Source organism: Larus michahellis, chromosome 6 (genome assembly GCF_964199755.1).
Source record: "Larus michahellis chromosome 6, bLarMic1.1, whole genome shotgun sequence".
Lineage (NCBI taxonomy): Eukaryota > Metazoa > Chordata > Aves > Charadriiformes > Laridae > Larus > Larus michahellis.
The window spans coordinates 2,374,655-2,663,012 of record NC_133901.1 but is presented as its reverse complement, the minus strand read 5'-3'; the positions used below and the strand labels follow the sequence as shown (position 1 = coordinate 2,663,012).

Sequence of the window (288,358 nt, the reverse complement as noted above, 5' to 3'; positions counted from 1 at the left end):
AAGTTCGCAATTTACAGTATCATTTTAACTAATTCTTCATCAACTATAGGCAGCGGTTTCACATAACCCTAGTAATTTATCACCTGGTGTTGAATTCAAGACCTTTTTGAGGTGAGCAAGCGTTGACTGGCAGAGAACGGGCACACTGGCAAGCATGCAGATGGAACTTATTTCCAAGAGACTCCTCGCCTGAGTTTCAAAAGGCCAGAGAACTAGAACAAGTCTAAAAGAGAGGGAATGGCAAGGTGAGAGAAGTCAGGAGTTTCCAGCTCCATCTCTCCAACTATCATCAGCAGATTCCCCTCTCCTTCTCCTGCCTTCTCCCTACCGATGGGTTTTTGTAGCCACCTTTTGATGGCCACCACCTGGCTCGGGGGCCCTGCCCAGCCTTGCCCTCGCGTGGCGCTGGCTGCTCGGCCAGCGTCTCTGGGATCGCAGCTCGGCTGAATTCCTGCGACAGCTCAACGAGACGTTCTGACATTTTCATTTCTCCTGGAAGCGTGCGTCCGGGTATGCCCAGGGAGTCTTACTTAGCAGAGCATTGAAACACAAGCCCATTACTCTGCCTGTCAAGTGACTTATGTGGTTCTCTATCACTGCAGTGCCTACTGCCTTTATATCGTCGGAGATGAAAGGAGTTTATCCCCCAAGGTAAGGAAATGTTAGCCCTCGCCTGTGACCCATGAGCGAGAGGCTAAGACCACGCAGGGAAGTCTGTGGCTCATTGGGGAAAATCGCCGCTCCCTAAACCAACTTCCAAACCCTGCTTTCCTCATCAGCTCTTCTCCGTTTCGTTACGGCACGTCCCTTGCCATCAAATGAGGCTTTTGCATCTATTTTTCTTTCATGCTCCAAAAAAGAAACTTCTGGCAGGTTTTTTCTTAAATTTAATATCTTCCTGAAAAACAATATTTTCACAACGGTCTCTAACGAGATTCCACAGCCAACCCGCCCCCCCACCCCAGATAGATGCCGTGTTTCCAATTCTTGCATGAAGCAAGGAAGGGGAGCAAGAAACCACATCATTTATTTTCCGAAGGACGGAAAAACACAAGCAAAACAATCTGCTTGTATCCTTGTGAGAGCAGAGCTCCAGCTGGTCACGACAAACCCTCCTGGGCTGCGTACTCTCCCAGAAAAGCTTAACGCTGTCTCGGAAAACAAACACGCTGAAATAGAGGATTTTCCAATGGGTTCTACCTGTGGGAAAATTCTCCTGTACATCAGAGGGGTAAAATCGGGTCCGGCGTGGGGTGATGCTGCAAATACTGCCCGAACGAGCTGCTTCTGCCGGAGCGTGATTATGTGGGAAAGACGACACAGACAGCGGGGGGCTTCCTCCCACAGAGTATTTTGGGCAAAACTGCTTCATTTCATGAGTTCTGGTCTGTGCCCAAAGCCGAACAATTTGCTTCTCAGGGATGTCGCTACGCTCCCTCCAGGTAAATCATGCCGGCCGGGACGACTTAGCCAGGGGCAAATTTCATCAGAGGCCGGGATATCGCCCCAGCCTTCTTTTCAATGTAACAGTAGGTTTTTAATCAGGGACTCCTTCTGATTACTCCCGAGTGCCATAAACAACCTGGATTTGCTATCACGCTTTTGGATTATTACCAAAATCTTAGTGATGTAGTACACACCACGCAAAAAAAAATTGATTACCACCGCATGCAGATAAAATGCTTGCAATTAAAGAGCACTAACTTCTGTGCTGGCTGCTTTAAACAACTCCTCCTATTATCATCTTTGATAATAATTAATCCCTGTCATTTTACACAATCCTGAGCTGCTTTGGCAGTTTTCGACACATCCCATCTGCGTTTATTTATTTATTTATTTGTTTTAAGAAGCATTGTCATCAAGAAACCAGGAAGACCCAAGAAAGAGCTGATTGATCACAAGGTCCTATCGAATGTCAAAGCTGGCCCTTGCTGACCTCCCATCTATTCAGAACTGTTTTGATTTAATCTACAAACTGGCTGCCTCTCCTGCCTGGGAGTTCTGCCTGTAACCCACGTGTCAGTGTTTTGAGATATGACCTGCTTCACGCTCCATTCATCTCATCTGAAGGACGGAAATTAAACTGGAGGGTCAGCAGGGGGCACGGCTCAAAATACACACGCATTAAACCGGACTCTTTTGTTTGGGCCCATCAGAAGAGTTAGAGCGACCGTCAAAACCGATATTCAAGTGGAATTGATTTTCTTTTGCCTATTGAAATTTGTAGTACTAATATACGTAGAAGGGTGGCAAGCCTTACCACTGCAGGAGGAAAAATAATCATGGTGCATTCCGTAAGAAGCGCCTGTGATGCCTTTAAGGCTATGAGTGTATGAGGGGGTTGACACCTCCTGGTCCCGTAGTGTGCACAAGGCAGCATTTCCATTGTAAATCCAGCATTTCGAGCCTTTTTATGCTGCTCATAATACTACGGCTTGAACTAAAACACGGTGGAAAGTTCACAGCACGGATCATGGTATTTTACATCTCATCTGTCTTACTTGGGTTTTATTGTAATTTGGAAAATGCTTAGCTCCAGTTCTTGCCCTGTGGAACGCAGCCAGCAGCTCAGATGGATAACTCTCAAGGGTGACCACAGCTTTGCAGAGCAATTTTCAGACCGGCTTTTACTTGGCGAGGACAATGAGTAGGAAGCATGAACACTCAACGGCCGTGCCAGCCTTCACGCACTCCCACAGCCCCGGCGTGAGCTGCACCGACCCAGAGACGTACTCCTTGCACCACCCTCAGGGCGAGCCAAGGCTCCTGCAGGCTGGCTGCAGGTGGACCTGCCATAATTTTGGCTGACTCAGCCCTGAGATTCCCTGTGAATTAGCCAGGCTGCTACACCCATTACACAAACTTTCTTGTGATGGGCAGCTACAAACCAGACTTTCATTAGCAAAGGCGAGGCGGAAGGCCCGGGTTCAGCTAGGTGTCCTCTTGTAGCTCCATCCCACAAAGCGTGGGTTCGAAGGAAGAGCCACTCCCTTCACTTTGAGATCCCAGGAGAGCATATTTACTGATGGCCAAATAACTTGGGTTTTCCTATTCTTCTATTTCATCAAGCTTCCTTTTGCTGTTTTCCCTACCCCTCAACTCCTTCTCTCAGCTTGAAGCACCCACAGGTATCAGGACGCACCTTGAGATGCCCAGATAACAAACCACGGACACACGGTGGCACATGCAGCTGAGTTTCTCCTTGCAACCTCTTCTTTCTCACACACCTGTAAAAGTTCCCAGGCTGCGCCCGCTCATAGTTGATTAATTGTAATGCACTAACTCATCGGGTACCTTGATTCCTACCAAGCGACGACATTTAACTCAAGTAGTTCCGTCCCCACTAACAAAAAGAGCAAATAAAGGTGCTCACACTCAGGGCTCCCATGAGAACACTGGTGATAATCACCGTTTTTGCAAATCGCTTTGTCAATTCAGTAACACGAAAAAGCCCAACTCCATACCTTTCTTCAGCCTGGTGTCCCTAATAAATTAAATAAATTAAACCCCCTAACAATTTAAACTTAAAAGCTAAAGGACACGCTGTTTGCGACGGTATGCCGCTGTTTGCAAATCCACCTGCCAATCAATAGCAGAAAAAAAAGAAAAGAAAAAAAAAAGAGGAGTGATTTGTAAAGAGCTTTCTTCTTTGGAAGAAAAAAAACCAGAATGATATTTATCAAAGGCCCATTTGCCCTCGAGTCTAAAAAAAGAAAGCATGAAAATGCCTTCAAATTCTTTTTAGTTCTAAGGCATGTCTTTTTGTTCATGCTTAACTGCAGAAGAAAAATTAGGAACAAGTGTGTGCGTATCAGTGCCTGTGTTAGCATAGGCTTTAATTGGTTAGGAGTAAATTAATGGCTGCTTGCAATATTTCTGGCAATCTGTTATAAGCTATGTAAATTTTTAAAAGAGGTTTCTTGAAAAGGCTGGCTGAAATCCTGTAATTCATATTCTGCTGGGGGAATTGATTTGAGAAATAATAATGAAATGTTTTACCTCCGTGATGAATCTCAGTTTTGTAGCACTGCAATTTTTTAAAGATTCTTGTAAATAATGCTACGAGTGTTTCTAAGAATAATCTACTTGAAATAAATATATCTGTCTCTGAATTAACAGCATTTTTTCACTGTTCTTTTTCACCTCTCTCTTATTCCACCATTCCAGGGGTTCACTGCAAAGCCACATTAGCTTTGATATTATTATAATAAATTAAAATCCACCTTTTGTTACCATGTGGCCTGCTCCAGTCGGTTTTAATAACAGTTTTGCTATTGAGTTCAGTGGGAACTTAATCAAATCCTTAAGAGAGAGGTCCAGTCTTATACAGGCGAGCTGGAAACGGCCCAACACATCACTGACTTCAAGGGGAGCCGGCCTCCGTCATTTCGGTGGGAGCCATTAGACGTTGATCGGGACAGAGGAAAACCACCTAACTTGGCTGCCCAGGGCACTCGTTAAGGCTGCAGGAGAAGAAATTAAAGCCTCAAATGAGGTAGAGGAGGACATGGACTTGAACCTCCCACAATGACTCCTTCAGCACACCCAGGCCATGGGAAAAGCTCCCATGGCAATGACCCAACAGTTGAAGGACCACGTCTCCTCGCTCCACTCATCATTTCGATAGCTACCCACTACTCACACAGACCATCGACGCTCTAGATGGTCGGTGACCAACTCTCAAGACCAAAACCATGAGTCTTTACAAGGTTCACCATTCAAGACGTGGGGTTTTGCTCCAGTTTTCAGGGAACTCGCAGTGACCACACTTCAGTTGAACACATGCCATCCGCCCAAGGTGGTCAGAGGTTTCCATTGCTGTTGGCAATGTGTGTGGGGAACACACGGACAGAGACACTTCCACTTGTCTGGGGAACAACCTCAGCAGTAGGAAACTCAGGCCAAAGAGGCCCACCCACCCCTGAAACACAGCCCAAAGGAGAAAGTTGGAAAGTTTTGTTGCTTGTCCTAGGCAGGTAATACAGAATGTCTTTGGAGAAAAGCCCCAAGACAGGAACTAAAAGCAAATTACCGGTATAGCTTTTGTTACAGCAGTACGTATCGCTCCTACAACGTGCCCAGCTGCTTTAGCTCTGCTTTCCTCTTACCTTGTATATCTGACTCTTTCCTTTGTAATGCTTAGCGGTACGCAAGAACGCATCTTGTACCGTCAATAATGCTGTTATCCTTTAATAAAAAATTAGAAGCTACCAAAAAAAGAGAGAGGGAGGGAAGGAGAAAGGCTATGAAAGAATATGGCTCGATGCCTAGAAAACTTCAATATGTTGTAAAAGGAAAAGATTGCTAATTAGGCTCTTGCGTAGTTTATTCTAGTCCCCTCTGTGCCGCAAGAAATTTAACCCAGCTCACTTGGCTGATGGCTAGAAAAGTGGGAATACAGTGTGGGAGCTCTGGAATCAGATTATTGAGATGATCTATGAAGTAATGAGGCAATGAAATGCAGCTGGATGCAGGGATTTCACCGTTGGGCTCAAAACACAGGGAAAAGGTTCTTAAATTAAACAGGAGGCTGGTCCAGCCCACGGCTCGTCATTACACCCGGCCGTACTAAAGCCTCCCACCAAACTGGCCCCACATTGCCTGTGTGCTGAGTGACACAAGGCAGGGAAAAGAGGCTTTGGAAAAGCTGGCTGCTACTCCAGACGCTCCGAGAGATCGGCCATGCTGGACCGTTCCGGAGGAGAGGAAGAAAATGATGCAGGAAGCACCACGAGAGCTCCGCGGGCCATGAGAAGCGCTTGTGGATGCACTCCTTGAGCTCCCAGTTTTTAACATCTGCAGCCAAACTCCACGTTTCCGTGGAAATATGTAGGGTGCGAACCCATGTCGAGTGGAGAACACGATCTGGAGTTTGGGAAAGACAAAGGGGATGGAAAGGCGTTCTGTCAGAGCAGCGATCCCCGGAGGTCTCAGCTCTGCCCCTTGCACCTCCTACCACGCAGGTGGGCTTTCCCCGGAGCCACCGGCGGGGTCTGGACCCTGCTTCTCCCAGGGAAACCACCAGGAAAGTGGCTCTCGTGCAGGACCTCCAGCACAGCTGCTCACGTCGTCCCCACTGTAATTCATCAACCTGTGGATCCAGGAACAGCTGTTCCCAAGTCATTTTAGGTTTGCTAACGCTGGGTTTTCTTTCCTGCACTTATAAATGACCTGCCTGCAGCTGCCGCTGCTGTGTTATTATAATGACCTGGGTAAAACCTGTCCTCTCACAGAGATTTCGGTGACCTCGACTCGGTAAATGGCGTCTCACCGGTGATTTCAGTTGGAGCAGGTGATATTTTGAAGTCTAACTAGGTGATCTTAGCTGGAGATCAGCAGCCCCGTTAGAAACATTTACAGGCACGAAAAATTCTTTTGAAAAACGTGGAACCTCCTGTAAACTCCCAGCGTCGTATCTTTGGGCGGAGGCAGACGAAGCAACACGCGCACCAGAGAGAGCATCGCTGCCACCGTGGCGTGATACACACGCGTTCATCAACAAGCACACAAGCCACCCGCTGGCCCGGCCAGCAGTAGGCTTGGAAAGATATATGTATACACAAGTAACACATGGCTTGATTTGCATACTAATTAATCTGTAATATCTTATTTGCATATATATTAATCTGAAGGTGCTATCTAAAATACTTGATTTTAAGGAGTGCGAATGCGTACTTGGCAGACGGTCACGATAATCTTCATTTTAGGTTAAAAAAGGAATGAATAATGGCTTTGGTTAATACTAAAGACCAATTTCTAAAAGCGAAATGCAAAACGTCTGCAGCCTGGTGTCATGAGGGTAAAGTCCGTTGGGGCCAAGGAATTTGTTCAGCCTTCGCAGCTCAGCGAGGTGACTCAGAGCTTCCTCCTGCCCGCTCAGACGGGCTCATGGTGGCCCCATCTTCTCCTGGGCAGGTCGCTTACGCCATCAGCCGCATAAGTATGGCATGAACGCGGGTAATTCACCTTCGGTTTAGCGTTGTCTCTCCTGGAGACTGCAGCAGCCGTCACAGGCGGAGCTACAAAGAGACAAGCTCAGAGGGAAGGGGTTTTGTCTCACGTAAGTCAAGGCAGGGAAGAGGCGATGGGAAAAGCCGAGGTGTTTCTGCCCAGCTCACAGCCTGCGCGGGGCCCAAGGTGGCTACTGGTCGTTGCCCCAACCTGGCCGAGTGTTTGCACTGAAAAAACACAAACCAGATATGCTGCTTTGCCAGAAACATAGTATTTTGCGAAGTCAGGGCCAGCCCAACGGCAATTTCTTCAGGAAGGCTTTGGGGGACCCAAGGCTTCCCGGGCACTTTGGATCACGTGCAAAGGCAGACACAAACTCACGTTTCTGACCCACCTTCCTGGCGATAAAGTTTCCTTATGGGCTGGAAGGGAATTCTCAGCTAGGAGGTCTTAAAAGCCACCTAAACCCATAAAAAAATGGATTTAATGGCACTGATCCACTAAACCTATGACCTCAGACACAGACAACCTATGCTCCTGGTACTGTGGGGCGCGGGTGGCACCTGCTGCTTGTCCCCAGCAGCCCACGGGGGATGGGGTGCGGGTTCCGCGGGTGGGCATGGGGGCTCCAGAGGGATCCCCGCTGGGAGGACCGTCATTGCCTTCCCTTTTGGACGGCGTTTCTATTCACAGAAAGGAGTTTGCTGAATAGGAGCAATATGATTTTAAGACGGCTATTATTTACTGTGCAAGCTGCCATTGCAAACCGTGATTAAAGGTGCTCTTTTTGCTAAGACACAGCTCTTTTTTTTTTTTTTTTTTTTTTTTTGTTACTGCAAGCTCTGCCTTTAAATTCTGCTGATATTTTGAAAAGGACAGGCGCAGAGGGAGAGTGATGGGGACAGGAAAGCATCTCCAGGCAGGTCAGGTTTAGTGGGACGTGCTCTTCTCCTCGGGACAAGGTGAGGACGGTGGTGGCCAAGGGGACTGATTTGGGGAAGAAGCCCGCTGTGTTTGCGTTGCTCAAAAGAAAATAGGAAAAGCTCATGTGCTAAGCGATGTGTTCCCAGGTGGTGTTATAGCTCCATTTAATCCAAAAATTATTTAACAAATCTGTGCTGACATCAGCTCCTGGTAGGCTCACACGTTATGGTGCTGTGGAAATAAAATCAACCCCGCGTGATTCCTGTCCTCCTTGGGGGGGTGACCGAAGGGACTCAGGTTATGAGACCTGGCAGCTGGGGGTCACTTTTGGGGACCTTGGCCTGTGTCACACGGCGAGAGGCGGGGAGGAGAGAAGACAAACATCAGCCTGCTTAATGCTCTTGCTCTGGGAGATCTTATCCCGGGGGAAAAACTTGCAAATCCTGCAGTTTGCCGAGCCACGCCGGCATCCTGCGGGCGAGCGGCTGATGCTGAGGCATCCTGAGCTGGCGGCTCAGCCGGGGCCAGGGGAATCCTCCACAGGGAGGGATGCTCCCGTCTCCTCTCTGCAGCTGGTCCCCCCGACTGCCATCTGGAAAGACCTTTCCTCCCGCTTGGGTGCCAAGGAACAGCTCGCTTACACCTTGCTTCCGCGCCCCCCTCCCTCTCGCCAAATTCGTCCCTGACGTCCCCAGCGAGCGGCACAACTCCCTCTTCACTTCTTTCTTTTTACTGCCTGTCTATGAGCTTTCCAAAGAGCGCTTCATCCTTAGAAAAATATCCTTGCCTTCAGCGCTTCCGATGTTGTTTGCCCAGCAAAAGCCTTTAAGGGATACAGATTCTGGACCATCACGATTTTAAAGAGGACCTTGGGAGATCATAGCGCTAATTTTAAACAGATGGGCCTTGACACTAAAAGATACACTGATTAAATTAAATCTGTGCTTGGCAAAGCTCTGACATAACTACAGTGACCCTATTTATGCCATGGCACTGATAATCCGTAACACACGTACCGCACTCGGTTCAGTTTGGTATCACCTGAAGGAAATAAACAGCACTACGAAAATGTAAAAAAAAATTATTTTTTTTTTCTTTTTTTGAAGCGAGTTAAGCAGCAGGTAAGGGTTTCTCTGCGAGGAAGGAATTACGCCCACGTAGCAAATGCCATGGGAACGGCAGTGCTCGGAGCACCCGTTCCCGGCTGCCTCCACGGGGAGCTCCCCGGGGAGACCCGGCCCTGCCGGCTCCCGCGCCTCGGAAAGCCAGCCGAGAGAGCAGGAATGCAAAACATGCATTTAAACTTTAAAAATTAATGTTGACATTTATTTAAAAATGTGAGCTGGCAGCTCTCCAGCGGTTCGCCGAGTACATTAACTTAGTCAAACGCCCATTACTTCCTCCCCTTCCTACTAACCAGAATGTTTGGAAAAGGCGAGCTCTGCAGCAAAGCCTAAAACCCTTCCTTCTTTTTTTTTTCTTCTCCTCGTCTAAGCTGCTGAACGCAAAGACTATTTATAGAGAGTGGATCAGAGACAGGCTTGAAAAAATTCTAGATCAGGGTGCTCTAAAATTGAGAAGTGAGAAAGGATTGTCTCAGAGCCAAGATTTAAAACCCAGAAGTGTGGGCTCCGTCCTGACTCTCCTCTGCCTCCGTGCATCTGAGCGAGTCACCCAGTGTCCCCGGGATGCTTCCCACCAGCCCTCCCGGCCAGGCTGGGAAGTCTCGGTACGCTTCTCCCTTCAGCAGGCTCTGATCTTCGCTAGGATCCGTGAAAGTCACAGCAATACATGGAATTTCCCAGGGAAGTTCACACAGAATCATAGAACGGCCGGGGTTGGAAGGGCCCTCTGGAGATCATCCCATCCAACTCCCTGCCAGAGCAGGGTCACCCAGAGCAGGTGGCACAGGAACGCGTCCAGGCAGGTTTGGAATGTCTCCAGAGACGGAGACTCCACCACCTCTCTGGGCAGCCTGTGCCAGGGCTCTGCCACCCTCACAGCAAAGAAGTTCCTCCTCATGTTGAGATGGAACTTCTCCCATGGTCAAGTTTGTGTCCGTTATCCCTCGTCCTGTCCCTGGGCACCACTGAGAAGAGCCTGGCCCCATCCTCCTGACACCCACCCTTTCAGTATTTATAAGTGTTGATAAGGTCCCCCCTCAGCTGTCTTTTTTCCAGACTGAAGAGACCCAAATCCCTCAGCCTTTCTTCCTAAGAGAGGTGTTCCAGTCCCTTCATCATCTTGGTAGCCCTTTGCTGCACCCTCTCCAGCAGTTCCCTGTCCTCCTTGAACCGGGGAGCCCAGAACTGGACACAGCGCTCCAGGTGCGGCCTCCCCAGGGCAGAGCAGAGGGGGAGGATGACCTCCCTCCACCTGCTGGCCACGCTCTTCTTGATGCCCCCCAGGATGCCATTGGCCTTGTCCGGAGATGCCGTCTCAGCACGGCACTGACCCTCGGGTGTCCCTGCCCCAGCCCCAGCTCCCGGGCTGTCGGTGTCCCCGAACACCAGCCCCCGCGCTTGGGCAGTGCCATCTGCCATATTCGGGGTGCAGCAGTTCGTTGACCAAGACTCGGCAATAAGGAGCGCGTTTTGCAGCTGTCTTTTGGACATGGGAGATGTAATTCCAGCGCTGCTTGGGGAATTTCTAGCGCACCCGCTGTTATAACATCACAGCACTCAGACATACGAGCTGACAAATTTCGCGGCTGTAAACAGCAGAGGCTTGCTGAGAATCTGGACACCAGCGTATAAAACGGGAATACCTCCCTAACGTGAAGACAAGTGAAATCCGTATGGTCTTTCCAGGCAGCCTCTCAGCCCGCTGGAAAGCCTGCAGCTGCTGCATGGGAATAGCGTCATTCCAATATTGCCAGCTCCCACAAGGATTTAGCGCTGAGCAGTGCATTAGATGCTGGTTTCAGAAGCCGGTGTTGTAAGCCTACGGAAATAGGTTTTAGCCTACGCTGCTGGTGTAATGAAATGAGAAAGGAATACCTTTACATAAATCTTTTATGATTACGGGTATGTCCTCTCTAGACCTCTGATTTCCAAACCTGCTCTGAGCAAAGGAGCCAATTAATCTCCAGAAAGAGAAGACAAAATCGCCTCCAACGGTGTATTTCCCAGTAGATAGCGGGCCGGGTTCTCTGCTCCTTTCCTACCAAGGAAAAGGAGAAGAACTGGAGTCCTTGGCTTCAGTCCCACAACGTTAGTTCAGGGTCACACCAAATCAACAGAGATCAGATTTTGACCCAATTACAGCTTTTAATTATTTTCCCCCCTCAACACACGGTTCCTCAAGTTTTTCTTCTGAAATAAAGGATGTGGTTTCATTTTCGAGGAAATTGTGCTGAAGTGCATAAGGAGCCGAATCCTGCTGTGCTGGTGATAAACCAGCAGGGAACCGCCGGGGCTGCGGAGGGAGGAAGGGACCGAGAGGGGTGAGGCTGTACACCCCGTGCATCCAGCCCGCCTCTGCTGGGAGGGCTACACACAGCCAACTAATGCAAAATCCATCGGTAACACGTCCTTCTACACATCGTTACTGCTCCCATAGGTTATATTTATATTACCACGCTGAGGGAGTTGGGGTTGTTCGTCCCGGAGATGAGAAGGCTCCGGGGAGACCTTCGAGCCCCTTCCAGTCCCTAAAGGGGCTCCAGGAGAGATGGGGAGGGACTCTGCATCAGGGAGGGGAGCCATAGGACAAGGGGGAACAGTTTCAAACTGAAAGAGGGGAGATTTAGATTGGATATTGGGAAGAAATTCTTTGCTGTGAGGGTGATGAGCCCCCGGCCCAGGCTGCCCAGAGAAGCTGTGGCTGCCCCATCCCTGGAGGGGTTCAAGGCCAGGTTGGACGGGGCTTGGAGCAACCTGGGCTGGTGGGAGGTGTCCCTGCCCAGGGCAGGGGGTGGCACTGGGTGGGCTTTAAGGTCCCTTCCAACCCAAACCATTCTATGATTCTATGATTCTACCAACCTAATTAATCCCAAGTGGAGAAAGCCCAGCGCCTCCCGCATGATGCTCGGCATGACGAGGCAACGCCATTCGGGGTCCTCTCCTTCCCCCTGCCCCTTGGGGCTGGTTTGAGATAAGACTCCTGCTTTACTGACCCTATGCACTTCTCCTCCACAAAGAACCTCTACATTGCTTTGGAGAGAACAGGACGGATTTTACCGAGACATCAGGAAAATAACATTGCGAATAACCGCTATTGAAAACCCTGTTAGACTCTTTCGCTGTGCAATCTCTGCCGTATATTTTAGCAAAATACTTGCCCTCCACTCCAAAAATCTCATTAAAAAACAAAATTAAAATGGAAACATTCACCCTTCCTATCTCATAAGCTTATTGCGTGTGTTACGTGTAGGTGGTGAGCATGTTAGGTACAATTTAGAGCATAATTCCCTGAGAATTGAAATGTCACCAAGAAAAGGACTGTAAATAATGAAACTTTGAAAGGAATCTGTGATCTTCGTAACAGATAATCATATTTTAATGCTGACTTACGGCTCATCCAATTGCCTCCAGTTAGGGAAAAACAATTCTTTTTCTTATTATATGGAAATCAGATGAATCAGATGAAAAGCCATCAACATCACAGCTGGGAAAACATACACCAATGTTCAGTGATGTGAGCGAAACGCATGAATCACCTTCAATTTGTGGCCCTTTTTATTGGTTTCCCTCAAATATTTATAGGAGATCTATGTTCATAAAAATGTTGGTTGAAAAGTTTTCTAGAGATACTACGAGATCACGGAATTGTTGAGGTTGGAAAAGCAAGTTCATGGAACAAGTCCTACTGAGTTAGGCTGGTAGGAGAAGCTGGAAATCTCTTTTCCTCCCTGTAGGTTTTTCAGAGAGCCAGCCAAGTACCAAAATTAGTATTAGATCATGTGGTTGCTCAATCATGGAGTTGGAAGAATGACTATTGAATGGTGAATAGTCAGAGCGAATAGTTTCTCCACGGCCCCAAGAGGCAGGAACATGCTGGCATAATGCTTCAGATCCGATTTGAATACCAAAAAAAAATAAAAACACAGAGACATCAAACACTGCTTTAGTATAATTAGGAAGAGTAAAAATGGACAAAACGCACCACATAAATTATTGCAAATGCTTTGCCTAATGACCGAACCCACAAAGACATGCCACAGTGTCCAACAAAAACAAGGCCAGAGGATTTCAATGCCGAGACGTGTTCTGATTTTGATTTAAGCCCATCTCTCTCCTGTTGTTTCCAAAAGCCTCGAAGCTTTATACTAAGGAATTGCCAATAGCTGGGGCTTTTTGCAGCTGGAGGATCAGTGAGAATGTCTGGTGTGAGCGCGCTTTCAGCCCATCACCACCAACAAGGTAAGACAAGCCAAGAGGGTAAAGTCCATCACCGCTGCAAAGCAAAGCTACCCCAGAGCGTCCATCAGCACATGGGCAGGGAGGGAGGGAGGACCTCAGGATGCATTTGCTTCTCCTCCTAACACCTTGCCTTTTGCCACAGCTTTTTGAAGTTCCCAGTTCCCCTTGCCAACGGCTGCTGAATTACACACACGCTGATGCACAGACATCCTTCAAAGGAGAAAAGAAAAATAAGCTGCAGAACAACTTCTACATAACTCCACTCATTCATTATGTTCTCCAGGACGCTCATTTCTGGTCCTCTGCCATCCTGATTTGCTAAACAAAATGCAGATCAGTGCTTTCCAGTTCTCCTCCTGAAAGGGACTGTACGACACTGTGGCACGAGCCTTAAGTTATTCACCCCGGAAGACTCCAGGAACATAGATGGTACCACAGGAACGCGGAGCAAGTCCCCACCGCTCCTAAAGGCTGCATCCCAGCTCCCACGGGCCTTGCACCGGGGACCCTCGTTCGCTGGGTGAGCACGAGCTTCTCCAGGCGGCTGGCGCTGGGGAATGCCCCAGGCAAATAGCTGTGTTTTCTGTTCAGTGGCTAACCCTAAAGTTCGGAAAAATAAAATAAATAAATAAATAAATAAAAAATCATGTTGTGCTAACGCAAAACAGCATTTTTCCATCTTTTCTTGGCAAGAATGAATCAAGCTAACAAGCCAAAAAGAAAAACGCAACTGTTCAAGATGTGACTAAACAGTCCGTTTCTGTGTTTGTTAACCTTTCTCCTGATCAAAGCCGGGCTACTCTGTACACGAGGATACTGTTTTGAAAATTAAAAAAAAAAGGGGTCCATTTTTTCCGCCTTCTCTTCCTCTTCCCTCCTCCTCCTCCTCCAGCCAAACTCCCGAGCAGTTCATTGCCAGCCGCCCTTTGCATCTCCGTGACCTCCCCTCCCACCCGCCTCTGCTTTTTTCTGAGATTTCCTTTCAGCTGAGAACCTGTCCCTCCGGGGGGAGGTGTTTTGCCATAAAGACGCGATTGTTTGGGATTTCAGTATTGGCCCAGTTGAGCATTTGATGTCATTCCTTCAATTACAGACACTGAATCGCCTTTGTGTTAAACAGGACAAAAACAGGGAAACGAATAAAAAAAATTCCGTCTGTGCTTATATGGAACCCAGTGAGAAACCATCAGCCGTACCAGCTTCACTCCACGTCCTCCAGAAAAAAGAACCTTTCCACAAATTTAGACCCTCGATGGCGACCACAGCCTCCCCCAGGCAAATACAAGGAGCCAGAGCAAAGCGCTGTTTCGGGGCCGTCCCTGGGTGCTTTTTGCCAGCACACGAGACAGTTTTACTGCCCCAAAAGGTGAGTATTTGTGTGAAAATGGAACATTTCCAAACAAGAGACAAGGCGAATTTCTTACACACTGCAAAACTGACTGGTAAATTTTTTAAATAACTACATATGTTTTATTATATTGGACTTTTTAATGCCTCACATCTCTAATTGTAGTAGTAATTACTAGCTCAGTTAATGAAAGCTTTGGAAACAAGATTGTGTGGGAGTATTTCAAGTCATGAGTTAAGTCTTTTAACTCAGTAATTGCCAATGATTAATTCATTTTTCCATTTAAGCACTGAAAAGCTGAAATATTATTTCCTTGAACTGTATTTGTGCTTGGCGGTTCTGAGTTAATTACTACTCTGTGAGCACCTTTAAATCAAATTCAGAGATTTCCAGGTGTATGTATCATGAGGTCCCAGTAAATCCTTCAACATCTGCCTGGAAAAGGATTACTGAACTTGACTGATGATGCCGTTCTTCTGAAGGTCTACCCGTTACATACCTACAGCCGTTAAAGGCACTACAAGTGCAATGGCAGTAAAGAGCTTAGGCTCGTAGAGGTTCTCCTATAGGTAAGGATTATACTCATGAACGTCTGGTTTGGAAAGCATCCACCTTAGTTTTTCTGGATGGAGGCAAGGTCTTGGTCAAAGCCCTGGAAAAATACGAGTATGTGCATAAATCACCGATTCACCGGCTACGACTGGTGGAAGAAGCCGCGCTTCCATAAGGAAGTGTAACAACCAGAGCTCACCGGTGAGCTAACCCAGCCCGGGCTTGGGGCTGATTTGGCCCATTTCTGTAATTTCAGCTCCAGACGTGGTTCTCTTACCTGAGCCCTGGGGACCAACAGAGTGCACAAAGAGAGCGACACCTGGGACACAGGGAGGCCCAAGGAGGTGCAAAGGATGCATTGCGCTGCTGGAGCTCCAGCTCCTTGCGCATCCTCAGGGCCGCAGGTCCAGGGGCTCGGGGCAGCCCTGCAGACGGGCAAGAACTTCAGCTGCCCGCCCAAATCGTGCCTTTCCCACGGGACTCCCCTGTTCCCTGCCAGGACCATATGAGGCATCTTCTCTCTCAAAGACAGAAGGACTGAGGGCAAGAAAGAGACCAAAGGGGCATTTTTTTTCAGCAGCAAGGAATAATTTTTTCAAAGCAAGGGAGAGCATCTCTCTCAGAGCGCTAACCCTCCTGCTGTGGGTCGGTGTGGCTCTTTATCTCTCCCTAACCGCAGATTTCCTCTTCCTTAAGGATGCTCCCAAGCACTAACATGTCCTCAAGCTGCATCCTGGCCCAGTTAACCTTTGCTTTCCTGGTTCAGGGCTTGGGAACCTGCTAACCCGGCATCCTCCTCTCCCTGAGGGAGACGACGGCGCTTGCCAGTGCGGCACCGTGCCACAACCTTTCAGAGGAGGAGTACCACCATGGGGAAAGAAGCAGCCATATCAGTAAAGGGACCAAGACGTTCTGGGCATCTAACAACACATTTTAAATTTCTGTAGCACACTGAAGCCCACTCCTGGGTCCTGATCCTTGCTTCCAGCACAATTTCTATATTTTCTCCACTGAGCCTCAAAGATAAAAGACATAAAAAGCCTTAGGAGCAGAACTGGGAGCCAGCACTGCCAAAACAAGACCTCTAGCTCTGCCTGCCCACGCTGAACGACCCCAGACCACCATGTAACGCTCAGATCTTGCCATCTGCCCAGCCCAGCGAGGCGGCTCTAGCAGGAGAGGCAGACGGTCCTGCAGCTGCAACCTTAAGGTTGGGCCACTCTTTCTGGGGAGAAAGGTTTGAGCCCCCTCAGTGTGGGGTAACCCCACCGCTGCCTCCTGCTCCCCCTTCCTTCAGGATGCTCCAGGACACGAGTGCATCCCCAGAGGCTTCCAGACCCCGGTCTGATCATCACAGCTTGCTCCATTTCCTTTTTTTTTCAGTGCTGTTTTGTTTTCGAAGAAAATGCCAGCTGCTCCACAATCTAGGTGAGCAAGCCAGGATCCTGATCCTAACTGGAGAGAGGTCTCCACTTGCAGCCCTGATGCAGATGGCCACACAGCAAGACAATATTTAAGGCACAGTCCTGTACTAGGCGCCTCCTGTGGCTCACTCCAGGCTGGGGATGACGCCTAGATCTCCACCCCACACCACGCAGGGGGGAAACCAGCCAGCCCTGGGTCCTTGATCCCACCCCTGTGTCTTACCTCCATGGAAGAAATGGTGGCAGCTACCTTGAAAATGCCCAAACTACTGAGCTGATCTAATTTCCTGCCTTTGGCAAGGTCTACCAAGGAGACGTGAGACCTTCCAAACTGGACAACTATTGGAGCAACCTGCTCAGATACAAATCTCCTCAGCTAGAAGTGGGTTTGGGCCAAAAAGACCTCCTCCCCCTTTCAGCTCTCTACCATTGTATTCCGGTATTTGTTGTGGTCTGTTAGTCCTTATTGGTAATCCAAGATTTATTAAAAATGAACGTCTGTTAACCAGAGACACTAATCTCATCCAGACTTTTGAAGTTCTTGGGTGCAAATTATCCTGGACTGCTAAATCAAAAAAAATGGAACTCCACTAAATCTTGTTGAGCATTTTCTTCAGTGGCTATTAAACTGAAAATTATTTCCTTTTCTTCATCTAGTACGAGTACACCTCCCTGCTTCTGTTCAAAAGCAGCACAGAAAATTTCAGTCAAACTTGTTTGGTTTTTCTCTGCATCATTACACTAAATCAAATCAATAACTTTTGGGGGAGGGGAGAAATCCATGATTTTCTTGTTAGCTCTTTGTGCAATCATCTTTCTTCATTAGGGACACCTGAGACCCACGTCAGAATATATGTTAATATACAGGCCAACTTTTAAACGGCTTGCTTTATTATTTGGGTTTTTTGAGTGCTGTTGCCAACTGTCACGTCAGAGACCTGGTGGGTTGTAAGTGGAATCATTAAAAATAGCTCATTTCAGTAATAACACAGCACCATTCATATTTTATTCAGTATTTAACAGTCCACGGGAGACTCATGCTCTCTTATTTGCCAGACTGTCTCTTTTAAATGTCATTGTCAACCGTTAACATCCAGTTGATCCTCCTGAGCAAAACGGGTTTCATAAAGCCTACCGTAACCAAAGAAGCTAGACACTGCATCCCTGCAACTTCCTCATCCCTTTAAAATAATATCTCCCCTCGAAGTAAGCATATTCCTTTACATTAAAACAGGAAATGTAATAATTACAGAGGCTACGGAACAATTCGCTCAGTCACTGAACGAGCAAGATAAACAAATGCAGGAGCAGATAACCCGACTGGAGAGGGGTCCGCAGGTCTTCTGCTGGCGTGTGAAGGGTCGGTTTGTTAAAAGAGCGTGAAGGGTCTCAGCCGTGTGGGTCACCCTTTGAATACACCAGCTGCGAGAGACAAGCTCCCAGCTCCGAGAGAGACAAGCTCCGAGACAGACAAGCTCCCAGCTCCGAGAGAGACAAGCTCCGAGAGAGACAAGCTCCCAGCTCCAGCTGCGGAGCTCGAGCTCTTCCAGCTTACTCCCACAGCCGCCTCTTCCTCATCCCGCACAGAAGCGATGTGCCAGTCCCCCTGTCCTACCTCCTGTCCAGCGTTCAGCCCAAACTGGTGCCAAAGACGACTCTGTGGCTCATGCCAGCCCACGAACGACAGCCACGCGCAGCTGTACCCTCCCTTTCCCTTGGCTTAGCCATAGGGCTGTTGGCAACCACCAGGCAACTGGTGTTTTAAGCTACTGCAGCCCCGGTTCACGAGACTGCTCTGCGCGCAGAGCTCTCCGGCTGCCCCCGCGATGGTCTGCAGGCCAGGCCAGCAGTGGGGAGTCCATGATACCGCCCCCCCGCCCGCCGCCCGCCATGGCCCTCGTGGGCAGACGGCCGTGGGAACGCTGCCTGGGCATCCTCCTCCACACCGAAACACACAGCGCTGACGCGAGGCGGTTTGGGCGACACCCTGAGAACCACGCTCAAATCGACGTCCCGGTGTTTAGACCCGCGGGAGCGGCGCTTGCCTGACGCTGGTCAACTCCCCATGGCAATTCCTTATCACACAGGGGGCGAAGAGAGAGAACGTTTCACTACAAGATTCACAGAAAGCAGCAGTGACCGAATGCCCCAGCCGCACGTCACCGTGGCTCACGTGCCATCGCACCCGTTTGCTCCGCAGCCTGAGGACAAGGGTCGCGGCTGTTCCAGGGCGACACAGGGGCTTGTCGCACACGGTTTCTGTTGGTTGCTGGCATGGCCCTCGCGCTCCGCTCCCACCCGCCTCCACTGTCTCAACCTGTGCTACACAACAGCGAGGCGTCGTTCGGCACGTGGGAAACAGAACAAGAAAAGCGAGGAAAAATGCGAGAAGAAGCATAAGTGTCGTCGGGTCTGGGCTTTTGCTCCGAGGGAAAATTAAACTGCACTTTTTTAAGTTTGCGGGCAGCCTCATGCAAACTCATCCATCTAGTTCTAGTTGGAACTAGATGATCCTTAAGGTCCCTTCCAACCCTAACAATTCTATGATTCTAAAACCGCGGCAGCTTCAGCCTCAGCGGGACCAGTCCTGCTTTGCGTTCCCTCGGCCATCCCGCTTTTCCAGATGTGTTCAGAAGAGAGACGGAGGACACTGAGTGCCCCCCTGCTGTGACCTTGTCTTACAGCAGTGTAGGACATCGCCACACTAAAGAGCAGAGGCATTTATTCCCCCTGGAAAAACCAGCCCCAAGCGCATGTGCCTGAACAGAGACCAAGAAAGACGAATTTGGTCACCTCGACAGATGCTGTAGTTTAAACGCTGACTTAAAAGAGTTCAGCAAATTCAGGCCATTTCGGGGATGTTCGCAGCACGTCAAGTTCCAGAACTAGAGCCAAGGAAGTGGCACGTCTGTATGGGACAGACAGCGCTGCCCCCGCTGAGATGGGCGCTCGTGCAGCCACGTGCAGCTGGATGGAGAACTGTTGGTCTTCCCAACGGTGCCACCACAGGGCTCCACGGGTTCTGTGCATCGGCCCCTGCCCGCTGCCTCTCCAGGAGCAGCTCTCCGGGGAGACTGAACTCAATCAACGTGCCACTCCTGTGCTTTGAGAAGTCCCAACCGTGAAAACGCTGCCTGAGGGTATTTTGCGAGATGGCTAGCCTGAACCCTGGACTACAGAGGGGAATTAAAAATGTTGGTCCGTGGAACCACAGCTTCTAGATTGGGATGACCAGTTCTTCTGTTTTCATCTCCTTGCCCATCTGAGTTATTTGGATTATAAACTCCAACCCTTGCTACAGTTCTTAGCGTAAGGAGATGCGAATCTCTGTGCGGGTAACTGCAATACGAACGAGAGTGAACCGACACCACAAGAATATATTAGTTAAACTGTTTCATTCGAGGAGATTAAGAGAAGAAGGTTATACTGGTATTAAACTTTTTAAAGTTCAATGAATGCAATCTACTTGCTTATTCCTTTTTCCAGGGATATTATTTTGGGGCAGGTTCATAGATTGTCCTTGCAATGAGCCTCACAGCTCTTCCGAAGGATCCCCCTCCTCTGATACGGCCACCTCTGGGGCCGGCCCACGACAGCTGTTCAGCATCACACCGGGACACCAGTAATACCAGTACTTGCAGCGCTTACGTAGCATTTTGTACTTTCAAAGCTCTTAAATTAATTAGTTACAGGGCTACAGGATGGATTCAGGCAGGATGTGAAAAAGAAAATTGTATCCAGTGGAAACTACAGGGGGAATTTGGGGAAACGGAATGTAATTACCCAATTTGGAATCCGGCCAGAGCACTGCCGTTGGAAACGCTATGGGATCTCTAATGACCACACGCGGTCAGGACCTCAGCTGCGCGTCTGCTCCCAAAGATGAGGAAAGCCCTAACAAAACGTGCTCAGTCATCAGGTACAGGAAAGGGATGATTACAGAAAATCCGATGTTCCCCCCGGACGTCTCGCAGCGACAGGCGCTGGGCTGGGCCCCGGGAGCTCGTGTCGACTCAGACCCGGGGAGCTACAAAATCCCTTTCGATTAAACAGTTCCAACTTTGGGTGATATTTACAAACGATCCACCTCGTAAGTCCATTAGCTGGTCTTAATTGGGTTAAAATCCCCAAGCAATTAGTCATCTCAGCCCTTCCCCTCTGACCCCCGCCCAGCGCACACACGTGTACCCCTCATTTTAGCTAAAACAAGCACATCAGGTGGTTGCGTCGCTGAGCTGCAGCACCGCTCCGTGCCAATTTGGAAATGTTAATGCCGCGTAGACATGCAAATGTCACAAGGGGCCAATTTTAGGATGCACAAAAGAGGGACCGCTAATTGGAAGGAAGGGGGAGAAGGCGATTACAATTCCCACTCACCTCGGCGCTGCCACAGGAGGGAAGGAAAAATGTTGGCAAAACCCAGTCAGTCTTGCCGACGGTGTTTGATGTATGCCGCAGATTGGGCTGGTGGGAAAAGGGATATTTCAGCTCCACAAAACGTGTAGGGTGGTAAGGCCCAGGTGCTGGTTTGGGGCAGAACACCCCCAGCCTGCTGCTTTTTCACACAGCTGGACTTCTGCAATTTTTAAGTTCTCAGTAACACCCCAACGTGGATGCCGAGGGATCTTTGGCTGATTTTGAAACACAACGTGCAAGGAAGGGCTCCTGGCAGCAGCCTGCCCCGGCGGCCTCGGAACTCGGCTTGGCCCAGAGAGCTCTGGAGCACCTCAAGGATGGTCCGGGGAGAGAAGGGGGAGCCAGGCAGGCTGCGGAGCCTCTTGCGCCTGTCAAGGAACTTGGGACTCTCAGGTCTCATCATCAGCTTTCACGCTGATGCTGAAGGTGCAGGGAGGAAGGAGATGCTTTGTTACAAACACTAAAAAAAAAAAATAAAAATTGGTAGAATTGGTTTATTTCTCAAAAAATGTTATATTTTGTAAACAGAGTTTTCCAACCTGTTGGCAGAGGGTTTCTTGCTAGCTTTTCTGACAAGCTGCTGCATCCCTCGGCTCACCAAGCGCTACTCAACCTTCCGCGGCCGCAGCGCAGAATGAGTCACGGCACGACTCGCAGGCAGGTCCTGGCACGGAAAGTGCCAGCAGCCTGAGCGTGGGCAACCCGCTGCTGAAACAGGCCAGGTTCAGTCCCGGAGCTCGGCGGAGCCACTCCACCGCCGCTGACTGCCCCGCTCCTGGGCTCAGCCGCCTCAGGGCTGTACCCGACACGTCTGCTCCTTCCTTCTCCTCCGCACAGCAGCACCTCAGAGACTTCCAGGAGAGCCTCAAGAGGCTTGAGCAAAGAGGACATATTCTCTCCTACCCCACCTCTTCCTTTGGGGGAATTTATAGAGCCCACTCTTCCCATGTGCGGCCACCTCTTCCAGTGCACCACTAATGACTGTTAATTACTTTCCCAATCTTTGCGTCCCACTTCAACATGTGAGAAGGACGGGAGCTCTATTTTTTCCAGTGAATGTTAGTAAATAAGCAATAGAAAGCCCATGACAGACAGCTCTTGATAACGTCACGCTCTTCTCTAAGCATCACTGCACCAGGTTCCATGGGTTTACTCTTCATTCATGCCAGCAAAAGTAAAACCCAGCTCAGACTATTGCCTCTCACTCTGGAGGATTCTCATCTCTTGCAGTCCTTTTCAATCCATGTCTGGGGTTTATTTACCCCGTATATTAATTCTGCTTGCATTTGCAAAACACTGTCACTGGTGGGGAATCCTCTCCACGCCTGAACCGCTGCATTTAGCCACACAAAGGAGTCCCAAGCGCAGATGGCCCTGCGTACGCATTTTGACTCGGCACCGCCAACACAGCCCTTTTTTCAACAACAACCCCCTGCTCTGTTCGGCCAGCTAAAATTAGGTTGTTCACTCAGTACCCGGTTTTGACAGGCCTTTGGCAATCGTCACATTGGCATTTCTCTGCTGCGGTTTTCCAAGCCTTGCTTAAGCAACAGGGGTGCGACGGGGACCCCGTTACCCCCGGCACTAGTGGACCCACAATAGCCTCCTCCACCCAAAACGACCACACCGCAGTAACCCGTGCTCAAACGTGGGACCTCCAAGGCATCTTCTGCGAAATTAGGATGTGGCAGCTGGTTTTGCATAGTTTAGAAAGGCCTTTTGTTGGATTAGGACTTGTTGCTCCCTGGACTGTGACTTGGAAGTGACCAAGCAGCAGGGAGCTGGAGGAGGAAAGGGACCTCTCTTCTCATTAGAGGCTGCTGCTTGTTGGGTGAAAATAGCAAGTCTGAACCTAAACAGCTCCGGGTGACACAATGGGACACGGTGAGGACATGGGATCCGATCTCAGCACGGTGGATGCATCCAGCTCTGCCACACCAACGCCGTAATGAGCTGCCAGGTCAGGGGGGCACCAGCAGCGCTGCCAGTTTGCTCATACTGAAATGGGCTCGGCGCTCTGGTTTGGGTAACGAGCTCCCTTGTACGCACAGAAACAAGCACAAGAAACCGCGGTGGGGGGTGTCTTCAGCAGCATGGGCTCCTGCAAATACATCACACCTGACCTCCTGTCACTTCAGCAGCCTTCTGCAAAATTTGGAGTCATACCCGAGATCTCAGCTCTCGTCTCAACAGCCTGACCCTAGGACACCCATGTGGACATTTAAGGCTCTCAGGTACAAGGTGTTTCCCACATCACTGCTGCTTCGGCACAGCACAGCTCTCCCTGAGACGTGGCTTTGTCTCTCAGACACCAAATTTTTTCCCTATGAGGGTGGTGAGCCCCTGGCCCAGGTTGCCCAGAGAAGCTGTGGCTGCCCCATCCCTGGAGGGGTTCAAGGCCAGGTTGGACGGGGCTTGGAGCAACCTGGGCTGGTGGGAGGTGTCCCTGCCCAGGGCGGGGGGTGGCACTGGGTGGGCTTTAAGGTCCCTTCCAACCCCAACCATTCTGTGATTGTAAATTTTCTGTTTGAGGCAGGTGGAGGTGGGGGGGACAGGCAACTGGAAGAAACAAGCACTGCGACACTTCCAGCACACGGCTCATCTTCCACAATTAGCTACTGCTAACGTAAACAAGCATACACATATATTCCTAAAAGTTTTCTGAAAACAAGGCGTTACTGAGACTTTCTCTCCTGAGGGCGGTTACAGAAGGACCGAGGCGCAGGCGGTCGCCGCACGGCACAGCAGCCCCCAGGGAAAACCATCCCACAGCAAAAACTCAAGGGGACAATAATCGGAGGGAATTCAGCTGTTTCAGTCAGTCCCGTGGCTTTGCCTGGGCTCCTTTTAACGAGGCCCGACAGTTCACCACTGCCCTACCTCTCTCCTTACAGAGAAAGCTTTGAGGGGCCACGTGTCTCTCCTGCTCCTCCGATTTCCCTCTCGCTCCAGTGGCAGACTGGCGGGGAGCGAACGGAGTACCGAGTCCTTCGGGGGGGACGAGAACACAAGAAGATGGCTTGTAGCGTACGATGAAGGACAACGCAAGCCAACTACAAAAGCTAACGAGGTCCCCGACATCTCCGTGGGAGGGTCGGACGCAAACGCCAGGGACGGGGAGCTCCTGGTGGCTGGTAACGGGGCGCACAGAGAGGCAGGCGCCGTCCGTCCCTACGGACAGCCTTTGCCCCAGGGATGCTGCCCTGCCCTCGCTGCGGCCACGCTGGTGACACCAGGCACCAACCGCTGGCTTTTGACTCGCTCAGATGGCATCGAAACTAAGGCGCTGCTTCTGCATTACGTTTGTATTTGTTGCGGTTTTTGTAGCAGGATTCGCGGGTTAGATCCAAGCCGCTCCCAAGAGCACAGATACACTTCAGAAGGTCTTTTTTATAAGTAGATACTACTGCCTTTGTGCTATGCCCACTCAGGCAGTGGCTGCAAAAGAAATTATGCTGGCGTACTGACTTTAGCAGATCTCAGATCTACTTCAGTGGGAGCTGTGCTACGGCCAGAGCTCGCCCTCGAGTGCGCAGGGTGACAGAGAGAAAGGGCTGTGCGTGCACGGCTTGCCCTTAGAAGGGGCTGGGGCACCGTGAGCCCATCCCTAGTCCTGCTTTCCCCCCTTTTCTCCGTGAGTCCATCCCTAGTCCTGCTTTCCCCCCTCTTCTGACTGCACATAGCAGTAAATAATCACGATCTTAAAATGGTGCAGCTTATTCCCATGGCCTTCTACACGGCTGCCCAGGGCAGTGGTTGAGGCACCATCCCTGGAGGTATTTAAAAGCCGGGCAGACGTGGTGCTTAGAGATAGGGTTTAGTGATGGTTTTTGTCAGAGCCAGGTTGATGGTTGGTCTCGATGATCTGAAAGGTCCCTTCCAACCCAGGCCATTCTGTGTTTCTCTGATTTCCTAGAGAAATAACCCAGTTTCTGCACCCATCCCAGGGCAGGGTAAGCCAAGGGAAGAGCAGGGTAGGTCTGACTTCCCGAATCAGCAGTCAACAATAGCAGCACCTGGCTTTGTTTCAGCACTGGTCTTCTACGTACCCAAATCTCTCTCGTAACACCAAAGCTTGGGCAGAAAACAGGCTGTGATCTCCACGAGCTGTCAGCTCCCCGGGAGGCGTCACCACCGCCGGCGGCACCGGGGAGCAGCGAGACCCCTCCGTCCGGCACACAACCTGCTCCACGCTTCCACGGGATCTTCTGCTACACCCACCCATTTTACTTTGCTGGGTAAGTTATCTTTTAGCGAAAGGAAGGGAATTAGGTTTCATCTAGGAGCTTTTCAACAATTTGTCACTACCTCAGTGATTTAGGGTAGGCGGAACACCTCGTATTCCCCGTTGCCCTCCTGCCACCGCCAGTCAGTGTGAAAGCACAGCCCACCGCAGCATCTGGAAAGGTCAGAGGTGGAGTGTTTTCACAGAAAGATAATCAAGTCGTGAGATAAATGCTTCCTCAGGAGGAAATGTCAGCTCCCGAATGAGGACAGTTATTGTATAAGACGTTTCTTTACCTAAAGGAAGCAGGTTAATACACCTCCAAATTACTATTTATCACACCCTATGATGTTCAATTTCCAGTGTAATTTCCACCGTGCTTTCTATAGCATGTGTGGAAATCAATTCAGAGATCAGTGAATCCTTACTTCTCAATTCTTACAGCCGCGAGTCAAAAACTAATTAAAAAAAGCCACAAAAAGGCAAAAAACCGTGTAACAAGGCAAAATAATATTTTGAGATGGGCATTTAAAAAAAAAATGCCACTCCTATGCAAATCCTTGTCAGTTCAAATTTAACGTATCACTTTTACATATCGTCTTTTGCAGCCTGAACGGGAGAGACTCGAGAGGGAGCGTGCTTTGAGTTCCAGCAGGGAAGGCAGAGGGTGACGGCGGAGACGGGCTCAGAGCGAAGAGCTTGCAAGAAGCACAAAAGACGTTTTAAAAAGCGTCTTGAAGGAATCATCGGCAGACGCTAGGTATAACAGTGTGAGAGAGTTTATACAGGAGCCCCGGCAGAGGAGTCAGTGAAGAGACGCGTTGTGAAGGATGCTGACAACGGCGTAAGGATTGGAGAAGGCTGGAAAAAAACCCATAAAAGCGCTGCGAGAAAAGAGGGCGATGCCGCTCAGAAGAGCTGAAAAGTTAGAGCCAAGTGTGTTTAAGAGCACCACACATGAGGAGAGCGATGGAGCGACAGTGAATTTGAGTATCTCAGAATGAGGAGTAATTTCCTTTCAGGAAATATGCAACCTTTAAAAAAAAAAATAAAAAAATCCATTGATGAATACTTTCCAATGGGTTCTAGAAAACAAGCAACTCTCTTCAAGCTTTTAAATGACTTGCAAAGCAGGCTACGTTATTCTTATTGCAACGTCCTTCTCCTTCCTTTCCTGGGCTGAAAGTCCTGCCGCGTGAGGTGATGGGATCCCGCTCGCAGGGTCTGCGGAGGCTGGTCATTGCCAAAATTCCTCCCTGCACAGCCTCTGCCCCGGGGAATAGGCCTTCGCCGGCCTGAGCGCCTCTCCAGGAATTAGAGAGGAACCCAACGCCGCTCAGAGGCGCGGCTGAGCGCCCCGCAGAGCCAGCACTGTGCCATCGCTGACCTCCCTCCTCGTTCCACTCTAGCTTTCACAGCCCGGCCCTGCAGCTTTACCTTTCCAAAAGCTACTCCGGGACCAGCGCCCAAGCAGCTCGCACCTGATCAGGAGGTTCAAACCAGCTACAAACCTCCTCAGCACCCCTCAAGTCATTCGAAACATACACAGATTAGCCTTGCTGGCAAGACCTACTTTGGGCCGTGTTGTTTCTCACCCACCACCTTGCTCTAATAACAGTTACATCTTACAATTTTCAAAAGCTGTCAACACCATCGATCTGCCAGACTGAATGTACTTGTCTTCTATTATGTGCGTTGAATTACTTGTGCCACAATTAAGTCTTTATTTCGCCGAAGGGAGCTCACCTCCACGGCAGTGTGTCATTTACTCCCTAGCAGAGTAGTAACGCAATCAAGTAATGGCGTACATCTGAAAAATACATACGTACATTTAAAAAAAGAAAAATAGACTCCGGTAGCGTCTTGCAAGATGGACACACTCCGTGTGGTAAACTATCGCTCTGGTAGGATAATTGGTTTGGTTTGATCACAACTGCGCGCTCTTACGGAGCTCAGCGTCTGGCAGTACTCACAGCTCAGCATTAAAAGAGAAGATTGAAAAGTGAAAAAGGAGAGACCGGACTGGACTGAGCAAAAATGAAGGGATGTCCTCTCAATCCCAAAGACTGCGTGCCTTATTTATCCCGGTGCTACACATTTAGTCCCTACTGTAAGTTCTCCGCCATCTCTTTTGACGTCTTCTATTAAAGAGAAGGAAAGCTGCCGGCGAAGACAGCCCACAGAAGTCCTCCTGCCTCTTCAGAACAGCCACGATGACCTGAGCACTGCTACAGCACGCAGGCAACGAAAAATGAAATAATGCTACCTGCAGCATTAATTGGAAAATGCATATCGTTTGATTACCACCTAGTAAAACGGTTCTTGAGGTCTACAGCTGACACCCTCCAGGTCTGCGGATAGGAAAGGGTGCAGAGACCACGGCAACCAGCTGCTGCGACGGCCTCACCTCGCCGCCTCAGCACTTCTGAGCATGAGGTCTTGGTTGGGCCGTGCACCTCTTTCCAGAAAAACACCCCACCTTGGTGGCAATCCGGGAAACTCAGCTCGCCACTGCCCTGTGCCAGTTGTTTCCAAAGCCAGCCGCGCTTCCCATGACCACCGTAACCACCAACACCTTTTTGCTGGTTATTCACCACGTCTCCCAGACCCCCTGCACTCGGATCATTTGTGGTGACACTCTAACGCTCCTGGCATTTAAGAAGATCCACGTCTCACTTGACAGACGTTTGTAAAAGATGCTATGTTTTGATTTGCAGAACAAAAACAAATTTGGTCTAGAATCCTGCCATCTGGTGACTCCAAGTAATTCTTGCATATGGTGACAAAGGCTTGCATCTTTTACTTTGCTTTTCTGTGTAACTTCACCACTCGTCACTTGTCTGACCTTCCACAAAGCTTCCTATTACAAAGCTCTCTGAATAAAAAAGGGTCCTTTCAGCTGAACACAGCGCTTTTGTCTCTGTTTTACGAGCAAAAATAAGATGACGCAGAATGGCAAGTCACTTGGCCAAAATCACTCAGCATGCCAGAAAAAAAAAGAAGGATGGGATCCAGCTCCCTGAAACTTCTGCATCCACCTCGAAACAACGCTACCACTGGCCCACTAACAGGCTTGGTTTGTTTTTATACGGCTTATAAGGTTTATAAGGTTTTATAAGGTAAACTTCCACCCTGTTAACTCCCTCGAGAGAGGGAGAAAAAATCAGCCAGTGTCTTCATGACGTTATAGAGAAGATGCATCATCATGTTGACGTAGAGAGTTTTGTGCCCCATCGCTCCGTGTCGCGTAAGAGAAACGGGCTTAGAAAAGGGCTGGCACGAACCTTGTCCCTCCCTCCACCCCAGGGCATCCATAGCTGGCAGCCGTGCGAGATGCTTTTAACTAAGACCAAGAGACCATAAACCATAGGAACCGTGGTGGACCCTTCCAAGTCCTTGTGAAAAATCTGATCTCGGAGGCGGATAACGAGAGAGGGATCAAAACACAGGGGATTAGTGTCAGTGGAAGAGGATGTCGGCCACCTTTACTCATCACACGCTTGCCATCGGCTATCCAGCGTCACTGCCTTTTCCCTGCGGGATTTGTGGTTGCGGGGACAATCCATTGCCACGTCAGTGAACTTCACCAGAGCACACGGCTTTTCACAAGCATCAATACGACTGCTCTGTCTCCTTCGCAGGGGAAAACAAAGCTCCTTCTTGGCAAGCACGAGCGAGCCAGCCCCATTTTCCACGTGGAACATTTGGGATGTCCCTTTGCTGCCGATACTGGGCCACCACCTGCAAGTACCCCATGGGCTACAACAGCCCCAGCTTGCAAACACGGTGCTTTGGGTGACTACAGGAAACCTCCAGCTCGAGCCTGCCCTGCTCCCCAGCACGGCCTCCGGCACGCAGCCCGGCCCTCTCGACCCGCCTCTCCTGCAAAGTGGGAAATTACAAGTTTCTCCCTGAAGGGGCTCTGACATTACCTGCTTTTAAAAAGAAAAATGACATTTCCATGCAGTCAGAACCCGTTTTGCTGATAAAACAGCCAACACGACGGCCAACCTGCAGGTATGGAAACCGGGGCGCAGCTCTGCCCCCCGTTCTGATGCCGTAGCAGGTGCCAACGCAGGTCTGCCAGGAGAGAGCCCGCACGCCAAGCCACCTGCTGCTTTCTCTGGCCTGCGTCAGACGGAGAGAACCTGCCTGCTGTCCCAGCCTACCCGAAAACAGCACATGTCCTGATTTCAGCCCTGGAAACAAGAGGAAAACCCAGCCCGGAGGCTGAGCCAGAATCGTCGAGTGATGCAAACCAGATTTGATTAAGATTCAGATCACGAAATGCGCGCTGCACGTGCTCTTCTGCAGCTAGAGCAAGGGCCAGCTCTGCCGCCAGCAGTTCCTCCCACCGCCTTCAGGGCGACTAAGCTACTTACACCTCCCGAGGATACACGCCGTCATTTTTTTATTTGCAAAGTCCAGGCTGTGCCACAATGACGTGAGCGGCAGGGCACAGGACGCTCTCTGCAGCAGAGATGTCAGACAGTCCCCAAACGGGGGCAAACACCGCCCTAGAGAGTGACAGCCACTTTGAAAGCAACCCAGACCATCCCCTGACTCTTCCCTCGTCTGTCCGGTGGGTGGGAAGGAAGGAGGAGAGGAGAGAGTAACGGCTCGCCAGGGCACGTGAAATGCCGTGCTCTTCTTTCCTTCTCCTCTCCTCCTTCTCGGAAGGGTGTTGGAGTGCGACTTGCCCCCAGAGGTGCAAACATACACGCTGAAGGTGTCCGCGTTGTTATCCTGCGAGGAGACTACTGGTATTAGCCAAAAGGTGGTTAAACAACAAAACCATCTCTTGGAAGCCTCCTTTCACGCTCAGCTCAGTTTGCTAATATTTTCATTCCTCGCGAAGGGCTTGTGCGAACAGAGACTGACGCCGATGGCGGAGGAGGGAAACCGAGCCAAACTGCCCTTTCGGCTGCTGAAACGGAGAGTCAAAAAAACCAAAAAGCAGAGTAAAAATAATGGGCTGGCCTCAATGTGCTGTCCTTGAGATCCTTGGATGAAAAAAGAAGTATTATTATTGTCATAATTATTGCCTTCCCGTTATTTCCTTACGGAGCCGAAGCTCACGGCACCTGAATGCCCCAAACCCTGAAGTCCCAAGCGAGTTCTGCCCCAGGTCCTTCTCAGCCTGTCGCTGCCTTCCCGATGCTCCACTTGGATCCAGCCCCGCAGAGAACAACAGCGGGCAGCGCTCTGCGTCCCACGGCGGGTGGCCATGGGAGGGCAAAGAGCTTGCGTGCTCAAACGCCCGCCCTTCCCCAGGCCGCCCAGATGTCGAGCCAAGGCCGGAGAAGGGGTGGGAAGCCTGAGCTCCAATAGACGGATACACATTCAACCATCCTGAAGGACAGAAACTCTGAGGTTTTGGTCCCGGTCCCACACTGGGTGTAGCTGCGAAAGCAAAACAACGTTCCCTGAAGTGAGCATGATTAGGCTTTCTCCATAAACATTATTTATGGAGGGCAGGGCCGGGCGAGTGAAGAGCTGGGGAGAATTTCCATTCTGCCTGAGCGACTCGCAAACCATAGATGAGGTGATGAAGTTTAGTGACTGGGAATCCTGCCCGGGCTCAGTCTTAGCGAAAGGATTAGCAGACTGGTTTAATGGATGAATCTTTTCAACTCCTCTCCACAACACAACGGCAGAGATGTGAAGTTTGGAGGTGGCTACGTACATCTCACTGAGATTTTCTACAGATTCGTGTCTTGATTTGTGCACCCCCCCCATGCGAAAGCGAGCTACCTCCCCCTGCTCAGGGCAACCTGGCGGAATACCGTAACAGAGTAATCCAACATGGGAGAAATAATTGATCCTGCTTCCTAAATCTCCACCATCAGTGTATTTTTGCAATTATCACGCCACCGTGCTGAGCAGCTAAACAAGGATGCAAGTTCGGTTTTGTCTCAGTTCACTGCTTAATAGCTGTAGCAATTTCTATATATATATATGACAGCGTTCCCAAACGGTTTCTCCTGAGAGGGCAGGCAATAGCTGCTGCATACGCTTTGCTGTAGATGGATTTTTTTTTATTCACTGTTTGCAGAAAACAATAATGCAGAACAGCCAAAAAAAAAAAAAACCTAGAGAAAATAGGGAAAAATAGCAATCGTTCTGGAAGGGATGAAAGCAAGCCATTGATCCAACGCGCTCTGCCATTCGATGCCCAAAGTGCTCACCTCTGAGTGCTGTGGGACCTCTCAGCACAGCTCCCACACCCCGGTGCACCCCGCGACTACCCAAAGCTCGCATAAGTCTGTGGGAAGGGATCCACCAACCCGACTGGCTTTGGTTCAGCCTTTAGTCACGCACGCGGATGACTGCAAACTTGAAAAAAACCACCCAACACTCACACAAAAGAAAGGGTGAGAAAGGCGTGAGGGGGAGGAATGTTTCTTGCACTGACATTTCTGAAAAACCATTTCTTCCGCAGCTCCCGCTAAAGCTGGGGCAGCGAGAGCTGGTTTAAGGAGTTCTCTCCTCGGAGCGGCACTGGAGTGTGTTTGTTCGCTTGTAATTGAGCATGTTCTTAAATATGTCCATTAATTAGGGACAAAATGCTTAAAGCAGTTTGGATCCTGCAGTTGCCTGGGCTGTTGTGCGGAGGGGGAGGGAAAACTTCAGGCAAGTCCACGTGCAGCTGAGCTCCGTTTTATGGTGGCTGCTTATCATGGGAAAACCTGGGAGGAGATGCGGAAAGCAACTGAGATGAAGTGCCTTTGATCCTCTCAGAGCAACAGAGCACACAACAGCTACGGTTGCGACCTGCTGCAGCCAACTTCCACCGACATCCGTTGGGGAAGCCAACATCGGTGCCACCCGTGTCACTCTGGAGACCTGGAGGGAGATCTACCCATTTGTGGTAATAAATTTACTGCTGCTGGGTGCCCGTACTTGTGTCACCGACTCTGTGGTCGCCATAGTATAAAACACAGGATACAAGAAGGCAGGCACCAAAATTGTCATTTAGGGACCACACTCTACCAGCAGCTAAAACCCTAAGAAATTACTTTAAGAGCCAGAGAGGTGGCCTTTAGGTGCCTGCGTTGAGCACCATGAGCACCTCACAGTTGTCCACCCCCGGGCTGCAGGGAAGCTGGAGCTCCTGTGACCCCGGCTCCCTGGAGCCGCCCTGGGCTCCCAAAGCATGGAGCATCTCACTGATCTATCCACCCGAAAAAATCCGATTTTGGAAATGAGCCCTGCGGCGCTGCGTTTAATGCAGGAGCGATATCCAGCGACAGACCGCCTGGGAAAAGCTGTGGAGGTGAAGGGAAATTATAGTCCTTCATTTACACAATTTTCTCGCAGTTGATTAGCGCGGGGGTAGAGGAAAGCAGAGACGAATGCTCTCGCTCTCTCCCCCACGCACCCGCCCCGATCACCCCGGGCTCGGTAGGAACCGCATCCTCGCAAGCGCTGCTTAAGCAAAAGCCTGTTCCCATGGTTACGCCGAGGATGTTCTGCCGAGGGCTGCGCGTGATGCCAGCAGCCAGAGTGACTCGGCTGATATGATAAACACCAAGCGGAGTCCCCTTCCAGACCTAAGGATGCGGCGGTTGCGTGCATCCAGGGACGCTAACCCCTCCGGCGCACGCGGGGCAGTCAATTGCCACAGTGGCCGCACAGAGCTCGTATATTTTGAGCGACCGTTGCCACGGCGCGGATAAAGTCGTATCTTCCCCCACATCACCACAGGCTTCACCTGCAGGTTGCTCCTGACACGGCACCAAGCACCCTCTGCTCACTCCTTCCAGGGCGGCTGCAGCCCGATTTTAAACTGACGCGTAGAGAATAGAGAAAATAGTTCCTAAAAAAAAAAAAAAAAAAAAAAAAAAAACCCACCCCATAAAAGCAGCCAGAGCTGATGCTGTGGGTTATGGCACGCACCGAGCGCACCAGTGGGCCTAGAAAATTCAATAAAGTGAGAAACGCAAGCAGGGCAGGCATCTTGCCGAATGACAAAGAGATACTGCCTGTTACGAAACACGAGCAGGAATCCTAGGGGAGAGCCGAGAAGGATGCCGCTGGTTCACATCGCAGCTGCTGGAAGGCGGGAGGAATTTCAAGTCCCACGTGAAAGCTGGTTCCTCGGGACGGTGGGGCAATGCCCCGCGAGGGAGCAACGCAGCCCGTGTGATTCCCTGCTCCGAAAGCCAGGATGTGTCCACAAAGAATATATTCTGCATGTTGAACTACTTAAGAAATTATTATTTCCCCAGAAATGAAGAGGGAATAATATGCTTATATAAAAATAATCTGAAGGTTTGCTTTTCCTGGGTATCTTTGGCAAGAATAATAGTAATCCTCAGGAATAGGGCTGGAAAAAAATTCAAGGAATTAGCCCATCCTTCTTCCCAAAGCAGACCCAACCCTACATACATACTTCTTGTCAAATGTCCCCACATGTTTTTAAGGGCCTCCAGTGGTGGATATACACATGATAGTCCACAGAAAATCTATTCCATTCTTTTTTTAAATTCAAGTTCATCTTTTTTGAAAGGCTTTTGTCTCACATTGGCCGTCAAGCCATAATTACACGCGGAAGAAGTCCTCCTACTCCTGGAACGTTAAAACCTTCTCCAGTGTCATCTGGTGGCAGGCAGGGTGGGCAACAGCTCGTATTCGCTGCATACTAAACATCACGTTTCATCCTTCCTGACAGAAACGCGACCGAGAGCCTGCTCCAGGAATGATGATTAGTCTGTCGATTAATCATCAATGCTCAATGATATGGTGCCATTCCTCGTGCTGCTGGCTTTGGAGAGGGCTGTGGTCCTCAGCAGAAGGAAGCTCGGGATGGTGCTACCTCAACCCAGTGCCTGGAGAAAGGGCTGCAGGTGAGACCACCGCCCAACCGACGCCGGGTCCCACCAAAACCAGGGCAGACCCACCAGAGAGCTGCTCTGCACGGTGGGCCCCCACTCCTCACCTGGCTCTCCCCCTCGTCCCAATAAAGCATTTTAACGTTTCCAGGGCATTTTGTTTGGTTGGTTGGTTGGTTTTGGTTTCCACCCCCTTGCAAACGCTGCCTTTGTTAATACAAGTTGTGAATTTATTTTATTTTCTCCAGGAGCTCCCACACCATCAAGATCAAATTTAAAGCATTAATTAAATGGAACGTGTAACACTTTACAGCCCAACAGACAACAATTTGGGCTAATGGCAATGGCCGCAGGCGAGTTACAGCCATGGGCAGGGAAGTCTCCGATTGCCCCCTGTTGGCCTCCCAATAACCAATATTCCCATTTTCCGGCATATTCTCTCTCTCCCTGGATTTCCCCAGTTATTTCACCACACCTCACTGACAGCACATACTCAATTTAAAGGCTTTAGTTCTCAGCTCATGCATGCTTATCTGCAAAAATAATTCTCCGTGCTTATGGTTTTCTGCCCTCGGCCCCTCAGATGTCTTTAAGTTCAACTTTATTTTGCCATCGCCTTAACTCAACAGCTGCAGAGGAAGACGCAGCAACGTCCAGATTAACCAGCCGATGGGTTTTAGCCGAACATCGTAACGAGCCCGTGGTCAACCACAAACACGTCTGCGGCGGCAGCGAGCGCTCCAGGTCAGGGTCTCTGCATGACAACAACCCGTCTGCAGCAAAATCCAGCTGCAAACACCCATCAGAAAAAACCCTGCGTTGTCCTGGTCTGCGCACCTTGTATGCCAATATAGACGTTTATTTTAAAATAAATTTTTGTTCAGGAATTCTTCTGTAAAAGTGGATAACAGAGTTCCTCCTGATAATTGGACAGCCTGTATTTGCTCTAAGCTCGTATTAAAAGCTGAGCTGATGGATTGCACAGAATAAGATCTCGTCTAGGTACGAACTGCCCAAAAGCAGCATCGGGTTTTCCAATCTATCGGACTTCCCATCAGCCTGAATATTTTTCATGACAGTTGGAGCTGTTCATAAGGGATTTGGTAGCTGATACTGGAAATGTGGACCTCGTTCATTAATTTGGACAAGATATCTATAGATGGTGGTGTCTTATTTTGGCCCCTCTTATTCAAAACGTTTCCAGTGTGCGTATTGATGTTTAAAAGTTCAGAACGTCTTGCTACGTTCATTCTTTGCCATCAACCTCTAATTCCCTGCTCATGTGAAACTGATCCAATTTCAATCTCCTCGGAATAAAACACAAGATGGGGGCAAACACCAGCAAAGCCAATCCGGGGTTTCATTTACTTATTTACAGATAACTTGAGGGAATTTGCCCTGCTTCGGTTAACAGTAGCTTTGATTTTTCTGTGGCAAATTCGTCAATCCACCTCAGTTTCTGTGGCGGTGGAATGGCAAACCCAGCAGTGAAATGGGAGATAAAGTCAAGCGAATGCATTAACGCAGCGCACACCGTTTGCTGCCCGAAGCTACACAGTCCAGCCCGGATTTCCAATCAACATTCAGTTTTAGTTCAGTTTGGGAGTATAAACAGCTACACTGCTCTGCTATAATGAAATTATACATGTTAAAATAATTTTCATCGGTGTCCAGACCCGGCACCTTTTCATCCTTATAGTCCCTCCCCACCTCATCATGCTCCTGCGATCACCAGCATCCCACACGGAACACAACAGGTTAATTTTTCCAAGGCTGAATCATCCCAGAATTCATCTATAACAGCCCATGCAGAATAAAAAGCTAGAAATGCATTTAAATACCCCCAAAGTAATTTGGTTAGTCAACGAACCACAGGATCTTCTCCCCACTCACTGGTTCACTTGGCATCCATCACTTTTATTTTGTATCAGATACTCCTTGTCTGGAGCGATAACAGATAAGTGATCCAAAGCAAGGAGCGTCCCAGTGAATTGCTGGCACACAGCACAACGCTCTCGTTATGCAGCACTGTGGTGCAAGCCAAAATCCCCCTTTTTAATGTGCTCTCCGCGAAGAAACGACGGCGCCCACAACTCTGCTTCGTAATCTCAGCACGTTATTAAAACCGGTAATACTCTCGATGTGGCTTCGTCCTGAGTGAGCTAACAGGGGTTGGTCTTAGTTTTAAACACCTAATTCCACAGATATCGGGGATGCTGACACCTTTTTCTTTATTTTTTTTTTCTTTTCTTGCAGAATAACGTTTTTAAAGTTGAAATCAAGTTTTCAGAGTTTCACACAGCACAGCAGCTGTGAGCACAGCGATTACTCCTGAAAATGCACACTGTAAAGCTGACAGTTTAAGACGAGGTGAAAACTCGACAAAACGAGACAACGTAACACGGCATAATGGTTAAATAGCTAGAAATATTGCTACCTTTTTTTTTTCTGAGCAAAAAAACTCGCCTGCTCCAAGGTACAGCGACCCCCACTGTGTCCCTTCTGGCACGTGCCACCCAGGGAGCCCCGGCGGAAGGGAATTGATTTTATTCCACCATACACTCCAAGCACACAGATGCTCGGAGGAATCTGGAGCAACCTCAGCTCTCAGAAACAGCATCCAGCACCAGAACTTTGTTCAAAGGGAATTACCTGTCTCAGAACAAAGGCTGAAGTCACGGAGTCTTACAGCTTGCTTAACTCCCTCCAGCCAGAAAACCTTTAAACCCAGCATTACTGTGCCAAGCCTGTCGCCGAGGACTTGAAGCTGCTGTGCAAAGTCTCAGGCCCCGCACCTAGTTACATACACAGGATTTCTCCTTTGTTTAGGTGTTTCTTTAACCTACTGGTCAGACTGAAACCCGTGAAAGGATTCGAATGATGCTTCTGGGGTAAAACACAGAGAGGCCCCGGTGGATCCCCAGACAAACCGCCCTGGGTGGGGTAAGGCAAGAGGCTGGAACAGCAAAGCTGCTTTTTGGGGCTATTGCACCTTCAACAGAGCAGGGAGGGTCACCAAGGTGAAAACAGTCTTTGTGGTGGAGGTCCTGTGGAAGGTGACCGGAAGGGAAAATACCAGCAAGATCACAGCTTATTTAGAACCACAGAATCACAGGGTTGGACGGGACCTTAAAGCCCACCCAGTGCCACCCCCTGCCCTGGGCAGGGACACCTCCCACCAGCCCAGGTTGCTCCAAGCCCCGTCCAACCTGGCCTTGAACCCCTCCAGGGATGGGGCAGCCACAGCTTCTCTGGGCAACCTGGGCCAGGGGCTCACCGCCCTCACAGCAAAGAATTTCTTCCTGAGATCTCATCTAAATCTCCCCTCTTTCAGTTTAAAACCATTCCCCCTTGTCATATTGCTCTACTCCCTCATAAGGAGTCCCTCCCCATCTCTCTGTAGGCCCCTATTTCTCCATTCTGAGGAGAACATGAGAAAACCAGACACGATTCAGCAAAAAATGCTCGTGCAAATCATCGGTGGGGGCTGCCCTGGGATGCTGCAGCGACCCAGCACCTCAACAGGAACACCGAGGGGTGGTCCTGGGCTGCAAACCTCCGAGCACCCAAACCAGCCAACGCTCCAGTGCAAAATATATCAAAGCTGAGGCTCAGGGGCTTGGCTTTAATTCGGACACATCCGAACTGTTTTGGTTTGCTGATTCCTGGCGTACCCAACAGGTAAAGTTTAAAGGTTAAGTGAAACAGCAACAAAATCAAAGCCAAGGAGGATTCTCATTGATTTCTGAACAGGGTGAGGGAGCACTAGTTTGCACCAGCTCTCCAGAAAGGGAAAAATTGTAAATAAACAGCCTCCACACCATCCTCCCACACAGGCAGGCAAACACACTCTGAGCTGGTATCTCATTTCATTCAGCTCTGACAGCTCCTGGTATTAAAGATAATTAACCCTTTTTATTATCAGTTCCAATGTATGGCATGCCTGCATTTTGCTCTCGTCTTCTGGGCCTTCTAAGTCAGGCCAATTAACCACGTAGGACAGGGAGCGAAGCAGGAAAGCAGAGCTATCGTTACAGAATTACAGCCCATCACGCGGGGACACATGAGCTAAACTGGGGAACCAAGACCGTCCCTTCAATGCACGCAGAGCCAGCACCAATACGGTGTCCTCCTGCAGACAGCAGCCGCTTGTGAGCAGCTGAGCAACCTCCTACGGACTCAGACACCACCATATTTATCCCTACTGAACACTTCTGTTAATGCAACATTCATTTGAACCCGAAAATCCTCACTCCTGACAATGAACATTGTCTATCCAGGTTACTTTAGCCCAAAATAAGCCCTATGGAAACAACCCTGGGGAATAAAGCAAGCATAACTGCTTTCCACCTAAGCTCAGCAGAGCCCGTATCTCTGCATTTGATCTCTCTCTTCATCACTAGGATTGTTCAGAGACCTGGGAAGTTCATCTCTTAAGATCTTAAAGCCCACCAGCGCCACCCCCTGCCCTGGGCAGGGACACCTCCCACCAGCCCAGGTTGCTCCAAGCCCCGTCCAGCCTGGCCTTGAACCCCTCCAGGGATGGGGCAGCCACAGCTTCTCTGGGCAACCTGGGCCAGGGGCTCACCGCCCTCACAGCAAAGAATTTCTTCCTAATATCTCATCTAAATCTCCCCTCTTTCAGTTTAAAACGGTTCCCCCTCGTCCCATGGCTCCCCTCCCTGATCCAGAGTCCCTCCCCAGCTTTCCTGGAGCCCCTTTAGGGACTGGAAGGGGCTCTAAGGTCTCCCCGGAGCCTTCTCTTCTCCAGGCTGAACCCCCCCAACTCTCTCAGCCTGTCCTCATAACACAGGCACTCCAGCCCTCTGATCATCTCCATGGCCCTCCTCTGCACTCTCTCCAACAGGTCCATGTCTTTCTTGTGCTAAGGACTCCAGAGCTAGTGTCCAGAACAGCTGGAAACCTCTGGAAAATTCTCCTCCAATGCCCTGGGTGCACCAGCAACTCCCCGGCCATCCATGCCGGTGCTCCCATGCAGGGTCTGACCCAGAAATAGCACCCCCGGCCGACAAGCTGTGACCTTCCCTGCACCACACAGCTGTCCCTCTTGCAGCAGATAATTTCAGTTTATTTCTTGTGTGGGTGTTTTTCCCACTCCTGCAGCCGCAGCACGGACGCTGGCTTGGCTGAGCGTGGCCGGGAGCCAAGACGGGGCTGGGGACCGTGCTCAGCCAGGGTTTTGCCCCCTCGTCGCAGCGAACCTGCCGGGGCCAACCTCTCCATGGGGCAGGGGAAACGCTGGGCTGCTGTTATGAAACAGTGTCCGAAAATGGGTTTGTTCCACAGTGAAATTATGACAGCCTTGACCTGCTTCGCAGGCATCCCCGGCTCCCTGCCAGGCTGGTGAATCAAGTGATGCTGAACTGCCAAATCCACCAAACATCAAAGGAAACAACGCTGTTCCCATGGGACTCATTCTGTTCTCCGGCCAGGGAAATGTTGCAATCCAAGGTTCCCTTTGAAGAGCCAGGCAGGGAGGTGCAGTGGGATCCCCGGCATCTCCTCGGCGGGGCCGGATGGCTCCGCCAAAGGGGGCTTTATCTTCTCTGCGTGACAAACCAACACGTCGCAAAATGATTTTGAAAAACCCCTTGCAAACATAATAGGAACCAATTAAAAGGAGAGGTAAAAATAGCTAAGAAAAGGGAAAAGGTAATAAATGAATTAGGGCCATTTGCGAATGGTTTGTATTTCCAAAGCAATTCCTCACTGCTTGCCAGCTGTCTGAGCCCTGAAACTTGGCATAACTACAGCAGACACTGAATTTGATACAGACATTTGGTTCCCCGTATTAATCATGTAGAGCAGAAATGGAATACATCACTTAACGTGTTTGCCTCGTCAGCTAAGGCTTTATCCCCATTAGACTTAATGGAAACCTTCCCTTGCCTTTCCTCATGGCCAAGGTTTCAGCTCCAGAGGACACCTCCAAGGAGATACCACTGGGGGGAGGAAGCCCCGCGCACCTGCATCCCACCACCCGACAGAGGAGTTCAGACAGTGCAAGCTCAACTCCTCCATAGCTAGGACTAAAGCGGGCTGCTCTTTCATCCTTTACAGAGGACAGAAACCCCCAAAGACCAAAGGAAAAGAACATCATAATCAACGAGCTTCTTGCGGCGGAGGGGAGGGCAAACGGGTGGAGGGAGAGCTGGGGAGCCGAGGGGCGGCTGGTGCACCCTGGGCAGCCCGGACACCCCTCTCTTGGGCAGCGTTTGCTGGACCAGGTTATGCCAAGCGAAGCAAAATGGTCCCACGTCACCTTAAAAGACATTAAAAGGTCAACGCGCATCTTGGCGCAGCGAGAAAAAGCTCTGAAGTGCCACCAGCCTCGCCCGTGGTGCAAAAGCCAGGCGGGGAGGAAGAGGTGACTCATTGCAGTATCTCTCCTTTCTCCTTCAAACACCGAACACCCACACAATTACTCTAAAACCGTAACACATCGGGGGGTTAGTGTTATAATACGTGCCTTATGCCAGTATTGTTCTAGAAATGTCTTTTTTCTTTCTTTCAGCTACTCCCACAGGGCAGTAAGCACAATGCGTGTGCATGCATCTGGTGTGCCACAGACATCACAAAATGAGTCAGGTCCTCAGCTGGTATTATTCAGCTTGGCTGTCCTGATGCTTTTAATTTATTTTAGGTTGTTGTTTTGTTTTTTTTTTTAGTATTTCTGTGCCTCCTTCCAAACATTCTCCCCTCTCACATTCTGTATGCAACAATAGCACCACAATACATAATTGCATCATGAGCATCTCTGCAGTCCCTCGCAGAAGAGAAACAGAAGTGTAGACGTGGCTGACAAAGCAGCTGTGTGTCTGGGCGGCATTTCGCTTAACAATTCCTGACATGAGATTCCAAATCCTACCTTCACTTCCCTATATAAAAAGAGTTTCTCCTTCAATTCTGGGTATCTTCTATACTAATCTTGAAAATATGCTTTTGAATATCTTTACGTTGGGAGTGAACTGCGTGGTGGAGTTTGTTTCATGCTGCATTTCCATACCTGGTGGTAGACATCCCCTCCTTTTTCTGACTGGGAGAGCTGCACCGCACGCGTCTACGCTGCTGCAAAGCCTTTGTGTGATTTCCATGTCTGCATCAATCATACTGAACAAAACCATTTGATTCTTGCAAAATGTTATGCTCTGTTCCATTACAATGCATCCCAACACAAGAATTATCATACCAAAGTCAGACCAAAGGTCGTTCAAGCTCAAACCCAGTGCCTTACTGCGGCCCAGGAGAGAAGTACAGGGAAAGCTTGTTTGCCTCAACAGATTGTCCTCTCTTCCAAACATCCGCAATGCAAGGGCTTTCTAGAGGTTATACGTGAAGCGCTGGCATCAAAAAAGCCCCGTACAAGGAGTGTTGTGTTTCAACTGCACGGAAGGCATCGATTTCATTTGATGCTCTCCAGTTCCTCAATTAGGGGAAAGCGTAAATGATTATTTGCTGTTCGCCTTCGTGATACTGCTCCACAGCTTCCCCGCTACCAGAGCCTGCGGAGGAGTACCAGAAGAGCACTGGTAAGGTAGAGTCTCACGACAAAGTTGCCATATAGCTTTATGACAAAGTCTTGTGACAGAGTGTCTTGTGACAAAGTTATGGTAACAACTTCCAGTGCGGCCACTTGTCACCCTCTAGAGGTGGCCGAGCAATTAAAGGGTTGATACAGCCCAGCCGCCCGCCTGCTCCCTCCACCCTTCGCTGCCGGGAGGGACGCCTTGTAGCTCCTCGGGTCAGGACCTGCTCATCTACAGCCAAGGATGCCAGGTTCGGTCTCCCGCTCCTGCCACCCATGGCATTGCAGGGCATCGCACACAAAGATCTGCCTTCCAGACTCCACACAACAAACATCTAATTTGAAACACGCTATTCTTGAAACTCCTGTGAAGCAGATCTGCTCTCACAACTACTCGTTTATTTGAAGGGTTATCCATAAATAAATACCATGGTGCACACCTGCCTTTTACCCCCACAACTGAGCTCCTATGGTAATCATAAAATCATTTGGTGGTTGCCTGTTAATCCGGAATGACAGATTCAATCTCTGTAAACAAGTACTGGATGGCGGTGGGGTGGGGAAAGCCCAGTTATGAACTTTTTGCTATGTATCGATCTCCCAGCAGTGTGACAAATAGAAAGAGAGCTGAAAAGCTATCTGTGTGGCTCATCTTACGTATAACTATAAAAATAGACCAAACTCTGCAGGAGAAGGGAATAAAATACTCTATTATCTTTCTCTTACTTGTACTGTGGTGGTTTCTAAAAGAGTCCTCTACTGTGCTTGGTCTTCTACAAACACAGAAGGAAGAGATGTGTGCTAGCCCACATCACCGAGCTAGACTGTGACACCACTTGCCGTGGATCAGCATGGTCCTCCTGGCCACCATGCGACCACCTCCATTCCTACCAGCCAAATATCTCTCCTGTCCCTTGTAGTTAACATAAAGGAAGACCCTAGACAAAACCAAAGATGCTCCTGTTCTTTGTTATCTCTTAGTCCTACTGCAACAAACCCCTCGGCCTCCAAGGAAGCCACCAGGCAAAGTGGACAGACTCAGCAGAGCCCCCAGCTTCTATCCCCGCAGGCCAACCCTTCCACTGCCAACGTGTGAAGCGATGAATTTAGTTTCAATAGGATCATAAATGCTGTTTTGTTCTGAAGAACAAGGGAGCTTGTTTGTCTGGACTACTGATGTCTGAAGTCATGGACAGAGTAAACTGTAGCATCAAGAACTGGTACAGTAAGAGACAATGCTTTTCCTAATATGGTTGCTTCAGACTGTAGCTCATGGCCTGGATCTGCAACGCCCACACCACCGAGATCCAACTTAACCAAGAGTAAAGCTCCCACAAAAACTGTTTCTCCGTCAGTACCTGTGTTACGGAATGAAGTCATTTCTATAATAACGCTTACAACCCCTGCAAGAAGTGCCACCATGAGCTGGGACGTGTTTCTTCCCTGCCCGCCACCATACGGAGCTCTGTGGGTGAAAGAAGCCGGCGGCTGGGTGACAGCAGAGTCATTCTCTTTGCACCACTTGGCTTTGTCTCGCGGAAACCCCTCGTGTGTGGGAGAAGGACTGAAAAGCAACTCAGCAAAGAGGCACGAGGGAGCGGTGCAGGTGTCGCCAGAGCAGTTTGCGTAAGGGATCACTGCATTTGCGAAAGTTGAGCTGAAATACTGGTCAGAGGCCAACCTGTCTGTCTCCCTGCCTTTCCTAACATTTCATCACAAGCGTTACCCTCTGCTAGAGCAGACAGCCACGCAAACAGCTGGGACAGCCTTTGGAGCTGGGCAGAATTGCGTAACTCCGGTTATCTCACACCTATCTGCGCCTGTTTACACAAGAGGGGAGTCTGGGCCTACAGTTGCAAAAAAGCAATCAGCATCTGCTTCTGGAAAGACTATTGCTGTATTTTCATCATTCTGAGCGGTCAGGTAAAAATCCTGTCGGAAACCAGGCTAATGTGTTCTCTGCAAAACCTGCAATTCCTGCAACAGAAAATCGTAAGACAACAGCTCCAGACCTCTCTTACCCTGGGTCACCTAGTGACGGTGGCTTCGTTAAGTTCATCTATAGTCATTTCCACCAGTGAAGAATCTGGACCATTATTCCCATTTAAAGGGGCAGTAAAAGAAACATGCATTCCCATGCACCGAGCTTGCGCCTCTGGTCTCCTCTCTTTACTCCATCAAAAAACATATCAAAAAAAGAAACTTAAACTTTTGCATCTGAGGTGTGAAGACAAATATTACAAAGGCACCAACATTTTTTTCTAACCTACAAATTAGTAAGATGATAACTCCTGAATGCTGGCTGTTTTCCAGGGCACTTCCATTTAAATCTCCAACCCTCCCAAAATTACAGGATCTGCCTGTTCCTTCCGGAGGGATGTTTTGAAACGTTGAGGTGTGCGATGGCTCCTCAGCTTTACAGGAGTGAGTTTAACACTTCAGTTACATACACTCCTTCCCCTTCTACACTGGTATTTTGGACTTGCTTGTGAAGCCCAGAAACAAGGAAGATGACTTCAGCTCATGGAAGGACACAGCCCATCCACGTCTGCGCAGGAGCCCATTTTGGCATCAGCAGTTCTTTCAGAGAAAGCTCTTACAAAAGCTGCGTCTCTGCTGAGAGCAGTGGACTGGGCTGTACCAGTGAAATGCTTCCATTATTACAGAATCATAGAATGGTTAGAGTTGGAAGGGACCTTAAAGATCAACTAGTCCCACCCCCTGCCCTGGGCAGGGACACCTCCACCAGCCCAGGTTGCTCCAAGCCCCGTCCAACCTGGCCTTGAACCCCTCCAGGGATGGGGCAGCCACAGCTTCTCTGGGCAACCTGGGCCAGGGGATCACCACCCTCACAGCAAAGAATTTCTTCCTAATATCTCATCTAAATCTCCCCTCTTTCAGTTTGAAACCGTTACCCCTTGTCCTATCATTACACTCCCTGATCAAGAGTCCTTCCCCATCCTTCCTGTAGGCCCCTTTCAGGTACTGGAAGGCTGTCTAATAACTCCTTTAGACCAAGCGTATCAAACATTTTTGACACTGTGTATTTCTCTCATACGATGTTTTGGGGCTCTTGCATCTCGTCAGACCGCTGAGTTTGGTTTGAGCAGCCAGGTTTGATTGTGGTTTGTGCAGGCAGGTACTTCCCCGCTCAGACAGCCCTGCCGCTCGCCAGGGCTAACGCTCGCTCCTCAACACAGCCTTTGGCTCGTCAGCTTCTCCCGACAGACATAACATGTTTGCACGTATTTTATACTCACAATAATCAAAATGCCACAATAAGAATCTCAATCGGCAACACGGGGAAAAAGTCAGAAAGGGAAGACGCAGTAAAAATGGCACCTATCGCAGTTGGAGGACACGCGCTCTCTAACGACCTGCTGTCCAAGATTTGTTTGGGATGATTAATAAGACATAATGACAGATGATGAATATCTTAAGAGCAACTCCGTTCCTCCTACTTACTCTGGGAGTCTAACAGAGCTGACCTTTTCATAATGCCGAGTAATTTTCATATTACATCCAGAAAACACCGCTAAAACGAGCACGCTGAACTGCAACAGGGGCCCACAAGGGACACACCGAGCAGAGGAAAGGTGTTCGCAAAACGTGACAAATTACTTATCTCCAACTTCACAGCCAGAGGTTCAAGTCCAATTTGAGATTCTGAGTGATATGTGTGTGATGGATTCAGCTTCGCTCTATCAGACAGACCGGCCTATAATCCACTTTATAACTGTCAGACACCAGTTGGTAACGCTTAGGAGAGGATTGGCAGGACAGAATGACACGATAACAGAATTACTTCCATCACCCACCTTTCGTGTACCGTTTATTGAACTCGGACCAGGACTGGTGAGCGAGTGCTCAGGGCCTCATCACAACACAGCCTGCTCAGAAACCACAGCGCTCACGCGGTTGCACACATAACTTTTTTTTTCCTGGCCTGCCCGGCATTTAGAAAAGGTTGAAAATAAAAACTGTTTGGGGATAGAAAAAAAGAAAAAAAAAAAGTATGCTTCACTTGGAGCTTTCTGAAAAAACGGAGGAGGGCCGGCATACATTTCAAAACCCAAAACGTTCACTTCAAATAAAAAATTCAAAACTTATTGTTTGACAAATATTGAAACGAAACATTTCAGTCATTCTGTCTTTTTTTGTGACAGGTTCCTTGGCGCTTTTCTTCCTTACTGAAATATTAGCTGAGGCTTTTATTAATTTGCAAAGTATATCGGTGAATGCAATTTTTCATTTTTCGTCCAAAATTATCATAACATTATAACTGCATTTTGTGTTCTGTTACTCCACAGACATCCTCTGTTTCCCGGAAGCACACAGGACTATCGATGTTGAACGTGGACTGGCAACGACAGGTCAAAGATAAATATATCTTTCTATCACCTTCCGTACCCCCCGGGTTTATGAGAAGGGAGTCGCAGCTCCTTTCCTTGCACCCGTAGAGAGTAGCTCATTTTATGGGCAACTTAAGTTTGCAAATAGCATTGCCCATGTCCGACGGGGACAACTTGTCCTACTTGAAAAGACGCCCAGCTAAGTGATAAGACACCGCTAAGTGATACCGTGATCAAGAGTAATCAGTTGATCGGGTCTGCTTCCTTCAGCTCTGGCTTGCTGGATCTCTTCCTTCTCATGCCTCTGCTTAAGATCTTTGTGAGCATCATCTTCACCCTGACCCCCTTCGCCCTCCTTAGCCCTGCAGCGGGGTCCCATGGGCAGACCCTCTCTGCGGAGGATATCCTTCACCTGCCGCTGGGTGGGAACAGGACACAAGAAGGAGGACTGTTGGTAAAACAGAGCACGCCAGGGCAGGGGTCTGCAAGAAGCAAAAAGAGTTTTCCGGAACTAATGTTCCTTAATCACAGCCACACGGCTCATTTTTCCCCCGTCGCTCTCCTCGACTGTGCCTATTTAGACCAAGAGTTTGTCACAGGATGGACTTTGTTCTGGGTTCAGCAGATGTAAATGCAGTGGCCTTAACGAAAGAGTGCCACAGCAGCCCACCCCACGCCCTTTGCGCACATCTGTGAAGTGCCAACAACACTTTCTGGTGTCATACAAAAATAATAAAGATAGATGTAGTTAATAAATAGGTAACTACATTTTCAGCCCTCTGAGCTCCTCATTTTCTTTCAGCACAAGCCCATTTTTTACAGCTGACTGCTGTGATCTTCCAAGGGATGTGCTGATGTGGCTTGAACCAAGTTAATTTGCTTCCGTTTTCTTTTTTTTTTTTTTCCAGGATTGCAGATGTCATCAAAAATAAACAGCACAAAGAGGCGGGAGAAAGAATAGGCAAAGCAGAAACTGATTCAGAAACTAATTAAAATAAAGCATAGTTCTCAAACCCTCTTTAAATTATTCAGATGTCACAATCCAAGGAAAAGCTGTTCTTTTCTAAGCGTTCTGCTTTTTTTCCTTCCTCCTCCCTGCTGAAATAACTAGTCTAATTAAATGCTGAAGATCTCTCCAAGTGAATTCAGGTTATCACAGACAGCGGTTTTGAAGGCATCCAAGGATCTCCAAGTTACAGTGGTTTTAAAGAGCTAAATGCATGGTTTTTTGCTAAAAGTGGTGAAATTCAGGAGTCGGGAACTAAGGGGTGGGGGACCTGGTAATCTGCCAGTAGTCCCTGTCCTTGGACAAGGTTGTAACTGGGCTCCGTACAATGAAGGGAGCAGCTCCAGCACGTCTGGAGGCTGGAGAATGAGTTATGGCTCAAGGATTCCCAGTCCCTTTCTCTCCACTTGCTGTGGGCGCAGAGGACCGAGAGGCAACGAATGGCTTCTGCTGCGGCACCGCTCCAGCCCCAATTCATCTATTTGTTTATGACAAAGAGCGTCAGATAAAATGTGCAACCGCCATCGCCACCATCTTGCAATGAAGGTCCCGAGCAGAGGGATGCCTGCTCCCCGTCAAACCACGATATTCACACCGTTCCGTCGCCTCACTCGCCACAAGTAACGCAAATTTCAAATACAAGCTACCAAGCACTATTTCAGATAGATAAAATAACAGCGGGTTAGTGAGGTCTTTAGACTGCTTTTTTTTAATCCACCAAGAAGGTAACTTTCCAAAGCCGTCTCTTCATTTTGCATCTCCTCAGCAGGAAACGCAGCAACCCTGAGTGCCGCAGGACAGGTCAGCATTTACCCACCGTGGCATCCTCCTCCCCCCAGACCACGGGGACAGATGACCTCTGAACCTTCTCCACCCCATAGCAGACGCAGGGTCTCCAGTTTTGGGTGGTGAGAAGGCAAAAATTCCCCTAGCGTGACCTTTTCTCCCCATGTGAATTTTTCAGGGAAACACCCAAGGAAATAGCTATTTCAGGCTGGTTCCGGGGACACCTGTGCTGGCGGAACGTGCTAGCGATGCATTAAAACACTGCAGCCTGTGTCCGTGGGTACTCAAACCCTGCCTGGGCAAGAGCTGTGCTCTGGCTGTTCCCGGGAGCCGATGGCCAGCTGCACCACGGGGCTGCTCTTCTCCCTGCCGCGCACCATTCGGGTTCCCTTGACAGCCCAGGGCTCTCCGGGACCCTGATGGTCACTGCCTGGGGCCACGTCTCTAGGCACTAGCATGGAAAGCATTTATTAAGGCATGTCCCAAGGGGAGATAATGTGGTGGCCCACCTGCGTAAGCCCAGACTCCAGCCTGTGCCTGGCCAGCTCTCCGCACAGGGCGGTGGAAAAGCCATCCACGGGCCCATCCACACTGCCCCCATCTGCAGCTGAAGCCCCATCCCGGCTGTGGAGCAAATATTACTCTTTGCAAAGCGGAGACTAGCCAAAATCAAGGTGGGATTGCTTTCCTGTTCCCTGGGTCTTCTCCATCCTGGTTGAAGTGCTTTTACACCTCCCGTTCCCACGTACGCCGCTACGGAGCACTGCAGTGCAGCACCTCCTGGGAAGCAGGCTGCCCTCAGCATCGTCCCCTCACGCAGCGACAGGACAAGCCCCCGTTCAGGGCACACACAGGGGTCTAAACCTCCTTTACTCACCCCAGCCCGGGATGATGACGTACCGGGCTCCACCTCGGCACAGCTCTGCCGTGGCAGCAGAGTTGGCCACCAAAGAGGCTTACTTTTCCACCCCACCACTCGCTTATAAAATAAAAGAAAAAGGCACATTAATTCCTTCAGCAAGGTCAAGAGAATGAAAATAGCCAATATGGTAGCTCTTGTCTGGAAGCAAAGGAAAAAAGACTTTATCCAGATCTAGATCATTAATTCTTATTTAACCTTCTTAATATCCCCAGCGATTGCTATTACTGCCGCTGGTGCTCACCTTCCCTCACCTACAGAAAGTACCCGAGCGCAGTGATTTCCCTGCTGCGTCTCAGTTCCTGCAGTGCCAAGACGTGACCTCCGGCGCGGGGCTTCCCCCACCCTCGGAAACACCACTTCTCTCATCCCAAAGTGCTTTTCTTCAGCTGCTCTGAGTATCGCCCATGTGCAGCCGTGCGTAAATCCTCCACCCATTTCTGCCTCCGAAGCCAGTCCCTGCCCCCAGGCCTTCGGCCTCGCTCGCCTGAGCGCCGTTCTCAGAGCCAGCGTCTCTCCTGCAGCTCTTCCTCTGCCCCGAGCGTGCCGTAAGTCAACCAGATATTCGGCACCACTACAAAAACCTCAACACAGTGGGGAAAAAAAAAAAATAATCATTTGCTTTACCGTCAACATAAAAACTTCGTCTCCTCGTTGACAGTTTTATTTCGAAAAATCTCAGCTATATTTTAATTTGGCCCTAATGATAGCTCTCAGAAAAGCAGTATCTGTACGTTTCAAGTTTGCTGCAGCAGCAGCTGCTAATTTTCTTTTTCCACTTTTTGGTTTTGTTTAACAGATATTTTCTAAAGCAAGGATGTTTCTGGGTTCTGTGTTGGCTTTTTGTTGTTGTTGCTGCAAAAGAAGCACATATTGCTGATAACGCTGCAAACTAGCTAATTACCAACGGCTGCTAAAACCAGCTTCCTCCGTGTTCCCATCAGCACTGAAAGGAAAAGGGACATCTTTAAATCCTTATAGAGTCGGACACCTGCAATTTGCTTCCCAGAGAGCATGTTACATGTTTTAGTGCAATAGCCTCTTGCTCCGTGAACATCTATCTCCTACCGCAGTAACAAACCCAATGACTTGGAGTCAAAACGCAGGGGCTGGTGAAATAGTTTTGTATCTCTAATTTCGGTGAGCAGGCTTAGGGCTGAGAAAGGAGGTAGCACTAATGGTCTGGGGCCCTGTTTTCCACAAAATAAGTGAAAGAAATTAAAGCATCATTGCTCTCTCCATACTTTTGAGCTCATTTTGTCTTTTAGCATGGCAGCATTTGCCGGGTTTTCCTGGTTCAAGCCCACAATGAATTCACGCATGGGGACAGAACATGAAGCAGCAGCTAAAAGTTCTCTACTTGGCCAAAACCTACCTGCCTTCCATAAAAGACTTCCTTTGGAAATGACAATGCCGCTACAGAGCTCATAACCTTCCAGATCTGTGATTTTGTCAATCAAAGTTCATAAAAATCCCTAGGCCACATCCTCGCTGGTAGAAAACGCCTTGCAAAAAGCCAGTACTTTGGTTCTCTCTCCTGCCAGCCACACCAAAGAGCAATAAACCCAGTGCCACCACCCTGGGAAAGATGAACGGAGACAGGGACATGGAGACATTCAGCACTTTTCGGGAAAGAAAACCATCTTTCCATGGTAGATCTTTCATGGATCTACCACACCAAGAGCCATGAAAGACCCCGAAGGGTGTAAAACCAAACCCACTACACTCCACCCTTAAAAGCTAAGCATGGCACAGCATTCTTGGTAACATTTGGCAAAAAAAAAAAAAAAAAAAAAACCAAAAAAAAACCCCAAAAAAAACCCCACTGGAGGCTGACTGTCAAATAAATAATGTTTGTAAAGGATGTTCCAGAGGGATGGTGCCGGCTTTGACTGGCCACGGACAGCAAGAATGGCAGTTGGTTTGAACTTCTGCAGAATCTGGTTTTGTTTGTTTTATTTCAAAACTGTAACAATATGAAACTGATCTTCCAAAACACTTTCTTTTTTCCTTCTAAAAGATAAAACCCCCGAGCGAGAATATCTGTGCCGAAAAAACAAAAGTCTCTCAGATGAATAGATTTGTACATACGAGGATAGAATTGCCTGAAATAGCTTTGTTTTGAAACAATGCATTGTCTCGCAGGAATTTTAGACATTCTTTAGGAAGGCAGCACTTGGCATTATATTTCATGCCTTTCAAAGTATCTATTTTCTTAGGAAATGAAGGAAGGGGATGGGAGAGAGATGTTTTTCACCAAACTGACTTGGCAGTTGTGCGGATCTCAAGCAGGAAGATGCATAAGAATGGAGAGAAAAGATTTTATTCTATTCGCCCCAAATGGCGACAGGAAAAATAAAGGAATGCTCTCTCCAGACCACGTGCATGAAGAGAGGCTTCCTTTGAAAAAAGTCTTCTCTATATTGCTAAAAACCTCTTTCAGCTTGACGGATGAACGCTGGAGCATTGCACCGGTGAATTCAGGAGACAAATATCACCATCAGGATGGATCACTCCATCAGCTCAAATACAGTCGGTGTGTTTTCCCAGCAGTTTCTGTTTCATGCGTGCACGTTAAGCCTTTTTTTGCTAGAGTAAATATAACATGGTAACGTCTGGATATGAGCCCTATTTACAACACCTCCAAAATCTGAAGGGTCTGATGTGGTGGTCTGGTTCATATCCATCTGCCTCTAAGGTCCACGGCACAAACTCCAATCCCTTTCCCACAGCCCTGTCGATACAATACTCTGGTTTGGATTCACCTTAGAAATCCTCCAGCATTCAGATTTTAGGAGGAACATCACGTCACTTCAGGTGTCGTGGTGGTTCCATCAATTACGGGAAAGCACCACAGAGGAAAGAAAGCAAGCCAGCAAGCCAGCCTAGCAGGTACACAGAAACTTTCTCTTTCCAAGCTCTAAGTCACACAACTTCAGCCCCCCGCGCAGACCCAGTGTCATTTCACTTTGTGGTTTGCGCCTGTTTGCTGCCACATCTTGCCAGAGGGATGGCTCACACCTCAGCTTCCCGGCTTCATTCTCACTTGGCCGTTAAATCCATCGTTCAAACCATTTTTCATTTGCATACTTCTTCTGAAGAAAGGTCCGCGGTGGGCACGTTATTACTCACTCTCTATTTCCAGTCTAAATTTTAAGTCACCTCTTTGTCCCTTGCGCAGCCCACACACTGACGCAGCATCTTCTCACACTTCTCTCCCACACAGGCAGCTCATGAAATTACACTCCGGAGCCATACGGGGGATGATGGATGGCTGGTATTTATCTATTCTACGCAGGACTGGCTTACTCACAGGCTGGTAACGTCTCAGAGAAGTTTTAGCTGGCCCAAGCGCCGCGCAAGATGCTCTGGCTGCCTACATACAGATCCTTAATTGCTTAAAGAGTTGACTTCACAAAAAATACCTGCGTGAGTGACAGCTCTGCAGGCAGCCTCCAGCGAGAGGTCAAGGAGCGGAGGCAGCCGATTGCCAGCTGGAGCTGAACACCACCAAGCCACCAATGGGCGACGGAGCTGCCCCAGAGGAGCACTGACGGGGGGGCTTGTGCGCAAAGCGAGGGGTAGAAGGTTGCTGGAGGATGCAGCTCCTGGGGGGATCGCTGAAAAGCCGGAGGAGAGGTTGGGCTGAGGAACGGGGATATGGTATTTGTGCCCTTGTCAGATAATCCTACCACGCAAGAGGGAAAAACCAGCTGTAAAAATCTGGTTTTCTCTTTTACCCCCCCCCCTCCCCCTCGCCCATCAGTAATTAACTGCAGGAAATCACCCCACCGCAGACACACTGGTAAAAGATACTCGCAACCTGTCTCGCTTTTAGGTCGCGGCTTTTTTTTTTTCCCCCCTTGCTGAGGTGTTGAACACGAGGTCAATACATTTGCCTCAGAAAAAAAAAAATAATAAATTAGCTTGGAGGAGCCGCTTCATCATCTTCCTTCTGCTTTTCTATAACAGTCAGTGTGGCAATATCCGTTTAAGTTTAGAAAGCATATTGTTACAGGATGTGTGGGAACCACAAATACCATCTGAGGCCAAGTTACAGTAAATCCTATTCTTAGTGTCATTAATGGAAGCGCTGCCTTCTCGTCACAAAAGCAAGCGAAAGAAGGTCCATTAATTTTTCACTCCCGGGGCAGTAAGAAGGCACTTTATAAAAGGGAGAGGACGGGCTCCAGTCGGGTTCACGAGTGACTTCAGCCCTTCGCGCGCTGCTGAGCCCCGAGGTTGGAGACCCGTTCTGTCCCTGAACGGTCAATACCCGAGTTCTGCTTGTTGCTTTATAAATATCTTCAATATAAGCTCAATTTGAATCTGTTTGCGCTAGCACGGTATTAGTGACTAAGGGCAAACACTGCAATAAACAGCTGACCATTACTTCTGCTGTTCCCGGCCACTGGCTGCATTAAAGTAGAAAAAATAGAAGGAACGCGTTTTCTGCTGCTTGGAACGGGGCAGGATCTGAGACAGTAAATATTTCACTTGGTCTCCGTGTTTACAATCCCTGGACTCGGTATTCCCCTAATTTATACCAAAGTGAAGTTGGAGCAAATCCACCAAAGTCAATGGAGTCACGCTAGGGTAACTCAAGCCCTCTATTACCAAAATCAATTTTTGATTTGTTTTAATAACATTAATTCAAATGAACTCACTCGATATTCTCATACCTCTGATATGTGCAAATAATTTATGCCAGGGGTAATCCTGGGCAAACCCGGGTGCTTACGGCTTCTCAGCCCACTCAAATTTGAACGACTAGTTTAAATAAAAGTATTAACAGGGTCTAGTTTTTGATCTTGTTAACTTAAAAACATGCAGCGGACTTCAGCATGTTGTTATTGCCCATCTGCTTTATCTTGGGGTCCATTTACGCTTCCATTTTTAGCCGCTCACCTATTTGTGCGGCGGCCGTGAAGGCTGGAAGAGCCGTCAAGTAGAAGCGTGGGGTGCAGCCCCCACTCCTGAGCCTGGCCCCCCCCAGCTTTGGGGGTCAAACTCCCCCTGCTCCCTCGGCCTGCCTCTCCAGGGTTCCTGTCTCAAGAAGTCACCGGAGCGTCAGTTAACCACTTCCCGTAAAAGACGCAAGGAGGGAAAAGCCAGACCTCATTTTCTAAAGTTTTATCCTGCGATGAGCCCTGTCCGCTAACGTGAAAATACACCTCGTTAACGCCACCCTAACAACGCGCGCGAAAGCATTACAGGGAGAGAGAGAGGGCTTAGGCACTACCACCTAGAGATAATAAGTGGGAAGAAACCTCCAGAGAAAAAGGCAATGTTCCAAGGAAAAGATGCTTTTCTCTTTTTTTTTTTTTTTTTTTTTTTAAACCCCAAATTTGCAAGTGGTAAAAAACACTGATCAGCGTTGGTCATAAATCCTTTGTTCGGGGCTGGAGGGGAAGCAAACTAAATGTGGTTACAAAACAATTACTCGAGTTTTGCTGGACATTGGGGACAGAGAGAGAAAGGCAATGGGAAAAGGTCATTTTTGCCTCGAGGACCTGGCCGCAGGTGGGATCTGGGGGTCGGCTGTCATGAGGCCAAAAGGCCTAAGTCACCCTGGATTTTCACTCCCCTGGAAATGCGGAAATTGAGTCCCCAGGCTCATCCCGGAGACGCCTCCCTTGAGCGTCAGGCCTGAGGGAAGGGCTGTTTTGTGAACATCGCTCCTCCGCTGGCCCCAGGCAACTCCATCCAGCTACGCTTGGCCCTATAGCTCCTATGAGGACCTTGGCCACAGGATGTCTCGTTCAATGATGCGTGTGTACGGGACCTAATGCCACCTCATCTGGAAAAGCAACTAAATCTTACACCTAAAGCCTGCAGGAAAACGATGTCTCCCAATTGAGCTTCTTCAAAAAAGGTCGCCCAGTGCTGCGTACAGGGCTCTGACAGACAACACGAAGCATCGTCTTTAATAAATAGGACATCTAGTACCTGGAAAAGTCCATTCCTTGTTGCTTCATAATATTGTAGTGAAGATTGACGGTCATAATAAAAAAAATATCTTAGCATGTCTGCATTTTCTTACATATATTAGGTAGATTAGCAGGATACTTCCAGCAGAAGTGCTGTAAACAGAAATAAGTTACGGTTTATGTATCTTGTGAGCTGCTAGTATTAAAAGTCTAAATATTTCATCAGACGCATACATCTTCACATCTCTTCTCCTCAGCTGATAAGGCAAACAGAGCGCAGTCAACAAGAACTTCCACGAAAAACTAAGAGCCCTCTCTGAGAGCTGGCTACAGAGAATGGGGGAGGCTCTTAAAGGCCACGAGACCACTCCAAGACGTGAAAGGTCCCTTCTCAATGAACCACTACAAATTAAAAATTCGTGTCGGCTTTGTGAGGCACCAGCTAAGCAACCGCGTGATGAACAAGGAAGCGTGTTTTGAGGTACGGACCCAGTTCTTTTGGCTGTGCAGAAGAAGTAACGCTTCGAGCCTGCCTTGAAACCCACCTTGACTTTCTGCAGGCGATGCGTCCCTGCAAAGTTCTGCCAGAACTAGGTTGTGTCAGTGCATCGCTGCAAGGACAAGGGCACGAGAAGAGCCAAGGCAACAAGGCAAGGAGGGGACAGGGAAGTGAGCGGTGAGAGACGAGGGAAAAGGGAAGAATAAGGATAGAGAAGTGAATGGGAAGGAGGGGAGCGGAATGAAAGCAAGCACAGGAAAGCTGCGGAAAAAGGACCGAGGAAATCATCCCCACACGGCAGCGCATTCATTTCCATCATTGTTCTGCTCTGAAGTCTTTGTTTCCAGATTCTGCATCACTTCTGACTGCCCAGAAACCCAGCCCCGGGAGAAACAACGCAGCTGCCTGGGCCACTGGCCAGGACGCTGTCTGCCTAAGAACGGTTTTATTCAACTTGAGGTTACAATTCTTTGTTTCTGAAAATGTAATGTTTGATATAAACCCAGAGTGCTGGCTTACTCCTTTTGAAAACGTAGAAGTCGCTTGGGTTTTTTTGTTCCAGCTTTTGATTAAAAAGCTTTTAAGGGAAAACCTCAAAAAAAAAAAAATCCTATGAAAATTCCAAGCCAAACCCATTTTCTGGCCTTTAATTTCCAATAACCAGGGAGAAAACAACCATAAGTAGAGGGAAAAGAGAAAAATATAAGTAACTTCAAGGAGATTATTCATTTTCCTTAATAAGCGTCTTTAACAGCATGATGACTCATGCAATATAGATAACAGAAACAAATAAATCAAGACATTAAATATAAATTGAAAATGAATGGAAAACTCAGAAGAGTTGTGTTGGCTTTTTTTATAAAAAACTTGGGGAAGCGGGGAGGGAATGAACTAGTTCCCCACCTAATATCATTGGTTGGGGTTTTTTGCCCTTCACGGGCCTTTTGCCTATGTCTTTTCCTATGAAAGGAGAAATCTGGGAGTTGGTAGAGCTCACTCTCTTCCTCCAGGGACGGAGTTGGTACGACAAGAAGAGCAGGTCCTTCCCATATCGCCTTCCAGCACCCAACTACAGACCCCTCCATCGCTCACCTGGGCTCTTAGAAGCAGAGAGGCTGGTAGGAACCGGCAAAGGGACGCCGTGGGGATGCAGAAAAAGGACCATCTTCTGCTATAAATAGACTACAGAGATGGAGGAGACATCAGTCGAAAATGGCTATGTCTGGGGTTGGTTCTATTGCAGTTTTACATTTGGATTTCAACTCTTCTCTGCCAGAGAGCCCCCGACACGGACAAGCATCTGTATTTTTGGATTTTATGGTGCTCTAATCTTGGCAGGTCTGTGCAGTGATACATTTACACCTGTGATAAGGGACGGTGTGATTCGTACAGTTAAATCAAGTGCACTGTAGAGCGTTTCCACTTGTTATTGCCTTTGCATTTAACACTATTATTTTAGAATTTTAAAAATGATCAGAGCTAGGCGATACACCCAAAATGAACAATGGCTTAATTAAAGTATCACCTTTCTTTTGTCTTTCAACCAGCGAAAATGCTTCCAACTCTTTAATGCCCATCATTCCAGCACTTGCTGATGCTTCGTTTTAACGATGACAGTCTGTTGCAGCTCAGGCACGAACCTCGCGTTTTCCCCCAGACACCCAGTCATTTGTTTCCTTGTGCCCGTGCTTTATTTTCTGCGGGGCCAGCTGCTTTGCGATCAGCGAAATGTCAGAAAAATCATCTTACCGCAACAAAGCTGAAAATAAAAATGTTCAAGGAAGAAAACTCCCATGGAAATCTTTACAGCAAGGGAGAATTCTCGGCTCTGTGCACATGGGTGACTCACCAAAGCAAACGGGAATTACGTGACTGCGTCAAAGATTTCAGGATGGAGCGCACAGATTTTCTCCCAGCTTTGGCCTGTCGCAATGAACTCACCAATACGTTTTGATGAAGATTCTAGACAGAGATAAACTCGCTCGCCGATAACAGCCATGACCGGAATACCGGAATGATTTGAGGGAGTTACGGTATTTTCCTATCAAGATTAATGGCGTGCTTAACATAATACGTCCTTAAATGCTGTTTATAAATCAAGCGCTCACATTCAACTGTCCAGATTGCAAATGGAATGAACGGTACTGAAAGGTCACTCCAGATGTGTCTTTGCCAATGCAGAGGTTAACCGACATCAAACTTGTTACAACTTGCAATATGAAAAAAAAAAAAAAACCCTGTTTCTGTAAATATTGTAATTAAACAGAATGTTGTTTTTCTAATTGTTAGAAAAGACAGCCCCAAATTACCAGGAGGAAAGAAATTCGAGCAAACAGATCTGCGGGAAAATATTCTCATTCTAAGTATCAGCTAAAATATAAACTGCCTATGAAAAATTCACAGAGATATACTCATGATGCACCAAATTATCCTCTCGGGTTTCATAATTCTGCGAGCGAGTGCAATTAGTTAAGGCTGGTGTTGTTATAAAACTCCATACCGTGGCTGGAGGGTTTTGAAACTCCTCCAGAAACCCAAGCCTGACGCTGAACAACTATTGTGTTTGGGTATTAGGCAACGGGAAATCTGCCTGATGATAACCGAGTGGGACCAAGCCCCGCAGCAGCCACCGAGACACGATGTCCATTTAATCTGCAGATGGCGAAGCAGATATGCCATTCACAGCTGCATGCGTGAGGATATGACATCTTTGTCTATATTAATCTCATGGCTGGCTTCACATGACTCATTCAACCCTTTTTTTTTTTTTTTTTTTTTTTCCTCCTATTACATGAAAGGGAAGTTAACTAGCAAGACCTCTGGTGGTTTTTCAATAGATCCGGCCCTGCTGCGACGTGAGTTTTGAGCAACAGGCTCCGGAGCTGCTCTCCACGCTTCCCAAAGCTTTCCCGCCACGCAGTCGTGCAAGTCCACCGCATCCACGCAAACCCCCGCACGTGTCATCGGCTCGTTTCCGAAGCTGTCTCGTTAAATAAAACACACAGCCTGCGACGCCCAGAACACGGCAAGTGGGTCAACTGTATTAAAGTATATATTGAGAGAGACAACATCGGCAGGCTTTGTTATCCCAGTTATCAGCGGGGAGATAGAAGACTTCAATATATGAATGACCTTAATTTAAAAAAAAAAAAAAAAAAAAAAAAAAGGAGAAGGAAAAAAAATCTGCAGTATCTGTGTTTCACAAAGATAAGCTGACAGCTAAGGCAAAAGACGGCGATGCCCAGAGGCAGCAGGAGTGTAACAGGCTTCTCGTCTCTCCTCATCCTCAGGGGCAAGGTTAAGAAAACACCGTGGGTTTAGCTCCAAGTGGTTCACGGGAGCTTTGCTGTTCAGAGCGGCTTGATTTGGAGATCTTGCGCTCTGCTTTTCAATCAATATTCAGATAAATACATCTTCAAAGTGGAATATAACCGAGGGAAAAATAGCAAGCTTTTCATCATCTTTTCCTGGGAAAAAAGCAAAGAACGCTCGCAGGTTTGAGGACGTCCACACAATAGTACTATTTGGGGTTACAGAAGCTCCTTCAAGCCTCAGAGGAGGCTCTGCTTTGAAGAGCAAGAGACATTCCCCTCCCCAGAGAAGTAACTCCTAGAGTTCGACAAGACACCGAACGCGAGGAAGAAAGAGAAGCAGAGAGCTGTCGTGGTCGGTAACGGCCATATAGACCCCTCAGGGCAGGACTTAGCCGAGGATGCAAAAGGAAACTGAAAAAAAGGAAGAAAAAAAATTAAAATCTTTCTTAGAGCATTTTTCATGAAGAAAAAAATAAACATTTTCATGCTAAATTCCCATTTTTTTGAAGTTCAGAGCCTATGTTTTTCCATAATAATCCCATCCAGCCTTATACAAACAAAAATAATCAAACAAGAATGGAATATTTCCCCCGTAAATACTTGTCCCACATGGGCAGGAAGCTCCAGTTGCTTGCAGAAAGCTGAAGAATCGGGCTCCAGCCCTACCGACAAGGTTTTCTGAGATTTTCTTGTTTTCATTCCTCTGCTCCATTGACAGTGTGCTGCCTGCTGAAAGCGAAGGCACGTATACTCGGAGCATAACAAGTTACTAGTAGAAAATAACTTGTGGAAAGAAGAGCTGCTCCGGAGAAGTGGAACCAGACCCTAGTGAAAGGTTTTAAACCTCCCAGATAAGCAGTAAAAGCCATGGGCTTCTGTAAAATACATATCATCTCCGCTTTTTCTGTATGCAAAAAAACAAATAAATACTTAATATACTTTAAAGTACTTGAAGATGTCCAGATTCTTTCGGAAGGCTAAATTAAGCTTTTCAGAGGCTTTTTGATGATCAAGAGCCAGATCGGTACTATGCTCGAAGCAAGCTTACTAACTGCTTGAGAAGACTTCTAACTTCAAAGACTGATGCGCTTGAGGGGCAGCGAAAGAAGTCATTTGTTAAAAAAAAATAGTGTAAACACAATCAGAAAGACTTGGATGCATACCTGTGCTGACCTGGGAGCTGAATCACAGCAGCCACGTTTGTAAGTTATAACACCTTTAGAACAGAAAGGAGCGACCAACCTCCTGCAGAACTGGGAAACCAGTAGATATCCTTGGACTTTGCAAAGCGTATCCAAAGCTGTTTCAGATCTTGGCATAGCAAAAATCCACAGCTTCCCAACACAGGGAATATACGTGTGTAGATGTTAACGCTTTTCCATTTTCTTATAAAAGACGAGCAGAGACGCTATTGAGTATTCCTAAAACGCTCTAGTGACAAGAGGTTCAGGCAAACTGTCTTTACAGACTACTTTAGCCCAAGGTACCGGGGTTTTGGAAGAGGTAAGAGAGGATTTCCTTTTTCTTTAACAAATATCCATGCTTATGACAGATAGGTGAGCAGTTCTACTTAATCCTACTGCACCATTACATCTTCATGCACATGAGATGTAAAGTAAGACACTGAGACCAGATGTGGAAACCATGAAAAGGTAAGGGGCTGAGTGTATGACAACAGAGACCACAGCAATAGAAGACGACTTTGTTCATGCCGACGGTTCCTAGCATAAAATACCCCAGGGTGTCTGGACACCAAGATGGAACAGGTTTGTCCAGAGAGGAGGTGGAGGCCCCATCCCTGGAGACATTCAAGGCCAGGTTTGATGAGGCTCTGAGCAACCTGATCTAGTTGAAGATGTCCCTGCTCGCTGCAGGGGGGTGGGACTAGATGGCCTTGAGAGGTCCCTTCCAACCCAACGCAGTCTGTGGTTCTATGATTTCTGTTAAGCAACATGCAGGGGCAAAGGTATTTCAGTCAAACTTAGAATTTGATGTCTAGCGTGTAGGTAGCCTTGGATTAAATTCACCACGTGCAGCGCTGGCTAAAATTATTTGTCATGTTACCAGGAGATAAAGCAGCAGCATTGCCACGAGATAACCGTGCAGCGACTCTTGTTTGCAAGGAGCTGCCGGGTTGTTACCATCCCTCCGCTGTAAGTTGCCGTGCAGTGTTTTTGAAGTAATATCTCGGTAAATGACTTGTCGAAACCGCAGCGAGCCCTTCGCCAGGCAGGTCACTCTCCCTGCAGGGGTACTCGGTAAATCGGAGCCGATCCCTCCTTTGGAAACGGAATATTGCTGAAATCTTGCAACCTTACAGTGAGAAAAGCAGAAACGCTTTCCAAATTGCTTCTCATCCTTTTACAATCCTGCTTTTACCTCTTCACTCCACCAGTAGGAAATGGACATTTATAGCCACTATCTCTCAACTGTCCAACCTGCCAACAGAATTAACAGCTCTCGTAATTAGCAGGAAAAGTACCTTGCCAGGCACACGGCGCAGACTCCAAGGTGATCTACGGACTTTGTCTTTTCCCCTTAGGGTTAGGGTAGGGGTAAAATCATAAAAATGGTGAATTGCTTATGATATGAAGAGAAAAGAGACAGCCGAGCCACAAATTTTAGCTCAGCAGATCGTAGGCAGGTACTCTATAAAGACATCAGTTAACCTATACCTCAACGCTTGTTAAAAACAAAGCAAGTATCTTAGAAACCCAGCAAATGAGATACACTGCAGACGGCTAACAGGAATAAAGGAGACTAAGTGGCCGCTAGCCACCCTTTCAAAACCAGAGGAGAATTGAGTACTCATCTGAACTGCTTCAGACACAAAACACTCTCCTCCCAATAACACAGAAACTAAAAGTATGAATCTTGGGCTAAGAGGCCTGCTGACCACTTTTACAATTCCCAATACCCCACGTATTTCTTGAGATGAAAAAGTATTGAAAACTACCGGAGAACTGGATGTTCCTCCTCCCCCGACAATATTTGGCAGAGGAGCGATTCCAAGCGCCCCAGAGCCCCGGCTGTACTAACGGCATTACGGATACGTGACAAAACCACCCCCGGGCGTGCGATGCGTTCACTGTTACTGAAACGGCCACACTGACTTTCTGAAGGAAAATGACTTTTTCTATGAAAGCAGACATTTCCACCAAAAAAAAATAAACACCACATTTAAGTTGGAAATCATTCCGTTTCAGATGACGAATAACTTCTTTTGAATATAAAAATTGCGATTTTTTTCGGAGAACATGCTGGTGAAGATTTTTATTTTTTTCTTAAACGAAGAGTTCACTCTTCTTTCTTTTTTTTTTTTTTTTTTTTTTTTTTTCCTGCTGGGAGGAAATACAGCCTCCCAACCAGCTGTTCTCACTATTCAGGACGCATAAATATCAAAGCAAACCAGAACCGTGAGCAGTGTGGAAATACTCTCGAGGAACGACAGACTACCCACTAGCCCAGTCTGCAACTATAACCGTAAGTTACGGCGAAACCCTCTTTCTACGGAGCCATAAAATGACGTAAAAGCTGTGCTGACAAACCAGAAAGGTCTTGTTCATTTGCAGGCTTGAGGGCTCCCGGGCACTGCACCGTGTCAGGCACAGCCTAGGAAAAACTCGTGGAGGACACGCGTGCCACACGCAGCGACTCAGCACCAGGATTAACGTGACCCGGCAAAGTAGCACAACCATACAAACACCAGGAAGGAAGGAATGCCCGCATTTGTTACTAATTAGACTTTGGAAAATACCGAAAATCAATATCAGTTCCAATTTTAAACTCATTTTCCTTTGTATCTGAAAGAGTTATTTTTACGTATATTAATAATAACCAAGATAAGCGATTCAGTGAGTGAGCAGCTACCCTAGAACATAATCAAGCAGCCATTGTCCCTTTTATGCTTCTAATCTAAATATACAGAGAAAGCACCGGGGAAAGAAAATGTTATTATTCCTGCCTTGGAGTCGAAGAATTGAGACAGATAAGAACTGAGCAATTTTCCATCCTCGGAAAGGAAGTCTGTGTCAGAAACTGGGACAGAATGCAAATTTCTACAGCTATTCTCAAAACAGGTTTGTTGGCGTAATTGTTTTTTTTTGACTGCATGGGTTGCCAAAGAATCCTGAGGAACGTTTATGGAAAGCGAACCTTAAATACGCGCTATTCGGCTACGAGCCCTTTCCTGTTAAGAAGGTGGATGGAGAGAGATTCTGGCGCAGCTGGCTTCAGAAAATCATAAAGAGGAAAAAAACGCCAAGAAGCAATAGAGGAGAAGACCATACGATCCAAGCAAAGTGAAACGCCGTCACGTCAGATACCGTAAGCACAAGCTGCGGCGTACGCGTGGAAGACGATACCCAAGCGCAGCTGGGTGGTCTGTTCGCAAAATATCAACTGGAGTCACTGCAGCCAGCAATGTCACCGCAGCCAGATAAAATGATCGCAAGGCCCAGATTAACGAGGTGAGATCTAGACAGAGGGGGAAAAAACTGACATATGAATGCGTGGGGCTTTCGCTGATAAAGAGCTCCTAAAATTCTGAGGGTCATCTGCTAATACAAAGAGAAATACACCAAAACCACACATGCACTGCTGGTACCCCGCTGAAATCAATGGGTTTCCACCCTCTGGTAGAGATACAGTTTCAAGACTGGGGGTGCAGAAACCCAAACCTATTGAGATTTTCCCGAGGAAGCCAAAATTCCGGGCCGCCTGTGCTGCAGACCGCAGCCGCAGTATTGATGGAGTTTGACCTTTTATCAAAACCCTCACCAGAAAAAAAGAAAAAAAAGCCACACCACACTTGATTGCAACCTTCAGATTTAGTACAAATAAATCTGCTTTGTTTGGAGCAACTGGGTTAAGCAAAGGACTTAAAGACACGTCTCAAGGGATTGCTCATCCTCAATTCTTTTATGTTTATGGGATACTAATAGTGGGTGGATTTCCAATAAGGGCTGCTTTTTCCCAAGATTTTAAACACAATACTAATATTTGTATGCAACAAACAGAGCTCCTTCTTCTGGTACGGTAATTCTGCTTTCATAAAGCAGCTGAGCTTCTCCCGTCCTCAGTATAACTTGTCTTATCTAACAACCTAGGCAGATGAGCTTTAAGAGGTAACCATCACTAGTTTGTATTTTTCTACTAATTTGTGAACTGCTTTTGAAAGGGAACAACCTTCCCAGTTTTAAAAGGAAGGAAGGGCGGGCTGTCTGGTTTGTGTGAAAGTCTTTATTAGCACGTGCACTTCTGCAGAGACGTGGCGTCTGCGTGTCCCATTACTGCCGTGGTGCAGCAACACGGGGGAAGCGCAGGGGCTGCTCCTGCCCCAGAACCAGCCAGGAGCCCCGGCGCTGCCCGGCGTGGAGACGGAATCATAGAATGATTTGGGTTGGAAGGGACCTTAAAGATGACCTCATTCCAACGCCCCTGCCCTGGGCAGGGACACCTCCCACCAGCCCAGGTTGCTCCAAGCCCCGTCCAACCTGGCCTTGAACCCCTCCAGGGATGGGGCAGCCACAGCTTCTCTGGGCAACCTGGGCCAGGGGCTCGCCGCCCTCACAGCCAAGAATTTCTTCACAATATCCAATCTAAATCTCCCCTCTTTCAGTTTAAAACTGTTCCCCTTCATCCTATTCTCCACTCCGCCATAAAGAGTCCCTCCCCATCGCTCCTGTAGCCCTTTAGGTACTGAAAGGCTTCCTGAGACACCTTGGTACAGCAGAGCCTGGCACCAATGCCACCACCGAGACAAAAGACGTGCTCACAAGAGAGAGTTCTGCAAGGATGAAGAAAAACAAAGCTAAAGCAGCAATGTCTGCAGAATAACGCTAGACGGACTGCTTCGCTCCTCTTTAGCTATGCTTTTCCCTGGATGCTGGTAATTTTTCATCCCATTAAACAAAAGGATTGAGACCAAGTATAGTATACGCGTGTCTGCCTGTATAGTTGTAGCGGCTGACTCGGGTATGAGGGTGATGGGTGGCTTTGCCAGCCATCTGTGCCCGATCGGATCCTCCCCGCCTTGACTTTGCCAGCCCGGCAGAGCTGCGCTCAGGATTTACCAGCGCAAGCGATGGCAGAATAAGGCCCTGTGCACTTCTGCTACAGCCCGTGGCGAAAACAGGATTTCCTATTTGGGAGTTACGAATCTATCACAGATTAATGAATCGTATAGACGGTAGATAGAGCACGGCTGAACAAACTCGGTAGAGAGAGGAACCTGAAGCAGCTCCAATATCCCGAGGGCTTCTCATAGCTCTGCCCTCCATGGTAGGGAACGTCATTCTCTAAAGCAGGTCTCCCATGCGTAGAGGCTGAGCGTGGGGAAGAGCTCTCATCTGGGATACAGAGACAGTTTCAGGCAAAATAGCAAGAGTGGTTGCTCTAGTTTGATGAGGGTTTCCTCATTATGTTCCGTGCATTTCAAATGTGAGAGTTTGGTTTTGTAACGATATTGCACATCATCTTTGAGCCTCCGGGGGCTGGATGCAGGATTTCAGAAATAAATATATTAGCAGGAACAACTGCCGCTTAGAAGAGGGGAGAAAAAAAAAACTTATACTTTTCCTGATTGATAGCTTCTGTGTGCCACCTCCAAAGGCTTGTGTTTCGCTGCTCTGGAGTTTCCCAGGCTCTGAGGTACTTCAATTAATTGCCATTTATATAACCAATGCCTCCTTTTCTCAGGGGCAATGAAAGCTCTGACTCAGGAGAAAGTCATCAGCTCCCTTTCATCACTGGGGAGCAGGACCAGTGACTAAAAAGCGTAGTATTTCATTCGGGTTTAGTCTCATCTCTGAGCACATTGTAACAGGCAGCTCTCTTTGCTGCCTAGTTTTTGTTTGCCGACTTCAGGAGCGTACTTCAAAAGCTCCCTGTCCTCCGAATGAAAGCGCTACGCCTGTCTTTTATCATATCCTTTGTTCTCAAGTTTAGCCCACGTTCCCAAATGGAAGATGAAGAGCAGGAAAACTTATTCAGCATGACAAAACAGTCATTGTGTTAGAAAAAAAGTAGCATGCATCTAAGTGAAAAAAACTCCCGATAAAGAGACTAGACCTACCGAGATATGTTTGTCTAACGCAGCGCCCTTGCCCTCAAATGGTGAGGAGAGAAACAGAAAAGCCATATAGAAAGGAAAGGCCCATCCGCGTCCAGCTTTAAGGAATCCCATTGAACGGGGTTGGGGGTATGTGACGGGACGTGTGGTTCCTCTGCTGCTCGTCAACGCGCTGCCCTCTGTAAACCTCATGCCCCAACTTCTTTGAGGTCAAAAGGAAGGTGGTGGCTAAAATGATCTTTAAAGAAAAAAAAGTGTTGGACCAAAAAAAAAAAAAATCTGTATTTGTAAGGGGCTTTATTAAAAAAAGCTTTTCCTTGGCTCATTTCTGGATGACCCGAGAAATTAGCTTTGAGGTGTAATAGTGGTTTGTAGTTATATCTTCAGGATATATTTTTAAGCTTGAAAAGAAAAGGTTTTAATAGAAAGGCTGTAGTCGCAGGATTATTTATGTCGCCGTATGATAAAAATTTTAATATTTCTGTCTAGCAAGTTCAGCCTAGTCGTAGCGTTCTTCCTGGTGAGACTTACACAATACTCACGTCCCCTGCTGGGATTTCCTTAACAGTACTTTGGACTGGATTTGCATCAGCTAATTAGCCATTCCAGAGCAGCACAGCAAGTACCTTTCAATCCCAACCTTTTTTTGCGTAACCTGTAGTGGCATTTAGTTGGAACAGCTCTCCTGGCTTCCTATGCAACTTTGAAGAGCTACTCGTGCTCCGTGTGGCATCTTAAAAGCCTGGTTGACCTGGGTTCTTCGCTGCAGAGGGTTGGCAGGAGGAGGGCAGGCACCACATCAAGCCGCCCAAGTAAGTATAGTTAGTAACTCATGGCTGTATGTCAGATGTAAAATAAAACAGAAGTGCCATCATTTCGGGAACCTTAGCTCTGGGGAAAGGGCAGAGACAGAGCTAACCTGTTCTGTTTACAGGTGGTTCTTCCACTGAAGACACCCAGTGAGCCAAATGCACTTCCAGGATGAAGTAAGTAACTATTTGCACGCCAAGAATGAGAACGAAATGACAAAGACTTTGCCCAAGTCCAAGCTAAGGCAACATGCCCATAGAGCCGGGTACAAGCGAGAGTGCTCCGTACTAATTCTTTGCGGCTTCGCTCAGGAGGAGAGCCCGTGCTCCCTGCAACCCCCAGCGGGACCTTCGGAGCACAGACGCTGAGCTGTGATTTTGGCTGATACCCCCCAAATTCCCCTTCACTAACCAGGACCTTTTTCAAATACAACAGACCGCGCAAAGCCAGTTACCGAGGCCTCTGCACGTCTGCATTTCCTGAGCGCCTTTATTTGTATTGCTGTTCCAATTAATTAGTGACAGCACCCTCTTTCACTCTCACCTTCTGCGTAGGCCCTCAGCAATTCACTCCTGTCTACGAACCCGCCTTGCCTTTTTTTCCTCTTACTTCGCAACTGGCAACCTAAACTAGGTCCCTAGCCTGAAAAAAATCCTCTTATTTCTAATCTGGTTGGCCTTAATCTACTAACTCAACCTCACGCTGAATGATTTGTTCTGCGAAAAGGTAGAAAACAATTTTTTTAGGCTTCCACAAGGAATATGAGCCGTTTTGTTCCAGTTTGTTAATTTATCTGTATCAAGACCACAGGTCTCTGTGGGTCTGAGCAGGTTACAGAACCCTGGTACGAACACGCGTTTCTCACCCTGGAGCGTCTCCGGCTTACAGAAATTTATCTCTCTCACTTGTTCATTTTACTACTCGACTTCAATCAAAACTATCTCCACCGAAGTCATTCTCCAGATTTCATTTCTCTACTTAAACACACCATCTATCCTCACTTGTACCACCTCCCTCCTCCTACTCATTTAAATGGGCTGTTATACCAGGGTAGATTAATGTCACAGTCGTCTCCCTTGATTTAAACGGTGTTTGATTGTATCTGTCAGGATATACTTCTCTCTAAGTATGTGTTCTTGCCTGATGTGTTAATCTGGTGGAGTAAATGGGCCTAGAGACACGGCCTCATCATTGCACAACATTAAATAGTTAAGGCAAGGTTCAGGCCTCCAGGTACAGGCTTGTTGTGTCGGTAAATCCCGCAGGCGGTGGAAAACATGCCAAACTTTAATGATATAATGGCCAGCACACAAAAGGAAAGTCGCGTTCCCCAAGCATGAGGTAGTCAGCAAATACCACATTTTCTACATTATTACATCTTTTTTTTTCCCCTGTTCTCTCTCTTTTTTTTTTTTTTGAGTCAGCCTTAGATAAAGCTGCTTTGTCTCCAGCACAATTTCAGAGCTGGGATATCAACCACAGAAGCTGCTTTTCTTGGACCTAAGGAGGAAAATCAAATTTTCACCCCATGGCCAGTCTCCCTCTTTCCAACGCTCCTGCGGGGTAAGGAGAGCTGGGTGGACCACCTCACGTTCTCCAGCACAAATAGCTTCAAGATGAGGTGAAAAAGAAGAGTAAAACAGCGGGGATGGGAAAAGGGGAAAAACCCCTGGAAACAAAGCAAGGTCTCATTTTTGGGGCCAGACCTTACTGGCGAGGAACCGGATCTCCTTCAGGGTTGCACCTTCTTTTTGGGTGCAATATAGACCCTTTAAGACCTTACCAGTCTGTGACCATGATTGGATACCGTTTTCACACCAATTTCACCAGCAAGGCTGTCCAGCCTAAGAGTACATTTCCCATGGGAGAATCTCGGGAGAGGTGGGACAGCTCCCTCGTTTGCTGAAAACTCCATAAATTTGGGAGTTCATTTCAATTCCAAAATGGAAAACGTAACTTCAATTAGCAAGGGAATGAAACTTTAATATTTTTTAACACGCTACTTTATTTTTTTCTTAAATAAGAATTGAAATGAACTTTTGAGATGATCACTTTCAGAAGAAAAAAAATCATGATTAAAATACTGAAACGGAGTAATGATCTTATTGAATTATTATCTTTTTTTAAACATTTTTCTCCTAGCTAGCATTTTAATCAAAGTTAAACCAAAGAAGTTTTGGTCTAGTTAAAGAATAATTTTAGCAAGAAAATTTTAGAAATTTCATGGAGAAGTTTTTCTGGGAACACGAGTGGGGACTCAACGTCATTAAAACCTGCAAGTCTTAAAGAAAAGCCCCAAAACAAATTAAAGCCAAAGCAACACCCTTGGTACTCATTTTATCTTAGTCTTCTTGGGACAAAAGTATTCTATTTCGAGGAAAACTTTCTCTTTCATGATGCTCTCTGCCTATCAGAGAGGTACCCCTACTGCAGCTCTGTTTCCCTCTGGTTACCGCAGCCCTTACCTACAAGAATTTTTGAGATTATCAATATTGACCTTAATTTTCTGCATCCCAGCCCAGAGCCAAATTCATTGTAAGGCCCCCTACTCAAAACTGCTGTATCACACTCAGATTTATGCTTTAGATGGAAAAAGAAGGAAATAACATGGAGAATAGACCTCTTCCCTGAAATGAATACATCAGATAGGGATGAAAATTTTCTCTGCCAAAACAAATCTTTCCTCAGCAACCTAGATTTGTGATAGGTCACCAATGAGGAATCAAAGAAAACGCCGAACAGACAGATGATGACATTACGAAGGCTTCCTAATAATGCTAGATGCACTAATTTTTTTCTTAGCTGCAATTTTATGGCTAAGCATAACACTTCTTATGAGTGATAGTAGAAAAGAACCATAAAGCTGACAGCATAATCTACGATTGTGGTCCAAAAGACTGGGAGATAAATGCACGAGGAAAGAAGAAAGCTAGTCTGGGGAGGAATTGTTCTAGAGCTGCGTGATAAGGGACTTGTTAAACAGTTTTGCGGCAGTTACACCAATATCGGGTGTACACACTATGGAAGTAACCACGATAACAGCCTCCTATTTCTCTAGCACCTTCCTTCTAGATAGATCATTATTTATATAGCACTTGGACGCGGGCTAGATGTGCCCTACAGGAATTTATAATCTCATTTTATTTGTGGTGTTCAGTTACTGTGGTGAACAGAGCCATTTATATCTAGAGACAGACAAGCAGAGTAGCAAACAACGCGGAGACGCAGTGCAAGAAAAAGCAGCCAAAAATCAGGATCCCAGGGTGTTTATTCACCGAGAAGTTTGGGATGACTTTCTCCAGCCACAAAGAGCAGTTCCTTTGGGGTGATGGCATATCGTGTCATGCTTGAAATCAGAACAAATCCCTCCCATGCATATTCTTCACGTTCATCCTCATTCCTCATATTCATAGACATCGGATCAAGCCTGATCCAGGGGGGAACAACTTTCTCAGCCGTGCAGGACTCTGGTTATCTATACACCAAACCAACGGGTACCGACAACACCAGACCACAAAACACTTCACTCCCAGTCCAACGCTGGAGAACAAGACAGTTCAGCCAAAGCGGTAGAACAAGTGGACCTGCTGTGGAGCCCACACTGCAGCTGAGTGAATGCCATGACGGAGTCAAGATGCACAAGATGCACCGACCACAGGAAAGGAGGGAGCCCCAAGCCACAGCTGGCCAGTTTTGCTGCCTGTCTGTAGCCCCCCTGGCTAAGCCCGGGCCCTTTGGCAGCCCACGTGCAAGAAGAGCATACAGACCCCCCAGGGGGGAACCCAACAACAAACTCACTCTCCACAACCCTCCACGAATCATACAAGGGAAGAGAAAGAAGCGATATCACACCTAACATGCAGCGTTGCTATTCCCAGCCCTTGACCTCTTGTTGTATGGTTCGTTACCCACAACATCAAGGCTCCCCAAAGCCACCTGCAAGAGAGTACAAGTAAAGCGTTTTCCCTTCTCTGTCTCCTGAAATGAGTTATTTTTTAACAGAGAAGGTTTACTGGTAGCGTAAGCGTGAGAGAAAGAGCTACTTCTAATTACATCCCTATAAGCAAAGGAGGTTTGGGGCGAGCAGGAAAAATACACGGAATTAGAAGGAATACAAAGGTTTGGGAAGGATCCTCCTCTCTACTAAGAGAAGGTTAATAGTATTAGGAAAAATCTATAGAGAGAAAATCCTCTAGCAACAGGAGTAGCAGGGATTCACCACTCATTCTGCGTGTGTTAGATTTGACGATGATATGCAAGAGCTCACTCATCCATCAACGCTTTTTCTTCATCATCATCGGTCCCTCATGGTAATGGGATAGGGGTATTAGCAAGGCTGACATACAGTAATGATTTTTGGTTAACGAATCAGACCTAGCATTAATTACTTTGTCTTATCCTCACAGAATGCTGCTATAATGATATTTTATTATCCCTTCTGTCAAATCACCATCCTACTCCCTTCAACCCTTAGTCCTTTCACACACTGGCCAGGGCAGCTGACCAACAGGCCCCCGTGTAGCCAGTACTACATCGTTAACGCTCAGGTATAATGAGCTACTCATAGGCACAGTATTACTCATGGACACGGCTGATACCTATTTTGACACCATCCACAAAGAAAAAAAAGAGATTGTAGTTGCTATGTGGATAGAAAAAAATATTTTTCAACTAAAAAGAGACTGCATGACTTCAACCACGTTAGCCAAAATACTTCTTCCCGAACTATGTTCTAACGTTGTTCTTTACACAAGCACTGATTGTGTACACAAGATAATAAATGTTGGGAGAAAGTTTTTAGAATTGTTCATCTAGAATGAAAGGTGGATGTTTCCTAATCAAAATAACTGTGCACAGAGAAACGAATGAAAAGAAAACAAACCCAGCCATTATCCACTCGGCTCCATGAACAAAGCGTTAGGCTGAGCCAAGCGCTGGTATCAATTTTCTTTGCCTAATGAAAAGGTTTTCCGAGATGTATTCCTTTCTGCTTCACTGTGGATTGACAATACATTCTGACCTAATGGATGCTGATTACTGTTTCCATTATGCAAGGCTGACAGAAGCAATATTTCTTCGAACCACAACCTGTTGTTGAGCACAGAGCTATTGTAGTGTGACTCTGGGCCACAAAGGCCTTTTCATATCACATGTTCCTCATCTGCTTTGAGCCACCAGACCTCCTCTCACGTGGCGACAGGGAGACCTACGAGGCTGTCCTGCCGTCACAGCTGGGATATCATCACTCAGGAATAAAACCAGCACCATCTGGAAGGCTTGGTTCAACACGAAAACCAGATGGGACAGATGTTGCACTTCTACTCTCTAAATAAGACCAAAATGAAGTAAGCACTTGGGAAGTCCTTAGCTCCTCCTGATCTCCCCAGGGCTTCAACCGAGCACTACCAGAACTGGCACAAGAAACCACATCCTTCTTGCAAAACAGAAAAGAAAAATTTTAACAGTGTTGCTGTGTACATCTTGTACCTACCCGACAGCTACTTCGATTTGGAGGATTTGGGAGTTTACCAAAGCAGGGGCAGAGCCTGGGCTGCTCGAGGCAGGGCCATTACACACAGCCCTGCCACCGGCTCCTTGCAAAGCAACTTACATCCTTGGTGCTTTGTTTGTATTTGTTGACCATGTAGATCAGCTGTTTTTTCACCATTTACATTTCATAACATAACAGCTAAGACAAATTCCTACAAGCTCTGATAGCACACGAGAGCACTCCTCTTGCTGCGCACAGTATGGGCTGCACTTCCCGACGTGAGCTTCAGATGTCCCTTCCCACCACAAGAAATGAGCCTGGTCAACGCAGGGTGCAGTTAATCTCACAAGACTGCGCAAGGCAGGAGACCAACAGACTTAGGGGACTACAACATCTCTCTTGTAAAGAAAGGCTGAGGGACTTGGATTTTTTCAGTCTGTAAAAAAAAAAAAAAATAAAGACTGAGGGGGGATCTCATCAACGCTTATAAATACTGAAAGGGGGGGTGTCAGGAGGATGGGGCCAGGCTCTTCTCAGTGGGGCCCAGGCACAGGACAAGGGGTAACGGGCACAAACTTGGCCATAGGAAGTTCCACCTAAACATGAGGAGGCACTTCTTTGCTGTGAGGGTGGCAGAGCCCTGGCACAGGCTGCCCAGAGAGGTGGGGGAGTCTCCATCTCTGGAGACATCCCAAACCCGCCTGGACGCGTTCCTGTGCCACCTGCTCTGGGTGACCCTGCTCTGGCCGGGGGTTGGACTGGGTGATCTCCAGAGGGCCGTTTCAACCCCAGCCATTCTGCGATTCTGTCAGACTGGTGTCTGAGGTGCTGTGCCATCACTGAGTGTTAAATAGCAACGTGTCCTGGGCTCCAGAAGTGGGAAATGAGGAAAAAGCGAATGGCCAGTGCTAAAGTTACAGGTGTGCGGGATGGCTTTGAAGAAAATAGGGTGAGTAAGGGAGATTAAAGGTGGAAAGCTCAGGATGAGAGGCAGAAGAAAGAGTATTCGCTGTGGAGCGGGGTATTCACCATCTCCTGCCTCTGACCTGTCACAGCGGGAGCTGCTCTGAGGCTACTCAGTGCTTTACCTCCCTCTTGGCTTCGGCATCACCGTGCCGGGCAGCCATCTCGGGAGAGACCCTCCATAGTGCTCTTCGCTTTGCCCCCACAATCAGCATCGCTACATTTTGTGGAAACCCTCAGTGTCCTCTAAATTAGGCTCATCCTCGCTAAACCGGCTGTGAAACACGCTTGTGCCTGCAGAGCCTCAGGAAAAAGTAAAAAAAAAAAAAAACCAACAAAAAAAAACCCAAACCAACAAACAAACCAAACCACCAAAATGAAAAGAAGCCTTTTCTAAAGAGTATTAAAGGAGAACTAACGCAGTCTTCACATGCCGGGCGGGGAGACCTGAGTCAGCGCGAGGAAGTGGTTGTCTCCCTACATCACCTCAAACCCCTCCGAGCTTCGACGAGCCCCCGAGTGAATCTTCTCCCAGAGAGAGAACAAACTAAAATACGTTCCTGAGTTTTTTGTGTGTGAATTTGCACCCCGTTTGGCTTATATTCACTCCAGCTGCCTGCTATCAGACAAACGCTGTGGCAAGAGGCAGGACACAGCCTGCACTGGGGACCGTTGCCCGGACCCCGTTCCCACATGCCAGGCAGCAGAGCCCTCGCCATCCCTCACCAGTTCTCCCCAGTCCCTGCTGATCCCAAGAAAACCAAAATTTCTGTGATTGCTTGGAGGACTTCTCCCTGCCCTCCTGTTGTGCCCAGGGCTTCACCTCCCAAACAGCAGGTTGCTGGGTGATAGTGAATTTTTTTTTTTTTTTTATTTTTTTTTTTTTTAAGTTGCACCGAGAGCAAACCCATTTGTTGCTTTTAAAATAACAACCAGAAGGACAGAAAAAACAGCCCAAAACATCGCTGGATGTGATTATTCTGCAGGAACCTAATTGCTGGCACGGTGCCACCAAAGGCACAGCAGCTGAAGGCAGGACAGAAACACCTGAAAAGCCTCGGAGCAATCAATTGCCACCAAGCAGTCATTACGTGTGCGGTCATGTCTTTATTTTTCTGGCGACCAAAGGGGACATGGGGTTCTATAGCTCCGTGAATTACAAATCTTCACACCTGGCTGATATCACTTCTATGCGAGTGAAAACACACTGCTGTCCTGAACTTGCCCAACACAAGCGACCCGGGCTTTTTTAAGTGACTCCCCACAGCAAAGAGCCGCAGAGAGGACAGTGCTCAGCCTGTGCCGCTCCGTGCCAGATATTCCCACAGCCCCACTTCCCTCTCGGCTTTCTCTGAAGACACCTGGTACATCTTCTCCACTGGCCACCCGGCACCTCCACTGGCCACCTGCAGCCAGGCAGAGGGACCCCTGCCCAGGGCCCAGCTCTGGCTCTCGGGGTTGCCAGCCCTTTGCTTGCCAGTCAAGCCCCAGATGGAGGGGTTTGCCTCAATGGTACTGTACCAGTCTCCTGAGGAGCCACTTAATGGCACTGATGATCAGCAGGACGATGTCCAGTCTATAGAGGCCTCCTACTTAGACTACAAAAGGTGGAAAAGGAAACAGATGAAGTAACCTCTTTAAAATCAAGCAGAGGCACAAGTAAAACCACAACTCCCCCAAGCTCTGTGCCACAGATTTATTCTTGGAGCCACAGACCACAGCACTAAGATGTTGCCTGACTCCACACGCCTGCGTGGGGGAATAAGAGCAGCAGCTCCTCCTAGCTCCCTTTTGCTATGCAGGATAACCCTGACATCTCTCACCCATCCGTGATGCATCCTGGCACCTGGCTGCCTTTCCTGCACTGGACACTCCTGATGATCTGTTTAGCACCTTACCTGATGCGCAGGACAAACAGTTTGGATTGTGAATTATTCAGAGCGCTGCACATGGTGAATATGAATTTTGTTTGCGATTCTTGAGCTACCGAGATCCTCCGTCAATGCCGTGTAGGAAACGGCTATGGGCACATGCCTCGTGCATAACTATGCCTTGCCACCGCTCTGCAAAGCTGTACACTCTTCCAGAACTGACTGATTGTGGCTCACGTAACGTGGAGGTCTTTGCCAATGGAAACCGTGCCCACACAACAATTCCATAGGACATGCAGCCACACCAGCATTCGCATATTTGTATGCTTCGTTTAAAAGGGTCTGCTATGTGTTGTGCCCTATTTTCCAGGCAAGGGTAAGTCATATTTCCCTAGCTCTTCAATTTGTACCAACTTCACCCTCCTTCAATTCCCTCCAGTTTGCTGCGAGCTCTGCCGCTGCGATACTTTTCCATTTAGATGAACAAGTAAGTCGCACGGCCCCTTGGAAACGGTTACCACAGGTATTCAGGAAATAGCTGGCAAGAAGAATGCGGCGGTTCACGTTCCCCCGGGGCAAGCACAAGATTGGCACAGTGCAAAACCAAGCCAAAATTTCATAAATACAGATGAAAAGAAAATTCAGCCTAATCCTTTTCCAAAGCCGATCCTTAGTGAATCTCCGAGGTGACGGGCTGAGTACATGCCTGGCTTTCTGCTGACATTATAATGGCTGATAACACTTTGGCAAATGAGTAGCGGGGAAATGATCAAGTGAAAAAGCTTTCGCCTCCTTAGCTGTGCCTGAAATAGAGCTCTGGTAGCAGGTCACGTAACCTTAGCAGGAAACTTCACCGCCTGAAAGCAGCACTGCAGCAGCCTCAGAAACAGAGCTGGGGAGACCACCGTACCGAGGGGGAATACCGGTTCCCTGCAACAAAAACGCTCTCCAGAAAGATGCTGATTACGATAACAAGGCAAATCAGGAAAGCACAGAACAGAAACAGGGAGCATCTCGTCTGCTAGATGCCAGCAACCCACCTGCCAGGCTGACTGTCCACCAATCCTACCTTCCAAAATCCTATTTTCTTTCATTTCTTTGCAAATTAGGCTGCAGCTCCCAGGCGCTGAACGCTGCCTGGTCTCTGGTTATGCAGAGGAGTCTCCCCAGCGCTTCACAGCAGTCTGGTTTTGGACTTTTTTTTCCTCCCTACACGCTGGTTTCAAACAGGAATTTCAGCTTCTAGCCAGGTTTATTTCTAACAATAACAGCCAGATCCTCGTTTGCTATAGATGTCTATATCCCCTTAGAAAAAAAGGTTAACACCCGAGTAGAGGTGTGCCGCACTGGGTTTCAGGAAGCGCTGCGATCCGGCTGCCACTTCAGCCCCAGGATTTGGGGATCTTGGGGTAGAAACTGCACATTCACGTTTCCTTCAACATGGTGCCTGACTTTTAACCACAACCCTTGGTGAAAATCCAAGCACTCAAAGACCGCGTAATCTTTTGTCGCATATCACTTTAAATATCTGCTGCTCGTCACTTCCTCTCTTGGGTCTGCGTAGAAACGTTTCTCCTGATGCCACCCAAGAAGCAGGTTAGTACAGACCTAGACGAGCCCATTAGCCTCTAAGTGGTCACGCTGACTTCAATGGGAAGACTCCAGCTGACTTCATGGGAAGCTGAATCAGGTCGGTAACAAAGGTTGCAAATTCAGGTTTGGTTCAGCAGCACGGAAGTTCAGAGACTTGTCTAGAGCTGTTGAATACGTGCAATCACCAAGACTTCTGCGCTTTGCAAGAGCAAATGCTACCGTAAGAGTCTGGAAAATGAGGATAGTGCAAAACTAAGCCTTCCCATGGCACTGCCGCTACACTGAGAATTGAGAAAAGAAAGGCGAAAAAGGGGCATTTGGTACAGAAGTGAATATCATCTCAAAAGGGGGCATTTTTCTTTTTCTCTTTTTTTTTTTTCCCCCCCTTTCCTGGATGGTCATCTTTATTTCGCTTCCTTTATGGCGTTGGCTCTTCTCATCTGGAGAAGCAGTATGCTCCTCACTGTTTTATCGGGTGCCAGCCTTGGTCCAAATTACGATCTTAACCACATACATTATTAGTTACATGTCTATTGCGATCAGCTCCTCTCCTCAACAAAAGGCTTCTGCTCCCTTATTAACAGTATTTCATGGCAGCAGAGATAGATGTAGACTGACAAAAGCATATGAAATAATGAACAACGCAATGAAAGCCCCTTGGATTTTCCTATTCTACCCCATAGCACAGGACAAGAATAAGGAAACATTTCCTGAAATTAGAAAGGCTGCAAAGGCTGATACGGATTAAAGGAAAGACTCTTCCTCTTTGAACATAGTTTATAACCAGCCTGTGAAATTAACTGCTGCCTACGCAGAGCTGGGGAAGAATGGGATCATATTTTCTGTGTCCTTTAACGTGGGATCTAGCAATAATCATACCCGCAAAGCCCATTTTGAAATAAAGTAATAAGGGAACATCTTACTTAAAAGAACAGATGAAACAGGAGGTATTGGTCTGCCAAGGCCCTTACGGGAGCTGCTGTTTCTTGTCTGGCTGGATTAGCCTTAACCACGCTCTTAAAAGAAGCGGGCTTAGAATAAGACGCTTGAAAAGCAGATGGAGGCAAGAAGCCTAATGAAGAAAGGGGAGAGGCCGAGGAAGGAAGGGCAAGATGCAGAGTCAACAAGCCAGAGGCCTTCAGAAGTCTGGGTGGACTTCTGGAGTACGATGGGCAGTTCTGCCTATCCCACAGCAGGAATGATGTTTGGGACAAGTCAGCAATAATGCCTTGCTGAACCAGGGCACATCCGGAGCTACGGGCACAGGGGCCACTGAACTGGCTGAACTGGCAGCGTCTGCCCAGCCGGGGGCGAGGGGGGCTGGGAAGCTTCATGTCTTGGCACGTAGGGGCTGAGCGCCAAAGCCAGGCGGCTCCGGCAGCAGGGCAGCTGTTTGCACAGCGCACAGCCCAAGCTCCGCACTGCTCCGGGGGTTGCGCTTTGCCGTACAAACTCACGGCGCAGCCTTTGTTACTCGGAAAACTGCGCTGCAGTTCGTGGTGGCAGGCATCTTCAAATGACAAAACCAAAGGTGGCCTAATCCTCTCTCATAGTAAACGCAGTAGTAGTAAAGTTACGTTCAGCTCCTCTTGTAAACTTGTTTCTGTGCCTATAAATCCCCGATGCTAACTTTTTATTCCTCTAGAGCTACTCCCGACAGCGCTGCGGGTCACAGTCCTCTTCGGCTACCAGCAGGAGCAGCTCTGCTGCCTGCTGCATCTGCAGAAACGGCAGTGGGGCAACACAAAGACCACGCTGGACTTCCCCACCAGCTCCTTTCTGTAAGATGAAAATCACATGGTGTATTACTCAGAGTCAGAAGCTCATTGCAGTAGCTTAAGATCCACTGGCAAAATTAAGTGATAAGGGATGTTAATCTTCATGCTCCAGGGTATAAACTAATTACCATCAGGAGGCAGGAGGAAGCTTCCCTCTTTATACCGATACAGCCTTTTACTGTTGCCTGGGAAAATGATGAGTTTGGAAGCGGCTGTTCTTCTCTCTGATGCATTGACCTTTGTCAAAGACTGGATTCTCAGTTAGTGGATCAATGGCCAATTTTAGGATGACATTCCTGTGTTGATATATCACCTTCCATTCAAATACATCCCTTTGATTTACCATCCATTAGCAAGGTAATGCCCCAGGGCCTTGGATTTGTCAAACTGTTTATTTACCCTTTTTATTCCAGAGATTAGTGCAATCTTACACGCAAAGCGCAAGTGAACACAGGCATTGCTCCATAACGCGCCTTTCATCGGGAAGGGTAGTGTTCCCTCCATGCCTTTTGGAGGCAGCAGTAATGGTGACACTGGTACAGCCCCAAGCCTTTTCTCAGTGAGCAGCGTGGCAGCTCTATTTGTTTGAGCCCTTGCTGACACCCACAGTCTCTGTAATTCAGTCTGACAGATTGAGGCCATGTTCCAGATCTCACAAAAGAAGCAGAGGCGGGTATTGATTTTTCTGTTATTGTTGGTGATTTGCTGCTTCATTCCTTTAACAAATGTTAAAAAAAAAATATATATATATATAGTAAACAGGAAGGTCACAGCTGCAGGTTGGCAGAGCACACAGTGTTGTTTCCCCTGTTATTCTCTTCTGTCTCTGTCTTTCTGATTCAATGGGCATGTTCCACAGACCTTGAGCAGCAACACTGGCTAAATATGACAAAATAGCCATGATGCTGCTAAGAACCCAGGGGGGCTGCAGGAGGAATCTGGTTTCAAGCATCCTTCATGCTGCTACTTTGCTTAAGGCTCCTGAATCACAGCTCAGTAACCGCTGTATTTATAGCTTCTCCTGCACTAACTCTGGTGTGGAGATAACCTTCACGTTCACATGGAAACCAGGCCCCTCAGATTTCTACACACAGGCTTTGCCCTAACTCCCCTCAGGCATGGAGTCATTTGTCAAGCCCAGGTACAGTGCAAGTCCTACCACAGATCATAAAATGGCTGGGTTTGGACGGACCATCCAGTGGCACCCCCTGCCCTGGGCAGGGACACCTCCCACCAGCCCAGGTTGCTCCAAGCCCCGTCCAACCTGGCCTTGAACCCCTCCAGGGATGGGGCAGCCACAGCTTCTCTGGGCAACCTGGGCCAGGGGCTCACCACCCTCACAGCCAAGAATTTCTTCCTAGTATCTAATCTAAATCTCCCCTCCTTCAGTTCGAAACCATTCCCCCGTGTCCTATTACACTCCCTGATCCAGAGTCCCTCCCCATCCTTCCTGTAGCCCCTTTAGGGACTGGAAGGGGCTCTAAGGTCTCCCCGGAGCCTTCTTTTCTCCAGACTGAACAGCCCCAACTCTCTCAGCCTGTCCTCACAGCAGAGGGGCTCCAGCCCTCGCAAGATTTTCAGTGTGCTGAGCGCTGCTGGCCTTGTCCCCTCACTTCTCCAGGTACCATGTGGACACCTCAGATCAGGTTCATACCTGTCCTGTGCCCCTGCTGCACTCCTTGGGCAACGTGCACATCTCGTAGCGCCTTAGTCCCCATGTATGAAGATGCTAAGGTATCAATCTCCCCCTAAACCCAACAGAACTTAAATACCCAGGTACCTTCCCTAATCTCCTATATTGGTTTCTGTGGTTTGGGGAGCTTTCTAATCTCCAAGCGTACTAAAGTAAACAGAAGATAAACCTTCATGGGTCTGTTGCTCCTATTATACATCATCTCAAAATGCTCAGGCTTTCCCTTTTTACAGCTAATTCTGGAAAAAGATGCACAGATTCAGGTCTGGATTCCCAGTCAGAGCGTGCTTCCATGTGTGGAAATAAGTCATTTGTAGTAATTCTCAGATAGAGTCTGAATTTATTATCAGTGTCTTCAGCTTCCTCTTAGAAAATGCTGAACACTGCTTTCTGTTTAACACTATGTTAAAAAAAAAAAAAAACACACACACACAAAACAACAATAAAAAAAAAACAACCAAACAAAAAAACCCCACCCAGTTGCAGTTGCTGAGGTTTTGGATTTCTGTTTCTTGGGGGAGCGGGGTAGAGGGCAGAGGCTGGACTGCTCCCACATATTCTTGGCAGAGCAATAGAAACAAAACGTTGGGCACTTTAACGGTATGCTGATGCCTCTAATGTAAACACAAAATAGGGATTTTTTTTTTTTTAGCAGCTTTTAAGAGAGATAAGTAATATCTTTGTGCTGTGAACGAAGCCTGATTCACTATCACCAGGCTTTGACAACCGGCTTCCTACGCAGTTCATCATGCTGAATGTCACTAATACCGCCTGAATACTGATATTGTTCATGACTTTTTCTTATGTCTCATGTAAAGATTTTATGTATTTAATTTAGCAAAGGCATTGATAAACAGATATAAATCTTTGGAGAGGCTACTGATAAAAAAAACCCAGCCCTGTAATATCACCCTGATGTCTGTGCTGTGTTAGGCTTCAATAATATTTACATTTTATCCTTTTTATGAGCTCAGTGGCATTGCTGTGATCATTCTTAAAGATGATTGAAAAATGTAGTAATCTCCTGGGAAGACTGGCATAAATCTGAAGTAACCTTCTTGCTTCTGGTGGCGATACTCGTGCATTATCGGGAGCGCTATTCGGCCCAGGGATTGTGCCATACCTGCAGTTACCAGTAAGGAAAAGCGTAGCTAATTACCTTGCTACAGGTCCTCGTCCCTTCTCTTCGAAATCATTGCCTTCTTTACCAAAACAAGTCTTTTCCCCCGCTCCAGCTGTGACAGTCGGGGTGTGCAATACCTGCTTCTCGCACTAGCTCAGGAGGCGCATTTTCTGCTCTCCCAGGGGATGGGCCAACAAAGAAACCTGCTGTATGGCTCACCACTCAGAGACAGGGCCGCAGGACCACCAAATTCAGCAGAAATCTCTACTGCTCTTGCTCCTGGCATCGCTGGCTTGTGCTTCATCCAAGGCAGCCTTGCTCCCGTCAGCCGGCTCCACGCGAGCGTGAGGGCATGGCCTTTCACGGCCACCCTGCAGCGGGGAGTTTGCAGCATGGGCTGAACAAACACCCGCTGCAGCCACCAGTGGCTTTGCTTTTACCACTTACAGCCCTAGATATTCTACCGCCTTTTTAATTTTTTTTTTAATTTTTTTTTTTCCCCTTTTAAAAATAAAAGCAGCGCTTTCAAGGAGGCAAATCGCTGCTTGCTCTGCCTCTGAGGAGCAGATCTGTGTCCCTCGGCAGGACAGACTCCTCTTGAAAGGTGCAAGGTTTAATCCCCAGGCTGCCAGCGCATTTCTGTTTTACGCACCCTGGCCTGGAGGTGATAACAGCAGTGGGGCCACACCACTTCGCACCTTAGGGATGCTGCCTTATCTCTCCCTAGGGATCCTGACACGTCGACGGATGCAGCTTATTAGCAGTCCCGCAGCCCCACGGAAAGGGAAGGTGTGACTTCTCACCGCTTCCATTAGCATTGTGCCAAGAGGTCGCAGCAAAGGCCGAAGGGAGCAGGATCACAGCAGGGGTGTACGCACAAGTCTATTTAGCCAAAATATCAAAGCAGAGAAAGGTGGGAGTAAAATAAAGGCAGAGAGAGGTGAAGTGATTGGCTCAAGGTGAAAGCAAAGCCCTTTGCCAGAGCTGGACTCTCGCGAGTCCGCCTACAGAGCTCTGCCGATGCTCCGGGCAGCTCTCCCGCAAGTGGAATACAGGCTTATTTTGACAGTATTTTACTTGTGTACGACTACAATTGTGAATTTATGGTAAATCGCTGCCTGAAACTTAGTCCTATTTGGGATATTACCTCTTCACAATATACAAGAAGTCTAGTAGGAATGTTATGCCTTACAAACGTTATTCAGGTTACACCTCAGGGGCAAGATAAATAATACATAAAAATAACAAACCCCCAGGCACGTTAACGGGAAAGGCTACGCAACTTCAACTACCCTCTGAACTTTTCCATTTTCCTCACAGAAGTTGCTTCTGTCGATATTTTGATTTAAATCGGGCTGAACTGGAGGAAGGAGGAAAGTTTAATCAGAGGGTGGTCAACAAACTCTGCACACTTAAAAATTAGTGGACAGTGCCGCTGCTCGCAGGGTGGTACACTATACATCTTCTCTACAGATAAGTTGTTCTGAGGGCTATCTTGGAAGGAAAAAAACAAACAAAACAAAAAATTCATCCTATATTTAAGTTTTTTAAATTAATTTTTTTTTTTTTTTTTTAACCTTGGCTTGGAAAAAAAAGTTGATTGGAATTTTTTCCTTGCCGGTGTATTTTCGCAAGAAGTAAAAGCCTTAAACTGGTACAAAATACTATTCGCTGTAGCATTGCCCCTAATTATCGTGCAATTTTCTCAGTGTTGTGAGACTCACGGTTAGCTGTTCGAAGAAGTTATGCTAACTGAACTATGGAAAGCTACACTTTCTGCTGTAATAGATACAAATCACTGCCAGCCCATCAGTTAAGCAGCCGAAGAGCTGTCAGCTTTGCCTTTTGGCTGCACTATCCCCGGCACTTCCACCCTCTCTCCTGCTGTGATCTCCTCCTTGGAGCTCTCAGCCCTCCATTTACACCCGGAGCTCTGCAGAGCAAGGACTGGTCTCTTTGTTCAGCTCCTGCAATCGTCTCTCATTCCTAACGCGTGCAATTAGCAGTAACACCGCAGCAACGCGAGACCTCAGGTGCTGCCCAGGTGGTGGCAAAGTAGATGTTCACCACTATCTTCACAGTCTACTGAGACTTCAGAGTTTGAGTTAGAAGAGAAGGTCGTGTAACCCAGCAGTTAAAGGCTAACCGTAGCCCGATAGGCTCACGTCCACCCTCCAGAAAAGCTTCTTTTCCCTTCAGGTGCAGGAGGGGAGCAGCCATCCTACTTCACAATGTCCTTTCCTCTCCTTAACCCAGACACCCCTGGCTCAAGCTCGACAGCCTGATCCGTGGGGTTCACTGGAGCTTGTTTTTATGGTGGATAAAACCCACCGATCCTTCACTAATCTTGCCTCTATCTTTCTTGTGTTGGCAAGATCTTATCTTTCAGCAACAGAATCCAGCCAGGGATGGAAGAAAATATTGTTTATCTTGGTTTAGTATAAACCTGTTAACCTAAGGAGAGCTTTCTTTCCCAGAGGAGAGTATTACTTCTCATGAAGACACAAAAAGAGATGCAGAGAGGCAGGGAGAGGTTGGCTAGGTAACACAAAGCAAGCAAATTCTACTTGCATGTCACCACGGGTTCTTTTCACGGAAAATTAGGGTGTTTGCTTGTTATCAACTAAAACCCTAATTCAAGGTCAACAGTAAATACCTGCAATACTACAGGTGGCAGGACAGAGGGAGAAAGCTGGCCCAGACTACAAAAAGCATTAGAGCAGGAAGCAAATTAAGAAGTGCTTATAAATTCATGGTGTTAAAGCCTGGGGAACAATAAATGAGGAACGCTGCAGTCAGTTAAAGAAAGACTTAGATCATTTAGAAGCTAATGGCAAAGACAGTTCAAAGCTGACAAACACAGAATAATGAGGACTTTTAAATATCTCATACTCTCTGCGAATCTTAAAATACACAGACTAAAAAACGTAAGGAATTCCAAAGAGACAATCTAAGGGTTGTTTTGTTTTTTATGTTCTGGTTCGACACCATCTAAGGAACCTGAAGGTGCACAAGCCCATGGGACCTGATGAGATTCACTCACGGGTCCTGAGGGAGCTGGCGGGTGAAGTTGCTAAGCCACTCTCCATCGTATTTGAGAAGTTGTGGCAGTCTGGTAAAGTTCCCGCTGACTGGAAAAGGGAAAATATAACACCTACTTTTATAAAGGGAAAAAGGAAGACCCAGAAAACTACAGACTGGTCAGTCTCACCACTGTGCCCGGCAAAATCATGGAGCAGATCCTCCCGGAAGCTATGCTAAGGCACATGGAAAATAAGGAGCTGATTGGCAACAGCCAATTCGGCTTCACCAAGGGCAAGTCATGGGTGACAAATTTGCAGGCCTTTACCACAGTGTTACTGTGCTGGTGGATAAGGGAAGAGCAACAGACATCATCTACCTGGACTTGTCCAAACGATTTGACATTGTCCAGCATGACATCCTGGTCTCCAAACTGGAAAGGCATGGATTCGATGGATGGACAAGTTGGTGGATAAGGAACTGTCTGGATGGCCACACTCAAAGAGCTGCAGTCAACAGCTCTATGTCCAAATGGTGACCAGCAAGGAGAATAATTGAGAAGGAAATAATTTGAAGCCAACAGAAGAAAACGTCCTGGCTAATTATGTATTCTTGAAAAATATAATAAACATCTAAATTCCTTTGCAGATCTGACCTTCACGCAATTGGAAGTCCAGTTTCATTTAGAAGTCAATGTACTTAAGAGTTCACATGCTTAAATCATCTTTTACAATGATACTAAGGTTCCCGAGTCACTTCAATGTTTTGGAAAAATACTACTTTGTGGGCAAACACAATACCTTACCATAGAAGGGTCTGGGTTGGAAGGGACCTTAAAGATCATCTGGTTCCAACCCCCCTGCCATGGGGGTTGCCATACCAAAACCATACCAATCACACCCTCCTGTTCATTCTTCCAGACCACACTTCAAATTTAAATATATCCTTTATGGAAGTTCAGAGCATAACTTTCAAAGCTTACAAGACCCTGCTACTCGTAGCGGAGCAAAGCAGATCTGCTGTTACCTGTCTGGTGTTTAATTAGGTGATCTGATCTTTTGCCCGTTTCCTAAAATCGTGTTTCCTCGCTATTACACGGCTCTTGCAAGAGCATAAAGACCAGAGTTTCTTTCTCCACGGTGGAGCTATTCAGTAAAAATAAGGCGGCACCAGCTTCACAGGATCTTTTGCACTGGGAACTCCAACTCTGGAGCCAATTCACACCGCTCCAAGCTGACCAGCCTCACACATTGCAGAGAGGCGTTCAGTGACATCTTTTCTTAAATACACTAAACATGAACACTGCATTTCTACTCTCACAGCCCTTGCTGGGCCCCAAGCAGTAGAAAACCCAGCAGTTCAATACAATTAAAACAACGGTTGGTTACCATATAGTACACAACATTGATGAAAACTTTACCGAGATCCTACAGCATAACGTACAAATTACTTGGCCAACAAACATCATTAAGCTTTGCTTAATAGTTTTGTAGCATATGGCAAACATACTGTTCAATAAAACCCTTATTAAATTTAATTTTAATCTTTGAGATATGTAATTCTAAGGCTGAGCATGTATTTTATTATAAAATATGAAAAAAACTCCAATCAAACAGAGTAAGTCATTAAAAGACCTCAGAAGCTTAAAAAAAAAAAGAAAGAAAATAATTAAGCAGACCTACTTGAACACTCTAGAAAATAGTGCTGAAAATTGTCTGGGTATGTAGTTTACAGACATTTTAAGGACTAGGCAGTTTCAGGATGTCATCTGCAGGTGTTTAATGACCAGCAGGTCTACGCTGCCTTGGGAAAATACAAATACCTGCAAACGACATACGTGAAACTCCTCTCAGTAACAAACAGGGTAATTTCTGGAGCATTTCACACTTCTTTAGATATCGCCTGGCAAGTACTGAAGGGGCAGAGGGAAAAACCTGTGTCGAAGTCATGAAGGTAACTATTTCCCATCCGCTGGTCAGCTTGTCTTAACTACATGGATGAGAAAACTTCAACTGGAAGAAGGACAATTGAGTAAGTCATCTTGTAATTCAGGACAAATTGATGAAGAAGGGTTGCAGTAATGGATGTAAAGAATGACTGACCAAGCCATAGTATGATAGATTAAAAATAAGAGGAAAATAGTCTACAATTATTAGAAGCACAAAATGCAATTCTTACTGAGTCTTCAAAATTCACCAAAGGAATGAAATAAATACACACAATAATGTCTTGTTCCAATTTAAAAGTGAGTCATTGGAGAAGAGATTAAACGTTAAAGCCACGTAGTGAAATGGAGAAAGAGAGTAAGTAGATTTTTATAGTTGTGTTCAAGAAGGCAGAATTATACTAAAAATACAAGAAGATTAAATGGGCTAAGTGTGTAACTACTGCTGTAACATCACAATTAGAAACCTCATTGAATTCAACTGTTTAAAAAAAAAGTGGAAAAAAAAAAAAAAGAGAGATGATGTGTTTCAGGGCTGTTTTACCATGTTATCAGTTACTACATCCCGGCCTTACCGCCCCTCATTTAACTCTAACCAGTCAACTCCACTCGCCAGCTACAAGGACCGGTACAACCCAGAGCATCCTAAATGCTCTGTATCTTTTTTGCCATTGAAACGCAGCCACTTCCCGGACAGCAAAGACACCACGCAAAGATCCTAAGCTCAAAGGAGCACGCCAGAAAACCAACATCTTTTCCATAAGGAAAACTCATGAAGAAAATCATCATTTATATTTTTTAAATGGGAAAAACTATGAGGGCAGGGGAAGAGGGGGGACCACCAGGAGACTGAAGCCATTTTGAAATTTTTCAACATTCGGGCATTAACCAAAATGTTTTGAGCACTTCTGCTCTAACAGAAACACAGAAATGAAAACTGAGACACAGATTTCGACTGATTGCCCAGACTGCAACAGGTATCAGACCCTTAACCCAGGATCAAGCCTTACCACACGAAAAATATTATTTGTTGAGAAACATCGCAAGTGGAAGTTCTTTCTGTGGATATCTTGTCCAGGTAACCCGCACCTGGCAGCCTTACAATACTTCAATTTATAAGCCTCAGAAAGCTGATGGAACGTCTTTTAAATACATCTGAACCGGTGTAAGCCTGTGCGAAATCGATAGGTGGTATTCACTTAGCAGGAGGCTGAACTCACGCCAACTCTGACTGAACTGGAAGGTCAAATAAACATAGATATTGCAAGCTTAAGATTTGGGAAAGTTAATTGACCTTTCATATGCTTCTCTCAAATTACAGCTTTAGTTGTGGGAGCCAGTAACAGGAGCTGGAGCTCTGCAGTGACTAAATGACATTGGTGACACGTGAAGTTACTGCCTACAGCTTTAATTTAAGGACTGATGCCATCGACAGCTAAGCACAGACATAGACGGCTCTGCGGTTTCCCCACAGCCGTTTGTGCTTTCCAACCAGCGCAACAGGTTTTGGAGGAAAGAAAGGAATTCACTGTGTCCTGCACTGGATTTGCAAACTGTGGGTTTATACCTCTGTGCGTGAAACCACGTTTCACACCTCTGCTGTGAGGAAGAGTCCAGGGCATCTGAACCCATCGTTTCTTTCTGGAGGAGGAGCAAACGCACCATGCCCATCCCTTCCTCGGCACACTGTCCTTCTTTCCCCCCAGTTCTCCTCTACTTAGGTTCAGACAACAACATTCAGCATTATTGGCTCTGCGGTGGAGCCACCTCTGCGTGAAGGCACTGGGCTTTCAGGGTATTCAGTACCTTCTCACCATCAACCATAACTAAGTGGCCATCGTTGATGAAGCTCCGGCTGCTGCTACGTTTCCTTTTTGCATTACTACGTGCACACGGGAGGGGGAAGTCCTTCACAAAAGGGTTGACCAACTAAATAGCAAGGAATGGGGATGAAAAAGCACAAATATCCTGCACTCACCCTTGGCCATGGGGCCACACAGAGGTCAAACGTGTCCGTGGAAGCCACGGCTGGTCTCCTAGTCCCTGATGTAAGCCTCCTTCTTAGCATGGAGGTGAAAAGGTGACCTCTCCCCAAAGAAAAAAAATCACCCCCAATTATGATAATGTGAAATTCCTCAGCGAAGAAGCACTTTTTGAAGCTGGGCCAGATATGGAGGACAAAAGGAAACGGGCGTACACAGTAACTGTTCCCGGAACATTGCTTCAAAGTTTCCCCAAATGATCCGATTCTTATGCTATTTATCTGTGCAAGAAGGAAAATACAGCTCACCTGAGTAGACTGTAGTGTTGCTCATGGATTAAGACTTAAAGCAAGTCTTGTCATCTTTTATTAGGCATAACATTAGAACACGCTGGTAAGGCATAAACTGCATCACTGCTAGGGAACATCAGATTTTTCAATTATTATTATTCCAGTCATCATTGTGCTAGAACATGTAGAGATTTAAAAGTCAAATACCATAATTATACCCACAGGAGAAGTGTGCGGAGGAGAGTCCTTGCTGGGTTCATAGGTACATACTCTTGGCAGGCTTGGTTTCTATATGGTGATTATTTTTTTTTTTTAAGGCAGTGCGGCAATGCTGCAGACATTCAGACTTCCGTTACATTTCCCCCTTCTATTCATGTCTAAGGTTGTCTTCTCCTGTCTCATTTATTTTAGAAATCCTAACACCAGTACACTTCGCCAGCAGCCTTACTAAGACTAAAGTCCAGGGTGGCGAAGGGAGAAACTCGCTTTTTCTGTCGTCAGTCAAGTACCACAGGTTACAGTCCAGCAGCTATAGTTGAGTGAAATTCAGGATGAGATGTTGTAGGAAATCAATTAAACTGTTTCAGTGAATTCCTGAAATTCTGGAGAAGGTCGCATTTGTGCGGAATTAAGTCTAATGGTGCCAAAGGCACCGGTTGTATCTGAGATACAAAAGCAAGCAATTTCTCCTCATCTTCCATGAGCAGCAGTTCTGCCCAAAGCCTGATCCCAGCACTTAATTACTTCTAAACGGGAGAAGTGCACCTCTTTTGGTAGGTTATAATGCTTTCTCTTTCCTCCTGTCACTTAACAATGAAGTGATGTTTTATTGGTGTTTATCATGATTTAATAGTACAATCATTTGCTAAATATTTTGTTACCCAAAAATTATTGTTCCTCCACTGAAGCAGGTATGTTCTGCTTAACTACTGTAACATCACTTCTCTTTCAACGAAGCTTCACTACACTGAAAATTCTTGTTGCCTTGCTTTTCTCCCTTATAGCCTTGGCATATTTTACTCATAAAAAACCAAAAGTACCAAATTTTAAAAAGCGTGTTTTAAGCCTCCCGCTAAGCTTAGTTGTCGAACAGCACCGTGCTTCAGTTGTTTTTCAAAAACACAAATTAAGGTAGGAATTATTCCACGTTTCATTTACTCCTAACACCACTGCGCCAGCCAACATTCTTGACGCGCACAATGGGAAACTGCTGCAGGAAGTATCAAAAGAGGCAAAAGGCTCATCGAGAACATCCCAGCTCATGTACCAACTTCAGTTTTGACCAGCAGAGAATTAGCCGGCAGCTGCAGCATCATTACAGAGAATTTAAACAAGTGTCAGTGAAGGCAGAATCTGACCCAAGGTTACAGGGTCTCGTGACCTGTGAGGAGACGTCTTGGTTCAAATGGCAGGGTTGTCTTCTATTTTGTTTAGTCGGTGCAAAAAAGCCTAGACTTGACCACAGCCACACCATAGCTTCGAGGCTTAAAATCCATCCCCCCAGTTTTCAACTGGAAATATCAGAGAGCCATTGCTCGTGGATGTCTTGCGCACCAGCTCAGCTCCCCGTTGCTCTGCCGTGGGGAGGCATGTGCTGAATGAAGAAAAGTCTCATCAGATGCCAGCGGGCAAACGCCTTCAGGCATAACGCAATGTCTTTGTGGCTCCCAGGAGAGGGTCCTCCTGCCTGGGGAACCACACTCTGAGGAGCCCAAAATCCAGGATGAGCCACTGTCCAAAGTCGCGGAATGGTTCCTATTTTACAATTTGGAAATCCAGCAGGAGAAAATGGAAATCAATAAGGCTGATTATTTCAGAATCCAGAAAAACAGACTTCTGAATTTAATGGAACCTAAATTACACAGTGGAGTGTTCATCCCTATTAGCTCTTCCCCCCCCCCCAACAAAGGCTGTGCCAATTTTGCCTATTTAACAAGTTACAGGAAGCCACATCACACACTATGACCTGATCCAAAGCCCCTCAAGGAAAGTAAGGCTTCCACTGACGTCAGCACCTTTGGATGTAGTTGAAAGGAAGCGTGGGGTTTTTTTCCCCCCCAAAGAAATTGGCAGATGAACTTGGCATAAGATGAAATCCAGCAGGACAGTAAAGCATGGGATAACTGTACCAGGGTAGATGCAGGAGGACAAAGAAGGTCACAGAAGGGCATCTCTGGTCTTTCGTCCCCAGCTGGCCGTACCACCAGCTACAGAAACGGCACTGGTGGTGGGTACCGCTGCTGGAGCAAGCCTCTGCTCACCCCGCCATGGCCTTCCCCCCAGCAGCGCAGCCAGGCTTTTGCAAGGGACAGTGTCACATACCCGGATAAAGTGGAAGCACAACTCTGAGCTGCCTGTGGATGGGATCTGCTCCTGGAAGTCAAACAAGCCATTCTGCCCATACCTGCTACCGCACTTACTTTTCCCTACTGCTAGTAGATAGCTTCAGTCAATAACACCACTTTTTTTCCCTTTAATCCATCACTCAGTTGACCTCTGAACAACCCCAAACTGAAGAGGTATTGGAACCACTTCATGTTTCCAGCAACACAACCGCCGCGACCAACTTCTACTGAAGAACCGAGAGGAAGGAGGAGATTTAAAACACTTCAGCACTTCGCACAGGAGATTATTATAAGAACCCGACAGTAAAATTCCTGCTTCTGAGCTGTAAACACTGGATATCTGACGTGTTCACAAGAACCCTAAAAATAAATTAACTTGCATTTTAAAAGCCTCTGCATCCCTGAAGGCCAGCTCACCGCCAGCAGCACAGTTTGTTATCTCAGCAGTTGGCAACCAGCGGGAGCAGCAGAGCCTGGAACGGTCACGAAAGTGTCTGTAGCTATTCTGCTACGACAGGAGGGGAACCGAGGATAATTACAGGCTGAAGGAGTTGCATAATACAGCGTGCATCCTCAGCAGAACATTGTGTCCTGATTACCCGCGCAGAAGCTCGAGCTGCACTGAAATTATCGTTTGAAATTCAGCCGTCTTTATTCTAAGAGATTGAATGCAAGAGGCAGGAACAACCAATTCCAGAGAAGAACAAAAATTGGGCAGGGGCTCGGAAAGAATTGCATTGTCCTCTGGCTGGCAGGCTGACAGCTGCTGATTTCTGTGTAGCACCGCGGCTAATAAACAGGTGGAAAGGCCTTTGAACAGGCTAGACTCCCCTCCTAAGCTCTTCATTAGAAGGTTTAAATTTCAGGACACCACTCTCCACCAGTTATCACACGGGATCAGGAAACCTATTTCCAGCGACTGCTGCCCAAGAGATAAATCATGCCAGACCCTGCCAAAAAGGGAAAGGACAAAAAAAGAGAAACAGCCGCTCAGTCTGATGCTCAGAGGCTGCGAAGGGATGGATTTTAAAATGAAGGCAACCTACCACCTGCTAAAACATCCAAACAGGCCTTAGGTTCAGTTCCAGACCTTGAAAAGGAGTATTTTCAATCACATCTTAGCAGGGTCTTGAAACTTCTTATTAGCCCACTCCCTAAATGGTTTATTTATTCTCACCTTCTAGAGAGGCTGGCCCCTTGCTGCACATCCCATCCTCCATCTCTTCTGGCACTAGCCCCACCATCAGTCTGGACAGCTTGTCACAGTGGCTTTTATTTGCTTTTCATGTAATTTCTCACTGTATTACCTTGCAAATGGATTAAACTAATTTACCCTCTTCTTATGTTAACAAACAATTTTTGGTGAAATCATGGCTTCCTTCAAAGACACTATTTCTTTTCATATTCTGCTGTATGTAAAATGCCCACAGAGTCTCTTCCAGAAGTCATCATTTATCCCGTCCAATGCAAAGATCAAAGGCATACAGGACTGATAAAGTTGAATCTGCCTCAGAAGTAGACATCAAGATGTCCTAGCGATGGTTCTGGCACAGACACTCAGGTGTGTATATATATATATATATATTCATATTAGTATTCACCTTGTATTTCTGCTCTTTGCAGCCACTCTTCTGAATGAAAAAAAAAAATACAATTTCAAATCAAATTCTCTGGAGGAAGGGACCAGTGTGCTTGTACAGTGGCCGAGTGCCTCATGATGACCACAGGCGCTTAAGTGCTGCCAAAAGGTCACACAAGCCTAAGTCTGGCCAAATACTTTCATCAGGCAAGTGGGTCAAGGGATCACAATCAGAAACACAAGCCATTGAAACTGTTGTTCGATCAAGGGAAAACCCCTTGATGCCCTCGCCCACCACCTCCCTAAGCACTGAAGTCCTCCTCTGGATCCAGTACAACATCAAGCTGACCTCCTCTAAATACACGTCTCCTCTTTCTCAACCACAGCTGGAACAGAAGAGGACCGTGGGACCACATCTGAAGGGTTAGCTCTAGAACCAAGATCTCTTGCATCGTGAAGAAAAGGTGAGCTTCACCCCAGAAAGCTTTATTCCTGCTCCCCAGGAACTGTTGAGGGAAACATCTACTTGGAGAACGACAGGCAGACAACCCCATCTCCTTTAATTAAGGCAAACTGAAACCAACAGAGAATGCCAGATTAAATATGCTTAACATACATAAAAATAGTAGTGATTCTCACACGGGTATGATCCTAAGCTCACACTTAACGTTCAAAATGTATAGTGCTCCTAGAGGCTGAGCTTCATCATGCAGTATAAATGTATATAATAGGTTAACACGTAGATGACAATAAATCCAATATTAGTAAATGGTTTGGCTTTTGCTACTATTTTAAGGGGTTGTGGTTGGTTTTGGTTGGTTTTTGTTTGGTTGGTTTGGTTTTTGTTTTTTTTTCTTTTTTTAAAATCACATAGTACTAACTAACATTCATTTCAAAATAAGTGACCTGACTGTATATGTTCTGTACGGTATTCAGGTTGATATATACGGTACAGAAGTTTAATTTTCATTCTGAATTAATTAAGAATTAATGACTACTTAAGAGTGTTAGTCATGTCTTGAAATGCTATTTTTCTCAAAGGCAGGCAGTGGCAGAATTACTCGACTCCGAGTAGTGCAATTAGATGCAGCTTCATGAAAAGCATGAAGAGTTCAGCACATTAAAGGATATTATTTTACTGAGCATGTTATATGCAGCGAATGAACCTTTTGTATGTCTGAAAACCATTTAAAATTAATTTATTTTTCATTCAGTCTTACATATTGTATTAGAACTTCAGCTATCCAAGTATCCTTCATTTCTTCAGTCATTAGAATTAATATATTAGCATACTGGGAAGTAGGGCTGGACCTATGGCTTAAATCGTTTCCGACACAGCACAGCAGAAACGTTCTTAAGGGACGCGGAAGCCTGTGGTCACCATTTCTCCAGTTTACTACCAAATGTTATATCGTTTTCCCCCCTTCTCTCTATGGGAGGGTAATAAGCAACAAGGAGGCAGTAAGGAATTATAAAAGCAGCCTGGTTTCAGCAACAAAGAGCACGTTTATTGCTCAGCTGATGGTAGCCCGAGGTCTGAAGAGCATCTCTGTTGTACCCGCGCTCCTTTCCAGGTGTGTTTCCAGGGCTGGCAGTTGGAGAGCGTGAAAAGGAACTTGCAGCTACAAGAGAAACCTGCACCTGGGAACTTGCCCACGAGGCAGCCCATCGTCCACGGGTAAGAATCCATTATAGGCAACTATAAAATAAGCCCAGATCCCAAGAACCACAACATTATTCCTGACACATCCTCCACCGAGGATTATTAAGCACTGACAGTATGCTTGTCACCCGGGGTTAAACGCATCCCATGGAGAGGAATTACACAGGCCCATATGCTACATTGCTAGAGCCAAGCAAATATTTTTCAGGCAAATATTTTATTCACAAAAAAAGGACTTATTTCTCAACTGAAATAATTTGCAAATGCAGATCGAGTTCACTAAATTGCCTCAGAGGTTTAACAAAAGAAGGGAAAACAAGCTTTAAAAAAACAAAACCAACCTCTGTGCATATTTTAATCTGGTAGTTTGAAACAAGTCTTGTCTTTCTGTTTTGTTTCAAAATTCTTCCTTTTGCACTTGGCATAAGAAGATATTCCAACAGAAAAATCCCCATAAGCAGAACTCTTCCTCCCCTGCATTTTGGGCCAAAGTTTAACTTCACACAAAATTAATTTCGGAGGTTTGTGGGGAAAAGGAGTCAGAGTCACCCCCATTGAAAAAGGCAGTCGTCGTGTTCCGCCATTACAAGACCCCAACGCTTCAGGACCTGGTCCTAATTTAGGTAAGCATAAAAAAAGATTTGCTCAAGTAAAAACTGCAAGGCTAGGCCAGTTTTTATGAACTGTGAAACCAAGGTGCTAAACCAGGAACTGTGTGTCTTGGGCAGATGGGAACGTGAGGAGAAGAGCAGAAAGTGCAAGAACCTTTACTGAGGCCCTACAAGAAACAAGATCACCGCTTTTCAGAAGCTCAGTGTTCCCAAGCCAGCTAGACAATTCCAATATTAAAAATTCGGAGTGTTCTTTCTCATATTGAGATTTAAATTCGCTAAGGGTAGGGACTGGATTTGTGCTAATTTAATCTAAGACAATGAGAATATAGAAATTGTGCACAGAAAACAAGGGCAGCAAGAGACACTCATAATAATTGAGTTCAAAACCCTCCAGGAGATGAACAGATGATGCCAGCCATCAGTGGAACAAAGGAAAAAATGAGATGAAATTTGAGGGGAACAAGCACTTTTACAGCTCCAGCTAAATAAAATCTTTAACTCTCCTACAGTGCGTTAATGTTTACTGAGCAACAGAAATACAAAGAAAAATGAGACGGTGACATTACAGCTGCCCACAGCCTTCCTGAGGTTACGCTTCTAGGGATAAAAGATGAAGTGGTTTAACACCTTCTAATAAGACTGAGCGATGCCACCTCTTCTCATCTGTGGCCTTCGTGTCAGCACAATGGGAACGTCCTCACTTGAGCAAACTCCAGGATGCCTCCACTGTCACAACTTTCCATTGTGTGAGCAGAACATTTGAGAGGGACGTCAAATTAAAATAATGCAGCATCAGACAGGCAACGTATCTGGGAACTCCCTTACTGAGCGTCCTAAATCTCTGCGTTTATAAAACGGATTCTGTGCTGCAGGAGCCTGGCAGAGCACAGGACCGAGTCTGCCGAACGAGAGGAGCCCTTCCTGCCCCACAAAGCCATCACAGGGCTCACTGGGAGGCTGAAACAGTCATGTTGATGAAGTGCCATCCTACATTCCCCCTCTTCCCCAGTGCTCCCACCTCGGCTCTGCAACTCTCCTCTCCGAAGCCCGTGAATCCCAACAGGAAAGGGAGGTTCAGCTCCAGCTGCCAGCATGGTCACCGGCCAGGACCGGGGACCTCGTCGCACACGGGGTCTGTCGCACACTGAGTCTGCAAACACAGGCTCAAAAACGAGCGGGGACCTAACCACAAGCAGGCTCTTCTGAAAGGGGAATTTATGACAGTCACCTCTATCAGCACAGGGATCCCGCAAACCCCGCTAAAACCTATTTCACCATACCGGTTCTTCCAGGCCTATCCGGGGGATTGAAGTCAGTGGGAAAGATGCCTGCAGACCTTGTTTTAATTAGTACTCAAAGTCTATAATCACAAAAAGTTATCACTGCTTTCACCCCATCCCTCTGTGCACGGGAATGTAAATTTTGCCCTTCTACGACGCCCCATCTTTCTTCAAGATCCTCTGCTTATCCAGTGAAAAGGGTGGAAATCACGTGCAGAAAGAACAACTATTCAGTGTTTCCTTAGATATCCTCACTCCGAAAAAGCTCTCAGCCTTTTCCCTCCTGCCTCTGTCGAGGCTGAGCTCTGACAATAGCACTGTTTGTTTCCTTGTACGCTTTACTAGGATATGGGACATCACACGGCATTTGCATGATTCATGAGGAATACAACACACATCTTCACTTTTATGAGCAGCAGTACATTGTTCTCGTTTTACAGATGCAAAACTGAGATGCAAGGGGATTAAAAGGAGAAAAAAAAAATCCCTTTGTTGCTTCACATTTTTTAGATAATTACTTTCCACGCATATAAAATTGTGACAGGGCCTTGAAAACTGAGCTTTTTGGTGCCTAGTGGCAGAAGGCTCAGCATCTTCACGGCCTGTGACCTCAGCAGCCAGAGTCTTGCTGAAACCTCCCACTGAGCGGTGAAGCTGCCTGGGCAGCCGAGAGGTGAGGCTGAACACCAGGAGCACCAGGGACCAGCCTCCACGGTGCTTCGGTGCACGTGGGAGGTCCTGGCACGTTCTCAGTTTGGGTGCTGGGCAGACTGGGAAAGCATCCCCAAAAGGCACGCCCATGGTCTTCACTCAGCATGAACCACAGAATGGTTTGGGTTGGAAGGGACCTTAAAGCCCATCCAGTGCCACCCCCTGCCCTGGGCAGGGACACCTCCCACCAGCCCAGGTTGCTCCAAGCCCCTTCCAACCTGGCCTTGAACCCCTCCAGGGATGGGGCAGCCACAGCTGCTCTGGGCAACCTGGGCCAGGGGCTCACCACCCTCACAGGAAGGAATTTCTTCCTAATATCCAATCTAAATCGTCCCTCTTTCAGTTTGAAACGGTTCCCCCTCGTCCTACCGCTACACTCCCTGATAAGAAGTCCCTCCCCAGCTTTCCTATAGGCCCCCTTTAGGGACTGGAAGGGGCTCTAGGGGCAAATCCCAATACTTCTCTTACCAGTGACAGCATCTGAGCAAAGGACACCGAGATCTCGGCTGTTCAAGATCTTGAGTGTACCTTCAATTTTCAGCCCAAATGATTAAAATCTGGTATGATTCAGAAGAGGAAAATCTCTAAGCAACTGCAGACATCCTCTCCCCTAACAGAAATCCAGTAAATACTGAAAATGCACGTTTTGGTCCTAAAATAAAGAGCAGTACAAGGCTCGTGATTTAAAAGGCTCCATGTCTGCCTCTAAGCAGGCATCTCATTAAATTCTCACTCCTCAGACTTACCCACTGATAAGTGACATCTGAAAACGTAACCAGAAAAAGAGCTAGAAGCAGCCATGTAAGCATGCAGGAGATTCACTGCCAGATTTTGGTGTGAAGAGTACTTGTCTTTCTCATCCATGACAGAAGATAGTCTACTGAGAATGGCAGAAGGAAACAAAAATACAAAGTAGGGAATGACGCTTCGCACCGTGTTTGTTTTGCCTTCCTCTCCTTGTTCCCTGCTTTCACACAAAAATGATGATGTGTGTATGCAGAAGACCAGTTTGGTACCTCCAGCCTCACAAACCCTGGAATGTATCAGCAAAACTTCTTTGCTTTCAGCACAGTGAAGGCTAGTTTCTATCAGAGGAAGTATCTTAATGGAATGAACATAAATGTAAGCTTTTATAGCTCGTGAAGAAACATCTTAGCTATAGCAGCAACTACCTGATCAAACCCCCCTAAAAGCATCCACGTTCATCAGTGTCCAAAAAAAGAGAGCAAGGAGGAAATGAGACCAAATACTTCTGAATTTTTAAGTGTATCCACATTCAGTTCAGCTGCTTTCAGAAACATGGTTGTCAGTGGATTCACGTAAACTGCAGGCGAAAAAATAAGTCTCACTAAATATGTCCAGAAAAGGGTTAGTCCCGTCTAGATTCACTTAACCCGGAACGTAATGCAGTCTTTACTGGGACAGATGGCCAGGTGATGTCAATTCTGGATTACTTTCTTTCCTGGAATGGGATCTTATCAATTTATGCAAGTTCGTTGTCCCACCACTTGGCCACCCTCTCAATTTTACAGCAAGTTTTACAGTATTAACGACTTCTTGAAACTCCTCTTGGAAGCACGTTATTATGTGAAGTCCTTGGCCTTCATATTCAAAGAAAATAAGTTTTAGTCATTAAGATTGGACAGAAAAGCATGAGAACATGACCTCTGAGGTATTGAAATAGAGCCCAGCTTCACTGAAGGCTTTAATTTACACAGCCTTCAAGCCACTCCCCTGTTCCCTATTTTTCTGACCAGTCCCGATTCCCAGGACACTGCCTTCAATTTTTCCATCAGGGCAGTGCCAAATAAAATGCATCCCCAAACTGACATTTTGATAGCACAACTCATTTGGGGGAAAAAAAAAAAAGAAAAAACACAACCACGCAAGATCAATTTTTAAAATACCTCATATGCTTTAAGCGCGGTGGAAACAATCGTGGCAAAACAGTCTCCAGCCGTGGCTGCAGTTCAGCCACTGACCTGTGGCAAGGCTAACGGGAAGCAGGTGATAGCAAATAGCAATAACATGAGCAGTGATTCACACCGTCTGCATGGAGAGAAACGCAAGCAACAAGACAAGTCCACTATATTTTTAGAATTTTCCTAGCTTTGACTTACTGTTTTAAGATCAGAGAAAGGCCATTTGTCATCTGTGATGTGAGAATTTTAATCAACTAATGTCCTTTTACGAACCATCTGGTTTTGAATAAGGCCTTTTTCAATAATTTTTAACTGATCAATATATACAGATTAACATAACAATCCTTTATTGCTGAGTATATTTATATTGATGTCTGTACTACGAGACTTTAGGTTTATAACTCTTAATTACTCACACGGCTTTATACTGCTTGATTATGGAATTCTGTAAAACTACAAACACGCAGGGAAGTTGTCATTAATGTGGAAAGTAATCTGAAATCCAATTCTTTCAGACAGCTTATTCCCCAAAAATGAGTCCCACAGCTTCAAATATCCAAGAACTTCAGTTTGTTTCATTCCCCGAGTGAACTGATTTGAAGTCTTTCTTTTAAAGCAATGTATTTAAAGCAATGCATTTTTAAAGCAATTAGGTCAGAAATAGACTTATTGCCTATAAAAATCTTATCTTCTATACATCAGTGGTTAGCTCATGGTTATTGGAAAATATTTTTCCCTCCCACTTCAATCCCGCTCTGGTTTTTTTTCTACTTTAGAAAATAAAGACACTACGGAAAAGTGGAAAAAGGAGACAAGTAAACTTCCCCACCCCCACAGTTTTGCATCACTGCAGACTACAGGTACCGTGACCCGACCCCCTTGGGCCTTAGACCCGGGAGTAAGACAATCCTTTCAACACAGGTCAAAAATCTATAAAAACAATGCTGTTGCAAAGGGCTATATAGCAATGGACTGTTCAACATTCATCCAAACTCCAATTAAGATGAAATATTAAGGGCCAGATTTGTGATTTCTTCTGAATTTAAGGTAGATGAGAGTCTGGCCGAAAAAGAACAACAAATCATTTGTTAATTTTCTTTCAAATAAGAATAACAATATCTCCCAGGATGAATCTGTTTAAAGCTGATTCATTTTACTCTTACTAAAAAAAAAAAAGCTGTTTTCAGTCATCTTAATGTATTTCCAGTTCTGCGTGGCTCTCCGCAGCCACTGAAAGATATGATACCTTCCTCTTTCTCAGGATTCAGGACGCTGAAGATGCTCTTGGCTCAGAGCATCCGGCCCTACATCGCCCGTGCCTTGGACTCAACTTTCATCCAGCTGCCCTGAGCAGTGACGAGGTGGATAATAACTGCATGACTTCAACTCTGTCTTCTTAGCAATCTTGTATTAGTGATTATTTCTTCAGATACACAACGCCTGGAAATATGCTGGGTTTTCCTGATAATACATTAAAATAAATTTGCCCATGAAAGTAGTGCTAAAGTTTCCATTCCAAGCTGACAGCTATCACATAATCTGGGCCGGAGTTTACATCTGGGGTACACCAGCCGAGCACTATTTAAATCTACAAATATATGATAATTTGTATCAGTTGAGAATCAGACCAGCTGCTTCTAATGGGGTTTCATTTAAAGCAATTAGAAAACGTGAAGCTGGAAACCCTATCATCTCGTTAGTTTTCCAAGGCCTATTATCTAGGCTGTGTATTGCTTCTAGAGGAGCAAGGATCTTCTCCAATTACTCATTCTTAATTTATATGCCAGACTCTCCCAGCTTCCCAGGACACACAGAGAAGCTGCTGCATCACCTAGAGGCTAAAGCAAAGCTTTCGGAGGAGCAAGGACACTGGTGAGAATGGGCTGCTTCTCCCAGGGCTTCAGTCTCCCACGTTTACCATGCGCAGAATTAAACACACGCGGAAATTTTATTGTGCACATATTATTTCATTAACTAGTGCTTGAATATGAAAATAAACGGCAATAGCTCCTCAGTGGGGACTACCTTCTCTTCCCATGCGGAAAGCAGAGGAGCCACCACGCAGAAGCGGCGAGAGGCAGATCGTTCGCAGAACTGCAATTCAAGTCTTCTCCTCCTGACCCCCGGGCATGGCTCGAGCCACCAGAAGAGAAGTGTTTCTTCTCTCAAGCCCAACCTTAGTACTACTAAGTCTCACACGTTGTTTACCTAGTCCACAAAACTTGGGTGACTTCACCGCATGCGAGTCACTCCAGAATCTGCAGTCTCCACCAACCCGAGCAGGAGTCGCTACAGAAGTGGGATGTAGCGTTATTGTCAGTGCAGTTAAAGGACAGACTTTTCCCCCCCCCCTTCCTAAAACAGTAGATCTGAACAGATCATTACAGCTCAGATGAAGAGACCTTGCCACACCATAACTCTGTGTCCAACTATTAAATAAGAGGTGGAATTCCATATTATTAATAGAGCTGGGTTGGGATTTTTTTCCTCAAAGAGATTTGTAAGGGGGGGGGGGGGGGGGAACACAAAAAACAACCAGCAAAACCAGATTTTGCCAGACTGGAATTTGCCATGGGAAGTACCTTGTGGTCTCTTCTCCATGTTTAGTATTTTGTGGAAGCCATAAAAGAGCGTAGCATAGAATCACCTGGATTGGAAGGGGTCTTTCAGATCATCGAGTCCAACCATCACCAGAAACTGGACAAAAACCATCACTAAACCATCTCTCTGTGGCTTACAGAGGTAGAATACACCACGCTGCAAAAACATCTAACCCCTGCAGCAGAACAGAGGCAAGAGACACCTGAACTACAGTATCCGCAACATGTTCCCGAGGTGTATAGCATTACACTGGTTCTAAACAAAAAGGTTCAATATTTCTATACTACATTGCTCTTCAGAACTCCCTGTTCAGAAAGATTTTCAATATTTATTCCAGTTCGGGACAGAAACTTCTCAGAATATCAGAATTTTCTATGGGTAATTATTTCCAGTCTTAGCACAGCTCAAAGAATATTTATCTTTTGCACTATAGGTTTACTCCCAAAACGTTTTACACTTCAGTACTTTCGGAATGACAGGACAAGCATTAGAGATTTGCAGACAATTATGCTCTTTCAATATCTTAATTTTAACAGAAACGCAGAGAATTGTTACCAAATACAAAGTGAGAAACACTCCTCCTATGCACAAAATTACAGGCTATCCGATACAGGTGGTTGGGTTGGATTCTTGTCGCTACTTTTCCTCCCTCAAACCAATAGGGAAAAGCAAAGAAAAAACCTCTGAGAATCACACGTCTCAGAGCAAAATGAAAATCCTTCCTTAGATAGGGCATAGGATAAAATCTTCCAAGAAAACGCTGCCAAGAAGAGTTTTATATACACATACGCAGGTTGTTAATGCTTGTGGTGTTTTCAAACCTGACACCTGGAGCTTCACGACACACGTCAGGCTTTCACGGCCTCCGAGGAAGGCTGCCTGCACCATGAGGTCTCTGTCAGACGCTTCTTCTGATTCATGTTCTCTGCGAACACGTGCTTATATCACTGTTACGCTGGTTAATAACCTGACCCTGAAAACTGGAAATATACCACAAATCACCATCATGGAAGAGCTTACGTCTCAACTTCCCTCCTGGATTCAAAGTTCAAATGATAAACTCATCAGCGGGTGTACTGCTTTCTGCCTGGAGGAAAATCTGTTACTAGCAGGGAACTATTAATCTTCCAAAAAGAACGGCAATGCCTTACTTCAGAAGATAGCTTTGCGGTGAGGAAAGCAAGAAAAATTGTATGGCAATCATGGCTGACCCTTGCCATTAAAATGCCATTTACCAACTCTTCAAACCGGGGATTCAAATCCAGGGGGCAGTTTGCCAACAGGATCAAAGTCAGTAGGAGCTTTGCCCAAGTGAGTAAGTATTAATAAGTGCCTAAATAAGGCACTCATCCAGAATGCAAATACTTCTTCCTTATTCAGCATGTGGAATTCCCATTGATGGAAATGAAAGTACCATGTGTGCAGAAAATGCAAAAGATATCTACAGCGTGGATCAAGGGAAAGAATTTTGCCTGCAGTGTTACGAAACCTTCATCATTCACACAGCTCAAGAACCCCAGGCTGCAGCAAAAAAAAAAAAAAGTTACACATATTTTGTGCGAGAGTCACACCATCCACCATTTCAAATCTCTCTGAACTGGAGTAGGGGTGGTTTTCAATTGCCAAGCTGAAGAAGTGAAGAAACTCAGCGGGTTTTACACGGAAACAGAGATCGAGGTTTAGACTAATTCTGGTACTCAAATAAAAGCATCAGGATGCCTTTAAGTGACCGTAACTGAGTCGTATATCTCAGAGGTGCAGCATTTCTAATGCTAATGTACAGGCAAACTGGCTTTAGCACCACATTTATAACCCCCTCAAACAAGAATCCGGTACCTGCCTCTGTATGGACAGTCTTAGGGGACAGAAGTCCATTATTTCAGCTGATGGTTCTGATATGCAAATCAGAGAACTTACTCCCCCGTGGCCAAGTTTCAGAATTAGACTTTATTTACAAGTAATTCACGGCTTGAGTTGACTGAAAGACGCATCATTCTCCGGCGATGATTTTGCTTGCAAACCTAACAGAGCTGGACAAATGACAAATTGACTCGAATACGCCTATAACTAAATGGTCGAGATGTGAATCGTTATCATTCATAGAGGTCAGACTACCCGGGCTTCAGCAACGTCCTCCTGATTGTTCATATTCTTGAAAGCGTTTGCAAATGCCCCAAGTTGCGTGCTGTTTACTAGTTGTCATTCACCATTTGCCATTCCCTGTCAAAATGTTTCAGTCATTAAACCAGAGAGCAGAAAATATACCACATGCCCAATCACACACTGTGAATAATAAAAGTAGACAATTTGTGAATGGTTTGCGAACAAACCCGGAACCGGAATAAAATTCACGCAAACCGTTTAGCAGACATCTGAATAACAGATCTCTTTCCAGAGAACAGCAATCCTTCGCAGGTTGCTTCTCAATTAAACAGAAAACTGTTAAATCCATCAAGCTTTGTGTTTTGAAAAGCGCTATTGGCGTAGTCCTAATATTTCATCTCTATTTCTGCTTTCAAAGTGGCTATCAGGAGACTACTTCAATTTACCTTTTCTGTTCTGACGAAAATAACATTTGTTAGGACTTCAAGCTGAAAACGCTTATCAGGAACGCACGTCAAAATACATTACAAGGGAATATTGGTTGTTTCGGAACTGAGAATCCCAAGTCCAGGAAACGCAAAGAAGATGTTAAATATTACAAGAAATCCAAGCATGTAAAGATAAGGAAGAGTTCAAAGGGTTCAATTGCAATTCCGCCCACTGTGCTTTTTTTAAAACATTCTGAGAACTGACTGCAAAACTAAGTGCTCAATATTCACTCTGCAAAGTGGCTTGCTACTTGATCTCTCTTGGAGAGACCGTACAGAGCTTCTCCTCTTCTCCTACTGAACCAGCACCCAGCCATTTTCTAGCAAAGGCACACGCGACCGTCCAGTTCCGATTTCTCTTACACAGTCACCCAACAAAGCTGAAAATTTACTTTTGTAAGCATTCACAGAATGGTTCGGGTTAGGAGAGACCTTAAACATTATCTAGTTGCAACCACCCTGCCGTGGGCAGGGACACCTCCCACTAAGCCTGAGAATTTGTAGAAAGCAAGCCCAAAAGTAAAATAAATGCCTCCGAAGCACTTGTAAGTGGGATTGCTTTTAGTTATCAGCCACGCAGCTCACACACAAACGGAGCAGATTACCACAATGCCTGGGGGGTGCTCATTACACAGCTTTCCCATTTGTTTAAAGATTGATATTCTCATGGCATCTCTTTGGACTAACATCAGTGCATCCTATGGCGAAACGTAGCATTAGACCTTTATAGTGTGCACGCTACAACATAAATCTACATTGCCCACATCTGTTCTCAGTAGAAAACAGCCCTTCCCCAAAGCGGGAGTTTTACAGCTGATCAGGCTGCATTTTCCATGTTCTGCTCATGGTGCTCATTCTAGATGGAATTTGTTTCTACACAGAAGATGAGCACGAGGCCTGCGGGCTATTTAAGCTGCAATTAAGCCCTCAGAAATAGGTCTTAAGCGATGCAGAGGCTGCTGTCAGCTCTCTAAATTTCACCCTATGTAATTTCTTCCATCACCCACTCACATTATGTTATTGTCTATGGCTTCAGAAAATTACTACTAGTGCATTCATAACTTCCATTCAACAAAGAGGCTCAATGATTGTTTTCTTTAACGCCCTCTGAGCTTCCCATATTGTCTGTTGCGCTTTTGACAAGTACATTTCCCCAGTATGAAATTTCTCTTCCATCTTCTATGGGAAGGAGCATAATTTAGAGTTCACCCTGGAACACCTCAGCGGGGAAAAAGAGCTGGATATGCACCATTTCCATTCTTAACATTATACTGACCTCTAGAGTAAGAAGTGCTGCACACCTGATACATCAGCTGGATAACGAAGAGGGAAGTAAGACAAGGACTACCAGGAGACGCCTGCTGTCAGGAAAGTCCCGGGAGCAAGGCACTGGGGCAGCATGAAGCCCGCCAGGCTGAGACGGATCTGGGTCAGCTGAGAACTTGGAATAAGGATCTGACCATGCCAGTGCCTTCATGAGTTGTCCAAAGAGGCTCACAGCAACCCCGTGCAGCGTCCTACATTGTGATTTGTGCCCCAAGGACTAGAAAACTTCAGGCTTACATAGACTGGCAACACTTCACACAGCATCAAATATTTTCTCTCATTTCCACTTTGCAAAATAATAGTATTTTAAGATCTGAACACATTCTGAGCTTGGTATCCCCCGCTGAAAGCATTCACATAGCAATATACAATATGTTCATAGTTTCCTTTAATGACATCAGTTTCCTTCGTTTCCCTTTGTCTGAACACTTAACTAAAATATCGATTAAAATACTTCCTAAGTATAAGCGTGTTTTTTTTCAGGAAAACTCTTCAGGGTTTCAAAAGCACGTTCCAAAAAGACTCAGCGTGAAAGCAGGCTTTACTTGTCATCACCTAGATTTCTCCAGGAAAACCCTAGGGCCTCTTACTGGTGGATTACTAAAATACAGCCACGCTCTCAAAACGAGAGCGGAAAACAACAGCTTTATACCATATTGCCTGGACTGCCTCTTAGGTATAGTCAAGAAATAAAAATACCTAAGAACACGTTACTAAGGGTGAGGGAAGCCATTAAGAGACCCATTGCTCCCGTCGAGGCCCCAGCGCACCTACAGGAGGAATAGGGTGGACAACCCCTGCCAGCTTCCAGAACCGCCACAGAATTAGCTAGTTAAGTTACACTATCAGCCCAGTGCCTAAAAATTTCATTTCACACCTCAAGTACAAAGATCTCTGGACCTTCGAAGCTGCCTTGCAATCAGAGACATTTGGGGGGATGCTTTTGTTTGCACAGCGATTATCTTTTAACAACATACAGTAGCACCTCATATCCAACAACAATGGGTTTTTCTTCCTTTTTCAGGGTATGTCACCTATTTCTGCTCGCTCTTTGCCTCCTGTGACGTCAGGCCAGTCTGTAACAAACAGGTACGGTCACAGGCAAGACCCGTGAACCTCTGCGGGCTGGAAGGCACTAAGTCACTGCCTTGGATCTTCTGTGTTACCTCACGACAGCTCGCAGTAAAGTTAAGAGCAGCACTGGTAAAAGTTTTTCTGTTAAAAAAGGTCCTCTAAGAACTACATTGAGCTCAAAAAGCCCTTCCGAGATATACGTTGCGCTACAAAAAGCTTTTCTATGATTTTTAAAAATAGCCACTCCCAATAAGACATTAAATGAAAAGAAAGCCTCAAGCTTAAGATTTCAAAAGGGAGACAACTTGTGCTGGTTTTCTGCAGTAATTCCCGTGACGATCAAAGGCAGCATGTACTTTTTCACAACACCATGAAAAGCTCAATCGTCAACAGACACAGGCCAGCACAAAGGTTCTTCCGCACAGTCAGGAGCTGAGCACAGACAGCAAGTGGAACTGCAGGGGCCACAAGCAACCCGGTGTTAAAACACAGGGTGCAGAGTTAGAGCAACGATGCACACAACCGGTTTCTGCAAAAAGGAGCTTTTTTTTTTTCCCCAGAGTAGCTTATGCACCACCTACACGGATGGAAGCACACGGCAGGCAACACGCAGGAGCCGGGAAGGGCTCAGCCGGCTCCAGCGAGAGCGTTGTGCGCGCAGGGACGGGCCGGAGGCAGCACCCACCGAGCGCCAAACGCCATCGCTCCCGACAGACGCACGGACACTCACCCCTCTGCAGCTCCACGGGCAGCTCGGCCGTCCTCGGGGGCAGAAGAGGAATCTGATCCCACAGGGACAATCCCCCCGACTAACACGTCCTCGGCACCCACCGCATGACCCGTGAAGACTCGTGTCCACAGCTGTAAACCATCACCCCCTCGCAGAACTCCTTGGGCAGCTAAAGATAAGGCTGCCCTTGTGCTCCAGGGGAAACCGAGCTGAAAGACGACACAAAAACTCTCCCTAACCCCCTGCAGTGGGGCTGCAGGTGCTTTGGATTAATCCTAAAGACTTTGCGGGGGAAGTCAATGGGTCTTCAGCCCTACAGCTGGGAGGCACTTCCAGCTGATGGGCCTTAAACTGCATCTCCTTTTCTTAAGGGGGCCAGGCATCTGAAGCAGTACCCGCAGCTCTTTGAACCCACTTTTGGTCTCCCTACAGCGCTGTGTGAGCCTCCCAGCGGTCCCAAGGTGTCTCCGTAGCTGGGTGCAGAGATTTCCCATCCCCATGCTTAGCACACATTCAGGCTGATGAATGGCCATTGTATAGGACAACTATCTCCGGGTAGGTGTACCTGGAGCACAGTCACTCTCAGCATTTAGATTCAAAGAGGACTTCAGCGGTGACATGGTATGCTGTCTGTAAAGCCATTCAAGGCAGAAGACACAAAGGGAAAGGGTCTGATTCAGGTGCAAAGCAGTATAGAGGGCTGGAGGTGTGTCCTTGTACCACTTTGGAGTTAAAAACATGGGTACACACACATGGCTGTGATGCAAATCACCCGGCAGGAATTAAATCTTCCGAGGCAGAGTGCAGTTGTTTCGGCGTGGGGAGGTGGGTTGCGCTGTCTGTGAACGTCGATCAGGTATCTGTGATGGAGTGGCTGCAGCCTGACCTAGAAGGAAGACACCAAAACCTGCATTTTATTTATGTTTTACACATTACCACCTGAAATAAAAATCGATATGTGTCAGACTGGTGATGTTTAAATGTATAATTCCCTTTCTAGTAAAACCGATGCTTCCCCTCACCTGCATGATAAGCAGTTCTGTGAACACAAAGTAGGAAGAGACCTTGGAGAAGAGATGAGAGGGGCTCAAGAGACTTGAGGTTACTGGAGACACTGGAGGAGGAGACAGCAAAATGGAACTCACGAACAAGCTGCTCGAGGTCAAAAAACAATATGCATTGCTGAGATGTGCTGCTTTTGTTTCTTAATCCCAGAGTTAAGAGAAATAGAAGGCCAGACTCATTGTTGTGCGTTCTCCAGGGCAGGATTGGGAGGGGGAGAAGTAGGTAAGTAACCAAAAGTCAACAATCCATAAGGCAATAAGAAAAGCAAAAGGGAGCGTGAGAGGGCAAGGCATGCCAAGAAGGGGAGCCCAGCTCTTCCAGCAGCTGAGCTGTGCCTGCAAAATGAGCCAAAATGGGCCCTCTTTCATTAGGAGCTGCAGGAAACACTCTGCATGGGGCAAATACACAGGTCAAGGGTTTATCTTCATCTTACTGTCATGGGAAACGCAAGGATGCAGTTATCTGTTTCAAGAGCACCTTGGCTGGTCAGCAGTCATTGTCACCAAAGTTCTTCCTCTTTAGGCTGTTCAGGAACTGGCACTATGCTGGGCTTGCTTTTGTTTCCCTCTAACTGCCACGCTGTTTCTAACATTATTTTTTTTATATCTCTGATTGTGTTTCAGCCTATTCCTGACCTAGAAATGAAAAGAATTAACCCTCTTGTTGTTATTCATTACCTACGCTCTTTCTCATTTAGTAAGTGCTTGGCTCTTGAGTGAGGAGCAGAGGGCAATGACTGAAGTCCTGGAGGCCAAGCTGGCGGAAACTCCAGTCAGCCTTTATAAATACAGATAGAAAGGGTGATGCATTGGACGTTGTGCTTTGTTATAGTCTGTAAGAGCCGCAAAATGCGCTGGGTTTGTATCTGTGCTCTGCCATGCTGCTCTTTATCCAACAACTTGCATTTTAAAACCAGTGGTGTTCCTCTCTCTGCAGGGGAACGGCCATAACGCTTGGCTGCCAGCCCGTGTGATCACACTGGGTTACGAATGTATGAGGAAATGCAGCGGGTGACAGCACTGGGGACACAGGGATGGGGCAGGACAAAGCCATTTTGTGGGCAGGAGTGTCCCAACTTGGACTGGACAGAAAGCTTAACATGATACAAAATCATTATTTGATTAATTTAAATTTTTCTTCTGCTGATAAACTTTTTCAGTGGGGACAGAGAACCACTGGCCAGTGTCTTTATAAGAGGCCACACTCTCAAACCCACCTGAAAATTTAGCATACAGTGCTATGGTGGAATCTACTGGTGCCACAGGCCTGCCAAGGGCACCGAGGAGATCCCTTCGCCCTTGCAAGAAAAAGCGTCCACGTCTAGGAGAAGTTACAACACGTTTGCCATCCAGGGCATTCACAAACTTGTTGCTTTGGCTACACACTAGTTCCTCCTCAGGAAGGGGCAACAGTCATTTTCCAATGTCGTTTCTCAATCAGTTTAAACCAGTTTACGCAGGCCACCAGAAGGCAAAGTCAAGCTCTCTTCCAGAAACTCACGCACACCCCCTGGGCTGCCAGCTACTTTGTGCACCGACGCAAGCACTTGTCTGGCCAAGATTTCCCTTTGTAGTGTTAGTTTTAACCTAGATCAGTTTCTTGGCCTCCTTCTCTGAAAGAGCAAGTGAGTTCTTGCGATGGAAGAAGGGACCGTGTAGGATGAGGGACAGGATGGGGCAGGCAGCAGCAGCATCTTCCAGAAGCAGTGACAGCTTTTCATGACTTTCTATGATTACAACATTATGGCACAAGTTGCATGATACCATTCTTGGATGATTGGATAACTAGAACTTCCCAAATAAGGATTACAAGTGATAAATAATTAATGAAATAACGGGTAATACATGACATGCAGTTAATACTCTTTCTGGGAACAAACGTCTAATTATTCAGTTCCTCTGAAAGACAGTAATTCGTTAAACGTGCATGTGAGCAAAAGTAGTCCAGTGTGAACATCTGAGATTAGTTAATAATGAAGAATATGAATGTGGTCAAAATGCACAGTCATTCAGAACTGAAATAACGTCGTTTGGACATGAGCAATATTTTTGTGGCGTTCAACCAGTTCTCTGAGGATTTTATGAAGCTCTAAAGCTGTGTAGTGTCAGGCTCCTTTCTGACATTTGGAAGCCAAGTATCTTGAAAAGTTTAAAGGGAGGGGAGAAAAGAAAGGAGGCAGTGAAGAGGGGAAAATGTCATGGAAGGTACACTTCTTTCCAGCTCAAAAGAATCTATTGAGGAAAAAATGCCAATTTTCTCATTGCATCCTGAGGCCTTGATGCCTGAGGTGCAAGCTCTGAATCCAAGACTTTCCTAGCACCTTCCTCTGTAAAACCAAGCAGAGGATGATGATATGTGCTTAAGGTGACAGCCGTGGGAGGAAATTTCCAGGAATGCTTTGAAACATTACTGTTTACTCCTCGCTGTGTGAACAGAGAGTCTGTGAACCAAACTTCCACGGGGACATGCTTTGAAACGGCAGACTTCAGAGTATCTATTTATTTTAGCTCATGCTTATTGTTTTCACCTAACTTCTACTCGAAGTTGAGCTTTACTTGTAAGTGAAACTAGTTTGGGGCAGATTCAAGGCCCGCCAGATGAAAATAAATGAAGTCTCTCTGTTCTATTACATCAGCTCAGGGTTTAGCCTGGAGGGCAGAATTTCAAAAGATTTCAAGGAAAACAGCGAGTGTTCACTATGCCTGTCCAGGGCTATGTTACCAGAAATGCTCAACCACCTGACGAGGGGACGAGTGGCACCCAGGCTCTGACTCTCCCTGAAGGTCAAATTAGATTCTGGTCACTTATTTGGGTGCCTATATAGGAATGAGCTTCTCTGCATACCTTGCCTAGGGCAAGCCGTGTTATGTGCAACCTCAGAGAACAGGATTTACCAGCTTCCAGATTTGTCTGGGTTCCAAAGGCATTACTCATGAAACATTCAAAGAAAGGAAAAATAAACAAATGGTAAAGTAAAATAAAGATCCAACAATACTCTTACTAGATTAAAACCTGACTCAAGCTGTTAAATTAACAGGCCCATCATAGTTACTGGTTTGTCAAGCAGCATCAAGTCAGTATATAGGCAGAATTGTGTGGCGTGTGATGTAAATATAAAAGGGTATCCCAGACAACTGCAGAGTTCCCCATAGCAACAAGTCATGTGAACTCTTCAGAAAATGTAAATAAAACCATAAAGTCATGTCATTGTGCACAAAAAATTCCGCAGAGTAGATGCCCTGCAGATATGAACTCTGCAATAATCTATCCTCCTGGAAGCCTAGGTGATGTATTTTCCCACAGCTTTGTGTGTGTGTGTGTGTCTGAAAGCAGTTTCCTTCATTTAATGGCTCACATTCTGTTCTGGGGCTTGTTAGTGCAAAGGAGACAAGTCTAATTTTGCTAATCCATGCTGTGAAGGGAGTCAAACAACATTTCCTATATTTTCTGCCAGTATGAAGCAAAATCACACTTCTATCAGGTTCTTAATACTATCTCACAAGATAAACTTCTGTTGCTAATAATACCTGACACTTCTATGGATGAACACACCAAAAAACTTCAGAACAAATTGATCCCTGGTGTAATCATATTGAATTTACTGGAATTAAACTAGTACTAACCTAGCGTGTTATGGGGTCAAAGCAATAAGCTGGAGACCCTCTTCTTCCTGCAGGCTCACCCCAACAGTCAAGGTTAATGGTGCCAAGCAGAGCTCCTGCCACTTTCCTACAGCTACCAAAGGCTTGAACTGGGATTACACGGCAGGGATGGGGAGCTGTTGTGTGTCCTGCTTTTCCTTCCTCCTCTTCAGTCAGCAGAGAGCTGGGCCAGGGAGAAGAGCTCAAGTCAGTGTAGTTCACCGATTCCTCGTGAGGGTCTGCGTCAACATCTAGAAAGTCAATGGGAACACCTCAAAATCACCAGCATAGCAGATTTTAGGAGAGCAGTAGAAGAAGAGGTAAGCTATGGATACAAAACCTGCAGTTTTACAAAGGAAACTAGGAAGAAAGTGTAAATCCCAGAGGGACCCTTGATGCCAAAGTCCTTACTGGAGTTCAGAATTTTGCAAAATTGGGCCTTTCTAATTGCTTAAAATAACAAAATGTAACAGACTATCTTTTCTTACCTTCTAATCCTTTGGAAATAAGTAATTGCCAAAATAATGACATGTTTTTCCTAAGGTGGAGGCCTAGTAACATTTTCCAAAATCTACTTTTGTTGGTTTTACTAGTTTCTTAGAGGGGAAAAAATAGTGTTGCCAGTTGAAAGACTTTGATCTTTCCACTTTTCCCTTTTTCAGAATTAATGGTGTTTCTCTTCATTTGGGAAGAGGAGAGAAAATACCATTCAAGAAGCGCAAGCTTTTGTATCCATCAATTATTTCAAGTCTACAAGATCTGTAATCTGATCAATGCCCATGTGTGATCCTGCCTTGTTTGGACAGGATCGTCTTTCACAATTGATCTGGGCGGCCCCAGGACTGGCCTCAGCAGAGCACTCGAGAACCTGCTTCAACCTCAGTATCAATAATGCCAGCAACGGACCTTGGCAAGGGCGGCACAACACACCTCCAAGAAGCCGATGACCCTCCTTAAAGACAGCTCAAATCCAAGGCAGGAGTGGGTAGGGGAGAATCTTGACCCAGGGAATACAGTCAGACTTGTTTCAAAGCGTAAAATTTGAATCTAATTGCAAATCTGTATTTGTGCATTGTGTTAACTCCCTGCAACCACGGAGCTGAGGCAGGTGACTAAATAGGTGCACCTAGGTAGAAGCGTGACCATCCAACGTGAAGGTCTTCTGATTGCAATGGCAAATGAAAGGCTGACTCAGAGGCTAGAGGAGGCTTCGCGCTCACAGGCGTACGGACACCAGTGAGCAACAGAAGCTCTCTGTTCTCTCTTTTAGGTACAAACTCCTCTGGACCTCAGGGGTTTTGCATTGCACTGTTATTTATCAGCCAGGCTGGGGTGGCTGAGTGGGGTATGTATCTTTCTCTTGCCTTAAGAATTAATATGCAAGCTCCTCCTGCCTCTGATGGAGAAAACGTTCACCAGCATGCCAAGTGCGCCTTTGCCCAGTTTATCACCAAACAAGCGAGGCAGATAATTGTCAGAAAAGCTCAGAAGTTAGGAGCAATGTTTTGGGACCATAAAGTTTGCTCATCCGGTTCCTGTCCAAGGGCATTAAAGCAAATGACATTTCCCCGGGGCTGGTTCACCTCCATTCCTCCAGGAATCTCCTGCCTGGTAGTAACCGTGACCTCCACACACCAGATCTCTGTGAGGCAGTAAGAGGAGAAAGACCACATCAACCTACTGAGGTATGCATCTATCTGAGGTATCGCAGGGTACTTGGGGAATATACTTTTTTAGCAGTTTACAGCATTGCCGCACAAGGGTTCATGCAGCATTTCATCCTAAATGGCCCGTTCATAGAAGACAAAGCAAGGAAGTGCGATCTTTTTAGCGAAGTGTTTTACAGTACGATGCGAGTTCAACAGATTGGAAATTATAACTGCCTATAACAGTGTTCAGGGCTGCTCTGACACACAAACAAACGTTGCATTTTACACATCTGCTAACTGCAAGGGCAGCAATCTACAGTACGCGCCTGCAACTTCTGCAGACAGCACCGTCACTTGGAGCAAAATATATTTACAGCACCTAAAGGAGAGGGAAAGAGCCAGTGGCCTGGAGACTGTGTTTTGTAGCAAATAACGCAGCCAAGGTACGAACCATGGCCAGGACACCCTGAACTCACACAGCCAGCCATCCCAAGGGGTTTTGATGCTCAACAAGCAGCAACGCACATCTGAGCCTGGGCTCCACTGGTCACAACGTGAAACCACCTCCTGAGAGAAACCCTGATCCTAAGTAGTGGTTTATGTGATTTTATCCAAGTACAAAATCACCAGATCTACACATTATAGATAAATATATAAATAAAGATAGGTGAACCAAGTTGTTTTCTGGCCACCACGCCTGCTGGGACCCCCGGGGACACAGACCCCTTGCAGCAAGTGAAGCACTTTGCAGGATTAAGCCGTTGTCTGGCTGTTTTACAGTTTGTCTGCGCCAATAACCTTCAGTGCCTGTAAGTTCTCAGACATGTGCACAAGTGGTAATATTTGCTCATTTATTGTTATATTTATTTGGCAATACATGGCAAGAGCACGACCATTACCAATGAATAATACTTCAATAAAATGGCTCTCTACTAAAGCAATGACTCTGGAAACAGATACTGTACCGCGTATAATGACAAGAAAAAAATCTATCTGTTGTCGAAATAACCTTTCTAAAAAGAACATTGCAGGCCCAGGTGTCCTCTAAAAGCGATAAAGGAAATCCCTCATTATCATCACCCCAAAGAAGTAAGTGCAGTGAGAGAATTGCTGGTTTGGATAAGTGCCCATGTCTCAGACCTACCATACGGTAGCTATGTCTTCTCAATGCGTTACTTGTACTAAAATGTTTATGGCATTTGCATGAGCTATGCGGAAACCTCGCAGTGCCATTTGCAGTCTCACAAAAGGACAATTCTGGAAGTTATCCAACATAAGCCACTGAAACTGCCATTCCCCAGTGACCAAGGCTGCAGGAACTCGGAGCACAAACTGTATTAATGTGCCCTGTTCTCATTAGCCCTGGGGCTGCCCTCCGTGCCTTACCTCTCACCTACGCACAGTGCACAGACATTCTAGTCCACAGACGGAGGAAAAAAAAGCAGGAAGAAGCTACCAAAAATAAATCCATTGCAGAAGATGCGACTAGCCCTTGCTGTGCTGCAGATCTGCAGTTCCCAAGGCACATTCAATGAAAGTGCCCTTGGCAAGGGCTACCAAGAGGCTGACAGCACAGCCCAGCAGAGAAATGAATTCCTGGCAACGGGGCTAACGACAAGACCATTTCTGTGTGAATAAAGGACCCAATCTGAGGTCACGCTGAGTGTAGAGCCCCAAGGCGAAACACACGTGTGGATTTTTCAAGGGATTAATGGGTCTTTTATTTCCTTTCCAAACTCTTACACTGGCAGCAGCCACCTACCCAGTTGCATCTATGCCGAGAAACCTAAAGGAACTGGGCAATAACGTACAGTCATTTCAAAGGGATTTAGGTCAGGTCTCGTCATTTTTTTTCTATGCTGGTAGCAAGAAGAGACTCTTAAACTCTGTCCTGTTTGACTGGGCAGGTAAATATCAGGTTGGCTGGTTTGTTCTCATATTGGAGATGGTGTTGCCTCTCCTGTTTTCCCATAGTTTATTCATTCACATCACACACAGCTTGGGTTACAGGATTCAGTTTCCTCCCTATTAAAATGCAGCCCTTCTCGGGTGGAAACTGCAAGGAGAGACCTTTGCACAGCAACGCTGATCAAAAGTTTGCAAGACAAGGTGTAAAAGTTACCTGGGTAGGCATTATCCAAGCCAGCGTTGCATAAAAGAGGTGAGTATAAACCATCAGGATACTAGGTTTACTTTTCACCTCAGCAGCACCACCCGCACGAGCTCATTACCAGAGCTCACACTCTGGTCTGGCGTTGCTGTAATTTGGGATAATAGACATCATCCGATATCGCTTCCCTCCCGCTCTTGCACCGTCGGTGTTTTCTTCCCGTGTTACCCAGTAGAATGAAACTCCCATGAACAGATGAGAGCAGAACAGATGAGACAGGCTGAGATGCTTCTCCTCAAGCCAAGTGAGGTACAATGAATAGACAGGGTTGGAAGGGAATCAGCAAGAACCCTAGTTCAGTTCTCCGCATTTGGGTGTAAAATCCCACGGTGAGTTTGTATCATCATAGGGAATTGTAGCGAAGTACTGACTGGGTTCAGAAACACGCCTTCCCCTTTCATTTCCAGTACACACACCTGTAATCCCACAGTGTGGGAGCTTTAAGTGTGCTTTTCATCCACAGGAAACGAGATTGCATCTTACGCCCACTAAACATTGCTCACAACCTCCCCGGGTATTGGGCTGCATGAGGAATCATCCAATATCTTGGAATAGTCTCTGGACCAGGGTCACTTCTTTAATCTCAGCTGTTCTAAATGTTATTTCCATCAGACAGATTGTTCCTTTTCTGCACCTATTACCTGGAAGTGTTTGCTTGGCTGCCTTTTCTGGTCTTATAGAAATAATGGTATATTTAGAGTTCTGGTTCCTTTTTTTTTTTTACTAGAGATGCTCAGGAAATGTAACAGAACCATGTTAAATTACGGGATTTTTAGGTAGATCACATTTAAACTCCCAAGGACGGATGGCCACCAAAGCCTCCAGAGAATTGTTAAGATTTTGCAATTTATTGTAAATCTACATTTGACTACCATCAGCTATCATCTGCTTACATTTATTTTAGCAGAGTGAAGATTGCTTTATTATCAAATTCATATTCTTTCTGTAGGGTGCCTAAAACTCTGATCAAATCCTCCTTAAATTCCTAAAGCTGCCCTGAGAGTTATCCCTGCAAGTAAGGTTTTTTGAAGGTGTTTTAGTGGCTCTTCACTCCCAAATTTTTAACATGACGTTGGAGCTACTGCCAGCAGGACTCAACACCAGCTACACCGAGACACAGGCTTTTCACTGTTATGATGGCAGTATTATTCCCCTGCCCCATGCAGTGTTCCCACCCGTGTCGAGCACTGCATCAGCCCTTCCCACTTCCCACCTCCGTGTTTTTAATACCGCTGTCTCAACTAGACGTCCCTTTTGTGAAATCATACAACAGGAATGGAGAAGCTCCAAGGAATGGCAAGAACAGTTATTAACATGCAAAAGATATTCATGAGGATACGGATCAAATAAAATTCAGTGGAAGGAGGAAGTGAATTAGAACTGACATTAACAGATGTTTATGAAAAATAAATGGAAAAGAGACCGTAAGGGTTTACTGTGTCTCACACTGTATCAACAAGAGGTGCACCAACGAAATTAAATGGCAACAGCCAGCAGAGGAGAGGATAGGAAATCTTGTTTCCCAGAACACATAATTAATTCGTGACGCATTTGCCATGAATTACTATGAGGCCAAATTAGCAGAACTCTAAAAAACATTCAGCTGTTTCTATCAATAAGAATATCCAGCTACTTTTAACCGTGAATAAAACGCAGGAGGGAAAATAACCTTCAAGAAATCTCTAAGTGCTGAAAAACCCAGCTTCTGTCAAGAAATGCATATTATCCTCTGGAAGCACCTGACACAAGGATGATCTGTTGTTGGAAGCAAGAAAGTGAGTTTGATGCTGCATTTATAACATTGATGTGTATGTCCTTACACATCTAACTTGGGATTTTCTATCAAACCCACAAAAGTATCCATTTTTTTTCAAAAGCACAGTTATGCCCAGCATTGGGTTGTTTTCATATTTATGTTTGCTTTCCCTTGATAAGGCCAATCTGTTAGCTAACAGATAATAACGCAGAAAAACATTTTTCCCCCCACGTTATTCTTTCAAAGCCTTTTTTTGTACAACCCTTTCCACATTGCTGGCCACACTATTAATTTTTTTGTTTTCAAAGTGTATTTAGTCTAATCGAGAAAGTCCACAGAAAGCTTCAGCACCGATACAGCTGCTTCTGAGCGAATTGTCCTGAGTAACGCCAGGAGGGCACAGAATTGGGCTTGTACACTGTTAAACCCTTACTGACAGGGAACCAAACCCAGTTTGTGCCCTTTTATTCCTCCTAGAAGGAGACAGGAGCCCGTGAGGGCGTGAGGGCGATCCCTGGGCGGCTGGGCCCGTCCCCCCGCGGGGCAGGCAGGGCCGGGCGGCGGTGGCCATGTTCAGCTCATCGGCGAGTTCGGGGTGGACCCGAATGAGGGGACCCTGGGCCAGCCGCAGGCCGGGGTGGTCAGACAGGGCCACGGTGACGACAAGTGACACTCAAAACAAAGAAATTCCTCGTCGCAACGCTCGCCCGCCCAGGGAAAGGCGGCGGCGGCTGCCCATTGCCGTGGGGACGGCGCCATCTCGCGGCGACCGCGCCGATGGCGGGCGGGAACCGCCGCCATCTCCCCGCCGGCGCCGGCGGCCCGTCCCTGCGGGAGTCGGAGGGCCCCCACGGGGTCATGACAGGAGCCAGCCCCAAAGCAGGGACAGGGAAATTCCAGTCTTAGAGGGAGAACTGCTCACTGAGAAAATAAGCCATTTTGGGGAGCCGGGGCAGGCATGTTGACCCTGCCCTCCAGCACACCTCAGGGGTCCCCAGCTGTGGGGAACCTCCACCATGGGAAGCCAGTGCACGACACCAAGGCAGCCAAAATCATCCTGTATGATGGCGGCTTTGGTCAGTCGTAAACAAAGCCCTGGCTCTTGGGTGGAGAAACGCTGTCTCCATCTGAGGAATCCCTGCTTGCTCATCCGAGGTTGCACCTGGCTGCCGTGACTCGCCGCGCTGCCCCGAGCAGGCTGTGAAATGGCCGCCTTGGGCAACACGGCCCTGGGAGAGGATTTTTTTCAAACAGATTATCGCAGGAAGATCAATAGTATTGTCAAACATCACAAAACTATAGCACGCGTGGGATTTTCTTGAAGAAAATGTGGAGCGGAGGGTGTTCTGGGTCTCACTTTAAAAAAAGGATTTAAAAAAAAAAAAGGGAAAAGAAGAAGAAGGGGGAACAAAAGACCAGAGAGGAAAACAATGTTTTAGTATTTTACTGAATAGGAGGGAAAATTTCAACCCCTTCCTTCACCAACTCACCTTTCACCCTCATAACATTATTGAACTAAATTAACTTTACTGTTGCCAAGCCATGTAGCTCCCTGGCAGTCCCAAGGGACAGGTGAGATCCATCACTCCCAATCCTGTCTGCAAAGCAAAGGACAGTATATTCAGCCTCTTTAAAAGAAACTGCACAGATGCCCTCCACCATTTCCTGCACCATTAAGATTCATGTCCAACAGTTACAACACAGCTATATGGGCTTGACCCATTGTGGAAAAATTACTGCTGATTGCAATGAATTTACAGTCCAGCCCCCTCTAAGTACGGATTGATTCCTCTGTTCCTATTTTCCTCCTTTGCTTCCCAAGAGTAATTTTTTCTGCTTCCAAATATTACAGAGTAGCCTCCAGGCTTTTCATGGTTACTAGTATTTTACGTCATCCTTTAATCTTCTGTAAATCACTTTGTAGCGTCTTTTCTAAAATGCCCTTTTCCAGTTGCTCTCTGCTTTCCCAAGGATTGTGCTGCTAGTGTGAGAACAAATTTAAATTGCATTGATCTCTGTTCCCAAACGAAGCTGAGTACAGTCAGCTCCACTGTTCTGTGGAGTTCATTAGTACTTCATTGCAATGGACATCACTTCACATGTATTTATGCTGCATAAAACTGTATATTAACGTATACGCTGTGTATGGCCTAAGCCCATAGAGTACTTTCAGAGCTGAAAGACTAACAGGGAAAAAGTCTGAAGGCAGAAATCCCGAAATTAGACTTGGAAAGTGTCACATAACCTATAGCTTTAACTCAAGAAACCTGAGTTTGTAACAGTGAAGTCAGTAATGCTGGATCACAGAGCTGGAGTGTGTAAAGCTGTGCAAGGAATCTACTCCCTCTTTAAGTTAGCAGGTTTGACCTGACAGTCTGTGCTTGTTTTGGCTGGGATAGAGTTAATTTTCTTCGTAGTAGCTGGTATGGGCTATATTTTGGATTTGTGCTGAAAACACAGAGATGTTTTAGTTATTGCTGAGCGGTGCTTACACAGCATCAAGGCCTGTTCTGCTCCTCACACTGCCCCACCAGCAATGGGCTGGGGGTGCTCAAGAAGTTGAGAGGGGACACAGCTGGGACAGCTGACCCCAACTGACCAAAGGGATATTCCATACCATATCACCTCATGCTCATATATAAAGCTGGGGAAAGAAGAAGGAAGGCGGGAGGATGTTCAGAGTGATGGTGTTTGTCTTCCCAAGTCACCGTTAGGCGTGATGGAGCCCTGCTTTCCTGGGGATGGCTGAACACCTCCCTGCCCATGGAGAAGTAATGAATGAATTCCTTGTTTTGCTTTACTTGTGTGCGCGGCTTTTGCTTTACTTATTAAACTCTCTTTATCTCAACCCTCGAGTTTTCTCACTTTTACTCTTCTGATACTCCTCCCCCATCCCACCGGGGGGGAGTGAGCGAGTGGCTGCGTGGTGCTCAATTGTCGGCTGGGATTAAACCATGACGCAGTCACAGACTTGTTCACTGATGACTCTGAGCAAATCATTTACGGCCAAAGTTATGCAAATCCTCAAATCTACCCTGTTGGTCTCTCCTGAATGTCTGTCCTTTAAGGATGAATAGCCTTGTGCTAAGAACTGGAAGTCCTGCCTCCGGTTCTGCACATCTTTCCGCACCACCAGGAGCGGTGATAAGGAGACTTAGCCATGAAACACCACCATCGTGGAAATGCCTTCCAACAATCATTCAAAGAGGAAAGTATTTAAATGAATGCTTTCAGCCTGGCACAAGCAGGGCACAGGAACTGAGATAGCCATCAAACTGTGGTCTGCAAGCCACTGCTGCTCCACAGAGGAAGGACGGGGATCACAGAGTCATATTGAACAGCTAACCCTATAACATGTTCAGCTGCAAAGCTGTGTTTCAATTAAAAGGTGAAAAAAAAAGATGCAATTAGAGGGTCTGTCAGTAGGAGGTGTGAACAACAGTAGAACAAAGAATTTGACTGGGCTTGGCCAACATTTATTAAAAACTGACTTTGAAAGGAAAAGTGTCAATACTGCACAGATGAATGGGGGTGGCACAATGGCATTATCGTTACCAGGAGAGCAGTGAGGCAAAGGCCATCGCAAGCCTCCTTTGGAGAGAAAGAGATCTATTGAGCTAAAAAATTCTTCTATGCAATACATTAGCAGCGACACATCAACTGGAACATTAACTCTGCAAAATATATAATAGTGGCCCATCTCGTATTTGACCTCCTGCATAGATTAGATGGACTAAAATGATTTTCCCCTTCTCCAGCTTCTGAGATGCTCTAATTCAAGGATAAACACATACAGATGGAAGAAAAACATGTTGACATGTCAGCACAGAGCTGCTTCCAAATGAACAAAAAAAGGGAAAACAAATCTTATTTAAAGCTTCACAGAGAAATCTGTTTCCCACTGTAACGGCTCCCTGGTGTGCAAAGGGCCACACTCAGTGAATGAGTTGATCAGCAAAACATGTCAGTGAGGCAAGCGCAGCAAATCAGTAATGGCCTTGTCTTGAAGAATTAAAGCCTGACCGGAGCACTGGTGGGCTAGAGCTGTCCTGAGCTCCTTGCAATGCCCTGTGCTAAGGCCAAAAGACACAAAAATATGCCTACATTGCCAGTACGCTTGCAGCGTCTGCACACTGGAGGGTAGGGACTTTCAGTGCCCTTGTCCTTCTGAGCACCCTCCCAGCCGTGACCAGCTTTCCACCACAGCTCCTGCTGTTTGGGCACAGTGTGGAATAGCTGGGCAAGTGGTTGCGTACCCTACAACTACGCTACCGAGTCAGCCTCCAGCTGGGAATCCCTCTAGTTCACCTCACACCTCGGTGTTAAATTGCAATGTTGGCATCTTCATGCAGCAATGGAGTAACCGGTTCTCTTTTGGCTTGAAGGCAATGTGCTCGCCCACCTGCAGCCAGCTCTCTGAAGTGGTCAAGTCTTGCAACCCCCACTGCCAGGGCATTTCCAGGACAGCAAATCCACGTCCCTGACAATCCGCTGTCTGCAGGGCCTGTTTCTTTCATCCAAAGATTTGTCTGAGATGGTGCTAACAGAGTTCAGGCTGTTTTCAGTGAAAGATGTAGTCTTTGCCTCACATAGACTGGGTATAAATACTCAAGAACAGTTAAACTTCCATTGCTGTCAATTTTCAGCACCTGTGAATCCCCAGACTTTCCAGGTTAACCCATTCTAACACAGTTAGACAATCTTACAGTCACACGAGAGAACCTGGCTCCCCACACTTCCTTTTCCTGTAGACAATGTCCTGAGCCACCCGTTCCTACCACTTGCCTGGTGCCACCGCTGTCGCTGCCGACCTTCTTAGAGACCTGGTTCAGGGAGTTAAATGGGCAGTAAAGTAACTCCACAGATAGAGAGTGGACATTTTCTGCCCATTTAACTCCCCGAGCCCGCTCACCGTGCGTGCAGGCAAGCAGCAACGCAAAAGAGGATATGTACAGAGTAAGATGTAATTATATAATTAATTGTAGTTACAGCTAAATATATATTATGCTCAAGTATTAATGAAATTAATATACAGAATGATACAGAGAGGGGAGAACAGACAATTTCACTATTTTTGGTAGTAACAAGCCTCTGGATTGACTCTAAACCATGTCCTTGCTTGCATGTGTAGCAGGATTTGGTAATCCTGATAAAGTGACCTCTGCTCCTGGCAATGCTGCATTAATAAAGAGGAAGAAAATATTCTGCTCCAAGCTCTATAAAGACCCTTTGCAACCAGTAGCTTAAATATAATTGTGCTGGAATTATTCCACTGACTTTCCCTCGTAAAGTGACCAGCTTTGTGAACGGTGAGAGAGTACAAAACCAAACAAATCCATAGCTGGCAATTACTCCAAACACCTGTACCAACCAGGCTCATTAAAAGTAATTGGGAGGCATGTAAATGATGTTCTACCATTAACCTGGCTCAATTATCCAGAGTTGGTGTGTCAAGCTTTTAACCAGCCACAAAGGCAGCATTGCCGGATGCTTTTTCTGAGAGAAAATGACAAAGGGTGAAAAAAGCAAGCTGCCACGTAACTCCGCGTTGTGCCAGACCAAAGGGAGCACTCATACAGGAATAATCCAAAAAGACTCTTCCAAAAAAAAAAAAAAAAGGGGGTTGTTCCTGTGTTCGTTGTAAAGGTCTGGGTTTATACACAAGTGCTTCAGCAGCATAACTCATTGTCCTGTCCCTCTGGAAACAGTTCTCATCCTTTGTACAGTGTTTTAAGACCTCAGTCTCAGTCTTGAAACCTTGGCCAGATTCTGCTCTAGGGAGGGGAGACATGCATCTAACTTTGCCTTCTGGCTGGGGGTGAGGGCTACTTCTGCCCAGGGAGCAGTTCCCAGCTTAGAGGAGATGGGTAAGTCAGGGCTGGGGACACTCTTGCCTCTCCTGGGCTTGCGTCCCAAGGCCATCACTTAGGGAATGACCACTGTTTGGCAGTCGGGATGGAAACGCTCTCTGGTTTCCTACTAGCTGTGAAGAGCACACATAGGAAAACTTCAGAAAACAAGACTTGGAGGAGATACTGACTGCAGTTTTCAAGGAGCACCAAGGATACATCCGTGCCTGCCCCATTGGGCCCGAGGGGATTTGGGAATCAAATGCCTTTAGGTTTCTTTGAATATCCCAGGCAGAAAGTAGAAGGCTCCTTTCTCCCATGAGCTGATTTGGTACCTTGATCTGTGATCTGTGTGTCTCCTTGCGTGACTTTTAAAAAGCCCATCAGTGTATCACCTCAGCGCACGGAGATGGAAAGCTACAATAGCAGGATGTCACAGGAAGGGTTGAGGTCGGGGGGAATAATATTCCCTTTAATAGGACCACTGTCAGCCTTACTGCCTGCAGCAGTTCTTTCACACCTCTGCTACTGGATACAGCGTTTTCTGGCTACAGGCTCAAAAGGCAGATTTCATTTACCCTGGTGATGGAACGACCTTAATTTCTGTCAGCCTCCCTGAAGTAGTTCCAGATTTATTCTGAGGCAAGGGGAGAATCTGATCCTAACTTTTTGAAAACAAACGAGTTTGCTACACCCTGGGAATTTTCAAACATGACACATCCATCAGTTTTCCTTTCTGACTAACATTTGGCAAAATGTGTCTGTCAAAACTTTTTAATTCAAACCAAATTGTTTGTTATTCGTTCCAAACCATGTATTAAATGTCAGTGTCAGAGTTTCCATGCAGCCTTTGTGAGCACACAGGCGGAGCTACCCCATGACCTACTCCGAGGAGCAGCCCTGGAGCTTGGAGAAGCCCAAATCCACCGAGGCGAGGGTGTGAAAACACAGCTGGGACCAGCAGCTTCTGCTGCCGCAGTAAATCCCACTTTGCCCCTCTGCCCCTCTGCCCCTCCCCCTGGCCTTAAAGTCTTTAGAGGTGAAATCATGAGCTCTCCTTCTCACTGCAGTTCTTTTTTGGCACTAAAAATCCCTCTGAGGCAAGGACGGTTTGGCATATTTTCCCTGTCAGCCCATCAAGCTGTTAAAAAATTAAGTTATTAATCATTGAAACATTCACCTCTGCTGCACTGGGGCTTTCTGGCCAGAAAGTCCCATAGGTGGTTATTTCAAATATGACTCCGCTTCCACTGAAGGCTTCTGAATTAAAAAATACCTGAAGTACAGACAAATGCACCTTGTGATAATTACTGCCGAGCACATTACTTTTAAAGCAGTCAGCTGAGCTTATAGTTTATATTTCACTCATTTGCTCACTTGGTCCAAAAAAATCCCAACCACTAAGCCCACGCTCATCATGTAGTTTATCTGAGGTCTAGGCACAGAGCAAAGCGTTGCTTGCAAGGAGGAAGAGAAGTTTGCAGCAAAACTGTTTTGTTAACACATGTATCAATGGAAAAAGTTAGTAACGGGGAGTGTTCTCTTTTGCCCTGTCTCGCAGTTGCTATTAGTGCTGGTCTTTAGGGTGTAGCTTTCCTCTTGGGCTCCTGTGTTTGTTTCACGTATTGCTTTCCTCTTCCTTTTGGTCCGGAGCCTTTTTACGATCAGGCGAGATAATACTGAGCAGCAGCAGCACGGAATCTGCAGGACAAAATGAGCCTTTGCCTTAAATATCCAAGAGACAAATGGGGGTAAGTAGAAACAAATGGATTGAGCTGTTTGGGCTGGGGAACTGCTGTCGGTTCGTTATTCTGAAGTTACTAACAACTAGTAGGTTGGATTTGTTTTGTTTTGTTTTTCCCCTGTTTGACTGCGATGTTAAGCATTTAACTGAAGTCCAGCATGGAAATATACTGAAGTTGTATTTGTGTTCAGGTCTTTGGTAGGGATTACGGAGTTGGTTAGGACAGAAATCCTTTAAACTGGGTTTCCTAGGCCTTCATGGCAGACCTTAAACACATTTTCCCTCCTCCTTTTTCCCCGTCTCTGTATTTCTGATCCACTGTGCACACTGTACCTAATCAGAGAGTTTATCCTGCTCCTGTTGTCTTCCTGTATTTCCTATATATTACAGAGGTTGTGTTTGCTCAGCTGTATTGAATCCTATTATAAAAGCAGGGTGCAGAGGGCAGTTTCTGTATGCACGATGAATCTCTGTAACTAATAAAATACAGCACCTGCTCTGCTGGAAGTATCAATATAAAGCCAGAGTTGACAGGGTAAGCGATCCCACTTCATAATCCTATAATGTTGATACAATTTGGTGCTACTGCCATAAAAGAGATACTTGGAGCTAAGCTGGACTTTGAGATAAATTGGAAATGGTGTCTTTAAAGGGAAACCACTCAGTACAGGATTTGATGACATGCAGATCTTTTACTCATAAGGTGTCATATCTGGCAGTTCGGTGGATGAAAATAGTCTTGTTCATTGTGTTGTACAAATGTGGCGAGTATTTCAGTTTAGAGAAGAAAGGGGTGCATGTCCAAACAAGACTCCACATGTGTATCAAGAACAGGCAATAAAAGACTACATATTCTTGACATTCTTTCTTTCTGTTTTCTAAATTATCTTTTAAGTACCTTGAAATTTACTGAGATTGAGGGTTTTTTTCTGTACCTAATGAACTCTGATATCAAATCTGAAGTGACATTAGTTTTGCATGCACTCCTATGGTATGTTTTTGGTGTCCAACAGCATTATCATGGTTTTTAGAGCCAGGTTTCCAGACTCAACTGCCAAAAAAGAAATCATTGCTATTTACTGTTTGCTGATCATTCAATCTTTTGTCTATTTAAATGTTTGCTAGGAAAATATTGATAGCAAACAATTGCAGGTCAGAGACCACAAAGTTACTTCATATATGAAATAGAATGAATTTTTTGTAGAATCTATAAGCTTTTTAGATTAGTTTCTTCTTCTGTTCACGTAGACCATATGCTGTGCTCCCTAATGTTGTGAAGCAGCAGAAAGCAGAGTTGCGTCTCGGTGCATGAAGGGTATTGTAACTTGTGAGAGGTGTTAGAGAGGGACAAACCTTGAACTGGGGACATAGGAATTATCTTTCTGTTGGTCACATTACCTCTGGCTCCTCCCGTTCTCCTCCTGGCTGACCTCCTCTCCCATGTAGACCCAAAGCTCCTTGGGGCAGGGACCTTCCCTGATAGGGTGTTCATACAGCGCTTGCAAGTGTCTTGCTCTTACTTAGCAGCATAGCACAGATGATAAATCAGATGTGCTGGCTTTATTCATCCCTTTCCATAGCAAGAAGTTCACTAAAGTTGATGGAAGTTTTTATATGACAAAGTATGACTGTCAGTTCATCTGTTTCATGGAAACACTGAGTTAAATTGCATTTTTGCTGGCAAATCCGTGCCCAGACAGCTGAGTCACTCTGCGCAAAGCAGCAGCTATGGCTCCTTTGAACATTTATTTTGCCAAAGTACATCCTTCCTCTTCCACCAAGGCCTCCCATGTGCTTCTTGCTGCAGATGTTTGCTTTTCATACACTGCACTGAAATAGAGACGGAGGCAGTCACACTTCCAAGCCATCAGGCTGGTAACAAGGGAAGAGAGAGAAAGTCCCGTGTCAGGAGCAAAGCCAGAAGACAGGCCTGGGTTATGTTGGTAACCTCGAACCACTGATGCAGACAAAGAAACAGGGATGTAGCATCATTATTAACCTGTATAGTTATTTTCACAGCCTGATTTTAAGCTCACTTATACCAGTGAGTATTTCTACTGGCTTTTCAGATTGTGCTTTTTGCACAGCTTGAAATGCTGCCCACAGCCTGTGTAAAATCTGAAGGGACAGGTTTTGGATTCGTGGAAATAACCTGCTGCAGTCATCAAAGCCACGTCAAGGTACTCGGGGTGAAGCAGGACCAGCCCCTCCTCTCCTGAACTCTCAGCTAGAGCACAGACCTTGCACTTCTGCTCTGAGCGGTTCATACTGGGAAGTCCCTCTGCTCCACACATTTTGCCCTGAGTTATTCTAGCTGGATTCTAAAATGAAAAGGCAGAATTGCGCTAACTGTAGAAGCAGAGGCCAAGAAAAATAATATGCAAAGAGGAGTACACAAAACGATATCCACTAGTAAAATAAAAGTGTGCTGACGGTCAGTGGAGAATAAAGAAAAAGAAACACTAGAGTAGCCAACTAGAAAAAAAACCCAGCATAATACTTGATAGTCACAGGAAGATGAAAAATAAAATAAAACTCCTTTGAAACCTGTCAACTGGAATACACTGCAGAAAAGCTGACTGGTCCCAAAGAAAGCTGTCAGAATGGCGTAGTGAAGTCAGCAGGCAAATTTGAACAGGAGATATCTTAAAACCAGGGGAAAAATATTCCGATAAGTAACATCTGAAATGTCAGAAAGTAAAATACTTTCAAAAGAAAAACATTGGGAACAGGCAAAAACTGAATTTCAGTATCTTCCATCCAGTCGTCTACTAACCACTGCTGGATATTTGACAGCCATTTAAAATTGCTTCTCAGGCTCATTTGAAAACAAACAAACCAACCAAACCGCCCCCCCCCACACACACACCTTTGCTTTTCCATTCCGTCAATTAGAGAAAAATCATCACATCTTTTTATGTTGAGAGTTAGCTGGTGAATGTCATGGCATATGTCACTGCCTCTGCATCTGACAGGAATCAAAGCAAAGTATCTTTGAACTGCAAATTATGTGTTATCTGAACACAAAGAAAGTGTTTCAGTTGTTGTTTCTTAATGAAATTTTTGCTTTTACCTAAAAGTGGTTTTTTCTGCCATGTTATTTCCTGAACAGTACGAAGCTATTTAAGACCAACAGTAATCTATTCATTTCTGCTTATACTGTGATGTTTAAAAAAAGTGGAAAAAATGTCAAGTGTTTCTTGCATATCCAAAGCTTCTGGTGATTTATTGATAAATGCTGGCAAAGGTAGCTGTCTGGTAGATATTTTGCTCTTCTGGGTACATGTGCAGACATTAAAAAGCATCTGTGAAAGTTCTGAGTGAGAGAGTAGGATTTTAGCTCAATTTCTCTGCTCCTAGGAATTTCTCCTCTTAATTTCTTCGTCCTCAGCTCTCTCTTTGATGCCTCATTCTGAGAGGGATTTAAAATACCTGGACAAAAGCTGCACTCAACCAAATCTACTCAAACAAGAGCAATTACCAGTCAGGAGGATAAGTCATATGGAGAAAAAGGTAACGAGCGGTGGGCCAGCAATTTGGCACTGTCTCTAGTTCCACCACATTCAAGTACTTTGGATAAGGTTCAAAAAAAGCCAAAAAACCCCCCAGCAAAACACAAACAAACAACAAAGACCCGAGTGCAAGCCCTCAGAGCCTCAAGTCTTTTGACTTACCTCCTTCTCTAATTTTAATGCTTCTTAAATAAGGCCAAAAAATGAAACTCTAAGAGTCCTGGGTTAAGAAGCAAGTAATATGTATGTGTCTGCTCTGCTGCGCACAGGGAGTTTTGATCTGCCAGAGATCAGGCTGTTCTGCATGGTCAGCATCAGGCAACATCTTGCAATTTAGGAAGCTTCAGGCTAGGAAAACACTGGAATGTGAGGCTCTGAAGAATGTCCAGCTGATATAGAGAGCTGCTGGTAAATCAGGAATTGATGGTAGAACCCGCAGTACCCGGTAAGGGTAAACAGGTTTTATACTGTTACTCTCTATCACTCGAATCACGGATTTTCCCAGTGTTAAGCAGGGCAGATTCAGAATTATGTTTTAAAATTTTCATGTCCTCTGATTTATATTCCCTGAACTGAAGAAGGGAATAGCAGCTTTGTGCTGCCTCTTCAGACTGTACGAAACAGCGTTAAGTTCAAGAGGGTTGATTCTCATTTTCCTTAAAGCTACTTTAAAGCAGCTTTCCACACACAGGTCGAATAAAAATGACAGTCAGGCCTATTAACTAGTTTACAATTGCTCCTTCCCATTGCCAGTTTGTCCCCCATCTTCCTGTGAAGTACACAGATTTGGAAAAAACTGTGTAAAACATATTAGAAATAGTACAATTCAGAAACTGCGTAAATGGTAACGTTCAAGGGCCAGCTGCTCTTTGCCAGTAAATGAGAGGGCATTCAGAGGCACCGCCGTGCAGCAGAGCCTGGGACGAGCTCTGAACTGCTGCTTCTGTGAAAACCTGTTTTATCTCATCCATTTCCAAACATTCCTCCTTTCCACCCACTTGGCAGTCCCTACAAGAGTGTTTAGGAGTTCAGGTAGTTTGACTGGGATTAAGATGTAGACATTTGGTATTTAAAAAAAACATAAGTCCATAATGTGCTGGTGGTGTGCTGACATATTTCTGTTACTGCCTAGTTGGAACACTACGAGTGGACCAGCCTGATAGCACTGGTGGGATGCTAAGTTGCCGGAAGCAATTTGGTGCCATTCCCAGTAGGCGGTAACTGGACCTGAAGCGTGGCAGAGGCTTGCCAAGGAACATGTGGCAGCCTTCTCCTAATGACTGGAGCAGCGAGCCTGCGGATGGGCCCTTTTGGGAGCCACTTTGATTTCCACTGTAAAAACCGTGCTCAAGGATGAAAAGTAGAAGGAAAAGAAGAGGGGGATGCACGAGAGTTCAGTCCATTTTACCTTATGCCTTGGGTCGCCAAAGAAAGAGCTGAGTAGTCTCGGTGAAATCACTAACTGTACGACATGAAAGCTTCTCAGGATGTGCCTGGGAAACAGAGGAATGGTGAAAGAAACATGAAAGCGAGAGTAACTTTCCTGTAAAATCTGAAATTTTGTAGGTTGGGAGAGGCTGAGGACAGTTTAAGAGTGCAGCTGGGGTGTCTAAAGGGTTACAGCCACGCTTCTGTCACTGTACAGACTAAACAGCCCTGGTGTGTACTTAAAGCAAGCAGCCAGTGAGACAGCAGCATCCTCAGCAGGACGTGTGCTGCCGGGCCTGCGTAGGCTGGAAGCAAACATTCCCATCCCTGTCACACCGTAGCCTCTCGGACAATTGTAGGCTAATCACATTCGTTACAATTAAGGTCTTAAAGGCAACTGCATAAATCCGTTAGACCAAAAATCCCAGCTAGCCAAAATTCATCTGTGCAGATTACCAATAACAATCTCACAGGCAAAACTTGGCATCTATCTCCCATTTTCCAGTGCTGAGATCTGCATGTCCCGAAAGGATCAGCGCGTTTCCTTGAAACATGAGTGAACCACACAGATACTTCAGCAGTGGTTGCGGTACAGGTCAGATCAACCTCATAAAAAGAAGCTATTAGCTGAACAGTTGTATTTTTCGTGAAGCACATCTTCTACCTTTTACCTAATTGTGGGTAATTCTGGAATCTCCACCACTAATGGTTTTTAAAAGCAGGTTAGACAAACCAGAGGGAAGTGGTGCAGGTAAAGCTGAGCCTGCCACGGGGCAAGAGATGGACCAGGAGATCTTAAAGGGGCCTCCTACCCACTATTTTCTGTGATTTCTCTAATTTAATGTTTCTGTTTCGCTAACTAGACAACTGGCCTGGTATTCGTGGACAAATAGCAGAAGCGGTGCAGGATGGCTTGGATGAGGCCGGTTTGGAGTGTTTGCTTTCATTTTCTGAGCAGTCGTGCAGCTCTGGAGGAGAGCTGACAGGCTACACGCACCGACCGGCTGTGCACGTGTGTTTCCACACAACAGAGAAGCTGAAATCTTTCCCAGCAAAAGAAAGGTTGTGCATGCAAACACTAACCATCTTACAGCTTCGTAGAAAATACCCGGTTGCCTATGTTAGTCTGTGATACCGTTTGAGTGAGACACGTTCCCTCCACTGTACTGGGATTGTTATCACAGTGTTAAGTGATGGAATGGGCTTCATCTGTATGTTTGGAAGCAGAAGTTCTAAAAACCCAAATAAAAAATGTCAGTTTCTGACCTTATCCTCCCACTGAGCTCCGAGAACTTCGATCTCTTAGGAAAGGCTGAGATCAGCGTGTTCAAGCATAACCCAGGTTAATGCAGTTAACCCTGAATTTCTGACAATATCCTGGCCCTGCCTGTTTGGAGTCTAACGGGGTTTCTGTTTTCGTTTGGAAAAGATGCAGCACTTGTCTGTGTGTTACTGGTAGCACTGGGAAAAGGCTTTGCCATGCAGGAGAGGTGACACCATCGATTCTGCTCTCACCCATGCTGGGTAAAATCAGCCGCAGCAGCAGGTCCCACTGACTTCAGTAGAGGGAATGGCTCCTTTCAAAAGCTCTTCCTTGCAGAAAAATTAATCCATAACACAGGGATTTAGTTTATCCAAGCCTGGTTGCTTTCCCTGTGCCCCTGACACACACTTAGGGTACTCCTTTCCCTGCTCTGTCCCAGGGACATGCCAACAGCAGCCTGGGCCACCCTTTCCTCCTCCAAAGCCTGGCTACAAGTCAGAACACTGCTAGCCGCTGATTTTGGCTTGGCTACCTGCTCTGCAGACTCCAGAGACAAAATTTCAGATGAACCCAAGATAGATGATTTGGTTGTTGTCTTGGTTTTTTTTTTTTTTTTTAGTATTTTCTTTTATGTCTAAATTCTGTTCTGCCTGAAATACCAAAGGTTTGATTTGCATTTTAGGTATTTGCTTTAAAAATCTGAATCAGGTGGAAATTCAAAACAAAGTTTGAACCTCTGAGTAAGTTACGTGTTGCAGAATTAGCCCTTTGGTGCCCTGCTCGAGTGATGGCCAAGTGCATACCACAAAAACACCACAAAATTGAGGTCCACCCTGCTACAGAAGACTAACCACGTCCTTTCAGTCTGTCCTGGGGTGCAGCTACACCACAGTAAGGGGCACCAGCTTCCAACCAGGTAGCTGAGGAGGGCGTCAGCATCTTCCCATCGTACCACACCTTTGGTTTTTACCCAGTTTACCAGACTGAACTTCATGCTGCTGAAATACCTAGCCTCCAACCCACATAAGGTGGCCAGCTAAACAACTGAAGATCCAAAATGTTCAATATTTTCCAGTGCGCTAAAAGAACAGCCAAACATCTTGGGGACAGATTTGCCATGGCTCCAGGCCTAGGTCTGCTAGCGCAGGTCATGCCAAATCTGTTCCAGGTACTCTGAAGTTACCGTGTTCCAGCCCTGAGTGCATTAGACCTCCCAAACTGGCGTTCTTTTTGCAGATGTGCTATTCGTTTTTGCAGACACACAACAGGTTTCAGTTTCCCAGAGCGCTCTCTATTACATATGTATTTAATACATTCAGGAGGGTTTTTTAAGAGGTTGAAAGACCTGGATTTAGAGCTGTCTATCACAAAGCAAACAATCTCAAAAACGTGTATATTTGAGCAAGAAGAGCCAAGTCCTCATCTGGCAAGGGAATTTTCATCTTCCCACAGCAGTATTTCTCTAAATTTACAGTTTCGATTGCACACATGGGAAACCTAAGATCAGAAAATACCTGGATTTTAGTTCTTTCACTGCTAAGAAATACGTACAGCTGCTCCCATTATTTCAGAGGGGTTTGTTTGTTGTTGGTTTTTTAAAATCACCTCCTGGTCTCTTTTTAAAATAAATTTTTGAAAGGCTCTCATTTTTGGAGCTTAGGAGTCATAACGAATCGAAACCTGCGAATGCAGTTCAGTTCAGAACCCCGTGTTGAGTCATGGGTCCCTCTCGAGTACGTGCAGGAATCAAATCACGGCCACGGAAGGGGGTTGGCAGCAGCTTTGGAAATACCTGTCCTCTTTGCACTGATGAGCCATACTTCCAGCTCACTTTTTGTAATAAAAGAAAATAAACATTTTGTCTGCAGGCATCGGATATTGCCTCGGTAACCATCACAGTATCAGTGTGCTGCTTCGTGGGATGGGAGGGAAGGCTCTGAAATACTTTTTGTGGTCTGAGTGTGTCTTACACTTAAGATTCACAGCACTGTTAGAATCGTGGAATCGCCTGGGTTGGAAGGGACCTTTCGGATCATCGAGTCCAACCGTCAACCTGACTCTGACAAAAACCATCGCTAAACCCTATCTCTGAGCACTATGTCTACCCGGCTTTTAAATACCTCCAGGGATGGTGTGAGAGAAAAGGAGAAGATCCTTTTCTGTCTCTCTCATCTATTACTAAGCACTGAACAAAGCCAGACAGGCGGCTCTCTGTCATCCATCACGTATCTGCTCTTTTATCATACCCGTGCAGCGTTTTCAAAATCAATGCTAATATCTTGCCAGTTATCATTAAAGTGTTTTTCGTTGCCCAAGCTGATGAGGTGATCAGAACCAAACCGTTTCAGGCCCTGCTGGCTCAGCCACCTGTGCAGAAACACACCGCCTTCCCGGGAGCTCTAGGTCCCAGCCCCTGCCGGATGGTCCTCTGTTGCACCCTCAGCTCACTTTGAAGAGTTCGCGTTGCCTCCTGGAGTTTATTTCCGACTCAGCCTTTGTCTCCTTTCACCCATTTGCAGTATAAGCTTGTGCCACGTTAACTGCATGAGCTGTAGTGCCCCAGGGACCAGCTGGGGACTGCTTGGCGCTGTGCTGGGGGTAGGTGAGCTCTGCAGTCGTATCACCAAGCCAGATAGGCCCACACCTGAGTTTCCTCCCCACCCCTGGTATTAATAAGGTGCACCTTGTTACACGTTCTGTTAAGCCATGAGTACAACAGCCCCTGGTACAACTCCAGCACAACCATCGATCCTAATCTAAGGGTAAAGCAGTGCTCAGGCTGGACAGGTTTTCAGGTTTTGGTGGTCTCTTGTGTTTCCAGGTTCTGGGAAGGAAAAGGCGTTGAAAAAAATCATTGGAAAAGATTTATAGTCTGCTTTTGTGGATTCCGATAGGTCAGGTAAACATCTGAACGTGTTTGTCGAGGAAAACAAACTACCATTCTGAACAGCTGGAGGTTTAGCCATCCCCAGAGCAAAGTCCATCAAACCGAGGGAGGTGGCAAAGTGCCAGACAGCTGCACGTGTGTCATTTTGATGGTCACACAGGAATGCCCTCGGGGCAGGAGGGGATTAATGATTACTCTCTGAAACCCCGAGTGCCTCATTTCTGAGCTTCCCATGGCAGTATATTTCTTCTTCCATTTTCATTTTGTTCTTAAAGCTTCACTCTTCATTTAAACCCTCTAAGGAAACTCCTTGCAAGACAGATGTACGTTACCCTTTCAGGAGAAAAAGAACCTCTTTCAAAAAGATAAATACTGAAATCTATTTAGTAATGCCCTTCCTGCATGTATCTTTCTCTCATCTTGTCTAAATATTAGTTCAGAAAACAGCTTTCGTTTATAGCAATTTCATTGCCGTAATCCAGATAGCATGGATTATTTCTATAGTGATGCTCTTATGCTAATTTGCAAGAGGGGAAGGCAATTTGCTATCCTAACGAATTACTTTTGTCCTTGGATGAAACAGAGAGCAAAGACAGTGCCCCTGGTTAATTGGAAACACTAGATAGATAACCATAATGTTCTGTATGTGAAGCCTAGTGTTGGAGATGTTATTAACATTCAATATAACTCCTACAAAATTAACACTAAAGCTTTATACTCATTTCCAAGCAGAAACCTCCTTGGAAATAGCTTGATGTGGTGTTTTGAAAGATGTCAAGAGATCACCTCTGCATAATGACCAGGGAGATACGGATCCAAATAACGATGTCTGGGTATTTATACAGATGATTGTTCTCAGAACTGCCCGTCACAGCTAACTATATACAATACACATCAAGCTTATAAAATCAGAAACACATTTCGCTTACTCTGAAACCATCCATAAAAATGGATGGAATGAGGCCTAAATGCAAGTCCAGCAGTCTAACATAAGGCTTAAGAGCCATCGCATGAAATACCAGAATAGGGTCATACAGTGTTTGCATTGGAAGGGACCATTAAAGGGCATCTAGTCCAACCCCCTGCCATGAGCAGGGACATCTTCCACTAGACCAGGTTGCACAGAGCCCCGTCCAACCTGACCTGGAATGTTTCCAGGGATGGGGCATCAACCACCTCTCTGGGCAACTTGGTCCAGGGCTTCACCACCCACATCCTAAAAAATTTCTTCCTTATATGTAGTCTGAATCTACCCTCTTTCAGTTTCAAACCATTACCCCTTGTCCTATCGCTACAGACCCTATTAAAAAGTCTGTCCCCATCTTTCCTATAAGTATTTCCTTTAAGTATTGAAAGGCTGCAATAAGGTCTCAGCCTGGAGAAGACTCCAGGGAACAACCCCAACTCTCTCAGCCTGTCCTCAACTCTCCTTGTCATGCTCTCATCAGGACCAAACAAGCTCTTCTCTGCCTGGGAGCTGTGGAGCCTGACGAGAAGCACAGCCTGCAGATCTAGACCAAAGCGTGAAAGTAGCCGACAAATATGCAGGAACTGCAAATTTGGAATATTACTTGTGGGGGACAAAAGCAATTAGCATCCAACAACTGGCTTTTGGTAGAGTCACCTTCAGACTAGTCAGGCACAGTCCTACTTAATCTGCCTGCGTTTCCAGAGCACTGATCACCCGTATCTTTGCATCATGGCCATCCATCACACCACCAGTTTCTCATCTAAATACTGCCAACAGCACTGTGAGTAGCCCAGCGCCGACGCTCCCTCCTTCTCCCTCTGCATCTCATTATTTCAGTTGCTGCTGGCAAAGAAACGGAAGGTGGCTGTGTCCACAGTGACATTAGCAGAACTGTCAGCTTAATCAATGCTGATCCTTCCCCTCTCGCCCCCGCTTCTCTGCGGCTCCTTTTTGAGGCAGCAGAAGAGCCCTATAAATTCACCACTGTACCCAGTCATACAGAAACACCGCTCATTTTCCAGGAAGCCTTTGGTACCCTGACTGCCTCCAGCTCCACATGCTGTGTCCCCCTTGGCCACCCAACGTCCCCCAAGCAGAGCCATTCCCAGGGCTCCCAGAGCCCACGCTTGTCCCCTGGTCAGCAGGAGCATCTCTGGCAGCAGACGGGCAGAGCAAGGAGTCCTTCTGCTCTGTGCAGATTAATCGTCGTGGTGGAAACGGGATTACAACGGCACTAAAGGCAGAGCGGGTCACCACAGGCTGGATGCTTTGGGTCAGACCTTTCTGCAAACCAAGAAACACATTGAAAGGTTTTCCAGAACCTTGGAAGCTGGGATGTTTGTAAATAGTTCCTAATCTCTTCCATCCCAACAAAACGTCCTTTTTCAGGTTGGAAAGGAGCTGGCAAAGCCCCGCTGGCAATGCAGCTCCATTCAGCTGCTTATCGCCACCCCGGCCATTACAGTGCAGTCTGTAGAGGGGAACTCAGCGAATTCCTAATGCCAGCTGGGGAGGATTCACGGTGAGGTGATCCTCCTGGACTCCAGGTGCCCCATTAACTCAGACAGACACACGGGTGGGCACAGAGCAGCCACTGCCTTTCATTGTCCTCAGGACTTCAGTGGGACAGCGAATAAAATCAGCCTCTCCACCTCGCCTAGAGCCTCGCCACCTCGTCTCAGCAGCTTTTTCATATCACAGTTGTCAGCCGCAATTTATAGAGGCAGCTTGTTTGGTATTTCTGTTTGTGTAGGTTTTGATTTTTTTTTTTTTTTTTAAAGACAGTTTGCAGAAGTGGAGATATTTATTTTTCCCTCTTCAGTTCACCAGGCTGACACACCGATTTGTGATGTGCCTTGTTTGATACAGTGCGCCAGTCAGCTGGAACTGGATTTCACATAACAAAGCATTAATAATGTAATTGGAGAGGGAGCATCACAGCAAAGATAGACACTCTTGGAAAACTAGTATTCCAGAAAGTTTCAGCATTCGTAATCCTCCCTCTCCGTCCTGTGTCTTGCAAGTGCCGTGTGTGTGAGTTTGCACACCCTTGTCTCACTCTCAGCGTGCCTGTACCGCTTGTCACCTCATTGCAGTTGTCAGCGTACTGTCAAGATCGCTCTCCCTGTTGTCATCTGACATTCCCTAGACTTGTCTGGAAGGGGAAATCTTGAGTGCAGTTGATCTGCCCCAGCATCGCTGAGCCACAGGACCTGAAGAGGCAGCGCAGGCCATTTCCTTTGCCTCCTGGTCTCTCCTCCATCCAGCCCATCTGAACCACAGCCAAGGAAGAGCACGTGCCAGGGACAGGAGCGGTCCCATGCTGGGGCTCAGCACACTCGAACGTTTTCTTTCCTGCAGTTCGCCCCATCACAACATAGACGTGGCCTCACAGGATAGATGCGTTCGTTGTATTGATAACAGTAGGGTTGTCACCTGTGAACTTTCTCTCATCCACTGTGTCTCCACGTGCCTCTCTGACGCTATCTTCTTTGCAAAATAGTCAAGGAAAATTTAAGCACCACATTGTTGCACACAGGGTCCCATAAGACTCAGAGGGTCAGAGAAAGAAAGGTTTTTTTCTTTCCTCCCATGACAAAATAACCGCCTCCGAGCAGCACTGCAGTACTAACAGGCTACAGCATTTCAGGAGGAGCGATTCCATCCGGTCGATATTCCCAGCCGCGTGGCTGCGGAGAGCTGGTTGTTTAACATCTCTAGATCGCACAGTGATACGAACCTAATCAACTCTCTGTCTCAATTTTCAAATCTCATTGAAAAGCATATCTTGTCTCCCGTGTCAGTACGGCTTAATTTTCCTCTTCCACTAAGCCATTATTGAATTCACTGGCAGCGGCTAACACCGACAGGCAACATAGTTCACAGGACTGACCTGGGCTGCAGGACTCCCATCCTAACAGCCCCACAAGCTTGGACAAAGCACTGTGTCCCTGTTTCCCCATTTTCAACATAAGAGTAATGTTTCTGCTGCCAGGGGAGGCTGGAGCGATTATACCGTAGTAAGTATTCAATGCTAAACACTTCTCCCAGTCTATTTATCATCTTTATAGAGTAATGGCTTGCAGGAATAAGGGACTAGAGAATAGCCATATAGTAAAAGCGCTGGAGCACGGGAGATCGGATCTCTGTTCCTGGCTCTTACACAGGTAACAGGAGAGACCCTGGGCAAGCTTTGGGCTTCAAACCTCCGCCTTCAGAATGGGAAGTACAGCCTTTTCCTCTCTGGAGGCTAAATCGTTCCTAGTTGTGAGTTTGCAGGTATCGGTTACTGTCCCTTTTTAAGTGAATTGCTACACATACAGTTCTAGTAAGGATTCAGTTTATAAATAAAGGACAAGAAGGAATAACTGCAGTTAGGGGAGGCTTCGCAACACTCAGTCAATGCCTGTTTTCTTGCATTTAATGAAATCTTGCACACCAGAATTAATGCAATGAGGGAAATAGCTCTCACAGCCAACGCTGACTTCACTAGTCATTCACGACATTGAGCAAGACAGCTATTACTTGTGCCCCTTTCACTGAGAATAAGGAGAGCACCATCAGACCTAATACCTGCTAAAAAAATCAAACAAGATTGCCTGCAGTCTGGAAAACAAACTGACACGCTTTGTGGATTTTTCCTGTTAGCATAGTTTCCAGACAAGCATCACTACCACAGTTCAAAGAGTTGAAGTTAGTGCCGTGCCTGATCTCCCGCAGAAGTTTTGAAGGAGCATGCAGAAGTCCAGCAGGTATAATTAATGTCAAGTGGCGTGTGCGGGCAGAACCCAGTCCCTGCCCACCTGCTGCCCACCAGCTGCTCCTCCACGGCTGCCCTGACGTGCCTGTGAAACTCCACTCCAGATGCTCTGCTTCTTTTGGTGTTTCCTGAGGAAACGCTCAAGCAGCTCATCTGCTCTTTAAGCAATTTAATGGGCTCCATCAAGCATCTGGTGAGCGGAGCTCCGTAGGGCCCCTGCCTTGCAGCAGCTCGCACCCTGCGGCACGTGGACGCCTCTGGCCTTATGGCCGGTAGCTGACCAACTGGCGCAAATCAAATTCTGTGGAGTTAGACCGACGCACGCCAGCTGGCTAGTTGCCCTTATCAGTTTTCATAGGTCTTGATCTCATACACATTCAGATTGATTTCTTAGCATCCGTAAAGTTATTCCCAGACCAGGGCTCTCTGTAGACCAGTGCCTAGGCCTGCACAGAACGTGCTTTTTTTGCAACTATGCAACATTCTCTACTGAGAACATCTTCCTGCAGCCCTCTTCATCCTCCCTCTAGACCAATGTTTTAGACTTCGAAAAAAAACAGAAGGTTTTTCTTTTTTTCCCCCCGATAGGTTAAGAATAGCTGCAGTAGCAGAGACGCTCACTTGAGGATGGCAGCTAGGTGCTGGAGCTGTAGGTGCGGTGGTAAGGACAACTGCCTTGGAGAAGCTTGTTGGACAAGAACATAGGATCGAGCCATCTCTCTTCTCCCAGAAAGAGACAACCAGTCCTAGACCTCAGGTTTTTTAGGCGCTGGAGCTAATCAGGGAGTGGGAAGGAAAGCCTTATTCTAGCCCTTTTATCCTGTTGAAAGTTGGGAACAGAGATCAGTCCTGCCTTGCATTACGCTGCTCTCAAGAGCGAGAAAGAGGGCTCCCAATGGTGTTGCTCAAGTAGGAGAACAAGCAACAGTGTCAGGCCTACCTGTACATTCCTGTTCTTTCCAAAGCATTCCACCTGCTCAGAGTCTTCTTCATGACTATTAACAATAAATTTGTGTTGCTGACATGCTTTAATTACTATGCGAGTCCTGCTGGGCTCCAGACACCACTTCCTGGTGGAATATCAGGGTTTGATTAAGGAACGAGGAGTTTGTGGATCTGCATGATGTTGCTGCTCATCACATAAGAGCGAGGTGAATGGCATCTTCTCCTTCCATAGTGACACCTCAATGCTTGAGGGTGACCCCACCACCTTCAGCCTGCCCCAGGGCCCTCTGTGGCCAAAAGCCCTTTGTGGAGGTGGCAAGAAGCTGCCAAAACTACCCAGGGAGATTGGCAAATAATTCAGCAACGGCTGCAGCAGTGAGAAACGTCCCCTACTTGTTGGGGGTTGGTGACCAGCACATTATGAACCAGCAAGTGAAAATACAACCACCATTACGAGCACTGACATCCAAGGGCACTACCTTTCAGCTTGCCAGGCATGGGGAGAGCCGTGATGAATGAGCTTGCTAGCTTGATGGTGGCAGGGCACGGTGAAAATACTGTTTCCTCATTACCTGTGTTGCATAAAAGCTTTTGTACAGAGCATAACCACAGTTTGTGTGACTTGAAGGTAATGGGAAATGAAGGAAAGAAAAAACAGGGTGAAAGAAAGCAACTGGTTATAAGGAAAGCACGAAAAGGAAGGGCGGTGGTGAGGGACTTGTCACACTCGTGAAAATTACTCCCATTCTCCTTTCCCTCCAATTATGCCTCTGTTGTCTGTTTGCCTGCTTTATCCCAGGGCTGTCTTCTAAAATGTATTTATACATTCGTCAAAGGTTCTTTGCAAATGGAATATGAACATAAAAGGCACCTCCTGGACACCCGTGTAACAGCATTGACACTTGCCACCAGCCGCAGAGGGGAAACCTTGGGTGAAAAGGAAAGGCAGTAGGATGTGGCACAGAAGCGAGATCCTTTCTTAAGGGATGTTTCTGTCCTTCGTGTTGTTCTGTCTATGCTAGGATTAGGCCTACCTTAAAATAAGACAGAAAGCCGGTTTGCTCTGTCTTGTGTTGGTTTACAGATATATCGCCCATCTGTCGTGCACAGAGCCCTTCCGTCAGCTCAGCCTTTGCCGTAGCCCTCACTGCAGGAGCTGTGCAGCTCAGGAATGGCTCAGCTCGCAGGATTGGAGCAGGAAGCCACCTTTGACCCAAGGAGGACAGGCAGAGGCAAGGTGAGGTCTCCATGTACTCATCCGCTCTCCCAGTAAATGGACAGAGTTTCTCTCTTCCGCCCTTATCCCATCTCATTTCCCCCAGCAGGGAAGCGGCACAGCTCTATTTGGAGAGCCCGTGCCATACGGCCACCTCATCCCCTTGTCCAAATGCTTGAGACCTCTTTCCTTGGCCAGAAATTAACCACAGGCTTAAACTTCAGCCATGTGCCCCGGCCCCTGTGGAGGGCTGGACCCACCAAACTCTCCTCGGATCTCCTTATCCTCCCCTAATTCCACCCCTTTGCAGAGTTTCCCCTCCTAAACCCAGGGTGGAAACAAGTGTCTCTCCAAGGCAGACACCAAAGGCAGGCTGAGCGTCATGGCTATATTAATAAGGAAATTAAGACTAATTGGAGGAAGTGTTGTTACCTCCATATATAGCATTATACTCAATTGCTGCACTATTTCTAGCATCCGTATTTTCTCATGAATGCTTAAATACCAAAGCCAGTTCAGAGCCACAGTAACGACAAAAGGCTATAGAGGACAAATCTGTTTCTTAGCTTATATAACTGCTGAAGTCAGACAGAGGAGTGACTTAATTTGAACACAAAAGGTAGTTTAATGAGAGGAAAATATCAGGCATAAAGAACTGTTTAAGAAAAAGGTGTCTGGAAAACCAGCAGGGAGAAGCAGCCAGCTGAGCTCCAGCGAGCAGCGCGGGGAGCTGCTTCTAACAACTAACCACGTCAGCGTCGACGGCAGATTCTCCCTTCCTTGACCAAGTCAGGATGAGATGACGTGCCCAACCCCCACAGAAGTTTTAACTGTATTATATCAAGATCTATAGACGCACACACAAAAAAAAAAAAACCAAAACAAAGCACATTTTGCTTGGAAAAAGCTCAACCCTGTAGTGAGAGGGATTATTCAGTGATAAGACGGTGATCTCTTTGATGCAGAAATCCCTTCCAAGGGGCAGAGCTGGGTACAGGTTTTTTCTAGGGTAACTTACCCCTGAAGGTCCTGGGGCTGCCCCGGAGCAGGGGAAGAGGAGCTGGGGACACAGCCGAGGCTCCGGGGAAGCAGGCGGGGACAGAGGTACGGGCAGGCTGGGGGTGCGGGTATTGCCAATAGGGAGCCTCTGGTTTAACAAGGTAAGGAGGCATATCTCTGAATATGAAGTGAATATAAACCTTTCCCCTTCCGCTACCTGCTGGGAAGGCGAGTGCTAAGGATCCCGCCCCCCCCACCCAAATCAGCTCTGGGGAGTCTGTTTGGTCGCACAGAGCCGGTGGGTCTGAATACGGAAGGGAGGAAGAGCCCCGAGATGCGGGAAGGTTGGGTCCGTTCTGGTTTCATCCCCAAATCCTCTGTGTCACTAGGAAAACGGCACGCTCTCCCTGAGCCCCAGAGTTGTGTGGGCGCTCACCGGGACCCGACAGCAGCTCTCTTTACCCCCCTGTCCCCAACTGCAGGCTCCTCGGGGCAGGGGATGTCCCCAGCAGCTTGTCACCCAGCTGCCATCTCTGGCCCAGGGCCTCTAGGTGCTGCTATACTACCAGCAATGGATTTCCCGGCAGGAGGAAAGGGAAAGGGATGGCAGTCACCTCCTCATGTTGCAGGAGGAAACTGCAGCAGTTCTAGATCATCAGAAAGTGCTTTTTTTTTTTTTTTTTTCTTTAAAAAAAAAAGCATCTTATTCATTCTTGTGTAAAGCATCAGACAGGGCAAGGCTATCCGTCCGGATTTCCTGCGGGGGTTGCAGCAGAGGGAATAAGCCCGAGCAGCGCGTTCTGCATCACATTTTGACTAAGCGACAGCTGTAGTTTTCGCTTTTCACACAGAGGAAAAAGAAGAGGTTAAACTGAGCTGTTGGCACTGCCACGGTGGGAGTTAACCCTGTTAGGTCAAGAGCAAGAACACAAGTGATTTGTCACAGGGAAGGGTAATGCACATGGGGCTGGTGCTTGACGGCGAGGCTTAAAGCTTCAGGCATTAACAAATGAACATTTTGCCTAATTAGATATTGATCACTATCACAAAGCATGTCATGACCACGGTAAGCTTTCCACAATGCGCTAACCGGTGATGGAAAATGAAAATGTGTACCAGAAAGTGCATTAGGTGCTTCTCCTCTTAGGAACTTTACTCAGACATTTAGCAAATCTGTGGCTCTCATCCTGCTGTTTCCTTAATGAGCAACAAATATTCCCTTGTTTCCCGAGGGCAACCTCACAGTTTGCCTCGTCACTGCCATACTATGATTTTCACCTTGCGTTAAGGTAAAGAGTTGTTCCTCCTTTCCTGACACCCCCAAGGAATGCAAATTTAAGGTGTTCATTATCCAGCTGATCCCGTGCCAGCTGGGACGACCAAGGAAGGTAATTTTGTCCCACCAGTAGAGAGATGCTGTATTAAAGGTGCCTTCTTGCGTGTATCCCACGCTGTGCAGGATATACTGTGAATTCCTTGTGGCCAGATGAACCCTGAATACCATCCCCCACGCTGTGAGCACTGAAACAGTAAATAACAGATCTGCCTGTCCTCGGGTAATGAGAGCTAACAGAGCTCACGTTACATCCCTGATAGCACACGTATACATGAAGGGGTTTATTACTATGCATACCGCAGAGACAAAAAAGCAAGAAGACTATATATCCTATAAGTTTACCCTGGTTCATGGAGCCTCTCTGGAAGTGCCCAGAGGAGACTGTATTTCCTTTGACATATTAATCCCAGCTTAGTGAAGGCGTGACCAGGCACAAAACCTCGGAGGATGGCGCTTTGATTTTTCCATCTGGGAACCCTCCTCTCACCAAATGCGTTTAATGGTCTCTGGTGGCTGTTGCGTGAGGGCTGCGTGATGCTGCTCGGAGAATGAGGAGGTCTCAGAGAGAATTAGATGGATGGCGGAGACCAATGGCAGGGTGCAGTAATGGGAGCGATTGGAAGGTGCTCTTCTGCAGCACAGTCCAATCTAGGTGATCCCAGGAGATGGAGGAGAGACACCTCAGGGAAGGAAAAGCCTTGTTAACCTTGGTGTGTTTAGTTGCCACCACTTCATTGTATAGAAAACAGTCCCTGACAGGAGCCACACAGACACTTCTCAGCGACAGCAGTGCCCAGGCAATCCAACTGGGAAGAGCAGCGGGAACACTGAACTGTGGATAGGAGTTCCTGGGCAGATAGAGACAGCAGCACCACAGGGAGACAAACCCACAAAGGAACGGGTCCTACCCGCCCCTCTGCAATGTCAGACCACGTCCCGGATGAGAAAGAGCACTGGAGACGCAGCCGGGAGCAGAAGCACCGTACGGCCCATACCGCCTGCCTGGCAAAGCCCTAGACAGAGCCCCTGCGCCTGCTGGAGAACCGGGATGCCCTGGTTCTCATTTCTCTCTAGCACGTTAGCATGCCTGTTAATGTTTGCTCACGCATTAACATGTGTGTTAACGTTTGCTCCGTGTCGCTTACGCAGTTGTGATGAAAGCTAAAACCCGAGAACAGGTCCCTGCGTTCACTCTCGATGCAGCCTGTGGTCCACGCTTGGACACCGGGAGCTTTGCTGAACCCGGCCGCTGGCCGTTCCCACTACCTGCACGCTACTGCCATAGAGGGCCGAGCCTTCGATTTTCAGGGGTTCCCTCACAAAAGCGCATTTTGTAGCACTTCCCCTCCAGCCTGTTTCAGAGCCACGCTGTTAACCTGCCCCCGCCAGCCCCCTTCATCCCTGTGCTGCGTCATACAGCCTACGGCAAACTTCCCATGCGCGTGGATACGCAGCTCCCGGGCAAAACCCTCAGCAAAGCGCAGCTTCCCGAGTGCTGAGCAGGGAAAGGAATCCAGGGAATCCAGTCCCCATGCCAGAGGTCTTGTTGCCTGCAGAGACATAAGCCCCCAGGATATCCTGCTGCCCCTAGAGGGGCATCGCTGGGGTGGCTGACCGTCGCTGCCCAGACACAAGGCAGGTCCTGACGAATCGGTGAAGAGGTTTTCAAAAGATCGTGTTGTGCTGAAGCAGTTTTGACTTCTTACCCACGAGCCAAATCCTCACACTTCCCCCTGTGTGCACGCACACGGCACAGCTTCCTTGCATGGGGAACTGGAACGTTATTTCCAATTTTTATGGTATCTGTTGATATCGCTGCAGGCATTTGGGTTGTGACTGAAGAGGAGAGAAGGCAGTATGTGCTTTTTCAATGCGGGATTAGGCATGTGTCTGTGTGCATGTTCTGCATCCAAGGCAGCGTTACCGATAGCTGGTATTTTTTTGCTGGAAAAGAATGGGTACCAAACCCTGCCTTCTCCAGCACTACAGACATCATCTCTTGCCCTGTCTTGCAGTACCTCCTGTAATTAGATTTCATGTTAGAGCTCAGAGTCCATTTTCTGTGTCAGACAATGCCTCAGCAAATTTTGGCTAAAGATTGAGGATCGGTATCTGTGGGAATCGAGCCAGAAGTTATAGCAGAAACACAGATTTTATTTTTCGCTGAATTGTATCTTAACAAATATCAGCGGGTGGGATAATTACTTGCTGGATGAAATATACTTTTTTAATCATATCATTTGTTCCAAAACACTGTTTGTGGTATTTTCTCCTTGGGTTGGTTTATTAACGACACCTTGCCAGCTGAAAAACTCAGGCTTTTCCCTTCCGGCCTTTAGCACGGATGAAGTGTGGCGTTTGGGATTTCTAACGCAGACTGGCTGTAAGCTCCCCTAAAATACAGAGATAATTAATCTGCTTTTATTGCAGCAGATGCTCTTGCAGGACCTCCTGTAACTCTGTGTTACTCGTGGCCAAAGATTGCCGTGAGCTTCATCACGTTCTCAGAGGTAAGGGCGGTTCAGCGAGCCAAGGCTGTCTTCCTCCCCGCGCGGGTGGCATCCCACCGCCCTGCGCCCCGGCTGAGCACCGACATCGCCAGAGGCCGGCGCAGCAGAACCTGCTCCCAGCTGGGTGCAGCTCAGAAAACACTTCCAGTTCGAAAGAACAGTCACTACTAAAAATGGATTCAGGTCAGCTCTTTTTCAACGCTTTCTCTCAGGCAGGGCATTCAGCGCGTTGTCCTAGGCTCCGAGTGCCATTTCTCTGCCCAGGGTGGACCGGCTGTTCCCTTAATCGAGAGTCCTCTCACATCAGACATGTCACAGCTGTCCTTCTGGCCCCCTTCCTCTCTGCATTCTCATCTCGGCTTTTTTCTGTTTAGTTGATCCTTAAAATCCTTCTCAACATAGAAATCTAACAGTTGCCACCATGACAGGGTGACGTCTATGTCCATCTTAGTCACGGGCAGCTGCAGCCTGCTTTTCTTTTCTTTCTTCCCCTCCCCTCTCTCTTTCTCTCCTCCTTCCCCCTCTCCACAGCTGACTATAGCCTCGCACAACACGCACGTTCAGTTCAGAAGAAGGAGGGCAAAAAGATCAAATACACGTCAGTCGTTACTGCTGTAGGTGGGACATATGTTAATAAGGCAAACTCCTCATTTTCTGAGCCAGAGGTTATATTTAGCACCGGGAGGAGCCTTCACTGTGGATGTGGGGGAGGCCGAGGTATCCACTCCGCACACTTTAGGCTCTCAGGGACTGTTTAGGATCCAGTATTAAGTGTATTCATTGGCCCAGTATACGCTGGCCTAAAGCGGACACCGTGCCACCTCCGAGTCACAGACATTATCTGCCAAACGCTTGAGATTCAAACGTACATAATACTGGGGCTGATTACGTTTCAGCATGTTTTCCAGTAAATTTCTTAGAAATAAAGCATTAAACAAATGGGAATTATAATGAAACAAGACAGCAGTCATAATACCATTGTACGTATTCGGAGTAATGATGGGGTTGGCTCAGGTAATGAAGGTGTAAAATGCATAAACATTGGCAGCTCTAATACCCGTAATAAATTTTAGGACATTGAAAAGACTGCATGGTATCAACAAACAACAGTTCATAACGCTAATGACAACAGTCTCGTAGAAAAAAAAAATATATATATTTAGAGTGCTAGACATTGAAGAAAAGTGTCCCAAAATGCAGAAACCACCACAGGACCATATAAAATGGATATATCCCGCATGCAGAAGAACCAGAGCAATTCCCCTGCCTGTCCTCAGCTCCTTGGCTTACCCTGGATCTCACAAAGCACCTTTGCTCTTTGAGTTTCATCCGCACATGTGTGATGGGGGTGACCACTGCTCACGATAATAGCGACTTAGTAATTCCCGTGGCTTCAGCACATACTGTGCAGATTCCTCTACCTGAGAGGCAGGAAACCTCCTTATAACAAAACATTTTATGCTGCTTAAAAGTCACCATGATTATAATGCGGGGGGGGAAGGAAAAAGATGCTCCGTGCCAGAGTCCCAGGACGTGACCTGAAGCGCTGTCTATGGGTTTGGGGACGGTCTATGGGGACAGTGTCACTGCTGGTTTGCCTGGGGTCACTTCGCCCTCTCTCACCCAAAAGTGTGCGTCCCGCCGTGGCAGCGGCAGAGGTGAGAGTGGGCAGCAGGTTAGAGGCGAGCGGGGTGACAGGGCAGCAGCTTCTGGCAGGGCTCTGGTGGCTGCACCCACCTCCGCCGCTCAGGTCACCCTCCAGCTCCGCTGGTTTCGAGGAGAAAGGGATGGATGTGTCTTTCTTAACCAACCCATCCTCACTTCAGAGTTCAAAAATTAAAATTAAACCCAACAAATCTGCCGAGGTCCAACAGCCCCAGATTTAGCGGTCTATTGTAATACGCTGTAACAGCTCTCGCAGGGTCCCTGCGGGTGTCGCTGGGGATGAAGAGCAGAGAAGTGAACCCAGGTACCCGTCAGCATTAGCAGACTAATAACGATGTCTCACAGAAGGTAGGGCTGTGACTTATCCCTCTCCTTCAGGGTTTCCTCACCATTGTGCAGCCAGGGAACCGAGGCGAACGGTGTTTGTAGAAGAGATTCCTTTCACCAGAAGATCATTGTCCAGTAACAGCTGCCCCCGCAAGAGGCACTTGTCCCGCAGCCCTGCTTAACGCCACGAAACCAGAGCCGGCCACAGAGCCCCGTTCCTCCTCAAAGCGCCGTCAAAATACACCCTGCTGTCACGTTGAGCTTAGCTTTGCAGCAGATGCGGCATGTTCGCAAGCGATAGCCGTTCCTGTCGTATACCCAAATTAATTTCTCAGACAAATATCGCCTTTATTGAGAATGAAAACGAGCAGCGGACGCATCAACACAAGCGCAAGTGTGTGGCCAGCAGGATGGCAACAACATTTGTCACAAAACGGCCTCCCCCTTCCCCCGGCGTGATAATTTAGTTATAGTGCCATTTTTCCAAGACAACTAAGTGCACATATTTTTCTCTTTACAGTTGACTGCTGCAGAGCGGCTACGCTTGAGAAAATTAGTTTTTATCATTTTAATCATCTAATCTTCATAAACCTTTTAACGCAAAAACAAAAACTACTTAACGCGCAGCAAGATAATTAATATTGAAAATAGACTCTGCAGGGGAACTGTAGTACCTGCTGCCTTGCATTAGGCTCCCGGAATAACGAATTAGCTAGGAGCTTTAAGGGAGTTTGTAAGAACAATATAAGCCGTACCAACACAGACACTACCTCCATTGGCTTTAGGTAGATCACATCAACAGGCTACTTCATATCCTGAGAGCCCAGCGCTAAGAATCACTTCACCCGTGTCCCTGCTGAAATCTTAGCGGCTCTTAAAAGAAAAACCTTTCCTTTTCAAAAATATCACAATTCGAGTTGACAGTAAGAGTTTACCTGGCCTGGAAGAGGAGAATCTGCCTTTTCCTTCCCCACCGAGCCACAACTGAGCGAGGGAAGGATTCGCAGCTGGAACTTGTTGGGAGCAGCCTGGGAAGGGGTCAGATTATATTAGCTGTGCTCCCCCCACCCAGGACAAAAGCTTTTCAGCTGGACCAGGGGCCCACGATGAGCCTTTCTGCTGCCCTCAGGGGGCAGTGAAGATAGATACTCCTTTTCCTGGCAAATTTAGGGTTGGGTTATTTTGTTTGTTTGTTTGTTTGTTCTTCAAAAAAGAGCACAGGGAGAGATAGCAACTAATCCTTTCTGCTGAACGCATCTACCCCTAAGCCATGTCACACAACTCGTTAATGCTGAGAACATTAATGCCAGCAGAGACTGCAAGGACCCCTAAATGCCAAAAATAACGTGCGCACTTACAGAGCACTTAACGTCTTCAAAGTACTGTACGGATATTAACTAATTATTTAAGGAACTAATTACTGGCAGGAAGATGTTTCTTGCTTTTCCTGAGCGCGGGCGTTGGGTGGATGCCAGGCATCCTTTGAAGGACCCTGTTGAACCTGCTGGGGCTTGATTTGGGGGGTTATGGCTGGTGTTTTGGGGTGGGAGCCCACCTTCGTCTCGCCTGGCTCATAGGAGGATGCTCAGCCTTGGAGGACCCGATGACAACGGTCCCTGTCCTGACCCAGACCCTGCACCCATCGTTCAACAGGGGCCGTTTCCAGCTTTGACCCCCTCCAGTCTCCGTGGCAGGCATGTGTGCACAAATCTGCGTGACTAATAAGTGTGCGCGTGAAAAGTTTGTTATCTGCGACAGTTGCAGTCGCTTCTCCAGGGATTGCTCAAAGATGTGAGGTTAAAAAACCCGTGCTGAAACAGGAGACGGTGGGAAGGAAATCAGGCAAGAATACAGATTCATTTAAAGCTCAGCAGGGAATGGATAAGGATAGCAAAAAAAATAATAAATAAATCAGAGTGAATTAATGCTGCCAAAAGATTTAAAGGGAATACGAAAGACATTCATTATATTCGTATCGGGGGAAGACAAGCAAAAATCCTAGAGAGAAAGTACGTCCATTAATTAGTAAACTAGAGTGGGTATGAAACTAATGATGGCTGGAATCTATCTTTAATGAGACAGATAAAAGAAACGTGAACGATTCAGAAATGAGGGAAAGCCAATAAAATATCTTTCCTTAGTAACATGTGGGAAAATACTTGAGGGAAAACCGGCCTATATGTAAATCAGCTGATAGAGATGAGCCTGGGATACGGGGGGAAGCGATGAAAATGCCGGACTGCATGTGATTATTTCTCCTAATTTGTGAACAGAAGACTATTAGTGACTAAAGTGTATATAGACACTTAAAAGGAGTATTAAATGATCCCAAAACGCTGTTTTCTGAAAATCTACCTTTTACCCTTTCTAAAATAAAGAAATCAGCATTGCTTTGGATTGCGGTGCAGGTGAGGAATACGAAGGCAACCAGCGCAGCTGGGCCCATCAAAAAGTCCCCTCAGTGGTCCCTGGGTGGCTGCAGTCCCTCGTGGCAATGGCCACCGGTGCCCGCCAGCTCGTTGCTCCTGAACCCGTCACGAGACTGCAGGCAGGACGTCCCCACGTCCCCATGCTGGCCAGGCACCGTGCCACCGTAGAGAGAGCCCTGGGAGGGATGCCTGGCAGGGAAGAGGATGGTGCTGAGCAAGACGTGCCGGTACAGACTTTCTGTGGCATTTTGGGTGACCTCGCCACAAAACAAAAGCAGTTGCTTTCAGCCGGTGAAGGGACCACAACCCCTGGCTGCAGCCCTCCAGGGAAATTGCGCCCCAGGATGCCAACCATTTTTGGACAGAAATCACAGTGCCGCCTGGCCGTGCACTGAGAGAATAATGACAGAACTGCCTATTAGCTCAGCCCACACTCCAGGATTAACACAATAGTGCCCCCCAAACACCCATTTTTAGGGGCGTCGGTACACCCAGCTACCTCGGAGGCAATTCTGGTGGTGGGTGTTTGGCATGCCTGAGAGCTGGCCCCCGCAGCACGGAGCCGCAGACACCATCGCTCTAGCAAGAATAAATCTCGCCAGACAAACTTGATTGCTTTTTTGATAGAAAGAGAAAATTAACGGATGAAGGGAATGCTGGAGCGGTAATATATTTGCATCCGAGTAGTGCATTTGATACTGTGCCTCGTGAAATCTTGCTAGAAAAATTAATTTATATCAGCTTGGAGATGAATACCGTCTTCTTGATTGAAAACAGGCTGGAAGGCCATAAAGAGAGGTTAACAGCGAGTGGCAAAGCATGGAGCTGAAGATGAGGAGACCATAGAAGAACCACAAAGCTTACTCTTAAATAAGTTTTATTTAATATCCTCACTGTTCATCTAGAAATGGAAGAGGAAGCAACATTCTAATAAGGTATGCAGATGAGATGAAATTTGGCAGAACTAAAGTCCTCCGTAAAAGATGCAAAGAGATCCAGAGAGAGCAGCAGCTGGTCAGGACGCTGTACAGTGAACTCAGGGTTAGTTACACAACAGGAGAATTTGACCAGGTTTCCTCTTCACTGGAACAAACCAGATCAATCCATTTTTGTTGGTAGGAGGAAAGGAATTTTTGGTTCACAATTCTGCATGTCTGCTTCTGCAGATGGGAATCTTGCTGCTCTGAAGACATGAAAATCCGCTCTTACCCCAGCATCCTTCCTAAGTGGGAGGCTTTGAATTACCCATCCACTTGGATATTTGGATATTGGAGTGACGTAAGACAGGGTTTTGCCTTCTCCATGGGCGATGCTGCTTAGAGTTCAAACTGTAGTCGTCAGGACAGATGGGCACACCCCAAATTACTTGCTAAAAAAACCCTCAAATGTAGCGTTTTAGAATCTGCCTGCTAAGCATCTGAAGCAGAACCGTAGGTTAAATTCCATCTTCTCCCTCAAAACTTGTAGGCACAAGATAGACCCAAGCTGGAAATGAGATACAGCAGGAAAAGGACCTTTGCGGTTTGGGGCAGCGGGTTCAGACCACCTTTCTGCGGCTCCGCTGCTTCTGCACCTGGAACACCGTGTTCAGTTCTGGGAAACTCATTAGCAAAGAGATATTGAAAAATTGTAGTGAGTTCAGAGAAGAGCAACAAAAATTATCAAGGGGATGGAGAGATTCATTTATAAAGAGAGATTAAAGGAGCTGGAAGAACTGCATTTGTAATATACTGTCACTCAGAGAAAAATGGCTACAGAGAGACATTACAATCCGGCGCTGAAAGGTATAAACACCAAAGACAGGAAAGAATTAAGTAGCGCGAGAGGGTGTGAAAGGGAGTACGAGGAGTCAGAAGCGAGAAAGGGAAACATGGATTAAATATCCAGCAAAAAATCCCCACGAGGGAAGCCTCGTAGGTTGCAACACTTGAAGTTAGGGTGAATAAAAAAGCCAGAAGATGGGCAAAGGGGGGTGGTCGCCCAGTCTCCCCGGAGAGCCGGGCGATCACCGTGCTTCTCACCGCTGGCTGTGGGAACGGCACAGCTCCCCAGCTGGGGGTTAGGTGACAACGACGATTGTATGAATATGGATGAGGCTGTTGTTCCCGGTGAGCCGTGGTGACAGTATCATTTCCTTCATATAATTTCAAATTTCCTCTAGCGAGCATTTGTTCAGAATGAAGAATTTGGAATCCGGTCTCTGGACATTTTTTTTTTCTTTTTCCTTGCGTATCTGAGAGTTTTTATGCTTGGTGGGACCGGTGGGACCAGGCCCACGCAGAGACTTCCCTCCTCCATGTACAATTTAATCTCTCACACGTACAGTCTCTCGTTACCACTCTACAGAAGCGCACCTTCATGTTCTTCAGTGTGTTCTTCTTCTCTCTGCCAACAGCAACAAGCTCAGGGCAGATATCCTTAATGCCTTGTCCAAGCCAATACAACTTATTCTTCAGGATTTCAGCCTCCTAAGGATTGTGTAGCTAATGCGTCTCGGTTTTCTCATTTATTTTCCTTTGCTTTCTACGCTGTATGGCTTTCACCTCTCAAATATTGATTAAGTCAAGTCAAAGCCGTGTACTAATCAGCGTAGCACAGTTTGCATTGTTATACACGTGTACCCATTACAACTGGTTTTTGTAAAGTAGTTTGTGAGCTATCTGTTTCCAGAATTAGACGAGGTCTGCATGTTTTAGCTGAGATCAGCTCTTCTGCGTTCAGTATCACCTAGGCTCTATTTACTACTAATTTTCTGTGCATTAGAAAATGTAGTTTGGTCCTCCCTCTCGCCTAGTGGTGGTTAATTAAAGCAACTCATGTGAAGTAAATCAACTTCCGTGGGTGATTAAACAAAGGGAAAGATCAGATAGATGCATAATATCTACCTTGTATGTAAGCCTGTACTATTGGAGGAAAAAAGTGGAAATAAATGAAATTAAGCATCTTAATTCAACATGAGCCAGCAACGTGCGCTTGCAGCCCAGAAAGCCAACTGCATCCTGGGCTGCATCAAAAGCAGCAAGGCCAGCAGGGCGAGGAGGGGGATTCTGCCCCTCTGCTCCGCTCGGGGGAGACCCCACGTGGAGCAACTGTGTCTGGTTCTGGAGCCCTCAGCACAAGAAGGACATGGACCTGTTGGAGCGGGTCCAGAGGAGGCCACGAAGATGCTCAGAGGGCCGGAGCCCCTCTGCTGTGAGGACAGGCTGGGAGAGCTGGGGAGGTTCAGCCTGGAGAAGAGAAGGCTCCGGGGAGACCTTAGAGCCCCTTCCAGTCCCTAAAGGGGCTCCAGGAAAGCTGGGGAGGGACTCTGGAGCAGGGAGCGTAATGACAGGACATGGGGTAATGGTTTCAAACTGAAGAAGGGAAGATTCAGATCAGATATTAGGAAGAAATTCCTTCCTGTGAGGGCGGTGAGCCCCTGGCCCAGGTTGCCCAGAGAAGCTGTGGCTGCCCCATCCCTGGAGCGGTTCAAGGCCAGGTTGGACGGGGCTTGGAGCAACCTGGGGTGGTGGGAGGTGTCCCAGGGCAGCAGGGTTGGAACTAGAGGATCTTTAAGGTCCCTTCCAACTCTAACCATTCTATGATTCTATGATCTGTGGGAGTCCTGTTTGCCCCCATTCGAAAAGTAGCAGCCCAGGAGAAGCTGGACACTCTCTAGGTGAATTCTTCTGTCGCTTTGTACCATATGGAACTCCTAAAATGAGCAAAGCTTGTCGAGAGCTGATCTGGAGAGGGGGCATGGACCTGCTCTCCGAAAGGTGGCAACCAGTGGGGCGAATTCTGCCTTCCTCGCCCCCGGCAGCTATCAAGTGTGAATTTCTAATCTTTGCATAAGGCTGGAGACACAGTCAAATGACTTTGTATTACTGTCATTTGTATTCTGCCTCCGGACGCTTTCGTTCCTCTTGCTTTGAGTAATATTTTTTCAACCTTGTCTTCTCATTAAAATTTCCTCTTCATTATAGCGCATTTCAATATAATTTCCTCCTGAACCGAGCTCAGGGTGCAGCCCAACTAATAAGAATCGCATGATTTGCATTATTATGCACACATAACCCATTATAATTGAATCTTATTCCACTTTAATTGCACGTGTTTACAAACGCCGTGTTCACTGCAACACATTATGTATTTTAGTTGATTGTGCCATTAATGATTGAAAAGCCAGTGCCATTTCGCGTTAAACCCATTTTTGGCTTGCATAACAAGGGACGTAACATAGAGAGACGTCTCTTCTGGAGAGCTGCAAGATACATTTCTAACTTTCTCCTGTTTATTTTTAAGTGTTGAGAAGCATTCTCCCTAAATCGAAACCATGCATCTTCCAAAATGCAACGCGTCCCGCCATTCAGACCGTCTTCAGCCGTCCGGAGCGCGGCCGGCTTTTACTCAAATACTCATTCTTGGTTGAAGCGGGAGGCCAGATTTACCTTAGCGACAGAGACCGCGTTGTTCGCAGTGATTTACACCACCTCCCGTCACCCCGGCAAGCCCGGCGCTTTGGCATCTTCAGAGAGTTTTGCAGCCAGAGCTCCCCCTTTTTGTGAGCCCCCTTCAGCGTCCCCGCCGACTGCCTGGCACTTTTGCGTCTGGGCAGTGGGAGAAGGTCAGCAGACGCAAATTTATTTAGGAAATGGAGCTCCTGAGACTTCGGACGCTGAAGACAACTGGAAAATTTGGCAGCACACTGTGCTGTTTTGGTGCAAGGTCAGTTGGATAAGGTCAGTCAGGATGTTAAATCTCGCCACTGCCTAGTTTGTCATCAGGTTTTATAACAGGAACGAGGGAGCCTGATAGACCAGAGTCTCCAGAAGAACAAATATTTAAAAATAACCCCCAGTATTTTCACCAAGATTTATGGAAAATGCACTTCTTTTTCTGTGCTTTTCCTCAGATGCACTTACCCTCTGTAGCGTTAACAGAGCTAGATGGGCTGTATCTGTTCAGCTTTTTCTTCACGCGTGTTTATCCTGCTGCTCTTTAAGCACCTGCGCGGGGCATATTCTCACCCTAAAAGCTGTCCTCCAGCCGCGAGGACGCCTTGCTGAAGATGCTGGCAGGACCACCAATTGCACACGTCTTGCAAAGAGGCCTCAAAACCAGCAATGCTTTCTGCCACCGGTGCGTCACAAAGCCGGTGGCCTTCCCTTGAGCATCCCCAGCTACGCAGAGTCGGTAACTGGGAGCTGACTTCATGCCCCCAAAAATGCGTATTGGCTTGTTAAATTTAATCATCAGTGAAGAAAAGACTGTTACGCTAGCGAAGGAGAAATAAAGGGTTTGTCCTAAGCGGAAGGAAGAGAGGGTTTGGCAGAAATCAAAATGCAGGTGATGTGCTCGGCATCTTCGCGATGCGATTGTTTATGTCTTTGGCAATAAATAATACATCACAGGCATTGACACATGGAGCTTCACAAAAGCCTTGTGAAGTAAATCAGCAGTTGTTATCCCGGACGGAGAGGGAGATGGGGCATAAAAAGGTTTAAGCAGCTTGACCAAGAGGTTACAGCAAGCCTGTGGCAAAGTGCAGCTCCTGTGGCGCCCGGGTCCATGCTGGGACCCACAAGCCCTTTCCCTCCCGATTTTCTTTTGGCTGTTACCAGCTGCAAAAGAGTGGCCACTGGTAGTGCGTTAGGATTCTGCGTTGTCAGGAGGATGTGAAGCCAGGAGATAAATTAATGATTTTTATGTTCTGCGATGGATTTACAGAGAATCTCAGAGGCTTTAATTTGGACAGTCTGGGTTCTGCCATGCCTTTCTGGTTTCATCTATTGGATTTTTTGATAACTATAAAGCTCTCCAGTGGGACTGGGGATCTGAAGTGGTTTGGGTGGAATTAAGCAATATCGTGTGATTCTGTGTTTATAACAGGAAGGCTTTTGTTCTGTGCTTATAGGGATTTGGGCAGCAACTGTGCTCTTGTTATTAATTGTTGTGCGTTATGACTCATAGTAAACTTACTGCATTGTCTAAACTATTTTCTCCGCACCGTGAAATGTTTAGAGGTTTCATATGTCTTGAAGTGTGAGATTTTGTCCACCTTTACACAGCCGCGTAAGTAGGGATGGCCGTAAGATTCTACCCCGGGAGGTACGCTGATAATGCAGAGGTGATCTTGCAGGCGTCTGTGTTTGCTCTGATTTATGGCAGCTTGCTGTGACTTGAAAACACTTTGGGCTGAATCAGTTTAATTCACGGGCCGGATTCAGGAAAACCAGGACCTTGTTGCTCTAACTGCTTTCTCCCTTTTTCCTTCCTTCCTTCCTTGCACCACATCCTGCCCGCGTGGCTGGTCATGTCCAGACCTCTGGTCCTACAGCTGGCCATGGAGCAGGCGGTTCTGGGGAGGTCTACACGGAAGTTGAGCATTTTTTTGCTTCTCGGGTAGAGGATGCCATCACGCCCCTCTTTCACAAAGTTATTCCAAGCCCGTATTCAGGACCTAGTGCTGCTCAAATGCTTTGCGATCCCGTGATGAGAAGCGTGGCAGAAGCGAAAGGCATTACTATTACTGCTGTCCTTTGAAATGTCGTCCCTAGGGGAGCTGACATTTGAAGGATTCACGGCGTGCGGTGAGCTCTGCTGGCAGCCCGGCAAGCCAGGATTCACGACCAGGTACTTTGTGCCGCGCATTGAGGAGGCAAAGCTTTTGTTTGTGGAGAAGAGCTCTGCAGAGCTCTGGAAGGAGCAGTTCCCGTAGCTACAGGAGGAGAGTTGGTACAAGGTCAGAGCTTTTAGAAAGGGCAAAGAGAAAACAATCCACGCGTGCAAGAGCCGGTGCGTACTTGCATGCATGCGCATATGCAAGTAGGTTTGTGGCTATAATTAACTCCTAGGTTCCTGGGTGCATTTGGGCAACTAAGTATAAAGTTGCAGCATACGGTCTCATCTCTGTGTGAACACAACTGCATTAACCTCAAAAGAGGAGGGATTTAAAGCACTGCAATAACGCTGTATGGAGGATGAATCCCTCGCAAAACCCTCGTGCTCAATCAAACTCAGGCTAGTTAAATAAGCTCACAAGCTCCTCCATCACACAAACTGTTATTTTCACACTTTCAGTACTGAAAAATGGCCAAATGTATTATCATTGTTTTTAACCTGGCAAAAGATCTTTGCTCCTGGCCCGAGACGCTGTCTGCCAAGCTCCAGGACTGAAGCAGATTTTTATTCTTGAAGCTTTGTATACACAAGCCTTGGGGGGAAAAAAAAAAAAAACAAACAAAAAACACAGAAGGGTTTATCACTGACAAGTTGGCACAATCTTAACTAGTGTTGAGCAGCTGGAGAATCTGGAAAGCACATCAGACTTGGAGTCAGTGGGGAAAAGAGGAAATTCTGCAGTTACCAGAGTCTTGCCATAAAAGCAACAAATTAAAGGGAGAGGCGAGGAGGCAGAGAACTTCAAAGACGGGACGGTTTGCAGACGGCAAAGCACGTTGATAAGAACATTAGAAAGCAGCGAGCGCAGTGATTAATGAAGTGGAATTGCCTTTTGGTTCTTGGGACCGACAGTCAACGGCGTCCCAACGCGATCACCACAGATCCGAGTGCAGAAGTCAAGCCACCGCCGAAAATCTGTACTCGCGGCCGGCGCCTTCTCACTACCCGCCCCAAACACCTCCCCTCCCAGCAAACACCCATCACCTGAACTTCCCAGCCAGGCTGCTTTACTGGGATTTCAGTGGGGAAGGTGGGTGGAGGAGGAAAAAAAAGGAAGAGAAGTTGGGGAATACGATCAGTGTCACGCAGAGCTTACAGAATACGTTTAGGAATACATGGAGTGGGAACCCGGATGCGAGGACAGCTTGGGCTCCCAGCCCCAGGAATTCCCTGAAGTCCCGGGAACGCCTGCGAGGCAAACGCCGTGGCCAGGGTGGGAGGTCGCAGCTCAGCACAGACGTTCCCGGTCCCTGCTCTGCCGGGTGCTTCGGGCTGTGGGGTGGCTTGGTGCTTTAAGCGAATACTCGGGAGCAAATGGAGGGGCTTGCAAACGCCAGAAATACCCAGCGATTAACTCAACAGGGGCTAAAATAAAAGCAGCGTCACGCATGGCAGAACATCTGGCACGTTTCCAGGCCTCAGCAAATACAAAACCCCGTCAGTCTAGAGAAGCATTAGGAGTTTATGATGTGGAAATAACTGGCTGGTGGGTGACGCATTTCCAGCTTATGGTGAGCCGTCTCTTAGAGGAGAATGTTTCAGACGTTCTGGGGCTGGACCCAACCTCGGTGCTGCAGGCCAAATGCCGTGGACATGAGGCGAGTGTTTCAGAAACGGAATAGCCTGCCATGTGCAAAGAGGGAAGAGATCAGGAAACATTAGGCGTAATTACTTCCCAGCTATTTAAGTACTCAGATGAGGTGATGGGGAAAAGTCTTCCGTAATAGCTGAGTTCGGGCAGCTTCTGTCTGCTGTGGTGTCATCTTTGCTGGCTTCCTCTCATCCCGAGGCATCTATCAGATGGACGGAAACCTTTTACAATTTGACCATTTGACTTGAAGCAAGCTCTCAGACTAAAAGGGAATCTGCCGAAATGGCAAAAGTGAGGGAACTGTTTTCAGTGCATCTGTTTTATCAGCAACAAAAAAAAAGGTGGCTCAGTGATGTCCAGCAATCAAGGTCAGCATGACCTTGGGTTTGAGTAGCAGCACTCTTTCCACTCCCATGGAGTTGGGTGATTCTGGAGAGTCAGGGATCTCAGAGAACTCCACCGATACCACCCGGATTTACTAATACCTTCAGCAACAGAACAAATATTTGCTTAACAGATGAGCAAACCGAAACACGAGGAAGCAAAGTCTTGCCCAAGAAGTCAACAGCACATTCAGCAACCACAGAGGCTACGACTGCCAGTCCCGCTTTTTAGCTGCATTCTCTTTGTAAATAAGCCAGGGAAAAGTATCAGCGTCCACATTCACACGTGTCGCTCAGTGACAAAAGATGGCACTGAGTCCTTCATCGCCAGAGTAATCCCAAATTCACAAGATCCATAATCATTTCCTTAATGAGCAGTTTTTGAAGAGTGCTTCCTTTCTCAGGAGGAGTTCATCATTGGAAGAAAATCTTAGGTAGTTTCAGGAAGGCAAGTCTCCTCCTTCCACAACCCTGGGGGTGCAGGAGCTGCCCCAAGGCGTCTGCACTCAGGATGGTGGTAGAAAACTCAATTTTTGGCCTCTGACTCCAAGAGCTGCTGGTGTTCACAAAGAGTACCAGAAGATGTGAGCCAAATCTCAGTCAAACTGAAAAATGGGCCCGTGTCTTTTTTTCTTTCTTTCTTTTAAATACTCATTTTCTGTCCTCTGGGTCTTTTTAATTCTTCTATCTGCTATTTTTGTCAAAGACACAGCTCTTTATTTGACACAGTCTTTTCAGTTCCTCTGAAAAAAAAAGAGAAGCTGTAGAGGTATCAGCGCCGGTTACAAAGGACCACAAGAGTGATTCAGTGAAGATGTCTCTGCTGGAGGAGCTCTAGTAGGTGTCACACAGCACCAAAAGGGAGGTTTGGCCTGAGCTCTTTCCCTCTGGGAAACTGTCTTCTCAGCAATGATTACAAATCACAGCTTATTTTCCCGTCTTTAACCCTGTGACACAAAGAAGCTTCCTAAAAGCAAATGTTCATTCATCTCTCCTGAAGTACCAGGTGCTTCTCAAATGCATGTAGAATCTGGACACTCGCATGCTTTTATTTTCATTTCAGACAGTACCACCTGGATACTCCGCCGTACACTTTTCATGGCCTGAACTTTTTTAAAAGAAAACGTACGGACACTTGCAGGAACAGAGCATCTCCTTTGCTCCTGGCTTGATTATGATAGTAAATGTATGGACTTTGCAAGTACCTTCATGCCCAGAAAGCAGGATCAGTTACAGGATGAGCTGAGAAGATGCTTGTTCAGATAAGAACACCTCCTTGACTGGCATCCTCGCTGCTTCAGTCGCTCCTAAGAAAACGTGTCAAGAGGTACTTTCATGGCTAGCGTGACATCTGAGCCGTGCTGTTCCTCAGCTCGCCTTTCTTGCATGAGCTGAGGAGACATCTACTTTATGCCAGTAGGAGGAGAGCGTTTCAGTGTGCTCCATGAGAATTGTATCATTCTGCTCTAACCCCGGTACCTGCCGAGAGGCATCGCTCTGGCACAGAGCTACGGCATTTTCCAGCAGACATGAGCCAGCCCGGTCCAAGCGCCAAGCCAACCTCCAGACGCGTCGTGCATCAGCGCCGCCCTGACCTACCACTCGCACCCCCGCGTCTCGGCGACGCCATTAGCAGAAGGCGGGCACCGAGCTAACCACGTCCGTGCAGTTTTTTGGTGCAGTGAGGCTGGGGGGAAAACGAGCTACGAACTCTCTGCGGGAGACTGCGACTACACCTCCCGAGAGCGCTGGCCCGCCAGCGGCACCACAGCGGAGCCGCAGCCCTGCCCGCGGCGGCACACGGATGCCACCGGCCCTCTGAAGGGACACGGCTTGGTTCAGTGCTGCTCCCCAGACGAAGGCGGCAGAAGCGGCGGCAGCTGGAGGTCATTTAGCAAGAGAGACTGAGGAGGGAAAAAGGGGAAAGGACTGCGGCTGCTGAGCCGACGCCTGCCTGCTCCACCTTCTGCTGCTGTTCCCTGGGAGCTGAGGATCAGGCCAGCTCTATTTTCAGGATTTAGATAAAAGTTTCAGTCACAGGTCATGAATCTTTCAGCTGCAAGAAAGCCTGACTCTTTTTTTTTCTTTTTTTTTTTCTTTTTGTCTGCGGGGCAGGAAGAAGAGAGCAGCCGCTCTGCCGTGCCTGCCAAGCTCCACGGTGCCTGGCCGGAGCGCCCAGCTCGGAGCAAGCTGCTGCCTTCACCCAGAGGCCACAAAGATGCTGCCACCCACCGGGGCGCACACCAGGGATATTCACCCGTGGGCTCACAGAGCTGGCCTTCGGTAGATGTTTTCTGTGCTCCTGACTGGCGCAAAGTCTCTTCTCGGAGTCCTCTTCAGCCGCTGCCTTGCAGGTGGTAGGATTTTGCCGAATCATTGTGAAACTAAAGACCTCGGAGCAGAAAAACAGAGGGCTGGGAGGGGGTTCCGCGTCACTGAGCCCGATCCGCTGCGATCACAAGCCACGGTTTCATAAGATCCCTTTCATCCAGCAGCGAAGCTGTACCTTAAAACTAGTTTGTTTTTACCTCCACCTCTTTGCCAAGAGGACTAATTTAGTGCCTCGTTCTTCTGATGGCTGGAAACCTCAGAATTTCCAGCCTAAGTTTATCCGTGACCCATTTATACCTATTTGTTCTTATGCCAATGCTGTTCTTGAGTTTAAATAGCTCTCCTCACTCTCCAGAGTTAACCCTCCTCCCCCCTGCTTTTACAGACAGCCATCACATCTCTCAAAGCCAAATAAAGGCTGCATTTCTCTGCAGCTGATCCTATTTTAACAGACCTTTTCTGCACTTGTGTGCCAGGACTGACCACCTGGCGCTCCAGGTAGGGTCTCATCAGGCCCTGGATGAGTGATGTTCACGCTGGATGTGTGATGCATCAGAGGTTCACAGATTTCCTTCTTCAGGGTCCCTCGGTGCACCCCAGAACAGCTAACTTCACTTTCTTCTCCTCTATCACTTCCAAAAGATATGCCCCGTTTCACAGAAGTAATGCGTGGCATGATTCCCTCAGTGCTCAGCCCTGCTTTTTGGGCGATTACATCCATCTTCACACTTCCATCTGTCCTGCTGCAGCCCTCAAGAGCATCCCATTTTTATAATACAGTTTCCTGGACCGCCACGACTGTGCTAATCCACTCTAATTTCATCTCAGCCGCGAATGTTAAACCTTCTCCTTTTGTGCCAGGAACACTAGAAACACAAATAACCTTCCCCACCACCCCTGAAGGGACTCCAGGCGCAGCCACTGCACCCCAAACTTTCCCAAATACATTATAGACTCTCCCTAATTCTCCAGATGTTTCCTGCACAATTCCCCTAATCCCCATTTTCTCCAGTTTGACTGATCTTTCACTATGTCAAATGCTTTGTAGGAGTCCAGAGAGATTAAATCTACTGCGCTGCTTTTGTCAAGAAAATCAATTACCTTATCAAATAAAATCGTCAAATTCGCCTGACACAATATAGCTTTGGTAAAGCCGCATGGCATCCGTTCCTTCAAACAGAAGTCCTTCTCCTTCATAGAGCTTTGGGTGACGCTGAGGTCAGACGAACCAGCCCTTGGTCACATCGATCACATTTTTCTCTTAAAATATACTAAGCAAGAACTATACAAAGGGGTGACAGGAACAGTGCCCCGTCTGCAGGCGGATTCCCTACGTATTGGCTCCAGCAAAGCCACAGCAGAATAGCAGCTAACCTTTATTACCTGCTTTTTCTACTTTTTTTTTTCTTTTTTTCTGATGTTTGGAGTTTTCTACATTCTTGACTTCAAAAGTGGTTTGAAATCAGACTTCTACAGTGTCAAAGTACAGAACCGGGGGTTTAGGATTCAAACAGGCCGAGTTCTAGAGGGGTAACGCAAGACCTGTATTTCCACATGACCGGTGGAATCAAAAAGCTGTACCTTTTCCCACAGCAGCTGGGGAATCTGCTCCTTAGACGGGGCCAGAGAATTGCAGAGTGCATAGAAGCAGGTGATTAGAAATGAAAATAAAATTGAGAATATTACACGTGGTTTGCTTACGTTTGATCCAAAGGCTTCTGGACGGTGCAGCTAACGGGCTCTTAGATGTTCGCAGCCTTCTGGCTGGCGATCTAATTCCTAAGCATCTCTATATCCTTCGGTCACTCACGGAAAAGGGCCTGGATTTGGGGACCGGATAGGCTCCTGGGTGCCAAATTTATGTTAGCAAGTTATTCGTATTAACGTCTTTCCTCTCCCTAGTTGTCCCTCCTCCGTTCATCCCACCCACCAAGGAATTCCTCTTCCTTTGCCCAGCCGGGGCAGCTCTAAGGCTTTTCCCCCTCAAGCCCCTGGTGCCTCACCTTGCTCTGGTGCTGTTACCGTCCCGTAGCATGGCCAGGTGCGACTGCACCCTGCCAGATAATCAACAGCACCAGCTTTTCATAGATCTAGTCCGTGAGTAAGCCCGAAAGAGATCATTAGCCCACCCGACATGCAGTTTATCCGAGGGAGGAAGATGGGGGCAGAGGAGGCCAGAAGCCCGAGGAGAGGTTTCAATCCCAGAAATGGTGTGCCTTGCACAGGTCACGGCACATCTTTGTGCTTCGTTTTTGCTTTCTCGTGGCCGATGATACACTCTTGAGCTTGCGCCTCACCACACCTTCATTCGGCACGGCCCTCGGCCGGGCCCCGCGTCTCGCCCTCCTCGGTCTGAGCATCCACCCCCAGGTGTGGGAGCACCGCGGCCGCTGGAACAGCTGCTGAGACAGACCTCCCAGCCGGACTGCACAGGGCCGCAATATGGCATTTTACTAACTCTTTATACATACAAACAATAAAGTTGACGCGTTAACGAAAATTAAGAAAAATGAGGGCATTTCACTCGAGCGGTTCTAGGACCGTTTCAAACAGCCTCGCACGGACAATTAATCTCTTACTGGTATTACAAAAAACAAAACGAACGGTCAGCGACTGGAATTGGAAGAGAAAGGAATGAAACCCAAACATGATTATTATCAAAGACAGATCCTAAAAGGATACCAGAGTCCAGTGGAAAGTTCAGACAAATTTGAACTTCGTGGCAAAGAAAACCCCATTTCATTTTCTCTGTTTCACAAAACAGTTTTATGAGCCTCGTAAGGAGATTTTAGCAGATGTGATTACGCAGGGAAAAAAGCTCTTGTCATAATTAATCCAATTCAGAAATCAGATGCCAGCAAAGGGGGAAATTTCCTTCTCGTTTATATTCCTGTCAACCCACTGAAAGCAGAAGGGCCTCAGGAAAATTTAAGACTTCCTTTGCAAAACTATATTGCTGGTCAGTAACGGGGCTCATACGTACATTTAGGTGGTTCTCCCATCACACTGAAACAGTATTGAGTGTTATTGTTAAACGCACAAAAAGATCTCTGGAGCAAAATCCCACTTCAGGATTTAAGTTTTTATGAGTAAAACGCGTTTGTACGTCTAGAGTCAGGAATTACAGCAGACAGTAGTAATTATACAGGAGAGAATATATCTCATATATATCATACCAAATATATAAACGCGGAATCTTGGTCCTCTATTTCATTAAAAATGGCTATATTAAAAATTAGCGGCATGAAATTTCTTCACAGCGTCTCAAATATTTCATATGGGCCAAGGAATGTTCTAGTAGCTAAAATATCAAGAGGCTGCCGGAATAAAACACATGAACGACTTTGGGCAGACAGTGTCTTTTTGTTCAACAGCTCTTGACACAATGGAGCGGTCCCCGAAAGGGAACCCTGAAAGGACCGAGCTGTCCAAAATAATTAAGGCACATGATTGATTTCTTTGCAAAAGAGAGGGAAGGAAAAGCGGATCTTCAACTTTTGGACTCAGACCTGTATTCCTCATCGCGGTGTGTGGGAGAGACGTCACTTGCTACCAGCCTAGTAACGCTGGGCTCCTAATTGGCTCCAGATCAAGGATCCTTCATGCTATTCTGGGTTTGACAAATTCTGCCCGTCCCCACCGGCAGAGATAGGAGTAACTCTATCGACTGTTACGTCAAGTTCAAGTTACGTCAGGGGAGGTTTAGATTAGATATTAGGAGACATTTTTTCACTGAAAGGGTTATTAAACATTGGAATAGGCTGCCCAGGGAGGTGGTGGATTCACCATCTCTGGAGGTGTTTAAAAAAAGGGTAGATGGGGCACTGGGGGACATGGTTTAGAAGTGGCTCTTGTCAGGGTAGGCTAAAGGTTGGACTCGATGATCTTAAAGGTCCCTTCCAACCTCAACAATTCTATGATTCTATGATTCTATTCTATGACTGCCGGGGAGTTGCTCAGTATTTACAGAGGTGGAGCTGAGACCTGAATTGGGTCTCAACGTCTTTACCTCTTCGAAAGGTGTCGTTTGGATTTCCTCTTGCTTGAAAGCCTATCTTGGCAAGTGCGCTGAAGTAGCTTGTTGCTGACCTCATCTACGAACACAGCCCCTGCTTTGGCTTCCCCCCGAGTTTCCCTATAGAGGAAAGAGGGGCAGCAGCGGCGATGGCACCGCAGGCGCCCAGCCCTGGGTCGGCAGGCACCCACCCCGCTCCCACGGGGGCACAGCTCTGCCTCCCGCCGACGGGAAAGCTACTCTCTTTTGAAACAGCTTTTCACACAGATTTTAAACCCTGCAGACCGCACGCAAGGCAGATGTCCGTCACTGATGCAGGGCATGGAAGCTCTCTTGTAGAGAGCCTTCCTTTCTCTGCTAGGAAAGGCTGTGCCAAGCTCAGGCAGAAAGCCTGGGAAAGCAAAGCCCCAGTGCAGGGAGCTTCACGCTCCAGGACCGTCCCCACCATCCCTGCCATCCTCCCAGTGCTCCTCCGCGTCAGCTGCGCCGTACAATGCCCGTGCACGCCCGCGGGGAGAGAGCACACCGTGCCGCAATACCAGGTAGCACCTTTCATGCTTGATGGGCTCCCACCACTCCTCACAGCTTAAGAGACCTCCCTACTCACGTGGGCTTCCCGACCCTTTCGTACCGGCCAGCAATTAAAAATCACCGGAGCAGAGGTTTTGCATTGGGCCAAGAGGGACAGAAAAGGACATGGGGGTGTTGGTCAACTGCCGGCTGAATACGAGCCAGCAGTGTGCCCAGGTAGCCAAGGTGGTCAACAGCATCCTGGCTTGTGTCAGGAACAGTGTGGTGAGTAGGACTGGGGTAGTCATCTTGTACTGGGCACTGGTGAGCCCCCACCTCGAGGGCTGTGTCCAGTTTTGGGCCCCTCACCACAAAAAAGACATGGAGGGGCTGGAGCCTGTCCAGAGAAGGGCAACGGAGCTGGTGAGGGGTCTGGAGCACAAGTCCTGTGAGGAGCGGCTGAGGGAGCTGGGGGTGTTCAGCCTGGAGAAGAGGAGGCTGAGGGGAGACCTTCTCGCTCTCTACAGCTCCCTGAAAGGAGGGGGCAGCCAGGCGGGGTCGGGCTCTTCTCCCAAGGAACAGGCGATGGGACAAGAGGAAACGGCCTCAAGTTGCGCCAGGGAAGGTTTAGGATGGATATTTGGAAAAACTTCTACACCGAAAGGGTTGTCAAGCATTGGACCAGGCTGCCCAGGGCAGTGGTGGAGTCACCGTCCCTGGAGGTATTTAAAAGCCGGGTAGACGTGGTGCTGAGGGACATGGGTTAGTGGTGGTTTTGTCAGAGTCATGTTGGTGGTTGGACTCGGTGATCTGAAAGGTCCCTTCCAGCCCAGGCGATTCCATGATTCTGTGCTTTGCTTGTCTGGTGGACTCGCTGCTGTCAGCGTTAGTGAGCCGGCCGAGGGCTTGTTACTCTATGGCGGTTATGTCCCTCCACTCTGCCCACACGGCGACGTGCCCACGGAGCCAGGCGGGTGCTCCAAGGAGCGGCCGCTCCTTTGCTGAGGGATAACGTTCGTTTGCTGCTGGAGGCTGAGCCTGGCTCAACCCCACCGGCCCGGCGGGGGCTAATGAGCCGCCTGAGCACCGGCGAGGAGGGACAGAGGGCGAAGAAGGGAGAGAGTCGCTTTAGTCCTCTGCGCAAAAATAACAGCGATTTTGGGGAGGAAAAGGGAAGCAGGCACACTGTGTGAGGTAAACGCGCCCCTGGGGACGTTTGTTCCTGCGCTACCAGACCTGTCATGCTTCTCCCCAAGGGGTTTTGGTTTTCCAGGGGCTGGGGTTTTATTTACTAGTTGAGGTATGTGAAATATAAGCACGAAAACTAAGTAAAGACAAGACATCCTTCTTGCGGTGGCTGTGGGTGGGAGGAGAGTGGGTTGGAGGAGAGAGACGAGGGTTCGGGATGCGGTGTGCGCCCGTGCGCGGGCGTTTGTGCGTACGGGAGGCACATCGTGGTGCTTTTATCTTTAAGCACAGGCAGCTGCGGCCAAAATGTGCCCCCCCCAGAGCCTGATCCTGCAACGTCCAGCTGCTCGCGCTGGAGCTGGGGCATCCGTTGCCCAAGTAAAGAGTTTCTGGGGCTGTTTTTTCAGGCTTGTTTTATGCACTCGCCATTAGAACATGTGGTCTCCAGCTCCAGCTGGGAGCCCCTGCAAGAGAAGGGTAGGATGTGTGTACTCTTGGACAAATCCTCACGCAGTGCTTTTTTTGCTGAGGATACGGCCCCTCGTCCCGGTAGGGATGAACTCCGCAGCCTGCAGTCACTCCTCTGTGCCTCTTAGAGTCCACAGTTTAGACGCAAGGTTATTTCTGAGAGTCCCAAAATAGAGCAAGTACAGACACAAAATTATAGAGAATCTACTTAAAACTTCTCAGAGCAGGGAAAAGGTCAGATTACAGGTGTATTTATGGACAGGTTGTTCCTTTTTCTTCTTTTTTTTTTTTTCTGTTTTTAAAATTACCTAAAGGGGAGAAATAATGCGACATTACCTCAATAGGCGTAGTGAGTATAAAACCATTGCAAACAGATGTAAACAAATAGCATCAGGTAATTAAAAACAGAGATAAGTCACTGGCTAAATTCCTCTGGAGTCCTCTTCAGCCTTTGATGATACATTAATATTATTGCACATGCAAGACTGAAAAACGTATCAGAGAGGATGGAAAACGGAGATTTCTTTTATCAATGAAAAAAACGTGTGTTTACGCCAAAGCAGTGTCCCTGTAGCCTGTGTTAAAGGCAAAGCTTTATCGTTCCGCTTTCTTCCTCCTGGAAAGCACCTGCTTGGTTTCCAAATACCACGTTTCCTCCCCCGAGTCATTTATCCGTAAGCACGTCCTGCGTCCTCAGCGGTTGCGATGGCGGGGAGGAGGTGGCGGCTTTGCACAGGGGCTGTAAGTTTTTCACAGGGGGACGATAACTTGGTACAAAACCTGTATATCTTCCGACCCGTGTGCTGAAGACCAAGCGTTGTCCTCAGTGGTATAAATCCCAAACTCTGCTGCAGTAAATACAGTCAAATCCCTCCGGTCGCTACAGATTTACGCAGGAAGACTGCGGGAAGATTTTGAACCTTGGTGAATTTCTGATGTTCACAAGTATAAATCCTCCGCCCTAGTTTCGGCAGCCGCCACGCACCCTGTGACAGCGTGCCCCAGTGCGGGTTAAGCCCCTCCGAGTACCTGCTACAGACTAGAAGTCAATAAAATTAAAAAGCGGCGCCTTGTGAGAGGCTTCTCCTGTCCCTGCCAGCACGTGTTTTCTCCAAGCAGGCTGGGCTTTGAAATCGGCACAGGCAACGTCCCTCCTGCTCCTCGGCGGCTGCGAAGCTGCCACCCAAACCCTTCTTCACCCCCCCATGCAGGGCCGCAACACCCGCCGCATCCCGCGTAAGCATCCGTGGTAATCACGGACACGAGAGCCAGGGACATCAAGACAAGGGACATTAAGACGGGGGGAGAACGGGAGAAGTGGAGTTGTGACAGCTCTGCTGAGACCCCGAGGCGCCGGCGTCTTGGACGCAGAGGAAAACCATCCTTTCCTTCTGGGTGCCCTCTAGCCCCAAGAAGAGAAGGGAAATGGCTGCGAGATGGCGGTGAGGACCCTGCAGGGGAGGCTGGGCCTTCAGGAGCTGACGTATGTGACCAGCAACGTACAGTATAAAACGCGCCGCGCAATACAGAGGCTCCTTAGGCATTTTTAAGCTCTCGCCATTCTGAATTTAAAGTTTATCAGCACGACAGCAATAACACAACCTTAACAAGACCAAGTTCCAGTTGTCTTCTTTCAGTTCTTGGGCAAAGCTCGCAAAGCGCTTTATAAAGGGGGAGGATTATTCTTGGCTTAAATGTGGGGAAACTGAGGCACAGCACCACAAAACAGCCTCTCCGCGGCATGGATCCCGGCTCCCAGGCTATTTACCTGCCTGGTTCTGTCGTTGCTCCATCGAAAACTCCCCCCGGCACGGCGGAGTCCCCTTCCCTCCCCCCTTTGCGTGCTCTCTCCACAACTCCACCTCTCACACCTGGAGCGCAGAGCTCAGCGTGCAGCACCAACTCATCAAAGACACCCAAACAGGCATCTCGCTGATGCAAAAGACCTTTCAAAAAGAGAGAGAACAGAAATAGAAGCATGAGCTTCATCAGAGAAGTGACTATTCCACCAAAGCAAAGCAGCAGCTGAGTAAAGAATGAAAGGAAGAACAGATTAAAGGAGATACTTGAATCCTGAGGAAAGGCGAACGCTGCATAGCAAATGATTTGCTGGGGGGTGGAAAAAAGGCGAGGAGAGAATTATCTAGCAATATCTTGCTAAAGTTGCTGGGGAAGTAAGATTAACACAGGAATAGGAACGTGTGGACAGAAAAAGCCACGGAGAGCTGATGGAGAAACAGCTCTATGTAAAAATCAGAGAGCGTTTACGTGGCCCATTTGGGTTTTCTGTGGAAGGTGAGTAGCGCGGTGCATTACCCGTCACAAAGCGAGGAAACCACCGCGGCGTCCATTGGAGCAGCGCTTCAGGAAGCTACGGAACAAGCAAGAGACAACCCCTGATGGCGGCGTTCCAGGCGAGGAGTACCTTTGGAGAACTGCGCGCAGAGCTTAGACCGACGCGGGCTGCAGATGTTTGAACAGTAATCCATCGCTTAACAAATGGGAAAGCAGCAGGCAGCAGTGGCTGCTCGGCAGAACTCCTCAGAGCAGGAAACCGTCTTTGCCCAACAGTTGCGCGCAAAATCAGGCTTTGAAAGCGCCGGCGCTGAGACCCAAACGGAGGAGAGTAGAATCGCCGAGGCGTGGAATCCTGTTGGAATTACGCAACGCTGGGGCTGGAGACTGGCCCCGGCGGCTGGGTGAGCATCCTCAGATACGTGTTTTACCGGCCTTAAAGCCGCAAAACACTCGCTGGGCCCAGCGAGCAGCATTGTGTAAGCAGCCGGGCTTGCTGGATTCCGTTCTGTTGCTGTTCAAACGCGCAGCCAGTCTTCAGTGATTTACTGAGGAGGATTGGGCACCCCAGAAGTCATTTAATTTCATCGTCTCTGCCAAAAGAATTCAATAGTTTACACTACCCATCATTGTGAAAGATGCTCTTTGTGTGTGGATTTCCCCTCCAGGTAGTCGTAAAAGGCTGCCTGACCTGTATCTGAGCAGAAAACGTACCAAAGTCAGCGGAGTGGCCCCTGTTAGCACCAGCAAAAGCATTATAAAAAGGAAAAAAGGTTTATTTTGATGCCTTTGCTGATAACTGCCTTAGGTACATCCCGTCTCCGCTGCTCCTCAGTACCACTGAGGAGCCAGCATCGTTGCGGTATGTGGAAGCTTTGACGTTTCGGAAAATTATCTGTGGTTCGTGATATATTTGCTCTAGGTAACATCCCAACTGGCCAGTATCAATTAACTGGCACATCGAGAAGTGCAGGGAAACAGTTATCTCTTGGAGACGGAAAGTGAAGGAAGAGTTAACCAGTCTTTACTTTTGCCAGCAAGTATACGTACTCCGTTCCCCATCCGCCCCCATAAAGTATGAAATGTAGCAGATGTTTTGAGAACAGCTAGCCTGATCTATCAGCCTCTATATAAATGAAGGTTGAGTTAGTGAAGAAGGCAGCAGAATAATGTTTACAAGAGAAGTGCAAGAAGACTTCCGACACCTGGGCAACTTAATGATGGCAGATGGCAAGAGCTGAAGGCAAAGAGAAGGAGCAAAGCGCCCCAGCAGCTGTTGAACAAATGGGGAGTGGAAAGGCCTCCACTGAAACTGCGCAGGAAGAATTTAATACCGGCAGTTCTGTAAGAATGATAGTGTGAATATGCAAAGAGGAGCCTGTGTTTTAACTCCTCGGTCAACTATCGTCAAGAGTACCCAATGGATTGTCAACCGAGGAGATTTTCACAGCGAGAAGCCATCTATTTGCATCAAATACCGTCAGCCTGCAAAGCAGCAACTTCTGGGTCATTTAACACCACTCCACATGTAGTTATTTTCTCCTAGGCAAGTGGCTCAAAAAGAGCCATGCGAGAAAAAGACAGAGTCGGCGTATAAAGGGGGACAATCAAGCAGCATGGGGAAGCCATTAGCTAGTCGGTGTAATATAACTCAGTTAAACCAACAGATTTCCAGGACGCTCGGGTGTCCTGTCATTCTCGGCACGAGAGAGACTGCAAGACTGCAGCCCAACAGGGGCTTGCATTTCACCATCAGTAAACAAGGGATTTCTGACTTTATGCTACAGATAATAGTTTCTGACCAGTCACCCAGGACAGCCTGGCTGTTTTCCTGCGGCAGCACGTCAGCTATTGCTCTCCTGTAAAAAAAAGGAGTTGTAGAAGGCACAGGTGCTGCCTGTTTTACTGCAGGGAAAAGACGGGAGACCAGCCAGAGCTGTAAGTGCAGGGACTGCCATCAGCCGGCTTTCTAATTCTTGCATTTAAAAGACAGAGGTGGGATTAATGCACGTAGCCAAGATCACCATTAGGAATTACTCTTCCGCCACGCTGGACTCACCCTTTCTAGGGAATAGTGACCATCTGCAAAACTCAGCTCTGAGTTCAGGCTCCACAAAGCCGAAGACTATCTAGATGAGTATGACAGAATTGGACCACTTTTGAAGGATCCTTCTCCTTGTTAGGACTAATTTTCATTTAACGCTGTGATTATACATAATTAATACAACCCATTACCTGCCATGCATGTCACATCTGTAGCCCTGCCAGGCCAACACTGCATTGACCACTGACACTCTACAGAGGGACCCAACATGGAAGAACCATCAACGGATCATCCCTGCGATTCCTTTAATACCCAATTCACACCAAGTATCTATGGATTAGTGAGACTCCGTGCTGCTGTTTGAAAAAGACTCAGCCAGTGGGTAGAAAGAATGCTGTCTGATAGGTACGCAACTTCAAAACAAATTCATACTGTTCCTGAAGAAATTGCCTCCACAGGGGAAGAAAAGGTTATTGTATGTGTAACCTGCAGCTTTAATTACATTGTGTACTTCCCTGTGCAATTAGAAATGTGTATTTGTAACAGACAGTTACACTTTCTAGTTACGTATCCATCAAATTCTCCTTATAATTAGGATGACTCATAATGAAATTATGCATTAGTTGCCCCATTCATTATATTGTTTGACTTAGAGTCAGCACGCAAACTACAAATCTTCTGAATTCGTCCCCTCTTTCATCCTCCTTGGCTGTTTCCGAAGCTAATATCCCTCAGAAACAGAGACGTTTTAAATTGTTGCAGCTCCTTTGCAGGCAATGAGTTTTCTAAAGAGGGTCTACTGCTGCAGGGCTGAGCAGCAACCTCAGCTCCCGCGGAAGTCAGTAGGGTTGTGCTGACGGAGGGCAAAGGGAAAGCACTTGGGAACCCTCCGTTTCCCAAGGCAATCCTGCTTTGCAACATTCATACGGTCCAGGAAGACAGAAAATTGCCACGCCTGATCAGATCGGTGCTCCCTCGCTTTCTATATCTTGTTTCCAGCCAGGAGCAGATTGGTGCATCGGGAAAATGCAAGAGCAGTAGAGCCGTAGCAAGGACAGGGAGGACGCATGAGTCCCATCACTGATGGCAGCTGCTGTTGCTGCTCAGTGATTAGAAAAAGCCTGAGGAAACGGGGAGTATCTCAGAATATCTCCCTAAGGTTGAACCATTTTGAACTAATCAGCCCCTAGAACTTCCTGATCATCCTCCATTGGCCCACACCTTACACCTTGAACAGTTTACCCCCCTTTCAGTCACCACCCAGTGCAAGTACATCTCCTTGTCCGTTCGCTTACTCAGCTCTCACAGATGGTTATCGCCTGTTGACCACCAAGTCTGAGTGACTTTAACCTACTGCAAAGGGCTGCAGCCTTTGGGGTCACTGTGGCGGGGAGGTCCATCAGCAGCTCCTTCACTGCAGAAGGAAGGGGGGAGCGGGGCAGTCATCCTTTCTTTTGGGAGCCACCTTGTATCCAGCATAGATAACTGGTGAACTGTGGACGTGGGCGGCAATGGTCACCTGCATAAACCCATCATTGAACACACTGATGCATCCAGTTCAGTAGTGAAATCTCTCAAAACATCACCAACAAAGCCAGCACCCCTGGACCTGTGTGTCTCCAACAGGAAGCTCTTGAACGTCTGGTGAACAGCTGTGTCATCCCACGGACAAATCAGTCGCCCAGTGAGCCCCTTAGTGAGACAGAAGTATATTGCTTAGGACAAGGAGAACTTTTCTTTTTCCTCCTCCCCCCCGCTTTTTTTTTTTTTTCTGCCTTAAGGTGAATGTAGGGCTTATGAAAAACGCTGGGTAAGTGGCAGCGAAAAAATTCTTTAAATTATTCACAAAGCAGGTATTGTTCTGGCGGCCGTGCTGGCAGTCTGCGCGTAACGGTCCTACCCTGAGACGCGTGCCTACAAAATGAAAAGCTCCCTTTTGCTCCCTCCAATTCTGGGAGAAGTTTAAGGTGCTAATAATCCCCCGCTGTAAGCTGAGAAACAAAACTGGAGCCCTGAGACCCCCTCTCCAGCGGACGGACTGTGTAGGGAGCAGGGGGTGGAAAGGAGAAGGGGGGATGCCCAAGAGTGACAGCAAGTACAGCATGGGGAAGCACGGGGTCTGTTGGAAGAAATGTTGATTTGAGGACAAATGCCATGCTCCTGGTAGCCCCAGATGTGCCCATCGGCATCTACGGCTGGCTTGCACCAGCAACAAGCTTGCTTTCATTCAGCAGTTCCCACGAAGGCCAGTTCAGGAGGAGGAGCACACGCCGTTTGGTAAAGCCCTTGGCCGTGTGGGCATCTGGTGGGATGGTGGCAGGAAGCGATGTGGGAAAAAAGAGGGGTTTACGTGGCCCACTTTTCCCCTGGGAGCAAGGCAGAACTTCCCGGCTGGCTCAGCACAGACCAGCAGCCTCCGCTCCGGCAAAGGGCAACTCTCGGGTGGTCTGTGACAGTCACCGGCGCAAAGGGCCAACGCAAATCCACACCAAAGGAGAAGGCTCACACCTTAACCAGCCCTCAGTGCCCTCAGGTCCCAGTCGTCTAAAAACCTAATGCGTATTTGGCAGTAGGGCTCTCTTAACCCCTTCATTCCCAGGGCGTGAGGCAGCCACAGCCGGGTTGTCACCCTGAGCCGCTTTCCTCCTTACTCCCTCCCAACGCCATGCATTTCTGGGATGTCTCCGTGCGTGGAGACATTTGTATTTTCATTTTAAGCCAAAGGCTGTGAACTGGGTGGTACCGAAAAATCAGGCAGGTGCTGAACCAGCAGCAAAAGTGCTGGTTTCCCTCCTTGCTCTCTCCCAGCCTGCCTTGGCGCCCGGCTGCCTCTCCAGTCCTTCGGCCCCCGCGCCATTGCTGCCCGCAGAGCCACATCTGCGCTGGTGGCTTTTACATTTGTCCACTAGGGACCCCACTGAGATCAGCAACACTGAGCTGGCAGCAGATGTTTCACAAGCGTTGATCCATCTCGACCCGGGCTGGTCATTAACCGACAAGCAAGAAGAAAAAGGCTCCAAGGTCTCGGCAGAGCACTGATATTTCTGAGCTGGGATCTAAAGATGCGCATGGTTTTACCGAAACCAGCATCCTCTCAGCGCCCCTCTTCCCCACACCGCAGGCACTGCGAACGCCGTGCATCACTCGCGTTCCTTCTGCTCATCGTTATCCTGGCCGCTGTCAACTTGCAAATTTAGATTGCGAGACCCTGCGATCCGCAAACGGTGTTTTTGCCTTTTGGGAAGCATCGTTGACTCTGTAAATACAAAGCACGGTCCGGTCCGTCCGTCCCCCCTCGTTCGCTTTGTGCCACATCTGCCACATAGAGTTTTATGAACTTTCCGCTTCCCATCGCTACTTTCACTAACTCCCGCGACAGCCTGGGCTTGCGGTGGGGGCGGCCGCCGCCGCCTTCATTTTGCCGTTGGCAGCCGCGGTGAGAGCCGCCGCACCTTCCATTCCCGGGAGTGATTTTTCTCCTTAGTTTCCAAACAATGTGTGAAACCCTGCTCTGCAGAAACAGTAGCCTCAGTAAGTTTAAGGATGACTGAAGCTATTTCTTCTCCCGGGGAGGTTTAAAAGCTACGGAGGGATGAATGGGGTTAGACCTATCGCTGCGTTTCCAGCAGCCATCCTATTACAGCACTGAATAAAAGCAGGAACGGCACGTCTAGCCGAGGTTAATAAACCCTACCGAGTGCATGCCTTAAAAGCACGACGAAACAGCCTTAAGTCAGCTTGAGATAACTAATTTCAAGCATGGCTGTCTAGTGTGCCTGTCATTCCTATTGTCCTCCCAAACTCTCTCAGACATTTTGAGCAGGGAGTACCAAGCTATGAGTTAGCGGGGGTTGTCACATTAATGGTCCAAAAAGGTTTAAGCGCCAGGAGGGAAGGATGACAGCGCTTAACAACTGGTGGCAGTTTGGAGGATTCCGCTGGATCTCTGTTTATTAATAATTAGGCTTCGCCTCGGAGGAAGATGTGACAACTATCGGAGGTAGGATTTGCATGGGAAACAAAGGGAGCTGTTGCTGCTCGGTGCCCGTTGTTTGTGCTCGGCTCCCTGGGCTCCCCCGGCACCCAGGCGGCGGCGGTGGGGAGGGGGTGATGGGACGGGGTGGGGGGGTATGTGTGTGTGTGTGTGATGGAAATACTGTTGATAGTCCTGCGTTTTTATGGCAGAAATGCCTCGAGGCTCCAGTCTCGCCGCCTGCTGAGTGTGCATTCCACGTTGCTCTTCCCACGGAGTAAAATACATAGAGGTCACGCAGAAAACACTTTACTGCTTTTCTCCCCAGCCAGGCGGGCTGTTTCGGAGCTGGGAGAAGGGAGAGGGGAGGCTGCCCTAAAATAAAAGGGGAAGAGGAAAGCTATGGAGCCTGTAAGATGAGGGGAAATACGCTATTAACGTGTAAAATGTGTCTGGAGTGCTACCCATGTCATTTGAAACGGGGAAAACAGAGGCAGGGTGGGGGGGCGGGAGGGATTTTCCGGGTGAGGAACTCCTTAGGTTATAACCTATTGCAAAACAAAACAAAACAAAACAAAAAAAGGCATGATGCGTCCATCCATTTTGCATAATCAAAGCTTCCTCTGCACCGTTGGCATTGTTTTGCTGGACGAGAACTGTAGTTTCAGACAGAAAAAGGTATGATTTCCCCCCCCCCAACCCCCCGCCACCCTCCCTCTGAGCCACGCCGGTGTGGGGGAAGGATGCAAACGGTTTCACGGGATGCTGGAAGGGCTGGGAGCGAGGGCTGAGGGGGGAACGAATGCTCAGCGGTATAAAGGGAAATCTTCCCCTTGGAAAAGCTTCTTTCTCCCCAGCCAGAAGTCCAGGAGGTGACACGCAAAGTTAGAAGGCTCCTGTACTTTTTTACGACGCCCCCGTTTAGCATATAATCGACAAGAAAATGTCCAGACGTCAAAGAGCAGGGTCTGCATGGCGAAGCCGGGCGGCGGGGTCCGCGCGGGGTCCCGGTGGCTGCTGGGCTCCAAGTTTGCATTTCTGTCGTTGCATACGACCCTCCCGCCCAGACAACCAGCGGGAACTTAATGAATGAAAATGTCACGTCCCTGCACAGGCAGAATCCTTCCCGTCTGGCGTGTGCGGTGCGAGCGTCGCGTTCCCCGCCGTGATGAATTGTTTCGACGTTGTGCGTTAAAGTTTCATTTCCAAACAACAGAGAGACTTGGGAGCGAGTGGTATTTAGTAACGATAAAATGTTCTGCTTGCGGAAATGCTTCTCGCAGGAGCTATTAAAAACGCGCTTAAAGGGGCTGAGAGTCGCATATCTTGCAGTAAGAGGGATGGTGTTCCTTGCTGTGCTAAATTTTAAAATTAAGGTTATGATGCCATTTTAAATCTACTTTAATGTAGGTGTCATTAAGCATACTTTACAATACTGTTGTCAAAAGCTGACAACTTCGAGAATTCTGTTAGACGGATTGTTTTCATTAAATCTTCATTAGAAAAAAAAATAATTCCCATACATAGCAGGGGCTCACCGAGTAATTTGAGTTTACTCATTCTGACTAATGTTCCCTTTAAGGAGATTTCAGTGTATTATACTGCATTGTAAATAGGTCACGATATCATTCATTCAATAACAAAACACTGATGGCAATTTAACAACAAAAGCGCTAAATACATTCGGTCAAAGTCAACGCAGATGGTGCCAAAGAGAAGCACTATTGGATCAGGAATGGGAAGAATTCCTTTTAAGAAACGTAACATAAATGTTCTGCATTTGATCCAAGCAGTAACTTTTCAGTCAAGACTATTACTTTGCCTTGCAAATCAGGGGGAAAAAATCGTATCAATGTGTGTCATATACACTACTTTGTATATAACAATAACAGCGAAAACTTTCTTCCAAAGAAATTGTTCCTGGCGGTTTGCAGCATGGATCAAAGAGATATTACGCAGAGATATTAAATCTGTGTCAGAAATGAGCAATGCACGTGGAAATCGAGTACCTATTTTTAATTCTCCATCTCGCTTTTGTCCGGAGGCTGAGACAATTTTACTTTGTTTTACTTCGGTGCCTTTCTGAGGGAAGGGGCCGAAGGGGAAAGACCACACAGAGGTGGGAGAGTGCGTTTGACCTGCGTCCAGCCGCTGGATTCTTGGGAACTTGGGCAAGTCCCCCGGCCTCTGCCCTGCCTTGCAAATGGAGCGATGGGAATGCCAACGGCGGCGCTCAGGGAATGGGGCTGGGAATGGGGCTCTTCGCTCCAGATAAGGCAAAGCGCAAAGCGAGATGTTGTTGCAGGAGCGGGTTCTATGTTTCAGCTGTAAAATCGGACACATTGCGAATCCCCGGCTCCAAAACCAAATCTGCTTTCTAAAACTATTCCAGACAAATTTGCCGCTTACAAAAACTTCTGCCAGCAGCAAACAGCCATCGTCTGAGAGCGTTGTCCGAAGTGACTCCAAATCTCTCAGCATTCCCTCTGCTCCATCAATGCACAGCGGATGATGTTCCTTCAGAAGCCCAACGAGTACTTTTTGCCACAACTCTCACTTGCCCTTCTTGCTTATGAGTTGTCTACCGAGCTCGTGCAATTTTCTAATTTATCTGATATTATTTGGGAATTTCTTTGGTGCGTAACTCTTGGCTTGCAGATCTTTTGGGAACGGCGAATGTTTGCAAATGCGTACTGCGTTGCTTGGTTCAGTCGCGTGGTGCTCCTCGGTGAGATGATTGGTATAGCTAACGCGCGGAAAGTGAATTGCAAATTTCACAACCAAGTGTACTGTTTCATATCGGATTTCCATCACTATCTGAGCAGTCGGGTTTAAAATTCGCGTCTTGCGAGTAGTCATACGAGCAACACATAAGCACTGACGTGCTCCCGCCAGGCAGATGTGAGAGCCGGGCTAAAGAGCTTTCGGTTCCCTGTGAATATTCATGAAAAGTGTTTGAATTTCTTGCGGCTTGGGTAAAACGAATAGTCAGCATCATCCATTGCGCGCTGCACGGGCACTTCTTTCATGGTGTTTGCTACGTCCCCACGTTCTCCCTAACTCTCCCGTGTAAGTCCACAATGGCCTGTGGAAACTGCTTGTGCAGCCAAAATAAAAGGAAGAAAAAAAAAAAAAAAAAGAAAAAAGACGACCAACGTGGAAATTTCTAAATTTTCCCACATGGCAGCCTCTCCTGTTGTGCCTGTCTTGCACATTGCGGGGCGTGGAGAGAGCCAACAGGGAGGAGAACGTCAGCGCCGATGCAGGGAGCGCAGGCCAGAAAGCATCGAAAGAAGGTTAAAATAAGGGTGACCACTGGCAGAGGGGGGTCAGCCCCCCACACTGTGTACATTAGGAGACAGGGATTCACACAGCACGAACGTATACATTCACAAGTCCAATTTTAACAATGAATCTAGTGAATCTGGGTGGCTAACCTCAAGGTTTACGGTCTTACCAGACCCAGTCCAAGGCAAGCCCTGGAGCCGTTGCCCCCTGGTCCTTCCCCGTGCGGGTGCCACGGGGGTCTCGCTGCAGGACCAGGCAAGCAAGGGGTGACGTGGTTTAGCTTTCGTCGTGCAGGGGTCTGTCGACACGCCACGGAGGTATGGAAGAGCGGTGAAAATAACAGACAAGACGACAACTAGCTGACTAGCATCTGGTGCATGGTTTCAAAGCAGCGAAAATCACTTGGGTGAAGAATTTCTGTCAAGTGTTTTATCTCGGAGACAAAAAATAAAATCAGCTGTCAAAACACCGAGGTCTTTTGACTCAGAAAGAAATGAGGAGGAAAAGGTTACAAAGCAGGAATGTATTTGCCTTTTGAGTTATTTTTGCAGCGTACGTATTTATGTCAAATAGGAGGAAACCTCAGGCCTCCTGCCGAGTGAGCTGTATTGTCCAACTACTTCCCACTTTCTGTAGAATAAGTCAGGTGTGTGCTGAAACAACAGGGCTGCTGTGGCTGCAGACAGCCAACCAGCAGTGTTATGCCCCCGTTAGATGGCCTTTTTTACCTTTTCGGTGATTTTTAAGTCCAATGATCCTCGATATCCTTATTTATTCTAAAAGGAGAAACGTGCCTCAATCGCGCGCGCCATCGAGCCGCACAGGGAGAGTCGCTATGGGCAATACATGTGCGCTCATCTTCTCTCAGGGCACCCGTAACCCCAGATTAATATTGCTTGGGGAGAGAAAGAGAATGAGAAGAATGAGAGGAACTAAAATCAAAGCAAACGCAGAGGGTCTTTGTAGGACAAAAATTCACTCGATACGGTCTGGAATGAAATTCCAACTTGAAACTCCCCCTGCATACCACTGAAAGTCCCATTAGGTCTTCAAATACTTTTTCCTTCTTGATATAAAGCTGTCCTATTGCCCATAATTAGCCCCCACCTCTGCTTGTGCCAAGTGGGATAATTTTATATGGACCACTTATAAAGCAGTTGTTCATTTTTAAAGGGAAAACACAGAAAAAGTCAAATCCCAGCCCTCTCTCCCCACATTGCTGGTTGCCCCTCTGGACCGTGCTTCAGTGCCTCTGATGCTTGGTTCCTACTGATAAGCCCTGCAGGGACACACAGCAACATCTTGGACCTGAAGCACCTTCTTCTAAGACCCCTGAAAGGTTGGAGGCGGCGACACAGTCGCTAGTGCACCTGGGCGGCTCCGCTGCTTATTTCTCATCTGCTCCTATAACCCCACAGCAGGAGTGACCCGGTGGCTCTGAGGTCCTCAACAGTCTTTCAAAACTACTCCAGAGTGAATGCACAAGCTCTTTAGGTAACCCTTTGCAGCACATAACTGGACAAAACCTCATCGAAGCCTGCACCAGCCTGTCTTGCCTGCGGAACCCTTGGGGCTGATCCGCACCACAGCTCCCCATCGCAGGGAACTGGTAGATCCGCAAGCAATGGGGAAGGTGTCCTTCAGGGGAAAGGAGAAAAATATCAGACTAGCTGTAGACGTTAAGTGTCTCCAAAACACTGAAAGGCAGTTATAGCTAGGTCCCCAGACTGCGGACGTGATGGGCATAAGCAGCCAGGAGCTGTACCCCAGCCATCCCCAGGTACCCAGCAATTTTGTCTGACTTCAGTGTTCCTCCTGCTCTGCGTGCCCCTGCGTTGTCCTAAATCAACCACCACCAGAAGGGTTTTGAAGACCAGAGGAGACAAAAGAGCATTTGTCCCATTTCCCCACTTCTCCTTCAGTGGATCAGAGATCAGAGTGGGACTGAAGTTTCTGATTAAGCCCAAAGTGGTTCATCTGTCCAAGGTCGCCATCCCGGCAGGAGCCCTCTGGACGGCACTGTCCTTGCGTACCCGCTGAGGTGCGGTACCAAAGAAGGGACAAGATAACACTGCCTGCCTTAAAGAAGCGTTGCAGAAAACATTCCATATACTTGGCTGTATTTCACTTGCGGGCAAGCTATTTTCCACCTCAGCAGAGTGGTACTCCTTACTGACAACCATTAGTTATTGGCAAATTTAGATAGGCCTTATAATCGTCAGGCTCCTGAGTGAATAAATAATGTTTCAGGGCAGTAACTTGAAATAAGTCAAACTAGGAATGCTGAGAGGACCAGGAGTATGGTCCCTTTGGGACACACTCCCTACCACTTCTAATTAATATCTGGTACTTAAAGCGTCACAGCCCGTGGGTAAATCAAAGTCAGAGGAAACAAAGGAATGCGAAATCCTTCTGGAGACTAGTGTCCCTCTCCATCCACAGGAGCGGGTGTGCTCCTCAGCGCTGCTGCCAAACAGACCGACTCTCCGACCTCAGTCAGGAGCATCTGTTTTGGGGGGGGACAGTCCAAGGGACCCACCAGCTGGGATGCCCCAGGGTTGGTGTCACCCCTTGTTCTCCCGTTGCCTTCCCCTTTCCCACCCAGCCGCCCCCTCCCGCACCTTCCCTGGCCCTCTGGGGAGTCCGTTCAGCTCTCAAAACCTTCAGGAAGCTGTGCTCGGGTTTTGGCTGGCGGAGGGAGCCCAGCTGGGAACCAACAAGCACCACAGCTGGTGCAAGAAAAGCAAGGAGAAGGACATAGCCAGGAGAGAGGAACAATCACAGCCCTGGCACGGCACATTTTCTAGCTAAACACCCCTAAATTCCTCTGTCCTAACATCCCAGTGAGACCGCTGCAGAAACAGCCTGCAGATAACCCCATCTCGACCACAGCAACACGTTGCAGAGCCCAAGTGTTATAAAAGGACTGAAAGGCAAAAAAGGACAACAGCTTGTATTCCCTCAGTGGCCTTCGATCGTCGGGGCCCATCTCCCTATTGATGAGCAGTTTTTAAGCTTATATCTTGAATTCCAGAGCTGCTCATGTGCTGATAGGGCAAGAATTGATTCAGCCGTGAAAAAACAGTCCTTGCAGAGCAGGTGTGAGGAGGACCGCTGTGATTTGGCAAAGTTTACTGATCCAGGCAATAAGAGTTTCAGAAAGCAAGCCTGAGCGGCAAACATCAATGCAACTAGGACATCTTTCAATTCCTTCAACAAAGCGTGTGCACTTCAAGGCACAGGGAGCAACAATCCAAGCAGGGAACAAAGGAAGCTTGTTTGAAACCACAGCATTTTATTAACTGGAGGATCTGCACATGAAAAGTCCCCTGACGTTTGAGAACCCATGCTAATGAAGTATCAGGGTACCGCCTAAACTGCTGACAAATTCCCCCTCTTCCTTTGCTTCCATATAACACGTTGGTCTTGCTGCCACTCTGCTCTTTGAAAGCTCTGCTGCTCCCCTAGTTATTAATCTCCTGAAATGCGCGTTCCCCCATCTTGCAAGAAAGCATCCCAGGGCACACTGTCCGGTTGCGAAATATCCCAAGAAGTCCACCGCAAAATCTTTTTTGGTAGAGTTTAATTAAGGCGATCCAGTAATTCATGTGCAGCTGATTTGGAAGGATTTTGTCACAGGTAAACAAGCTTTGAAAAAAAATAAAATTGCTTTTATCTCTTCTTGCTTTCTGTTTTAGTCATATTTCAAGTGGATTAGTATAATCTTTCCTCGGCCAAACTCCACAGCCAGTCTATTCCGTCATTGTTCTAATTTTACAAAAAAGAAAATGACTGAAAGCAATTAATTAAAAAATCTCTTCAGAGATGCCTATGCGGATGCGCTTGTTCACTAAGAACTCACAAAATAACTCTGCATTTTAAAACAATTTATGCGGTGCGTTAAGCGTGAAGAGGATGTCTTTGTTAGGTGCGCCCGCCTTCAGATGGGTGCCTACGTGAATACGCTGGTCGCGTAGGGATCTCTGCACTGACTCGGCTCAGTCGGAGAGGATCCCCCTTTTAAACCAGGTTGGAGTTTCCAGGCGGGTTTCTTTCTTCTTTTTTCCTATGTGACGAAGAAGTTGATTGATTTCAAGCGAGGAGTCTTTCTCTGCTGGGACCTGGGCTGTCAAAAGCCATCACGGAACTTGCAAAATTCTGTCGTGACACCAGAGGCTCTAACTCAGCTCCGGAATCAAAAGAGTTGAGGGAAAATTCCCGGTAATTGACAGCAGAAGTTTTCTTAGCAACGATATTCTGCCAGAGCGAGACATTATTTTCTGCACACACAGGCACCCGCACGGGGGACAACAACAACACAAACTCTATTGACGCGAGTGAATTTATCGCCAGCAAGAAGACCTCAGTGCATTCACACTAAAACCTTGGACTATTGATAGACTCTTAATATTGATCAAAAAAGCAAATTCCCATTTTGTAGTTTCTTTGATTTCTTAAGAACCAAATAAAAACGCTAAATTTCCTCGAATCCAGGGTGAGGGAGAAGGAAGTCAGGACTCTCGATCTCGATGCCCTTCCTTAATAAAACTCAAGCACAGCTGTGCCGTGAATGCACAGGAGTGCTGGCATCCAGCGCAAGGTGCAGAGGTTCTCCTGGCAGAGCAGGAAGAAGTTTCCTCCGCAGAGATGTTCCTGCTCCGTGCTGAGCGTCCATCTAGTCTGCAGACACGCTTCCCAGGCAACTTAAATATAGCTGGAGAGGTTCCTAGAAGATTTCACGTACTCCACCTCTTCTTTGAGCAAGAAATCCTGGACAAAGGGATTTCTCCAGCCCTCTTTGTTTCTAAGATCGCTTACACCCTCTTCAGCCTCCGTTAAAACATGCTGTTTGTCTAACTCTTTGCTCTTTCTACTCTCCATTCTCTTGTCTCTATTTAAAAAGCCTCACATGTCACAGGCTGCTGGTCACCAGCCAGATATCCAGATGGTACTTATGTACCACATTGATAGGCGCCTTAGAAATAGCAGGGAGAGAGAGAAAAATTATCACTGGAAGACTTCAGATGCTCCTTTTGATAAACGGCAATTGTAGATCTAATTAGCCGGTTCCCTCCGTTGGAGAAGCCGGGGAAGCAACAACAGTTGCAGTCCCACAGAGCAAACCCGGGAGGACACATCTCTCGCTGTCAGGCTTTAGCTTTCCGCCCAGAGCAGCGTCGGGCTGATGGTCCATCTCTCCATCCCTCTTCTTCGAAAGACACCAGGTTTTTGCCTGGGTTTGAAGGTTCCTGTCAGTGCCCAGCACCACGCTGCCTCAGCACCACTACACTGGGTCAACTACTTCTGCACAGGCAACCGGTTTCTAGAAGAAAGAACAAACACTGCTCACCTTAATTGTCTGCGTATCCCTCCGGCAATAATCAGGCTAATTGCCTCAGTAAGGCCAGTAATTTGGCTCTAAATCAACCACCAAAATGATTTAAGCATAAATGCATGAGTTGCCTTACAACTCCAAGACCCATTCGTTAGGCCTTAATTACATCTCAGAAATGCCGTTTCTTTTCTCTCTTCCATTTGCCAAGGAGAAAGGTAGAAGGATGAGGTGTCGGGAACATCTGGGTGAGCAGGGGGCTGAGCCCACCCTGAACGCAAGGACAGGGAAGACGGGTCTCCTTCCCCGTTGCTGAAACGCGTCGAGAAGTCTGACCCCGGGATCTCCAAGTTACATCGTGTCTGGGGATCCCACCACCCCGCGCGTGGCCTCCCACGGAGGGCACAAAACCACAGAGAATCTGCCAAGAAGGGAACCATTGCCTGAACCTGCCACGGCTGCACGTTTGACTTACACCTTAAAGCATGAGAGAACAGACCCTTTAAAAAGCTATCCTTTAGCTCGCTCAATAAAACCGATACATGCTCTCTTTACCTACAGAAATTTCTAGACTTTTTTTTTTTTTAAATCCTATTAAGCAATTGGTGCGTATCTTGTGGCAAATATTTTAGCGTGATAACGGACTCCCAACAGCTTCATTTTAGCAATCGGCGCTGGAGGGGACAGGGAGTTACAATCCTCAGAGCCAGCGGTGCTGCACGGGACTCTGCCCAGACCAAGGGACCCGGACACGGCGCGGGTGGGAAAGGCTTGAAATCCCACCTCCACCAACAGACATGTGACAGAGCCAGCTCTTGAAGATGAGACCTTTGATCGGTCTTTCAGAGGACTGGGTCTTTTCAAATAGTGTTTTGGGCCGTCTCAACTATTTCTATAAGCGCAGGTCTCGGGCAGAGCCCTGGCTGGGCTCAGTGGGACATGCCTGTCCCATCAGTTGGCATGAGCTGTTCCTGCTTGCCGTGACCCTTGGTGCCACGGGGCCTTTCCGTGACCCACAGCAGGAGCAAAAGCTCCCATGGATGCACAGCAAGAGCCTCTGGGGCCTTGAATTAAAACCCACCACACTTACAGAGCGTAGGGACCCCGAGGGCTAGGGAGGAGGTGAGTGAGGTGGCCAAGGGTCTGCGTTTTCCACCTGCCTTGGTCCTGCTGAGGTGCCCAAGTCTCTTATTGGAGCCAAAGCTTTTTTTTAAGCGGTCCCAGTTCATTGCCTCCCCTCCTAGAAAAATGTCTACATGTCTCTAATCATTTTCACTGTCAATCTCTGCACTCTTTTTATATCCATTAAAGACTTTATGAGATAGGATGAACAGAAATGAAAAAAGATTCTGAGGATAGAGCATGCAATTGATTTATGTTAATGGCATTGTAATAATATTTTCAGTGTTTGATTTCTTTTTCATTCTGTACACAGCTAAACCGTTGATTACTTTTCTATTCCTCTCTCCTTTATTGAACAGCCACTTACATTGGGCTCCACCAATTTATTCTCAGGTCTGTCTCCCAAGCAGTTAAAATATAATTAATTTAAAATCCACCAACACACGAGAAGCTGAGGTGATTCTTTCCAATCAATCTTACTAGGATTCATCAATGAGTTTCACCAGCTGTCATGCTGCTCATACGTTTGTCTTCGTAAAGCTCCTCTGACTTCACTAGCTTTGACACATTTAACAACTGTTAATACTAAAAAAAACCCCAACCCTATAATTTCTACTGAGCCACACCATAAGCCTTAGAAGTCCCCCAGATGTGCATGAATAAATATCATAGTCACCTGTGACAGCATCCATAATGATTTTCGCAGTTCTTTAGACTGATAACTTTCATCTCTTGTGCGTATGTCGGAGCCAGGTGCGCCAAGACGTGTTAGGAGTTTATAAGGGCAATCAGAGAATAAATGTTATTGCTAAATTTTGCCTTCATAATATATTCTGCCTTGAAAACTACATTAGGTGTCAAATTGCCTTGCCCTAAAGGGATTAGAAGATGAAAAGTATCACCCAGTGAAGGAGGGGAAAAAAACCTTGACTGTTTTTATGATGGAGTTCGATAACCCAACAGAAGGGATGATAGAGCACGGTGCCAACGGTAGCCAGAGACCGAGTATAAAGACCTGTTTGTCAACTAAAGATGAACAAACTGTTCTGGACAAAAACCAGCCTGATTCTTGTCTCAAAGTTGATACAAAATCAAATGCAAGTATTTCATCAGAGGTATGACAAAGCCACCCGCTTTTCTTCTCTTCATTACGAGGTGGCTGTGCACTGCCTTATTTTGGCGGGTGGGAAACAGAAGTACGTCATCACAAATTCGGGACCTGCTGAAAGCTGGAAACGCCAACAGCGACAACACTTTCTCTTGAAAGGGTTGCCAAAATTAAGGGCTAGATTTTCAAAGGAGCTTGGCATCAAGAGTGCCTTCAGACTTCCCCGGGGCACAGGGCTCTCGGGGCACCGCACTCTCGTTTTCAGCCTGTCCCTCAGGAACGAGGAGCAGGCGGTCGTGCCTTTCCCACAGGTCAGAAAGCAGGCGGGATGCGGGCAAGGGACTTCAAGGTGGCAAATGGCCACATAAACCTGTTTTGTGACAGCAGCGCCTAATATCAAAAGTCTCTAGTTTTTGGGATGAAGCACTGGCGTTGTTGGCTGCTTCAAGCAAGAGCAAGTCCCCGACATGAGATCCGAACGCGTGCGTATTTTGTTCATGAGACCAAATAGCTAGCGTACAGCGATGTTTGTGTACCCTCCTGCATGACACGTAACACAAAGTAGTTACTGAACTAATAAGCATGATTTTATCTAATTGGCATATTTATTATTGATGTGTGTGACACGGCAGCCAATTAAAGCCTCAGGTTGCGCCAGGTGGAAGACAAACACATAGCCATAAAGACCAATTAAATGCATTTAGTCATCGCGCATGAATGCAACACTTGGAAAAGGCGTTGGGCGGCACGGTGGGGATTGCCCAGGCCGTGGGAGGAGAGGCAGCACCCCCCTTCTCCCACCCCATGGATGCGCCAGTGGGCTTTGGAGTGGTACATGGGAGAGGCACCAAGGAGGGTCCTGCATGGAGGGGAACCCGCTGGGAAAACGAGCTCAGCAGAGCTCACACCACATGGTGACCCTGGGCAGTCCCCAGGCTGGGTTTCGGCAGGACTGCGGTCCCTGCTGCAGCCAGAGCCCTCCCACAGCCTCACCCAGGCACTTCTCGCTCCGTTTTGTGCCCCCCTGAGCAGGACTGGCTGTGCGCGCGTCCTGGGCTGCGTCCCCGGCAGCGTGGGCAGCAGGGCGAGGGGGGGATTCTGCCCCTCTGCTCCGCTCTGTGAGACCCCCCTGCAGCGCTGCCTCCAGCTCTGGGGCACCAACAGCAGGACGTGGAGCTGTTGGAGCGGGGCCAGAGGAGGCCCCGGAGATTCTGGGAGGGCTGGAGCCCCTCTGCTGTGGGGACAGGCTGAGAGAGCTGGGGGGGTTCAGCCTGGAGAAGAGAAGGCTCCGGGGAGACCTTCCAGCCCCTTCCAGTCCCTAAAGGGGACTACAACAAAGCTGGGGAGGGACTCTGGAGCAGGGAGTGGAGCGATAGGATGAGGGGTAGTGGTTTTAAACTGAAAGAGGGGAGATTTAGATTGGATATTGGGAAGAAATTCATCACTCTGAGGGTGGTGAGCCCCTGGCCCAGGTTGCCCAGAGAAGCTGTGGCTGCCCCATCCCTGGAGGGGTTCAAGGCCAGGTTGGACGGGGCTTGGAGCAACCTGGGCTGGTGGGAGGTGTCCCTGCCCAGGGCAGGGGGTGGCACTGGGTGGGCTTTAAGGTCCCTTCCCACCCAAACTGTTCTATGATCCTATGACTGCAAACCAACTGCAGTCTGACAGCTCTGAGTACACCTTCCGCAGAAGAAATGAAACCCCAAGCGTGTGCACATTTGCTGTGTGAGTTCTGTGCCTCGACATATGTATTTGCAGAGTCTCAGAGGGGCAGGGCAGCAGTTAGCTGGCCACTTCTTGCCCTACCATTGGCGTTATCCTGCCGGCCACTCTGCCGAAATGGTGATGTGCAGCAGGCGAAACCGCGCCAGCTCCGTGAAAATGGAAACCTCTGCCCACCTTTCCTCTGGCAGGTCACCCCGCAGGGCCAAACACGTTGACCGGGTGTAGCCCACCAGCGCGCTGAGCGACGCGCCGGCGTCGCGTCTCGTACAGGGAATTTTGCACAGACCCCAAGCGACTAAACACGGCTTCTCTGGGGCTGCTTCGCTTTCCTGGAGGACATTATTTGTATTTCTAAACGGTTTGGTGGGAGCAGCAGGGAGGGATGAAAGATCGGGACAGTAGCTGCTGCAAACGAACTGCTGTACGGTGGGTACCGAGTGATTATTTTGCAGCTATCCGAGGCTGGCTGGGCGATAACTGATATCCTGGGGCGGAGAGAAGCGGGGCTGTAGTGGCCTGGCTGGGGAAGTGAAAGGTGGAGGGGTAATTAGAAATCGTACCGTTTTCTAGCTCTTTCTCCCTGGTTGTTTTTTATCCGGGTGGGGGAGGGCTGTATTTACAGCATCGCGGGCACCGGACCATCAGCTCTTCTTTCAAAGAGCTTGTTGCCCGCCGTTAAATTGCACCGTATAATATCATAAATCCGGAAGAACGGCGTTTTCATTCATGAGCTTTCATAGTAACTGCAGAAACAAATCTTCCCTCTCTGAAGCGGTATCTGCCTTTCAGATTCTCAGGCACGCATTTCCCAGGATAATATTTTTTTTTTTCCCCCCATTCCTTCTTACGTGTTATTTTATACGTTATATTTCTGGCTTTCACATGCGCATGGCTGGGAAACATCGCTTACCCAGACAGAGTTCCTTTTCCTCTCTAACTCATCTTTTTCATCTATAACTTATTTTATTTCCAGACATGAAAAAACACTTACAAATTATATCTGACAGCATCCCCCCAGCTCCTGAGATTTCAGACGTGTCTTGCTCCGTGGTATCTTTTCTGCTAAATGGTGTGAATAGGACAGAACGTGGGTTGGAAAAGCAGCATTTTATCGTAAATTAACCCTGATTTCTTCATTGAGATTCTAGTGATATTGCCAAATTACTTCACCTTCTGCTGACTCCTGATCCTCTTTACTATCCATCCTCACAGTTAAAAAATCGAACAAACAGGCTATTATGTGCGAAAAGTAGTTTTTAACGCAAGAAAATGAAACATAAAAAACAAATGCTGAAACGAATAAACTTCAGCAAATGCAAAGCTGCAGCTGCCATCCTTATCATCAAGAGCGGCAGCAGCATCGCACCTAAAAATGAAAATCCTCAAATGCAATCGATGTTCCGTGATTGTACGGTGCCAGGTCCTTACGGTACCAGCCCATAGCAAGGACTCAGTAAAGGGTTAGTGTTTCGACTGGAAAGGTGTGGGAAGAGGGATGGTGTTTTCTTATTTTAAAGGAGATGAGCAAAGGCACAGAAAAATCACGTATGTTGCCCAAAAACACACAGGAAGCCTAAAATAAAGTTAGCAGTCAGTCTCCGAAATCCCAACACAACGGCTAAACCCCAGTTAGTGTCTCCTGCTCCTACATTCATGGAATCGCGCCCATTTTTGCCGTATTCCCCAGAGTCAGGGCACCTGGTGCGAGAGCTGCGGCCTCAGTAAGACGCGATCCTGTCTTCAAAGCCAGCCAGGGACGCTCTTCCAAGGAAGACACAAGAAATTCCTTAATTGGCAAATGCAGGATAATCTGCCAATGAAGGTCTTACCCTGACAGAGATTACCTTTAAGCCTTGAAGCATGAACTTCTACGGCTCTTCCAAAATCTAATCTACGAGCGCTAAATATTATTACTCAAAGCATTCACGTTACCCATAGCACGTCCACTCCATCTCAGGAATTGCACTCCCACACTGATGCATCCCGTTACCTTTTTAATTAGCACAATGTTTTTGTGATGGACGTTAGCGGATCATATGAGACTTGTGAGTTAATGAGTACCACTAGGTTAACGAAGGAGGAGAATGGAGAGGAGCACGGCATATTTTTGACCAGTCCCAGTATTCAGCAAGCGAAATTTTCGATGAAGGTAAATAAAGCTGAAATGCTGCCAGACTTGTTTCTCCGGATTTCTGAATGGCTTCCCCTTCGCCGTCGCGCGGTGCCAAGTTTCGAATGTGCTTTGTGCCAAACTTCATACAAACAAATGTGCAGAAAATTCATTTCAAAGCCTGACTTACGCTCATACGAGCAAAGACCAAACGCGAAGGGAGCATGTTTGAGCGTTCAGGCTGCGGCTGCTCTTTCTGTGATCCCTTAAACGAGGAAGAGAAACAATAAAGCCAGATTTACTTTCAGCTCGTCACAGCTAAGCCCTAGATTTTGCGTAATCAGATACCAAACACACCTAAAACTCTTAACCAGCTTTTTTTTTTTTTTTCCCAAGGACACAAAGCAAAGTGGAGCTTTGGAGTAGGAGGGAAGGAAAACTTCATTGTGTCTTTATAGGAACTCTTTAAACTCCCTTTTCAAGGTTTATTTTCCCATTACAGCTCCCAGAAACTCATATAATGCTCCAGTTGAGATCAGCAGAATCAGGCACCTGAAGGAAACCTGTGATGAGAAACCCACGTGGAAAAATGTTATTTTTATACGCGTATTTCTAAAGTTACTATCAAATTAGTGGGAGCTAAAACTTGTTGTTGTTGTTTCCTTGAGCACCCAAAGACACTGAGAAGCCCAAAGCCTTCAGTGCTGAGCACTGGGGGCAAACACACGCAGGGGGTCTCTGGCCACAGGAGCAGCTCCTCAGATGGGGTCACCCCGCTCCTCCCCATCACCTCCTGGGGAGAGCTGAGGCTGGCCAGGAAGCTGCAGCCAATTAGAGGCAATTAACACAGCTGGAAATCCATCCCAGGCAGCTATTAGCAAGATGCTCAGGGGAAGGGAGGGGAACACGAGTCCAGACTCTCTGTTTTTCACTTTTTTGAGCGGCTACTCAACAGAGAAATGTCAGTGGGAGACCCCCCTCCCCTTCCTCTCCCGTGTGCCAAGGGAAAACGCCCCAGGGTGCAGGTCATCCACCCCATCTGCGCTCCCCCCCTACGTGTCTCTACCGCTCTCCAGCTACCTCCAAATATCCCAGACCATCCTTTGCCCTCTCTGCTGCCCCCCAAGGTCTCTCCAGGAGAAGGCTTCCTCCATCCCAAGCCCAGGCCCCCACGGAGCTCACCAGGCAAGGAAGGGGAAGGGCATGGCCAAGATGATGACCGTGCTTTCTCTTAGGTACCTCATCAGAGACGTACCTCGAAGGGACTAGGTATAAATTAAAAGTGGCCTTTGACCCTGCCTGCTTCTGATGAGCTGATGAAAGGGGTTATAAAGCAAGGACCGAGGCAGGACAGGGGTGTTTCAGGGCCACCCCGTCCAAGGGGAGGCCAGCTCTCCTCCCAGCCTGGCTCCACAGACCTCCAGGAGTGCAGCACTTCCCAAACCTCCGCTCGTCCGCTCCCGAGCTCCAGACTAAGCTGCGTGTGGGTCATTTACCCAAATGGCAGCTGCAGCTTGCATTCACGGACATTTAGCTTTTTTACAAAGAGGTGGTGGGTTTAGGTCAGCTGGGGATCAGCCTGGGCTCCTTCCTCCCCTGCAGCAAAGCTCCGGTTGCAGTGAACTTGTGGGTGGGCTGAAGGCGGCCCCAGCAGAGGGGTGCCAAAGGCAGTTGCAATTGCCCCGCAAGATACACAGAACTCTCCAAAAATTGTTTTTTTGGGTTTTTTTTTAAAGGTCAAAGACGGTGCAATCCCCTTCCTCACAGGCAGCAACCTGACTGCTCCTTCAGCCCCTTGCTATGCCGCCCTTTAAAAACAACGAACCACCCAGGCAAAGCCCCAAGCAGCTTTTTCCAGCTTCTCCCCCACTGTTGGGCATCGGGGCAGGGCAATCCCACTGCCACTGGCAGCCGGCTGGGCTTCTCCCTGCCACGCCGGGCTGGCCACCACTCACACCCCGGCTTTGCCTTCAATCCCAGGCGAGGAGCAATCAGTGCACGGCACTAATCGCTTCTGCGCTAACCAGCTCTATGTGATTTTGCCATAGTAATTACTCTGCAGTCCAGCAGATAGGGACTTTGGGGTAGCGCAAGCCATACACCTACCGCTGGGCGATGCTGGTCATCGCTCCAGCACAGCTGGACCAGTCCTCTGCCAGCTCCTGCTTGGCCCCGCTCAGCTGTAATTCACTTTTGCGCGCACTTTTCCGCACTGTCGTGTCAGGCAGAGGCACAGGTAAACAGAGACCACTTAGGTAAAATTATCCTTCTCCCCTTCCATCCCATTTTCCCTCCCTTCCGTCCTTCCCCTGACCACAGCGAGCAGCTGATCTTCTGCAGCACATGCCCCACGAAGGCGGGTAGACATTTATCGCGCCACTCAAGATAAGAAAAGGCTTTTGATCTCTCAGAACAATTTGCCTCGCCAGCTGCTAGCCACCCGAATCCTCTCCAGCTAAGACCCTCTGGTATCTAAGTGTCTGAAGAGCACTGTGCACTTAAAGCCTCTTCTTCTGCTCTCGTTAATTCTCTCTAGATGGCAGTGGAATATGCAAATATTTGCAGCCCCTTGAAACTTGTGCTCCAGAGAGCTTTCCTCCAAAGCGGCCGAGAAGGTGTAAAAGCACAACAAGAGCCCACGGGGGAAGCAAGTGTAAGCACCAAAACATCTTGTAGGCGGCACGGGGGCTGCGTGTTGATGGAGACGATGGGTCTGGGAGGGTAAATCTTTTAAATTTTGCCTCCTATTTTTGGGCCGGCAGCCTTTCATGGCCAGGCGGCTCCAGGAGGCCGACCAGCCGGCAACACCAGCCACAGCACAAAGCCAGGCCCTGGCACCGAGGCCGTCCACGTAAGGATAATTGCAAATACAGAATAGCCAAAAAATGGAGAGCTGACGGCATGAAAATGTCAGCTCAGAATTCAGTGGTGGGGGGGGGGGGAGTGTAAATCACTCATTTTTAAGGAGACGACTAGTCTCACTAAGAAGTACATTTAGAGTAAAATTATCTGAACCAGGGCAGAGAAAGGTCAGTTAATCCTTTTACTCGGAGTTATTCCCCAGGATGTATTTTTTCTTGTTCCGTGTGAGCCTTTTTATGACGGGGGTCCTAATCTTCAGCGCAATTAAGAATCATTGAATTTTCATTTTCACAGTCACTTCGATCTCATCTGGCTGGGGGAAAGGCAGTTGCTAGCCCCACTTCTTCACAGTGTTAATTTTTCCATCGGCTTTACGGAAGCTATCAATTTACCGGCTGGCTTTTGTCATCGTCCAAAAACATCATCCCGGTAACGTTGTTATCTTCCAGCCGTATTCCACAGATATCGTGGAACTGGTTTATACTGATATCTTACTTAGCATCTGGCTGACAGGACAATTGCAGGGAAATATTGCCGGAGATATAAGGCCGTTATAAGATAAATAATGAGCTTTAGAGCTTAACAGGTTGCTTTCTTTAGAAGGGATCACGGTAATGTTCCTGCGCGCAAAATAGCCACTTGCCATACAAAGGCTGAGGTGGAAAACATCCCTTAATGCACGAAATAAATCCTAGAGAGTGGCTGAACAACAGCTTAATCCCGAGATGAAGTTTTTCATGGGCTTCTTGAATTATCTAATTTTCCAGAAGTGAGTGACTGCTTCTGGGAGTGTACGATAGCTAATAACGCATTCCGGAGTCATTAAGGTTTATCATGTAAATCTCTATTCGAGTGCTTTTAAAATGCATATTACTTTCTTGATAAACTCTGATGGCTCCTTAGGAGCCGTTAATACGAATTAGGGTGCATACCATACATAGTAGAAAGCCTTATGAAAAGTGCTTATTCCACATGCAGGGTAATCAGCTTTTAAATTATATTAAATACTGCAGCTGTGATGTTTTCTCCCCCTGTCTCAGGGATCAGATGGCTTTTATAAAAATATTTTTTACTGAATTTCATGTCCTCAGTTAAAAGCCCAGGTCTGATTTGTGCAAGGAGGAGGTGAGAAGTTGGGGACTGAGGGGGAGACGAGCTCCTTTCATTTGTACCAGTTAAAAATCCCCAGATATTGCTCTTATAAACAAATTCTATAATCTAAAACGCGTGTTGCTTTTCATCAGCATCTCCCTGCGTACACGTGGAGCGGAGTTTCTTGCTTGTTATTTTTACCTCTCAGTTTGGAGTCTTTTTCCGAACATAGCCCAGCTATTTTTTGAGCTCGCTGGGGCAAATTTATTTCCCTATAGGCACAGAGGGCTCTGATGTTGATTTACCGCACCGTAACACTACTGCAAACATCATCCCCATCTGGAAAATCCTACCCTGATCCAGATGAAGTGAATAGGATGAGAGAGAGAGAGAAAAGTTGCACTGACTTCAGCTGGAGTGGGGTCAAATCACAGCATCTCACCGTGGTCTCCTCTGGGCTGGTCCAAGGCAAAATGAGGTTTCAAGCCAGGCGAGAGAGAGGGACCTGGAAATGAGGTGGTTGCTGGGGGAATGGTGTAAACACTGCCTCGGCTGTCATTACAGATGGCTCCTTGAAAGGGGATCTCTGGCTTGAAATAGGGGCTGAGAGAAATCTGAGTAAAAGCCCCAGGATCTGCCCCACGCTGGATAAAGCGACCTTATCATTGCCGCGAGTGGTGCATGATCCTCACAGACGGGTTGTCACAGGTCAAGGGAGGATGGCTTCACGTGCGTATTGTGACAAGTAGTAAGACTGAACAAAAACTGCCTTCCCCCGGGGAAAAGACCTGAGGATGGGTCCACATTTCCCTTTTTCTAACAGAAGGATCCCCAGAGCTCTCCATGAGGCATCCTTGCAGCTTCACCCCACTGCTCCCAAGTCAAGTGAAGAAGACAAACAGCCCTGCCCTGGCAATACCTATTTGGAAACCTTCTCAGGTGCTTGCAAAATATGCCTGGGATCAAAGTAGCCATGAGGAGAGGACGGGAGGGGAACGTGGAGAGCAGCTGTAGGCATTTAGCAGGAGAGCTGTAAGCTGCACTCATCTTACCCTACGTGGTCAGCTAAATTAACCTCATAGAGTCTGCAAAACCAGGGAGAAAACTCCTTCTCTCTGGCAAATGCTGCTTTCTGTTCATCAGATACATGTTTTTGCTAGCTTTCGTAGTGTCACAACGTGGTACCAATTATGCATTTGGAGACAACCTGCTGGCAAAAAGCGGTTAGCTTTCCGTACCATCATTTTGCTCACTAGAAGATTGCAACAGGCGGCAACACACTACGGCAAAGAGGGTTTGTTTACGCGTTAAACCTGCAGGTATCTGTCTACAGAGTTCGTTATTTATCAGCGATTCAGCTTTCTGCTGCTTCTTCTGGCGGTGAGCACATCCTCTATACACGTATATATCTTCTTGGCAGATTGAGACGGGTAGGATTTGGAGAGAAATGCTGATTTTTCAAAACAACCTCAAGCAAAACCTTAGGCGAACGCCTCGCATCACGTCCACTTTCTGTCATTTGCGTTTTTGAGCCCCATCTCCATCATTATCACATTACGCCTGAAAGCTTGTGGTTTTAGGCTTTGGCGAGACCTGTTGAAAGCAACATAATTGAAACGTGTTAAAGCCTTTTTCAATGGCTCCTTTGTCTCACATGATCCATGACGAAATTTCTGAAGGAGCGTTTTCCTTCCCTGCGGCTCTTCCCTCAATTATTTTTTTTTACCCTATAATGAACCTACTTTCTTTGAGTCCAAACTTTCCCCTTTTCATGCCCTTTGCACAGAAGAAGTTTGGTTTTACTATGGCAACCACGCGTCAAAGGTAGGATCCTTCCAGGCTTCTGTGTTTTTCTCTCTTTCCTTTGAGCAAAGGTTGAAATGTATGTGTCAGCGAGGCTTGTAAAATCCAGTTCCTACAGATGTCGGTCTGAGCTGTTTCTTTATTTGTGAGGAGCATCGGACAGAGAGGCAGATGCGGCGTCAGATTAGCTCTGCTTGTCTGGCAGGTGCGGGGTAGACGGCTTTGGATGCGCTCCAGGCGCCCGGACACCAAACAGAACGGCTGTCACAATAACGTTGCACTTTTATTGTACGGCAAGCCGCGCGGCAGCGCCGGGTTCCTCATCGCTTCTCGCAGGGTGAGGAGCAGCACTACGAAAGATTATAGTACGGTTGGGAGGTATAGAGAAGGTGATAATTTATACGATAATGTCCGATGGTAATGTATGGTGTATTCGTTCCCACAAATGCCGAGACACTCTCAGAGCGTATCACTTTCTGCACAATTTTAGTCTCTACACAATTACACACTAAGGCCTTCAGTTGCCAGGACGTGTTGACATTTCTTTTTTTTGTTAAACTGAGCAAGCATTCGAGTTGTATTCTATTAATCCAGGCCTAGGAGGTGGTTTTGGCATCGGATGCTCCTGTTGCTGCCATATCCAATGCCTCCAGTCCTTGGCTCCGTGCCTGGGCTTGACGCGGAGCGGACAGCAGGGCTGTGCGAGACAGACAGTTGTAGGCAAACAGATTGGGGTGCCATAAAATTAACACCTAAGTGTCGGGCAGAGCGTGAAAGCTAAAAATACCCGCCGTGCGCCTACAGCCAAATTTGGTGCTTGCATTAAACAGGCTTTTTCTGTCGCTCCTCACCCCGGTTCCAGGCCATCTCCTCCTAGCAGCTGGTCCGGCAGCGCTCGGCCACTGCCCCGACAGTTTTGGGGTGGTCGCTGATGCCCCGTCTCATGGTCCTCTCTCAATGGAGGTGGCAGGCGAGCAGCAGGGCTCCAAAGCTGGTTTCACAAGTGCAAGAGCACTGATAGTTGCTTTTCCAGCACTTCCCCACCTTGCTTTCTACACCTCCCCCGGTAGATCAATAACAGACTGAAAACGCTCAAGCCCCCGGTTTCACACAACTCCAAGAGGGCACGAGCACTGGGAGCGCCGGAGAGAGCAACAGAGGGAAAATTACCCTGCAAAACATCTAAGACGCTTACCATTTAATACATGCAATTCTCCTGCAGAGACTCACAACTGTGTCTAATGGGCTGTGCTCTCCCAAGAACATTTTCTTCGAAGTGTTTACAAAATGGATCTGGTAACTGTGGAGGGGCAGAGATAGGTACATCCCGGCCGTGCCGGCGCTCAACCGCAGCAGAGGCGCGAGCGACGTGCAAATTCAAACTCCAAACCTGCACAGCCACCAGGCAGAAGCTCAGTTTCATACGGAGAGGCGGCGTGCTCCAAAATCAACGCGGCAGGGAGGCGTTCTGTTTCCTTTCTCTGTAGCACTGCTGTGCTTTTCATTGGAAATTATTGAGAGGTGGAGTTAAATTTACAAGCTGCAAGGACGTAGGAAAAGTTGATGATAGCCATGGGCTCAATCTATAGGGATTGATCCTGCCAGTGATTGAACCGTCTCCCATTAAAGAGCTGACGGCAATGCTGGCTGCTCGATTTACCCTTCCAGGGCCAGGATTTTCTACCCAAACCTCCTCTCTGCCCTCTCCAGGACCATCAGAAAATCTGTTCATATCGCTAAAGACTTAATTTCCTTGATTACCATAGCAATCCAACACACTAATCAAGCAGGTGCAGAAATTTCTCGAGCAGACGGTCACGGTGACCGCAATGTCCCAGGGGGATTTTCGGTGAGACTATGAAGCCAAAGAGGTTTTCCCTCTCGGTTTCAGAGCTCCCAGAAATGATGTCAAGACATTGAAAAATTATCCCGACAGTCTCACTGGACCTGCTGGTCACAACGGTGCCTGGCAGCCCGCACTGCTTTTCCTGCGTGGGGGAGCTTTGTTTCCACACAAATGCAGGTTGCTGCAATAGTCCCCGAAGGGACGCTCTTTGGGGAGGACAAAGCGCTGTCACGAGATCGCACACACAGCTCTCCTCCACCCCTGATCCCTCCAGCCTGCCTTCCCATCCCCCAAAAGGCTGGTCTCGTCAATCCACCTGAGATCCTTCAACCTCTCTGACCCATTACCAATCAGTCAAATAATTAAGAGGTTTCCCCTCAAGCTAAAAATCCAAAGTTTAGCCATTATTTTAAACAAAACACCAAAACAGATCTCCCGTAGCCTGTTAAGGCTTCCCTGAGGTTTCAAGGGACCTCGTTTCAAGCTGTCGCTCATCAGAGTTGTATTTAACCTGCTCCAAAGGAGCGTGTCCTCCAGCAGCAGCTCCACCAGGGACACCAGTGTCACCCCCCTTGACCCACACAGGCAGCGGTGGGGCTGGCAGAGGGCCACAGCCCCCACCAGGACCAGAGCTCAGGCCTCTGTCTGAGTTTCCAATCACACAATTACTCCCTGGTACCAGGGGATGAACTGCAGCGTCAGGGAGGAAGGCAGGCTGAAGTCGTAGAATCATAGAATCATTTAGGCTGGAAAAGACCCTTGGGATCATCAAGTCCAACCATCAGCTCACTGCGTTTTGGCCAAGAACACGCGTCTCCTGCTGTGGGAATCAGGCAGGATGGCCTCTGGAGGTTCACTGCAGGCCCCTCTTTTGTAGCAATCGGCACAGGGAAATCATGAAAATCAGATCACAGAGGGACAAGACCTGAGTAAAAGCCCGTGAAGAACTGGGACCAAGCGTCATTCTGAGAAACCCACCACTGAGACTAGCACGGGGTGGCTCCAGCCTCAGCAATCTCAGCTGAAATGTGACGGAAGGCTGGTGCACGAGGCAGTCAGCCAGGAAGGGCAAAATTATTTCAGCTCAGGGTTGTTTCTATTTTTAACATTTCTGTGTTTGCTTCTGCATTTCAAACAAAATGCAGGGAAGACGACTACTATCAGGCGTTCTGATCTACAAAACGCCTGGCCTGCTGGTAACAGGCAGGAATACCTTGACCTCCAGGGGAAAAAGTGTTCTAGGACAAGAGTTATCGGGGCTCATTGAGAGGGCTTTAAACTAGATCTGAAGGGGGGTGGGGATGGTACTGGGCTTGCTGGTGAGGTGCCAGGGTGTAGTTGCTCAGCGCTCGTGGGCCAGTGTGCCAGTATTTCTGAAAGCCAGAAGGCACACCACATCTCAAGGGTCAAAACTACACACACAACTCCCTCTCTGAAATGCTTATACACCAATGCACGCAGCATGGGGAATAAGCAGGAAGAGCTGGAGGTCTGTGTGCGGTTGCGGGGCCATGATCTCATTGCAATTACTGAGACGTGGTGGGACAACTCGCATGACTGGAATGCTGTCATGGATGGCTATGTCCTTTTCAGGAAAGACAGACCAGCAAGGCGTGGTGGTGGAATTGCACTCTATGTGAGAGAGCATTTGGAATGCATCGAGCTCTCACTAGGGGCGGATGAAGAGCAGGTTGAGAGCTTATGGGTGAGGATTAAGGGACAGGCAAATATGAGGGACACTGTTGTGGGTGTTTATTACAGGCCACCTGATCAGGATGGGGAGACTGATGAGGCTTTCTACAGACAACTGAAGGTAGCCTCGCAAGCGCAGGCCCTGGTTCTCATGGGGGACTTCAATCACCCCGATATCTGCTGGGAAGACCACACAGCCAGGCATGCACAGTCCAGGAGGCTCCTCCAGTGCATTGATGACAACTTTTTGACACAGGTGGTACAGGAGCCAACAAGGAGAGGAGCACTTCTAGACCTGGTACTGACAAACACAGAGGGATTGGTGGAGGACATTAAGGTTGGGGGCACCCTAGGTTGTAGTGATCATGAAATGATTGAGTTCAGGATCATGGGTACTATCCACAAAACAACAACAAGAAGTAAAATTACAACCTTGGATTTCAGGAGGGCTAACTTCGACCTCTTCAAGAAACTGCTTGGAGAGATCCCGTGGGCTAGGGCTCTGGAAGGCAAAGGGGCTCAAGAAAGCTGGTTGATATTCAAAGACCACTTCCTCCAAGCTCAGGATCGGTGCATCCCTAAGAGAAAGAAATCGGCCAAGGGACGCAGGAGACCTGCATGGTTGAGCAGGGAGCTTCAGAAAAAGCTCAAGTGGAAGAAGGAAGTTTATAATAAGTGGAAGAAGGGACTGACCCCTTGGGAGGATTACAAGAATGCCACCAGAGCGTGCAGGGATGAAACAAGGAAAGCCAAGGCCGCCTTGGAATTAGACCTGGCTAGGGACATCAAGCACAACAAAAAGAGCTTCTACAAGTATATTGGAAGCAAAAGGAAGACCAGAGAAGTTGTAGGCCCACTGCTGAATGAGGCAGGAGTCATGGTGACGGAGGATGTGGAGAAGGCAGAGTTACTGAATGCCTTCTTTGCTTCGGTCTTTTCTGCTCGGCCCAGCCCTCAGAAGTCCCAGGCATTGAATAAAGTAACAGGGAAAGAAGACGACTTCCCTTGGGTTGAGGAGGAGCGAGTGAGGGACCAATTAGATCATCTAGATATTCACAAGTCCATGGGCCCTGATGGGATGCACCCGAGAGTGCTGAGGGAGCTGGCAGAAGTCATTGCTGGGCCGCTCTCCATCATCTTTGAAAAGTCCTGGAGAACAGGCGAGGTGCCTGGGGACTGGAGGAAAGCCAATGTCACTCCAGTCTTCAAGAAAGGCAAGAAGGAGGAGCCGGGGAACTACAGGCCGGTCAGCCTCACCTCCATCCCTGGAAAGATGATGGAACAGCTCGTTCTGGGTGTCATCTCAAGGCATGTGGAGGAAAGGAAAGCTATCAGAAGTACTCAGCATGGATTCACCAAGGGGAAATCATGTCTGACTAATCTGATAGCCTTCTACGATGGCATGACTAGATGGATAGATGAGGGGAGGGCGGTAGATGTGGTCTACCTTGACTTAAGCAAGGCGTTTGACACGGTCTCCCACAGCATCCTCATAGGGAAGCTTAGGAAGTGTGGGTTAGATGAACGGACAGTGGGGTGGATAGAAAACTGGTTGAAAGATAGAGCTCAGAGGGTTGTGATTAGGGGCACAGAGTCTAGTTGGAGACCAGTGACGAGTGGTGTTCCCCAGGGGTCAGTACTGGGTCCAGTCCTCTTCAACATATTCATCAATGACCTGGATGAAGGGATAGAGTGCGCCCTCAGCAAGTTTGCTGATGACACCAAGCTGGGTGGGGTGGCTGACACACCGGAAGGCTGTGCCGCCATACAGAGAGACCTGGACAGGTTGGAGATCTGGGCAGAGAGAAACCTTATGAAGTTCAACAAGGGCAAGTGTAGGGTGCTGCACCTGGGAAGGAACAACCCCATGCACCAGTACAGGTTGGGTGCTGACCTGCTGGAGAGCAGCTCTGTGGAAAGAGACCTGGGAGTCCTGGTGGACAACAGGATGACCATGAGTCAGCAATGTGCCCTTGTGGCCAAGAAGGCCAATGGCATCCTGGGATGCATCAAGAAGAGCGTGGCCAGCAGGTCGAGGGAGGTCATCCTCCCCCTCTGCTCTGCCTTGGTGAGGCCGCACCTGGAGTACTGTGTCCAGTTCTGGGCTCCCCGGTTCAAGAGGGACAGGGAACTGCTGGAAAGGGTGCAGCAGAGGGCTACAAAGATGACTGGGGGACTGGAACACCTCTCTTATGAGGAAAGGCTGAGGGATTTGGGTCTCTTCAGTCTGGAAAAAAGACGGCTGAGGGGTGACCTTATCAATGCTTATAAATACTGAAAGGATGGGTGTCAGGAGGATGGGGCCAGGCTCTTTTCAGTGGTGCCCGGGGACAGGACAAGAGGCGATGGGCACAAACTTGAACATAGGAAGTTCCACCTAAACATGAGGAGGAACTTCTTTACCCTGAGGGTGACGGAGCACTGGAACAGGCTGCCCAGAGAGGTGGTGGAGTCTCCAACTCTGGAGACATTCAAAACCCGCCTGGACATGTTCCTGTGTAACCTGCTCTAGGTGACCCTGCTCTGGCAGGGGGGTTGGACTAGATGATCTCCAGAGGTCCCTTCCAACCCTATGATTCTATGATTCTATGATTCTATGATTCTATGACTACCTGTGCACCGAATCGCAGAGGTAACTGGAGTAGTTTCGGACCTAGGTGAAGCTGCAGAGGAAGGAGGAGAAGATTTCATAAGTGGGAAGAGTCCGTGATAACCAGGGCAATTAGACCCCTTTTACCCACCTGGGAGATGCCTCTCCTGGCAATTCTGGGACAAATCAGCAATAGGTTATGACCCCCGGATGTTGGTTAGGGACCCTATGCTCCATCTGATGATTTTTAGGTCAACTCTTAGAGATTCACATCAGGAAAAGAGTTATTGGCCAAATGGAGCTTTTTTCCCCCCAATTCTTTTAGCAATCTTTCCCCAACCAAGGAATAGTTGGCAAATAAAGCAGCTACCCTCTTAGCCATGGGAGAGGGTTCACCCAGGCACATTACTGCAGACAACTGTGTTGTAGCAAGTAGTTAGCGATAATGAATAATTAATGAATAAATAATGTATTTGTGTCTCAATACCCCAAGGTCTTTGGGCACCTTCACAGAAAATAATTAAAACAATAGATTACAAATAAGATGACAAGTCCCCAGGCAAGCGGATATACATAAAACCGCAGCGACGCAAAAACAAAGAGGACATGAATGTGATGCAGAAGCTGAAAAGTTCTCGTGCTTTGCTCTAGAGGCCCCACAGCTTCTGATCTTGTCCCATGCCCCAACCCTGGAAAGGGAAGAAGCCAAAACCAAAAGGCAAATACCAGCTCTAGAAAGCAAAATTCACAGGTCTTACTGTCATGAAATTATCTTAACGCTGAAGATTTATAACTGAGGAGGGGAAACACAAGTTTTCAGGCTATAGAGGTGCCCGAATCCATCAACCAGCATGAGACGCAGGTAGCTCCTGGCCATGTCTGCTGTGAAGGCCTTTTCCAGTCAATCCTCCAGAGACCCCAATGGTTTGGGGGGCAATGAGCAATTCCTGGCTATTTCCAGCTTTGCGCCTCTTGCATAGACCTGTGCGTGTGTTACGACTGCTAATAGCTGGGATTAGCCAGAAACATCATTAGCAGAAAGCAGCCAAGAAGCAGGTTACGTGTGCAGACACCTTTGATCTTTGGGATCGTCAGAGCCTTCCCCGAGCACAGCCTTGACTGGGGATTCACGTGAGCAGCCTCCTCTCCCTGCTCAGTACACACACACACGCTGTTTTCAAACCCCTTTCATGCCAACTCGAATAACACGATCTTAGCAAAACACAAGAGGCTGAAAGTGCTTTTCCTAATCAACCTGGTGGAATCACAAGGAAAGATTTCCAGCTACCATTTGAGAAGCCGCAGGAATTACATTTAAATAAAAGAATTCAGCAGTCTGAATGGTTACGAGCGAAACGCAGAATGGCTCTGGGGTTGTTTAGTCTCGGGGAGCAGAAGGGGAAAGTGGCTGTTTGCAATCTGGAACACCTCGGTCCTTTCCATGCAGATGCTCAAAGAAACCTCTTCCCACGTCTTAATTTCTCTCTTGATGGTGCAATACAAAGGTCCCTGGAGGCGAAAACCTAATATCCGATTCTTCCAGTTGCTTACGAGCACTGCGAAGCCAGCATTTCCCCACCGCAGAGAAAGACCATAGTTGTCACGTATGGCCATGTATCCAACCTAGGGCGTTACCAGGTATCACATTATACTTTCAATTGTACGGCACAGTTTGGCAATGCTGCAGCTTTACTTCATCTTAAGCAAGAGCAGAAATCTCCTGCTGACTTAAACTCAGTGATCCAACAGAAAACTAGCCCCATAGCTCTAAGGACAACTCAGCTTGCCACCCATGTGATGGTATTAGGTGAAGAAAGCGGCAAAACCTGCGCACCTAAGAGCAGAGGATGGGGCAGCTTCCTTCCGCAGCGCCCACAGTTAGTTCGGCATCAGTCTGTCGGGAAGTTTCACCTTGATTTTCATTGCTTCCCTCATTCCATTCCCCATCGCATTTGTAATTTCTCAGAGAAGCTCATCATCAGGTTTCTCCATCGCTTCTCAACTCCTCCCCGGGGCTCAATGCAGCGATGGGGAAAGCGTGAACATCCTCATGCATTAACATAACACTTGTCAACAGCAACACTTCCCCACCTCCTGAAGCAACGATGCTTTTAGAGAGGGCAGAAAGCTGAAAGCCTTGGCTTAACACCTAACAAAACTTTTGCAGACAAATTGGTACCTGGTTTTGTGTGGTGCCATGAAAGCAGCGAGGCTCTTTTAGAGATGCTACAGAGTCAGTGGGAATTGTATGTCACAGCATTCCGGGATTTGGGGTTAGATCTCCTCTGTCCCTCCGCTGAGGGAATCTCAGGGATGTGTCAGCACTTCCTCTCGGTGACACTAAGCATAACAGGTGGGTGCAGGTTACAGAGCCAATCTTTAGTGAAGAACAGTAACCTTTGGAGAGCCAACTGCCTCCCTTCTTCCACTAAAGCTCAGCATAGTGGAAGAAGTTAAGTTTCCGGACACAGTTGATTCCCCAAATGAGCTTATAAAATTGGACTGGACTTTTACAGATGACCTATGAAACCAACTCCAGCACCAGTGAGTATCATAACATGGTGAGAAACTATCTTCCATGGGTTTTTTTCCCCTCCTTCCAACTATCCATGACCAATTACAAGCCCCTTAGTCACCTGGAACCTGGCCCAAAATGCACAGAAGTCAATAGAAACACACCCCTTTACGTGAAGGCAGACTTTTAGGTTTGTATCAGACGATCATTACCACTCTTCCTTAGTTTTTTTTTCCTCCAAAACATCCCATTCTACTGTTATATAGACTTTGCTTCCTATTTCAGCTCTAGCTGAGGGTCTCGGGTATCCAGACCACCTTTCCTTTTGTGCTCCGTGTTGTCAGAGGCCTGCACTGGCAGCAGGCACAGCAGCGATGGGCTGTCTGAGGTGCTCTACAGGCTCACCTGGCTTAGCTACTTATAGTTACACCACCGCGCGGAAGAGATGATGAGCCAACAGCTCGTCAGGTTGCCCCTTTTCCATGCTTTCAGCTGCTGCCATGCTTCTGGTGGCAGCTCAGGGTCAGCCAAGCCTAACCCCCAGGTACCGGTGCTAGTGGAAACCTTGGAAGGAGGAGAGGATCAGCAGGAACAGGGACCATCCCTGACCCCTGAGGCCACCAGCTGCCTGCTGGGACAGTACTGGGCCATCCGTACCCAGCGGACACCACCAGCATCCTAACATCACCTTGTCGTACCGTCAAGTTTGCAGCCAGGCTCAGCATCACGCCTGGATGGAGGATGCTGAGTCCTGGCCACAGCTCACTACCAGTGTAGGTAGTTTAGGTACAAGAGGTAGGTTTGCTGAGCTTCCAAAAAGGTTATCGTGGCCTTACGCTTGCCGAAATCTAAGCTTGGGGTGCAATAAAGCACCTGCTCTTGAGTTTAAAAGTTCTCCTTCATACTTGAATGTTATAACTCTTTTTAAATAAACGTTTTATTGTCCGTTTGCCTGGAGAATTGTGATCAGTCTGTGCTATAGCTCTAAAAGCGTGTAAATAATTACTACACCAGAGCTGCTCAACCAGACTGCCTCCAAAGAGGTTTTCTTTGGTGAGTTTTTTTGCTGTTTGTGTTGTTGCGTTTTGTTTTTTGAAACGGTAGATTAAAGGGTTATTTCTGTAGGAAAGAGACGTCTTGGTAATATTGGAAATGAAATGTCCTAAATCAGAGCCTAGGAATGTATTATTTCACGCACTAGCTACTGAATGATGAATTAATAACAGTATCTCAAATACATCTTCCATCAATATGCTTCTTCAGATTCCATCAGCATTTAATTAACATAAATTATATGACATGAGGAGGACTCAGGCAGTTATCAAAAAGAACACTTCTCTTGTAAGCTGCTGAAATTCTTGTGGTTTCCTGCAAGGCAGCAATTCTTCCACACACACCCCACATCCCCCCCGAAATTCATCACAAATCAAATATTTTCACAGCAAATTTAGAGCTGAGTTTTTCTAGACTTTCTCAGGCTAGGATATTGGATCTTTGGCCATGGTTCAGGTCATCGTCTAAGTTTTATGCCAAGGAATAGCAGTTATACAAAGGAAGTAATGGCAGTATCTGGCTGCAGAGAGACCTTCATCAGTCCCTATAACCCTACAGCTAGGTGGAGCATCAGTAAACCACACAAGCCATTTCTCATTTAAGCATCTTAAGCGAAGAGAAAATAGTTACGACTGTCTTAAAATGCCTGGTTATTTTTTTTTTTTTTTTTTTAAATCTCACATCGATACAAAAGCTCTTGCTGCTCTGCCTTCAAAAGGGTGCAAAGAAAGGCAGACTGACTCCAGGAAGGGGGAAGTTGAGGTACGCAGCAGAAATGTCAGCCAAATGACCAGAATGACGAGGAGGGAGAGAACAGCTGTAGTCCCCCATCGGGCTGAACGGCTTCCAAGTGCTCATTTGCAAAAAGAAGGGAACCCGGTGCAGAAGGCGAGAGGGAGAGACAAGGACACGCAGGCTCCAAACGGCAGAAAGGGGGATACTGCTTTTTCTGTGAGCCTTTCTGAGGCTGAGAGGGAGATGCCGGCTTCAACCTACAACAGAGAACTAAAAGCCGGCAGAGTTAAACCAACAAACAGTTATTTGTCTAAAGAATCGCATTAAAAGCACATTTTGCTGTTGTTTTTGTGGCTCGTGCTTCCGTTTACCTCTATTCTTTTGTCCTTAAATTTTGTCCAGTGAAATAGTCGATTCTGAAGCGACCTGACAAACCAAAAAGATTTTATCCTTATAGATGCGGTTATTCTTTAAACTAGGGCAGGGGGTTGCTAAGGAGTGTCCAGCTCCCCCCGGGCCGTGACTCCAGGGAGGGCAGGGAGCGCAGTGCAGCAGCAGGGATGCTGCTCTGCAGGCTGGGATGGCAGAGCCGCGCGTACCTCTGGAAAGTAGCTCCTCCCAGAGACTAGCGACGACCACAGAAGCTTTCTGATACCTAGCAAAGAAGCAGATCCGAGCCCCAAAAGTCTTTGGGGAGTTCGTAACAGGAGGCTGACTCTCCTTTGCGGCGCATGAAGGAGAAAGCGTGGCAATATAAATAAATGGAGTTAATGTATACTGCAGGTGGTGGGGAAAAGATAAGCCCTGCATTCAATTACACTGTTCTAGTCCATATAATCCGCTCCAAATTAGTTAATATAAAGCTCACTATCCAATAGCCCTCCCTGCTATTGTTACGAGCTGCCATATAGCAACAGCGCTAGGCGCCACGCAATCCCGCAGCAAGCAGCTGCTCCTTCTCCAAAGAGTCCACAAGAGACCAAATAAGCAAAGGAAAAATAATAATAGCGCAAAGCATCCAAGATTCGGGAGCAAGTCGGTAACTGAGGCAGGAACAGAGCCCGTGTCCTTCTCGTCCTTGCTGCGTGCGGTGGACTCCACAACATGCCTTTTGGCCCGTCGGCTTCTTTTGGTGTAAGACGCTGTGCTAAGTGGTGTAAGACGCTGTGCTAAGACTCCGGCATTAACAACCTTAGTTTCCATAGGTATCGTACAGGTCTGTAAAGGCTGACAAATAAACTAGCAAGCACGGAATAGTCCCTTGAACAGGGTAGTTCTTTCCTAAACTGGCAGATAATGGGTGTCATAATAAAAAAAATCAAAGATACAGCCAACCAAAAGCACTCTTGCAGGAAACTGTTTCCAAAGCGTGCCCCATCCAGGCCCACAGTCCAAGTAGCCGTGAATATTTGCGAAGCCCATCTCAAACCCCGGTCCAGGAACAAGTCTCATCTGAGTTTTTCCCTTTAAAGCAAATCGCGTATTTGAACCTCAGGGCTCAGAAAGGGGAACTGTAGGACCATCATTTTCATACCTCCATTCACCTCCGCCCCATCCTTTTTCATATCTAGGACTGAATGCCTCAAGAACAGTTCTTCAAAAGCAGCAATAACGTCCCTTAATCATCCCCCCACCGCAACATACTATTTAAACATGGGAGGATGGAACCGTCATCCCTCCTTCGTCCAGAGTTCAACACATCCCAACCGTATCGTTACATTACCTACACGCCTGTGGGTGCACGCTCACACCCCAAAATACGGCCAGAAGCAGCTCCCAGCAGCAGAGGTAACGGCACCGGCAGGAGATTTGGTACCGCCGAGGATCTGGCATTTTTGCAGTAGTGACTGAGATTTTCAAAAGGGAAATGAACTGTCCGAATCTAATTACAGCCTAGCGTGAATTAGACTCCAAACCGTGAGTCATTTAAAAAAAAAAACCATCCAAACAAACAAAAAAAAGAACCAAACAAAAAAAACCCAGGCCAGAATTAGTAACAAAAGCATTTGTTGGAGGTTTTTTCCCCCCTTTGCTTTTGCGTTTCTCGTTCCACGAGCATGAAGCGATGCTGTGCTGCGACAGGCCGTCAGAGCGAAGCTGGAATGCCGCTTCTGCTGTAATCCCTCTCGTTCAGTTGCTCATTTCCCTGTCTCATGACGTTCTCCAGAGGCTTATTAGTAACAACAGGGGAGACAGACCTTTCCCATCTCTAACTTTGTAACAGGTACTTTTTCCCCGGAACGTATTACCGAGATTCCTTCCCCAGACGTCCCCCCGCCATGCCCCATTCCTCAAGAGCAGTGGTATTTCCAGAAATTAAGTTAGCTCCACTAACTGCGTTATATCCTCCGTTCTCGACAAACCACCCTTGATTGCCTTAATGTTCTCATTAGGTTTGATACATCGCATCACTGTTCATTTATTATAGCATTTTAACTTAGGTTCAGGTTATATATCATTGGTGGAACTCTCTGGGATAAAGGGCAAATGAGCACTTTAATTGCCCGATAAATTATTAAGGACGCTCCTTTAATTGGGTAATGCGCTGTTTACATCTTTGAAGCAAATACTTATGGAATCTGTAAGGGTGCCGCTTTTCGCTAAACACACAGCTACCAGCCGTCGCCTCCCCCGGAGAACAACAGTTTTATCAGGCTGTTAAAATGAACACCACGCAGGGCAGGCTGCGCCAGATGCCGGGCGAGATCGGCAGCTGGAAGAAAGAGGCGAGTCGCCATCAAAGTCAAAGGAGTTACATTGCCTCACGTCAGCCGAGGGACTGGTCTTCTGCCTCCAACGGATTTCGCTTAAAGCCAGGCGAAATAGCAAGAGACCTACATTTTCCACCGCTTTCGCTAACCTAGTTCACTTGAACTGAAGTGGGTCACAGTGTACCCACACGGGGAGCTCGGCAGCGAACCCCGGCTTCAGAAGGAGCGCAGGGGAAACGCGGCTGGGGAGAGCAAGCGCGTATCGCGTTAAACGGAGCCCGGCGTGACAGAAAGCTGGTCTTCTGGCTTTCTCTTGCCGTGCAGGTCAAAAAGAAAACATCCCCTGGAAGGGCACAGCCACGTGCAGCCCGTAGGGAGAAGATGGGGCCATAGAACTGAGAGGGACTGACACACTCCTGCCCGAGACCTCCCCGCTCCCGGCTTTCTCTTCTTTCTGTTCATCCCTGTTCTTTGAAACTGTGTTTTCTTGAAGTTTTGCAACATCCCTTCTTTCCTGAGCTGTGTGAATGCGAAAATATTTGTCGCGTCCTTTGCAGCCATATGCTATGCTTCTTGCTTATTAAAATAGAGAGAAGGGAGCAGATTGTCGAGGGTGAAGCTTTGTGTTGCTCAGAACTATTCAAGAAATAGGCTTTTCGGGATAAGTTAACATTTCAAAGGTGTTTCATATCTGTTTGTTATCAGCTTTTGGTAGCACAGTGTGCCGGAGCTCAGACCCTGCATACAAAATACCGCCCAAATGAATCGTGCTTCACCTCACTCCACCTCAGCCCCTGCCTGTCCAGCTCTTCACGGGTTGAAGGGAAAGAGGTGCCAAGCCTACAGAGGACAAAGCTACTCTTCTTTTATTTCTGTAAATGCTCCATGGCTCCATTTTCAGCTGGTTTTTGAGCAGTCCCCCTGTGATTCAGGGCAGTCCATCCTGGGACCACCAGGGCTAAGTGACACGTGGTGAGCAGGAGCGTGCAAAGAGCCCTCGGGGAGGTAAAGACAGGGGAAGCAAGACTGTATTAACGCCCGTTTTAGCAATTTGGGCACAGATACCCACTCCTTTCACTACAGGGACTTGGCACTTGCAGAGAGCCATAGCGAGGGGCAGGTGTGATGGCACCCAAACAAGATCAGCTGGAAGATGGGCAGCACCATCATCAAGCAGATGTAGTGGGAGAACCTCTCCTGGGGCCTCTGGTATATCCCGTGACTTCCTTCTCTCCCAAAAAATGGTTTTCACCAGAATTGCACAGCCTAGGGCCACCCGGCTTTCACTTTATTTAAGGCTCCACCCTCATTCCTCTATGTCCAGAGGACAACAAAGCAATTTGGGAAGAAAAATATACATACACACACATATATATATTTACGTGTACATCATGTGTATCTATACACATTGCTTTTCCTAAGGAAAGACAGCACTTTAGTGTCTTTGTCTTCTTTACCTGTCAAGAGGGCACCCTGTTGTGTTGGGTGGGAATTCAGCCCCACATCATACCACACAACCCTGTTGCACGGCGGCAGCTGGGTTTGGCCCCCCTTTTTCTGCAGCACTTGGGTGAAAACACAGTTAAGCCTTCCAGATAAAAGAGCACTCTGCCCTTTCAAGGGCCGATGAGGAAAACGCAGCCACAGACCTACTGCTTACTGTTGGTGAATCTCAATAACAAAGGCAAATTAGGCGAAATCCCAGCTGATGCCTCCTTACAAAAGCCGAGGTTGAACCACTGCATCCAGAAAAACATCTAATTCAATGCCCAGATCTTAGGAAAATCAATCCCTGAGAACGTGCACCCAAATGAAAACAAGCGTAGGTGGAGAAATTCCTCAGGTTAATGCTTCCAAACAGATCGATGCACAAACTCCTGCGGATCGATTTCCTGGAGCTCCAGCTCCACATCAGCTCTTCAGGACAATCCTAATCTGCCACAGATCTATGAAACCAGGGAGGGAGGCTACACTTGCAGCTTCTTGCCCCTTCTTCTCTAACTCTTCTCCTTTCTACCCCCCCTGGACTCTGGCCGCTTGTCCTCCCCCTCCAGGCGAGCCCAGGAGAGCCTTCCCTGCTCCCTGTTGCCTCTCCATCTTGGTCTCCACCACCGAGCAGTTCCCCCAGCCATGCAAGGGAATTTCCACCCCAGCTCACCACTTTCCTGCTCCAAGTTGCAGGGCTTTCAGCAGAGAAAAAGGCCCCGTAGTATCAAGAGGGTGGGCAAGACCAAGGGCCAGAGCAGCTGCCAGGAGGGGGTCAGTGAATTCCAGATGTGCAGGAAAAAAAATCGCCTTCCCCAGCCAGCTGTGAAGCAGGCACAGGCTATTCAGTCACGTCAGCATTTCTGCTGTACCATACCGCGCTAATGGAAGGTGCAAAGGACTCAACCCAACTGTGCCCTCGCTTTTATGGGACCCATCCCTCCTCCTTTCACTGGTAACCCTTTAAATCGCATCCCAAGAGGGCCCCTTTGCCAGTCAAAACGTCATTGCCTTGCTCAATCAGTTATAACAGCGGGGCGGCTAAGCTGCGTTACGCTCTTTGTGCCGTTAATGGGGGCAAAGGCACTCGGCGTACAGCTCAATAACCATTACGGTTACCTCAAGGTAAAGTCTGCCTCCCATACCCACGCTATCAGAGGAGGGTAGGCTCGGGGAACACAATGGAGAGAAATAAAACAGATTTAAATGCGCATTTTGGGGATGGGGGTGGTGCTTTTTAAGTCTCTTCGGGGCCTTCAGCTTCACGCACAGGTGACAGCGAAGCCCCAGGGGAGCTTGGCGGGGTGGGATTCCTGCCTGCAAAGCATCCTGGAGGTGAGACACTCTGTACCATTGCCCTCCTTCATAGAATGGTTTGGGTTGGAAGGGACCTTAAAGCCCACCCAGTGCCACCCCCTGCCCTGGGCAGAGACACCTCCCACCAGCCCAGGTTGCTCCAAGCCCCGTCCAACCTGGCCTTGAACCCCTCCAGGGATGGGGCAGCCACAGCTTCTCTGGGCAACCTGGGCCAGGGGCTCACCACCCTCACAGCAAAGAATTTCTTCCTTCCATGCGGGACTGAAGGAAACTACTCATCCCCAGGGCCACCAACAACGGTGTGGCTACTCCCCTGTGGCACGAGGGCCCAGGCATCAGCCGCTGACAGCCCACTGCTGAATTTGGCCTTTCTCCCAACCACTCCTTGCGTATTTAACACATGCCGCTTCCCACTCCAGCTGGCAAAAGCTCTGCGCTTTATTCTGCTTTTGGATGACCGCGTGCAACTCCCAAAGCTTTTGACCCGCTCGTGTTTTATGCTCTCGAGGTCTACTCTTCTCACTTCGACATTAGCTTTACCGCCGTCCGCTCCGAGTCAGTACTTCACCACACAAAACACAGCAAGAGCAAAGTGAACGCGCCTCTGACTGCCCTGTTCGTCTGTAAAGAAGGTCCTAGACAAGGAAGCGCAGTAACAGGCTCGTAAGGCCAATTCACCCTCTTTAAATCCCCAGCGCTTGGATCGGTTTGTCTCCTGGGGTTATTCCCACAACAAAATTCACACCTTCTCCAAATGGGGAAGGGGGCAGGACAAATTGCCAGGCAGAAAGAGAGCCAAGCAGTAGGTCGAACAGCCACTGCTGACCCAGGACAGTGCTTGTGGGGCTCTGTTTGCTGCCTCCGCTCAAGCCTACGCGCGCAGCAGCAGCAGCCGCCCCCCAGCCCGGGCTGGGCACGATGCTCACGGGGAGCGCAACCCGCAGGCAGGGAGCAAACCTTCCTCCCTCCTCGGGAAACGCCTGCACCACCACCCCTCGGACCTGCACACACGCGGTTAGTGCCATAGGAGCGGGACTACTCTGGTATAAGGCGTAAAATGTACACACAAGGCTTTAGAGGAGCCAGGTCGTAATGATGCATAATGTCTTGCTGGGAACATGAAGCTCCCCAGGACTCAAGCTCAATCCGAGGTGGATAAAGTGAAAAGGACAGTGGAGGAAAGGGCTTGTCTTGCTGGAGAAACGTTTGAAATGGAAATCCACCTCCAAAGGAAAAGATCCCATTGTGTTTTCCATAGCTCACCACAGCCCCGTTGGAGGCCTCCTCACCTGGCTGCAGCCTCAGCGGTGTGTCACACAGCTATAAAGTGACATAAAAGACAAAAAAGGGTGCATATGAAACCTGTTCTGAATCATAAATGCTCCCAAATGCTATAGTCTGACGATAATGCAGGTTAAAAATAATACAGAATTTAATTTGTAGAGCTCTACAAACTATTACAAACAGGCAGCGGGAAATAGCTTCCTATTTTCTTCCCTTTACCTCAAGGCATTTCTTATCTGCCTTTGCCGGGGTGACCATCTATCACACCTCTTCCTGTGTGCTGGAAAAAACGGGCATGTTGCATCTGATTATGCTGCTTTATCTCTACCAGTGTTTTAGGAGCCGTTTCCACTTTGGTTATGTTAACCTGATATCATTATTTCTGAGCAAGCGGCCGCAGCAGAGGGACTAAGAGCTGCCCAGCAGAGGCCAAACCCAGCGCAATCAAATATGCTGCTTTTGTATTTCGGACACTGATTTCAAAGGGTGCGAGGGCACCATTTCTCTGTTATCAGAGGCAAAGCGAAATTCAAACCTCCAGGAAAGCTTTAGAAGAGGCAATATATATACATATACAGCAGGGGAGATGGGACGTCCCATGTTGTGCAAAAAAGGGTATGGGAGGAGGGAGGAAAGCCCACCAAAACGTCTCCTAGCAGGGCCAAAGCTGCCTCCAAATCTGACCACGTCTCCTTGAAGGCCAGAGCAGTTTAAACGGCTTTCAGCCCCAGCTGAGCTCCGCATCCCCACGGCGGCACCCCCATGCCCCACGGGCAGCACCCCGCTCCCCCCTGAGCCCTGCAGCTCCGGCACAGGGCTGCAGCCCAGCTCCTGCCCCAGCGCTGCCAGCCTCCAGCCAGAGCGGGAGCACGCGCGCCAAGGAAATCACTCGTTTCCACAGCTACATCACCTGTAGTTTAGCACTAAGGTTGCCCACAACAGATGGCTGGAGGGGGTGGGTGGACACCCTTGTACCCGGGGACCAGGAGAGCAGCAGCGGGGACAGCCCGCAGAGCAGGGCGAGACATAGCCCTGCGGTGCGCACCCAGGACCACGCTCTCGCACACGGCTAAGTAGCTCCAGATGCTGCAGTCGAGTAATTTGGAGCGTCACGTTTTAGCAATAAAAGCGAGAGCGTTGCGGGAACCGACCTTTGGTACCCATACGGAAACCGCAGGCATCAGAGCGCTCGGGCTCTGCTTCTGCGGCATCGAAGCTGCTACGTCGGGCAGAGCGATGCAGTTGTGTCCCAAACATCGCACCTCTGCACCCCAAAACCCAGCGGGGGATTCCCTGCGGCAAACTCCCACTGTGGCCAACCGGGCAGCGCGCCCCACCATCTCACGGTCCAGGTTGGGCTGTGGCAGAAGGAGCACCCATTTTAGGAGATGAGCGTTTCCACTCGCTGAGTATCTAACAGCTCTTCTAGAGATGGACACATAATGGAGTTCCCAGTCTGACGGACAAAGCAGGTCAGAGAGGAAAAATTTAGTTGCAGTTGATCTGAAAAGGACAGCATTCGTTTAAATAATAAATCCCACATTTCATTTCAAGCCTACTTTAAATATTTTAAAATCTAGCGTTTTTTAAATCAAGGGACATTTTTACACTGGAAAACTAACTCAAAACAGAGTCCAAGAGTTTCATTTTGAGAGCATTGAAACAGCATCTTATGAGCTTTGAAACAGAGAGAGTGACAGTTTCAGAAATCGTTAGCCGCCTCCTGTCTGCAGACAGAACTATCCTCTGATTAAGGCCATTTTTGTGAAGAGTTTGAGTACCTCGAGACAGAAAAATTCCACCGAGCTCATTCAACCCTAGTGCTGGGGATGTCAAACGGAGCTGTGGTTTGCGAAGACCTGCACGCCCGCCTGGCGTGAGGCAGCTTTCACAAGGTCGTAAATCCACTTGTTCATGGGCCACGTGGACAATTTTGCAGTAAATAAACCTTGGGTGGTCGATTTATCTTTGACTGCAACTATTTTTTTCGTCATTCGGATGTGTAACCTAAGAGAAAGACACATCCTCCCATGCTCCTACTCACAACCGACAAGAAAAAGCAGGAACAGGGATATCAGCTTATTCAGAATTGAGCCCTTTCCGCAGCTCCAGCCCCATCACACACCAGTGCCCTTGCAAATGCTTGGGTTTTGTGGGCCATGGAGCCAGTTTGGCCCAACCACGTAGTTTGGGCATCCCCCAAAGGATGCTGCTTTTTCTGCTACTTTCAAATTATTGAACTACAGCAAGGGAGGCTTGTGTCACTCACGATGCCATCTCCAGGAATAATTCCAGCACGCAGTTGACTGGGCAGCATCGCCGTCATCCCCGTGGCATGGCAGTGGTGTGCTGGAGCAGGCACAGGCTGCGCTCCTCCGTGCTCTCGGGGACTCGGAGGGAGCTGGCGTGCCCTCGCAGCGAGGCTGCCAGAACAGGCATTGATTTTGGCATTCCAAATCCCGGCAAGGAAGAGGGGTGGCTGGGCCAGAGAAGAGCACTCAGGATGCGTTAGTGACAGCTTCTGCAGCCTGTGGCCCATCCTTCCCCTCCCTGCACTTCTTCACAAAAAAAAAAACCCAAACCATATAGGATCGACAGCAGAAGTGTGTCATCTACTCTCTCTGCAGGGATTAAAAAACTGGTATAAATTATCCTTTTCATTAATTACTTGATCCTGCCTAATCCCCAGTAGATGATGTTGACCTCGATAGACAGAATCTAGGTTTCTTAGTCTACAACAACCTCTTTACGCTGTTTCCTAGTTTCCGTTGCAGAGCCACTTTCCAGCCGTGTTACATCCCGGCTGGCTTCCACCATGGCTCAGCAGATCCATGGCAGCTCTGCTGTGAGTCCTGCCAGCTGTGGGGAGCCAACCCAAGCCCTCCTGCGCTCCTTGGTGAACTGGGTGTTTCTGTCACGCTGCCTAAAAATGGTGTAAATGCTCCAGAAAGGACAAAGCGTCCCAGATGTCCCCCCACCCTGGAGAGCCCAGGGAGATTTACATCCTCCTGCGTGTAAGATTTCAGAGATCTCAGGGCTGTTGGACATCCCAGGCCAAATTAGCACCAACAGAAGGGCATGAAAACACAGCGTAAAGCTGGCAGCACTGTGCATCATCCCAAGAATGTTCTAAGGGATATCGTAACTATGACATATAAATTGATTTTTTTCGGCCTAAGCTCAATGGCTACTTATCTGCACTAGCAAAATTAACATTCAATTAGATTTGCTAAATAATTCATGGCAATACATTTGATGTGGTAGCAAGTTCCAGCAGTGAATCATCAGTGTTTCACATTATTGCCCTGACAGTAACCAGGATTATTTCTTAAACGAAGGCATCTCTCGTTGTTTCCACCATCCACACCCAGAATCTTCTGGGGCTTGAAGCCTCACCAGTTCTTATTGCCCAAGGCTACATTTGAAGGGATAAAAGGAATTGTTGCTATTGAGATTTCTAGTGTAAAGCAATAGAACCATACACAGAAGCTCGATTTACTGCTGGATTTTTCTTTTCCAGCAATGAAACACATTTGGAGCTCAGCAAATCTTTTGTGATGAAGCGATGCAGAACCACTGTTTAGTCATGCAAATGAAATGAGAGTTAACTAAAAAACATTCTGGGGACGATGAACCTTTTGCCAAAACTCAAAGCAAAGATTTCTATTGTCAATCAAGAGGCACAAAACATTTCCAAATCCTCTTTTATGCGTGTGCATTGTTGGGAGAAGGGCAAGCAAGACAGAGTAAATGTTTCCTGCAGTCTCTGATGTACCCGGGGTACCGAGTATCGCGGGAGTGATGCGAATAGCTTCCTAAGAAATTTCTGAACAGATACATGGCGTTACTACTATGAGTCGAGAGAGGAGAAAGTAGTTTTCCATCCGTCACTGAAGCACTACCACCTTTACCATATCCATCCTTTTCCACTATCATATACGAGACCAGGGTGGACTCTCAAAGAACAAGTCTCTTGCAAGCAAACCGCTAAACCCAGCCCTGTTTCGCTTTGCAGCCCGAACCTCCTTCTCTCTTGATGGTCAGGCACGTTCCTCCCCCAGAGCAGAGCCACTGTCACCCCGCCGAAGCTGGGGAGCAACCTCAGGCTTGGCCCAAGACACCCAAAGTCAAGGTGGCTCCTGGCCTCAGTGGCTTTCTGCTTTGGCCTTTCTCATGGTTCTCATTAATAGCTTTTTATAAGACACGTAATTTATACACAGGGCACCTACAAACAGCAGCTGGGATGTGTGTTGGTTTGGAAATTGAGAGCCTGCGACTGTGCCTCCTACCAGCTCAATCGTTTGGTTTATTTGTGCAGTTGTGTTTTACGCCCTCCCCTGCGGAGGAGGTATAATTAAAGCCACCTGGAAACACAAAGCGCCTCTCACCACCCAGCCAGATGACAGGGAAGCCCCTAACCCTGGTCTCGCAGGACGGTATATTCCTCTAGGTCGGTTTTACATCGTCTCTCCAAGCCAGCCTGGCTCCATCTCTGCTCCCTGAGGGCGGGCAATGGGGTGACTGGGTGGTACCCCCTCCCCAGCTCCGCTGCCTCCCCTGCAGGTACCAGGTGCTGACCTTCAGCTGGGAGCACCCACAGCACCACAAAGTCAGGCTTTCAAGGCGCTTCAAGGCCACCTACACGCACTTAAAAGCCCAAAAGAAGGGTGAAGGAGGGGAGACCCACGCCATCCTGCACGTGCAGCACTTTCCTCTCTGAACTGAGGCATGTTGTAAACAGGGTTTAGCAGGCTGTAAGTAAAATTTGAGCTCTCTATAGCCCTAATCTTAGAGATTACTAGAGACTCGCGTATTGCTGAGGGATCAAAGATGAATAGCCATTTTAGCCTGTGCTTCCACAGCAGCTTTTACAACATTAGATATAATGACCAGGTGCTCAGCTGGTATAAACTGCTTCAACTTTATTTTCTCTGCTAGCAATAAGAGCCAGTTCACATCACCCAAGGACTTCTTGCAAGGTCAGTATTAGATGAAGCTCATACACAGGTCGCGCTAAACCGTATGGCATTTACCCATTTTCCTGTTTCTGCGGAGATCTCCACAGTCGCTAACCACCTCATTAAGATACCGTCTCTGCTGCAGACACCAGAGTTTGTTGACGTGTAAGATCAGCAATACATACTTTAAAAGAAAAAAAAAAAACATAGAAAAAACCTCCCACCACTTGCTACCACAAGGCTGACCCAGTGGGACTGGTATCCACTGGTCCAGCGCAGCCCACGGCAAGGAGGGGACGCGAGCACTAGCCCCGGGTGCCAGGCGCAGGCGAGCCCTTTCCAAATTCCCTGCTTGTCCCCGTTGCAGGGCGCGCACCCTGCGTTACACAGCGGCAGTTTCAGGCCCAGCTGGGGAAACAAGGTCATTGTCATCATGATAGCAAGCAAACGTCGCAGCCGCGGACGCGCTGCCTCAGGCTGTGGGTGTCTCGATGAGACAGGCTGCGATGCTCAGGAGATACACAACTCGCTGGCGGCAGCTCAGCAAGCAGCAGCATCCCCCGTTATGAATGAACTTGCCATCCCGGACCGTGCGCAAAAAAAAAAAATAATACAGAGCCTGGTTTATCTCTAAGACTTCGGTTTGGTCCAGAGCTACAAACTGGCTGTGAACGCCAGAGAGGAAGTCTGATTCAAAAGGTTTTGAAAGGGAAAGGTAAAAAAACAACCGTACAGGTGCTCTAAGAACTAAGTTTTAACTCCATCTACGCTTCTCTGACACTGCAGACAGGTAAACGGCAGCATTGGTCGCACCCTGCAGCAACAGCGGGCAGCATCCATCATAAGGGGCTGAACAGCAGAGGTTAAGAGGTGCATGGCGGGAGCCTCTCTTACATTATAAAAAAGTTAGTGAATTAGCAATAGAGAGATTAGCAAAAGACGGCCAAGGCTGGAGAACACTTGAGCACGATGCCAAAAGCCACAAGCCACTGAATGTCTCTGCTGTTTTGCGAGCAAATGGCAAAATTCACGCCATTAAGACCAAGAGTGACAGCACTGACAAGATTTATCAAAGATGATCTACTCTGGACTCAGTGAAAAATTGCCCCAGTAAAAATCCTGCCAGCTCTGCTGATGTATATTAGCTTTATTAGAAAGGCCTCTCTGATAACCAGATTCAGTAGGAGTTTTAGTGATTCATTTCTTCATATAAACTTCTGTATATGAATTCAGCACGGACAGATGGAACGGCAGCTTTGGAAAAACATCATTATATGAAAACAGGGCTACATTTGTCAGCGGGCGTAGCAAAGGGGAAGGTTTAAAGTAGGGTTTTTTCTGCGGTGCATGTCTGTAAGCGAGATGGTATGCTACTAAAGTGCTTGTGTTACCCCTGGAGTTTGCATTCAGCCCCCCCCTAAATCCCAATAAATTAGCTGCAGTATGGGCAGACTGGTACCATTGCCCTCAGGGTGCAGTAATTAGTGTTCTTCATTGTTCATTTTTCTTGACCAAAAGCTACACATGTTCCAAATTAGACACAAAAAGAAAAGCAAGAGACATTACTAATGGAAAGTTATTGAAGCGGGATGGAGCAGGATCCAGCATCCCTCCCTCCGAGTTTTCCCACCGAAGCTGCCGGGTCAGGGGATGGCAGGCTGGGCTCTGACAGCGAGTGCCCTCCCCCTGCCAAGCCCTGGTGGGCGAGGATGGGAAATGGCAATAACGGTCACTTCCAATTGTCTTTCCGACGTGACGGTGCGGAGGTATGAAAGGAGCAGTTTGCCCCCTTTGCTCTCCCGGGGCGGAGCGGGGAGATGCCCCAGACGTCCCCGGCACAAAAACGCTCAAAGTGCCTCCAAGCTCCCAACCTGCGACTTCCCCAGGCTTTGGCTTTGCACAAGCACTGGGCAAGCTCCGACCTGGAGCAAAGCAGGGCTGGAAAGCGGGAAAGCAGCAATGAGATGGCTCTTGTTGGGACGGGGGATTCCCCAGCTGCATCTATCCCAGCCAGCAAAGGCCGCTGCTCAAGCTGCGATGCCTATGACGCACGCAGCGAGGCGTCGGGGCTCGCCGAGGGGACAGGATGAGAAGCAGGTCCCTTCCAGAATGGTCTCCATGCCACGAGGCTGTGCCATCCACAGGCGGTGCTTGGGCACAGGTCATTTCTGACCCGGCCATGACAGGAGCCCTTAGGAATGCCGTCCCAAGCACACAGAGTGTGAGCTGTGACATGAAGCACCGCGCAGCAGACGAGCGACCCACCCTGCCTTCACGCCGGCTGGGAGGCAGCCGATTCTCTCCATTGCCTGATCCAGGGGGGTCCAAGAGAGGCCCCTTTGTCCATGCAAAATTATGAGGTTCAGGCAGGAACAGACTCCAGCCAGGGACAGCTTTGAACTCTGCCACAAGTCCCCCACCTCCTACAATCTGCCCCGACGCTGGCATCGTTGATGGTCTCACCACGGCCCTCTCCTGTTCTTTAAGCTGGGTCCAAGGAGCCACGGAGCCGCTAAGGGAGGACAGCACGGTGCCAGCAGGAGAGGGGGACAGTGAAGCCCATAAACTCCCTTAGCGCCCTCCTGCAAAATCACGCCCTTTCTCCAGTGATGGGAAACGGTTTAGCTAGGGGATTTTTTTAGGACAAAAGGGGCTTATTACACGAAACCAGTTCAAGCCCCTGTAATATGCGTGCCAGCAGGTAGCAATATTTCACCTGGGCCCTTTGGAGAGGGGTCGGAGCCACCGGGACAATTCTCGCTGCCCAGGCTGTGCCTGACACGCTGCTCAGAGCCCAGGCGGCCCCATCCAGGCAGGGGAATCCAGGACATACAGAGAAGGTGGGTTTCCACCTCCCACATGGCCTTGGAGAGGAGGGTCTAGTCCCCACATAGGTCCCTGCACAGATCACCAAAATTCCTGCCTCTAAAAAACCCAGCAGCAAATTGCACCTGAGAGCGAACCGTTGGTTTCCACAGCTGCTCACTCAGCAGCATAAGAACAGCAAAAGTTAAAGACTTCATGCCCAAGTTCAGGCATATCCCCTGGTGCGGCAAGACGGAGCTTTCAGCAGCAAGGCCACCCAGAAATTCCCAAGTTTGCCACGCACCATCACCCCACTCCTGCGCGGCCCTACAGGGCTCGCGGAGAAGCAGGCAGCATCTCTCGTTTAAATTTGTGTGCAGCTCGGTGCATTAGTGAAGTTCTCAGCTCTCCGTCTACCTTGAAGGGACACGCTGCACCACACTTTAGAGGGTCAGGAGGAGAGAACGCAGCAGCCTTTGACTTCTGGCAGCAGGTTACTCCTTCAGTCCTCACCAGCGGCATTCGGTATGGTCCTGAAGGCCTGAAGTCTACCTAATCCTGCTGCTGACCTAGGGAGACCATTAAATGCAAAGGGCTGCACAACATTTATAAGCCACGAACCCCAAGCTGGCTGCTCCCCAGTCCGTACCGAGAGCCGCAGGCTGGGATTCCCCGACCCCCGGGCAGGACTGAGGGGGTGTGCGCGCACACCGCGCACCCAAAGCGGCAGCGAGGTGTGCTGAAAATCCCTGTTTCAGACAGTAAATCCATCCCCTTTGACCCCTGAAGAAACAGGTGTAACCCGGAGAGGGTATTAAGGCAGGTCTGGCAGTACAGACAAATAGCAGCTTGGGTTCGGTGTCATATTTTTAGCACCGGATGGCCAGTTTTGCTAAATTGCATGTCGAATCCTTCAGAGAGCCAAAAACCGACAAAACTTGCAGTAGATTGTTATTGCAATGGAGAGGTGAGGAAAAACACCGTACGGACCCGCAAGTCCATCCCACACGAGGGGAGGCAAAGAGTCTCGGCGGGGGCGAGTGACACGGCGCATTTAACTAGAACTCTGCCGGAAGAAGAGAAATAAGGGCTGACAGACCTGGTGTTCTATACAAAAATTTTATCGTGGTTTCGGTGGAAATGAGGTGTCCATCCCTGCCCCGACTGGCAAACGTGAAGCGACAAGGCGAGTAGATTGACTGGAATCCCAATTACATGGCGCAGAGTCGGACAACAAGGGCGCAACCATCGACTCTCTGCCGACACTTCCAAAATCCTTAAAAGACAGTTTTAAACAAAAAGCCAAAACACAAATCTCACTTTTTTCCCTGCTAGAAAGGAATAATGAATTTCCCGCAACGGCCTCTGAAAGATTAGGCACGTTATTGTTAGCTCTGGGTAAGAAGTGGACATTAATTAATGCTGAATTGCAAAGAAATTCCAGTAGTATCAAATATTTCACTCCTGCCGCCGTAGCAATGAACTCATTATGAATAAAGAAATGAAAAACATATATCAGAAGGCAAAGTTAATGATTTCCCAATTATTACGTGTGAGCAAAATATACAGCTGGACTAGAACGAAAGAGGAGGAACCTATCTCAGCTTTCATTGCAGGAGATCGCAGCCCAAAGCGCGTCCTTTGCTGAGCACGAAGGGTTTATCAGGTGATTTCCAAGGTACGCACTGTGACCTTGAGCCAAACACAACATGTACCTTATCCTTAAACCCAGTAGAGGTTTTCTATCTACAAAACGGTAACACCAGCACTTACCTCCTGCAAATCCAGTCAGGTTTAGGGTGTGGGGAACCACTTTGATGCTCTGTCCTCGTGCAGTGGATGCTACAGCAGTTGTGGACATCCTTGAGGCTCCTCCAGCCACAGCGTGGAGATGGTGAAGCCACTTCTCAGGGCAGCACGGGTGGGTATTTAGGAGTAGCTCTGGTGGAACCAGAGACACCTGGGCACGGTGGCTGGCAGGAGCACTGAGAAGCCCAGCAAGGGGCGGTTACGGCCAATCAAGGGAAAATTGGGCTCAAAGGAAGAGCCCGAGGTGAGACAGGACCAGCTGAGGTGGACGAAGCAGAGCCAGCAGTAGAGGGTCAGTCAGCCAGAACTGTATTTCTGCTGCCAGGAGGGGGTCGAGGCTTTTTGCATTACCAAAGACTGAAAAACCCAAAGGTGTAGGATTGTATAATCATCCTTAAACACAAGCGCCAAAGCCACAGCTGCGGTAAATCAGTGATGCTCCAAGGACACCCGAGCGGCTCGGCTCCATGAGCAGACCTGGCCCAGGGACACCAGCTCTTTTCCTCAGCATTTGCCCGTTCCCAAGACATCTGTCACCTTGCAAATTAACCCAGGCTGACACTCGGCGAGGCACGTCTGCAGCTGCAGTGAACCTTTCCTGCAACGGCCCGCCTCAGATATTTATTTCGGTAGTCCTTGCTTTCCTATCTTTACTATTTTTACTACTTCCATTAGTCTTTTTGGCTCGAGGCGAGCAGTGCGCTTTCATGTTGTTTCCATCATCGCTCTGCGTGTGTCTGATACGTGTGTCAGGGGCTGCGAAATTCCACAAAGCTTGGCTAAATCCATGCTGTCTGGTAAATAATAGCAGCGCGTCCCCCCGTTCAAAGAAAATGACGCGAGGTTTCTTAACGTAGCATCGGATGAGTTTCTGGTTTATATAATTATGCATTGAATTTAAAAAGAGATGTCATGCCGGCAATCTTTAGAGTCATAATAGACAATCTGTAAGAAAGAACAAAGGAAAATAATTTTAATAAAACATTATGCCCTAAGCAAGAAATATGCTTCATGTATCATACATGAGGAAAGATAGTTATTTGATGTAAAACGGAATTGTGACCTTGCTGCAGGAGCGTTCATTACCTAACGCCGCAACAAGCAAATTAATGGATTTTGGAAGGGTGCAAATAATAGTAATAATAATCATTTTGTTTCCCGGCATTTGCTTGCTGACAGCCAGATTTAGCAGCAAGTGTTTTGTAGTATTGTTCATAAAAGGGATTGCAAATAGCATGCCACACAGCCTTAAAGACATTACAGCAGCATGTGTCTAGCGCTAAGGTATTACGCATGAGTAATCAAGGTTTTTTAAGTGCTTATGAGGAGTGGAACCCCAGAAGTAAAACTCTGGCTGCCAGATGTGTATATGCTTTGTGCGAGGACACATATGTACGTGGTACTGTCAAGCATGCGTCAATCTGGCCTTTGAATCCCTACGTAGGCAGGTGATGGTTATGGTTACTATGGAAATTACGCTGTTTCATATGCATTTTGCACGTGATTAACGGTTGTGTGATAATAAGTCTGATGAAAGGGAACCGGGGAGGTGTTGAATGGTCAGGTCTGGACATCGCCTTCTCTGCAGAAAGTCCCTCCCTTGCTAAGCAATAAGGGTTGTCTGAATTATCTCCTCCAGTAGGTCCCAGTTCAGTTCTTGGCCCTTCTGGGCTGGACCGGAGCCGCCCGCAGCCCTGTCCCAGCTCCTCGTCCCCCAAAAATGCCGCACCACCTCAAAAGACCAGCGTCAAATTTGCTCGTTAGCAGCCGACGGAGAAAGTTCGCCCTTCCCGCCCCCTCGGCCAGCCTGTCTGCGCAGCAGCGGGGACGGGCGGCCGGAGTGACGTATGTGTTATTTGGGGTGAAAATTTACTGCAAGAGCGGCCGCTGCTCCCGGAGGGGTTGGGCGGAGAGGGAGAAGCTGATGGTTCCGCAGTGACAGAGGCAGCGCCGAAGGGCTCTGCCCTGGCTGAAGGATGTTGCTGCCGAGAAAAAAAAAAAAAAAAAAAAAAAATTTAAAGAAAAGGAGGAGGAAACACCATATGGGGTTTTTTTCACCTCAATAAACTTCCTCAAAACCCAAATCAGGCCTTAGGAGCAGCTTGTGACCGAGCAAATATTCTGCAAGGAGCTGGCGGGATTGCCTTTATTTTTCAACAAAGATCACAAACAGGTTTCTAAAACACCTCGGCGTGTTTAAAACGGTAAAGTTATTAGGCGAGTAGGTACAATAAAAATCTCTGCATAATGGAACACCCCACCCCCCCACAAGGCATACGCACCTTCGAAACGCTAGTGGAATTTTAAACCCTGATAATTGCTTTGTAATGTAAGCGATTGCATCGGGAGCGTGAACGCCGCAGCCCTACCCTTCGGTCGCTCCCCCCAGCGAAGTACCCTCTGATTGCGGGAGGCTGATACGGAACCCGTGGCGTAACCGATTGCGTGTGCCAAAGGGAGTTTGTTTAATGGTCAAACCCGGCTGCTCTGTCCTTGTCTGTGCACGACGGGCAGAGGGAGAAAGCCCCATCCCATGGTCTGTGCACGACGGGCAGAGGGAGAAAGCCCCATCCCACGGTCTGTGCACGACGGGCAGAGGGAGAAAGCCCCATCCCACGGTCTGTGCACGACGGGCAGAGGGAGAAAGCCCCATCCCATGGTCTGTGCACGACGGGCAGAGGGAGAAAGCCCCATCCCACGGTCTGTGCACGACGGGCAGAAGGAGAAAGCCCCATCCCACGGTCTGTGCACGACGGGCAGAGGGAGAAAGCCCCATCCCATGGTCTGTGCACGACGAGCAGAGGGAGAAAGCCCCATCCCATGGGGCAGCGCTGGGCACCGGCTGCGACGTGGGATGGGAGCTCCCCAGAGAGGAGGACACCACTCAGCTTTGTGTCTCTAAAGCCGTGATTTGTTAGAACACCGGTAGAACAAGGCAACTTTTCTAACAGGGAGGATTTCCCCCCCTCTAAGTGAAACAAATGAAAACAGAGAGGGCTGAAAACAAAGCTGACGGCAGCCTTGCAAGCTTGCCCTTTCTTTCAGGCTTGCTCTGAATTTAGCAGCTTCGGAGGCTGCATCTAGAATATATTCCATCTCCCCTGGATCCCAGACGTTCCTTCTCACCCATCGCTGCCCAGGATGATGTCCAGCAGCTGGGAGGGCAGCCCAGTGCCCCACATGCAACCTCTTTGTCCCAGGGGCAGCAGCCAGGCGTAGAATCGCCTGGGTTGGAAGGGACCTTTCAGATCATCGAGTCCAACCATCAACCTGACTCTGACAAAACCACTGCTAAACTATATCTCTAAGCGCAACGTCTACCCGTCTTTTAAATACCTCCAGGGATGGTGATTCCACCACTGCCCTGGGCAGCCTGGTCCAATGCTTGATAACCCTTTTGGTGAAGAAATTTTTCCTAATATCCTTCCTCACCCTCCCCTAGTGCAACTTGAGGCCGTTTCCTCTTGTCCCATCGCCTGTTCCTTGGGAGAAGAGCCCGACCCCCCCCAGCTACCCCCTCCTTTCAGGGAGCTGTAGAGAGCGAGAAGGTCTCCCCTCAGCCTCCTCTTCTCCAGGCTGAACACCCCCAGCTCCCTCAGCCGCTCCTCACAGGACTTGTGCTCCAGACCCCTCACCAGCTCCATTGCCCTAAAGGAGCCATGAGCCAGCCCTCCTCCCTGCCACGGCTTCTTACCCACTAACACACACAGTAAATCACCAGCAAACAAACAGCCCACCCCATTGTGTCCTGGAGGGACTAAAATTAGCAGTGAAAATGCCTGGAGGTAGAGGAGAGGTTGGATTTGGTATGTGGCAACCAGCAGCTCCCCAAAGCCAGAGAGGAGGCTCCAGCAAGCAGTGGCCAACGCACCATAGGTGACCCACCTATAGCTGGCGGGGTCCTCCGGTGAGTTTGCTGCTCATGCTTCCCACGGGATTCCGGCTGAGAATATTTGTGGTGGGCTCCGCAGTTTCCCGGCAGCAGGCTGGAAGGGAAACGCCACGTTTTGTCCATGCTAATGGCTCTGAAGCACTTCATGGAAAAGTTTTAGCAGCCCTGTACTCAGGAGGAGGAGCTGGGAATTGGGCAGGAGGGGTTTGGTGTCAAAAGTGTGCCTTTTGCTATTTCTTGGGGTGGGGGGCAGGGGGGAGAAGCCAAACTGGTCACATTGTGAACGTATCAAGGTTTGCAAACACACAGTAAAGACGTGCTCAAACAAATGTCGCTGCCAAATTCAGCAGCCGGGCTTGTTCCTGGATGTCCTTCTTCCCACCAGACCCCAAGTACCCCCCCCAGCACTCGAAGGGGGCCTACAGAAAAGCTGGGGAGGGGCTGTTTGCAAGGGCATGTAGCGATAGGACGAGGGGCGATGGTTTAAACTAGAGCAGGGCAGGTTTAGATGAGACATCAGGAAGAAGTTCTTTACGCTGAGGGTGGTGAGACACTGGCCCAGGTTGCCCAGAGAGGGGGTGGAGGCCCCATCCCTGGAGACATTCAAGGCCAGGTTTGATGAGGCTCTGAGCAACCTGATCTAGTTGAAGATGTCCCTGCTCGCTGCAGGGGGGTGGGACTAGATGGCCTTGAGAGGTCCCTTCCAACCCGACACAGTCTGTGGTTCTATGACCCTGCCTGGCCCCTGGTGCCCTCCCACGGACCCCGGTGTGACCCGGGATCACCCACACTGGGGATCCGAGTCTGGTTTTCCCCACACCGTACCCGTCCCCCAGCTCTTCCAGCAGCGCTTCGGTCACAGCCGTTGTCACCCCCGCGAGCGTGGCAATTTTCTGTACTTTCAGTTCCTCAATTACATTGATTATCACATTAAACATTCCTGGTGCTACAGGAACAGACTAAAAATAATAAGCTTGTATCTTCCTAATACAAATGAAACCCATTTGTACTACTGAAAGTGTAGCGGGCTTATTGTTTCTCGGTAATGAAGCTTTCATCTCAAGAGATCCAATTCATAAAAATATACTTGCCAAGGCTGTGCATATATTTCCTTTTTTTTTTTTTCCCCTTTTTTTTTTTTTTTTTTCTACTGCCACTGGCATTCCTTTAAGTTTGAATCTGATTCAGGATTAGACCAGCAATTGAAATAAAACGGAAAAAACACAGAAATGCAACCAAAAAACCCCACCTCTGACGGCAGCCCCGTGCCCAGCCCAGGCTGCGGGTGCCTGGATCCAGGCACCTTCCCCGGCTATAAATATCTGCAGCCACCTTTGCTCCCGTTCCCGAAATAGAAACACATTGCAAAGGAGATAGGAACAGCAAAACACTGTACGGAAGCTCTTTTTTTATGTATATAAAAATATGAATTTGTAAGCAAAACCACGCGAGGCAGGCAATAATCCAGCCGAGGAGATGCTGTCTGCGGGCACCAGCTGCGGGGCGAGGAACGCACAGGTTTTTGATGCTTTTCCACTTCTCCCCGCGCCAAGCTCCGAGTCACAACGGTGCGATTAAAATGTAAAACGTAAAAATTGAGATCTGCCCCGCTGGCTGCTCCAGAGCTTCGGCAAGGGTAGTCACTCCGGCTTCACGTCTGCCCACTGCCCCCACGGGGCAGGAGGGGCTCCAAGGGAGCATCCCCTGCTCCGGGAGGGTGGTGTGGTGGGACACGGCACCCAGGCTCTACCCTGACGCTCTGTTTGGGGGAGATGCAGCTCCTGCTACCCCTGGACACAACAAAAATGAGCCTGTTTTCCCCAGCCTGGTGGCTTCAGCCACACCATGGTGGCAGAACGGCAGCGGCTATTCAAGACCCCAACAGCAGGCACCAGAGCCGTTGGACCTGACCTCCCTCCATCCTTCCCTCCATCCAGGGATCCTGGAGACGAAGCCAGCCGGGACGTGCCCCACAGACATCCCTCCCATCAGGGGCTCCGTCTGCTTCCCCGCTTCCCTCCCACAAAGAGACAGAGATCTGACAGCAGCGAAAGCTTTGCTCTTTCTTTCAACCTTCAGAAATAAAACTAAAAGGCAGGGACGGGGCGGAGGAGAGGCTTCCCCTTGTATTTCCCTTTGGGCCTGACACAGTAGCACCCAGCGAGCGGTGGCCACAGCCGGGACGCACTTGCCCACCCTCCCACAGCTCAGCACCCACAGTGGGAGCAGGATGGACCACCATCTCCCTCCCCTTTTATCCCCGATGGAGTTGGGGTGGGGGGGGGAGAGTCAAGGCCTCACTTATCACAACTTTGATTTTTCTAAAAACCCATCCCTTATCCAGAATGAGTTCCTGTTCCTGGCATGGGTCAACTGCAGCAAAAAATGAGCTTCATTTTCTTAACCCTCATTTACCAGAACCAGTTCATCATCGCCTGTAATACTTGCTAAATGGAGGTTTGGGCACTGTAGGCTTTGCTGGTGGGGCAGCACCTTCACACCCCAGCTTTCGCCTACTAAGATTTAAACACCCCGAAACCACTGGTCTGGATCTGAGCGGGGCTGGATCAGGCCCCCCCAGGCAGAGTACACGATCCTGGGTCTCTCCTGCCCAGATATTAACGATGCCACAACACCTTATGGGAACGCAAACTTCGTCCCACATCTCCGACACTTGCAGCGTGCGATAGCCCTGCTGCCGGAGCTGCCCGCGGAGCCTTCCTCCACCTGCCGGGGGCCTCCCCGGGGGTGGGAAAGCTTTAACGGTGAGCTCCAAAGCCTCTTGCAGGGATAAAAGACACCTCACGGATCTGGCAGGTTGTTGCCATTTGTTGTATTTATTCAGAGGAATTAGTGCCATGGGAGGACACACGGAGAGGAAGGCGACTTGCCCGCTCTCGGCTGTGGACCTGCCCCACTCTCCATCCTCCCTCTGTCACCGTCCAGAGGCTGCTGGGAGGGTTTTGCATGAGAAATCTAGGAATGATTTTTGATTCCTAATTTATCCGGTGAAAAAAAAACAAACAAAAAGCAGCTCCGGTGTAGTTGTTTAGGGTTGTCTGTCTGTCTGTCCGTCCCCTTCGCTATCCCGGTGGGCCCAGCATCACGGAGAGCCCCCGCACGGCAGCACCGTCCCGCGGGGCGCACGGGGAGGGGGAGCTTTGTGGCGGCGGGTGCTCGGGACACACAGGATGAACGCTCATCTCCAGCCCCGTACCGTTGCCTCGTCCCCCCCGCCCCGTGACCCCAGGCAGCCTCACCGCGGAGCTCGGGCATTCGCGGGGCAAACTCTCCGCTTACGTTGACTTTTGGAACACAATTACCAGCGGTTTCAAACACGAAGCGAAGCTTTAACTTTCCCAGCAACATTGGTTCCGGGATAAAAGAAAAAAAAAAAAACACCAAAACAAACCAACTCTTCATTGAGCACCTTCCCTCCGCCTGGAGTGGCCGCAGAGCTTGGCTGGGCACACGCCTGGGGGGGTCAGGTAGCGGGGGCTCGTTACCAGAGCGGGGGTGCTACGAGGCAGCATCAAACCAGGCACGGTCCTGCAGGAGGTCACCCCCTCTCCGAATCTTTGTAACTGGTCATCGGCCACACACGAGGCCAGAAATTTGGCTTATTAAAGCATGAACCGCTGAGCCCCCTCGTTAGGCGCCAACACCATCTTCTCCTGCGGGATTATTTACCTTGCAGAGGGGGGTTGCAAAAAGGATTTCCAGCAGAGACGGGGCACGTTTCCCACCCCGGGGGTGCTACCACACTGTTTCTCGGAGACGCTGCTTCCCACACACATCAGAAAACAGCCGGTACAGCCGCACGCACGCAAGGCATATGTTCCTGTATAAGGTACCTATATGGTGTCGCTCCTCTCTCTGCTTTCGCTGTATTTTATCTTTAAATTAGGAGAGCTTTTTTGTAACAAATCATCAGAGAGGAACAGCTAGTTACCAAGGAGATTCTCTGATGAATCAGAGACTGACTGGTATAAAAAAAAAATCTAGACAGGCTGTAGCTTCTTAATTCGCGAGACCTTACATTTTAAACAGGGGGAGTAAAAAGAACCGATCGCAACCAACTGTGGACCGTGCCAGCAAAAGCGGCTTTTATTTTTGCCACAGGAGCAAATAGCGAGCGTGGAGCGCAGGGAATCAGCCAGCAGCCTGAGATGAACGGGAGCGTCTCCCCAGCACGCTCCTGACTCGGAAAAAGCAAATACCACCCAAGGACAAAGTGGTCCCATGGAGGTGACCGAGGGAAAGGCTGGGAAGCTCCTGATTTCACACCGGCATGGGGAAGGGTCCGCAGGGTCGAGCCGGAGAAAGAGCCACACGCGTGCTTCCGCGCAGCCCCAGCGTTTCGGAAAGTAAAGGTTGCCCGTCCGTGGGCTCAGCACAACAGCAGGATCGCCCCAGCCCCGCTTTCCTGCCCGACTCCTGCAGTTTTCCCTCCGAGGAGCAGGTGAGAGGGAGGAATTTTGCCAAGTGACAGCGAAGGGACCGAGCCTGCGCCAAGCATCCTGCCCTCGCGGGGATGGCCACCATGCCCCAGAGGAGCCCAGGCAGCGCGGATGGGAAGAGGGGTTTTCATCAAGGTGGGGATAAGAAGGAGCTTCGTGGCATAAAGTTTGGAGAGAGAAAGCTCAGCTTTCTCGGGCTGACTTTCTTCAGAGGGTCCTCACACCCGCTTCCTTCTGGCTGCTCGTTTCTGAATAATTACTGAACACTGGTGCTTCGCCTCTGTTTAAAAAACACAAAGTAATTAAAACGGCCTGGGAACTGCGAGAGCAATGAGAAATATTTGGAGACATCAAGAGACAAGATATATGGAAGCCTCCTGCTTATAGAGAGGCTGTTTTCCCAAAGGTGGAAACTACAGAAGTATGTAGATGAGAGGGAAAATCTCCCTGTCAGATCCCATTGAGATCTCCATTTTGGGCTCTGCTGCTCCACTGCTGCTAAGGTAAACCTCACCCTTACCGGGGGATGCTGCGGGATGCGCCGAGGCATTTGGGATGGGGACGGTGCCAAGAGCATAGACAAGCCGCTGTGGAGTATCGGGGAGTGAAGATTAAAGCGTGTGTTAGAGCAAATTCAGGCTTTCCTGCTAAGTGCGCCCTGGAAAAGGGTTTCGTAGAGCAGTTACGTTTGACCAGGAGCTGGCACAAGCCAGGCTTTAACTGAGGGTTCGAGTGAAGGATGTTTTATAGGCAGTTTCAAGTGCTGTTTTACGATATAAATTACACATCTGAGGAATGAATTGGGTGTCAGTAGCATTTGTGGGCTGGAGCTTGAGGCTTTCCGTAGTATTTTAGTGATGCATATTGTAATGTTATTATGGGGGGGGGGGGGGGGGGCAACTTACTTAAATACCCTTAAATACTTAAATAAGTTTCACTTGGAAAGCGACAGGCTCCAGAATGCTGTGACAGGGGCTGAAAGCAGCACAGGGGGTGGGGAAGGGGCACAAGAAACACTTGCTGATAACAAGCTGCTTTCGGCACCGCAAAAAACAAGTGATTTGTTAGGAAATTCCAAGGCCTGGCTGAGAGCCGATAGGTGACTCGCTGTCCGTCCCCCCTCCAACTTCACACCCAGGGGCTCGCGCTGCGCTTCTGCCGGGCAAATTAAAGGTGCAGCAGCAGCAGATTAGAACAGGCAGCCAGCTTTCACGCGCTTAATGGGCTACCGGGTCTCGTCTGACTTCGTATTTATGATCTTTAGTCACTCCAGGGTGAAGTCGAAGTCATTTATAGGTTTGCATTCAAAAGGGCTGAGGCAGCCGTAACTGCACACAAACTTCCCACAGGCAGAGAACAGGCTTCCACCCGCTCCCCAGCTCACAGGCATCGTGCTACGCCACAGCAGAGCCCTTATTCCAGCCCTGGGCTGATTTGGGATATCCACATTCCACCAAAAAAAAAAAAAAAAAAAAAGAGAGCAGCATTCAGAGTTCATTTTTCCAAGTGCACACAACAAGCAGCTGCTAGAACGGGACCCGTATCTTCCACAGCGCTCCGAGCCCAAGAGGAGCAAAGGGGCAGGTTAGGGATTTACAAATGGGGAAACCGAGGCAGTTCAATGTTTGGATAAAATATTGGGAAATATTTCAGTTATTTGGATATAAAAACCTGCAGCCAAACAGGAAGAGTGTCCAGGTAGGAACTTAAGTCTTCACTTCCACTGCTTTGCAGTAACTATTAGTCTGGAAAGCCTTGGAAATTCGTCTCAGGTGACTTTGGCTCTGCAGCAAAGCTGGTCTGAGCGCAGGGACTAGCGGCAGCATCACCCTGGACGGCACGGTCCCTGGGCTGGAGGAGTACCTGCATTCTGCCTTTCCTTGTGAATTTTGACTGCAGTAAGTGAGTAGGAGGTTGAAAATGGTCTAAACCACTGGCTTTGGAGTTAGATTTGTTGCCACAAGCATTTTCTGTGTAAATACCTATAAATAAGGTCAAGGAAAGAGGTGGGGATTCATGAGGAATATGAACTGTCAGGCAGAGGATGGCTTCCCCCAAGCCGTGGTGCTTGACAGCATATCTGGTCCCTCGATAGTAAATTGGTGTTGGAGTGGGGAGAGATTTTGTTATAGATAAAGCTAAAATACAAAGAAACAGATGTATTTTGCTCCAGACCTCCGCATGCTTATATTCTTACATGGTGTTTCGGAGAAATCAGTGATTCCCGGCACATAGAGCGTCTGTTGCTGAGCGCAGAGTCCGGGCGCTGGGGAAACTTATGAAGCAGCCATACAGATTAGCTCTCGGTTGTAATCCACTCAGTCCCACTTGAAGAAATCCCATCTTTCCCCAGGAGGGCTTTGTTGCCTTGCTAGAAATCCCCTTATTCACCAGCAGCCCCTTGGCAGGGCAGGTGGGCTCTGCCTCGCGGGGATACTCTGCGCCGGCTTCAGCCATTGACTTCTCCCCACCCAAAAAAGCACTTAGATGGATCCCACGGGGTATTTTTTCTGCCCTGTGCCCCTGGTGTGTTGTCCCAGCATTGCCTTACCTCGGCCAGTCACCCCAGGGGACACCCCAGGAGCCCTGAGGCTGCAGTGGGTCGAGCGAGCCGGGTTTGGGAGCAGGACCCGGGACCAGCCCGGCCCCTCGCCCGCCCTGGAAGGCAAAGCTGAGTGTGGCACAGCAGGGAGGAGCAGGATCCTTCCCGACAACCTTCTCCAAACGACCCATATTGCGTCAACGGGCTCCGGAGGGAGCCTGCAGCCGGCGCTCTTCCGATGGGAACGTAGGATTTACAACATGGGGCCCAAGAGAGACAAGGAGCACGGCAATGGGGAAGGAAAGCAGAAGGTACCAGCACCCCTCCCACCTTCAGAGCTGGTAAATCTTTCTTATTTCCCTTTCTACTCTTTTTCTTTTAAAGAAGCTGGAGAAGTCACTCGTGCTCTGTGCCACTTTGCATGCCCAGTGGCAGGGTGTTGGGGAGATGCCGATGCCAAGAGCCAAACCTTGCCTTCCAGGCTACTATTTGAAAGCCCAGAGGCAACCTGGCAGCCTGGAGCATTGCATGTGTCCAGGACAACCCGGCATTTCTCCCCTCGATATTTAAGGGCCATTTGGTAGAAAAGCGTACCGATAACCATGCCTGTCGTGCCGGCAGAGGGGCTGCGGTAGGAAAGGAGTCTCCTGGATTTTGCATGCTGCTTCGGAGGCTACAAACACAAATATTGATGCTTGGAGTATCCCTCCGGGTGACGGGCAGCCAGAGGCAGCAAAACCCAGCCAGCGAAGGGGTCTGTGTGAACCCCCCTGAAGTGACGGCTGGGGGGACACGCCAGAAGTCCCCCCTCCCACGAGAGTCTCCCCCTGGGACTCCGCAGCGGCTCTTGGGCTGAGCAATGCCTTTGACTCATAGGATCTTGTTTAAATACAACAAGCATCCTCCCCTACACAGGTGCCAGCCACAAGCACCGTTATTCTGGGCATATAAGCCACTTAGAGCAACATCGCCTCTCTCAATGGAGAAGAGGCATCACAGCAGTAGCTACACTACAGAGCACTAATTTACTGCCAGGTGGCTCAACCCGAGCCTTTAACATGCCTTTAACTAGAGGTCTACAGCAGGGGTAGCGCAGCGCAACTGTAGAAATGCACTTTTAGAGGAGCGGTTTTAGTGCCAGCTGAACTCGGTGGCAGGTCTCCCTCCGGCTCCCCTGTGGCCGCGGACTCCCTCGCAGGCGCCTGCGTACGGGTAAACGCTGCTGGGTGGGATACGCGCTCGTTTACAACAGGCAGTGCGATTTCAATAGGTGTTTCACCGGGAATGAAGCAAGACGAAGTATGGCTTTAGGCAGAAAATGAGTTGTCATTTAAGTAAAGCTTCTCCTTCAGTGCAGAACTGAAAACCTGCCCCCCCCGACGCAGCCCCGCAGACGCTCATAACCCTCCTGCTTCAAGCACACCTTGATATTCTTTCCCTGGGCTGGGTCCAAATCAAGTTGGCATCACTTGGCACCGCGCTCGCCCTCCGGCACAGGCACATACCTGCCACTGGGTGCTCAGAAATGTCATCTCCCAGCTGCGCTGCCAGGGGTGCGCGGGAGGGAGAACAGGCCACGTTCCTACACGCCGCCCGCCAGCCAGTTTAACTCCCAATTCGCTCAGCAGAGCCGTGCCCATTGCCGACACAGGTCGGCTGCACCCCTCTGTTGGTAAGCCGGTCTTGTTAACTGGTAGGTGTCCAGCAGCAGATTTATGCTCCTGCTAAAATCAGCGGAGATTTTAAATTGCCTTTAATTAGAGCTTTGAAAGATCCCACTGTGTCTCAGCAATTAGCTTCTGTACCAGGTTTATTTGAACGGTAGCCCTCCACGCTGGAGACGTGGCAAGCTTGGAAAACTGCGCATTTTTTAGTCTGCTTCTAACTCTTAACTCTGCCGCTGGTGTGTGAAAGGCTGGTGGGGAGACAAAAACGTCTCAAAAGAGGGAACAATGAGCAAAAACCTAGAAATACCTTAAACCCATCCATATCCTACCCACATGCTCACGGTTGGGTTTATTCTGCTTGAAACCGAAGTCTGCCTCCACTAACACACAGTTAATTAGCTCGGGGTTAAGCTGCGTGGCTTTGACAGGCGCTGGAAGTTTGAGAGGTGCGGGAGCGTGATGGAGAGCATCCCGCTGCTGCCGGCAGACCTGCCGGCTCTCCGTGCTGCAGGCTGCCTCCCGACCATTAGCAGGGCAGCCTTAGGAGGCAAAGGTTGCTCCTGGGTGGGATTTGCTGTCAGCACAAGGCCTTGGCATGGAAGGAAATGACCTTTCCTTCCCCCCTCACCCGGTCTCCAGCCCTTTCCCCTCCCGCTCTGTGTGGAGTGTCCCCCCCGGCTCTGTCATCCTGATTAGATTTCCCCTGTCCCATCCAATTCTTCCTCCCCAGCTGTCCTCAGGCTAAGACGCTACATCTGACACCACTAACCCCTTTATCCCCCATTTCCCCCATCACTCTGCCCTCCATCTCATGGTCTCCAGGGCTCCCGCCCCTCTGCGTCCCCCCTGGATGCTCCGGAGCTGCAGTGCCGCGATCCCAGGGATGGTGTGATTTCACCACCTCGAAACAAGCCTCCAGCCAAGTTATTAAAGCCATTTAATACCACTTGTCTCACTGGTACAGAAGTTACGCTGCTTAAAATAATTGCATTTCTCACTAGTTACAGATAAAACAGAGCCTTTTTAATCATGAAGATATGGCCTGATGTGCATTACAAGATATTAACAGCCCCATAAGTGAAATAACAGATACAGGACCAAAAGCGAAGTTATAAGTGTTCTCAGATGCCTGCAGATTAATCATTTTATATCTCCATGGGAGCATTCACCAAAGCTTTCCGTCACTATACAGCCTTAAAGCCACAGGGCCCCTCTGTTCCCAGTTACAGCTCTGCCTTGTCTACAGGAGCCAAAAAGGGGAAGGAAGGTGCTTGTTTGCCTCCAAACATGACTTGCTGGAAAGCCGAAAACAGGATCTATAAGTTTTGATTCCTCGTTTTCTTTTCCACTCAGTAGAAAAACAATCCCTTGTTGTGTCAGTCCTTTACAGTGATTATAAAATTGATGCTTCTTTCAAAAAAATGTTTTTTTCTTCAGTGCTTTCTTCAAAGTACACATCCACTCCCGATCTCGCGGGCTCAAACTGTACTCTTGGTATTTTTAGAATTGATTGCAACCTCCCGATCCATGAAAATAAGCAACAGCTCCAGCAAAACAAGAGCACGGGTGCTGCTAAAATGGCAGTCGCTCCTCAGGATCCCACCCTGCAGTTACAGCCCAGGCAGAAACCCACTGCCTCCTCCGTGCGGCCCAAGCGTCGCTCTCCCTCCATTTGGGAATTAAATAGATGAGCACACAGCAGCTAGCTGACCTCTCTGCATCCCTGTCAAGTGCTGTAAGTGCTCAAGGAGCAGCACAGCTTTGCCTTAATTGCACAAGCACGCAGCTTGTTCAAACTCCTCTCCGGCCCACACTCCGGGATTTAAAGGAGTCTTTAGTGTAGTCGCTGCCTCAAGTGCATCACTCTCCTTCGCATACACATCAGTACAAACCACCACCGTTTCATTTCGTGCTGTCGAATCAGAGACCAGCACGCGACTAATGTCAGAGAAAGCAAGGCAAAAAGGTTGAGTAGACAAGCTCTACCAGAATCCACCATAAAGGATGAGGCATGTTTAATCTGTCCCCTTGTCATCCTTACAATCACACTCTCAACCCGTAGAGCAGAACCTAGAAGCGGCAAATTCCATCAGGGCACCAGAAAGCCATGGCGGTTTTGGAGCACATCTCCTAGCCGAGTGCCCATCACCTGCAGGAGGGACCATCATGTCACACAAGCAAGCAGCCATCCCAGCCTGGCCAGTTTTGTAGGCACCTGACACAAGTACCCAGCCACAGCCATAAGTCAATCAAGCCACCTGCAGTTTCCACAGGCAAACTCATCATGCAAGACAAACGCAGCACTTATTTTCACCATGGTTAACAGCCATGAACCTGGAGGCCAAAACTTCAGTTGATGCCAAGGAATACAACAGTCAGTAACAGATTCAGCCCACAAACAACCAGAGAAGTCCTGACCAATGGACCAAGGAGACAAAAAAAAAGTGTCATTTATTTCTCAATTGTTTGTAATCTCTGCAAAACTAGCAAAATTGGCTCCCTCAGTGTTATATTTAATAAGTTATTGCTGTAGTCTAGCCCAGAACTCCTCCAGCGATACATCATTAGATCTGCTGTCTGGTGCTACAGACAGCTGCTCCCATCCAATAAAGCTGGTTAGAGCACATGCGCTTCTTCATCTAGAAGAGGTGGCTTAGGAGTTTGAGCATCGAGCCGAGACCAACCGAGTGCTCAGGTTGAGCAGTTAACATCCTTAAAGGCCCTCCAGACACTCCTGGATGTACAGCTCATGCTGTGAGGACAGGTTGTTTATTAGAGGGAGGCAGCCCCCAGGGCGAAGGGAAAGCAAGTCCCTCACCCCGATCACAAGCATTAAAGACTGGGGCTCCCTGCCATAGGACCATGGCCAAACTGTTGCTTCTTCAAGAAACTGGCTGAAATCCAGCCCCCAAAAGTGTTGTCAGTGGCATGTTGTTAGGTGTAGAAGATATTACAGAAATATGGACTATCACTCATTATTGCTGTCAGTTTTGTAGGACAAGCGTCAGCATACCACAGCCAGGGGCTCGTGCTTCTGATGCTCGCAGGAGCCAGCTGCCCTGGAAATCAGGTCAGGCAGCCTTCTGCTGGGCTCCAGGTGGGGACAGGATCACCATCAAGGGCACCCAGTAGCCCAAAGCTCTACCAGTTTACACTTCCTCAAAACCTGCCTTTTCTTCCTCCACCTTCAACCGACACCTGTGGCCATGCCGTGCTCACCCTGTGCCTCCATCATCAGGCTTGCGTCCCCTCCCGCCACCAAGCCGGTTACCACCAGCACCCCTCCCCTATGCAACATTGCAACTAAAGTTCTATTTCCCATACTATATACTCCCAATTTCCGATGGCTTGGTGCCCACATTCCTCTTCTCCTGGCTGTGCTCTTATGTTCCCTCTGAGCTGCTCCCCCAGCATTGCCTCTTGGTGGCCACAAGAGCACTCGGGCTCTGTCTCAGGCTATGAGCTCACTCTCTCATCTGGTCCAGGCTCTTCTCCTTACAGACAGCACCAATCAGCCTCCCCCAGGCAAGGTCTTATTACTAAGAGTGGAATTTTCCAAATATTGACTCATTCTAGCCTAAATAATATCATTCTGTTATTATTACTCTCTAAAGCTGGCTCTGTTTCACCTTCTACAACGCTTCAAGAGTGACTTGGCTGCATCAAAGATAATTCACACAGAAGAGCAGCAGAACCAGGCTGTGTTTAGTCCAGCCCATCAGCTAAACTAAAACTCTGAGACCCCCATCTGCTTCTGTCAAACGGAGACAGGCATAAATCAATACACTCATTTCTGCACAGCTCTTCCATGACCGCGCGCCTACCCAAGGAGAGAAGCCAGGCATTCAGCCTTACCGAACTTTAGTTTAGATTAAACACAAGAAAGAGTGGCATCTTGGTGCAGCACAACCTACATACTTTACCCTAGAAAGCTGCGATGTAAGAATAAAGATACTTTAAGAAACAATGCACAAATGAAAAGGAAATACTTCAGGACACTGGACACAATACCTTGGATGCACGAATAGCGCTTTTCCCCTTGCTTGCAAATGTCTTTCCCCATTCCAAACAGCTCCCAACTCTTCAGTCCAACACCCCCAAAAAGCAGCTTTCTTCAGGATATCCCAGCAAGAAACTCCACAGAACTACCCCCATCAAAACAGCCATCACTGCTGCTGGGTGAGCTATTTATCTGCTCCTAATCCAGCCTTGATGGTGGGCACCTGGAACCAGCAAACACCCCACACCCTGGCCTGATTGCTCTCAATCGCCACAGTTTCTTTAACTTTAATGGATCCCTAATGACAACTGGTATCAGCTGAGGACCTGGGAGAAGCTTCCTTTATTTGTTTATGAGCCCAGGCAGTGTTTGCAGAGAACACAGTAGAAAAAAAAAATAATAATGGTATTTTTTCTTATTAAGCCTGGGGTCAGGGCAGTAGCAAAAGTTAAGTTGCTTGCAAGCAAAAGGTTGTGCTTTGCGATACGCTGATTGTACCTCCAAAATTCAGGTATGACGTTTAGCATCCGCTTATTTAGCAACGACTTCAAGGAAGAGTGGGCAGGAGGCAGAGGTTGTTTTGGATGTTTTGGGGTGACTCGTGTTGCTAAGGAAACTGCCTCCGTGTGCTCACCACAGCTGGGTCACTTGGGCTTTGCTTCCCAGAGTGAGGGGTGACTCACGGCACAGACTTGCTAAGGAATGCCTTTATCACATACTTCCACTCACATGTGAAAGCATACGTTATTAGTAGCTGTTAATAATAAAACCCACTAGCAGTAGTAGACCTATATGAATACTTCTGCTGGTCGTAGCATGCTGTGTATTAACAATTGCAGCCAACACTGCAAACAGGCACAGGAAAAATAAAAACTATTTTTCCCACACGCTGTTACAGTTTCTGGCAATGTTGGGGGATAACGTGAGGATATGTCATGCCAAAAACGTCTTGATGACACAACACTCTGAATATCAGTGCTCACATGATACAACCAAAGCCTGAGTTACTAAACCACCTTGTCATTTCTGAACTTATCACCAGAAACAGATGTTTAAGTGAGTCGCGCGTTGTACTAGCGGCAACAGTAGGCATCAATTTGCAGACGTGGTGGTTGAAAATGAAAGGTGTGGTTATTAACCTTCAACGTACAGAAAGGTGCTTGTATACGAATGCGATACCCATATGATAGCTGCATAGACTCTCCACCTGTACGTTGTGTGATCTCTCTTTCCCCTCGTGCACCTTGTCTCTGAGAAGCTGCCAAAGAAGTAGCTCTCGTTTCATTTCTTTGTGTTTCTTTCAGGTTTTTTTGTGTTTTGATTTTGTTTCTGCAAATAGTGATGAGTTTGATGTAGGACCAGGTGGTTTTGGGCTATCACAAATTGTGAATACTACGGAGAGGCCCATTACAAGGCTTTCATTAACACCGACAGACGTTATACATTTGTACTTAAGGCTCCATCTGGGTAATCATCCAAAAGCTTAGCTGAGCTTGCCGAGCCTCATAGGTCTCCAGCGTGGCCTGGAGTTCTTCTGATTGATTGCAGGAAGGTATGGCCACCAGGAGCCTGAATGGGGCCCAACTCTGCTCCTTCTTGAAATTCAGGTCAAATGAATTTCATTTTTGCTCTGGGCAGTGGCAGCCGGTATTTCTTACTCCAGTGTTTTTCTTTGGGAACCTCAGGGGTCCCTCACTGCGGGCAATACCTGTTCAGCATTGCCCCGGAATAAAGCTGGAGTGGATCCCAGGGAGCTGGTAGCATCTCTGCTGCGTGAACGGTAGGTACATCAAGAGGTACCGAACTGAAGAGATGAGCATTCAACGACTTGTTTAACTCTGCATGCCTTCCTGCAATGTATTTTCACTACACTTTCAGACTTTAAGATTTTCCATCTGGCATTAATAAAAGAAAGTACCTAAGGGTTAAGGGCTTAAGCAATGGGGGTCATTTCTCATGGCTGCTGCCACACAGCACGGAGAAAGCTGGAAATGCCGCATGCCTCTTTCCTCCCCCGTTCCCCCGCTGGGCGCTCGTTTCGTTTTCCCATGCAGGAGGAGCTGAGCTGCCTAATTTCTCGGTTTCGCTGTCAGACAGTTTTGTTAAGTGTCAGAACAAGAAAAATGGGGGGCACCGTCGGTGTTCGTCCAAGTGGAGGGAGCTGCGAGTCGGCAGACGGGCATTTTTCGTGCCGTGATTTCAGTGCTCCAGCCCCTGTTGGGGCGCTCGGAGGACCCTCATGAGGATGGATGCCAGGCAGGTTTCATTTTGTAATTGTAAATCACTGTGAAAGCATGGGGAGGGCTGAGCTCCTGCGGTGGAGCTTGAAAGCAGCCAGGGTTTAGGCTGCCTGGTCCCGTCTTGTTGGATTCCCCGTCTCGCTGCTTTGGTGGACAATGCAGGCTGCTTACTGCATGATGCCTGTCCTGAAGCAGATGGCTGCTTTCTCTTAAGGCTTTCTTTTGCAAGTGCCAAGATGATTATTTAGCCCTTGAGGGCTTGCGTTCAGCACAGGTGGCCCATCAGACTGCGGCTGACGCCAGAGCACCCGTCCCGATGGGCCAACTTGGTGGCTCACCATAGCTTTGGGTGACTTTAAATGGTAGTTTTATGGACCACGCTCTCAGGGGCTTCATGATCTATGTCTGACTGTTTCCTTCAGGCGGGCTGCCTTGCAGCAAGTCCTCATCCTTCATCTTAAAGGAGACATGTCAGGACCTGCCTTAGAGTCGGGCTTTTTAGCACCCTCCAAGCCCCAAGGCCGGGCAGTCTCGCAGTGTCCTCTGCCCACCCCTGCTCACCTCCCTGCTCTGTGGCAGCCACTGGACTGGGAGGACACTGGGATATGATTTAATCGTGGATTTGATTTCAACAAATGCAGCAGGTGACTTAAAGGCAAGGGTCCTCCACAGCCCTACAGAGGGTCTGCCAAGGATGTGTTGAATTTATCAGCAATATTAATTAATATTTATTAATATTTACCATGTCTACTGTCATTTGTGCAAATACTGTGTTACTTTAGCCAACGCCCACCATACCTCTTTCACCTTTGATTTTATAGGCCTTGCCAAGGAGATCGCCCATATGCTATGTTAGGTGCTTCCATTTGCTCGTGTAAGCTGCCATTTCTCCAAATATCAAAACATTAATAGACTTCTATGCAAATGTCTCTCAAACAGTGAGACACTGGCCCAGGTTGCCCAGAGAGGTGGTGGAGGTCCCATCCCTGGAGACATTCAAGGCCAGGCTGGATGAGGCTCTGAGCAACCTGATCTAGTTGAAGATGTCCCTGCTTACTGCAGGGGGGTGGGACTAGATGGCCTTGAGAGGTCCCTTCCAACCCGACACAGTCTGTGGTTCTATGAAATGTAGAAGAATGAGATTTGATATTGCTTCTCACTGGTCTAATGGGAAGTTTGCTCGTTTTGACAGCAAAATCATTGTTGCAATTTATCAGCCACGCAAAGGTAATAACCTTCTTATGGCTTGGGTGTCAAACTTCTCTGCAAAACTTTGCTGGGTGATTTGTAGCACCCCTTCCAGCTGCAGCTGCTGCGTTATGAGCTCTTAAGTTTGGGGGGTTTGGCCTCACGTTTGCCAGTTACGTTCCGAATTTTCTTTTAGTCCAAGGCTTGGAAGCTGACATGAGTTAATACCCAAACCTCCCTCTACTCTTGAGGCTGCAATAGTCCAATGTTGCCTCTAAGTGGGATGCAATTCCATCTGGTGAACCTTGGCGCAGACGACTGATAAATTTGTCTGTTGCTGCCAGCTGTGAAGCAGCGGGGTGCCTGAGATGAGCATCCGCAGCTTCCACCCCCGCGGGCCAGGATGTTGTTCTTTGTTTCTGGATCTAGATAAAAATTCATCTGCCTTTTGGGAGGGAAAAGGGTGTAAGGGTTAATAGTACAGCAATGCCACGAGCTGCTGGGTGACCGTTCTGCCTGGCATGATAGGAGTCTTGTGGGAACCCTGCTTTTGTGGGATTTTCATTATTTACTTGGACCTATCAGCAAGAGAAGGGCTAATCTTAAGCGATGTCAGACACACATTCTCAGATGAGAACATGTAAAAATGGTTTATTTTAGATCCATCCAACAACCAGAGCACACAGAGCAGCTTTGGATGCAAGAGTTCAAAGCCAGTTCCTCAAAGCCCTTCCCAAGATTTAACCCAAGAGCCTGAAGCGAGCATATGACTTTACATCCACTGATGATCTTTCTTTTTTACAAATAATTATTTGTAAAAAAAGACAGCAGATTTCTGAACTAAGACTTACTGAAGATTTAACAGCTTGACATTTGAGCATCGGTGACCCTGTTCCACTGAATTCTCCCTTAACTGGAAGTTAGCTCCCATCACACAGCTCCAGTGCCAGCGCTGTGCGGTGAAGGGCCAACAGGCAGCGTACGGTGACGTTGGAAAATGGCACCAGAAGATTGACCTGTTGTTTGGCCACCGACAGCAGATGTACGTGGCTCAGAGGGGAAACCTGTTGGAGCAAGCGCCTCCGCGTATCGCGTTACCAATGCTGTAGCATCATGCGGTACCTCATGGGTTGCCTCTAGGATACCCAGACAACCGAACTCAAAAAACTACCTAAAATCATTTGCAGGCTTCATGCCTCCATTCTCCATAACCCAACTGGCTGTAAAGGGAATTTCCTTTGTTTCCAGACTGCCTTAAAAAACCCTTCCCCTAGCTTTGACCTCAAATTCTTCTGCTCTAGACAGGGCTGAGAAAAGATTGTTCCTTAGGACTCCAGCACTTGTTAATTCTCTTAAAGAGATTACTCAAATCTCCTAAACAAACATCAGACTAGATTTTGGATTAAGCACGGGTGCTAAAATGACCTTGCTGATAAAACCATCATGATCTAACCTCACAAGTTGGAGAGGGAAGCCTTGGACGTAATTTTGACTCGGAAGGGAGTGCCATGGTAAGTTATCAGGCTGCTCCGCATCTCTGTTCCCCTCTCTCTAATATTCTTGCAAAGTTACTTGAGAAGCATTACAAAAAAAAGTCAGATCTTCGTGAGAAAGACAATATGCTGACAAAGCCACTGGGGCTACGCGCAACCTGCTGTTTTCTTTTACTGTTGCGTCTTGCCTTTCTTTTTTTCCCCCCATTTTGCATAGTTGAGCCGCCTGGTTCATTTCGGTGTCAGCGTGGAGCTGTTTTGCACAGCATCCCGACTCCCGTGTTAACCCAAGTGCCGTTGTTGGGAGGTGGGTGTAGGGGAGCAGGTTCGGCGGGTTTGGCCACGCTGGGTACCCCGGCTCCACCGCGCACCCGTCGCTCTATCTCCCCGCCGGGCAGCTCGTAGCCAGGGTTATTTATGTCCTGCCTCTATCTTTGTGTCCCGCTTGGGTTACCGAAATAATTAACCCTGCAAAGGCAGATGTGGGCTTTGGCCACGCATCAGACGTTTTCTTAAGAACCGGGAGCGGCGCAGTGGGGTTTGCGTTAAGTGTTTTTGTCACCGTGCTGTGGCCAGGAACAAAGCCCAGAAATGTTATCTCTGACGAGCATTTCACAAAAGAGAGGTCATTAAGTCAAAACTGCACCCCTTTCAACCTACATTTCCTCTGTTGTTGTTCTGTTACTGTTCTTCTATAAACCCGTCAGATTTCCTTGCAAAATCTCTAACGTCTGTAATGGAAACAATTTCAAATCCAATAAGAATTTGCAGACTATTTTAAAAAAAAAAAAAAATTCCTCAGAGGGCAAAGCCCATAATGACTGAAGCACTTAAATCTGCTTTCAAATCGCTTTGCCCAATTTTCAGTTTAATTTACTCATTTGCTAATCCTAATTTTCCAGTACTGTGCTTACAGTATCTAACCAAATATCACTCATGTGGAAACACAATAAAATTCTGCAACAAGCTGGAACTTATGGCTTCAAAACTCTTGTCAGCTTTGCTTCTCAACCGTCAACGTGTAATGGTGGGTCTGCCTTCCTCACCTCAAAAACATATTAGTCGCGTTCGCTGTTCCCTTCCTGAGCACCGTGCTCCGGTTCCCCCTCACTGTTGTCCATTACGGCAACAGTATCCTACCTCTATTAAACTTTAAGTATACCCGATGTAGAAATATAAACTTTTTGGAAAAATTGCATCAGATGCCATTATTTAGGTTTCCTTTGGTTTTAAATAATTCAATATATAAAAATATATTGGAGAATGTTGATACCATGATGCGCTGCACATAGAAATAGCAAATTGACAAAATATTGGGAATATTGCACAAAATAGCGCGCTCTGTCCACAGCAATCATAACTGAGAAACCGTGTAATACACTCTTGACTTCTGACAAAAAGGAAGAGCGATCTGCTTGTGCTCTGATAGCGAGGGGTGGTGTTTGAAGAGGCAGATCCAAAGGACAAGTCCCCATCACACCGCCCCCGGTTCCCCCGTCCCCGATGGAGCGGGGCCGGGTCTCGCTCCTGCAAAAGGGGGACCACAGCGGATCCCACCCTCTCTGATCCCAGCTGGGCTCCCAGGGATAAAAGTGTCCGTAAGGAGCCCAGGCTGAGGCTGAAAGTGCATCTCCGGATGAGGCAGCTGAAAAAGGCTTTGTTCTCAGTCGTGCTGGCTCCCTTCCCTCCACAGCTGGCTCCTTCACTCCCTTCAGGGGGTTATATTTCTGTGAGCTAATTTAAGGAGAAAAGCCTTTTTAATCCGGTATCTTACAGACTCAAAGTACGGATTTTTTTTTTTTATTATTTTGAATAAAATATGAATATTAAGCTCTTTAGGCAGCGACTTTATCTTCCAACATCTCTTCAAAGCACTTAGCATGCTGCTGCTATTGCAGCTGTAAATACCACAAATAATATAATACAGTCCGGATCTCGGGGATGCGTTTCACTAAGAACAGGCTCACAAAGCGTATCTCTATGGTGTGGTAGAAAAGGCTCAGGTACGAGGAGGGTTTCCCAAGATCTTAGTGCTGAGCCTTGCCCGGGAAGAGCTTGTGGTCAAGAACCTATTTTGATTTAGGTTTCCTCGCAATTCACGAGGCTCTTTCTTCTTGTTTTGCTTCCACCAGTGAAAAAGGGACACCCCACCCAAGAAACAAAAATAAAGCTTAGCATACGGAGCACTCGTTTGAGAAGTGGGCGAGAGCTCTTTAACCCCGCAAGGCAACGGTGTGCCGTGGTTCAAGGGCAGAAAGCCAGAATGAATTTCCTAACCAGCTGAAGGCAAAAAGGTAAAAAGGACTTAGGAAAGAAAAATCCGTGTAGAAAAGAATATATTATTAACTCAAAAAGTAATTTAACAGAATAGTAATGTTCTCATACCACCGAGCAAATCTAATACCCACTCTGCAAATCTAATAAGATCTCAGCAAAAGCAGAGAAGTTCAGTCTGAAGTGCACTCTTTCGAGGCTGAGGCCAATGTCCGTTCAGTACAATAGAAATACTTCATCAGCTTCAATACAAGCCGGATCAGGCGTCCACTGGATTTGGATTGTCGGTGGCTGTTATTGTCTCTACAGAATATTCCACTCAAACTCGCCACGGCGATTGAAGTAACATCTAATTTCCACAACAATACAAGCAAATTCTCAATATGCTCCGCTCTTGAACACGAAGCGCAGCAGGCACCGCTGTGTTTGCGCCAGAGCATCTTGTCGGATGCTTCCTCCATTAAACGAGAAACAAATTGGCCCAGAAAAATCACAAGTGGGTGGAAGGCAAACGTCAGACCCTAAATGAGGTGTAATCAATAGGCAGACTCCACGCAAGAATCCTAGGCTCATCCTGAGGGATCCACAAATAGTCAACAAGAGGCAGAGCACCCGTCTTGCCATCATTTTGCCAGCATCGTATTTCTTATTTCACTACTGGCCGCTTCGTTGTACTTCAGCTACTTCTTTATTGCACGTATCAGCTGGAAATGGTCAGCTTCATTACCCATGGCTCCTAAAGGCTCCATGCCATAGTCCATGTGGAATTCAGCAGGCTTCAACGTACATGGAAAAGGTGCAATGGCAGTTCATACAACGCAACTGCTGTGCTGTCTCGCTCTGTCACTTTTGGCAGGTCCCAGCAATGTCTCCCAGTTGAGCGTTCGATTAACTTTTTCACCTCTTATTTCTTAAAAAGCCCAGCTGTAATCTTAATCCTCCTTATCTTGCTACGCTATTATCTCGCTGCGTTCCTGGTGGCTTCACACAGAGATTTTGTGGAACCACGTTTTTTTCACTTAGCCCAAAATTGCCTTGAAGGGAGACAGTGCAAAGAGGTCTTTCCTTAAGCAAGCTAGAAATAGAAATGAAAGTCTTAATTTGTGCCTGATTTTAATTCAGATCAGAGGAGGGTTTGGTTTACTGCCGTTTAAGAGAAGGGAGCATCTCTCATTTGAGATGGGAGATGGATTCCTATTAGATCCTCCCTTTCGCTTAGTCCTTTGGAGGAGCCCAGGATGATCCACACACCCTTGTCTGCTGGGACCAGCAATTAAGCCAACCCTGTCATCTCTGGAAAGAGTACCATCGTGACGTCGGTAGTGTCCTTTCCCCTGATGAACTGAGGGGAGTCTGTAATGGGAAAGGAGGTGTACGACTGGCAACCGTTAAAATACAACTGGCCGGGCAGAAAAGGTACAAAACCCACTTACTTTAGCGGGGGAATTGAAGTAATTTTATGGATCGTACGTTTGTAATAGCTTGCTGTATTAGTAAATTCAGTACGGAAGCTTTCACGTTCGAAGCAAGCCTCTCAGTCTATTGCTTTGGCAAGTGCAGTCCAAGAGCTATTGATCTATTCATACAGATAAGCACCCAGCAGAGTTATCGGAATCAATGGAAACACTCAGAAAAAACAGTCAATATAAATAATAATAAATAAGTAAAGACCCAGGAAATAGAAATGTACAATTTAAAACTAATGGAAATGCTGACCCGAAGATTAGCTGTTTATGTGCATTTCTGCAAAGGCAATTCCAAGAAAGGGAAAGAGAGAGCAAAAAGTAAGTGGGTGAATTCCGAGGTGGCAGACAAGAGAACAGACAAGCAGCATCCAACTCAAAGGAGGTGGGCAAGGGCTAGAAAGTGGTGGAAGCAACACCTGATTTATTTTTTTTTCCATTTTTTTTTTTTTTTAATATATGAATTTAAAATGACTTTGTACAAAACGAGATCTGAGCACTGGTATTGAAATCAACCCAGAAGAGAGTAAAGGAGCAGCACGGGTATCTGCGTACGTGTGTTTTCCATGGCTGGGCAGTCTAATTTTGCACCCGTGATCTTTTTTGAGGTCGAGAGGAGTTTTGACATGAACCCTGTTTGGTTTGCTGAGACATTTTTCGTCTGCCTTGTTTGCCTCTGAAGCTGGGATGGGATGGGATGGACCAGCCACCACCACCACCAGTCTTTCAAAGTACACATCAGCCAGTTCATCAGTTCAGGATTTAGGATGCTGACCATACGGTAGGCTTTGGCTCATGCCTATGCTACGCTGTCGTGCGGACAGCTTATCTACAAAATCTTATTTAAATTCTTCTCTGAGGCCCGATGAGGCGCAGGAGCCTCAGCTGCTCAGTAAAGAAAGGCCAACTCCAGCCCTGGACAACTCACAACATGCTCCAGTTTCATTTCAGGTGTGGCCCAGCCAAAAATATAAAGGCGGGTTGAGACCAAGTGCTGCCTCACCCATTTCAGTGCATCACGTCTTACCCATCAAGGTAAATCCCAGCTGTGAACCGCCATGCCTTGCTTGGCTTTATACGAGGAACGGCAACAGCCCAGTATTCTGGGGAGAAAGGATCACAAGACATATACAATTTAATCTCATCCACTTTAGTGTACCTGAAAATATTATGAGCTTGCAAAAATTTACAATAATTATCAACTGGGGAAAAAATGGTTTAGCCTGGAAGGCTGAGTCCTTCAGAAGTTCATCCGGTTTTTGCAGCAAGATTTAAACTTCTCCTAAAATAAGACAATAGGCTCCATTGCAGTCCCAATGCAGTAAAACAGTCATATATCTTACGGGCTGTTTCTGTGAACATCTGATGTGAATCAGCATTGTTTGTACTTCAGTTGGCTCGTCCCAGGCATCGAGCGCCTCCTCTCCCCGTAGGCAGCCTGAGCACCCCGGGAACGTGAGTGAGCAGGAGTTTGGCACCAGCCTGCACCTGCGAGCTCCTTGGTACCGCCACATAGACACAAAGCCAAGCATCTGCAGCGACCGCAGAGGTCACAGGACAGTTGCTTTGCTGGTACGAGTCGATGCAGCACGGCTGAAGCTGGTCAAGGTGCCCTGACGTGCATCAGACCCGGGCAGTAAGTGCCAAGAGAACAGATCCAGGTGGTGGTCAGAAAGCACAGAGTGGGAAGAGACAGAAAACACCAGACAAATAGGAAAGGAGAAGATGATCAGGAAGTGACCTCAAGTTATCGAGCACAATATTTAAAAGAAACAAGGAAAAAAGTACTTTGACATAGAACGTAATTAAATTGTGGAGCTTCTTGGCAGAAGACCCAGTGAAGGTGACAGTGGGAGATGGCTTGGGACAGAGGTTAGACCAGCTCTGAGACCTGCCAACCGCGGGATACCAGGAGGGAGCATGAGGTCTCACAGGCTGGTCACAGCATCCCTTGCAGCTTGGTGTGGGTCCATCTCTACCTGCTGTTCCTCACACCCAACCCCAAGCACCCATCAGCGGGTGCTGGGCACTGAACGGGGTGGACCTGGGCTCTCACCTGGCACCGCTGCTCCTCAGATACCTTCCAGGAGGGAGAAGCAGAGGGCGGGTCACAGGCTGATGTAATTCAGATCCACTGAAATCAAAATGGCCATCAGGATGCAGCTAAAGGACGGCTCAACTCAATGCTGGAGGGAGGGGAACGCCGCTGAGTTTCCTATGTGGTCCACAGCGCACTGGGGAAAAGAGAGGGAGGTTAAAGGTTTAAAAGACATTTTGATAAAGAAACCAAGGTATTGTCAAAAAGTTAACCAGAAGCCAAGATCTATCTAGATCTGCTCTTATTTAACCTTCAGTGTGAGATCAGGTCTCAGCCTTTCTATTCTCGGTAAGAGCTGACGAACGCAGCGTAACGAGGTACTAATAAACATCTGCCCAGCTCTTAGGTTAATAAAGGGAAGAATTAATGGAGGTCTTAGCACGTTCATATTTTCTAATTATGGCAGATGACTTTATTTATAGAAATAATAGGGAGAGTGGAAATTGTCACTGACACCATGTCAATATACGTAACGAAATCCAATCATTTAATTGCATTACTTTTGGCTAAGGAGTCCTATCAATAAAAGGCCCTCCTTAGTCAGAGCAGTTCAGTGGCCCATATGTACTTCGTGTTAGAAGGCTATTAAGATTAATATTTTTTTCAACGATTCATTGGGAAAATAAGTCATCCCCGACATCTATTCCTGTCCTGACTCCAAGAGGGACGGGGCTGGGGGGGGCAAAGCTTTCCACCAGCAGAGATGAAAAGCCCCGTGGGTAGCTGTCGGGTTTCCATGCTCATTTATAGACACCCCGTGCTTCCCGTCCCCGAAGCATCCAAAATAATTAAATAACAGCCAGGCTGACGCCGGTGCCACCTCTCGGTTGTCACCAGCCGTGGCCCCACGCAGTGCCCTGCTCGTCACCATGATGAAGTATCCCCAGCGCTTCTCTGGGAACAATATCATACTATACCACCCAGATAAATAAAGCGCAATTTTAAACCTTGATATGTTTACGCCTCCTAAGAGAGGGGGAAAGGCCCATAAAACTCCCGCTAAAGGAGACACGGCCGTTCGGTTTGTTTGCAGCTTGTCAGGTAAACCCTGAAGCTGGTTTCTATTGGGAGGTGCAGGCGTTGGTGTTAGACAGCTGCCGGGGCTCTCAAGGTTTTAAAATCAAGGTTTCAAAATACATTTCATAATGTTCAGTTCAGACAGGCAGCTAAGGAAGTTTGGCTCTTTTCTCCCAGAAGCAGGGAAAAATAAAATAAAACTACAATTACGGTGACAGATGGCCTGTTACACACAGAGCATTGCGAGTGATTCTGCTCCTTGCACATTGAAGAAGGAGATCTGGACTGATGCTGGAGAGCCAAAAAACTCCTCCAGTTCTCTCCTGTTCTTCCAAAAATCCGTTTTCTAATCCATTCTGATCTTCCAAAGCTATCAGTCTGAATTAATGAAAACAGAGCAAGGAAACGTTACTATTTCTATTAATTATAGAGGCAGGTTTGTGCAATAAACAGAATTCATATCCCTACAGTGCAGCCTAAGTACCTATAATTCAGCCGCTCCGCTCCCAACTGCAGCATCTTCTTCACATTGTTTTACAAATTAGCAAACCTGAAATCAGCAGCCGTGTGTACCGCAATGACATTTAGTTTAACTACGGGAGATCCGATCTGCTGAAAGCCACGGGTGGTCTTCCAGTGCTGCTTTCCACTGCAGTTGCGTTACAGCTCCCAAGTTAAGTACTCCTAGATCGGCTCCATGGTTTCCCATAGAAGTGGAAATACAGATGCTTGTGAAATACTTTCAGTTACTTATTGCAATGGCTGGCACTCTTCCAAGTATGGCCAAGGTAGCAGTTGGGGCGACACTCGATGCTCTTTCAGAGACGAGCAGAAATGGGGACCAGGGCACTCCTGGAGCCCACCTGATGCTCCAGGTCAGTTGACCAGTTTGTATTTACTCCAGGGTACACAGCGTGAGAGCCCACACGTGGGTATCTTTGCTCGGTGGCCAATGCCCGATATTTGCATACTCCCCAGGGATTCAGTTTTGTGCATCAAAACCTGCAGAAACAGAACTGGGTCCCACTCAGTCCTTCCTCTCCCACCACCCTGACACCAGTGCTGGCATCCTGTGGTAGGACTGACAGCAGCAATGGGTTGGATGAGCGTCTTCTGTCACCCTGGGGTCACCTTCACGTCAGACCAAGCCTGGGACTAGAAAGCCCCAGAAGGAGCTGCTGGGGAAAGCCCTGTTGCTCCAGCAACGGTGAAGGAAGCGAGAGCTTTCGAGGTGGTAATAGAAGAAAAGCAAAACTCCTGGGGGGATAAAAGGAAGCTGGGAAGGCGCAGAGTGATGGTTATCCTTTTTCCACTCCAGCTTTCCACCTTCCAGGTTAAATAAAAGTTGCTTTTCTCTGCTGCTGAGTGAGAGGGAGCGAACGGCCAGTTCCAGTTGGCAAACGCGTTTGATGGCGGGCCTCCCACCGCGAGCTCAGAACTTTGCACCAGCAAACTGGTCTGACTGGGGAGCGCTCTGGCAACTGAAACACCCTGGCAGCAACATTCCCCCGACCACTTTTGCTGGCAACATGTTCGGATGGCAAATGACTCCACCAGGGTAAAGAGAAAAAGAGGAGGCACTTCTCTGGGCTATAGTGCAAAAGGTCGATTTTCTTTATATTTCCATATCCACTCCGCGCAGTGCTCCCAGTCTTACATTTTAAGCGTCTGACTCAGGCATTTGAGTGGAAAGGCGATAAAATGCTTGACGTTGATTGAATATTGGACTTGAATTTCCATTGTGGCAAAAGGTAAAAATAAATACAAACAAGTATGAAGAAATCAAAAAGCTGCTATTGGACAAAACGTTCCACATCAGTTTTTAAATCTTTATAGCTGCTGAAAATCGTTTTGGCTGGCATGAAGGTCAAAATTCAGGTTTTGAGCATTCTTTCGGGAGGGATTACATTTGGATACCGAACCTCCTAGTTTAAGGGGAGTATTTTTTCAATTACATCCAATATTAGTCCAGCTGTGAGGATTTCCCAAGGGATCACAGCAAACTGAAGAAATGCCTTCGGTCTGGTGCCGGCGGGTCCTGCGGCGTTGCCCTACCCCTTCCCTTGCCTCTGCGTTCGGGTCCTGACCTCGCCGATGTAAATAAGAAGAGAATCAAGTACCCGCTCTCTTCTGAAGCACGTATCAAAGAGCACTGAAATGATAGACTTCATTAAGCCTGTACATCAGCTTTAAAAGGGGGAAAAAAAAAAAAAAAAAAAGAAGAAAAAGCTGAATTGGAGAATTGACAACAGCATTTCCAGCGTAAGGAAGAGGAGCGGGTGGGAGCAAAAGTTTCATTTTACACCCTACAGAATAAAAATGCAGTCCATATTACAGCAGCCTCTGGTAATATCTTCTGTAACTAACTGAATTACTGCTATCAAATCGATATGGAGGAAAAGCCCTCTGAACACCTCAGGAGGAAGACTACCAGCTTTTATTTGTATCACAGCAAAAGGCACACAAGTGTTGCAACGGGGCCAGCACAGGTCACCTGCCCGGTGTTAGCTGGTACCTCAACAAGTTTTCCCACAGCTATCTTTACTTAAATTAATCTAAATAAATTGAAGAATTCAAAGACCAGCTTTTAGTTGCGAGATAGGATCTTGGGAACGTGAGAAAGAAACATTTTTGGTTAAACTTACCTTAGCAGCCTCCTCAGTCACAAGCTGTGCTGCACGGCACCTTTGTAATGAGGTCCACAGCACCTTTGTAACGAGCTGGAAATGGCCTTCAAGATTTTAAGGGCAACGTGAAAACACAGCTTTTCTGCGTTTTGATTTGATTGTAATTCACGTGATTACCGGGGCTCAGGGATTCTTAGGAGAGACAGAGGCAGGAGGAGCTTTCATAAAGGCATCAAAAAGGGTGAAAATTAACAGGCAATTGTTAAGCTGCTCTAAAAAGTAGAGAATACAGACACAACCCATATGTCCAGATTTTCAGCATCTGCTTCCTTGGTTTGTTAACAGCAGTATCAAATGCTTAGTAAAAGCCGTTTGTTGCTGGGAAGAAGGCGCACGGAGGCTGGCCAAATGACGGATACCTTGTAGAAAAAAAACAGAGAACGTAGCATGGTGCAGGCTGGATCTGGTGGTAATTATTTGAACAAATCCCATCTGCGTGGACTCAATGGTAGGGGCAAGCTCTTGCTCTCCGGGCAGGCCTCTAGCGTGTCTTCAATGCACTTTTTAGCAGCCAGAAGCTGCTTTTGATCACCCGTGTGACATTTGGTGTGTTGGGACACTGCATTTTGTCTTGATCCTGATAGTTCCTGTCACTCAGCAACTGCTGGGTGGCAGCTGGCCGGCATCGGCAATGCCCTGCTGCCCAGAGCCAGGCTGGCAGAGCACGGGGATGATCCATCCCAGCGAGGTGCCACAGGGCTCGACAGCTGGGGAGTCTCCCCAGGACAGAGACGGGGTGTTCGTCTGACTGTCACTCCTTCGTGGTGAGGAGTTTTGTGCCTACCGCAGATGAAACACTTCCCGCTTTGTGAAGTCCTTCATATTGCAAGTGCCGGTCCCTGGAGCACCAGCTTTGAGTGTGTGAAAGGGGATGGTGCACAGAGCTGCTCGAGAAAAGCGGGAGCTTTGTTCCTTGACAAAGGGTACAACACGTATGGACCTCACACATCCATGCACATGGACGCATGGCATGTTCTGGACAACACAACCGTGGAAGGGGTTGTGGGAGGTGGGTAGGAGGCCACCCACCCACACTAAGATGCTGATGCACAGCTTGCCGTTCCCCCCAGCAGTGGGGCAGAGGAATGGGGAGCGGGATGGCTGCTGAAATAACAGGGTTTGCAGTATTTCAGGACCTGAGTTAGGACCTCCCCCGGATCTGCAGCCTGTGGTGGTCATCACAAGCCGAACCACTGGGCAGCGATGTGGTCAGGTGAACCCACCTGTGTAGGAGAAGCTGTTCGGTGCCAGACCTCACCGACTTTGCTAGAAAGGCAATTCTTGCTGGCTGTTTTGCGCTTGAGCCTTTATACCGAGATGGGTATCTTCCAGGAGCGACTGCAAAATACCTTTCCCACAAACGGCGCAGCAACTGAAAACCTGTTCCTGCATCCTGACAATTCCAGTGCGTTGCCAGCACTCAGTTTTGTTGCCGCCGGTTCCTTAAGGCAGTTTTGCCCAGCGCTGTTGAAAAGCAAAACATTTACTGTGCCCTGGGGGAAATGAAGCGTGGAAGTCCCGTTATCGCTGACAGAAGTTTCGCCTCTAATTCCCCATCTGCTCTTCTGAATGTTAACCTACAGTACTGGCACATAAGCTTAATTTATAAATAGGGATTCCAAATAGAAAGCAACAAAATATTAGTCAGCTAGGCTGGTGGTGTCTGCAGAAATGTGGTGTGGGCACTCATGTTTCAAGAAAGGGAAATTAGAGGATAAAATAATGTTGTTATGTTATGTTGATTGAGGGAAAATGCTAGCACAGAAGAGGACAAAGTAATGGGTCAAAACCAGATTTATTTACTTTTTTTTGATCTTTAATCCATATGGGATGCTGCACAGCTCCTCCTTCCTATTCTTATTGCTATTTGTGTTTTGCAGCCAAGCAAAATAGCACACGAGGCAAGAAATCTGAGGAGGGAGTAATAATGTGATGCATAGTGTTAACTCGCTGGTTTTGGAAGTGCCCATTTATCTTGGTTAAATGAAAGCTTAGCCCAAGTACTAAGCCAAGTAATCATGATTAGGGAGAGAAAAAGACATTCACCTCCTTGGAAACTCAATACTCTTCAACAGTAATAGCACTGCAGTGACATTGTTCGAAGCTGGACGCTTGCTGTAATTAATATAGATTATTGCCATATGAGGAATGGAAATGTCTGTGCCTGCTCCTGCCATTGTTTTCATTTCTACACCAGTTACGAGACCAAAATACATTGGGTTTTTGTTTCATGGACATGGCCCCTTCCCAGTCCAGAGTGCTCCGCTGGCCTCAGAGGACTGCAGAGATTTTGTTCTCTTTGTTGGTTCAAAACTGCATAGAGGGCATATGTACGCCGTTCCCTCTTAGAGAGACTTTGCTTTTGTTCTTTCTCATTATCGTTTTCCCTGACTCTCAAGAAAAATTGGTTTTGTGCTAAAAAGTATACTACAAGAACTCATCTATAGACTCACGAGCTCTCAAGCTATTGGTTTTCTAAGGAGGCTAAATCTGCATCTCTACCGTCCAGTGTATGATGCACTGAACTCATCCACAAAGCAGGTGATTTAGTGCTTGCACTGATTTTTGACCTAAAATAGACTGGTGCAGCACGGTACTCAGCCTGGCTCGTCATCCTCGTCTCAGTAGTCATTTGACTCATTGACTCCGCCAGATTTCCCATCCACTTCATACACTACTTCTGTAGATTGCACTACTGCTGTTCTGCAATACGCAGCTATTCCTACTCTCTCTTGTGTGTGCCCACCACTATTACCTTTTATGTTGTGTTCCCTGCCGTTCTAACACTCTGCCTTAATGTAACCCACTTAATTTCTAGCTTTCTTTCAGTCTTGCTCCTCAGGCTGGATTTGATCTGTGTCCTAACTACAAATTAATCCATTAGAAACACTTCCTTCTTCTTATGCTGGAAGTTCTTCTCTGGGGCATGTACCTTCCCAGTAGGAATTAGGTTTTTGCCTTGTTTTTTCAATCAGGCAGTAGGTTTCTGTCCCTAATATGTGACTTGGAGATCCTTACCAGTGGGCAAAGCAAAGAGGGAGCTCCAGGGAGCACATGCACGAGTTCAACGGCCCATGGAGATGTAGCCATATTGCACACAACTTAGACTCAGGAGCCAATAGGCAGCTGCCTCTACAGAATTACATTTAAAAAAAAAAAAATCAGAACACTTAAAATACTCATTTCTGTGAAAATTACATGAAATGTATGCAGGAAAAAAAAGATTTCTGGTGCTTTCCTACAGCACTTGGGCACAAAATCCTGTGTTGTGAATTTGACACAAGAGTTCATCATATTCAACTAAGAGGGCTACAGATGGTGAAGTCTGTGTCCTGAGAGGATGAGGAGTCGCTGCAGAGTGTTTATGCTGCAGAATTCATCCTTTCTTAATAAGATAAAGAGGAAAGATGCTCATGATCTTAAAGGTCTTTTCCAACCTAACGAATCCTATGATTCTATGAGATCCTAGCTGGGTATTTGCTTTTACCACAGAGGTGCTAATTTCACAGCTCCGTGCCCCAGTACCAGTAGTATGGAGGTATCATATCTGTCTTTCCCCATCAAGCCCTTTTCTTAGTTTCAAAGGAGTCAATTTCTACCCATTGTCCGTAATAACCAGGTTTCTGAGATGATGTGGTCACAACGCGTCTGTAGACATCCCACTCTGCAGAGGTCCTCCAGCAGGTCCAAGAGACCAGTCGTGAGGGAAGCATGACTGCCAGGCAGCTGGAGACCCAAGCTCATGCTCCTCTCCTTCCTCCAGTCTGGCAATCTCAGACATTTAGATCTCAACTAACTGTTCCTCGCATATAACAGCTGATTTAATACAACTTGGTTCACTGACAGCCAGGGAAACTCAACCACGTGTAGTTAAATAACTTGCTTGAACTTCCAGGTCACACTGGCAGGGCTGAGCCAGTGCTACCAGGCCACTCTTTTGGATCAGACCTTTTCCTAACTTACCTACACAAACCCCGGGCAAAAGTGGCTGCCGACAATGGCAAAATAGCTCTACACCAACACCCAACGCAGGAAGCCAACCTGGTTACGGGGGGAGCAGGCGGGCTGGTGGGCTTGAGCGCTGGTCTGGCCCAGGGGTGAAGCCAGTGAAGAGCTTGTGCAAATCACGTCCCTGCTCTGCGCCTCAGTGTCACGCCTGAAAGAAATGGTCCGTAGTGAGATGTGACACGTGAAACCTCGTCAGTGGTCTAGCGTTCCTGCTGCCTGCCCGCCCGCCGTCAGCGGTGCGCACCTTCGGCCAGCTGCGCTCTGCTAGATCCTTGTAAAAATTAACAAGCAGATTAAATGCTGTCTTTTGCCGAAGAAAATAAAGTCAAACAACGGCTAAAATATGGGAGGGGAGAGGAGTGGGGAAGAGAAGGGCGACCAAAGGCAACATAAGAGTTGTATTTATTTTTTAATCCCATCTCTTTTAGTGCCTGTGATGAGCGCTGTAACTAAAGGAATCTAACTGAATTAGAATTTCAATATGTCCTGAGCAGATTGGAGCTGTTGCCATTCATGAGCAGCACGTCCCAGCTGTAATTGCCTGCTTGCTTATCCACACAGCTCTTTACAGCTAATCCAAATGTGGACTCGAAAATAAATAGTGCCAGAGCATTCACTTCCCGCTGGGCAGTAGTTCTTAGCTCGCCTCTGCCTTTGCTTTGTTCCGGCTGGTGATCTCCATGGCACGGGGACCGACTCAAAGGAGATAAAAGATGATTGACCTGCTCAAAGAATTAGGTGGGAGAAAAACACACTCCTGCCATATCTGCCCTGCCTGTTTGTGCTTTTCCTCTGGGTGCTGCTCTGCGGCTGTTTATCTTTCTCTGCCCTCACCTCTCTCCCCAGCCACACGGCTGGTGTGATCTGCTTCTCCTTTGCGGCTTCCCCGAGGGCTGCTGGTGCCCTCTCTGTCCCCAGCAGCGCATCACCCTTCCCCTCCGGGTGCTCCCACCCGCAGACACACCATCGGGGTTTTAGTGCCGCTTTCCTGAAAGGAAACACTCTCTTCAGGGATATTTAAAAGCCTTGTACTTCTCAGATCAGGGCTTCTCTGGAGGGGTGTAAAGCTGAGGCACAGCTGCACAAAGCTGGAGCTGGAGGGGATATCCCCATGGATGGGACTTGATGCTTCCCCAAAGCAAAGCTCTGCCTTTTCTCTCTGATGTGGAAATCTGTATGTGTCTTGGCCTCTCCTCCCTCCTCACTGGGTGCAAGGTGGTTGTCCACCATCTTTGACCCCCCTGCCCTGGGCAGGGACACCTCCCACCAGCCCAGGTTGCTCCAAGCCCCGTCCAACCTGGCCTTGAACCCCTCCAGGGATGGGGCAGCCACAGCTTCTCTGGGCAACCTGGGCCAGGGGCTCACCACCCTCACAGCCAAGAATTTCTGCCTGAGATCTCATCTAAATCTCCCCTCTTTCAGTTTAAAACCATTCCCCCTCATCCCATGGCTCCCCTCCCTGCTCCAGAGTCCCTCCCCAGCTTTCCTGGAGCCCCTTTAGGGACTGGAAGAGCCTCTAAGGTCTCCTTGGAGCCTTCTCTTCTCCAGGCTGAACCCCCCCAACTCTCTCAGCCTGTCCTCACAGCAGAGGGGCTCCAGCCCTCAGAACATCTTCATAGCCTCCTCTAGACCCATTCCAACAGGTTCATGTCCTTCTCATGCATCCTTCTTAGCTCACTCCAAAGTGTGCTAAGATTTAAAGGAGAGTATCAAGTGAGGTAGTGCAGCACTTTCACTGCCTTCATTCTCACCCCCAGGTGAGACCTCTCACCCCTTCATCAGTGTAATCCTACCTGGTCTTTGGCAGAGCAGACCTCCCCATAAAAGCCTCTTGGCTCAACTGAGCAGGGGCATGTTGTAGGGGGGTGACCCAGCACTTGCCACTGCAGCACCCCCTCCCAAAGCCAGCCCATTTTACAGGCAGATTGTGCCCTTCTCCGATGCCAGAGAGCAGCTGAGATGATGACTATAGTGCTTGTCCAATGTGTCACCTGCTACATAAATTCAAATTCAGCACAGAAAGCTAAAAATGCTTGTGGAGTCCTGACAGGCAAAGGGGACAATTATCCTCAGCTGTTCCTCACAAACATTGATCCTCAGCAACTGCAACGTGCCAAGAGAGGCATTGCCTCGTGCTTGGATTGCAAACTCACCAGCACCAAAACATGAGGGTGGTAATAAGGGCCCGCTCTTCACTAGGCGCTCTGCTACCTGGAGGTGGCTTGAAAGCGTCCTCTGCCGTGATGGGAGCCGAGTCTGGAAGGTCAGAGGTGGCCGGAAGGTCGCCAAAGAAGAGAAGTTGGGACTCTCTTGCTTGTGATGATAGTCAGTAGCTTCCCCCTTTCTTGCTGACCTGGGGACACAGGAATTTCTTCAAAAAATTGCTGTTTCAATCAGCTAAATTGGCTAATTAAGACTAACACAGTGCAGGCAGGGTGAGCAAAATAAGTCATCATGGGGATGGTAAAGTATAGGAAGAGACACAGGGAGAAAAAAAAAAGAAAAAAAAAGTGGAGAAGAAAGTTAAAGTTAAAAAGATCAGGAAGAATAAAGACTATAAAGTGCTGTGTGGGCTGCATAGATTCATACCAGGCAGGTAGCTCTTGGGAAAGAGGAAGCCTAGGGGTGACGGGCATCATTAAATGGCAAAGCTTGAAAGTTTTTTTCAAAACACAGAGAGCCAGCACTGGAGAAAAATACATCATGAGTTGGAAACCTGAAAGATCTAGAGGTTACTTTGGAAAATTCAGTCTTGAAGTGAGAACATGTTGCATGTTGTCATGTATCAAAGAGGAAGAGATGCTTTCTGAATATGTCTCTTACCTCTGTATATAGTGGGGAGAGGGAATTAGCCATCATCAAGGATGACTTGAAGTTAAAAGAAAGTTTGGCTTTGAAAACAAAAAAAACATCGCCGTGTTCTGCACGCAGCTAAGCTGCATCCCGATGTGATGGCTTCAGCTGTCACCGGCAGCCCCGTTCTCCTCCTCCTTTGGACATGTAGTGCCTTGGACTTGCCTGTACCATGGGAGCCCAACGAGACTGTCCTGGGTCCAGATCGTCTCCCTCATTCAATTCAAAAACTAGATGGAGAGCTCAGCTCTGAGCTCTGGGGATATTTAGGAGAAGGGCCAGAAACTGAGGTGAATTCATTAATGCAGCCTCATTAGCCATCGGTCTTCCTAAACTTTTGTCAGTACATTAGCACCAGCTGCCCATTGCCCATTTTTCCCTTGCCATAATGAGGAACCCCAAATTCAAGGTCATCTGCCAGTTGGATTAGTCAGTTAGTGCAGCCAGAGCTCCTGAAATGCTCCAACGAGAACAGTTATTTATGTCGCTCTGTCCTGCACCGTGCCCATTAGCTCGCGGTGCAGCAAAGTCCGGTCACGAGGCAGAAAATACACCATTTGGTATTGCTGTTGCTGCTTCACATTTTAGTGTTGCTGCTGCCAGAGCGTTAAATGTTCCCTAAGTGGTAACTGCCTTCTACTAATGCAGATGCATTTCTTTTCTGGGTTAGCTTATTGCGGCTGTTCTTGGTCCATGCCTGCTCTTCTTCTGTTATGGCCGCAGAGAAGTGGAACTAGGGCAAGCAGATACTGTGCTCAGGTGGAGGCCTGCAGAGATAACAGATAGTCTGACTACATAAGAAGCGTTACCTTCTGAATTGTGTCAGAACAGGGGAATTACCAGCTACGTGTTCACCTCGTTTCTGGTTTGCATCAGGAGTGGCAGTGTGTCAAACCTCCCTTGGTACATATGTCTTGGGGCTTTCATGTCACACCACGGCCATGGACACAGTGGGTCTCGCTCAGATACCCCAGGCAGACACCTGCTCAGTTTTTACCACCCACTTGGGTTTCTCCTCACCGTCTCCCTGCTGTATCTCTGCCTCCATCTACCCCTTCGTGTTGCCATCAAACAGCTAGGAGTCAGAAATTTCAGGCACTGGGTTTTAGTCCTGGGTCCAGCTCTTACATTCATTCCATGCCAGGACTAGAAAACTCTCCTGGATCATCTGAATCAAACAGGGGCATCTTAATTCAGTAGTTCCCTCACCACTCTGCCTGGGAAACTCTTCCACGCGCTAAGGAGCCTGAATGCCAGACGACCTGGCCATCAGGCTACACTTTACATCAGGAATTCAACAGGCCATTTTATTTATTCTTCCACCCTTCACCACACAATACTTCTCCCTGTTTTCTGGCTCAGCAAAGCCGTAGGAAAACATACTGTCATCATACATAGGCGTGGGTTAGACCTATTGGGGCATAAAGTCTAACTGTCCATATCCAGTAAATTCATCCCAAAGTGTACCACCATCCCCTTGTGGGCTGCCTTTGGTGCCTGGTTTCAGCCTCTTCCTTTTCCCATGGGTGATGATGGGCGGGACCGCCCCAAAAAAAGGCTCCCCAGCCACGGGAGAGACCAAATACCTCCCGTCACTCAACAGCGACCTCCCCGTCTGCCCAAGAACTGGCACCGAGCGCTGTGTTGTGGCACGGAGAGAAGTTCACATGTGGACTAGCAGGAAAACTTCAGGGCTCCCAGGGAACTGCTTCAGGGTTCAAATGAATCACCTGGCTGGGAAATATTGGGATGAAGGATCCAGAGCACTTGACAGCGTGGGCATGGGTGTATTCAGACAAAGCTGAAGAGGTCAATGATTGTATCTTTAGGTGAATGTTTAGCTTTTGTTGGCTTTTGATGACTCAGGGTGTCTTTTATGAGGCAAAATTAATGCAAGGGCTGCTCTTCTTACAGTGGTCACATTGCCCAGGAAATGAAATGCCATAAGGGGAGCAGAGCTCATTAGTTTGGTGCCATAAATGGTTCTCCAAGGTCTCAGAAACCCTATGATTAACATAAACATAGACAGAGGCAATTACAAATAAACACACATATAAAACCCAGCTTTCCATCTAAAAATGCGGTCTGCAGTATCCCTCTTTGGCTGTTCACAGATGCGGTGACCTAGAGGTAAGGGACATTTCATATCAATCGTGACATAAACCAAAGCCTGAGGAAGGAAAGCAGCCGGCCCAGGGTGAAAGTGAGGACAACTGAGCACATAATATAGGTGATATTAAGGTACCAGCTCAGGATTTTGAGATTCACCCTCAGGATTACATCCTTTTTGGAGCGATTTGCAGGAAATTCTGCCCCAGTGTTTCCTTCGCACTGCAGTCCTCTCTCAGGTGCTTGCTGTTGGATGGACACGTTGACACTCCTTAGGATGGGGCAGGATAGTTCTAATCTTATAAGAACTACCTCAAGTCTTCATCTTGCAATAGCCGAAAAAGTGGAAACCTTGTCAGGTTTTCTAGTAAGGTCCATAAAATTCTTCAGAAGATAATCTTCAAGAGGAGGGTGAGAATGGGGGGAGATGGGGGGTGAGAGACCCACTGTGTCAGCACCATCAGCCCTTAGAGCTGCTCCTCAGCCACGCCAGAGCAGTGAAATGCCCTGGGCACAGGTCTACATGTATTCGTGTGAGATTATACACTTCTTACTCTGCATCTCTCCCTTAAACATTGTGCATTTATTCAGAACAGACCCGAACGCCAAGAACGAGGCATGTTTTGTAAAAACCGAAGCATGGCCTCCTCGCCTGTCTCTGTGGCAACCACGCCGACAGACAACCGCGTTGATGCCGCACTGGGTGAATAATGAAGGAGGCAGCGATGTGCAGGCAAAGTCGAGCAGAAAGCCCAGGGTCCAACCCAGCATCCCGACTCCAGCAAAAGTCACATCAAGTACAGCAGGTTGCTGGTAACCTGCCCCATAGGAACATCCCCTGCAGGCTCCTGATAGTCAAAAAGCAGCTTAGAGCACGTCTTCTAAACTGTTTTTTAACTGGTATTGTCATGACTTCAGGTGCTCCGCCTGTTCAAGCAATAGCGCAGTCTGCTGTTACTCTAAATGCCAGGCTGACATCCCGCGGTAATGAGTTTCACGGGCTGATTACTTGTTGCATGATAAAAATACGTCGCCAGCAGCTGACTCAGAGAGGCAATGGGCAAAAAAAAAAAAGTACCGCTACGTGTTTTCGCAGAAAAGGGAGAGGGGAGAGGGAAGGAACAGGGTTCGCACTCCTGTCTTGGGATTAATTCAGGGGAAGAAAAGGGCACGGAAGTTTGCTGACGGAGCTGGCGGGGCAGGACACGGTTGTGTAGGTTGTAACCGCTCTAAGTTACAAGTCCTCCAAAGGCCTTCAGCGGAGGGTCTTGGGGAGTCCGTGTTGTTACCGTTCTACAAAAGGCTCTTACCTTACCGCTAACCCCCGCCTAAAGGAGCCACGGATTTTAGTGGCTTACGGCTGACCTCTGCTGTGATGTCATCAGTGTAACGATTTTACACAAAATTAGGTGTGTAATTGCGTGTTAAATAGTGGTGGTTAGCCTGGATTGCCCAACTAATGAAGCAGGCAGCATTAATGCCGCCACATATGGACCACTCCAGGGCACTGGCACTGAAAGGGAGTCTGAAATCACTCTGACTTTGGGGAAAGTCACCCTTTTTCCTCCTTTGGCATCCCCTCGGTGGCACAGACCCCTCTCGCCCAGCTCTCGCCCCGATGATGCTTCTGTGATTTTCTGCGGAGCTTGTAAATCTGCCTCCCTGCCCAGGCAGTCCTGCCCAGGTGTCCCTGCACACTCAGACAGGCAGCAGAAGCTGCTGATCACCTCTAATGGGTGCCCAAGTTTTGCTTAATTAAGAACAGGCTCTCTAATAGCATTCACCACCATCTCCCACCAGCTCTGGGGCCACTCGTGCCATGGCAGCACCACCAGCCAGCCTTTCCTGTCGCAGTGGCAAATATATAATTTTATTTTCCAGCACTAAGGGGCTCAGCCTGGGGCAGGCCTCAGTCCAATACCCAACGTGGCCTCCAGGCCCTTGGATAGTTGGTCTGAGCCCTCCTGCATCGCTCGATGCAGAAACACCACCCCGGTGCAGGCTCGGCGGTCGCTCTTTTGCTGTCTCGGTAGCGTAGGTGCCATCTTACATACCAGAGCGAGCATGAGACCCAAGGTCCTGCAACCCAAATTTCTATAAAAACACTTCTTAGTCAGTGGCTAGATTGACTAGATCCTGGTAGATGCTATTTCATCTTCTAAACTATGGTTATTTAAGGGACAAAATGCCTCTTTGCATTGTTTATTCCCCAATACTTCACTACAGTGGTAGTAAGGAAACAAAAGACTCTTTTTTTTGGCTCTCATTGCTGCAGTGATGACCACAGGGTCAGGGAAAAGGCTGGGGGAGATTCCCCTCCTTCTGCCTCCCTTCTTTTGGGCCGCCTTCTTGTCCAATTTGCTGTGCATGAATGCAGCTCAAAAGCTTTGCCTGTAGTTTCAAGGAAGGTCCCTGCCTGCGCGCCCCGGTCCCAAGCCAGCGTCTTGGAGCATCGCAGCAACAGGGAGCAGCAGGATCCCAGCAGGGAGGAGGTGTCGGAGTCACCAGTTTGGCCAGTGTGCCCAGCCAGGGTGTGAGTTTGTCCTGGCTCTGCATCACGGAGCCCGCGGTGGGGCTCTGGGCTGGCTCCAGATGGACATCCCGGTCCCTTGGCACCCATCAGCCCGTCTGCGTACGGATGGGTTCTGGCTCCCGTCCATGTCAGTCTTCCCCTGCAGCCACCTCTACAGGATTTCAGTATTCTCCCAGGTTCGCCACTATGCAAATATTGAAATTAGCCCTTTGCATGATTATGTAGATAGTGACATTACAGACTTTTTCAGGCAAGGAGCACTGGGGAATTCATGTGTCTCCTCTGCTGAGAGCATCAACAGCCAGGTTTATGTTTCAGTGGGCTGAAGAATGGCCCCCAGTATATGAAAAGCTTCATATAAACTTCATTAAGCTTTCGGTATCTGGAATATTTCTTTTTTTTTTCTTAAGCTTTTCTCTGAATGCAGTAAAAGCACAAAGTGCTGTGGCATGAAATAATGTGAAATACTGCCCACACCAAGAGAGGCCCAATTCTCAGACATCGAGACTTTAACTGAGCCTCACTAAAAGCAGGAGCAGATTAAGGAGGAGCTACAAGGGAAGCTTGAGCCCCACTAGTAGGTCCAATACAGCCCATACTTCCAGCCTGGCGATGGAGTTACCACCTGGAAAGATGGCTACTCAAATTCAGTTGATCTAGGGTAACCAGAACCTGCTGGGAATAACACAGATATAGTGAATGTGCCTCGGATCAGGGCAAGAGAGCAGCAACACTTTTTGAGATCAACTCTGTATTTGTTTCTGTGAGACCTAATTGAAGTACAAGGTTCAATTTCTGTCCTTAAAATGAAATCCCTTGGGCTTTTCCCCCTCTTCTGAAGACCCTGAGGGCCTTCAGATACCCTGCTGTGAAACAAAGCAGTCCCTGGGCAGGAATCTCACTGGTCTGGCCAAGTGGCCTCAGGACAGTAATTTCTCTGTGGGAAAAACCGTCTTTGTCACATTGATTAGATTTCCACAAAATGCTGCATTTATGCCTTGTACTTGTGTCTCATTCAGACACTTTCCTTGAGAGTCTCATCACACTGAGACCTGCCGTAAAACCAATAAGCTGTAATGAACGTGTGTGCGCTTAAACAACAGCCACTTTCTACCCCCAAAATACTGCCGTAAGAACATTGGATGCAGCTGTTATCTTTTGTTAAACTACCAATGTTTTCTTGTCCATGGTGCAAATCCTTTGCAGTGTGGAGCGTAGCTAAGCCTGATTAGCCAGGATCACATTTTACCAGTGGGGCTAATGAGATTTACCCTTCGTTCCCACCCCCTGATCTGTCATCCCCGTTATTTTACATCTCACCTTGAGTTAACAAATGGTCCATCTTCAGAGCACGGCTGGGCACGGCCACAGGGGATTTGGCACGCTAGATATAATGTGGTCTGCCGCGTTGGGTGGGCAGTGACAAAAATTATCCCTCTTCCCCCAGGTCCTTCCATCGTCCCACTGCAGCGAGCAAAGCCAACACTGGGCAACCCTCTAAAATGTTTATTTGGACCAGTGGCCGGAGCTCTACATCTTACAGACACGATGAGAAAAGGTAAATGGCATCTACGCTGGTTGTCTCTTGTGGGTTGGAATCCTTAGGAGTATGGCCTGTAGGTTCTCTCCAGTGGTGGCGAGGGTGTCCCCCCCTTGCCTCTCACCCCTCCAGCTACTGCTCCACTGACAACCAGACCAGCCGATGAGTGCCAGGGTTAACGTGCCGGGCCAAAACAGAGTGGAGGGACAATGCCAGAGCCATGGCCAAAGTCTTCCTTGTTCCCAGGACATCAGCAGCACGCCATGACCCTCTCTGAGGTCAGCGCGCACACATCAATCTGATCTAGTTAAAGATGTCCCTGCTCACTGCAGGGGGGTTGGACTAGGTGACTTTTAAAGGTCCCTTCAAACCCAACACATTCTGTGATCACACATTTGAAAGCACACCAATGCCCAGCCACAGGTTTGCAGCCTCAGCTCCAGCGCCCGTGATGGCTTTATGCCTTTTGCAGGTGTCCTGCTCCCAGCCATGGTCCTGCACCTCCCTCCGGACAAAACACACAGTGCCCCCTCTCCCCCAGCCAGATCGTTGCCTGGTCTCACTGTCACCCATCTGGGATGATGCGTCCAGCTGTCAGAGGTGTTTTCTGTTTATACCACGCGTGTGCGAGGATGAGCGTGAGCACAACACATCACACAGTGTCTGGGGGGGGACAAGCAGCTTGAAAGTGATCTGGGAGCCCACCAGCCCACTCAAGTGGTGCTGCTGGAGGGAATAGGCTGAAGGAGACAGAGGAATAAAGGAGTTACGGGGTCTCCCGGGGGAGCAGGGAATCACACAGAAGAGAAAGAAAGGGAAGGAGAAGTTTTAAGTCCACAGACAAATGCAGCACTCAGTTGGGAATGAAAGAAGTCAAATATCACTGATGAAAGAACAATAGTCAGTAATGCTCAGACTCATCCTTCCAAAATCTCTCTCCTTTGTAGTGAGATTTGCTGGACAGCTTGACTTGTCACAACCGGACACATTTTCCTTTCTTTTCTTTCCTTTCCTTTCTTTTCCCCCTTCCCTCCTCTCCTTCAGCTCCCCTTGAAGTCACTGTTAAATGTAATCACAGAAAATCAGACTCCGGTGAAACAAAAACAGAGGTCAATGTATCCACAGTGCCAATTAGCAAAGCACGCTCTTCAGTTATTCTAATGAAACATTACCGCTTGCATCTGCTTGAGAAAACGTGCTCCTGAGTTCAGGCAGCAGAGCTGCCCTCAGGACACCGAGTTTCTTTGGAGAATTGTCCCATTTGCTGAACTTTTCTGCAAAGGTTGGATGGGTGTTCAGCTCTTTTGATAATCCAGTCCCAAACAGATATTTGGAAGCCACAAAGGCCAGCCTGGCAGCAGGTTTCCACAGATTTTTTGGTTGGAGCTGGTTATCTAACTACCTCCCTCAAATACTTCTGCAAGTCTCCTCTTTAATTGCATTTTCCCCAGGATAATGTTCTTTTGCGTTAAGACACCGCCATGGACAGGCTGGCCCAAGGTTAGACGCTTGGAGGAGGTATCTCCCTATACGTCAGGCTGGTTGGAAGCCATGAGCTCCTGATGAGCGTGGCCTTCGACTCACGCCGTGCCTTTCAGTGGGACTTATTATCTTGGGCTCTGTGCTAAAGAGGGCTCAGCGGCGTCTGGTCAGTGAAACCCCGGGCAGAGCCCTGCCTGCAGAAACAGGGAGGTGGGGAGCAGCATCTCTGGGCTTACACATCAGCCGTGGTAATTTCGGGTGCCTTTTCGAGCCTTTGGGTGGGTTGATTTCCCGGGTGGTCCTGTAGAGCCGTGCAGAAGGAATCCTTCATACCCTGTGAGTGGTTAATAAAGTGCAGGAGGGAAAGGGAGGAAGAGAAAATGGGAAGAGGAGAGTGCTGACCGCAGCGTCAGGACTGCGGAGGGGAGGTGTGAACACAGAGCGAGTGCTGCTGGTGGGAGAAACTCATCCCCCAGCGTCTGGCAGGGATTTTAACACATGTAAGGTCACCAGCAGCATCCCTATTATCAACCAAGCGGTGCCTTTTTTGACAAAATACTTCCCCTGAATGACCCTTTCCCAGGAATTTTTGTTCTTTAAGGTTCAAAGGGGAAGACTGTCACGTGGAGAAGCAAACTTGTCACCTCTCACAGGCTACAAGCACAGACTTCTGAGGGGTTGCACTGTAACGATAACCTGTGCAGCAACGTCTCACTTGCTGTGGAGGAATCACCTCCTCCTGGGTGGACGGTCTCTCTCAGGCATCTCTTTTTGCAGATTCAAGCCCAAAATTTATGTATTTCATCGCTGGTTTAGACATCCACTGTTCCCCAACTGCCACTTTTTATGCTTCAGAAACCTAGTCAAGCCCTCATAATTTCTCAGCTAATTATGCGTTCCACAGCACTGTAAGCTTGCGAAACCAAATCACTGATTTGGTTTGGTTCATTTTGGTGGGAAAGAGGGAAAGAATCGAGTGAATGAAATCTGTTCGTATCAATACGAAACCTTCCACAACCATCACTGAGACCCTTGTGAGAGCCCCGGAGAGATTTCCTGTTGCCATAGCTCTAATAACAAAACCTGATGCAGCTAAATATACCCTGGAAAGAAAAACGTAAAGAAATTGGCTCCTGAGCAGAAAAGTCCCCGAGCGTTGGGAATTCTGCAGGTAAGATACAGGAGGTTTTTTGACCCTTGCAATCAAGGATTTCTGATACCAGTAGACACCTCAACATGAGGCAATTTGAGTGACACCTGCCTGATGACTGCGATATCAGAGAAGTGAACGCGAAGTCAAGGTGACTCTGAACAATCCAGGCAGGCAGGCATCCCCAGCTGATCAGCCCCGTGACCGCGCGGTGCCGGAGGAGGCAACGTCTCCCTCAGCATCACACCATGGTCCGTTTGCAAGGGAAGGAACGTGAGGGTAGGTAATTTGTGTTTATTTATAACCAAAAAAAAAATAAATAAAATAAATAAAGTAATGGCAGGTGCCTGGTTATTTTAGATTTCCAGGGAGGAAACAAGACCCACTTTGCAGGGCTCCTAGATCTACCCATTCTGGAGTGAAACAAGAGCTGTGGTACTGGGTCAGAAGAAGCGTTACTTTAGCCTCTCCTTCTTTACGTGGGCTTGCCCAGTTGCAGGCCCATGGCATACCTGCCAATAAATTCGTCATATCCCCGGAGCTGCGGCGCAGTCCTGCACCAGCAGAGCACAGAGGATGCACAGGGCACATCTCGTCCCTCACAACCTGATCTAGTTGAAGATGTCCCTGCTCACTGCAGGGGGGTTGGCCTAGATGGACTTTAAAGGTCCCTTCCAACCCAACACAGTCTATGGTTCTGTGATAACCGAGTGCTAAAAGGCCGTGTCCCTCATGATGGCAAGGGAAGGTCTTGGCTGCAGCAAATATTAGCAACTCTACCAAAGATGTAGGATTTTGTATTAAGGCCATCAGGCTTAAACCAGCGCTGCAATTCTCCTCGACTCTCTTGTGTTCAGGCTGACTAACATAACCTGGGCTGCCTAATTTCATCACGCAGGTCCTCCCTAAGCCTTCCTCTGGAGATCACGTAAGGAGCTGCTGACCGCACTGCGGAGGGATACTGTGCAGAGAGATACAGAGAGGGGAATCTCTGCCCCGTCCCCAGCAGGCACGGTCACGGCCGAGGTTCCCTCTCTGGCAGCTCAGCCTGGGTGGAGCAGCCAGCCTGTATCCTCTGAGCAATTTGGCAAAAGGGACACGGAGATTTAGCGGGGGAGAACTTCGGTTTGGAAACGATCAGGGGAGGAAAGACCTTTTGCCCTTGGAGGCTTGCTTTCTGCTAAATGTCATGGCACAGGGCAGAGAGACCCCATGTTCTGACAGCTGGGGCTTCTTTAAAGACAAACAGCCTCCCCCCTCGGTGTCATATTTGGGGAGTTGTCACAGGTAATTGTAAGTATTAGACGGAGTCGCCCAGATGAGGAATGTCTGGGATGCAGTGATCTGTACTTAAGCACACGGGCAGCAGTCAGCTAATTGAGGCTGTGCAGCCCTGGGATGCAAAATCAGCCGGCTAAGCACGGTGTGCTTCCAGCTCACCGAGCAGAAAGAGGTCCCTGAGCTGTGTCAAAAGTTCACACATCCACAAAACCCCCCTCCCGCAGCAGCACACACAAGTGTGCAGGCCACCGTCGCCGCACCAGCTAAGGGGATGCCGAGGCTGCTCTGTTAGTGGCAAAATGTCCTCCACAATGTACAAGATGCCCCAAAAACAGGGCTCTCGGGGGCAAAAACGTGAAGTCTGGTAATAGCAGATGTTCCCAGTGTCACGCTGAGGAAACTGTCGCCTCCCAGGCGCTGGCAGGAGCGGGGAGGAGGAGGAGGAGGGTTTCTCAGCGTGTCTGCTGGGCTGCGGCAGGACCGGTGGGTGCATCACGCGCCGGCACGTCCCACGCCACCGCGCGCCTTGACGTTGTTACCGGACTGACTCCTGGCAGGCATTCCGGAGAAAAAAAAACCTCCGTCAGGTGCACCAGGCCACCGCTTTCCCGTTGTTCGGGGCTTTGCCTGACAAATATTTGCAAAAGAGCGAGCGAACGGCTGCTCCGAGCGTGACCCCTGGGGGCAGAGCTTTATTCAGCTGTATTTACCATGGCAGGCGAGCATGGGAGATCCGCCTGGCAGGCGGTCACCCCACACCGTCCCTTCGCCGGCCACCTGCCAGATCGATCATTTCTACAACACACCCCCTCCCTCCACTCTTTTTTTACCTCTCATTGCACGTTTTCTTGGCTCAAGGCCACACGGAAAGTATTTGTAACCATCCTCAATTAGCTATTTGTTTTTAAATTGTCCATTTGTATCCCTTTTTATGTCCTAGCTGCTCTGGTGACATTAGTGAGCGATGGCAGTGTCTCTGTTTTATGCTGTTTTATGTCTAGGCGCTGACATAAGTTATGCTGCGTGATCGGTTAATGTGCTGGAACCGCATGACAATCCCTGCCTTCCTGCCTGCCTCCGATTGGGAGCAATGCAAATCCTAATAGCAGCTCTCGGAGTTAAATACAGTTTGATAAATAATAATAGAAAAGTAATATTAGATTATTACTCCGCATTACTTGAAGGCAATTGCATCTGCCAGCTCACAACGTATTTTTTCCTCCTCAACGCCAGAGAAAGATTTGACATGATGAACTACCATTTCATTTCCAACTAGGAAAACATTGACAAGCTTTAAAGGATGGTTTTGAAGAGAAACCGTAAACATCTAAAGATGTAAATTACAGCTGGGTGGAGAAACCTCAAGGGGTCCTAGGTATGGGAGACTATCGACTGCTGTACCATTGAAAAAAATTTTTGCGATAAAACCCCACACCACATGTGCTTTTCCTGGCTATGGCTCACCATCTACATACGAATTCAATTCCAGTTTCGGGGAGTTTATGACTGAACCTATTTTCTTGTTTCTACTGTGTTTATGTATGATTTTACAGCTGTCTTAACCCTATTTCTTTGTGCCTCTTGGTGAATGTAAGTTATATGGTTGGTCTGACACACAGTGCTTTTTTCCTCAAGGTTGGGTGAAACTTGGTGGTTTCAGCTTAAATGAGGTTTGCTAGAGCCCAAAGTGACGATGATGTTGCTCACCTGCCATTTTGCAGACAGTAGAAGAGGAACTTCTTCCACGTGTGCTCCTATGTCCATGTTATGGTGGTGCCAGGGCTCAGAGGCGTGCGGTTCACATGCTTCGGGTGCCGCCTGGATGAGTCAAAAGAACCGTAACAGAAAACACAGGAGATTTTGACCAGCCTCAGGTCTGTAAGTACATTTTAAACCCACAAAGTTTGAGTGTGTTTGAAATGTACTCAAATATTTCCTTCTTCACCGTTGTGTCCTCGTGACCCGTTGAATCATCAAAGGCTTGGAGATGAAAGAAGGATTTATGGTTAGAAAATGCAAAGGACTCTCTGCTGAGGGGGAATGGTTTGTTGTTTCTTTTTTTTTTTTAATCCCAGAACAAATAGCTTTGGTGGATAATTTTCCGTGAGGGTTTTCACTGTAATGAGTAACTGGGCTTCCAGAAAGCTATTTTATAAAAAAACTAAATAAGTTCCCAATCAAAAAACCCACGGAAATCAATTGCAAAATCCTCATATTGTTTCACGAGCTTAGAGTCACACTCAGGGCGGAAAATTACCCAAGCCACTAGCCTGTAGGGAATCAAAAAAGAACGTGGTCCTTTCAGATAATTTTAGTGATGACTTTCTTCAGGCTATTTTCTACATAAGGTAACATAAGACCTGTTACCATATTCGACTGAAGAAAAGACACGTCATATACCTGAACATCTTCTAGTGGCCTAAGTTGGCATTGACAGGTCAAATCCAGCTCTGGTATAATTCGACTGAGCCAGTGGAGCTGTACCAAAGAAGGATTTACTGAGCTGGCACAAGGATCTAATCTTTGTATTTGCTCTAAGAAGTTTTTACCTTTTCAGAAATGGCTATAATTTATTTTGGAGATGCATAATTTTCCACCAGGTCAGAGTGAATCCGATGCAAAAGGACACCTGAGGACCCTTAAGCCTTTCTCTCTCACAAGATAGGTATGGAGGTGGAACTGCCCACCCTGTAGAGGGTTCATTGCTTAACTATGAACTTCACATAAGAATGTATTATTTTCAACCTCAGAAATATTTACCAAAAAATCAGGGATCACGACCTCCTGGACAAAAGGAAAACAGTCACAGCCCTAAAAGCTGGAGAAGACCGGGCCATACTCCTCGGGCTGGCCATGATGGTGTGCTCTATCATGATGTACTTCCTCCTGGGAATCACCCTGCTGCGGTCTTACATGCAAAGGTAATTTCGGGATGGTTACCCTCATCTCACACTCTCTGCTCCACCTGACTCCTCGTGGCTTATTCTTTTGACCCCTTTTATTAAAGTTTTAGAATTTTTCCTTTTTTCAACACCGATTCTCCACTTCCGTACCCCAGGATGAATTAGGCATAACTACAGTGAAATCCAGTTGAGTGATACCGGCATAAGCGAGGGAAGAATTAGATCAAGATTAGGAAAATCTTGACCCATAGGCTCTCGACTTGCCACAGTTACATCCAGCTCCGCTGGCCGCAGCCTGCTGAACCCTCTCAGGGGCCGTTGCTGCAAAGCCCAAACTCGGGAGAAAACAGCAAAAATATTTAGCGGCCTTGAGAAACAACGCGCTTTCAAATGAAGAATGGGGAATTAATTTGGGAAAGAAATCAAGCTGCTTTGTGGCATGTAGTTTTCCATGTAGGTTATTACTTTCATTTTAACAAGTGAAATCCTCCTGAAATACAGTAATTTGCTGAAAGTGAAAGATCATCTTTCATCATTACTGCACTGCACTTAATTCTTTCTGAGGCCTTCTCTGGCTTCCTTCTCCGTCACGGAGCAGAAAGTTTGGCCTGTGATTCATTAGCAGCGTTTGAAATCGGTTCTCAAGCACCGGCCCTATTTAAAATCCAGCCCAGACTGTAATAAGACTGTCAACATTGTTTTCTCTGCCCCCATCAGTGGAGTTAGGAGAATGAAAAACGTGTAATTGGGGATGGAAACATTAGTCTGTCATGTCCAAAACCACCCGGCGGCAGCGGCCAATACTTGGCATGTTTTGGTTTATCCACCTTTAGGCACGTACAATAAGTGCCGACGGTTAACTGGTGCGAACATCCTCAATTATACTGGTGCACCTGCAGGAAAATATTCCTTCTTGACCTTGCAACAATAAGGAAAAAGTGGCGATGCCTGAGGATAAGCTGTACTGATTTGCGGCATCTTATTTGTGCAATAAAAGTATTTGTCCCCTTTTTAAATCCAGGCGAAGTTTAGATTTTGAGAACAGAGATCGAGACCTGTTAAGTATCCAAGAAAGAGCATTTGCTTTTCCAAACTGCTCTCCCAGACCTTTGAGCAATATCAGGGTCAGTTGCGGAGGCTGCTAAGGTCAAAATTGCTCATGTAGAAAGAGAGGATTTCTATTACAAACTATGTGGAAAAATTGCCAGAAGATATCAAAGCACCTACCAAGTATTAAATATTCCATCTTCACAAGTCTTGTAGGTAGGTGTTACTTTATTGCCCCCGTGCATGAATAAAACAGTAGTCAGAAAGGTGGAAGTGAGGAAAAGAAGACAACCCAGGAGCCTTTGTGCCACTTCTCTTCGCGCAGCCAGATCTCCTTAGGGGTTTTTCTCCTTTACAGACAGCCATAACCCTCCAAAAAACACTGCCTGGGACGGGGGCGGTGGGGGGGGAATAAAAAATCCTTTCTCTTGATTTTCCCCCAGAAATCACAGCATAATTTTTAATATAAATGTAAAACGGAATATAGAAGCAGAATTACTGCCGAAGTAGAATACCAAGAGAATTAGTGAGAAATCTTTGATATCGCTTACTTAAAGCCTTCGGTAGGTTTGGCGAGGGGCGAGCAGAGCCTCGGCCTGCTGGTGGCGAGGGGCAGGAGAGCCGTGAGCGGGGCTAAAGGGGGTTTCCCCAGGGGGGAAAAAACACCCCCGAGTTTTCCCCAGGGGGGAAAAACGCCACTCTGCCTTTCCCACTGCCTTCATCCCCTAGGAAAATACAGCCGTAGATTTTTAAATACATGCAAGAAGCCCAAGTGAGCGTTGCCAGTGCACAGCCAGGCTCCATCATTCCAGTTGTAGCCGCTGGTGACCTGGCGATGAGCTGAAATCCTCCAGAACGATTACAACCGCTGACTTTCAACTTACGAAAAATGGAGCAAACGGCCACTAGGCAAAGCCTGTCCACGGGCAGAGCTGCGTGTGGTACCACTGCCGCGGCGCCGTGTCTTCGTGCGTATGCATATACGTACCCTGGGAATTCAAAGTCGCCCTCCCAGCCTTCACTTCAAATTGAACTGCACGTTGTGGTTCACCATCGAGTCTTGGCCCAGGGCGTCCCGTCAGGCAGCACCGCGCGCGTTGTGCTCTCCCCGGGGCAGGCTGCTCAGCTTTCTCCTCTGACACCTCTGCTGAGTCCCTTCGGTTTCAAATACCCCTTCTCCAGACTAAAAGGCCCAGTTCCCTTTTCATTTATACACAGACACAAGTAAATTGGGTATTTTTGTGCCCAAAGCGCAAACTTTGGGTGCAACAGAATAACACACCCTCTGCGATGCGTGACGTGGGAAAGTCCAGCCTTTGCTCAAAGCCCTGCAAAAGTACCGTCTCCTGCAAGATGCCCCCTGATATATCCCTGATGCAAAGCCCGAGCTGTGTTTAGCGCTTATTGCCCATTCTCCCCGTGCTCTAATGTCTCTTTTTTTTCCTCCTTAGTGTCTGGACGGAAGAGGCTCAGTGCTCGCTCCTCAATGCATCCATCACAGAAACCTTCAACTGCTCATTTAGCTGCGGTCCAGACTGCTGGAAAATCTCTCAGTACCCCTGCCTCCAGGTGTACGTTAATCTCACCTCTTCTGGCCAGAAGCTTCTCCTCTACCACACCGAGGAAACAATGAAAATTAATTCTGAGGTAGGAGCGCTGAATAATATTTCTTCCTAAATGGGTTTCTGGAGGGCTGCTCACCTCGTTATACCCATTCCTCACTTTAAAGCGATATGAGGCTTCCAGCTCCTGCTTCCCTGGTAAATACAGGGCAGAGAAAGCAGAAATCAGGGCACAAACTGAGCTCACATCTCTGGAGGGGCCAGTTTTCCGCCTCCATCCCGTTCAGGGAGCACATCTCATCCCGCGCGGGGTGATGGAGGGGCTGGAGCCTCCCTCATCCCTCGGCAGTGACAGGGGATAGCGCTGCACCCTTGTCACACTGGTACTCTCGTGGAGCTGTGGACAAGTCACTTCCCACCCGGGTACGGCTCTGCGTGACAGCGAACACCCCCAGCCACGCGCACGGGGCATCCGCGGCAGGGAGAATAGAAATGACCACTGCGGGGCCCGGCAAGGCGGTGGGGGGAGACGAGAGCCCCACGTCTAACCGCAGACATTTCTCCATCTCTGGTGACAAACTCCGCGCCCCGAGCATCTCCGCCGAGGTCAGATGTGCCTCTGGGGTCAAGGCACAGCACTTAGCCCCTGCGGATGCTGCAAAGATGCTGAAAGCGTGCGGAGCAGGGGTTGGGGAGATAAAAGCAGCACCATAAAAATTAAAGGCCTGGCTTTGGGGCACGTACAAGCTATGGAGTCAGCCTGCCTTTTCCGCACAGCTTCCCTGATTCCAGGCACTCAACCAAAAAAAAAAAAAAGATTTTTAAGAAATCTGCAGAAGAATTCCTCCCTCTGCTTCAGCAAAGTGCAAAATCCAGCGCGAGTCCGTCCAGGTGGGAAGGAGCCGGCCCCTGCCTGGATGCTCTAACGAAGGCGGCGGATGCGCAGACGGCACCTCCTGGCCATCCCGCAGCCCCAGCTGTGCGGCCGGCGCGGCGCTGTGCATCACGAGGGGCACGGCACCGCCTCTTCGCAGCTGGCTGGCCGCTCCCTGCGCTCAGCCGGGCAGGATCGGGCCCAGAAATGTCCCTCGTCCCACCTTCCCTTCTCCGTATCTACCTCCGACCGCAAGCCGCAGCCTGCCGGGATGCAGCTGTCATTAGACCTGCAAGTGCCGGATCTGCATTAACTACTTAGTTACCCAAGGTCACCCAACCCCAAACTATGGGTGCTCGGCACAGCGCAGCCCGTGACAGCAGAGCCCGGTTCAGGCTGCTGACAACGTAACCTATCGCGTTTCTATTTATGGCAGCAGCTCACTAGACCAAATTACTTCTGCATATTAAGATGAAGCGATATTAAAATTAGTCAAAGCACAGAGTGGTTGCACCGGGCCGGTTGTTCTGCGGGATAATTAGCTCCTGTGTCAGAGAGACCGAGTCCTCTGGATCTGAAGTGTGAAACGGAGAGAAGTGCCCCATCATCCCCCCCAGTTTAGCATCCCTGCAGAAAAGAGACACTCGCCGTTCGGGAAGCCTGCGGCAGGACAGACCCCACTTTCTGCTGGGGCAGAAGCAAAATCCAGTGACGCTCATGCCACAGTTTGATTAAAACAGATCAGATCGGTCTCCGTGCTCGGCTGGATTCAAATAAATCAAGAGATTCAGCCTAAGTCTCCACATTCTGTTATTGATGATTTTTGCTTGCTGAAACGGACTTTGAAATTCTCCCAGATGCCTCCTCCTCTTAATTTAACATGGGCACAGTTAATACTTCTCCAGCCCAAGGTTGTTTTACAGGTTAAGCTCCGCTCTCGGGAGGATCCCTAGGTTTTCCTGACATGCTGCCGGCTACGTGACCTGAATCCAAACGCGGTTTGGAATGGAAGTTTGCAATGTCTGTAAAATGCCTGGCTTCTTGTGCCTGGCCGGGATTGGCAGAGACTCCAAGCTCCGACCAGCAGAGCCCGTCTCCCCGGATGGGTGCTCCTTCTCCCCCGGCCGGAGGCGAGCGGCCTTCCGCAGGGTGATGCTCCAGTGGGTGCTGCCTGGCTGTCTCCATCCACCTCTTCAGGTCTGCGTTTCCTATCTTTCTCCTTGCCAAACAAGCACCAAAAAAAAGCCGTCCCTGGCTGACTGAGCCCTGGCTCAGTTGGGGACGTCGCTTGCTCTCCGAGGCCGACACCAGTGACCTTCAAACGGTCCCGCAGCCCCCCGCCAGCCTCGCTGAGCCCCACGCGGAGGGAGCAAAACACGCTTCGTTTTTAAATAATGGTTCGTCGGGGAGACGTGCCGCCTAACCTAGCCGTCGGCCCACGAGGCGCGGTGAGGAGTCGGTGCAATTTATCTTGAGCTCCGCAGCACGCTGCTGCCAGTCTCCGGTGGGAATCAGCGGGAAGTAAATGGATACCAGCCCAGCTGCTCCAGGCCTTCCCAGAACGGCGCACAACATTTTTCGTGGCTTTTCCTTGCTCTCACTGCGCATACTTTACCTCCAGCCTTTAAGACAAGCCCAGCCCCTTGTCGATACTACAACCAAAGTGGCTTCAGTGCTTTCCCCGCTGCACTTCCCTCTCCGAGCTGTCAGAGGCTGTCGCAGCCCCTGGGAGAGGTAAATCGGCCGGTGTCCCCTCGCACCCGCGCCACCGAGCTGGGCTGTCACCCTGAGGGAGGGCTGCGGTAGTTAAAGCGGTTCTAGAGGCCCCGTTTCGATACCATACTATATCATTTTGATTCTTTTCCTGTCATCGGAGCTACGGCTGATTTATACCCATGCGCCATAAGTGAGATAACAAGCAAGCTTTAATCACCGGCATCGCCGTTGTGCCGGGTATAACTGCCTGAGACTCAGAAGTCACGGGGGATCTCATGGTTTCCCGCTGAAGGTTGGGGTATTTACAACCCGGAGAGGCGTGTGCGTGGCGCGGGGGGAGCAGCGATGCCGGGCTGCGGCTCCCAGCAGGCTCGTTTCTGGGGTGAGGCTGCAGAATTCCATCTGCAGGAATCAATATCAGGCCAGCGCAGACACAAAGCTCCTCCTTCAGCTCTTGGTTCAAACCCGTTGCACTCTCCAAGAGGTGCACGTTGACATCCTGACCATTTTCTGACAACGGTCGCCACAGCACATCTTATCGGAGTTTCCCGTCCCAGCTTCCTGGCTCAGCGTGACAGGGACATACCCCCCAACCGCAGACGTGTGACGAGAGCCAGGTATTTCTCTGCCCAGCCTGAACTGGGGGCCTCCCCAGCAATAGGGTTGTTGATGTGACTTCGTTGTCTTAAATGAGATTGCCCCCAGCTTTCCTGGAAGTGTTGTGTGATCTCCACCACGGAGAGATTCATAACTTGAGTGGAGAAGTCCCTGAGCATCTCTGCACCGAGCAGGGCGCTGGAGCAGGTACGTCCAGAGGTGGGTCATACGGGCTGCCTATCCCGTCCTTCAAATTAGAAAAGCTGAGCTGGAAATGTAATAACAAGTTCTGTCTGTAACTGTCTGCTACGTCCTTCTTGTGATCAGATTGCAAGAAAGAAGCATTTTTCTCATGTTGTACCACAAAATCCTCACTTGAGGTAGGGAGCGTGCCATTGTTTACTTGCAGATTTGCAAGTGTTTGACAATGCAGAGGTGTAACAGAATAGCGTGGATTTAGTAGTCTACGTTCACACGTACAGCGTGACAATTGTGGCTATAAAAATCCCCGCCGGGCATTGGGGAAAACTAGATGAAGATCAAACCAAAGAAAACCCTCAAAACATCCCACTATCCATGTCTACTTCCTTGCCCGTGAACTACGCAGCATGGCTCAGCCAGCCTTGTGCTGTCCCGGGGGTCTCGCTGGGGAAACTGAGGCGTGGATGGAGGCCAGGAGCACCCCACCACCACACATCAATGCACACAGAGAGTCCTTGTGCTGAGGACCTCCTCAAAGCTGAGGCCAAATGCCTCCAGGAGCTCAGGAGAACCGGGACGGGGCAGACAGCACAAGAGGTAAAGGGCACCCACGTCTTGGGGAGCGCGTGGGAGACCACAGCCTGGAGAGAGAGATGGTTCCAGCACAAGGAGCCTGGCCGAGAGGCAAAGTAGATCAACCTGCCTTGCACAACTGCATTTCACAGCTTCACGCTACCAACCAGCCCGACGCGGCTGGTGGCTCCATGCCATCGGGTCCGGGAGGCAACAGCTCAAGTTCTGCATCAGCATCTGGTCTCCTTTGAAAATGCTTGGAGGCTCACCTCCCCCCGCTGCGCTCCTGGGACCTTTCCATGGACTTTGGGTGTGGGAACCTGTCATCATTTGGGCTTTTATGTGCCCGCTGGTTTCTGCCAAGGGCGGGGGGATGGACTTTGGCAAGAGCGGCCAAGCCCCCGTTTAATCTCCCCACTCAGGATACTAACAGCTGGGACTTCAAGAAACAAAAACGTATAGCGCCAAAATTGCAAGGAAAAAAAAAGAAAAAGAAACCACCAACAAAAAAAGCATCTGAGCTGGAAATACTGCTGTTGCGACAGCGATAGCACATAATTTAGTAAAAGAAAATGAGGTACGCTTCACTAAGAAATTCCCCTCCTTATTAGATTATGACCTATTAAAGAGTCATCGACACTGGAAGAGGGCTTGTGGCTTTGGACATTTAAGACAAAGCTGGGCAGAGTGCAAGAGAATATCCTGGAGGGAGAAGACCTGCACCAGCAGGAAGATGGATGAGATATTACTGCTCTGATATTTTCCATCTCTAATTTCTAGAGCTCTATGAAATATTCATAATGGGAGCGCTGCCGTGCTCTACCCTTAATGCTCCTGTCTGCTAAGGCCAGGCAATCTTTCTGCCGTGCTTCAAATCATATTCTGTGCTAATAAACTTGCCAATGAATCAATCAAGTCCCGTTACAAGGTTAATCCTTTGATCATTATTAAGAGTAGGGATTTTTCACTGTACCTTACAAAAAAGTCACAGCATGGTCATGAAAAAGAACTGAGGGAAATTTATAAAGTATATACATTAAAACAATAATAATCAAAAGCCACGGGTCACATTATTTCAATCAAAACGTTTTTTTTCTCCCTTGCAAAACTGGCTTTCGTTAAACTATCTGGAGCTACTTTAGGTGCTCACCTGGGACAAGCAGGTTCTGCAGCGCAGGCAGGAAGCGTGATGGGAGCACCATCACCGCGTGACTCGGGTTTTGGTGGGATCCACAATCACCCCATAACTGGGAGGGAGCAGTGACCTCCTGGGAGACCCCAGGCGCATTCAATGAGAAGTTAAACAGCAGATTTCCACCTTTCCTGAAGCAAGTCTTGCCTGGGGAGGGAATTTAATCAAAATCCTGGGCAGCTGAAGAAAACCTGCAGCTGTGGAGGGCTGTGAGTGTCTAGAAAAGAGGAGGGAGCGAGGTGCCCTGGGCTGCTCCCATCAATCCTCTTCCAGACCAACAGCAGCAACAACAAATTCATGTATTTCTGCTCCAGGTCAAAATCCAGATGTGGCCTCAGTCCTCCTGTGTCTGCTCACCACCTCACCGGCCCACACCAGCTCTTTGCAGAGAATGGTCAGCACAGCCCAGGGCCACCATCCTCCGTGTCCCAAGGAATATCTTCAATGCATTGACTCCATAAGCTAGTTTTTTAATTAACTTATTTTAAGTATTCTTTGGGAATTCTGGGTTGAAACTGCGTTAGAAAGAGCCACCCCCAAATCTTCTTTCCTTTGTGACTGAGACTGAAATTCAAGTAGCACCTTCAGAGAGAAGGAGCTGTTGGGCTTGCGCTGGGGTCAAGAGAAAAACAAGACTAAGAGCCATCCTGGTAGCCAGGCTGATCTTCAGCTAGAGGTTGAATGAAAGTCTTCTGGGTTGTCCAGCAGGAAAACTGAGTTTTGTCCCAGACTGTCTATTTGTCCCTAATCGAGGCATTACCCCCAAGGGAAACTTGCTGTAAAGGTCTCTCATCAGCCTTCTCCTCTGCGGGTGAACTCCTGTGCCCGCTATGATGGCTTTGATCCGATCCAAATGAGATCTGAACTACCAGATTTGTATTTACAGAGAGTCGATTTCCCATCTAACCGCGAGCATACGCATGCTGCTTAAGATGAAGAGGTACTTCATCAGTTCCGATTTTGCATGTGTAAATTAGCAATAATAATATATTCACCTATCTCACGAGGCCGCTGTGCAGATTAAAGCATTAATGTTTGTACAGCACTTGGAGGTTCTCCAATGGGAAATTCCGTCGATGTGCAAAATATTGAGCTTTGTCTGTGATAAATTTATTATTAGCTTAATAGTATTCCACTCGTATTATGAAAAGCATAATCATCTTGAGATTTTCCTGCTTGCCACCTGAAAACAGACATTGTATCTGGTTTGGAGATACATTTTTCTCCCTCTGATTTCTTCCCAGTGTTCATACATCCCCAAGTGCGGGAAGAATTACGAGGAATCCATGTCGCTGGTGAGCGTCGTGATGGAAAACTTCAGGAAGTACCAACGCTTCTCCTGCTTCTATGACCCCGAAGGTGTTCAGAAGAACGTGATATTAACCAAACTGTACAGCTCCAACGTGCTGTTCCACTCCCTCTTCTGGCCCACCTGCATGATGATCGGCGGGGTCGCCATCGTCGCGATGGTAAAGCTGACTCAGTACCTTTCCCTCCTCTGCGAGAGAATCCAAAGGATCAACAGATAAAAACGAAAACTTCTCTGAGCTCAAATTTCAGCTAAAATACTGTTTTCTCATTCTTCACCAAAGAACCTTAAGTTTGTAATGTGCGAGTCTGTTATAAGTTCCTTACTATATTCTTATAAGTAGAGCAATAATGCAAAAGCTGTTCTATATGCAAACATGATGTTATTATTATGCAGACAACTGAGAAGAATAACATTTTGTGTTGACCGTCTATATGATCTTGTTTTATGCTGAGACTAGTACTTCTTTCTTTTCTACAGCCAAAATAGGGCTCAGTGTGACCATTTGCCAAGCTTAATCAATCGACCTTTTCAATGTAAAGGATTCTGGGGAAAATTCACCCCCGGGCCAAGGGCAGCCAACCACTTGCGCATCACTGAGGTCTCGCGTCTGGCCTGGTCCATTCAAGGGATTTGTGGCTTTGCTTTTTTTACTATTGGCTGCACGGGGAAAAAAAGCATTGACAGAGGGTTGTTTGTGGTAAGGTGGCACAAAAGGGATGTATTTTGAGGCCAGGGTGGGCATACAGTATTCTCAGCCTAAGAAGGACTTGGTGATGCCTTGTGTTTGCTCCCCTGGTTCAGAAGTGAATTCTACCCTATGGTGTTTAAAGTCTTTTGAAAAACACTTTGGAGTTTTGTTTTATTTTGTGCTATAATTTCCTTCTGTCTTATCAACACCACCTTTGTCACTTGGGGAAGCTGTAGCCAAAAACCAAAAACCACCTTGTTCCATTTTCTATTCTAGTCTGAGCCCTGTTGGTGGAGATGGGACCAGAACACCTTATGTAAAGGTTTATTACTCATTTGTCTTGTATTTGCTACCATATCACTGTAAAGAAAAAAATAACACAATCAGCTATTTTTTCATTTTTTACTTCCAACTATTTTAGATTTTTTTACTTGATATATATACAGATATATATAAAAAGAAAAAGCTATATTATATCTAGTTGTGTATTGGAACTTGATTATGGGGGTTTTTTTTCTTTGTTTTTACCAACTGGAAAGTGAACAGTATAACTCATGTATTTATAACCTTCATCCTTGGATAATATCCTAACACGGAGGAGCAGCACTGCAGGATCTTATCCAATATTCATGATGTTGTTTCAGTCAAAAGGTCTCTGTTGCTGTGACATCGGAATTGACAAAAAGCTCATCTAATTCTACGGCTCTATTAACCGAATTGTTAGGTAATCATCATAATACGTCTGGAAATCTCTCCTGACCTTAACTCGCTATGCAGTGCTGGCTGACTTGAATTATGATTTAAAAGGCCCAGGTGCCATGATTTATTGGAAAAACTGAGCTTATGACTAAGATGTTGTCCTATCCGTCAAATATTTACCGCGGGGATCTCGCCAGTGTAATTCCATGCACATGACAGTCACGATTTCTGCATAATTTATCTTTATTCCCCCATAGAAAGCATCCCTTCTTCTGTCATGTTTTGAAGACACCTCTCGCAGTTTCTCCCTTAGCACTCAGCCTGAAGGACAAGCGCGAGGCAGCTCCTGTGGGCACCCTGTGAACTCACTATCCAACAGCTCAAAGAAACCATTTACAGGCCTCTTCAAGAAACTAACTTTTTCTCCCCTTAAAAAGACTGCAAAGCAAATATTCTGCCTAGTTCATCTATATATGAGTACCTTTCTGCAACGTAGCATTAAAGATTTCAGGATGTTACAAAACTTTACAAGTCATGCAAGTGTAACGTGAGCTGTTAAAAAAAAAAAAAAAAAGAGTTCTCAGCAGTGAAAATGAACCTGCAATCTTGTAATCAGTCGTATAATTTTCCTTCGGTAAATAAATTCCTGGAGGGCGGGGGTATAATCAGGGCTTCAATAATATGTAATAAAAATATTAAATTAAATCTTCCAGATTTCAATATCTTCTGCCTTCAGATCTGGCTTGATTCATCAAACTTTTCTTTGTAGCTTCTGTTACGAAGAAACGAGGATGCAAAGGGGAATTCATAAGGGTTTATTTGCAGACATGTCGTTCTGATCAATCCGTGGGGGGTCGCAGAAACCATCATCAGTGGATCCGGGCACCTTCGGCATCCGCGGGACTGGAGTCGGTGGGACTTCGGCATCAGTGGGACTGGTGGTGACAGCAACCTCTATTCGACCACCCGTCCGCCAGCAGAAAGCGTGACACCCAGGATGGTGCCAGCCTGGATGGGGGGACAGAGATGGGGGACGCCAGCCCCGCTGGACGGGTACCACCCTGCAGGGACACGGGGATTCCTCACCTGGTGCCCGTGAATCGAGGGGCTCCAGACACTCATCGTTGTCACGAAACCTTATTCTGCAGGTTTTGCCACGAAGGGAGGTATCTAGCTGAGGCCCCCAGAGCCGCACAGCCACAGAGGCATCTTCACCCATTTCCAGACAGCCCACGTGGCTCCCAGGGGCCATCTTCATCCTTACCAAAGTTGGTTTTCATTCCAGCAGAGAGCTTTGATCCATGGCCAGTGTTGCCGTCCTCATGGACGCCCTTCATCCACCTCCCCGCCATCAGCTTGGTCACTGATGCCAAAGGAAGGACCATGCTGCCAACAGCGATTCACAAATCAGAAATGGCGCACGGCATCACTAGCCAAGAGTCGCGGTGGCTTTTCCACACCGCTCCTGACACTGGGGTTGGCCATTTACACAGCAATTCACATGGCCTGCGATAAAGTCACTCTTTGGTTGTGCATGTGACATTTTCAGCGCCTGTATTTGCGCGTTTTTGTTCTGGTGACGGGAAAGCTGATTGTTCCTGACATTTACACATCAAACGCTGCTTTCAACATGTTGCGCCATAAACATTTCAGCGGCGCTCCGGTGGGTGAAACGTCTTGAGGCTGTTGCAGTCTATAATCATTTTGTTGACATTAACGGAAAGATCCGTGGGATAGCAAAACAACTTGAGCAATTGGATGGAGCAAGGTAAAACAATAATTTTAAAGGTAATTATCCATGTGATCACCGGCAGGGTTAACTCCCTACCGAAGTGTTAGCATTGCAAACACGATTTTGACAACTCCTGCTGCCCCGGGGAGAGGTTGTGTTTCAGAGGGGGATATTACCCAGTGCTGTTTCTTTCTCTGCTTCCATTTTAATAGCACGTTTATCCCCTGATGTTCCTATCGGCAGCTTAAATGAACGAGAAATACATGGTAGGGAAAATCCAGTGATCAGGCAAATCCATCATGTTTCTGAGAAGGATTTTCTCTTCCTACCACAACTATTTCACCTCTTGATGTCCCAGCTGGGCTCTCGGGACAGGGGCGAGCAACCAGTGCTCCGAACCCCCCTGAACGGAAAAGGGCAACATGAAAACGGCGGCACCGTGTTCGAAGGCATTATGAGGCTGTGAGAGGCATCCCCGTGGGATTTAAAGCATGCAGAGGTATTCCAGGTGCCAAATTCACACCGCCTTTAAACAGTCATTATTTTCTTAATTAGATTATTTATGTTAGGTCTTATTTCTATTCTGGCACATCTGAATCTGATGTGTGAACATCCCTGCTGTAATACTCTGAAACTTGGCACCTTGCAGCAGACTTACTAAATGTCACCAGCTAGGACAACAGAGAGCTTATTTTCGTTAGCTTTCCTAATTGAGGAGACGTCACTTTATCCCACAAGAGGTACCCAGCGTGGAAGCCTACCCAACTCCAGTGCGAGTTCGGGGTGAACAGAGAAAGGAGAGAGGGCTCGGGAACTACAAGAGCCTGCACATCTCGAGAAGATACAAGTGCAGTGATTTCAAACCTGAGGGACAAGAAGGGAACGGGGTCCCCAGGCAAGGCTGGGGGGTGCTGCTGGCTTCACATCATCTCCATCCTCCTCACCAGCCACAGAAGAGTTGAACGGATGAAGGTGCTGAGAAAGGACCTGCTGCTGCAAGCCTGGTCCAAGCGGACTTTCCTGTTTGACTATGAAAGCCGTGACCCCACAGCAACACAACTCTAGAGGGAACGGCAATTTCAGGGTAACAGCACCTTAAAAATTGCTCAGCAAATTTCCCTTCTCATGCAGTCGTGCCCTTATTACAATACCCACAGCCACTCAAGTGGATTGGGCCAGTATCTGCAGCACCACGACTTCCCGCGCAGACTCAGAGCCTGAGAAGGGTGGCATCAGCTCTCCAGCAGCCGCTGCGCTGCTCCTCGTCCATCAAAGATTTGGGAAAAAAACCTCACTTTTCTGCTCCACTGAACACTTGTCACTTCCCAGCCCTCCGTTTTTCAGAAGGCAGCCAGCACAGTCCGTGGCGTACCCAAACATCTCTCAACCGTTTATACAAACTTTGCCAAATTGTTTCTGTTGTGCGGGAAAAAGTGAAAAGCAGGGGCAAATCTAAATTACTTTGTTTCAGTGTTTTGAAAACAAGATGTTTCCATTCTTCAGTTTGAACTGATGTTGACTTTGAAAGGCTGGGGGAGGAGGGTGACCTTAGGGGTTTTTTTTTTAAATAAGAAAGGTTGAAAAATAAATATAATTGTTCCTCTGACATGAAACAAAACTCTCAGCAATTGCTTGGCTCACCAAACATTTTGAACATTTTCTTTTTTTTTTGGAGGCTGGTCCCACCACATTTCCTTCCTTCCATTTTTGTCACCCACCAGCAAAGGCTGGGATCAGTCACACAGCCGCGACCAACGTCATCGTCGTCTCAGAGAGCATCACTGATCCTTACTATGAGTAACGCAAAGCGCCTACCGCAAAGAGGATAAAAGCTATCAAATTAGGAGACACGGGGAAGGAGGAAAGGGGCATTTATCCGTTATCATTACCCATGCCGGGCAGCGGCACGTGAGTCCCCTCATCTGTTTTGAGAATCCAGGGTGAACCAAGAGGGGTGGATGCCTCACACGCCGCCCAGCAGAGGCGGGCAGCCTCCAGCTACGTGCTGGTCCCCCCAACAAGCCATTTTTCAGCCCAGACCCGCAGCTGGTGAGTGTAAAATAAGCCTTGTTTCACACAAAGGGCTTTTTTTGTCCTTCAGAAACGATCCGGGGAGAAAAAAATTAAAATAAAATAATGGAAATCCAGCTAGGTGAATTCACACCAGGCTTTAAGTGAATCAAATTTCTCCAAACACTGAAAAACGCGTTAACGTTATCAGAAACCTCCTTACAAGCCTGTCTACTTTTTATAGTTCTCCATTTTCATACAAGGAGGTAGTAGGTGAGTATATATTTTTAACTGAACTACTTTTATTCAGGTGAGAACTTAGCGTAGTTCATTGCCTAGTGATTTTATTGTAACGTAGAGGGTAAGAGATGCTCATTCTAAAAATGCTCTGCAAACTCCCTATGTCCAGCAATACTAAAGCACGGCCATTTCCAGGCAGAAGAGCAGCAAATGACTCATAAAAAGAGATGAGCAGAGATGGGGAATCGGCTTTCTCATCCAAAACACAGAAAAGGTGTGTTTACTTTGGAAGTTCAAGAAAAAGAGGTGAGAAGAGGGTCTCCAGGAGGAGTCAGAAAGGTCAGGATTAGGGGAGCAGATGTGTTCACCCCCTCTGGTACAGCACAGCAGGATCAGCCCCTCCTATAGGTTGCGAAAAAAAAAATAAATTATGGCTATTTTTTTTTAAAGTATCCTCCATTTCTAATACATTTCTGCCAAAAAAAATATTAGAAAACTGCTAAAACACTGGTTTTGCCATTCAGTTCACGCCAAACTGGCTTCATTTTTAAAGGCACCATTTCTAATACACCATTTTTTTTTTTTCTAATTTTCTTTTTCAAAAGTTAATTTGGTTTGGAAAAAATACACAAACAAAATTTGAACCTGAATGGAGTGGTTTGCCACCCTCTCAACTGAGCTCTTTATATTGACCCAATTTATTTTTTCCTGCCCCCAGGTTTTTCAGTTTGCAGAAAAATTTGAAGATTTTCATTT

At 47.9% G+C, this 288,358-nt stretch overlaps 1 protein-coding gene and 1 long non-coding RNA gene across 10 annotated transcripts; one reads left to right on the top strand and one right to left on the bottom strand.

Annotated features, from left to right (window-relative positions):
- Positions 1-123,647: 123,647 nt before the first annotated feature.
- On the top strand, positions 123,648-287,390 carry KCNMB2 (potassium calcium-activated channel subfamily M regulatory beta subunit 2). 7 transcript variants are annotated; one of them, XM_074591428.1, is made up of 6 exons: positions 174,600-175,067; positions 230,294-231,134; positions 266,251-266,361; positions 273,007-273,177; positions 275,658-275,853; positions 282,166-287,390. In XM_074591428.1, the coding sequence occupies exons 2-6, from the start codon at positions 231,061-231,063 to the stop codon at positions 282,448-282,450; spliced, it is 837 nt and encodes a 278-aa protein (XP_074447529.1). In that variant the 5' UTR covers positions 174,600-175,067; positions 230,294-231,060; the 3' UTR covers positions 282,451-287,390. The 7 variants fall into 7 exon arrangements, with proteins under 7 accessions (XP_074447531.1, XP_074447534.1, XP_074447529.1 ...); XM_074591430.1 differs by lacking the exons at positions 174,600-175,067; positions 230,294-231,134 and adding an exon at positions 123,648-124,338; XM_074591431.1 differs by lacking the exon at positions 230,294-231,134.
- LOC141744776 (uncharacterized) lies at positions 244,224-253,313 on the bottom strand. 3 transcript variants are annotated; one of them, XR_012587557.1, is made up of 4 exons: positions 251,098-253,108; positions 249,555-249,732; positions 248,526-248,601; positions 244,224-247,110 (listed from the first exon to the last, which is right to left on the bottom strand). It is a non-coding gene; the product is annotated as an uncharacterized LOC141744776 (long non-coding RNA). The 3 variants fall into 3 exon arrangements; XR_012587558.1 differs by lacking the exons at positions 244,224-247,110; positions 251,098-253,108 and adding an exon at positions 253,259-253,313 and having other exon boundaries at positions 247,639-248,601; XR_012587556.1 differs by lacking the exon at positions 244,224-247,110 and having other exon boundaries at positions 247,639-248,601.
- Positions 287,391-288,358: the final 968 nt, after the last annotated feature.

Excerpts from the sequence above, each read along its gene's own strand:
- KCNMB2 (XM_074591428.1), top strand. The coding sequence starts at position 231,061 with ATGAGAGGGAAAATCTCCCTGTCAGATCCCATTGAGATCTCCATTTTG. Across the intron at positions 273,178-275,657 it reads CTGCGGTCTTACATGCAAAG|TGTCTGGACGGAAGAGGCTC; the intron begins GTAATTTCGGGA and ends TTTCCTCCTTAG. Across the intron at positions 275,854-282,165 it reads CAATGAAAATTAATTCTGAG|TGTTCATACATCCCCAAGTG; the intron begins GTAGGAGCGCTG and ends ATTTCTTCCCAG.